Source organism: Bos taurus, chromosome 11 (genome assembly GCF_002263795.3).
Source record: "Bos taurus isolate L1 Dominette 01449 registration number 42190680 breed Hereford chromosome 11, ARS-UCD2.0, whole genome shotgun sequence".
Classification (NCBI taxonomy): Eukaryota; Metazoa; Chordata; class Mammalia; order Artiodactyla; family Bovidae; genus Bos; species Bos taurus.
The window spans coordinates 37,147,689-37,391,481 of NC_037338.1; the positions used below are offsets into that span (position 1 = coordinate 37,147,689).

General features: G+C 44.1%; 1 protein-coding gene and 2 non-coding genes across 12 annotated transcripts; 1 reads left to right on the plus strand and 2 right to left on the minus strand.

The window, feature by feature from the left end:
- The first annotated feature begins 28,345 nt into the window (after nt 1-28,345).
- Nucleotides 28,346-241,431, plus strand: SPTBN1 (spectrin beta, non-erythrocytic 1). Of its 10 annotated transcripts, none has more exons than XM_059891290.1 (37): nt 28,346-28,535; nt 28,714-28,802; nt 94,631-94,827; nt 172,465-172,616; nt 183,781-183,954; nt 187,710-187,801; nt 189,235-189,315; nt 189,673-189,788; nt 192,979-193,091; nt 194,219-194,406; nt 195,414-195,531; nt 196,544-196,702; nt 197,320-197,622; nt 199,555-199,708; nt 200,344-201,214; nt 201,308-201,445; nt 202,230-202,986; nt 203,897-204,099; nt 208,857-208,947; nt 214,291-214,437; nt 215,260-215,523; nt 216,962-217,186; nt 217,803-217,892; nt 218,045-218,323; nt 218,955-219,085; nt 220,504-220,708; nt 221,053-221,427; nt 225,352-225,596; nt 226,692-226,830; nt 227,647-227,731; nt 229,469-229,665; nt 230,761-230,873; nt 231,562-231,625; nt 235,959-236,197; nt 237,405-237,578; nt 239,271-239,313; nt 240,113-241,429. In XM_059891290.1, the coding sequence occupies exons 3-37, from the start codon at nt 94,680-94,682 to the stop codon at nt 240,329-240,331; spliced, it is 7,092 nt and encodes a 2,363-aa protein (XP_059747273.1). In that variant the 5' UTR covers nt 28,346-28,535; nt 28,714-28,802; nt 94,631-94,679; the 3' UTR covers nt 240,332-241,429. The 10 variants fall into 10 exon arrangements, with proteins under 10 accessions (XP_059747273.1, XP_005212689.1, XP_024854543.1 ...); XM_024998773.1 differs by lacking the exons at nt 28,346-28,535; nt 28,714-28,802 and adding exons at nt 29,507-29,701; nt 30,400-30,442; XM_005212632.3 differs by having other exon boundaries at nt 28,346-28,802.
- On the minus strand, nt 182,409-182,478 carry MIR2296 (microRNA mir-2296). Its single transcript, NR_031090.1, has one exon. It is a non-coding gene; the product is annotated as a microRNA mir-2296 (primary transcript).
- Nucleotides 219,668-219,740, minus strand: MIR2297 (microRNA mir-2297). Its single transcript, NR_031091.1, has one exon. It is a non-coding gene; the product is annotated as a microRNA mir-2297 (primary transcript).
- Nucleotides 241,432-243,793: the final 2,362 nt, after the last annotated feature.

The following is a 243,793-nucleotide window of genomic DNA, read 5'->3' on the forward strand; positions in this document are numbered from 1 at the left end:
AGGAACAAAAACAGGAAATAAGCATGTAAAAATATTTACTCAACTTCGCTCATAGTTTAAAAATTCAAATGGTGATGAGATAGCAATTTTTACTTCCCATTAGCAAAGATTAAAAAGAGTAGTAATACCAGGATAAGATGTGAGGAAACCATCACTCTCATGCATTGTTGGTGAAAGTATTGATTGGGGTAATGTTTGTGTGGTGGCAAGTTTGCAATATCAAAGTTGACCCAGAAATTTTACTCCTAGGAAGGTAACCAGAAACACTCACATAAGTACACAAATATACATGAATGATGATTGCAGCATAGTTCCTTATAGCCAGAAGCTGGAAACAAACCCTAAAAAAAAAAAAAAAAAAGAGGTATACATAGAACACAGAAAGTATTCTAAGATATGGCAACCAGTAAAAGGAGAAAGTTACAAAAATGACATAGAAATGGTTCCATTTTTGTTATATCCAAAGGAAAGAAATCTAATGGCATATATACTAAAATATAAATACTGGTTATTTCTAGGAGTGGCATTTTGTAGCACCTTCCATTTCTCCTTATGTATTTCTATAATATTTGATCTCATCTAAAAGGTAAAATAAAAAAGTTTTTAAAATAACAGTATGAACATCACTGAAGTCATTTTTCTGCCAAATATTAAATCTGAATCTCAACTTGAGGAGACAATCCCGTAAATTCAGATTATGTAATATTCTACAAGACATCCAGGCCAGACTCCTCAAATTTATCAGTGTTTTGAAAAATAGGAAGAAACTGTTTCTAGATTAAGAATAAAGAGAACTAATAACCAAGTGCAGTTTGTGATCTTTGATTGGATCCTGCATGCATAAAATATATTATAAAAGATCTTTTAGGACACAATTGCTGTGGTGAATCCAAGTGAAAGAATAGGATTTCTAGAATTATATTTTGGGAAATATTAGTATAGGAGATGCCCCTTTAACTGAAATGTATTGGTGGCCTGTAAATGCCAGATGGTCCCATGGATATATTATCTTGCAAGAGAGGAAGATACTTCTTATTGGAGCTAAAACTTTAATTATTACTATTACTTCCAAGGGATACCAATAGATTCAATTCCAGAATATATTAACTGGTTTACAGATTTCCAATTAGTGCCTACATGCCAGCTAGGATTTGTTCAGTGGTAAAGAATCTGTCTGCTAATGCAGGAGCTGCAGGAGACGCAGGTTTGATCCCTGAGTCTGGAAGACCTCCTGTAGGAGGAAATGGCAACCCACTCCAGTTTTCTTGCTGGGATAATCCCATGGACAGAGGAGCCTGGCAGGTTACAGTCCATGGGGTTGGAAAGTTGAACACTACTGAGATCGAACACTTGGGGAATTTCAGAGCTAGAAGGTGTCTTTCAGATGACATGGCCAACTTTCATGGTTTTTAAGGATGGAAAAAAGGGACCCATTTGGGCTATGAGGTACCCATACTCAGAAGGAAAACTGGTTTTGGAAATCTTGCCGTAATTGAGTACACTTAAATAAAACCCTGTAGAATTATTGAACTCTTGCTGAAACATCAACAAGGGACTAGGATCATAATGGTCCATCCTGTGATGGGCCCTTTCTGCATAGAAAGAGGCTTAACACTTAGAAAGAAACTGCGTGATAATCCCCAAAGCGCATAGAGCCTCCACCTCCCAGCACTTGTGATAATGTCGGCAGACTGCCGAGTCCAAGACGAACCAAGACATGCCCTTTGCTTGACTTTTTTATTACATAAGAAAGCACGTGGAGTTCCACCCAACACTTTTTTTTCTCCATTAAAAAAAAAAAATACAAAAGCAAAAAGAAGTGCTTGCTTACAGAAGGTGGATAACAAAATAATCCTAAGTCCTTTACTATCCTCCTGATAAATGTTTCCCTCACGACATTCCCAGAGGACTTCATTCCATCTGGCGGAATGATAGGAGAGAGATTAAATCACTTTTTCTCTTTAAAATGTTTGTACCTCCTTCTTGACTAGACCAAGACTCCAGGTTTACATCCCCTATTTTATATTTCCTTCTGAGAAATAATCTCCTGACCTACACGGTGAATTAAAGAAAATCAAAAAGCTCCTCTCCATAAAATTATTTCCCTGACTGGCTTATCCTCTCCAGGAGTCCCACAATGGTGGTGGTGGAACTGTGACTTCTTGTAGGGGGGCAGGTACTGGCGTGAGTCAGGCAAAAGTCTCTAGATGACACAGAGAGCACACAGGTGGACCAAGCTAACAATTGTAGAGGGAAGTCCAAGTCAAATAACTGGAAGAACATATACAAAGTCAAGTCAGGAGTCAACTGAGCTTGGGTTTGCTGCCTCAAGGGTTTGGAACTGAATGGAAGTGGGCTTGTAGGACAGACAGTTCAGAGCCAGGCAAGGTTTTTTGGAAAACAGTCCCAGGTTTGATCTGGCATACATGGCTCACCAGCTGTGACTGTCAGGACCTGGTGTCTTGAAACAGGATCAGGTGGACTTGGAAGAATCACTGGTCAGTGAACAATAGTTAAAAGCACCAGGGCCTGCATTAGGGTCTGGAACAAAAACTGGATCCCCACAGAAAAGGGGATCAGCATGATGTAAACTCAAGGATAAACCCATTGCTGCTCCAATAATCAAATCAAAGGAGGAGTAGGAATGGAAGCAGAAAGCCCCAATGGGAAGCAGCCAAGGTTGTCAGTATTGGAGATGTCCACATGGCGCTGGGGTGGGATGGGTTAGAGTGATGCCAGAATCAAAGGGTGGATGGTACGGCCACTCTCCATTCTGTTCCTACTGCTCTAAATGCGATGCGTCTTATGCCATCAAAAGTTCTACCAGAATATTTGTTTCCTCTGTTTCCTGGCAATTAACTGAGAGTGTGAAGGAGAAAGGACATGTTTGCTTATGGGGAAGATTGTATGTTAGTGTTGACAAGAAATTTGTCTCAAAAAGAATTCCAGAATTTTGATCCTGCAGGCATTCCTATTGGAATCTGCTGGGACAGCAGGAAATGGGGAATGCAGCCAGAAGGATTGCCCCGTGATCAGCCTCACTGAGTTTTCCAACTAACTGGTTGGGGATCCGTGAGTCAAGCCAAGGTGTTCTTTTTAGAAAAACTCTGTGAGAATGCACTTGCTTTGGGAAGGATAGGGAACATCAGCACACACTCAAGAGCTTTAACAGCTCAGCCAAGAGACAGTCATGCATAAGCCTGGAGAGAATGGAATGGAGGAAGCTTGGTTTCCAAGAAAGGCAAAGTTTCCAGCATGGCAGCCTGAGAACAGAAGGCACCAACAGGGCAGGAGGCAGAGGGAGGCTGCACCCTAGGCATGCTCCAGAGCTTGCTTGGAGGAGGCGGAGAGTGGAGCCAGCAGACCGGATGCCAAAGTACCCACCTTTACCTCCACTTCTACCACAGTAGGTCAACCTGAGTGTGTTTTGCACAATGAGTTTCTGTGATTTTCTTTCATTTGGCTTTAGATCACCTGAAAAGCACCCCTTGACACCAACAGCACTAAGTGTCGTCTATGTTCTCAGCTCGGTGTCAGATGCTATCTTAGTTATTCATGTGGAAACCTCTCCTCCAAGAGTTTATATTCTCTCTGGAAATTTCCATTTTCTCTAATGGCAAAAAGGAGAGAACGCTCTAGGGTAGCACGTAAGTGCTAGGTGTGAGGGTCTAGAAGTGAATCACAGGTGCAAGAGAAAAGAAAGAGATCTCTGGGCTATGGAGGTGAGGGGCCATGTCAAAAAGGTACCCCCTCAAAAGTGGCATCTGACCCTTAAAGGAGACGAGGAGGAAAAGTGGGGAGGGTATTCTAAGCTGTGAGAACAGCATGAGCAAAGGTGTAGGGATAGGAACGCTCAGGGCCAGCTTGGAAAATAGTAGATGAAGAAAACATATGGATGACTGACTGTTTTCCATTTTCTAAATTACTTATTCAGACTGTATCCTGAGCAAGAACAATTTCCTGTGGTTTATAAATAGGTCTCAGTTATTTTAGTAGAATGTAATGCTGATGATCATTCATGGAATGTTCCACAGAGACTTCAGTTTTCCAAGAGTCAAGAGAAAAAGTATAAATGGATAAGACATAGGGCAGTATATGAAATATTATTCATTACCATAGGGTCATCAAACCTAGCACAAAGTTCATGCAGAAACCAAGTACTGGTCTCTGTCTCATTCTCTCTCCTGGATTTGTTCCTGATTTACTATGCAAAGTGGCGAAGGCTTCAGATGACATGTTCCTCTGGATACAAAAGAAGAAGAGAAATTGGGAGATTGAAAAAAAAAAAAAAAAACAGGCACAAGAGATAAAGTCATTTGTTTGAGCTCACAGGAGGGTGGTGTCAAGGTTACAATTCAGGATGACATGTCAACTTTCCTTTCATCTAATATCTTGAAAACAGCCTGCTGCTGCTGCTAAGTCGCTTCAGTCGTGTCCGACTCTGTGCGACCCCATAGACGGCAGCCCACCAAGCTCCCCCATCCCTGAGATACTCCAGGCAAGAACACTAGAGTGTATTGCCATTTCCTTCTCCAATGCATGAAAGTAAAAAGTGAAAGTGAAGTCGCTCAGTCATGTCTGACTCTTAGCGACCCCATGGACTGCAGCCCACCAGGCTCCTCCATCCATGGGATTTTCCGGGCAAGAGTACTGCCTACCCACCTCCATAACAAGAAATCAATAGAATTGTACAGAGTTCCAATTCCTGTGATTCCTAAAATGAGGATTTTTTTTTTTTTTTACTAGCCTGGTATGTTTCTTGGGTTGTGGATCCCAATAGCCTATACTTGAGAAACATTCCAATGTATATGTTTCCACACAGTCAAAGGCTTTGGTATAGTCAATAAAGCAGAAATAGATGCTTTTCTGGAACTCTCTTGCTTTTTCCATGATCCAGTGGATGTTGGCAATTTGATCTCTGATTCCTCTGCCTTTTCTAAAACCAGCTTGAACATCAGGAAGTTCACAGTTCACATATTGCTGAAGCCTGGCTTGGAGAATTTCGAGGATTACTTTACTAGCGTGTAAGATGAGTGCAATTGTGCGGTAGTTTGAGCATTCTTTGGCATTGCCTTTCTTTGGGATTGGAATGAAAACTGACCTTTTCCAGTCCTGTGGCCACTGCTGAGTTTTCCAAATTTGCTGGCATATTGAGTGTAGCACTTTCACAGCATCATCTTTCAGGATTTGGAATAGCTCAACTGGAATTCCATCACCTCCACTAGCTTTGTTCGTAGTGATGCTTTCTAAGGTCCACTCGACTTCACATTCCAGGATGTCTGGCTCTAGGTCAGTGATCACACCATCGTGATTATCTGGGTCGTGAAGATCTTTTTTGTACAGTTCATCTGTGTATTCTTGCCATCTCTTCTTACTATCTTCTGCTTCTGTTAGGTCCATACCATTTCTGTCCTTTGTCGAGCCCATCTTTGCATGAAATGTTCCTTTGGTATCTCTGATTTTCTTGAAGAGATCCCTAGTCTTTCCCATTCTGTTGTTTTCCTCTAATTCTTTGCATTGATCGCTGAAGAAGGCTTTCTTATCTCTTCTTGCTATTCTTTGGAACTCTGCATTCAGATGTTTATATCTTTCCTTTTCTCCTTTGCTTTTCACTTCTCCTCTTTTCACAGCTATTTGTAAGGCCTCCCATACAGCCATTTTGCTTTTTTGCATTTCTTTTCCATGGGGATGGTCTTGATCCCTGTCTCCTGTACAATGTCACGAACAAAGACTTTGACTGTGTGGATCACAATAAACTGTGGAAAATTCTGAAAGAGATGGGAATACCAGACCACCTGATCTGCCTCTTGAGAAATCTGTATGCAGGTCAGGAAGCAACAGTTAGAACTGGACATGGAACAACAGACTGGTTCCAAATAGGAAAAGGAGTACGTCAAGGCTGTATATTGTCACCCTATTTATTTAACTTCTATGCAGAGTACATCATGAGAAACGCTGGGCTGGAAGAAACACAAGCTGGAATCAAGATTGCCAGGAGAAATATCAATAACCTCAGATATGCAGATGACACCACCCTTATGGCAGAAAGTGAAGAGGAACTCAAAAGCCTCTTGATGAAAGTGAAAGTGGAGAGCGAAAAAGTTGGCTTAAAGCTCAACATTCAGAAAATGAAGATCATGTCATCCAGTCCCATCACTTCATGGGAAGTAGATGGGGAAACAGTGGAAACAGTGTCAGACTTTATTTTTCTGGGCTCCAAAATCACTGCAGATGGTGACTGCAGCCATGAAATTAAAAGACGCTTACTCCTTGGAAGGAAAGTTATGACCCACCTAGATAGCATATTCAAAAGCAGAGACATTACTTTGCCAACAAAGGTTCGTCTGGTCAGGGCTATCGTTTTTCCCGTGGTCATGTATGGATGTGAGAGTTGGACTGTGAAGAAGGCTGAGCGCCGAAGAATTGATGCTTTTGAACTGTGGTGTTGGAGAAGACTCTTGAGAGTCCCTTGGACTGCAAGGAGATCCAACCAGTCCATTCTGAGGGAGATCAGCCCTGGGATTTCTTTGGAAGGAATGATGCTAAAGCTGAAACCCCAGTACTTTGGCCACCTCATGCAAAGAGTTGACTTATTGGAAAAGACTCTGATGCTGGAAGGGATTGGGGGCAAGAGGAGAAGGGGACGACAGAGGATGGGATGGCTGGATGGCATCACTGACTCGATGGATGTGAGTCTGAGTGAATTCCGGGAGTTGGTGATAGACAGGGAGGCCTGGCATGCTGTGATTCATGGGGTTGCAAAGAGTCGGACATGACTGAGCGACTGATCTGATCTGATATGGTTTCCAAGAGAAAAAAGATATTTATAGTGGTAATTAATTAGGTTAGGGATGGATCTGTATTCTGTTGCAATTAGCATTATCCTCAGTTCCTGTTCCATTTTCCAATCTGCTTCACTAGCATTTGCTTCAGAGAAGGCAATGGCACCCCACTCCAGTACTCTTGCCTGGAAAATCCCACGGGCGGAGGAGCCTGGTCGGCTGCAGTCCATGGGGTCGCGAAGAGTCGGACACGACTGAGCAACTTGACTTTCACTTTTCACTTTCATGCACTGGAGAAGGAAATGGCAGCCCACTCCAGTGTTCTTGCCTGGAGAATCCCCGGGACGGGGGAGCCTGATTGGCTGCCGTCTATGGGGTCACACAGAGTCGGACACGACTGAAGCAACTTAGCAGCAGCAGTAGCAGCAGCATTTCCTTTACTATATACTATTCACTTTGGCCTAAGAAAGATTATGAATGAACACATTTTTTAATTTGAATTTTCCTTTGGGCTCCTTTTCTCATATAAGCTAAGGATAAAAAATGAACTGATGATAAACCTCAACATCCCACCTTCTAGTAATAATGCAGTTGATAAAAAAGGGAGCCTAGACTTCACAGCTTTGAGTGGTGAAAATTAAGTTTTAGTGGCAGTAGCAGCAGCAGCAGTAAACTACTTATTACAAAAAATTTCTTATAAGACAAAAAGAACACTCAGTTCTGTCTTGGGGCTTACTAGGTGGCTCAGTGATAAAGAATCTGCCTGCCAAGCAGGAGACATAAGAGACATGGGTTCAATCCCTCAGTCGGGAAGATCCCCTGGAGGAGGAAATGGCAACCTGCTCCAATATCCTTGCCTGGAAAATCCCATGGACAGAGGAGCCTGGCGGTCTACAGTCCACGGGGTTGTGAAGAGTTGAACACGACTGAGCAACTAAGCACGCACACATGCACAGTTCTTATACCTAAACTGATCACTCTCAAACATCCCCTAGACTACAAAATAACACTACAAGTGATTCTATAAGTTTTTGCAAAAATTTGAAACCCACACCCCAGCTTTCAAAATAAGAACAAATGTTATTAAGTAGCCTTTTTATTCTTAAAATTAGGTCAGCTTATTGGTAACAAGGGCTTCCCAGGCTGTGCTAGTAGTAGAAGAACTTGCCTGCCAATTCACGAGATATAAGAGACGTGGGTTCAGTCCCTCAGTCGGGAAGATCCTCTTGGAGGAGGAAATGGCAACTCACTCCAGTATTTTTGCCTGGAGAATCCCATGGACTGAGGAGCCTGGCAGACTATGGTCCATAGGGTCACAAAGAGTCAGACACGACTGAAGCGATTTAGCATTCATGCACATTGGGTAATAAAACCACCATCAATAGCATTTTGGTCATTCCAACAATCCTTCCCCAAATTCTTAAAATACTACCAAAATTGAAAAGGAAACTCCACCCAACTTACCAAATGTATTAACAGTTGCCTACAAAAATGTCCTTTGATAGGTAGAATGTGTAGCCAGTCAAAGAGTATTATTTTCACAGTGTTTAAGATTGACAGAATCCTTTCTTAATGCCTAAAATTTTGCTTAGTTCAGTCATGCCATGTGTAAGTTTTATACTTTATGAGGATTTTCAGAAGGGAGAGGGTGAAGGTATTCTTTTTTGGACATGTTATCATATCACTATAGTGATAAGAGAGCAACCGTGGATTACATATTAAACCACCAGCTAATTGGAAATTAAGTTCACAGGGATAACCCAGTCCAGCATGATCTACATATATTTTTTGGTTTCTGACATCCAAACACATTTACTTAGAGTATGAAAAAACTAGACTAGGAATTGGGAGATTTCTACCATAGAAAGCATATCAAGTTTTTCCATTTTGATCCCTAGAGCAAACAATTAAACAAAGACAAAAACAAAAACCCAAACATACTGGGTTTCTGAGATGTGGAAGTTTAGATAAGGTCTTTTCTGTGCAGTTCTCAGGAAGTAAGATTCAAGTGCCCTTTGTATTTCAGTGTTGTGTATCTACGAAGAGAGGCCACAGACCCAGGTGATCAGGAAACACACCTTTCCTTCCTTTCTTCGGGATGCTCTATGTAGGCTTTCCCAAACTAGTCAGTGACCTCCCAGGGCCATTTCCACTGAATGTGATCTGAACAAAGGGCTTGGGAGTGGTGGGAGAGGAGGACATCATGATAAAATTAGCTTCAGAAATGTGAGACATATACCTTATGAAGTATGGTAGTGTATTGACATCTGAGAAAATCTGCAGTTGTATTAAGGTCTGTTTTGGATCATCTGAGCGTTTCCCAAGCCAGGCTCACCCCAGAAGCCCATTCCTCTCTAGGCCCTGGACTAGCATTCTGTGGGCTATGTTTAGATGAGCAAGAGCACTGGCTTTTGCTGGTACATGGGGTCTTCAAAGGCTTTCTCTGCCCCTTGACAACTTTGAGAATTTGAATAATTCACACTCTCAGGGGCTTCCCAGGTGGCACTAGTGGTAAAGAACCCACCTTCAAGGCAGGAGACACAAGAGACGCGGGTTTGAACCCTGGGTCGGGAAGATCTCCTGGAGGAGGGCATGGCAACCCAGTCCAGTATTCTTGCCCAGCGAATTCCATGGACAGAGGAGCCTGGTGGGCTACAGTCCATGGGTCACACATGAGGGTCAGAGTCGGACATGACTGAAGCGACTTAGCATGAATGGACCCTCTTAGGGTCCTAGTTTTCCCATTTAAATTATGTAGAGAATAAATCTAGCTCTGCCCACCTGGCCTCGGCTCCACCACAGTGCCAAGGAGTGAACCTGGGACCAACATGCTGGTGGACACCCAGTGGAGCCGACACCAGCTGCCTTCAGACACCCTGATGTCCAAGTAGTACAGGATTCCAAGTCTGTGGAAGACATAAATAACCTCCTGCCTGCCCTTCTGCCCTGCTCTCTGGCCTTGCTGGTCTCTCAGGATCTGAGATGCTGACCTTCACTGCTCAGTTAAAGGCTCAAGAACCCATCCAGCTGAGTAAACCTGGGATGTTGTTACACCTGAGGGAAGTGAGGAGTGGGTGGTCAAGGCGCCGGAGCAAGAGCCTTCTGTGACTCAGGCAGAGGAGTGAACCTGTAACCAAATGGGAAGATGAGTGAACTTGGGGACAAACTGGGCTGACATATATAGAGAAACCCCTGCTGAAGAAGAGGTGACAGATTGACTGTACTACAGTTAACAAACCAATGAACTTTGTCCGCCTGACTCACATTGGGTCTTTGGTTGTGGGGCCAGAGATCGACTTGCCATGACAGGGACAGCTCAGGAGCAGACGAGATCCAGGTGAAGACGAGATCCAGGCTAAGCTGAGACAGGCTGGGGAGCAATTCTAGATGCTCTAGACACCATGGTTCTGCTTTGTGTCTAGCCTTCACTCTGTCCAGCCAGAGTTGCTGCCCCCACCGGTTTCCCTCTTGCCCTGTCTGTCTAATAGAACCTCAAAAGGCTTGGGGCTGGGATCCCTGTACTCCCTCTGGCTAAATCCCATCCTGGAAATGGGGTCAAGGTCACACGACCGACCAAGTGACTGCTGGTTGGCCAGAGGAGCTCTACTGTAGCCCTGGACACTCTCAGATCTGAGGTAGATTTCTGGGAACCTGGAATGAGTTCCCTTCTCCTGATTGACAGACTAGGTGCCATATGTTGTTACACTCTTAATCTGGAACTCCTTAAACGGGGTGGGTAGTGAGACAAATCCAGTGTCCTTGCCTGGAGAATCCCAGGGATGGGGGAGTCTGGTGGGCTGCCATCTCTAGGGTCGCACAGAGTCGGACACGACTGAAGCGACTTAGCAGCAGCAGCAGTGAGACGACCAGAGCTGAAGCCAGCTTTGCTGAGAAGCCCCCTACCTCCCTGCCCTTTTCTTTCTTCCTGGAATGAACCCAAGCAGAGGTCAAGCATGGCCTGGGAGGGTAACCACTGGCTAGTCTACTCTTTTCTCTTTAGATCTCAGACTTTAAACTCACAGTCCCTCTAATCTCTCTGCCAGTACTAGGGTCTTTCTCCAGGTAAGCCTTTAATCCTGTGTTTCTGTAGCATTGCTGGCTCCCTAAGATCTTTCTTTTTAAATTAATTTAAAATTTAATTTAAAAAAGAAAATAAATCGATCTGTCATATTTTGAAGATATAGTGTATATTTAATAAACATTTACCTCCTTTTCTTTGTAATTCATGATAGAATAAATCTGTGTTTCAACAAGTGTTCCAATATCCTTTCTAAAACAACCACTTTTTTGTTCAGTCTCATTTCCCAGTAACAGGAAGAAATATTATCACTCTTTTAAAGCCAGACTGTCTAGAATGTAAACTTACTAGCTGCATGAATTGTGATTTAAGGCCAGTTACCTACCCTGTCTTTGCTTGAGTGTTCCCACCTGGAAAATGGAGCTAATAATGGTAACTGCTTCAAAGCATTGTGAAGATTAAAGCACACTGATAAAGCACTCAGAATAATACTTTGTGTAAGGCGCTCATTACTTTGCCGACAAAAGTCTGTCTAGTCAAAGCTGTGGTTTTCCAGTAGTCCTGTATGGATTTGAGAGTTGGACCATAAAGAAAGCTGAACACCAAAGAATTGATGCTTCTGAACTGTGGTGTTGGAGAAGACTCTTGAGAGTCCCTTGGACTGCAAGGAGGTCAAACAGCCAATCCTAAAGGAAATCAGTCCTGAATATTCATTGGAAGGAGTGATGCTAAAGGTGAAGCTCCAATACTTTGGCCACTTGATGTGAAGAACTGAGTCATTGGAAAAGACCCTGATGCTGGGAAAGATTGAAGACAGGAGGGGAAGGGGACAACAGAGGATGAGATGGTTGTATGGCATCACTGACTCGATGGACATGAGTTTGAGCAAGCTCCAGGAGTTGGTGATAAACAGAGACACCTGGTGTGCTGCAGTCCATGGGGTCGCAAAGATTTGGACACAGCTGAGTGACTGATCTGAACTGAAGTGCTCAATAATCTCATTCAAGCTACAGTAGTTTTATCTTCTAATTATATTTCATATTCCAGACATATGTGGCTCTTGGATACCCAAACTTACCCCTGATGCTTTCCCACATCCAGGTCTTTGCTCTTGCTGATCTCTTCACCTGGAATGTCCTTCTTAACCTTGTTCTATCTGTTGAAATCCTATCCATTCTTCCAGACCCAACCATGAACACTACCTTCCTGATGAAGCCTTGCCAGATTTCCCTTAACCTGGTTATCTTCCTCTTCAAAGGACTCTCCTCAGGGCTTCATAGCTCTCTAGTGGCTTTTGTCATGTTCACTTTGGATCCAGGGAATTTTATGCTCCTGGAGGAGCAACACACACACACACACACACACACACACACACACACACAGAGCACTTTACAGTGTGATCTATCAGGGGCAACTTCAGGATGGGAATCAGGAAATCTGGAATCTGGTCCCAGAACAACCACTCTGTAATCTTGGGCAAGTCTTATTTATACACGCCTAAAGAGACCCTGGTCTCTGGCTGGTAAAGAATCCGTCTGCAATGCAGGAGACCCCAGTTTGATTCCTAGGTAAGGAAGATCCCCTGGAGAAGGGATAGTCTACCCACTCCAGTATTCTTGGGCTTCCCTGGTGGCTCAGATGGTAAAGAATCCGCCTGCAATGTGGGAAACCCAGGTTTGATCCCTGAGTTGGGAAGATCCCCTGGAGGAGGGCATGGCAACCCACCCTAGTATTCTTGCTTGGAGAATCCCCACAGACAGAGGAGCCTGGCGAAATACAGTCCATGGAGTCACAAAGAGTCAGACATGGCTCAGTGACTAAACATAGCACAAAGAGATGCTGGGCAGGTATCTCTTTTAGAGAGAGAGGTTCCCTGTTAGAATACATAGAAATTTATTTATTTATTTATTTGGCTGCAGTGAGTCTGAGTTGCAGGATCTGTAGCTAAGGCATGCAGGATCTAGTTCCCTGACTGGGGATTGAACCCATGCTTCCTGCATTGGAAGCATGGAGTCTTAGCCACTGGAGCACCAAGGAAATCCCTAGAGTACACAGACATTTTAAAAGTGGTTGCCTATAAATTGCTTTGGGTAGTATACTCATTTTCACTATATTGATTCTTCCAATCCATGAACATGGTATATTTCTCCATCTATTAGTGTCCTCTTTGATTTCTTTCACCAGTGTTTTACAGTTTTCTATACATAGGTCTTTAGTTTCTTTAGGTAGATATATTCCTAAGTACTTTATTCTTTTCGTTGCAATGGTGAATGGAATTGTTTCCTTAATTTCTCTTTCTATTTTCTCATTATTAGTGTATAGGAATGCAAGGGATTTCTGTGTGTTGATTTTATATCCTGCAACTTTACTATAATCATTGACTAGTTCTAGTAATTTTCTGGTGGAATCTTTAGGATTTTCTATGTAGAGGATCATGTCATCTGCAAATAGTGAGAGTTTTACTTCTTCTTTTCCACTTTGGATTCCTTTTATTTCTTTTTCTGCTCTGATTGCTGTGGCCAAAACTTCCAAAACTATCTTGAATAGTAGTGGTTAGAGTGGGCACCCTTGTCTTGTTCCTGACTTTAGAGGAAATGCTTTCAATTTTTCACCATTGAGGATAATGTTTGCTGTGGGTTTGTCATATATAGCTTTTTGATTCAATGCAATCCCTATCAAACTACCAAGGGTATTCTTCACAGAGCTAGAACAAATAATTTCACAATTTGTATGGAAATACAAAAAACCTTGAATAGCCAAAGCTATCTTGAGAAAGAAGAATGGAACTGGAGGAATCAACCTGCCTGACTTCAGGCTCTATTACAAAGCCACAGTTATCAAGACAGTATGGTACTGGCACAAAGACAGAAATATATATCAATGGAACAAAATAGAAAGCCCAGAGATAAATCCATGCACATATGGACACCTTATCTTTGACAAAGGAGGCAAGAATATACAGTGGATTAAAGACAATCTCTTTAACAAGTGGTGCTGGGAAAACTGGTCAACCACTTGTAAAAGAATGAAACTGGAACACTTTCTAACACCATACACAAAAATAAACTCAAAATGGATTAAAGATCTAAATGTAAGACCAGAAACTATAAAACTCCTAGAGGAGAACATAGGCAAAACACTCTCCGACATACATCACAGCAGTATTCTCTATGACCCACCTCCCAGAATATTGGAAATAAAAGCAAAAATAAACAAATGGGACCTAATTAAACTTAAAAGCTTCTGCACAACAAAGGAAACTATTAGCAAGGTGAAAAGGCAGCCTTCAGAATGGGAGAAAATAATAGCAAATGAAGCAACTGACAAACAACTAATCTCAAAAATGTACAAGCAACTCCTACAGCTCAATTCCAGAAAAATAAATGACCCAATCAAAAAATGGGCCAAAGAACTAAATAGACATTTCTCCAAAGAAGACATACAGATGGCTAACAAACACGTGAAAAGATGCTCAACATCACTCATTATCAAAGAAATGCAAATCAAAACCACTATGAGGTACCATTTCACTCCAGTCAGAATGGCCGCGATCCATAAGTCTACAAGCAATAAATGCTGGAGAGGGTGTGGAGAAGAGGGAACGCTCTTACACTATTGGTGGGAATGCAAACTAGTACAGCCACTATGGAGAACAGTGTGGAGATTCCTTAAAAAACTGGAAATAGAACTGCCTTATGATCCAGCAATCCCACTGCTGGGCATACACACTGAGGAAACCAGAATTGAAAGAGACATGTGTACCCCAATGTTCATCGCAGCACTGTTTATAATAGCCAGCACATGGAAGCAACCTAGATGCCCATCAGAAGATGAATGGACAAGAAAGCTGTGGTACATATACACAATGGAGTATTACTCAGCCATTAAAAAGAATACATTTGAATCAGTTCTAATGAGATGGATGAAACTGGAACCTATTATACAGAGTGAAGTAAGCCAGAAAGAAAAACACCAATACAGTATACTAACACATATATATGGAATTTAGAAAGATGGTAACAATAACCCTGTGTACGAGACAGCAAAAGAGACACTGATGTATAGATCAGTCTTATGGACTCTGTGGGAGAGGGAGAGGATGGGGAGATTTGGGAGAATGGCATTGAAACATGTATAATATCATGTATGAAACGAGTCGCCAGTCCAGGTTCGATGCACGATACTGGATGCTTGGGGCTGGTGCACTGGGATGACCCAGAGGGAGGGTATGGGGAGGGAGGAGGGAGGAGGGTTCAGGATGGGGAACACAGGTATACCTGTGGCGGATTCATTTCGATATTTGGCAAAACTAATACAATATTGTAAAGTTTAAAAATAAAATAAAATTAAAAAAAAAAAAGAAAGCTGTGGTACATATACACAATGGAGTATTACTCAGCCATTAAAAAGAATACATTTGATTCAGTTCTAATGAGGTGAATGAAACTGGAGCCTATTATACAGAGTGAAGTAAGCCAGAAAGAAAAACACCAATACAGTATACTAATGCATATATATGGAATTTAGAAAGATGGTTCTGAAAGAGATGGGAATACCAGACCACCTGATCTGCCTCTTGAGAAATCTGTATGCAGGTCAGGAAGCAACAGTTAGAACTGGACATGGAACAACAGACTGGTTCCAAATAGGAAAAGGAGTACGTCAAGGCTGTATATTGTCACCCTGTTTATTTAACTTATATGCAGAGTACATCATGAGAAATGCTGGACTGGAAGAAACACAAGCTGGAATCAAGATTGCTGGGAGAAATATCAATAACCTCAGATATGCAGATGACGCCACCCTTATGGCAGAAAGTGAAGAGGAACTACAAAGCCTCTTGATGAAAGTGAAAGTGGAGAGTGAAAAAGTTGGCTTAAAGCTCAACATTCAGAAAACGAAGATCATGGCATCCAGTCCCATCACTTCATGGGAAATAGATGGGGAAACAGTGGAAACAGTGTCAGACTTTATTTTGGGGGGCTCCAAAATCACTGCAAATGGTGACTGCAGCCATGAAATTAATAGACGCTTACTCCTTGGAAGGAAAGTTATGTCCAACCTGGATAGCATATTCAAAAGCAGAGACATTACTTTGCCAACAAAGGTCCGTCTAGTCAAGGCTATGATTTTTCCTGTGATCATGTATGGATGTGAGAGTTGGACTGTGAAGAAGGCTGAGTGCTGAAGAATTGATGCTTTTGAACTGTGGTGTTGGAGAAGACTCTTGAGAGTCCCTTGGACTGCAAGGAGACCCAACCAGTCCATTCTGAAGGCGATCAGCCCTGGGATTTCTTTGGAAGGAATGATGCTAAAGCTGAAACTCCAGTACTTTGGCCACCTCATGCGAAGAGTTGACTCATTGGAAAAGACTCTGATGCTGGGAAGGATTGGGGGCAGGAGGAGAAAGGGATGACAGAGGATGAGATGGCTGGATGGCATCACTGACCCAATGGACGTGAGTCTGAGTGAAGTCCAGGAGTTGGTGATGGATAGGGAGGCCTGGCATGCTGCGATTCATGGGGTCGCAAAGAGTCGGGCATGACTGAGCGACTGAACTGAACTGAACTGAACAATAACCCTGTATACGAGACAGCAAAAGAGACACTGATGTATAGAACAGTCTTGTGGACTCTGTGGGAGAGGGAGAGGGTGGGATGATTTGGGAGAATGGCATTGAAACATGAATAATATCATATATGAAATGAGTCGCCAGTCCAGGTTTGATGCAGGATACTGGATGCTTGGGGATGGTGCACTAGGACGACTCAGATGGATGGTACGGGGAGGGAGGAGCGAGGAGGGTTCAGGATGGGGAACATGTGTATACCAGTGGTGGATTCATGTTGATATATGGCAAAACCAATACAATATTGTAAAGTTAAAAAAAAAATCTGAAAGATTTACAAATATTCCTGGATAACTCAGGATAATATGATTAATGATTATGTCTGAAAAAAAAATAAAAAATAAAAGTGGTTACCCATGGGAAATGGAGGTGGGGCTGTGAGGTGAGTGGGGACAGAGTGAGAGAGAGAATTTCAATACCATTTTATACCTTTCAATACCATTTTGTTTATTTTAAAATGTGACTGTATTGCTTTGGAAAGAAGAAGCTAGAGTTAAAAGAGAAGACTCTGACTGTGACTGTATTTTAAACAAAACCAGATATTTATCTTGTTGATTTTCATTTTTCAGTGAGGCTAGGAAGGAACTAAGGAATGATTTACCAATTTATTGCCGCAGCTTTGTACTGGGGTATAAATCCCTATGGCAAGCTTGTCATTGGAAAGAAGAAACTTTGGCAGTTGATATGTTCCTGGAGTTTTTTTCTCCAGTGAGCCACATGATGTGTCCAGTTTCTGACACAGATGCTCGGAAACCAGAGGCCTTCAGCTGTCTGGGGTGTGGCCAGTCATTGTGCGAAAGGCCCCGGACTCCAGCATCAGCACCCCTACCCTTTCTGGAAGATGTGGGAGAATTCAGTTAAGGAGGGGGACAGGGTCAGTCTAAGCAAATTCTCAGGTCCACTTGGAGGGCAAATTAAAGGAATTTATGACTGGAGTCGGCTCTTCTCTCATGGACAGGAGACAGTTGCACCTACCTGCTGATAACCAAAACATAATTTAGAGAAAGCTTTTGGATAACCTCCCCATATAATCTACCCCTCTGCATAAATCTTCCCACCAACTGGGTAAATCTTCAGTTCTCAAATTCAGTTAGCCCACCACCATAAGAAACTTAGACCTCAAAATATTTTTGTTCCTACCAGAGTCCCGCAGCAATCAGAAATCCAGTATATGATTTTTCTCAGCTTGCTTTGGTCTCAGGTCCTCTTTGGAGAGACTCCTGAGTGTCAATTACTTGCAGCTGAGAAGGGCCCATACTGACCCAGCAGGTACCGTATCAAACCCCAGCATCCCGCCTGGCTGCTCCTGGGAAGACTTCAGAAGAGCTTTTCAAAGCAGACCTCATAAAAACAAACACTCCCACCTCTACTCCATCCTCCTGTCCCCTTCAGAAAACAAACAACAATACAGCTCTGTTCACTAAACACAGGGGGGTTTTCTGTTTCAAGTATTTTTTTCTTATTCCACATTGGCAGCACTTATTAAGGAACGGATGACTTTCAAGTTGGGTGAACTTTGAAACATAAGCACAAGAATCCAGGTGCTTAACATTTTTTCAAACTTAGACACATCCTTACAGCCCTTGCCTGAAAAATATCTTTTTAACGTTTTATTAGAACTATGTCAGTTTTTTTTTTTTAAGATGACTTTGACCACGTATCTCGAATCACTGTTTGCTTTTAAAGCCTGTAGTAAAATGACTAAGATCCTATTTCTCTTTTCAAACTTTTGGAAACAGCTTTGGTGTCAGATGGACCTGGGTTTGAATTCTGTTTTCATCACCTGTTAGTTTTAAGACCTCAGGCAACTAACCCAACCTCTTTGTGCTTCAGTTTCTTCATCAATAAGATGGAGACAATTAGTACATACCATATAGATTAGTTGTGAGGGTTAAATAAGTACATGTAAAGTACTTAACAGAGTGCCTATAAATTGTTGTTGTTCAGTTACTAAGTCAACTATGATTCTTCTGTGACCCAGTGGACTGTAGCCTGCTAGGCTCCTCTGTTCATGGGATTTCTCAGGGAAGAGTACTGGAGTGGGTTGCTATTTCCTTCTCCAGGGGACCTTCCTGACCCAAGGATCAAATCCACATCTCCTGCAAGTCTCCTGCATTGCAGATGGATACTTTACTGCTGAGCCACCAGGGAAACCCATGCCTATAAATACATTGTAAAAATAATAATGTTAAAGCGATAACAAAAAATTATTATACCTTTTATCGCATTTGAGGAAAATGCATATTAACTGAAATTTAGCAAATATTTCTTTTTGTGATTTTTTAAGGGCCTCAGTTTCAGTCTTAAATGAAGGTTTATTATTAAAATTGAACTCTTATTTCCAATATGTGTGTAAAATAAAGAACCCAGAACCAGTCTGCATACCATGAAGAATAGGCAAGGTCAGAATTTCATTGCCTCTAAGGCAAATGTTCAGATATTGTTTTTGTCATGTTCTGAGAATCAGATGTAACATTTGTGCTGTAACCTCACATCCCCACTCACCCAGTATCTGAGGGCACAGGATGGGAAATAAGGATGCCCCGATGTCAGAAGTGTGATTAGGGGGACAAGATCCAATCACACAATCCAGACCAAAGAGTTTCCCCTCAGACCAGCTACATGTTAGACTTCTCTGACCTCTGGAAGGAAGTGGTTTTTCTCTCTGTTTCTCATTCCTCACCCATCAGTTCAGTTCAGTCGCTCAGTCGTGTCTGACTTTTTGCGACCCCATGAACTGTAGCACGCCAAGCTCCTCTGTCCATGGGGATTCTCCAGGCAAGAATACTGGAATGGTTTGCCATGCCCTCCTCCAGGGGATCTTTCCAACCCAGGGATTGAACCCAGGTTTCCCACATTGTAGGCGGATTCTTTAGGGAAGAACACTTAACACTGTTCAGGGAACAGGGAAGCCCAAAAACACTGGAGTGGGTAGCCTATCTCTTTTTCAAAGGAACTTCCCAACCCAGGAATCCTCATCCATCAGCCTATGAATTTTTGCCATTTCTTGAATGAATTCTAGGCACGAATCTAGTCCACTTCTGGAATCCTTTACATAGGCTGGTAAAATATGTCAAATTGGGGTGGGTGGGCAGTTTATCTTGAGGCAATGGCATGATGTCATTGCCAAGGTCATCTTTGGACTTTCCAAAAGAATGACACCAGTCATGAAGACATTAGCCATGCCTACCTTCTGCTTTCAAGAAGAATCATGGCTTGCTGCCCACAGATACCAAGGCCGTTATGATGGAGGCATTATGAGAAGCCTGGGAGTTGGAAACAACCTCACTTTGGAGTCTTTGTTTTGTGGCATATTCCAAATTCTAGTTGCTTTTCTTCAGTTTCCTAAACTTAAATAGTCAGGATGCCAGTGATTGAGGTCCCTATTGAAAATGTCTGGAACAGAGTTACTCAATAGAATTATAATGTGAGCCATATACATAATTTTAAAATTTTGCAATAGTTATATTTGAAAAAAAATAAGAAAAGGTGAATTTAAAAAACTTTAACCCATTATACCTGAGATGCTTCCCAGGTAGTTCAGCTGGTAAAGAATCTGCCTGCAATTCAGGAGATCCCAGTTCAATTTCTGGGTCCAGAAGTTCCCCTGGATGACGGATAGACTACCCACTCCAGTGTTCTTGGGCTTCCCTGGTGGCTCAGATGGTAAAGAATCTGCTTGTAATGTGGGAGACCTGGGTTCGATCTCTGGGTTGGGAAGATCTCCTGGAGGAGGACATGGCAACCCATTCTAGTATTCTTGCCTGGAGAATCTCCATGGACAGAGGAGCCTGGTGGGCTATGGTCCATGGGGTCGCAAAAAGTCAGACACAACTGAGCAACTAAGCACAGCACATATCCAAGATAGTATCATTACAACATACAACTGATATTTTCAAAACAGAGATATTTCCACTTTTTAAAAACTAAGTCTCTGATTTTAGTATGTATACAAATTTCATAAAATGTAAGTGCTCACTAGCCATGTGTGCTGCTGCTGCTAAGTCGCTTCAGTCGTGTCCGACTCTGTGCAACCCCATAGACGGCAACCCATTAGGCTTCCCCATCCCTGGGATTCTCCAGGCAAGAACACTGGAGTGGGTTGCCATTGCCTTCTCCAATGCATGAAAGTGAAAAGTGAAAGTGAAGTCACTCAGTCGTGTTGGACTCTTAGCGACCCCATGGACTTCAGCCTACCAGGCTCCTCTGTCCATGGGATTTTCCAGGCAGGAGTACTGGAGTGGGATGCCATTGCCTTCTCCGAGCCATGTGTGGTTGGTGGTTATTGTACTGGACGGTGCAGGTTGAGAAGAAGAAGAAAAGTGCAGGTTGTTACCTGGAGCCTTTGCACTCTGCGCTCTTCCCCTCCTCATTCTCAGCTGCTACTGACCAAAAGGAGATTCCAAGAAACTCTTTTCTAAAATTTCTAGTTTTATTCAAACAATAAGGACTCAGAATCGCTTTTATATTCATGTGGTGGGATAATTACAATCAAGCTGCCTGAAAATATGCAAGTGGAATAACTAGTTTATATCTGAGAGGTTAACTGTGATAAACCCTTTCTCAAGAGGAGCATGCAGGAAAGTGTTAAAGAATATGCAGAAGCCCATTCACCTGATGTGACAAGTGGTTGGTTGGTTGTTAAAAATGATGCTAAATGGGGAATAAATTTTTTTTTCAATTTTTATTTACATTTAAAAACTGAATGAAATTCAAATAATATAAAGGTATCCATTTTAAAAAGCAGAGGCATTACTTTGCCAACAAAGATCTGTCTAGTCAAGGCTATGGTTTTTGCAGTGGTCATGTATGGATGTAAGAGTTGGACTGTGAAGAAAGCTGGGCGCCAAAGAATTGATGCTTTTGAACTGTGGTGTTGGAGAAGACTCTTGAGAGTTCCTTGGACTGCAAGGAGATCCAACCAGTCCATCCTAAAGGGTGTTCCATCCCTGGGTGTTCATTGGAAGGACTGATGCTGAAGCTGAAACTCCAGTACTTTGGCCACCTCATGCGAAGAGTTGACTCATTGGAAAAGACTCTGATGCTGGGAGGGATTGGGGGCAGGAGGAGAAGGGGACGACAGAGGATGGGATGGCTGGATGGCATAACCGACTTGATGGACATGAGTTTGGGTAAACTCCAGGAGTTGGTGATGGACAGGGAGGCCTGGCGTGCTGCGATTCACGGGGTCGCAAAGAGTTGGACATGACTGAGCAACTGAACTGAACTGAACTGGTCCATTTTAAAGCAACTGTTTCAGCGATATTTAGTATATTTGCTGTTATGCAATTATTGCCTCTATCTAGTTCTAAAACATTTTCATGACTCCAAAATAGAACTCCATACCCATTAAACAGTTATATCCCATTCTCATCCCCATGCCTCCACCAGGCCCTGGTAACCACAACCTGTTTTCTCCTGTATGGATTTACCCATTCTGAATATGTTATATAAATGGAATCATAAAACATATGACTTTGGGGCCTGGCTTTTTTCATTTTATGCTAAGGGTTCATATGCTAAGTGTACAATGTACCAAAACACTGTAGCATGTACCAGTGTTTCATTCTTTTCATGGCTGAGTAGTATTCCACTGTGTGTATCCAACACAGTATCCATCCACTGATGAACTTTTGCATCGTCTCCACCTTTTGGCTATTGTGAATAGCGCTACTATGAATATTTGTATCCAGGTGTTTGAGTACCTGTTTTCAATTCTTCCGGGAATATAGCTAGGAGTGGAATTATCATATGGTAATTTAGTTTAACTTTTCGAAGGACTGCCAAACTGCTTCCCACAGCAGCTATACCACTTTACATTCCCACCAACAATGCATGGGATTCCAATTCCTCCACATTCTCACCAGTAATGATTATTTTCTGTTCCCTCCCCCTAATTTTGTTGAGATATAATTGACATATAGCACTGTATAGGTTTAAGGTATACAACGTAGTGACTTGACTTACATGTGTCCTGAAATGATTATGTAAATATCAAGTTTAGTTAATATCCATCATCTCTTAAATATACAAAATTAAAAAAATTTTTTTGTCTTATGATGAGAACTGTTAGGATTTACTGTCTCAAAAACTTTCACACACATCCTGGAGCAGTTGTCATCATGTTGTACATTATTTATTTTATAGCTGGAAATTTGTACCTTTTGATCATCTTCGTCTACCTTCCCCACGTCCAACATCTCTCGTGACCACAAATTTCATCTCTTTCATTTTACTTTTTTTTATTGTTGTTTTAATTAAAGCTACCCTCGATCCTAGTGGTTTCATTTCCCTATGACTAATAATATTGAACATATTTTCACAGGCTTGTTGATCATTCATGTATCTTCTTTGGAGAAAATTCTACTCAACTCTTTTGCCTATTTCTTAATTGGGTTGTTTGTCATTTTGTTGTTGAGTTGTGAAAGGTTTTTATATATTCTGAATACTACATCCTTATCCGATGTATGATTTGCAAATATTTTCTCCTATTCTGTAGATTTTTTTCAATTTCTTGATACGTCCTTTGGTGCACAAAAGTTTCCATTTTGCCTATTTTTGGTAAAATCAATTTTGTCTATTTTTGTTATTGTTCATATTTTTGGTGTCATAGGTGTAGCAGCGGTAACGAATTCAGATGCCAGTGCAGGAGACGTGGGTTTGATTCCCCAGGTAGGGAAAATCCCCTGGAGGAGGGCATAGCAACCCACTCCAATATTCTTACCTGGGAAATTCCATGGACAGGGGAGCCTAGAGGGCTGCAGTCCATGGGGTCGCAAAGCTTCGGACATGACTGAGTGACTGAACTGAATGGAACTGACCACACATAATCTGATGGTAATATTTTTAGCCTTTCATCAGACATTTCAAAAATACACCACTTCGTTTCCACTGAAAGAACTCTTTCATACGCATATTTAATTGGTTTATATAATGCTTAATTATAATAAATGTAATTATTAGGTATAGTAAGTATAACTGGCGTAAACAAGTTTGAGGAGAGACATAACTGCCTTGGTAAATACACAACACAACTGGTGGAAACTGAAATACACAGATATAGAAGAGTAAAGCCTTCCAGCAGGGTGTGTTTATTGTACCATAGACATCAGTGTGCATACAACACAGCAAGTAAACAGTGTAATCTAACATGTGGGTTAAGTGAAGAATCGTTGAGAACATCTAATCTACTATTCCAGAGTAGAAATCTAAATTCAGAATTACTTTAAGAATTAAAAAAAATGTAGTAATATATACATAGTATTTACCATCTTAACCATTTTTATTTATTTTTTGATATGTCTTCATCTGTTTGCTGACTAACAGTCAATGGACAAAAGAGTCTATAAAGTACTAAAAATAATTTTAAACATTTTAAAAAATACTGCTTTTTGTTTTTTAATTGGAGAAAAAATTGCTTTACAATGTTGTGTCAGTTTCTGCCAAACAACTTGAATCAACCATAATAATACAAATATCCTCTCCCTTGTGAGCCTCCCTCCCCTCCCCCCACCCTACCCCTCTAGGTCATCACAGAGCGCCAGGCTGGGGTGCCTGTGTTATATAGCAACTTCCCACCAGCTGTCTCTTTTACATATGATAGTTTATATATGTCAACGCCACTTGCTCCATTTGTCCCACCCTCTCCTTCCCCTACCGTGTCTACAAGTCCATTTTCTATGTCTGCGTCATTCCTTCCCTGTATCGGTACTATTTTTCTAGATTCCATATATATGCCTTCAGTTCAGTTCAGTCGTTCAGTTGTGTCCGACTCTTTGCAACCCCATGAATTGCAGCACGCCAGGCCTCCCTGTCCCTCACCAACTCCCAGAGTTCACTCAAACTCACGTCCATTGAGTCGGTGATGCCATCCAGCCGTCTCATCCTCTGTTGTCCCCTTTTCCTCCTGCCCCCAATCCCTCCAGCATCACAGTCTTTTCCAATGAATCAACTCTTTCATTGGTCAAAGTACTGGAGTTTCAGCTTTAGCATCCTTCCCTCCAAAGAACACCCAGGACTGATCTCCTTTAGAATGGACTGGTTGGATCTCCTTGCAGTCCAAGGGACTCTCAAGAGTCTTCTCCAACACCACAGTTCAAAAGCATCAATTCTTCGGCGCTCAGCCTTCTTCACAGTCCAACTCTCACATCCATACATGACCACTGGAAAAACCATAGCCTTGACTAGACAGATCTTTGTTGGCAAAGTAATGCCTCTGCTTTTGAATATGTTATCTAGGTTGGTCATAACTTTCCTTCCAAGGAGTAAGCGTCTTTTAATTTCATGGCTGCAGTCACCATCTGCAGTGATTTTGGAGCCCCAAAACATAAAGTCTGACTCTGTTTCCACTGTTTCCCTATCTATTTCGCATTAGTATACAATATTTATTTTTCTCTTTCTGACTTACTTCACTATGTATAACAGGCTGTAGGTTCATCCACCTCACTACCACTGAGTCAAATTCATTCCTTTTCATGGTGAGTAATATTTTATTGTTTATATGTATCACATCTTTATCCATTTGTTAGCACTTTAACCATTTTCAAATGTACAGTTCAATGTCATCAGTTCAGTCACATTGTTGTGCCCCCATCACCACCATCCATCTCTAGAACTTTTTTCATCTGGAAAAGAGAACTACTTTTTAATAATTAATATGCAATGCTCAAGCACACGGCTCTGATGTACTAGTTTCTAAGTAGATATCACTGTTACTTAGCACTTGTGTAAACTTAGAAACTCAAATTATGTCTCAGTTTTCTCATTTATAAAATGGGGTTAATATCTACCTCACAGAACTGACAAAAGGACAAGAAAGTATGTTATTTGCTGCTGCTGCTAAGTCGCTTCAGTCGTGTCCAACTCTGTGCAACCCCATAGACGGCAGCCCACCAGGCTCCCCGGTCCCTGGGATTCTCCAGGCAAGAACACTGGAGTGGGCTGCCATTTCCTTCTCCAATGCATGAAAGTGAAAAGTGAAAGTGAAGTTGCTCAGTCGTGTCCGACTCTTAGCGACCCCATGGACTGCAGTCTACCAGGCTCCTCTGTCCATGGGATTTTCCAGGCAAAAGTACTGGAGTGGGGTGTCATTGCCTTCTCCGTGTTATTTGCTAAAACAATGTAAAAACTGGAAAGTACTTTATAGTTGCTACTTACTGGGCTTTCCAGGTAGTGCTAGTGATAAAGACTCCACTTGCCAGTGCAGGAAACAAGAGAGACGGGTTTCATCCCTGGGTCAGGAAGATCCCCTGGAAGAGGGCATGGAAACCTACTCCAGTATTCTTGCCTGGAGAATCCCATGGACAGAGGAGCCTGGTGGGCTGCAGTCTATAGGGTTGCAAAGAGTAGGACACCACTGAGGTGACTTAGCACGCACACACATGATCCTTACCATTGTTAACAGAAAATTTTGAAGATCCTATATAGAAAGCTGAGACTATTTATTCTGATCATGTTATAAATATTGTTTCTAAACATTTATATTACCATATAGTCAGATTAATAATCATACATATATTGTACTTGTTTATTGATCATACCCTCTTCTACAATGGAAGCTCCCTGAAGGCAGTGATTTTTTTTTTACTGTTTTGCCCACTGCTTTATTTCACAGCCCAGAACAGATTAAGGCATACATATTTCTTGAATAATTGAAAGAATGAATTATTTTACTGAGCAATAAATGTGCTATTGGTGCTCAGAAACTATTCATTAATGGTAATGATACTTGAAACATGTAAGTCTGGAGGTTTCCCCAGTGCAAAATAAATATGTGTAAATCACCAGATGGAACATTTCTAATATGAGGAGACTTCTCAGACTAGTTCAGCGTGAAAAGGAAGTCAAGTTTAAGAATATTAGAAATGAAAAAAATTTATTCAAGTTTTCAAAATGTGTCCTTTTAAAATTTTAGCATGTTAATTAGTACAATAAAAGATGGGCTTCCTTTTTCTAAATTTTTATTGTGGTAAAATATATACAACTTAAAGTTTATAATCTTAATAATTTTTTTGTTATTTTAAAATATTGTCTGTATCCTCTGTGTTGTACAATATGTCGTTGTAGCTTATTTTATACATAATAGTTTGTAGGTATACAGGTATTAGTTGGGCTAATATAATCAAGTAAATAAAGTACCATTTCCTCTTTTCTAAATAAAACAAGTGGTGGCAGACATCACTATTGTTCATCAATCTTTGATTTTAGTTGTAGTCACCTGACAAAGCAAGTCATGTAAAATGCAAGTGGAGAAAACTTTGTGCCATTTCTGGGCAGAAGTATTTCTGATATGAAGGTACCATAGCATCTAAGTATTCCAGAATGCTGAGCTGACATTTGGAAGACAGCTTCCTCAGAGAGTTTCTTGGAACCACAGTTGACTGTGTATAAGCAACAACGTTTTTGCTGATTCGTAACTAGCATATTATACTGAGATTTGGGGACTGGGTGTTACAGCATCATAACCTAGTCTATACTGACTAATAAGTAGGTTGACAAGATTTCCCCCTACATTTCTAATGGAAAGTTAAAGTAACTATATATATCTGTAAAAAAAATTTGAAATAAAGTGCTATATCCACTTTATTGGAGACAAATAATGCCTGGCGACAAAGCCATATATACTCACAAGGTTTTGAAAATGGAGAGTACGAAGTTACAGAGAGGACACTGATGAGTTTTAGGTTCCTTTAAATCAACCTTAAGTCTAATATGAGGAAAGACTTCAAAGCTGCATCTGAGATACTTAAGAATAATCCTTTTGAGTTACCTTTATTATTGCCTAAATGTTTTTTCTTTTTCTCGGTTCTGTCCTTCTACAGAGATATGTGCCTTCTTCAGTGATCTCTCCAGATTGACTTTTTTGGGGATGGGGGACATGTTAATTTTTCCTGGTCAGTGATACCCTGGGCTCTCCTGGGTGATGTTTTTTTCCCACCAAAGGTTGCTATCAGGTATTTACAGTGAAACTCTGAATCCTTGTCTTTCACATTTTTTGAATACTTGCTGCCACTTTACTGGAGTACCTTGCTAAAGATATGTCTGGCTTCCCTTTCTGAAGGAAAAATTTTTAAAGTAAGGGGGAGTAGACTGGGGTACGGCAGGTGACTCATCCATCAAATGAAGATTTATTCGAATACTGTTATCTGTGATAAAGGAAACAGTTAAGAGTCACAATTTCAGAATAACACTGAAAGAATTTAAACAGGCATTTCTCAGTACTGCCATTGTTTTCTTTGGTATTTCATTAACATTGTGTGTGGGGGGGGGAGGGGCTAGGGGCTCTGGCACAAAATAAGTGAAAGGGAAACAACTTTTATTTCTAGTCGGATTTCGCCTTACCTAATAAGGGCAGCCACAGACATGTTGATTCTGTTCAATTCAACAAGTATTTTTTGAGTACCTTTTAAACGCCTACTATGTATAAACAATGGACAAAGAAACCTGCCCTTTGAGAGTTCACCTGGCTGTGGTGATCAGCCTTGTGAGAAAAATGTTAAATTATTTGCCTTCCTCAATTTTTTTCATACAGTTCAAATATAAACTTTGGTCAAACATTCAAACATATGGTGAAGGCCTGAAAGGAAGGATCATCTTCACTTTGCTGAGATGATTTTGTTTAGTTTTATTTTTAAATATTCATTAAAACTACATACAAAAATATAGTAAATCTACCAGGTCCACTGATTTGAGATATAAGCATGATCGCAAATCAGTGGACCTGGTTGATTTATAGATCTCTCATGGTCTATTATTATTGTTATTATTAAAAAAAATTTTTTTTTTAAATTTAGGGTTTGAGGGTCATATCTTCAGGAGAAAAGCCTTAAGGCTTTAAAAACAAACAATGGAGAAAGGCCTCTTCCCTCGGAAGGCTTACACTGCCGCCTTGGGCACTTACAGAGCAGGCAGAAAGTCAGTTTCTCCAGACTGTTTTCTGAAGAGCGTTTCTATTTGTGGTCCTGGTGATGACACCATCTTTTCTCCTCAATAGTGGCGGTTCCAGAATTTCTACATAGCCTGAGGGATTGACAGGGTGAGCAAACTGGTTGAGAACCTGCTCGCACACTCGCCGAATCTCGAGGAAACGTCCGGTGTCCGTCTCACGGTATGTGGGTAAGAGGAGAACTCAGCCCTCCCGCCATCGCCGGGTCGCCAGTGCACCGGGGACGCCCCCACTCCGCGGGAGCGGCTCGGGAAGGGCACCCAACCAGGCTAAAGTGAGCGTTGGGGCGTCAGGCGAGGGAGGCAAGAGTTGCACGAACCACTTGTGGGGTCTATTACAGCTACCGCGAGGGAAAGGGTGAAAAATCACTCATGAAGGACGAAGATGTTGACTTCGCCGAGCAACAACCGCTCTCCTTCCGTCACCCAGGTTCGTCACCATCGCTCTTCATCAGGCCGGGCAGAACCTATAAGGCATCACCAGCTAGATCTAAAACTAAACCAACCAAACGACTTTCCAAAGCCTCCCTCCACACGCTCTCTCCATCGCGTTTCAAACGCTAACGTCGCGGGCGAAAAGAGGCTGCACAAGTCACGTAGAAAATTAGGCTGCCCCTTTCCATGGCGATAATCGAATTAGCCTCAAATGAAACGTGAAATTGGACTTCGCCGGCTGTGGGGACAAAGCCACCACCGTCCCTTGGCTCGGAGAGCGCGGCGTCTGTGCCCACCCTGCCCAGGCCAGCCCCGGCCAGTACCGGCGGCAGGGGACAAGGTTGGCGCTTGGCCAGGGCAGAGCCTCCGCGGGGAGAGCGTGGACGCGCCCGAGGTTCGGGTCGCGCGCGGAACAGGCGCCGGGTGGGCGACTGCGGGGCTCTGGACGAGCGCAGAGGTCCGGCGCTAGCGAGCAAACGAGGAGGGAGGAGCGCAGGGGCGGGGTGGAGGGTGTGCGGGAGAGAACGTGTGAGCGCGCGTGTGTGCGCGCGCCCGGCGCCCGCCCGTCCGCGTCCGCGCGCTCCTCTCCCCGCCCCTCGCCCCCTCCCTGCAGCTCCCTCCCCTCCTCCCCCCGCCCCGCGCTCCAGCCCAGCCCCCGGAATCAGTGCAGCTGTTGCCGTGCAGGCTGCGGATTCCTCCAGTCCCTCCCTCGGCCGCCTCTCCGCCCGGAGCGAGCGCGCAGCCCCGCGCAGCAGCGCCCACTGGTCCCGTCCTGTGAGCCCCGGCCCCAGCCGCGGACAGCCCCGCGGAGTCGCTTCCCGGCCCACCCGCCCGGCCGCCGAGGAGCGGGAGGAGGACGGGACCCCGGCGCCCCCACCCCCCTATCCGCGGGAGGTAGGTAGGGGGCCGGAGGCTGGAAGATGCCAACTCACTGGGGCTGCCTCCCGGGCTGGCTCCGGGGCGGCGGGAGGAGGGGCGCGGGCCCAGGCCGGGAGGACGCCGTTGCCCCGCCGCTGCCCTACGCCCGGGGAGCGGCGTGGGGGCAGGGAAACTGCAGAACCCGGGCGGGGGCGGCGCGGGGAGCCGGGTCCCCAGTGCTTCCGAGTACTCGGGCGGTGCGGGGCGGGGGTCGGCGGGCTTCTCAGTGAGGTGGCTGCACATCCGCGGTGCGCACCGCGGCCGCCTAGCCTCATCCCCGGACGTATCGGGGCCGAATCCTCGTTCCTCCCTCCGCCGCCTCTTCCCTCCAGCTGGGGGCCGCTGCGCGGGGGTGGTTGCGGAGTGGGCAGACGCAAGGGTATATTTTCAGGTGCCCTCCCTCTAGCCCCGGCTGGTGGCGAGCGGGGGCGGCGTTGACAGGGCCGGGCTCTGAGCGTAACGGTACGGGGGATGCGGCCAGGCGTGGTCCCGGCTGCGCCGCGCTGCAGCTGAACCGGAGGCGGCGGCCCGGCGCCCCCACTCCCGCCCATCTTCACTCCCGCCCCCCGCCCTCCCTGCGGTCCCTGCTCTCCCAGGGCTGGGCGGGAGCCGCCTCGGGGCGCGGAGCTCCCGCTGCGCCCGCCCTTCAGCTCCTGCCACCCTCTCTTCAACAGGTTTGTGCCAACGCGGGGACCCTCCGGGCCTGACTTTGGGGAGGTGAGCTGAAAGCCCCTCTGGTCATCAGCCCTCACACCACGCCCGCGGCCCTCTTTTGCGAGGAGCCTTCCCTTTGTTTTTGTGATAGGAAAGATGCCAAGTGCCTGCCATCAGATAGGGGTGGGGGGGAGGAGGAGTGTTGTGGGGCTCGGTACACAAGCTGTGCCCGTTATTTTTCCAGTCAAAAGCTGGGCGAGATAGTGAGTGAGGAGAGGGCGAGTGTGGGGGGTGCTTCGGCGGAGGAGGAAAATGGATTCAGTAGGGTTTATCTGGACGGGGATGTGATTTTTTGGCAAGATGGATGGCTCCCGTTGCCTTCGCCGTGATGCAGCACAATGCAGCAGTATCGCAGCCTCCCCTGCTTCTCGCTGGCAGGGCTTGGCACGGCCACTGGGCGCCTGCGGCCCCCGCCCGGCCCCACCCAGGCCCAGGGCTGCCCTTGGCTGAGACCTGGAGCCGCTTCTACCTTGTCATGCTGCTTCAGCTGGATGGAGCGTAAGGAGGACCAGGTCACCTAGCTGTGAGGGGGGGAGGCTTCTCTTGGGGTGACCCCCGGCTGCCTCGCCTGTGGCCGTTCTGGGATGAAGGGGTGTCCTGCAGTGCTAATGCGGGGCAGAGGGAGTCGGCCTGCGGCTGCGGACCGGAATGTAATCTCTAACCGAGGGACCTCAGCCTCGGTAGGGAGGGGCTGCGGAGAGGACCCGGCCCCAGCGGTGTGCGGAGGCCATGGTGCACTCTATATTGGGAGTCTCAGCGTCTTTTGGTGGATCACCTGTAATCCGTAAACCACAACCCAATTCTCCATCAATTTCATCATATGTGGAAAGTTGATATTTATTAATTGAAGCGTTACAGCTACGGGATTACAGTACCTCTTTGATCAACACTGAGTATGAATTTTTCCTATAGGAAACCATTTTTTGAAATGAAACAATTGATATATTTTAGTTCATATGTCCCTGAGATATTTTTAAAAGATATTAACATGCAGTAGATTGTTTTAAAAGGAATTTACATACGTTTTTGACAGATGGTAAATGATTTCTTTAACCTGTATTTGCTTTGTTTTAGTCGTTTGCTTTTTCTGTATTCAAATACAATGACATATTTGGATTCTTTATTAAGGATTATTTAGTAAATGAGTATTATGATTGATGGTACATTGGTATTCAGGTTGGTTTTAATAGACGGGTTGTCTTCCGTCATGAATAGTGGGATTGTGGTAGTAACTGACTGCGTTTGTTTGTTTATATGTATGTATATTTTTATGCACATTTTTTTTTTGCAGATGGGGACCGGGTGGAGAAGGGCAGACCACTAAGGCCTGTGTGGCTCTATCTGGTTAGAAGGAGACGTTCCAGCGTTCTTGTCTATTTAGTCTGGGGTAGTACACAAGGAATTTCCCTTCTAAATGCCACTTCTACAGTTCAGTGTGGGATGGCCAACGGGATACATTTCAGATTGTGCACCCCTCCCCCCTCCCCTTTCTAGAATGTAGAGGTGAAAAGGGAATTTCAGTATGCTAACTGGAAGGGAAGATCAGTGTTTCAAAGCAAGGGTGTGTCTGCTTTTATTTTTTAGATCTCTAATTAGTCTAAGTTAATGGCATTTGATTTTCTGTAGACCAGCCACAGAAGTAGAATCTACTGCAGACTGTGTGGTTTACGTGCCTCATTTTGAGTTTCAGTAATAGAGGGCCATTAAAATATAGAATTTTTTAGATTTGGGCTTCGTTGTTGTGCTGGTTGTATAAAATCATGTTGCATTGAAATGTTTGGGAGTATTGTTTCCATGGATTATCCAAACATTTTGGATTTACTATGTTGTAAGAATATATCCTGTGTTGATGTCACCAGAGGTTTAGCTGTTCTGACTTAACCAGGTGCAGAATTCTGTTAGGTCAAGCTCTTTGTAGCTCTGTTGGCTCTGGTCTGACCAGAACCTTCATCAGAGAGAATGAGAAGCATCAGGCCAGTGAAGAAAATGCTGTCACTTGGTGGTCTCCTGCTGTGCAGGCTTTCAGTAAAGAGCAGCCCCTTGGATGAGAGTAGTAACAACTGTCTGTGATGTTGTTGGAGCAAGGGACAAGACCTTGCTCCCCTTGTGACAGACACATCCTTAGCAGAGACTTGACAGTGGCAGAGTTTCCCTGGAAGAGTATTGAAGTGGTTATTTTGTCTTGCTGTATGGATTTTAAGTACTACTAAACAAACATAGACATGACAGGTGGAAATTATTTGATATTTTTATTGAGATAGTAAACTTTTCATTTTAAAAGCATACTCTTAGAATTTTAAAGCCCAACATATATATTTTTTACATGCAGTGATGTGATGCTCCATAATTGTGTTGTTCTCGCCACCACTATCTGCATCATAATCAAGGCTTAATTAATGCTCTGTGAATATCGTTTATGGTTGTCCTGGTTTCTTCTATTGAGACTGTTGGGAATGTAAACCATTATTCCATAAGAAAAGAGCTAATACCTAGGCTGAAAGAGCTACTTCTTTAGATCTCTGGAGGTGAGTAAAACCTCTCATGGAGTTCTCTTGTAAATTTTCAGTCTTTGCTATTTTCCCAAAGCACCTTTTCTTTGCAAAAGACCTAGTTAAGTATTCTTGATTTTTGGATAGAGATGTCCTGTATCCAAGTTTTTGTAATGTAGGAATAACGTCATCAGTCTCTACTTTGGGGGCAGAATGAAACTATCTCTACTCTTATATTTACATTTTTAAACATCACCAGAGAAGGCATTTTCATGATGTCTCACTGTCATCCTGAGGTTCAGCACAGGATCATTTACAAAATGGGAGCTTGTTGCATATGCAAATTCTTAGAGGCCCAGTCCTCCCAAATAGCATTTGCATTTTACCGTGACCCCTAAGTGATTTGTATGCACATTAAATAAAAAAACTGCTCTACACCTTCAGCTAAGGGACCTCCATATCAAAACGTTCCTTCTAGTATCTTACTTCTCTTTTGCTGAAGTATCAGCACATTTCCCCCCTTGCATCATTAAGAAATTGATACACATACTATATATAATACAGAAATACTTTTTAAAGTTCTTCTGTAACTTTTAGGTGGAAGAGTTCTATTTATTAATATTATGTTTATTTAGACTAGTCAATTTCTTTAGGTTCTTTTCTAAAACACCTCTAAAGTTGAAAAAAACAATCTTCTCCTCCTTCTCCAGAAGATGGTGTTAGCTTTGAGACAGCAAAACTGGAGTCCAGGAGGCTAAACCCCTGAGCTCTACCTCTGGCATCTTGTTTTTTCTTATCAGCTGTTTTTCCTGGTATATTCAATATCCTGACCTTCTGGCTCATTTTTCCCCCCTTACAGTTGTTTTTTATTAAGTGATTTGTATATACAGAATAATGCTCATCAAAGATGCTACTGAATCATAAACCAGTGAACACACAGGCAGTCAGCACCTAGTTCAAGAAGAAGAAACTGTCATACATTCAGAGTCACCCATGTGCCCCCCTATCATCCCATCTGAAACAACCACAGCCCTGAATTTTGTGTTTATCATTCCTTTGATCTTCTTTATGGGCTATCCTTTTTAAAATTCTTACTTATTTTTGTATGTTTCTGAACTTTATATTATATAAATGAAATTATATTTTATGTATTCTTCTGTGACTTGTCCTTTTATATTAACATTCCTGAGACTCATTCATTTCGTTGCTGTAGTTCATTCATTTTCATTGCTGTGTAGTATTCCATCATGACTTATTTATTCTTTCTACTGTAGATGGAGATTTGGATTGATTCTAGTTTTTTTCTTTTTTCTTTTATAAAAGGACAGCTATGAATGGGTCCTCTGCATGTCTCTTATTAAGTATGTAGGCGTACATGCATATGCACACAAACATGTTATTTTTCTCTCCTTCTCAGGAATGAAATTTGCCAGATCATAGGGTATGTGCATCACCAACCTTACTAGATAATGCCAGAGTGATTGTACTGATTATATTCCTACTAGAAGTATATAGCTGTTATAGTTGTTTTACAACCTTGCCAGACTTCAAAATGTTGTCCAGTAATACTTGTGAAATGTTATCTCATTAAGCTCTTTATTTGAAATTTCCCTGATTATTGGAAGTTAAGTATGTATTATTGACCTTTTGGGTTCTTTCTTTTGTGAAGTCCTGATTTAGTCATTTGTCTGTATTTCTTTTAGCTATTTTCTTATTGATTGATTTAATATAGATTGTCTTATAATCCGTTGTGGATTTCATGCGTTGCAAAAACTACTTCCCAGTTTATGTTTTGTTTTAAACTGTGGTTTCTTTTGATGAGCAATCACTCATAATTTCAGGAGAATCATAATCAGGTTTTGTCCTTTAAGGTTTGTGGGGATGATTATGTTATTACAGAATAACTTCCCTTAGTTTGGGAAGAACTTAGATTTTAGAGTCAAATCAATCTGGGCTCAAATCCTAAATGCTGTTATATACCAGCCATGTGCTCACATCTAGGTCCTTGGGTTAGTTCATTATTCTTGAAACCACAGTTTCCTCATAAGTAAAAAGGGAATAATACTTCCTCATACAGTTGTGAGACAGCAGCGTACAGTCCTGGGCACCTAGTACGTGTTTAGCTGATAACAGTTCCATTCCTTTCTCTTTGGACTACAAGCTGTACAAGCCACTAACCCCCTCTTGGAGTGTTTTCTCAAAACTACCTTAACATTTTTATGTCAAAAGAGCTTTATTCTTTTATTTTTTAAAATATTCTGTTACCAGTGGAATTTTTATATTGATTAACACAGGCTGTGCAAGACCACTTAGTGAAAACCCTTTGTCAGTTCAGTTCAGTTTCCTGTTCTTAAAAGGAGTGCTTCTTCTTCTACCAAGAAGCATTTATATGAATGTAATGCCTTTGCTCCTACTCTAAAGTTACTTTCCAGTATGATTTTTAATGCAGTAAATAATTATTGAGTACTATCTCTTGCCAAGACTTGTGATTGAGTTAGGATGATGGGCTGACCTACAGTTGAGTAGGAATCAGTTCTGATCCAAGGACTGTATACTCCTACTGTATAGAATATGCCCTGTTGCTGTGATGGAGGACCCTGCCCATCTTGAGCCAGGCTGAGGAGGTCACAGGGCAGCCAGGAGGAGGGCTGGACGCCTTGTGACAGTCGCCGGCCTCAAGACAACCTGGCTCTTACAGAAGAGCAGGTTTGGACACTGGTGTTCAGTTAAGTTCAGTCGCTCAGTCGTGTCCGACTCTTTGCAACCCCATGAATTGCAGCATGCCAGGCCTCCCTGTCCATCACCAACTCCCGGAGTTCACCCAGACTCACATCCATCGAGTCAGTGATGCCATCCAGCCATCTCATCCTCTGTCGTCCCCTTCTCCTCCTGCCCACAATCCCTCCCAGCATCAGAGTCTTTTCCAATGAGTCAGCTCTTCGCATGAGGTGGCCAAAGTACTGGAGTTTCAGCTTTAGCATCATTCCTTCCAAAGAAATCCCAGGGCTGATCTCCTTCACAATGGACTGGTTGGATCTCCTTGCAGTCCAAGGGACTCTCAAGAGTCTTCTCCAACACCACAGTTCAAAAGCATCAGTTCTTCGGCGTTCAGCCTTCTTCACAGCCCAACTCTGACATCCATACATGACCACAGGAAAAACCATAGCCTTGACTAGACGAACCTTTGTTGGCAAAGTAATGTCTCTGCTTTTGAATATGCTGTCTAGGTTGGTCATAATTTTCCTTCCAAAGAGTAAGCGTCTTTTAATTTCATGGCTGCAGTCACCATCTGTAGTGATTTTGGAACCCCAAAAAATAAAGTCTGACACTGTTTCCACTGTTTCCCCATCTATTTCCCATGAAGTGGTGGGACCGGATGCCATGATCTTCGTTTTCTGAATGTTGAGCTTTAAGCCAACTCTCTCACTCTCCACTTTCACTTTCATCAAGAGGCTTTGTAGTTCCTCTTCACTTTCTGCCATAAGGGTGGTGTCATCTGCATATCTGAGGTTATTGATATTTCTCCCAGCAATCTTGATTCCAGCTTGTGCTTCTTCCAGTCCAGCGTTTCTCATGATGTACTCTGCATAGAAGTTAAATAAGCAGGGTGACAATATACAGCCTTGACATACTCCTTTTCCTATTTGGAACCAGTCTGTTGTTCCATGTCCAGTTCTAACTGTTGCTTCCTGACCTGCATACAGATTTCTGAAGAGGCAGATCAGGTGGTCTGGTATTCCCATCCCTTTCAGAATTTTCCACAGTTTATTGTGATCCACATAGTCAAAGGCTTTGGCATAGTCGATAAAGCAGAAATAGATGTTTTTCTGGAACTCTCTTGCTTTTTCCATGATCCAGAGGATGTTGGCAATTTGATCTCTGGTTCCTCTGCCTTTTCTAAAACCAGCTTGAACATCAGGAAGTTCATAGTTCACATATTGCTGAAGCCTGGCTTGGAGAATTTCGAGGATTACTTTACTAGTGTGTGAGATGAGTGCAATTGTGCGGTAGTTTGAGCATTCTTTGGCATTGCCTTTCAGGGTACAGGAAGTTCCCACGATGGAGTTTTCCAACATGTACTTTCCTTTTGCATGCAATAAAGTCTTCAACTTAAAAAAAAAAAGAATATGCTCTGTATGTGTAGAAGATAAAAGATCTTTTACTGACCAGGTATATGACTTCAGCAAGCCATTAATCCTTCTGGTCTCAGATCTAAATTTATAAAATGAAAAACTTAGGTGAAATCATGAAGAAATGAAGTGTTAGTTGCTCAGTTGTGTCCTATTCTTTGTGACCCCATGGACTGTAGCCCGCCAGGCTCCTCTGTCCATGGGACTCTTCAGGCAAGATATTGGAGTGGGTTGCCATTCCTTTCTCCAGGGGATCTTCCATAGTGAAGGTTAAAATCTGCCACAAGGGCACCACTCTCTGTGTCCCTAGCAGGCATAGAAAATCAGTCAGGGCACTCTTTCCACAGAGCTGATCTAGAGCTCCAGAAACTCTCCACACAGTGTTTGAATCCGGAACTACCAGCTGATCGTATCTGTTACTTAGTTTTTAAGATCCTGTACATCTAAAATTCTGTGATGATAGTTGAATAACACAACACTTCAGCCATGTTCAAAACACATGGAACAGAAGCTAGAAGCAGGGAGACAGGAACGAGGTGATGGTGTGAGTCCAGAGGTTAAGGGAGCAAGTGATGGTTGGAGGCTGAGAGAATGAGGAGGGGAGGGCTGGGAGAAAGGTTGTGAAGACTGGATCCTTTGCTGACTCTTTGTAGGATGACTGGATGGGAGTGGACCTGAGTGGATGAGAGCTAAAATAAAGAGTTCATATTTGAATAATGACAAAGAACATGGTCATCATCACGATGAGAGACATAGACAAATGAAGGGGAAGAGTGGATATCTCATTGGGAAGAAAATCAGTTTTCTTTAACTGTGCTGAATTTGAGGCTCTGGAAGAACTCTTAGTGGAGGTAATGTTCGAGAAACTGAAGGAGACAGGTCAGGGCTAGGGTGACTGGGGAGAGGCTGTTGGATGCAGAGGTCCCAAGCCTTAGGCCCTGGAATTCCTCCACCAGATCACTCCATCCACTGACCCTGGGCAAACTGCCTTGACCTGTCTTCAAGCCCCAGTATCTTCATTTGCAAAATGGTAGCATTAAGTTTCTGTCACAAAGGACTAAGAAAGTTGAGTGGAATAATCCAGTGCCCATCACAATACATTTTAATTGTCATAAAATGTGGAAGTTTTGCTTAGTTTGTGTCACCTTTATGCTTCCTTGCAAATAAGTAGTTTGATTTATTCAGAAAAGATACATTCCCATAAGCAATACCATCTTGCACTTAAATAATGCTAAATTTAGTCTATATTAAACTTGTCCCTATGTCTAAATTATAGGAAAGGAAAACCTAATTAATACTTACTTTTAATAAACAAGAAAACGCTAAAACCCTAGTGCTTAGGGAAAGGATAGGAACATAGTTTATAAAAGAAGGTAACAACGAAGCCAATAACCATATTCAGTTGTTCAAACTCAGCAGTAATATGAAATATTAACTAGAACAGTTAATTTTTCACTTAAACTGGTAGATAGGTAATGCTCTCTGGGATGCTGTGAGATTGGACCTCTGCATCACCTGTTGGAAGAATATTTGGATTAATACAGTTGTTGCTGCTGCTAAGTCACTTTAGTCGTGTCCAGCTCTGTGTGACCCCAGAGACGGCAGCCCATCAGGCTCCCCTGTCCCTGGGATTCTCCAGGCAAGAACTCTAGAGTGGGTTGTCATTTCCTTCTCCAATGCATGAAACTGAAAAGTGAAAGTGAAGTCGCTCAGTTGTGTCCGACTCTTAGCGACCTCATGGACTGCAGCCCACCAGGCTCCTCCGTCCATGGGATTTTCCAGGCAAGAGTACTGGAGTGGGGTGCCATTGCCTTCTCTGATACAATTGTTAGTACAGTAATAATAATATACATGTATTTGTATGTATATATATATATAACCAAAAACATAAAAGTTTATACCATTTGGACTGAAATTCCCCTTGTAGTTCTGTAATCTAAAGAAAATTAAAAATAAGGACAGGTTTTTAAACAAGAATTTTCTTAGCAATATTAATAGTGAAAAAGCAAATGTGGCATAGTCAAATATATTATGGAGCAGTACATAGGATGGAATTCAATGTACTGAATGGTTTGTTAGAGTCTTACTGAAAAGGGCAAATGCTAATAATATAATATTCAGTGGAAATATCTCTCTGCAAAGCTGTATAATATGGTGTAACTCCTATTTTGTTATATTAAATAAAAGCCTGGAAGGAAATATGTGAAAATGTTAATAGTTTGCTTTGGATGGTAGGTTGATGGATGATTTCCTTTCTTGTATGAAAGGAAATTCCTATGACTTAATGTTTCTCATTTGGAGTTTTAAAATATTTTACAAATAAGAGTGCAATAAACAATAGACTACCATGAGGATCATTTTTTTCTTAGCCAAAAAAATCAATCAACCCTTTAATTTTTAAAAAAAGAAAAGGAAAAAGTAAGCCTGGCCAGTTGTAGATTATTGTTAGGGAATAGTTTAAGATTCCAAAGGATTGTCATATCTGTCTTCTGCTCTTATGTGGAGCAGTGGGAGAACATCAGCATGTGTAAGTCACTTCTGAATGAGGTTGAGAGGGCTAGAACATTCACATATGCTGGAATACTAGCTTGACTTCACAGTCTGCATCAGTTTAAAGAGTGGGGAAGACCAGGTTTCTCTTATTATGTCCAAACTGCACAGTTGCTCGAAGAGAGCAGTGGAATTCTGTGACATATTTGTTCTCACTTGCAGAAGCCCAAACACTACTGCTGGAACTTGTTTTGTAACCATTAGACCATCAGGTTTCATTGGAATTGGTCAGAAATGCAGAAAAAATCCAAGTGAAAATGTTAAGATAAATATGACTTCCAATTTAGATTTTCTTCCAATTAATGGTTTCTTGGCATTTTGAGAATATTCAGTCTAAGAGTAGGAGGAATGAATTTTAATACTGTCCTTTTTTATGAAAAGAGATTCTTATATAATGTTATATATGATATTTCTGTATGCATATAATGATATCTTTTTGTCCGTGTGTCACGTAAATGAGAAAGAGATGTGTGTGATTGAAAATCCTCAGCCATGAAGGGAGACAAGGGACTATTTTAAGACTTTTTAAGTGGGGAATTTTATCGGGATAGTGGTTTGAAGGTGAATCCCAGAAATGAGTCACTTTGTCCTTAGCTGGTGAGGGAAATGTTAGAGAGGAAATAATATTATTAATGTTTTCTGGTTTATGGTCCAAGCCCTCAAATGTACTCAGTTCAGTTCAGACGCTCAGTCGTGTCCAACTGTTTGCGACCCCATAAACCACAGCATGCCAGGCCTCCCTGTCCATCACCAACTCCTGGAGTTCACCCAAACTCATGTCCATCGAGTCGGTGATGCCATCCAACCATCTCATCCTCTGTCGTCCCCTTCTCCTCCTGCCCTCAATCTTTCCCAGCATCAGGGTCCTTTCAGATGAGTCAGCTCTTCGCATCAGGTGGCCAAAGTATTAGAGTTTCAGCTTCAACATCGGTCCTTCCAATGAACACCCAGGACTGGTCTCCTTTAGGATGGACTGGTTGGATCTCCTTGCAGTCCAAGGGACTCGCAAGAGTCTGCTCCAACACCACACTTCAAAAGCGTCAATTCTTTGGTGCTCAGCTTTCTTCACAGTCCAACTCTCACATCCATACATGACCACTGGAAAAACCATAGCCCTGACTAGATGGACCTTTGTTGGCAAAGTAATGTCTCTGCTTTTTAATATGCTATGTTGGTCATATTATTTTAATATTTTATATTTTAATTATATTTTAATAGTCTAGGTTGATTATAACTTTCCTTCCAAGGAGTAAGCGTCTTTTAATTTCATGGCTGCAATCACCATCTGCAGTGATTTTGGAGCCCAGAAAAATAAAGTCAGCCACTGTTTCCACTGTTTCCCCATCTATTTGCCATGACGTGATGGGACCGGATGCCATGATCTTAGTTTTCTGAATATTGACTTTTAAGCCAACTTTTTCACTCTTTAACTTTCATCAAGAGGCTCTTTAGTTCTTCACTTTCTGCCATAAGGGTAGTGCCATCTGCATATCTGAGGTTATTGGTATTTCTCCCGGCAATCTTGATTCCAGCTTGTGCTTCCTCCAGCCCAGCTTTTCTCATGATGTACTCTGCATATAAGTTAAATAAGCAGGGGGACAATATACAGCCTTGACATACTCCTTTTCCTATTTGGAACCAGTCTGTTGTTCCATGTCCAGTTCTAACTGTTGCTTCCTGACCTGCATACAAATTTCTCAAGAGGCAGATCAGGTAATCTGGTATTCCCATCTCTTTCAGAATTTTCCACAGTTTATTGTGATCCACACAGTCAAAGGCTTTTTACTTTGTAAATTGTAGCTTAGAAAAATGAACTTAGTTTACATTCAGGAATTTTGTGTTTTTTCCACCTTGAACTTTAAATGATTGATTGAGAAGGGTTTCAGGTGAAGTGTGCTTTGAGATATGAAAGTAAGATGTTATAATTTCAAGATTGCTATAACATTGGCCCATGTACATAGGCATCATAGTTCCATTCTTTGTGAACTCTTAACAGTACAAGTAAACACCCAAATGGTTTTAGAACCATTTGGCATCTCTGCTTTAGAATCTGGAGTGCCTTGCTGGTTCTGATCTTTTAATACATTAACTTGAAGCCATTAGCTAGTCAATAAAATTTGTATCAGAATATAACTACAAATTTTTTTTACCCAACAGATAAACTAGGAAATTTAGAATGGTATATAATTAGAATTCATTCTTTTGAAGTGTGTATGCTCAGTGTTTAATTTGTATAATAAAATATGTCTCTGCTTAGTAAGTTCATTAGTCTAACATTGATTATCTCTGGGTATGGGATTGTGGAGGAATTCTAATTTCATCTCTGCATATTTTGGAAAATACTTAGCAATAAACTTTTGGCCTTTATCAAGAACATCCTGACACTTCCTGTAACAAACCTCATTTTAGCTGGATAAAGACTAATGAATGAAATAATTAATTGGCTAAATATATGCCCTATTTGTTTCTACTGGGGCTTTCAGAAATGCAGCATTCATAGTACTGAAGGTGTAAAGAATGCTGAAGTTTTGAAAAGATTTTTCCATTCCTCATTTAAATATGCAATTTGTTAGAGCCTTGCCATTTCCGTAGAGTGTGGGAAAAGATGTAGAAACTGGGCCACAGGGGAGCGTGATAGCAGCATCCTCTGGCTGAAGGCCAAGCCTTTGGTTCTGGATGAAATTTTTTTTTGTTTGTTTTCCTACCCTCTTGGGTGGCTGTTTCAGGATAATTTTTGTCCAGGTATGTTTGCTTCAAAGCCAAATCTAAATATTCATGGACTACACATTTTTCTGGAATGTTCTTCACCAGCTATACAGAGACTTCGGGGTGGAACAATACATATTTTTATTCTGCTCTAGGGCTTTTTTCCCCTTTTATTTAAAGGGGAAGGAAAACCTAGATTCTTCCTTAAGACAATTTTTATTTATTTTTCTCTGTGATGTTTAAACATTTTCCTTTGTATTTTTTAACCTGTAGCATGGCAGTGCTCTGATAGTACAGTTGTCTTAAAAGTTAAAATATTCATTTTTTCCACCTTTTTAGAATCCTTGAATTTTTGACAGTGTCTACTAATTTATGCAGTATGCATAGTTTTTTCTGAACAATTTATGAAGAATATATACTTTCAAAAAAATGTAAATTAGCGTAAAGTCACCACAAAATAAAAATTTTAAAAATGTCAGGAACTTCCCTGGTGGTCCAGTGGTTAAGAATCTGCCTTGCAGTGTGGGGGACACGGGTTCAGTCTATGATGGGGGAACTAATATCTCAGATGCCACGAAGCAGCTCAGCCCTGGTGCCACAACTTCTGAGCCCTGGTGCCACAACTAGAGAATCCCTGCATAGTAACAAAATGTGGTAACAGTCTTTGTGTTGCAGTGAAGATCCATGTGCCACAGCGAAGACCTTTGCTGTTGTTCAGTCACTCAGTCATGTAGGACTCTGCAACCCCATGGACTGCAGCAGGCTAGACTTCCCTGTCCTTCATCATCTCCTGGAACTTTCTCAAACTCATGTTCGTTGAGTCAGTGATGCCATGCAACCATCTCATCCTCTGTTGTCCCCTTCTCCTGCCCTTAGTTTTTCCCAGCATCAGGGTCTTTTCAAATGAGTTGGCTCTTCTCATCAGATGGCCACAGTATTGGAATTTCAGCTTCAGCATCAGTCCTTCCAATGAATATTCAGGACTGATTTCCTTTAGGATTGACTGATTCGATCTCCTTGCAGTCCAAGGGACTCTCAAGAGTCTTCTCTAACACCACAGTTCAAAAGCATCAATCCTTTGGTGCTCAGCCTTCTTTATGGTCCAACTCTCACATCCGTACATGACTACTGGAAAAATCATAGCTTTGACTAGACGGAAATTTGTTGGCATAGTGATGTCTCTGCTTCTTAATATGCTGTCTAGGTTGGTCATAGCTTTTATTCCAAGGAGCAAGCGTCTTTTAATTTCATGGCTGTAGTCATCATCTATAGCAGTTTTAGAGCCCAAGAAATAAAGTCTGTCACTTTTTCCATTGTTTCCCATCTAAGATTCCCTGGAGAGGGAAATGGCAACCCACTCCAGTACTCTTGCCTAGAAAATCCCATGGACTGAGGAGCCTGGTGCAGGCTACTGCCCATGGGGTCGCAAAGAGCCGGACATGACTGAGCGACTTCATTTTAATGGGACTGGATGCCATGAACTAATGGGACTAGATGCCATGATCTTCATTTTTTGAATGTTGAGTTTTAAGCCAGCTTTTTCACTCTGCTTTTTCACTTTTATCAAAAGGCTATTTAGTTCCTCTTCACTTCTGCCATAAGGGTAGTGACATCTGCATATGTGAGGTTATTGGTATTTCTCACGGAAATCTCCCCACTCCAGTACTCTTGCCTGGAAAATCCCATGGATGGAGGAGCCTGGTAGGCTGCAGTCCATGGGGTCACTAAGAGTCGGACACGACTGAGTGACTTTGCTTTCACTTTTCACTTTCATGCACTGGAGAAGGAAATGGCAACCCACTCCAGTGTTCTTGCCTGGAGAATCCCAGGGACGGGGGAGCCTGGTGGCTGCCGTCTATGGGGTCACACAGAGTCGGACACGACTGAAGTGACTTAGCATAGCATAGCAGAGCATGGAAATCTTGATTCCAGCTTGTGCTTCATCCAGCCTGACATTTCTCATGATGTACTCTGCATATAAGTTAAATAAGCAGGGTGACAATATACAGCCTTGCTGTACTTCTTTCCCGATTTGGAACCAGTCCGTTGTTCCATGTCCGGTTCTAACTGTTGCTTCTTGACCTGCATACAGGTTTCTCCGGAGCAGGTCAGGTGGTCTGGTATTCCCATCTCTTTCAGAATTTTCCACAGTTTGTTGTGATCCACACAGTCAAAGGCTTTAGTCAGTGAAGCAGAAGTAGATGTTTTTCTGGAACTCTCTTGCTAAGACCTAATGCAGCCCAATAAATATTTTTTTAAATTTCAAAATAATATTTATTAGCAAAATAATAAATATTGTAGAGCATATGGAAAATAAACATAAACACAAAGAAGAAAATTAAAGTTACTGACTCCATTTGGTGACCCCAGAAACATGCAGTTGTCATTTTGATGTTTGTCTTTTAAACCCCTTTTCCCTCTGTACATATTTGTTCATCTCATAAATGAAGATCAATTCTCAGACCTTAAGCTCAGTATGTGAATTTTTCACAGTCTAAATCATCCCTTGGTGTTTATCACCTTTCCAGTTTGTACACAAAGCATGACAGGACATAATATCTTATTGTTACTGTTCACATTTAAAACTGTGGCTTATGGATACTGTCGGTTTCCCCGAGTTGTTTTAGTGGTGAAGGTGTTAAGGAAAATGGCAAAGATTTAGAGAACCCCACATGTGCTTATTATAGATACTTTCTTTAAAAATTGTTTTACAGTGGAAAAGTACCAGAAATCAAGTTCTCATTAGATAATGTGTGCTTTCTGTTTTGTTTTGAGAGGAATTCCCATCAGAGTTGCATGAATTCCCTTGAGCGAGATCCCTCTATGCTTCAGACAACAACTGATTTTATTTCTGTCTTCAGATTTCAGGGTCTGAAACAGCTACCCTAGAAAGTGTGGTGGATAGGATGGAGGTGGTTATCATAATCTTGGTTTTAAATGTAATAAATTTTACGGGGCTGGGTTTGGTGGTAGCTGTTGAAGGCACACAGTAGGGCTCCGCTTTCCTAGGGTCTTTCTGTTAGCTGAACTCTTGAGAATTCTATCTTTGGATCCAGAATCTATTTATAGGAGAAAAGGCAGTATTGCATACTTGATTATGCAGACCTGTTCCTTGAGTCGTGGGGCAGCCGATGGATGGATGTGATGCGGATGACTCGCTGGTGCTTCTCTTGTGCCTTAATTCTAGTAGGTGGCCTCTTGAACTCCTGAAGAAGGTGGTAAAATGATTTCTTCATGTGCTGAGGGAATGAGGGTGTGGGAAGAGGGGAGAAATGCCCTTTCATTGGAAGAGAAAGAAAGCCTTTGCCATCAATTTCTGTGAGGTTCTTTGTGGTTCACACTTGGGTTGGTTGGCCCCAAGGAAAAGTGGCAAATGACCTTCTTCCCGTGTTTATACACTAAGGCCAGTGGTAGCTCCTTGTGCAATTTAGAGGGGAGATCTGAGCTGGGCCCAATGATGGATGGGGGTGAGTAGATGGATGGAGCAAGTTTGGGTGATGGAACTCAGATACATTGTGTGAACTTAACTCTCTCCAAATGAGGAATTCTTCAGAAACTCCCAAACTGATGGGAACCATTTTCTTTGAGGGTGGCCAAATGCTTGATGGTTAATGTGCCTGGGCTGACCGAAGCATGGAGCTGGGAGGGATCTCAGCTGACCTACAGGCAGCTACAGACATTGAGTCTTGACACGAGGGGAGGCATTGAGCGGAGACAGCACCCAGAGCCTGGCCCTGGTACCCCAGGGTGGGGAGAGCAGGAGGCTGGAATGTAGCGTTGTCTGGCCCTCTGACTGGGTGAGCATGCCTGACACTGTTTTAGAAGGTATTGGTCAGCGATATCAGTCGGGTGACTTCTCTGAGAGGGGTCTGGTCCTTCTCACAGTGAGGTTGACAACTCTGCTGCCAGCTGTCCTTAAATACCCATCTTATCTCCTGGGGCGGAGTCCAGGAAGCACCCTGAACCTGGAGCAGAGACATTTGTGTGCCATTTGAGCAGAGGAGAAACCAGGGCACACTTTGTGTTTTATTCTCTGTTTTATTTAAGGTGGGTTTTGTGTGTGTGTGTGTGTGTTTGCTGGTTTTACATTGGCATCCGCTGCTAAAAGAGTTCCTGAGTTTCCCTGATAATCAGGGTGATTTCTCATTTTGAAAGGATTGTTTTGCTTTGGAAGTATATGTTCCTCGCAGTAAGAACATCAGCTTTCATCCTAGTTCTGAAAATCTCCTCTGATTCAGAAAGGATGAAAGTTTAATTAGAGATCAGGCTAATTTATTGTCTTGTTCCTGGGGAAGACTGTTTCTTGTCTGTCAGTTGAGTTTTATATATATTTATATGCATATATTTATAACTATATATTTCCAGCTCTGAAGGATGATTTTGTTAGTATACATTTACATGAATATTTTAATCTAAATTATAGTATAGATTTCCTTTGGACTATATACCCTTGTAGAAATGAACTTGTTCCCATGGAATAAATATATCTTTAGTGGGTCATGCTTGAGAACTGCTTCACAGTCTTCTCAACTTTTGAAGTGAGTAGTTATTTCATGTAGAGCCTGTGTCGATAGCTGGCCTATCACTGGAATGCTGTGCAGCTGTGCAGAGCATAAGGATCAAATGTGCTAATTAAATTTTTTTTTTTTTTTTTTAGCAAGAATGGAATGTAACAGTGTGTGGTTAACCATTCCAGTTTGTTTTTGAAGAGGACTTTTTTTTTTTTTTTTTTGGCCAAATATGAACAATTAGAGAGTACATTGACTTAGAGGATGTAATGCTATGTTAAATCATTCTTTTTATGGAGGTAATAGGACTCATTAAATACTGAGATTATCCTTTAAAATACACTCTGATTAATAATCTGCCTCAAAATGTAGGCAGTGGCAGCATGCCTGGGGTCTAACATCTGTAGTCAGGGTTTGAACTTGCTTTTGTCCTACAGTATCAATTCTCCTCCTGGGCTGGTGTGTAATCAGCCTTCCTCAGAACACTGTCACACAGCATTTCCTCCCAGTTTGAATAATATTCTGATCCATCTTCTGGGAACCCATGTGAATTAGATCATGTGGATTTAGCTGCATCCACGCAGGTGGTGGTCTGATTTTTTGTTGTCATTGGGCAAAGTGAACGGATGGGAATAAATGGCAGGTTGGTTGTGTAATGTGGCAACATTTTACTTAGTGTGTCTTAAAGTTAAGTGGGGTGAGATTCCAGCAAAACTGTGCATAAAAAGTTGGAATGTGTTGGAGAACTGCCAAGATTAGGAGCAAGCTGCGTGACGAGCACTGATGCGTCTTTGTCCTGTCTTAAAATAGCCACCATTTAACAAAATATCTTGAAACTTGTCATTTCACTTGAGCAAATAAGTGAAACAGAGGTGGTGGCTTTCATGTTTAGTTTAGCAAGGTTTATTTTTACTGATTTATCTTTTTGTTCCAGTTATCTTAAATCTTGTGACGATATGGAGGCAAATATTTCTGTGTAACATCAAATCTTGAGTGGTTTTCCCTGGACTAATGAGACCTCATGTGGAGCATCCTCTACCCCACCTTTTCCACTCAGGGCAAAATATGCAGTCTTTGTGGTTTGAATGAAAATTGGGACCCTGAAGTTTAAAAAAAAAACTCCTATATTTTATATATCTGATAATCATTTGGATATGAATTATTGATGGTTGGATGCTAAAACATTGCAGAAGTAAAGCAAAAGGCATTGGTTGCTGCTGCTAAGTCACTTCAGTCGTGTCTGACTCTGTGCGACCCCATAGACGGCAGCCCACCAGGCTCCCCCGTCCCTGGGATTCTCCAGGCAAGAACACTGGAGTGGGTTGCCATTTCCTTCTCCAATACATGAAAGTGAAAAGTGAAAGTGAAGTTGCTCCCTCGTGTCCGACCTGCAAATTTTATTTTTTCTTTGATTACTCACTTTTTGACTTTGTTCATTGGCCATTTGTCTGCAGTACCTGATTCTTACGTGTATTGATGTGCTTTGTAACTGTAGTCTTTCAATTTTTTTTTAAATTGAAAGTCTTGTTTTTTTAAGTCAACATGATAAAAACAAGGTGGGTGTGGGGCGGAGATGTGCAGTCTTGCTGTGCAGGTCATTTGGAGCCTGATGGTGACATGAACAGCACATATGGGGGAGCTGAGGGGGCTGGATGAAGGCAGGGGGCTGCCCATGTGGATAATCTGAACAACCTATCAGTTTGGGTTCTATGAAGATGAAATTTTCTGATACAATATTTGGATTACTGAGTGGAAATAAAAATGGAGGATTTCGATGTTAAATATAATATGAAAACAGTGAATGAACTTTATCTTAAAGGGCTTATATACAAACCAAGTTCCTAGTAAGAATTTTCTAAAGGTTTGTTTTAACAGATATCTTAATTATTCTCTAATTTAAAAGCCATTAGAAGTCTGGACTTAGAACTAATTGTAATAGTTTTATAGCTTTCTAGGGGACCGTGCAAATGGCTTTGTTTCTTTTATGTTGCCATCTTCAGATTTATATTTTGAATTTTGCTTTGCCACTTTTAGTATCTTACATTTATTTCAGAGGGCTTCTCCTTGTATAGAGACATCATTTCTGGCTCTATGTAGGTGCCTCATACAGAGGCAGATACTTAATAATTCTTAGGTGTTTGGTTAATAGAGTTAGGGTTGCTTTTCTAGGTGGTTTCAGAATCTTTGAAGAACATTTTGGTTTTTTTACAACATGAAAAAGTTTTGTAGAAATTGTGGAGATACTTCTCAGAAGTATTGATCTTTTTAATTCTTAAATGACAAATGAATTCTCTATGTGATATGGTTGACATATTGGAAAATTTATGATTTCTAAATTTTTTAAATTAGTTTTTTCATTTCCCTTCTTTTACACATTCCGTGTCTTTTAAAACATGCTCTTGAATAGCCTTCCTGGTAAGTTGCGTTCAGAAGGTGTGAAATGTGAGCCAGAGCCAGCAACCTTCCCTTTTTACGTACACCATAGTCTGATCTGCTTGCGAGATTCCATTTTGGGTTGTTTTCATTTCAAATCATTCCTTTAATATGGCAGAAGAGTTCAGTTATTCTCTGTAAACAGTGAAAAGCAAGCGAAAAGGAAAGTATTTGAATATCCCTTTTCTGGGTTATGGTCTAAATTAGAAAATTATTCGTTTCAATTTTATACATGCATATTGCATTTTATCTCTCTCTGTATGCCTTGTATTGTCAGAGCTTATAAGACTAGGAACAAATAAGGTTAGCATTTAAAGTATTCCAGACATAAAAATTTACAAGCATTTGCTTATGTATGTTGGGAGATGCATAGAACAGACCCATGGTTTTAATTGGTTCTTTGTGCCCTGTGAAGGCAGATGGAAACATTACAGACATCTGCTGTAGATGGCAGTGGGGTGGACAGGTGAGGACCACATGGAAGTTCATACCAGGGGTAGGTGGAGCAATGAGTTGGTTTATGAAATGCTAGCTGCCTTAGATGTTTCTACAGCTGTTGTCAGCTGAAAATAAATTGAACTTGTTGAAATGGGAAGAATTTGGCTGTCTGAATAGGCTTAGATAAAATACTGCTTCAGATGCCTATAAAAATGTCTATTGTAACATTATTATATTAGAAAAAAATGGTGATAACCCAGATGTGTGTCATTGGTAAATAAGAGGAAGGAATATTATGGAGACAGTACAGTATAGTGGTTTAGAGTGCTCACCCAGAGGCTGCCTGGGTCTGGATCCCAACTCTACCATGGATTCACTTTGTGACCTTGGGCAAGTCGTTAACCGTACTCTGTCTCAGTTTCCTCATCTGTAAGATGGGGTCAGTTGTAGTACAGACCTTGGAGAGTTACTGTGAGGATTAAGTATGTTAATATAAGTGAAGCGATTAGTCTAATACCTGGCAAATAAGTAGCTATTAGTTCTTATTAGACTGATAAAAATACTATTATTGAAAACCTCCTAATAAATGGAAAAGTTTTTAAAATAAGGGGAAAAAAGCAGAACACAGCCTTATATATGATGTGATTCCAACTATATAGAAAAACAAAGAAAAAAAGAAAAAAACAAAGGAAAAGAGATAAGAAAAATGCAAATATTAATTTTGAGGGGAGAGTGATAGGATGACTTGTGATTTTTGCTTTTGTGTCAGTGCTTTTCTGTATTTTCCACTGTTCTACAGTGAGTACATCTTACTTTTATAATTTGAAAAAATAAATTTTTTTTTGAGAAGTGCCTGTTATCCTTAGTAAGCAGTTAGTATGTTGATTATAAGTACATCCTGTTTATTCTTTAAAAGCTCAAGGTCTTTCATTTGAAAGTTTGGGCCTTTTTGATTCTATAATACTTTTACATTCTTACAAGGTGCATTAGAGTAATGATACTCCAAATTATTTTTTTTTAAGTTTCCTGATTTAGATATTTCTACTAATTCAGACTAGCAATATAAGAAAAAGAATATAGACACCTATAGTTCTATAAATACCATTTATTAGTGGTATGATCTTAGGCAAATTAGTAGAGTTTTCGTTTTCTCATGTGAAAGGGAGATGATGTGAAAAGTTACCTACCAACTATCGCAGAATCAAGACTAAAAGTAGCAGTCTGTACACTGTTTCTGAGTCTGGCACAGTATGGGCACTGGTTGAGTGATGTTACTGCTCTCACTCCCACCTGTGCCAACAAACGAAACTGCAGGCAAACTAAACTTGGCCACTTCAGTTTAGTCCATGCCATGGTATTTACTTTTAGCTCACTGATCTTTTGTTCTTGACTTAAGATTCTGTAGACCAAAGTGGCCTTCTTAAAGATGCATTCTTGTTGTATCTACCTTCCCATCCTTCAAATATTTCTATCTCTATATGTATCTTGTCTCTTAAGTCAACTCATTGATTTAAGAAAATCCACCCCCCGCCCCCGCGTCTCCCCACAAAGTGTATTAGGCAAGTTAACTGGTGCTGCAGTAACAAACATCTCCAAAATTTCAGTGACACAGAGGTGCATTCCTCATTCATACTCTATGCCCATCATAGGATGGCAGGGGGCTCTCCCCCATTTTTTCTCCCTCAAGAACTCTGACTGATGGGTTCATATGAGTTAGTAGCCAGAACTAGTCACATGACCTTGCCCAGGTGCAGGGGAGCAAGGCAAGTGTAATATGGATACCCATGTGACCAGAAAGAGAAGAGATTGGGTATGTGTGGGCATTAAAAGTTTCTGACCAATAGTATATGATGGTGTAGGTAGTATGATCTAATTCGGCATTCCTTATCAAGTTCTTCGAAGTACTAGTTTTGCAGTATGTTAACGTGTTATTTAAAAAGAGAATGCCAGGCGAAACAGACTGTAATGGGTTTCTTTCTCAGAGCCTTTATAAATAGGCGTTGTAGAAAGAAGAATGATGTATGTTTCCCAGACTTCGCTGATTTTGGAATTCTTTTTTCTTTTTTTCATAGCTTCTCTTAGATCAGGGTTTCATAGGATATACTTTGGGATGCTCTAGTCTACTCTGTTCTCCTACAAAGCAAAGCTACTAGAATCATGTTTTAATTATTACATATGCTGAGAAGAAGCTTTGTTTTTATCCTTTGCTAGAAGAGTTGATTGTTTGAAGAGTCTGATTTCTGCTACTATGAGTCAAATCACAGGCAGTGTTGTTTTAAAATTTTAGTCTATTGATTCCACGCCTGTGTTGAATCTGTAAGGTTTTGTTTTCATGTAGTTGCTTTTGTGTTCTAAACATACCATTGAAAAGAGAAAGGTAAACAAACTGCGACCACACGTCTTTGTGGTGATAAAAGCCTAAATTGGTTTGAGCAGATGGCCTAAACATATATAATTGTTTATTGGTTTCTGCATTTTTCTTGATTCCCTCTGACTTTCCAATACAAATTTTCTAGAAGTTTCAACACTACTGAAATGAGGGCTCTGATAAGAAGCAGAGAGACAGGTTTTGTCAAGAGGTATTACTTATTTCTCAACCAGAAGGCTTTGGTTTAGTTTAAACATGATGCTTGTTGCCAGGGATTTTATGCCTGCAAATGTAACAAATCTCAATAAGCAAGTTTTCACTGAAATGTAAATTTCATGTGGTAAAACTTCGGGTGAGAAGGTGCTCCTCCTGTTTCATAACTATGCGTGAGTAGAACTTTATCATTACTAACTCCCCAGAGCGTTGAGCTTATGGGTTATTTTAAGTAATGAATTCAGTTTCTGTGAAAAAAAATCATGTGAAATCCAGGCTGAGAATTCAGTTTTTATTTTCTGTTTTTTTTTTTTTTTCCTTTTGTGAGTGATAAGACATGAAGGGCCATTGCTGTTACGTGACAGAAAACACACTTTTAACACTATCAGTTGAATCAGCAGGCCCCGCCCCACCCCTTTCCCACTCCTGTTACAATTAGGACCTGACCAGTGTATATGCCTTTTGAAGGTGACTTGTGAGGATTTGAGGCAGGAGGAAAAAAGCTTCTTTGGAGCCATGATTCCTAGCTTTGTCCTTTTTGTTGATTTTACTGTCATTGTAGAAAAAGCATTCATGACCCGTCACAAAAATAAACATTGGAAACCATTTTTCACATGGCCTGGGGGTGACCGGAGTCAGGCTTAATGTATCAGCGAGTACGACAGACACAAGAACATAACTGCTTACCAAAGGCTGCTCCCGGGCCAGGTCACAGGACTGCCATCTCTTATGGTCTTTAAGGTGTTTGACCCCCTCAGATGCTTGTGTTGGCTTTCCACAAAAATAACTTTGGTTTAAGTCTGCTTTTAAGAGAGGAGTGTTGATTTCCTCACCTTTGGGGACTTGTGAAAAAAGGGAATGTGTTCGTCGTTCAGTTGTGTCCGACTCTTTGCGACCCCATGGACTGTAGCCCACCCGGCTCCTCTATCCATGGGGTTCTCCAGGTGAGAATATGGAAGTGGATAGATCCCCCTTCTCCAGTGGATCTTCCCAACCCAGGGATCAAACCCGGGTCTTCTGAATTACAGGCAGATACTTTACTGTCTGAGCCATCAGGTAATGCTGTACTTCCGTGGACCATCCTTGTGGACCGGCCAGCTGAGAAGCCAGATGTTAGGAGAGTCTGTGGTGGAGCAGAGTTTTTACATTGTAGGTTGCAGTGGAGAAGGAAATGGCAACCCACTCCAGTATTCTTGCCTGGAGAATCCCATGGACAGAGGAGCCTGGCGGGCTTACAGTCCATGGGGTCGTAAGAGTCGGACACGACTGAGCGACTTCACTACTACTGCTAGGTTGCGGTACACGGTCAGGAAGACTGAAGGGAGCACATAGAATCAGAAGTTTCAGAATCAGGCTGGGCCCTGTGGACCTTAGTCCATCCTCTCCTTTGTATAAGGAGAAGGTAAGCTGGGAGAGGCCAGGGGGAGTCATACAACTTCAAGCGTTAAGGGCTGAAATTACCACATTAAGTGGGTGACAGTTTTTGTGAAGCATTTGCAACTGTGTGGGAACACTCAGTCTGCTTGTGACCATTTCCTTGTCCTGAGCCTTGAGGGGCATCTTACCTGTCCTTAATGGGACCACTTGTCATGCATTTCACAATGAGGTATATGAGGGGAGCCTACAGATTATAAAAGTTCCTGTTCACTTTCTTCATGCTGTCAAACTAGCATTAATGTTTATTGGGAAGCATTTATTGGGAAAATCATGTTTTATCGAAGATTTTATTAGAAAAAATTTTTATTATTAGGGAAAGACAGGAAGTTCATTGTGTATGGAACTAAAAACCAGCACACACAGTATCTCAGTGGTAAAGAATCCACCTGCAGTGCAGGAGACTTGCAGGAGATATGGGTTCCATCCCTGGATCAGGAAGATCCTCTGGAGGAGGAAACAGCAACCCACTCCAGTATTTGTGCCTAAACAATCCCATGGACAGAGGAGCCTGGTGGGCTACAGTCCATTCGAGTGCAGAGGAGTCAGACATGACTGAGCGACTAAACAAACAGTGTGCTCACCTTTGTTTTAATAAAAATAGCCACAATCGTGCTCTGGCTGCCTGGACCCAGCTGAAGGAAGATGAAGGTCATTCCAAAATAGAAAAAGATCTAGTTAAATATTACTCTGATTAGTTAAGTTAGTTTAAAAATTTTCAGACCCTGTGATGTGGATATAGCTTAGCTGAGGAATTCTCTCTGCTCACAAATGATTTTTGCTGGGTATTATCAATGATTCAAAGGCAGATAAGGGACAGATGTGAAAAACATGCCCTCACCTCTCCCCCGCCTTTACCCCACGCTGATTTGTAACCATGTAGGAAGCCTAGGGTATAATGGATAGACGGGAAAAGGTTAATCCCATCTCATTTTGGAATCCTCTTCCTGGAAGTTAGGACTGGGTCCCTGTGTTTCAGTGGCTGGTTTCTGTTTCTGGAGCTGCACTGCCTAGATGGAGCCTCGCCTTTGCTACTTACTGACTGTGGGGCTTTGGTAAGTGACCATGTGCCCATCATCCACGCTGGGTAATTCATGAGCATTTTAACAACTGTACCAGCACAGTGGGCATAAACTGGAACTGTCTGAGGCAAGCTAGAAAGTATTATCCCTCTAGTCTTATCAGATTACCTAATCTCTGTGTCTTGGTTTCTTCACCTTGTAAAGTGGACGTGATAACAGTACTCACTTCTTAGGGGATTAGAATTAAGTGCACTGGCGCATGTAAGGGGTTTGGAATGTTGTTTGGCACATTGTAATTGTTCAATAGAGTTAGTTATTTTAAAAAATATTGTTTATGGTGCTTAATTCACATAATAATCCCTTATATATTCAGTTTACTTTCTGTTGTCTTCATGTGATTTCTCCATAGCAAGTTTTGCTTTTAATTTTATTTAATAAATAATAGCATTTACTAATGACTTCTTCCATTTAGGGTACCATCATACTTAATGGCTTGTTATATCTGAGCCCTTTACCCCTGGCACTGTTTTATATAGTTAGCATCTGTGGTCCAGAGAAGCATAGAATTAGGACTCTTGTTTATCAGAAGGTGGCTAATTAGTAGCTGCACTAGAGGGCACAGTTTTCACAGTTGACCTTGAGATACAGGAATGGTTAGGTGCTTGAGTTCCCAAACTAGACTTCTTCCTTGCCTCTCTCAAATTGAATTTTCCCAGCATACTGATATGTAGGGTTGCTAGATTTAGGAAAAACAAGCAAGACTACTTAGAGTTTAGATTTCAGATAAACAGCATATCATTTTTAGTGGAAATATGTCTCATGGAATATATATGGGGTGTACTTGTACTAAAAGTTCATTGTTCATCTGAAATTCACCTTTAACTTGACATCCTGCATTTATCTGGCAGTTCAGTTATATAGTTGAGAAAGGTTTTTTATCCTGTAACCCACATTCAGATGTGTATACAAAAGTATAATCCCATTCCTATTAGAAGTACCGTGTCAGCTTTTAAAAGTCCATGTTTTTTATCCTCCATTGGAAACGACAGTTGAGAAGTTGTTACTGAGTGGCTGCTTCTGGGTATCCACTAAGACCAACACAAAAAGGACTTCAGTCTGGTTTGCCACAGCCTCAGGGATTACATTTGTTCCATGAGAACTTCTTGGCTGTGAGTGTGGGTGGACTCAGTCCAGCTCTTTCTCCTTGGAGGGGAGTCCATTTGTTAAGGTGACTTACTGAAGTCTTGACTGATTTTGGAGAGTTCTTAGTTTGAGATTGAACTACTTTGGTAATAATTTGGGAAAGGGATTTAACTTTGGATCATTTATATTTCACTTGTAGAGGCAATAGCTGTTAAGAGTGACCTTCAAATACTCTTCCCATTAAAATCACTTTTCCCGATTTTTTACTTTCCCATAGTGCTGTCTTGGAGAAGGCAATGGCACCCCACTCCAGTACTCTTGCCTGGAAAATCCCATGGACAGAGGAGCCTGGTAGGCTGCAGTCCATGGGGTCGCTAAGAGTTGGACATGACTGAGCGACCTCACTTTCACTTCTCACTTTCATGTATTGGAGAAGGAAATGGCAACCCACTCCAGTGTTCTTGCCTGGAGAATCCCAGGGACGGGGGAGCCTGGTAGGCTGCCATCTATGGGGTCGCACAGAGTCGGACACAACTGAAGCGACTTAGCAGCAGCAGCAGCAGCAGTGCTGTCTAGAAAATGCTGGTGAGGTTTTTGTATCAGCCTTGGAACTCTGTTAGCATTCAACCTGAAGGGTCCTGCATACCTTTGGGAAATACTGATTGGAGGATTAGAGGTCACAGAAACCTGAGTGTCTTGTATTTTTTCTTTTTTACACTCTGGATATGATATCTCTGTTAAGCCAAGTCTCAGAGAAAAAGCTTCACCTGGTTAAGGATACACTGGGTGAGATTAGTAATGGCCAGTGAAGGTTGCCGCTGTCTGCTGGAGGACAGTGAGGCAGAGCGAATGGGTTTTGGACCAATGCTGGCATCTTAATTGCTACCATTTAAAAAGTTTAACATACCCAGTGAAAAAGCACAGGTTTCAGATTATCTTTTGAAGAAAAATGCACAGTGGTGAGAGCTTACTCTGAGGCACAGATAGTGTGTGGGTGGGTTAGCCAAGGAGAAAAAAATCCAATTATAGAGCTGTTTGTTCAGAGTATCCGATTTTGAGGTGGATTTTATCGTTAACTGGTAGCTTTCCAGAAAATAAATTACTTATGTGTAAGGACTCATGCTAGCTAGGCTTTGAATGCTGATGATTATTTGGAACAACTCTTTCTTTCCTTTCGGAGCTGGTCTCCTCATTACCTTTGATGGCCTTTTGCCTTTGGACAGAATTTGCTTCTCAGGCTACAACAAGCCTGAGGTTTATCTGACTGTAGTAGAATTAATTTGCAGGATGGCTTGAATATTCGACCTAGTTGTTTAAATGGCTTAGTACTTGGAGGTGTCTGATTGGATGAAGGTTGGCACTTCATAGTAGGAATTTTCACCTTTTAGAGCAGTGATTCTCCATCTTGGCACCACATTGGAAATCCACTTGAGATTTTAAAAATGCAGAAACCTGGGTCCCACCCCTAAAGAATTTGGTTAAATTATCTGGGGTGCAGAATGGGCACTGTGGGACTTTTAAGGATTCCCCAGGTAATCCTGGGGCTTCCCTGGTGGCTCAGGCAGTAAAGAATCTACTTCCAATGCAGGAGACCCAGGTTCAGTCCCTGGGTTGGGAAGATCTCATGGAGAAGGGAATGACTACCCACTCCAGTATTCTTGCCTGGAAAATTCCATGGACAGAGAAGCCTGGAGGGCTACAATCCATGAGGTCACAAAGAGTCAGACGTGACTGAGCAACTAACACTTTCAGGTGATTCTAACCAAGTTTGCACATTAGCCTTTGGTTTCCTCAGAGTTATGGCTGTAATCTGTGCTGTTTGGAAGGGAAGCTAGGAGCCTTAGTGTGGCTACTAATATTTAAATTAATTAAGGAAAACGAAAGCCTCAGGTCCACGTTTCAGATGCTCAGTTGTCACATACAACTGAGAGCCACTGTAATGGATTTTGCAGATGCAGAATATTTGCAGCATGGTAGAAAGTTCTGGTAGACAGCCTGCATTTAGGCTGTCGTAGGATGTCAGCAGAACTGGGGTGGGGGGTGGGGAAGCTGTGAACATTTGAGAAGTCTGACACAGGAAGGACAGGCTTGGAATAGAGCGAATCCAGCAGGACTTGCCAGTACCAAATTGCCACATACATTTTTAGCAGCCTTTTTGTCAATGGTCTTTTGGCACCAGAAGCCCTGCCACAGTTGGTGCGATGTATTAGGTATCACATCTTGCTGAAAGGTCCAGTTTAGAGCAGGCTAGCCTGAAGGGGTGTGGTAAGCTCCGAGGGCAGGAAGATGTGAGCCCTGGGGAGTACAGGGCCAGGGAGGGGAGAAGTAAGTTTTATTCTTGCAGAGCTAAGGAAAGGCTCTTTTAGGGACCAAAACCTGATATGTGGGGTAAAACTGGGTAGAGTAACTTCTGTCCCTTCTGTTCAAAAGACACCTGCCTCAGTCACTTGCCTCTCATGGCTCATCTCTAGTATGTGGGAGAGAAGGGTGGTAATGGCACATATTTCCAGAGAAATAAAGTTCCATGTGGGCCCCTGTGTTCTTGGAGCATTGAGGAGATAGGGCTTGAGAGGATGGGGAAGAATGAAATCACGTTTATTCAGACATCTCACCTAGACAGCCAAGTCGGGTAGGGTCTGGCAAAGAAAAGGTATAGAGGAAAAGAGGAGGACACTAAAGGCTTGGATTTTCCAAACCACTCTCCCTTTGGGCAGGTCCTCTGCAGGAGTGGGAAACCTGCCAGGTGGAGAGGCTGCCATGAGGCTGGCGGTCTTGTCTGTACCCTCCAGCCTGAGCCCTCTCTCTCATGTTTCTCTGGACATTAGCACCTCCCCAGGAACAGATTTCTGTTGGTTTCTGTGAGCCCACTGAAAAGAAAATGCCAAGTATTCATGGGCACAGGGCAAGCACGGGAAGAGCTCTGATAACGGGAAGAACTCTGATAACACATGAATCAAAAGAATGCAAGTGGTTCCTGGTTGTGTGTGTGTGTCTCAATAGGGTCAATAGGGTGTCTGAGTCACTGGAGTTTTTCCTGTGTTATTTGTCATTGTCTGCTGTTAAATCAGGATGAAGTGTCAATGCCTGTCACAGGGCTCATTTTTTCACTTTGGGACACTTGCCAGGTAAGTGTTCTTGACATGGTTGCATCTAAATATCTGTATTACCAAATTATAACCACACAGCACTGCCTGCTTGCCCCAGTGGAGTAAGTGGTCAGGACATCCCCCCCACCCCCATTACTTACACTCTGTTCTTTGGAGGAGGGGTTAATATTTTATTTATTTTTAATTTTTAGGATTTTTATTGAAGTATAGTTGATTTACAATGTTAGTTTCTGGTGTACAGTGCAGTGATTCAGTTTTATATATACATACACACATACATATATTCTTTTTCAGATTCTTTTCCCTTATACATTATTACAAAATACTGAGTATAGTTCCCTGTGCTGTGCAGTAGGTCCTTGTTGGTTTTCTGTTTTTTCTACAATAATGTTTATCTGTGGGCTTCCCTCTTGGCTCAGTGGTAAAAAAATCCAGCTGCCAATGCTGGAGATGAGGGTTCGGTCCCTGGGTTAGGAAGAGCCCTGGAGAAGGAAATGGCAACCCACTCCAGTATTCTTGCCTGGGAAATCCCATGGACAGAGGAACCTGGCTGGCTATTGTCCTTGGGGTCACAAAAATCGGACATGACTTAGCAACTCAACAACAACAACGTGTATATGTTAATCCCAAACTCCTAAATTATCCCTACCCCCTGTCCCCACCTTGCCCCTGTGGTAACCGTAATTTTGTTTTCTATATCTGTGGCTGTTTTTCTGTTTTGTAAGTAAGTTCATTTGTATCATATTTTAGATTCCACATAAAAGTGATATCATACGATATTTGTCTTTCTCTGACTTACTTCACTTAGGATAATCTCTAGGTCTTGCTGCAAATGCATTGCATCGTTTCCTTCTTTTTATGGCTAAGTAGTATTCCATCGTATATAGGTACCAAAACTTCTTTACCCATTCCTCTGTTGATTGGTTGTTTCCGTGTCTTGGCTTCTGTAATGGTGCTACAGTGAAAATGAGGGCTCATGTGTCTGCTTTGCCTTTGACTGTTGGAAAAGAGGTATGTTTTCTTTTTGTCCCGTTGTCCGTAGTTTATACACACTTTATTAATGCTCATCTTTTATTTTGAACTACATCCAACACCTACTTTGCCTAATTTTCTGTATTCTCTTTTCTTAAGCTCAGAGAGCTAGAAAGGAAATGTTAACTTTTTTAAAAAAGCAGGAAAATGGTAGATTAGAAAGACCAAAAATAAATTCTAAGAAGATTAATAGAAAAGCAAGCATTGATTCATCAATATCTTATGTAGTAGGAAGCCATCCTGGTAACTCATGGAGTGCAACTTGTCTTCTTTTGCTTGTGGATTTCAGAGGTCTTTATAGAATTGAGTTTTAAAGGGCAAGTAGGAAACTTACCCCCAAACTATGGAAAATTTGTGTTCTGTAATACTGTAACCTTTCAGTTTTTAGTGTACTAAGTACACTGAGAAATCTTCCGGAAATAAATAGACCTGGATTCTTGACAGTGAGGTTAGGTTGCAATTACAAAGATGAGGTGGTACCTTAGAGATCCTCTTGTTTGGTGGTTTCCAGACATGTACATCAGAATCACCTGAGAAACTTTTTAAACAATCACAGGTTCTGACCACATCACATCCCTGGTGAATAGAATTTATAGACATGGGCCCAGGAGTCTGTGTTTAAAATTCCTAGGTGATTTCCTAGGTGATTTTGGTCGGAGAAGGCAATGGCACCCCACTCCAGTACTCTTGCCTGGAAAATCCCATGGACGGAGGAGCCTGGTAGGCTGCAGTCCATGGGGTCGCTAAGAGTTGGACATGACTGAGCGACTTCACTTTCACTTCTCACTTTCATGCATTGGAGAAGGAAATGGCAAGCCACTCCAGTGTTCTTGCCTGGAGAATCCCAGGGATGGGGGAGCCTGGTGGGCTGCCGTCTCTGGGGTCACACAGAGTCGGACACGACTGAATCGACTTAGCAGCAGCAGCAGGTGATTTTGGTGAGTTGCCAAGTTTGAGAACCATTTCCTTCCATTTTCAGAAGAATAATCTGAGGACTAGGGAGGTGAACTGATTTCCTTGTTGTTACTGGCAGCCAGAAGGATGACAAGACCAGGGACCTTCCTAAGTCTCCTCCACCACCCCCAAGAATCAGTGATTCTCCAGTTTCACCTTAGTCAGATGTGATGTCTACCTCACTCTGTAGTCTTCTTTTTGAAATTGACTTCACGTTATTTTTAAAATTTGGCTGTCTTGAATTCTGCTCCCGTTTCCTTCCCAGAGTCCTATTTTTTTTTCTCTTCATTTTAAAAGGTGGCATGTTATAGGTCCTGTGTGGTCACACAGCTGGTGTGAGCTTGGAGGGTGATCTCTGGAACCCCTTTTCTCAGATTTCAGTGTCATTCGTTGTCTCATCCCAGTGGCAGTGAGACACTTTGGGATTTACCATTTCTTCTCAAGCATTAAAATAAAAAGTCCTATCTCCTGATATATTTTTGGCTGCAAAAATAACTCCAGATGGTATGTTTTGTATAGGGAAAAAAATAACAGAATTTTTCACACTTTCTCCATGAATTATTTTCCAGCTTTCAATTTTGATGAAGTTATTAATCTTACAAAGGACTCATTCTGTAGAGAGACTAAGCACTAAACAAATGCACTTGTATACAGCATTTAATTTTACTGGCAAAAATTAAGAGAATTGTTACTCTTGAATCTTTACATAATTTGTTACTCTTTTACATCTTTAACACCAGATGTTAAAATAACAGTCCAATTTTCTAGAGATAGAAAATTAACAAAAAATTTTAATCCTTGGATTTGTCATTGAAAAGTGAGTGCCAAAAATGGGATCAAATAAAATGACGTAATTGAAAGTACCTTGAAAAATACATGGCAATATACAGATGTAAGGTACTGATTTTTTAACTTTAAATTTATTTATTTAGTTGAAGGGTAATTGCTTTACAAAATTCTATTTGGTTTCTGCCAAACATCAATATGAATCAGCCATAGGTATATATATGTCCCCTCCGTCTTGAACCTCCCTTCCATTTCCCCAAGGTACTGATTTTTAAAAATCACAATCCTGATTTGATAGCTGATATTTTTCAGATGATTAAGAGCTTTTGCAAAGAGCATGCATACTGAAATCCCTAATTGGGACTTTTTTGCAAAATAGTATGTGGGTTATTTATAGATAATGTTCTTTGAAATGATCTTTTCACTGGGGTCTTTAATTAGTTGGATTTTTCTGGATCAAGGAGAGGACCTGTGATTATTCTTCAAGCCTAAAATATATTTATTCCTAGCTGTGTGTTTCCATAGGAATATGAGAGTACCTCAGCATTCCTCATTCAAGATTCAAGATAATCTCTCAGGCCACTCCAAATCTGTTTACTTTCGCTGGGTTGATGATGCAGAGAATAGAAAACAACTCTTTGGAGATTTTATAAACAGATCTTTTTAATTCTGGAAGTATCTAAGGGGTCTCCTCTGGTAATGCTTTAATTCAGGTAGGGGCCACCAAAAAGGGAAAATAGGACATTTGCACAGTCTTCAACACGGAAATGGTGATAAGCACGTTCTTTCAAAAGGCAGTTTCTCCAGAAATTTTGGATTGAGAATGAGCCCTTTAAGATAACTGGATACTGTGATAAACTGACAGTGTCTGAGTTTCCTCTGAGTGGCAGAGGTGTTTTATGGGACTTAGTAGGGCCACTGCCTCACTGTCATTGGTGGACGTGGAGCTTCAGTCAGAATGTTGAGTACTTCCCTTTACAGACTCTGTGCAGGCACCTGGGCACAGAAACAAGACAGTTCTTCTCTTATGGGGCGAGTGCTCAGGGAGGAAACAGGGAACCAGTAATAAGTCTTTGTCCTGATCGGTGTAAACTACAGGCACAGAACTGCTGTATCTTGGGCAGGTAGGTGATGGATAGGTGTAGGGACACCTTTCTGAAGAAGGATGATGCCTGAGATGACTCTTGAAGAATGAATGGTGTTAGCTGGAAAAATAAGGGTGTGGGAGGTCCCAAGCAGAGGAGGATCTCCCTGCATAAAAGGAAGGAGAAAGAAGATAGTATGCTTTGGTCAAAGGGCTCTATTACAGCTAGAACAAAGGGAATATGTTGAGGATAAAGAGAAGTGAAGCAAGACATAAGGTCATGTACACCTTGAAAGGAAGTTTTTCCCAAAAGACGAAAGGGGGAGGGTGTTGAAAGATTTTAGGCAAGTTTGTGTGTTTTTCAAAGCTCACTTGAGCTCCAGTATGGAAGAGGATGAATTTTAGTGGGCATAATGGCAGAGTAAGCAATAATTAAGTCAAGAAATGCTCTAACCAAAGTCAAGGTTATAGTTCATAATTTTGGGGGGAGCCAAAGAAATTGCTAATAATAAACCTGACTGACAGGAAAAACTGTATCCCAGGGCATCATGGTCCATTACTGTGAGGGTGTCGGGTTAAATTGCTTCAGTCATGTCCGACTGTTTGTGACTCTGTGGACTGTAGCCTGCCAGGCTCCTCCGTCCATGGGATTCTCCAGGCAAGAATACTGCAGTGGGTTGCCATTTCCATTTTGACCTTTTCTCCCACGTAGTCCTATATTACGAAGAGTCTTCAGATCCATATTCAAAAGTTGAAGATTTTTCCTACATGATTAATAAGATTCAAGAATTTTCAAATGTGTTCTCTTCTGATTACTGTAGAGTTAGGTAGAAAAAATTTTCATCACCTACTAGATATTAAGACTTGAGCTATTGTAGTAGTCAACGTTCTTGGTGAAGAACTGGTCAGAAATTTTTAGTCGTATTATGTTAGAATGATTTTTTGGAGTAACATATTCCTGAAGAGCTGTACGTGAAGTAAAATTTTGAACATTGTGTTTTAAGTGCCCTCTGAACGTGCAGCATTTAAATTAACCCTTTTGAAACTTCTGTGGTTTAAACAATCGCTTTTATGTAATTTTCTTCCTATTTTTCTCTTGTCTAAATCCAGATTTTCCAATTAGCCTTTGTTTACAGGCCCTTGAAGAAATTAACATCTGGCATCACTGGGGAACTTAGGTATTTCTTTAGATGTTTCCAGAGAAATAACATGGTACTATAAGAACTTAAAAAAACTGGTAAAATATTTGTTTTGCTGGTATATTGTAATTAAAATTAGCTTCTGATTATGATAGCAATACAGTTCTATAATCCCTTTTAACAGTTTAGTATACTTCTTCCTGGTCTTGCTTATTTGAACTTACTCACACACACTTGTGTCCTTATTTAACACTTTTTAAATCGTGTTCATTTTGTTACATTATGTGTTGTATCCATGTTAATAATGTTTTCTGAAAACTTTTTTTCTGTGACTGTAAGATCCCTTATTAGGGATTTAAGTGGTCTTCAAATTTTTTCGCCCCTATAAAAAGTACAAGATGTGAGCATCATTGCACTCAAATTTTTATCCAAATTCAGCTTTTCCCATACATGCCTAAGACAAGAATTGCTGAAACTAAAGAGTTTCATTTAACACCTGTTTCTAAAGCTGTGCTTTCCAGTAATCTCCTTGCAGGTATCTTACTGCCCCTGTGTTGACTGACTGACTTGTGTGGCAGATGCCTTCAAACTTAAGCAGGCTGTTGCTGCTGCTGCTGCTGCTGCGTCGATTCAGTTGTGTCCGACTCTGTGCGACCCCAGAGACGGCAGCCCACCAGGCTCCCTCATCCCTGGGATTCTCCAGGCAAGAACACTGGAGTGGGTTGCCATTTCCTTCTCCAATGTATGAAAGTGAGAAGTGAAAGTGAGGTCGCTCAGTCGTGTCCGACTCTTAGCGACCCCATGGACTGCAGCCCACCAGGCTCCTCCGTCCATGGGATTTTCCAGGCAAGAGTACTGGAGTGGGGTGCCATTGCCTTCTCCAAAAGGTTTGCTTCTGGAGAAGTAAAGTGAAGTGAAGTTGCTCAGTCATGTCCGACTCTCTGCGATCCTGTGGACTGTAGCCCATCAGGCTCCTCCATCCATGGGATTCTCCAGGCAAGAATACTGGAGTGGGTTTCCATTTCCTTCTCCAGGGGAACTTCCTGACCCAGGGATCGAACCCAGGTCTCTCGCATTGCGGGCAGACGCTTTAACCTCTAAGCCACCAGGGAAGCCCAATGTAAATCAGTGGTTTTCATGCTGAGGACACATGGACAAGTGTCTTATGTCTCAAGCAAAGATATTCCTAGCCTCCAATAGAAATGTAATTGAATTTCTACTGGGTGGGTTTCCTTTCTTTTCATGTGGAATAAGAATGAGATTTATTGGCTTATATCAACTAGAGCAGCAGAGTTAATAGAAATAATAAAAGCTGTCAGACTCTGTTTATCTCTATTATGCTTTTATACACAGATTCTTTTAAAACTATGTTTAGAAAATTATTACTCAGTTTAATGCATCTTCAGAATATTTAATACAATATTTACCAGAAAACCCAATCCTTTGAAGTTTAGATAGGGCCAAAGAGCAGTTTTCTTATAATTTTCTCTAGGCTCCTTATTACTTTTATATTCTATAAACCATATGCCTATATGTGTTCTGAGTTTAAATGGGTCTAAATCAAATCCCTTATGATTATACAGTGGAAGTGAGAAATAGATTTAAGGGACTAGATCTGATAGAGTGCCTGATGAACTATGGACAGAGGTTCATGACATTGTACAGGGGACAGGGATCAAGACCATCCCCAAGAAAAAGAAATGCAAAAAGGCAAAATGGCTGGCTGAGGAGGCCTTACAAAAAGAAGAGAAGTGAAAAGTAAAGGAGAAAAGAAAAGATATAAGCATCTGAATGCAGAGTTCCAAAGAATAGCAAGGAGAGATAAGAAAGCCTTCCTCAGCGATCAGTGCAAAGAAATAGAGGAAAACAACAGAATGGGAAAGACTAGAGATCTCTTCAAGAAAATTAGAGATACCAAGGGAACATTTCATGCAAAGATGGACTCAATAAAGGACAGAAATGGTATGGACCTAACAGAAGCAGAAGATATTAAGAAGAGGTGGCAAGAATACACAGATGAACTGTACAAAAAAGATCTTCACGACCCAGATAATCACAATGGTGTGATCACTCACCTAGAGCCAGACATCCTAGAATGTGAAGTCAAATGGGCCTTAGAAAGCATCACTACGAACAAAGCTAGTGGAGGTGATGGAATTCCAGTTGAGTTATTTCAAATCATCAAGTTATTTGAAAGATGATGCTGTGAAAGTGCTGCACCCAATGTCAGCAAATTTGGAAAACTCAGCAGTGGCCACAGGACTGGAAAAGGTCAGTTTTCATTCCAATCCCAAAGAAAGGCAATGCCAAAGAATGCTCAAACTACCGCACAATTGCACTCATCTCACACGCTGGTCAAGTAATGCTCAAAATTCTCCAAGCTAGGCTTCAGCAATATGTGAACCATGAACTTCCTGATGTTCAAGCTGGTTTTAGAAAAGGCAGAGGAACCAGAGATCAAATTGCCAACATCCGCTGGATCATGGAAAAAGCAAGAGAGTTCCAGAAAAACATCTTTTTCTGCTTTATCGACTATGCCAAAGCCTTTGACTGTGTGGATCACAATAAACTGTGGAAAATTCTGAAAGAGATGGGAATACCAGACCACCTGACCTGCCTCTTGAGGAACCTATATGCAGGTCAGGAAGCAACAGTTAGAACTGGACATGGAACAACAGACTGGTTCCAAATAGGAAAAGGAGTTCATCAAGGCTGTATATTGTCACCCTGTTTATTTAACTTCTATGCAGAGTACATCATGAAAAGCACTGGGCTAGAAGAATCACAAGCTGCAATCAAGATTGCCGGGAGAAATATCAATAACCTCAGATATGCAGATGACACCACCCTTATGGCAGAAAGTGAAGAGGAATTTTAAAAAAGTGTCTTGATGAAAGTGAAAGAGGAGAGTGAAAAAGTTGGCTTAAAACTCAGTATTCAGAAAACGAAGATCATGGCATCTGGTCCCATCACTTCATGGCAAATAGATGGGGAAGCAGTGGAAATGGTGGCTGACTTTATTTTTCTGGTCTCCAAAATCACTTCAGATTGTGATTGCAGCCATGAAATTAAAAGATGCTTACTCCTTGGAAGGAAAGTTATGACCAACCTAGACAGCATATTAAAAAGCAGAGACATTACTTTGTCAGCAAAGGTCCATCTAGTCAAGGCTATGGTTTTTCCAGTGGTCGTATATGGATGTGAGATTTGGACTATAAAGAAAGCTGAGGGGTGAAGAATTGATGCTTTTGAAGTGTTGGAGAAGACTCTTGAGAATCCCTTGGACTGCAAGGAGATCCAACCAGTCCATCCTAAAGGGGATCAGCCCTGGGTGTTCATTGGAAGGATTGATGTTGAAGCTGAAACTCCAATACTTTGGCCACCTGATGTGAAGAGCTAATTCATTGAAAAGACCCTGAGGCTGAGAAAGATTGAGGGCCAGAGGAGAAGAGGACAGAGGATGAGATGGTTGGATGGCATCACCAACTGAATGAACATGGGTTTGGGTGAGCTCCAGGAGTTGGTGATGAACAGGGAGGCCTGGCATGCTGCAGTTCATGGGGTCGCAAAGAGTCGGACATGACTGAGTGACTGAACTGAACTGAAATTGGAGAGGGTCCCAGCCTAAGTGTCAAGATAGGATATTTCTATGTAGAATTGCTTTCTTTTTTCAGCTTATGTTGTACTTACTGCTGAATAGGCCTTTGCACAGAAGGCCTTTTAAATCTCCCAACTAATTTTGGGTGCTGATAGGGTGGCTGTCAAAGGCACAGAAAGTTACTATACCTCCCCCAAGTCACATGAGTGGGTTACTGTCTTTTCTTGGAACACATACAAAGAAGGATCCTTTTCAAGACTGATATAGTTACCACGTCATGCTCTTTCTTACAACACTGCTCTAGAGACTTCCAGTGAGAGAAGCAATTGAATGGTGCCGTCCAAATCCTGAAAAGAACAAGGCTCAATGTAGGGAAATTGGTCAGTGGACAGAACGCAGATTTTTATATAACTGTAATTAATATAGGCATGACTCATTTGCATGGTAAAAAAAGCTTCATATGTGAAGATTGAATTTTAAAAGTCACAGAGAATGTTCACACTGTAAAATGATTCGTCTCTTATAAAAGGATTTATTATCTTTCTTTAAAAAGGATATTCCCCTGGTGCATCTGCTCATTGATTTCTGCTTTTTTAAAAAAATTTTATTAGAATGTCCTGTCGTGCAGTTTCTTTAAAAAAAAAAAAAAAGATCATTTGACCTTTAATATGACCCAAGGATTCCTAGGCATTTACGCAAGAGAAATGAAAGCACATTTTCCACATAGTAACTTGTACACAGATGTCCATAGCAGCCTCATTTGTGGTAGCCCTAAATGGAAACAGCTCAGGTGTCCATCACAGGTAAGCAGATACATAAGCTGAGTTATAGCCATATAGTTGAATACTACTCAGCAATAACAAAAGAATCAGTTATTGCTGTATGCAGCACATGAGTGAATCTCAAAATAATTGTGCTGAGTGAAGAGGCCAGACAGAAAAATAGTTCATACTAAATAATTTTATGTATATAGAAGATGCGGACTATAATCTGTGGGGACAGAAAGCAGATCGGTGGGTATCTGGGGGTCAGAGATTGGAGGGGGGCGGTTAGGTGGAAGTGGGCCAGGAGGAGCGAAACATAGAGGGGAACAGAGAACCTTTCTGGAGTGATGGATATGCTCATTTTCTTCATGGTGGTGATGGTTTCACGGGTTGGTGTATTTATGTCAGAACTTATCAACTCATGTAGTTTATGTATGTGCAGTTCATTATAGCTATTAATTGTCAACTCTCCCTCAAGGAGTTCTGTCTCCACTTGTCTACTGACTCTCCCACTCTGCTTGCTGTATCCCTCCCAACTCACTCACAGTCAAGAAGGTGGGCAGGAATGAGCCGATGATTGTGGTTCAGTATGCAAAATGCTGTGCACAGGGATTACCATGAAGGCCCCCTGTGGGAGGGGAGCTTGAGCTGAGTGTGAGTGACACCACTGAGTGGTGTCTCAGTGGACATGCAGAGTCTGGGAACTGTGAGAGAGTTGAGCTGCCGAGAATTGAGGGTGTGCAGGTTTGTGGCAGGGGGTGACACTGGGGGAAAGCAGGGGCCTTGTGTGCTTATCATATAGTTGGAATCTTTCAAAGTTTGAAACTTTGTTTTGAAAGCCTCGGGGCATCATTGCTGGATGGTAAGCAGGAGAAAGATAAAATCAGCTTGGGCCTTTCCCCATGTCTATTGTCTAGGAGGATGGGGAGGCGGGAATTACCAACTTGAAGCTCAAGGAGCCCTGATGAGATTCCACTCCCCAGTCTGTCCAGAGAATGTTCCTGCCAGAGAGAATCTTGTTATCCAAGAGGGGCTGCCCTGCCAGACAGCTCTGCACTGTCCAAGAAACTGGACACCACACTGGAATCCCACCTGTAGAAATACTTAACATTTCTCCTTTCAAAAAATGCAATGTTCTTTGCAGAAACTAAGGAGAACATGGTTTTCTTTCAAAAATAAAATTTAAATTGCCTTTTATACCATCACCCAGTGCTAAGAACTACTTTTAACATTCTGGTGTGTATATTACTCCTGATAAGTATATGTTTTCAAACAGAAATAGAATCATCATCTGTTTATTTTGTTACCTGGTGTTTCATCTGAGCATTGTTCCATGTTTTACACCTAAATATTGATGCATGAGAGTCAACATATTACATATATCATGATTTATTTAACCAAACTTTGTTTTGGAATATTTTTTGTTATAAGATTTTATTATAAAGTTTTTAAAATTCTGGAAAAATGCAGAATTTTATTAAAATTAAATCTATGAATGTACAATTTATTAAAATTTGATTCAGATGTATTTTTTATTTATATTACAGAAAAATAGCCTTGATCTAGTGCATATTATAACTAAATGAAGGAGAGGGAGGTCCACTGGTACAATTACATGTAGATACATACAGTGATTCTTTGTTATCCAGTGATAATTATTTCATCTGTGCTGTTCAGAAAAAGTAACCACCAATGTGAACTCTATTGTTTCAAAGAAAGATTTCTTATCAGAAATAAGTTAAAAAGTATAAATAATAAGTTATTTTTAATGTTCTATGAATTGTTTTAAGCTTTTTATATGCATTAACTCAATTCTTTAAACAGTTTTATGAGATAGAGAATTATTATTATATAATAAGTGATATTATTATTATATATTACAATATTATAATTATTTTTATAAATTATTTTTCCTGTTTTACAGATAAACGGAAGCATAGAGAAGTTAGTAATTTGCCCAAAGAAGTGATCAGTTTAGATAATGAAAACGTTCAAGGTCACATCATTAGTAAGCAAAGACATGCAATTGAATCTCCTCATTTCTTATCTTAATTGGTGTGATCAGGGTGAAAGGAAAACAGGCCCTCTCCTGCAGTGCTGGTGGGAGAACCCATTTTTCCAGGGTAGTAGGTTTCTTATCTTGAAATTGACCCTAACAAAATAATGGACACAGTTAATAGTGATATTACCACATTCATGAAAATATTTTTGAGAATAGTGAACAAAACTTCCCTGGTGGCTTAGAGGGTAAAGTATCTGCCTGCAATGTGGGAGACCCGGGTTTGATCCCTGGGTCGGGAAGATCCCCTGGAGAAGGAAATGGCAACCCACTCTAGTACTTTTGCCTGGAAAATCCCATGGATTGAGGAGCCTGGTAGACCTACAGTCCATGGGGTCGCAAAGAGTCAGACACAACTGAGCGAGTTCACTTAGTAGGAACTTGGTTAAATAAAGTTATAGTACATCTATACTGTACAACAGCACTCAGCAGCAATCACAAATGATGATGTGAGCACATGTCTGTGGAGATGGTTGTTCAGGAAACTGTATTCTCATCTCTTGGTATCTGGGGGCATTGGTCCCAGGAACACTCTCCCACTCCATACAAAATTCTACAGATGCTCAGGTCCCTTATATAAAGTGGCATAGTAGAGGCGGCCCTCTGTGGATGAACCCATGGATGCAGAGGGCCAGCTGTGAATGGGGACAGCCATATGGCATGGAACATGAAGATCTGATGTCCAGCCACATTGAGCTCCTGCTGCTGCTACTGCTAAGTCACTTCAGTCGTGTCCGACTCTGTGCGACCCCATAGACGGCAGCCCACCAGGCTCCCCTGTCCCTGGGATTCTCCAGGCGAGAACACTGGAGTGGGTTGCCATTTCCTTCTCCAATGCATGAAAGTGAAAAGTAAAAGTGAAGTTGCTCAGTCGTGTCCGACCCTCAGCGACCCCATGGACTGCAGCCTACCAGGCTCCTCTGTCCATAGGATTTTCCAGGCAAGAGTACTGGAGTGAGGTGCCATTGCCTTCTCTGATTGAGCTCCTGGTTGTGGGTATTTGATGCCACCACCCCCACCCTGAGCCAGGAGGCCAGCATACCTGGCTCCCTCCTCTGTTTACTGCCAGAGAAACTTGTCATCTGTTGACCCATATGATGCATGGGTGTCAAGGAAACCCTGGAGTTTCTGTGGGGAACCCTCTGGAGTTCTCTGAAAGTAATCATCATTTTTTAAAAAATGCCTAGTTTAGAAAAGGGAGAGAAGGAATGCGAATATAATATTTTGTTATAGATCTTTTATTGGCTTCATTTAACAGAGAGAGAATTTTACAACTGGGACAGCCACAGCAGAACTATGAATTCATTCTGTTTTGTTTTTTTCAGTCTTCCTACTTTCATTCTTCTTCCCTTGATACTCACTCCACCCAAAGTTTTTTCCACTTTACTTCTTTGTTTTCCTAGCCCTTAGTTCTGGGACTTGACTCTTTTTCTACCAAAGTTTACCCGCCCTGTGTCTCATTTCCCCTTAAGTCTTTTTGGGTTCAGATGTTATATTGAACAATGATGTGATGTGTTACCCTTCTTAGGTAATTAAACTTTCACAACTGCTATTTTGGGAGTTGTAGTTATTTTGGGAGTTGCAGAAATCCTAACACCCCCTCCAGTCCACCCCTCAAAGGCAGCCCACTCTGAATCCTCCTCTGAGACAGAATTTAAAGCTGCCTTGATACCAAAAGCTTTTGTTTCCATGTTACAGAAAGAACCACATGTGATATGCGTTTTGCATTTTTTTTTTAATGTCCACAAATATTTTGGGAGCTGAATTTTGGGAAGGGCTACCCTCTGGCTGAACTCTGCTTACAAAATCTATAAAACAGAATTTCTGCCCTTCACAGCAGGACAGGTGCAAGTGTGCACCAGTGACCTAACAGCCAGAGACCATTTCTGCAGACATCCTGCCAGGAGAAGAATAGAGTATAACAAAGGAAAAAACAAGCCCAGCTTTCTTGTTGAGGACATCTATCAAGAGTCAAGCTGCTATCGTTTTTACATACTTTTGCTTGAAGAATGGGTGTTACAGAACTCCAGTTGGAAAGCCCCTTCGTGTTCTATTTTGCTGCACTGGGGGCTCAGCACGGAGGTGGGAGTGCAAAGTCTGGGGCCACAGCCAGGTGGAGAGGCCGCAGTGGGGCATCGCCTGAGAGTGGAGACCACGCTTCCAGTGGGGCTTTCTGCTGTGGGGGAGTGTTCCCCCAGGCATGGTTCAGTTCTGTCGCCCTGAGCTACATGTGGTTCCTGAGTGCACATAGCTAGTACATTGAGGGGTTGAATTTTGATTTTCATTCCGTTTTAATTTCTTTAAAATTAAATAGCCTCATGTGATTGCAGCAACCATATTGGACAGCAGAGGATAGACTCAGGAACTAGACTGGTTTCAAATCCTGACTCCACTAACTTGCTTTGACCTTAAGCAAGTTCCTTCACCACTCTGTGTCACAATTTTCTCATCTGTAAAATGTGAAAGATAAGCATGCCTGCCTAGAAAAGGACCTTTTGAGGATTAAACGAGTTAGTATTTGTAAAGGTCAAAGACCTGACACATAGAGTTCTTAATATAAGTGTTTGTTAAGTAATACAAATATACATACATACATAAAATTAAAAATTACAGCCAGATCCATGTTATATTTCTTTCAGGAAGCTACCAGACATCAATCATCAATGCATCTTTCTTAAAATCCTTTAATACTGCAGAGGTGAGAAAAGTCATTATTCGGTAAATATTGATTGAGCCCTTACTTTGTGGCAACTGCTGTGCTAGGTGCTGGAGATACACACCGTGGGGCATAAGAGACATGGTTCTTATCCCTCGTCCTAATAAAATAGGTAACAGTCTAGCAGAGTGTTCTCATCTAATGGTTGTTGGACTTCAGAACAGGAAGGGACTTCAGAAGTAATGTCCAGGTAGAGATGCAGACGCCTGGAGGAGCCTTGTGCCTGTTCCTGATCAGGTGACTTGGGTTTCAGTGTTCGTCATCTGCCTACCAGCTTATGCTTCCCTTTGCACCTGTGGGACCAGGTGTGTTGTGGGTCGCTCACTGCCCACTTGAGAAGCCTGGTGTAAGATCAGCATTTGTCCTCTTCTGCATAAGGTACAGATCTTTCAGTTTTCCAATGATGATGGTGATGACCCTTGGAGTCTTTATAGAATAGTGGCAGTATCACGTAGTAGTCTTTCTTGTTTGTTGTAGTTTTTGTTCTTTACTTAATAGAAGTTAGAAACCTGTATTGGTCCCTCTTTTTGTTGTTGTTGTTTAGCTTTAGAGGGTCATGAGATTGAAAAGCCTGTACTGGACTTGTACCACTCCGTTTGGCTTTTATAAACGTTTCAAGAAAATGATAGAAACCCCAACATTTATGAAGTACTAAAAGTGAGAGACTTTTGAGCCATAATTGATGTGACAAGAAATGGACATAAGGAAAGAAGGGGACTGGTTGTCGGTCTGGTGATTTGTTTTCCGCACTTGCTAAAGAGTGGAGCAAGAGGGGAAGAACACTGACCAGTTTGCGTTACATATGAAAAATATTAAAATGTCAGCATGGCCCAGCCACTGACATAAGAAAAATTGTTTAACGTTAAGTATCTAAATGATGTCCTAAAAATATAACGTTTGTAATTACCTAATTAAATTAATAAAGCCTCCAGGTAATAGAAATAACGTGGGAGGCATTTTCTGGCAAATAAAACTTCAGAAACGTTCACATCTGCACACGATTACGAAGCCCCTGTTGTTACTTCGCTTTCTCCATTCCCTAGCCCACGTTTCTCACTATGAACTAATGGTACATAATAATAAAACCCTGGATGTCAGCCAGTCCAGAGTTCTGGCTAACTTTTAGAGTGTTTGTGAAAGTTGAAAAACCAATGCAGCTGTTATCCTGGGTACTTTCCAGCGGAGGATATGTTTTCCAGATGAAAGCGCAAATAGTGATTGAAATGTAATCAGTATTTTTGGCATCTTGGTATTATAATTCTTTTCAGTTTTTTGTTATGTTAATTGTTCATTTCTTAGGACTTGTTTTATGTTTTTTTCTGTGGTCTGTTATCCACTGAAAGTGAGGAGATGAACGAATGCTTAAGTAGTTTTTCATTCTTTGTTTAAAAACAAATCAACAATGGCAAACAGTCTCATTTGTTAGCTGAAGACTTATTTAAAATAACCACAACATTTTCGTTGAAGATATAGTTTATTGTGAGACTCATGTTTCAGGCAGCATAGGGAAGAAAATCTAAATCCAGTGTCCACATTTCAGAGCTGACTGGAAACTTGAAGATCCTTCAGGGTGGCTGCAGCCTCTGTGCTCATCCCGTGTTCCTGGGGCCGGGATGGCTTTGACAGTACTTGCCTTACTTAGCAGTGCACTCACTTTTTAAATCCCCATCCACTGCCCTTTAAGGGGAGGAGTGCAGATGACGTCATTGATATTTGGGGCTTAGGAATTTTTTTTTCTGTTTAAGTTAGAAGGGGCTCTAGTTGATCCATTATTCTCAACACTTAAGTAAAGAATCGGCCTGCAATGCAGGAGACCCTGGTTCGATTCCTGGGTCGGGAAGATCCACTGGAGAAGGGAGAGTCTACCCACTGCAATATTCTTGGGCTTCCCTTGTGGCTTAGCTGGTAAAGAATCCGCCTGTAGTTCAGGGGACCTGGGTTTGATTCCTGCGTTGGGAAGAGTCCCTGGAGGAGGGAAAGGCTACTCACTCCAGTCTTCTGGCCTGGAGAATTCTATGGACTGTATAGTCCATGGTGTTGCAAAGAGTCGGACATGACTGAGTGACTTTCACTTTAGTTTTACAGATCCTGCTGCCTGAGTCTAATTTAATCACAGAATCACCAAAAGTGATTGTAATGTGTGCACAGGGTTGGGAACTGCTGTTCTGGCCCAGTCCTCTCTATAGGCAAGGCAGCCGAGGCCCAGAGCCTCTGAGTTACCTGTCCCAAGCCTCCCCTGGTTCTGACCTGAATGTGGGGTAATTGGTTTCTGGAAGGGACAGCAGAGTCTCTGATTGCAGATCCCTGGTGATCTTTCCCCAAAGGCCCTTGGACTGCCCTGTGCAGAGTCAGGCCAGGAGGCTTCAGAAAACAGGACCCAGTGCAGAGGACAGGGCCTTGAGCTCCCTGTCCCTTTCCCCCAAGTAGAAACCCCCTCTGTTTTCCCACTGGAGCTGCCTCATTCCTCAGTGAGAAGGGAGGTGAACTGCCTCAGGTTCTTCTGCCCCGCAGCCCGGATCCCCCCCCACCCACCAGAAACAGATTTGTAATTAGCTAAATGAGATGGTAGCTTCTGGACTACTTGCTGTTTACCACCAAATAGCCGGTCCCCTCCTGCATCTCCCAGATGCTTCCTTCTCTTTTAGGGAACAGTATGTATTAATTAGGCACAGTGTTTGCTATAACTGACCATGGCTAATGCTGTGTATGTCCATTAAGGATAATTTAAGCCAATTAAGTGCTAACCTGCTGGACAATAAGGTGCAGGTGTGTGGTATCCAATGAGAGGGGATGGACCATGTGCACTCTGAGTTGGTCGTTTCCAGCTCTTCTCATGTCTTTGTCTGCGAGGCCCTCCTCAACTGTACTTCATCTTGGTGGTTACTGCTCCGGCAGGTGGGTGCTCTAGCTGTGTGGTGGGCTGTGGTGCTGGGGGTGGTGACCCGGCTCACCCTGTCTGCTCACACCGGGCATTCCACTCGGGGGTAGAAGCCCCCTCTCCTAGAGGAGAGGAGATCACGAAGGAGGAGGACTGGGGAGTTGTGAGAGGAGAGGAAGCCAGGGGGTTGGAGCAGTTTATGTGCATGGAGACTTTTCTTGAAAGTTTGAAGAAATTTTGGTAAGTATGTATAGCTCCCTGAAAATGTGTGCTGCAGTAGATGATTAGCATATTTTGGAATGTGTGATAGAAAAATATTTGCATTGTAAAGCAAGACTGGACTAAAGAGCTTCGGTTCATTTCCAGACCTGCCGTCTATTCTTGTAATATGACAGTATCTGTTTCCAAATGTGGAACTCAGGGAAATGGAACAAATGAAGGAAAGGAAAATGTGTGTGTTTTTATTCTCAGGGTGTCAGTTGGAGAATTCACACATCCTTTATTTAAAGTACTCACTGGCCTTTGAAGTGACCCTGCACCCACACCCCTCCCAGAGAGACTGTGGCCGTGATGGGGAAGCTGGTGATTTTCTGCTTTCTGGACCTGAATACCTTAGCTCTGCTGTCATCGAGAGGCTGATGTGAAGGTTTGTGACTCTAGGAGGCGGTCACAAGGACCTGAGAATTGTAGGCTGCACTGGGCAGCGTGCGCTGAGCTCCTGTGGGATGGTCAGGCCGCCAGAGTGGTCTGATTTCCCTGCCTCCCACCTGCTGCTCTGTGAGGAGCTGGTTTACATCAGAGAGGCTGCTCCTGACCTCACTGTCTATTTCTGGCAAGAGAGGCACAGCAGAGATGGAAGAGACCTCCTGCCATTCAGAGGAAGTCAGATAAATACTCACTTCAGAGAGTGTGTCTTGAGCCAAAATGCATATGAGTAGGTGACAGCTCCCAGCCTACATTGCCTGCACAGTCCTGGATGTAAAGATTAACAGATTTCTATTGGAGAAGGAAATGGCAACTCACTCCAGTGTTCTTGCCTGGAGAATCCCAGGGACGGGGGAGCCTGGTGGGCTGCCGTCTATGGGGTCGCACAGAGTTGGACACGACTGAAGCGACTTAGCAGCAGCAGCAGCAGCAGCTCTGAGTCAGAGACGTGTTAATGAAAACTCTCCATCAGTGCAAAACCAAGGGCAAGTGCTGGCCTTGCTGATTTTGTTTTCTTCTTCTTTTTGAAATGTACGCTGAGAGCAAGGGGGAGGGGACTCCTCATCCTTCACCTGGAAAGCCTGTCGAGCTGGTTAGCAGGAACTTTCTGGAACTTTAGAGAGAGTTCCTGGAGTGTGTGTGAGTGGTGAGCAGTCAGGTTGAAGAGAGCGCGTGTTTGTTGGCTGTGCCTCCCTTCAGTCAAGAGGGAGCTCTGCACAGAGTCCAGGGCTGACACAGTAGCCAGCTTGCCTCTGAGGAGAGAGCACTTGTCAGCACTGCATGGTCCCTCTGGGGGTGACCCTCCCTGCCTGCGAAGCTGGCACTGGATTTTCCACTAAGAAGGGTTTCAGCAACTGAGTACATTCTTAGTCTTCTGGTAGTGATCCCGAAGTTTAAAACAAATTTTGTTCCCTTGTAGAGCTTATTCTACTGAGCTTATTGGTTTAAAAGAAGAGACATTTTTGGACCCTGGTCATCCAATCTCCACCTGCCCGCAGAGGCTGGAGTCTCCATTCTGATGTATTTCACTCTGTTTCTTTCCATCTGGAGACAGGAGAATGATCTCGCGGGAACTTGGCCAGTCTTTCAACACTCTGTGTACACGGAAGACTAGGCGTCATGTGAGGGGTCTGTTTGCTCATTTGCTTAGTGCCTTTGCAGTCAGAGCATACAAAGAAGACCAGCACACTTCCTGTCATCCTTCTACAGACCAGTGTGGGGCAACATGCATTTTAGAGAAATCTCTTCGACAGCGGCTCCCTAGTCCCTCAGAGAATCTGAGGAATTTCAAAGTATCCAAGGTGAAAATGCAAAAAGTCTCCATAAGCTTGAGAATGATCATCATTGTAGGTCACCGTGTTGATCCATACTCTCATCCCTGGTCTTACAAACAGGCCTTCTCTTTATGTCTTTGAATATATCAATCAGTTCTTTTCAAGAAGCACATCAATGTCAGAGACCCATCTGACACTTTGTGACCCCAGGGACTATACGGTCCATGGAATTCTCCAAGCCAGAATACTGGAGTAGTAGCCTTTCCCTTCTCCAGGGGATCTTCCTAACCCAGGGATCGAACTCAGGTCTCCCTCATTGCAGGCGGATTCTTCACCAGCTGAGCCATAAGGGAAGCCCTAGAGACCCATCACCATAAGGCAAAACCAACCAGCTTCTGGCTTAGGAACTGCTAAATGCCTAACTCTTCATTGTCCCATAGCTTAGTGTGATTGCAGTGAATGGCTTTCTCATGTTTTCTTGATGCTTCCAAACATGTACGTTCACTTTTTTTCAGACATGTTTTGGTGGTATCATGATCTGCCTATAAAAAATGGGTGAGATAAGGATGCTTCTGGGAACTGCATTTTAAAATAGCCAAAATAAAACCAGTTTGGCAGCAGTGCGGTACCTTGGTTGTATATCTGGTTTGTCACCAGCTCATCTTCTGAGTATCCCCATCCTCATGTCAGAACTAAGCTGCAAAGTGACTGATGCTGGATATGTGAGCACCTTTAAGTACAGTGGGTGGGACTGATGCAGTCCAGTCCCCACCGTTAGAGCAAAACTCTGATCAGGAGAATCACAGAGTAATTTCTTAGGGAAATTTGAAACGCAGGTACAGTCTCCTCCTCAGACTGAAGAATCAAAGAAAGGTTTTCGTATAAGCTGTATCAACAGAAGAATTATAACGCACAAGCTGTTTCATATTGTGATGTTCTGTGACTTCCTTAGATTAAAAACTTTTTGCATCTTCACACCTGTTCAGATAGCAGGAATGTCTCCACTTTTTGTGAAGGACAAAATCCCTGACTCAGTAATAATGCCCTCAAAACTATGTCACATCAGCATGGGCAGTATTTTCTAAGGAAGTTTTTTTTTTTAATGAACAGATGTTTTATTTGCTACCTGTGATATTAAAGAGTATAAACTTAACTAATAAAATAGTTGCAATGATAAATATTTCCAGTGGTACTCTTAAAATTAATGTTTGCATTAAAATATAAAAGGCGTTCTCAAAACCTTTTGCCCATTTTTTTCCATGGGGTTGTGAAACCCAATGTGAATGTTTATAAATGTTTGCAGAAGAGTACTTTTATTTTAAAGAGAATGGAGACATTCTCTTAATATGAAAATACCCCAACAAAGAATGGTTGTAATTAAAGTAATAAAAGATTCCATTAAAAATACGAAAAACCGTTCTTTCGGAATATGCTCAGCCCAACGGAAGAGGGTATGGTGCATGCCTGGGGAACCACATTGTGAGCACTGTAGTTATGACTACAATGTGTGATCAGAAGAACGGTGAACACTTTGTGGTTAACCAAATCACAGAGGCCTGTTAGTTGAAAGGGATGTTGGAATTCCTGCAGCCCCTCTTTGCACCCAGTACTCAGCCTGCTGCGGCTGCTCTGTCAAACGATACTTACCCACCCTGGGTGAGCCTCTGCCGATGCTGGTGAACTCCCTTGCTCTCTGGCCAGCCCTTTGCATTTTTGGACAGCTCTAGTTGTTAGAAAGCTCCTTCTAACCCTGAGTCACTATGAATTTGTTGCTCACAGCCTGCCAAGGAGTCTGTGCCAGCGCCCACATGAGAGCTCCTAAGCTACTTAAAGAGAGTTGTCTGGTGTTGCTTTAAGAGTGTTTTCCCCTCGGGGGTCCTAAGTTTTGTCCTGGACTCCCAAGGTGTCTTACAGCCTGGCTGCCCGCGTCTGGACCCTCTGAGCTGCTCAGAACCCTTGGTGATTATTTTATTTCTGACAGTTGCCCTGCCTTCTGCTGGTGCTTTCTATTGAGCTGACCACATTTTCTTTGCACTGCTGTCAGTTTTCACCTCTTCTAACTTTGGGTAGTTAAAAAATCTAAATGTAGAATGTGTTCTTAAATAAATAGGAGCCCCTTCTTGGTCCAGGGTCCTCTGTGTTGCTGACTGTGCCTTCTGATGAGGAGGAAAGTGTTGACCAGCCTGGGCGCTAGGCTTTGAATCTCTCCCACTACCTTTTAGTTTTGCAGTCAACCCTCTGAGTATTGCTATTCAGCCAGCAATAAAGACTTGACTTGGGAAATCAACCTTTGTAATTTAGGTAGACATTTGAGGTTGCCATTTGAAGTTTTTCCTTTGGTGATTATGGGAAATCAAAAAATTTAATGTTATAAGTATAGTAGAAAATGTAAAATATAAATAATTCTTAGATTTATTTCAGTTTTGTTTGAGTTTTTACTATTTATGGCTTTAATTTGAACAAAGTTACCTTTGGATAAACTGGAAATTTTTTGTTGATACAGCTGCTCTGTTAGGGACAGTGCCTCTAATACCGTTGGATGATTAAAATTTTTTCCATATGAAGTTTATTCATTAAATGTTTACCTATTGTCTACCATGTGCTACGCATTATACCTAGGGATATGTTGCTAAAAAGAGATACCTAGTAATTCATAGAGAGTATGGTAAATAAGGTGAGCTAATCTTTTAACAGGTAATTTTTTAAACACTCTTGGTACATGCCATGAGGAAAAGATTTAACAGGATGCCCTGGGTTGGGGGCTTCAGAAGAGCCTTCCTGGAGAAAGGAATGTTTAGGCTGACTCAGTTCTTATTTGTCTGTTGTCCCTATCTTTAAAGTCACAAATGATTGAGAGAGAACGTCTCTGCTGATATGAGATTAGAAAGCCTTCCTGGGACTTCCCTGGTGGCCCAGTGGCTAGACTGTGTACTCCCAGCACAGGGGGTCCGGGTTTGATCCCTGGTCAGGGTACTTGATCCCACATGCCACAACTAAGACATGGCACAGATAAATAAATGAATATTTTAAAAAAGAAAGCCTTCCTAATTAGGATACTTTCTGGGTTGAAATTCGCATTTAATGCAGGAAAGGCAGCTTTAGAGTTCTCTCAGACACCACTAAAAATTGAGCCACTGCTGAGGTGCCCACTCCATTTTCTCTCTGCACAGAATCAACGGATGCTAACATAATTTGATTCCCTCCAGTTCTCTAAATTGTCCTCCTGTCCTGTTCATTCTTTACTCCGTTGCTGAGTTTGACAAAAGAAACAGCAAACTTCTTTGAAAGTGTTTGGAGGAAGAAAAAACTAAAGTGTGTGTTATGTTGTAGATATTTTGGGAAGTAGAAAATTGGTTTATTAATAACGTATTTTTAAAATAACAAGGAGATGACAGTACAGGCTTGACTTTGGTCAGATAAGAAATTAAAAAATAGTTTCCAAAATCACATCACCAGGGAACTCTTAAAGAAAGTCAAAGCTGTCTGGATCCTCTGATTCTTGTTCTTTTAAGCCTATATCCTTCTGCAGGAACAGGGAAGGTTGCTGGTTTCCTTTGCATTCTCTCCTTAAAAAAAAATTTTTTTTAATTATCAATATTTTAATTCAGGTATAGTTAATTTATAGTATTATGTTAGTTTCAGGTACATAGCATAGTGATGCAGTATTTTTGTAGATTATACTCCATTGTAGGTTATTACGCTTGTTCCTACAAAGAAAAGGTATGACAAACCGTGTGTTAAAAAGCATAGACATCATTCTGCTGACAAAGGTTGGTATAGTCAAAGCTATGGTTTTTCCAGTAGTCATGAGTGGATGTGAGAGTTGGACCATCAAGAAGGCTGAGCGCCAAAAAATTGATGCTTGGACACCAAGGAGATCAAACCAGTCAATCCTAAAAGAAATCAACCCTGAATATTCATTGGAAGGACTGATGCTGAAGCTCCAATTACGTTGACCATCTGACGTGAAGAGCTGGCTCATTGGAAAAGACTCTGATGCTGACAGAGATTGAGGGCAAGAGAAGGGGGCAACAGAGGATGAAATGGTTGGATGGTATCACTGACTCAATGGACATGAGTTTGAGCAAATTCTGGGAGATGCTGAAGGACAGGGAACCTTAGCATGTTTCAGTCCATGGAGTTGCAAAGAGTTGGACACAACTGAGCAACTAAACAACAGAAAATAAGTTGTTTCAAGATAATGACTGTAATTCCCTGTGCTGTACAGTGTAGCCTTGGTGTGCTTTTGCTTTTGAACCCGATTGAGGACTTCACCAGCTAAGACCTCATTTTCATTTTGAAGTAATTTGAGCAATAGAGCGGGAGCCAAGCAAAATATGGACAGGTTGTGCTTGCTGCTTTGCCTTTCTGCCCAGTTTGGAACATTGGTTGGGTTCTGGCTTGGCCCTTCAGTGGATGTGTGTGCTTGTGTCTGGTCACCTACAGTGAACACATACTTGGTTGTGTATCAGAGAGATCCTCTGTAATTCTAAGCTTAGGCAGTATTTTAACCAGGGTAGCTCATTTTTCTCCTATGCCATGCTAAGTCACTTAGTCATGTCTAGCTCTGTGCGACGCTATGGACTGTAGCCTGTCAGGCTTCTCTGTCCATGGGATTTTCCAGGCAAGAATACTGGAGTGGGTTGCCATGCCCTCCTCCAGGGGATCTTCCTAACCTAGGGATTGAACCTGTGTCTATTACATCTCCTGCATTGGCAAATGGGTTGTTTACCACTAAGGCCACTTGGGAAGCCCAATATCTGTGTTTAAATATTACCAAAAGTGAAAGGGAATCTCCACATTTGCTTTAACTGACCTTTGTTACCAGGCTTGGTGCTGAGGACCTTTGTAATCAAGTTTTAAACAGTAAAGTGTAAGATTCATATGGATTTCAGTCTGTATTGTTAAAAGTTTTTTTAAAAAAGAACAAACTTTTTTTTTTTCAAATTGAGAAAGTTTAAACAAATTTTGGTAGTAGAGGTTTGATCCTGTTAAAATGGTGATTATTTGAATGTTTCTTTCCGGGATTGATGTCATTTTTCCTTTTCGAGTATCATAGGCCAACCTTTACTCATTTTGTTTATTTGAAAAGTTGCAGATTTCTAAATAGTTTGGGAAACATTTACCAGTCACGCAGAGGGGAGGGTTTGCTGCTAAAGTGTAAATCCAAGCAGTGAGGCTTGTTTGAACTGCTCTTCAAGACAAATGAATTCATATTATAATATTTAAACCTTTGGAAATTGGTATTATTAGACAAGCCTAAGATCTTAGCCATTTTGCAAAGGAGAATGATTCTCAGAATATGACATATTTAAGATCAGTATGTTTATTTATCCCAAATGAGATTTGTGAAATTTGTGATTATTCCATTCCTCTCCAGATAGGACCCTTCATACTTTGTGAGTTGAAAAGAAATTTCTTATAAAAATTCATTCTTTCCTAAATGAATCTGAGTTAGGAGACTGTCACCCCTTACATAACAGTTACAGTTTATCTGGATCCAGGATTCATATAATTTAGGCAGAAGGAGGCATTGTGGCCCAGCATTAGAATGTTCCTTGGTGACACTACCCATGCCTCGCGCCGTTTTCTTTCACCATTGTTTTTGAGCATCTGCGGGGGCTGAAGTGCTGGTGCTGAGGGTATAAAGGTTAGCAGGACAGGGAGGACCCCAGCTCTCACGGATCTTAGTGTGTGTGCCTTGTTCATCATTTCCTGTAGCGCTGCCTTGCGTTGTGGTTTTACATTTTTCTGTCATTTGATCATTATTCCAGAAAATTGAGATATGCGTTTTCACTTGATAAGATTTGCAGAGGATTTTGGCAATGGGCTGTTCTAGAAGTAAAAGTCAGCTTCCAAATAGCACGTTATTGCTCCTCTGTTGTGCAGGCACTCATTCCTGATACCATTTCCCAAAGAATAAGGCTGTGAAATGCCAAGCTCACTCAAAGTCAGGATTGGCGTTTTGGCAGCAGTACCATTAGACAGACATCCTAATGTAATTTAAAACTATCTGGAAGTAAAAGTAAGACCAAAGTGGTTATTTATAGTGGCTCAGAAACTCCACGTTGGCTATAAGACCGTGATGTTAGGTCTGCATTGAGGTAATGATTTCAATTGTAATTGCCTTTCTATGTTAATAGAACAAAAACAAGGATAACTGTAAAGTATATGAGGAAACCTTGTATTTTAATAGGAATTATTTTTAAATGTTTTTAATTGGTTCACATTAGGTGATTTTCAGGCTTATAGGTAGATACAGGAAAAGCTGACCTTACTTTTGCAAGTCTTTTTTTGAAATAAAGCTAGTGTTAAAAATTTTTAGACCTTACAAATTTGTATTTAGAATCTAGATGGTATCATATGTAGGTAGAGAAAAGAAATAAGGTACTTTGTTTAAAATTTTAATGTATGAATAGTACATGGGGATAAATTTCTATGCAGTATATAAGAATTTTTATTTTGTTTAAAGACACTCAATAAATCTGTTTATAATTTCACTATTCATTGTAAAGTTTATAAAATGGGAGATGCTTTGTTATTCCCCCTACATTGTAATTTTCCTTAGAGAATAATATTCTTGGCCATACTGTATAGTAATGATAAGTTTTTAAGCCACCTTGATGTGATATTTTAAACAGATTGTTATAAAATGAATTATGGTCAGTGTATCTTCTTTTTTTTTTTAATTTATTTTTTTTATTTTTAATTTTATTTTATTTTTAAACTTTACATAATGGTATTAGTTTTGCCAAATATCAAAATGAATCCGCCACAGGTATACATGTGTTCCCCATCCTGAACCCTCCTCCCTCCTCCCTCCCCATACCATCCCTCTGGGTCGTCCCAGTGCACTAGCCCCAAGCATCCAGTATCGTGTATCGAACCTGGACTGGCAACTCGTTTCTTACATGATATTTTACATGTTTCAATGTCATTCTCCCAAATCTTCCCACCCTCTCCCTCTCCCACAGAGTCCATAAGTCAGTGTATCTTCTGATAGTAAATCTTTTAAAATATGTAATTTTCTTTATAGTAAGGGTTAATTTTGCTCCTCCAAGTAGTAGAACCTATTTTAATTTGCCCATATTAGAAAATAAAATTTATCGCTAGAACTTTATTCATAAAATTAGAACTGGCCTTCCAGTGGCATCTATCATCTGGATAGTAAAGAAGTTACTTCTGAATGTTGGGAATGAAAGGGTCTTAGTCTGTATGGGCTGCTGTTACAACGTATTATAGTCTGGGTGGTATATAAACAACATTTATTTCTCGTAGCTCTGCAGGCTGGAAAGTCCACCATCAAAGTGCTGGCACATTTGGTGTCTGGTGAGGGCCTGCTTCCTGGTCCGTGTCTTCCTGATCTGTGTCTCCTGCTGTGTCTTCACATGATGGAAGGAATGCCTACACTCTGGGGTTTCTAATTCCATTAGGTGACCTAATCACCTCCCAAGGCCCAGGTCCAAATGCCATCACATTGGGTGTTAGGATTTAACATGTGAATTTTGGTGGGAGGGAGCACAAACATTCAGTCTGTAGCAGAAGGTTTGTTGTGAGTGCTTTAGGCTTTGAGTGTTGTAGACAGAAGATGGCTAAACCATCACCGCTTCCCTGAATTACTTATGTTAGTGTGAGGCAGGAGTCACTACTGTGAGTTTTTACATCAGAGATGCGATGAATGGGACCCATGGTATATGAAATTCCAATTCTTTAGTACAAAGTAATGTGCTCTTATGTTCTTGTCTTCTAAGCCCTGCCTTCAAATCTTAATTTGCTTAAAGGTAATACACACGTTTTCTTTAGCCTGAACAGTGGTTTCTTAACCTGTTTTTCATATTCCTTCATATCTTTTCACAGATATACCATATCTGTGCTTACATGAAAGAAACTTTTTTTCCCCAACCCCCAAGTGAATTTTCATTCTTCGGGAAATATTGTCCCCATTTGGGAATATGTGAGCTAGGACACCTGGCTACGTGGGTTGCCTGCCTTACATGGTAATTAGGCTTTAAAGGAGACTAATCTATTTTCTTATTTATTAAAGAACTTTGGGTCCATTAGATAGTTTTCTGATATGGATCACTATTAAAGGGTTGTTCCTCAAAACACAAGCTATTTATTCATTCATATAGTCATAAATATTTGGTTCAAACCCTCCTGGCTTCCTCAGTTCCTTGCTCCACCACCACTGGCAGAGCAATTAATAAATAAATTAATAAATATTAATTTATTTAATTAATAAATTTATTAATCTATAAAATAAGGTAATAATGGTATCTAGCTCTGAAGGTTACTGGAGATGACTAATGAAAAAGCAAATAAAGCACCATGCTCAGCATAAAGTAAGCCAGCAAAAAAATTAAGTTGTTTTTAATAGTACTAGAGTTCTCATTCGGAGAAGGCAGTGGCAACCCACTCCAGTACTCTTGCCTGGAAAATCACATGGATGGAGGAGCCTAGTAGGCTGAAGTCCATGGGGTCTCGAAGAGTCGGACACAACTGAGCAACTTCACTTTCACTTTTCACTTCATGCATTGGAGAAGGAAATGGCAACCCACTCCAGTGTTCTTGCCTGGAGAATCCCAGGGACGGGGGAGCCTGGTGGGCTGCCGTCTATGGGGTCTCACAGAGTCGGACAGGACTGAAGCAACTTAGCAGAGAGAGAGAGCAGAGAGAGAGTGGTCATTGATTGCCAGCCTCATCAGCTCTCTGCATTTTAAAGATTAGATGATTCTAGTGGCTCTAGATTCAGTGGTGATAAAAAATTACAGATGTTGGGTTCATGGCTGTATGATTTGATCCTATTGTTTTAAGTCTTCAGGCCCCAGTTTCCACATTTTGTTAATTAAGATAGAAAGCAAAATAATTTGGTTGAAACTTCAAATATAGCAGTAATCCTAATAAATATACATGGGTTATATTTGCCCACTAACTGACAGACTCTTGGATTAGAATAAAAAATAAGAGACATACCTAAAACAAAATTACTTTAAAGAGCAGAATGAGGGTGGGGAGGGACAGGCAAATATTACTATCAATAAAAGTAGAATTAATATATGCATGGGGATAAAGTCAGAATATTTCATAATGTTGACAACCCACCAAGAAGATAATTATGATTTTGCATGTATCCAGGGAGCTACAAGGAAAGCGTGTTAATCCACAATCATAGCGGTAGATTTTAACACACTCTGTCACTCATAGGTGAAGCAGACAGATGTTAAGATGACTATAGAGTATTTGAAGACCACCTTTGTTAGTGAGATTTAAGTTTAAACAGGTCTTTGAGCACCCTTCCCTCTCAAAATGGTCTGAGTCGATGAATTTAGGCTGCTTTATGCAGCCGTATCATACTCTGTACAGTAGATGTGTTCCCATAAAAAGTTTCAAGTAAACTAGATAACCGCATAAGTGAATGGTAAACGTTTCTGAAGGACTTTGTGTGCCTTTTGTTATGTTGTCAGCTATCACACTGGGACTTTTCCTGGGCATCCTGGTGTTGGTGAGCAGAGAGCGTTGTTTAGGATGGACTTCTGGGCCTTTTTGTGGAACTGGCTCCATGAACCTGAGCAATGCTTGGTTAGCCAGATTTATTCATCACAGTGATTCCAGGTGTGGCTTCTTGCAAAGACTCCTCCCTCTTGGCTGACACGTGCTGCGCTTCAGAAAGCTTCAGGAGCAAACTGTGAACAGGGTGTGACTCTCTTGCTTTCTGGCCACTGAAGAGTTGAGAGGGTTAAGGCAGAACTCTCAGAGGTCCCTTTCTGGAACCTTTCAGATGTAGTTTGGTCCCTCCAGAGTCCCAGAGCAAGATCTTTTTGTTTTTTTAAGATGAGACCACCAGCAGTCCAATGTATCCTTTTTCAAGTTTTTTTTGTGAGCGAAGTGAGAGGGTTTTTTTTAAGTGTTTGAAGAACATTTGGATTTGTGAGTCCTGTTGAAGTAATGGTTAGCATATGGTTTTCCTCCTCAAAAAGGGTTGGCAAATGTTAAGTCACCTTCTTCTTTATTTAGTTTATTTAAGTCTTTAATTAATATTGGGTACTAATGAAGTATGTTTGCATGTATGTAATGCCAATGGAAATTCCATTTATTCTCTCTTTGTTGCTTTGCTGTTTAATATCTGAGTAGTTGGGACAAAAAATAAATTACTTTCATGGACAAAAACTAAATTAAAAAGGGAAACATACATTTTAATATATGTGTATAGAGAAGCACTTTATTAAATGTATGTTCATTTTCATTAACTGCCTAGTCTAAAAGAGTGACTGCCTTGAAAGCAGAGAGCCCAGCATATCTGGGTAGCTCAGGAGAGTTGTGTGTTCTGGGCTTTATATGACTGATGGAGATGGTACCAGTGTGGCAGCTTGAATTGCCGTTGCTTCTGTGGCCTCACCTTCCCATCTTCCATCCAATCTCCCACTCACCCAGCCAGTTCATAAATAATTGGCCAGCACTTAACTTCTAGGTACCTTGCTGGGAGTTGAGAAATATAAGGACATTGTGATGGAGACTTGAACTTAAGAGTTTGTGTCCTGCTGATGGTTAGTAAGTAGATGTTTTGAAATTATGAAACAGTCTTACAGTGATAGGGTAGAGGTGTATGAGAAGCCTAGGAGGGAGGACATAGGTGGGCTGCCTAACTCAGACCGGGTGGTGGTGGTGGAGGAAGCACCAGGTGTGGCTTCCGGGATGAGGTAACAGCTAGCATTTGTGGGAAGAGCAAAGAGTTGTTCTAGGCTGTAGTTTGGAGGTGAGACCAGAGTGTGCCTTTTCCTTCACGAGTTGTAAGACTTGAGGAGAAGACTATTGAAACCAGGCTGGAGAGCTGGGCTGGGCCCTCACAGATGTTCTCATTTCTCTTCACAGGGTTCTGGGCGTTATTCAGAAGGCATATGGATTTTTTATTCTGAAGGTTGGGGGCATTTGGTGGATTTTAGTTGTGGGAATCAAGTGATTAGAATTACATATTAGAAAGGTCCCTCTGGCGGCAGTGTAAGGGGAGTGGGTTAGGGATTGAAATCAGAGGTGAGGCTCTGGAATGAGAAGCTATTGCTTGAGCCAATTTGAGATTTTTCAGGAGGTGCAGCAAACCAGGGGGCCTGCATATGGGAGGAGAGAAAAGTGAAGGATGACCACAAGGTTTCTAGCTGAGGTCGGTTAGGAAAATGAGGTGTCGTTCAGTGAGGGAGTGAGGCAGCAGTAAACGGGATTTGGAGGAAAGAAGGAGTTTAGTTGTAGACACTGGCTTGGTGATCCTTAGGAGACTCTGCCCTTAGCCATCTGGGTCGTGATTGTTGGCACAGAGTAGCGGATAACATCATCCCACAAAACAGAAGAGGGCGTTGGAAGGAAACCTGGAGATAAACCATAAAGAACAAAACCCTGTGCGTTGATCTAATACCCATGTGACAGGGAAAATAGATTTAGTACCTTGGAAAATAAACAGATCATGTTTTCCCTCTAGACTTTGCCAGGTGTTGACTTTCAAAGAAGAGGAGAACTAATAACTCAACTCCCAAAGCTGGGAGTGGTGAAGCTCCAGTTTCTTTTCTGTTGTTTGTGACCTTGTGGCCACACAGGCCAAAGCCGGTGGCACCTCTTTGCCTCGTAGGGCTACAATAATAGTTTCCTCATCTATTTCTGTCTTTGCCAGCTTGAAGGAATAAAGTTGTCTTCTTCATGAAGTAGAAAATGATAAAGCTTTGTGGAATGTCTGTATTTTTGGAAAATTCCAGTTCATAGGAATTAGAGAAGGACAGAGGATTAGAGCAGACTAATTTGTGGAGGGGGCTTGTCTTTTTAACTTATTCCTTACTTAAACACACACACACACTCTCACGTGGTAAGAAAAGAGCAGAGATGCCCTTCTAATTATCTTCCCAATATGTAGCCACAGAAGACATGGGTTTTATTCATATCACATCTAGGGTATCAGTGATTTTTATTCACTCAAGGATTATTTAATGGATTCCTGCTGTGGTGATCAAGTCGGAATTCAGGCCCTCACTGAGCCAGGGAGGCAGTAAGAACCCCTCTCAGCAGTGGAGGTGGTTTTATCTCACGCCAGCCTTAAACAGTCCTCTCCAGCTTTTCTGATGGCAGACCAACCACCAGGCAGGGTTCCAAGATGGGCAGCCCTCCTCTCTTCTCTCCTCCTAATCTTCCCACAGCCATTGAAGTACAGATTGCTTCACTGGCCCTTGGGACACATGACTGATAGCACCTTGGGAAAATCTAGCCCTTCATAGATAACCTCCTGGGGACACCTGTATGTGTGCTGCAAGTTGGCCCCGCAGCTGACACCGTTGTCCTTGTTGAAGTGGGTTATAGGATAGTGATGTGTGTTGCTTGCTGGGCTTTCTGGAATCCCTGTGTCAAGGACATGCGCTTGTCCATGCTCTTGCCTTGTCTCTGAAGTTCCTTCACCGTCAGGTTCCTGCACGGTTGCTCTTGAATACCTAGAGGCACCTTTTCACTACGGCCCTGATGGGGAGGTGGGATTTTCAGCTTTGACATACCCCTGAAGTTTTTTTAAAAATTTTGTCATCATAAACACTCTATAGTTTGGCGCGGGTATTGTCTTTGGACAGAGAACATTGAGGAAAAAAATGCCCCTGGTATCCAAGTTCTTAGGAGCTCAAGTGAAACAATCAAAAATAATATAATCGTATTTCTTTTGTTTATAGACTCATAGGAACTCTTGTTTCCCAGTCCCCTCTTGAGGTTTGGAGGAGTAATGGCATTATTAAAGAACACCATTAAAGAAGAAAACTTAGAGGGACTTCCCTGATGGTCCAGTGGTTAAGACTTAGCCTTTTAATGCAGGGAGTGCAGTTTGATCCCTGGTTGAGGAATCCCGCATGCCTTATGGCCAAAAACCTAAAACATAAAACAGAAGTAGAATTGTCATAAATTCAATAAAGACTTTTAAAATTGTCCACATCAAAAAAAAAAAAAAAAAAAAACTGGAAAAAAAAGAAGAAAATGTAGAAAACCTGTGCTTATATTCTTAAAATTACTTATTTTAAACTTGCGTTAAGGACCCAATACTTGCTTGTTGAGGAATTTGTGGATAAGTCAGTGGTTGGAAGATTTATCGGTTGTAGTTGGTCTTACTGTATAGTCAGAGGTTGGCGGAGGTCGGGGTAGGGGGTGGTCGTTGGTGGAGCCCAGGTTGGTCACTGCCCTGACGTGGTGTGGGTTGCTCTCATCGGGCAGCAGGTGGCACCAAATAGCCAAAACAAATCTGGAAAGAGGTACGTGGTAGTCAGATTTCACCTTGGGTTGGCTTAAACATTTTGGAATTAACAGTACTTTCACATTTTTCCCCTTAGAGATCACATCCTCCAAGGCTAAATTTTGTAGAAATCTTTGGTTTTAATGGAGTCCTAAAAATTAACATCTCCAGGTTAAATGGTACATAACAATATTGATTTTCTTTTTGAAGGGATTATGACTGTGGATGTTGAAAGCAACTGTAAGATTCTTCTATAGATACACTCACTGGCTTAGGTGTCTGAATTTTCCTGTTTTTATGAAATCTTCTAAATACATTGCTAATGGAGGTGTTAAAATTAATCTACTGTTAAATGTATGTTGTTGACATGATAATGTCTGCCTCGATGGGAATCTGGGAGTGTACTCCCATCCAGGAAGTTTCTGTTTGAGCAGAGGTGGCTGACTCTGTGAGTTACAGCTGCGTGGCTCAGTTGTGAGGTGGACACGATACTCTCACTTAGGAAGGAACATGGAGGATGTGCTGGTCGACAGCTTGTGAGAAAACAGCTAGTGATGAGAGGGGGTGTCTGTGCTTTTGCCACCACAAGGTGAACTGCACCTCAAGCAGTGCTTTTGTCCACAGCTCAACTGGTCCCTTTGGGATTGCCAGGTGGTGTCTGGTTTGATTAGAGCTCCAGCGATTGGGTCTGCTGACTCTGGTCTCTGTGCGCATTCTTGGTGCACACTGAATGAGGTTTTCATGAAATGAGCATCCAGGTACAAAATCTTATCATTTTTGAATCTTAAGATGGGGCAGGTGGGGCAGGATAGTTGGGGAGATGACAAACATCTTTTTCCTTGGGATATTTTCCCACAACTAAGTGGAGGAGGGTAGGCATCTTTCTTCCTCTTCCCTTTTTTAATTTACTCGGATGGTTGTGTATACAAAACATGCAGGAATTTGACTACGCTGATACAACTTAAGCACATATCGTTGCCTCCTAGAATCTGTTTTTCACACAGCACCAGGATTGACCTTTTAAAGACATTTGTCCAGTAACGTCAGTTTTTGGGTTAAAAGCCTGCTGTGTCTTCCATCACACTTAACAGCCCTTCGTGTCTGGCCCCACCTGCTGTTGTATCCCCATCTCCTTGTCTCTCACCCTGCCCACCTGACTCTGGCCACACCGAGCTCTTCATTCCTCCAACAAGCTGTGCTGGTCTCACTGTAGGGCCGTTACACATGCGGTTTCCTTTGCCGAGAACGTTATTCCTCTTGATCTGAGTGTGAAAGATCATTGAGGTCTCAGTTTACATACTGACTCAGGCCTTCCCTGACCCACCACCAGCTCTAAAATAGCCATTCATCCATTGAATTCACCCCATGAATCGCAGCACGCCAGGCCTCCCTGTCCATCACCAACTCCCGGAGTTCACCCAGGCTCACGTCCATCGAGTCAGTGATGCCATCCAGCCATCTCATCCTCTGTCGTCCCCTTCTCCTCCTGCCCCCAATGCCTGTTTTATTTTTAAATTAAGATATAACCGACATATAAGATTAAGCTTGTAAGTTTAAAATGGTGTAAGATATGTTGTTTTGATATGTTTATATAATATAGTGTGATTACCACTGTAGCATTGGCTAAGACCTCTATCACTTCGCATAATTATCATTTCCTTTTTGTGGTAAGAATGATTAAGTCTGGCCTCTGAGCAGCTTTGAAGTTTATAACACAGCATTATTGATGTTATCCTCTGTCACATCGCTGTAGCTTCGTTTTATTTTCTTTCAGCTGTCTTGCCTTTTCTTGTGTGCTGTATGTCCAGCTCACCCTACTAGGGCGTAAGCTTCACTACACTAGTGCTGGGTCCTTACCTTGTTTACTGTTATCCCCGGCATCTGGAACAGTGCTGAGCATGTACTGGGTCCTCAGTACATTTTGGTTCCATGAATGAATAATAGCTATATTGAAGGGAGAAGCTATATATTTACATCTAAATATGTTTCACCTAACTCTCTTGAGGGCCCTGTGATAAAGCAAAGATGTCAGTGGGCCAAACATTGAGACCAAAGTTCTGAGAATTCCCATTTATCCCTGTAAAACACTGTGGCCGTGGTTGGGCCCCTGAGGCGGGGGTATTGGGGTTGGTAGTAGAATTTGAAGTAACACAATCATATACGTAATTTCAGTCATTATTTAGTCACTTTTTTGATGCCTGTTAAACACCACCAGTACTGTCACTCAGTTCAGTTCAGTTCAGTCTCTCAGTCGTGTCCAACTCTTTACGACCCCATGAATCGCAGCACGCCAGGCCTCCCTGTCCATCACCAACTCCCGGAGTTCACCCAGGCTCACGTCCATCGAGTCAGTGATGCCATCCAGCCATCTCATCCTCTGTCGTCCCCTTCTCCTCCTGCCCCCAATGCCTCCCAGCATCAGAGTCTTTTCCAATGAGTCAACTCTTTGCATGAGGTGGCCAAAGTACTGGAGTTTCAGCTTTAGCATCATTCCTTCCAAAGAAATTCCAGGGCTGATCTCCTTCAGAATGGACTGTTTGGATCTCCTTGCAGTCCAAGGGATTCTCAAGAGTCCTCTCCAACACCACACTTCAAAAGCATCAATTCTTTGGTGCTCAGCCTTCTTCACGGTCCAACTCTCACATCCATACATGACCACTGGAAAAACCATAGCCTTGACTAGACAGACCTTTGTTGGTAAAGTAATGTCTCTGCTTTTCAATATGCTATCTAGGTTTACTATGTCATTTAATATTAGGCATCAGTTTTCTAACATGTAAATGAGATGGTTAGATAAAGTCATGTTAGTTCTCTCACATCACGTTGTATGAATTTCTAGGAGAAGCTAAAAGCTTATAGTTTATGATGACATACAATAGAAATAAATTTGTTCATTCAGGGACTTCCCTGGTGGTCCACTGGCTAAGACTCTGTACTCCCAATGCAGGCGGCCTGGGTTCAATCCCTGGTTAGGAAACTAGATCCCACATGCTGCATCTAAGACCTGGCACAGCCAAATAAGTAAATAAACATTAAAAAAAATTTTTGTTCATTCAGAAGCCTGAGGGAGGTGTTCATCCAGCTCCAATGAAATTCTAAAATTACAAAGTTTAAATATTAGAAAGAAGGAAGAACCCACCCTTTGTTGGGCATCTATCATCTCATTCAGTCTTCTCAACAATCTGTAGAGTATCTTCCCCCTTTAATGTCTGGGGGAACGGAGTCTCAGATGTTAAGTGCTGCGGCCAAGGTCACACACATGTTATGAGGCATTGCTGACCTTACACACCAGCTCTTATGGACTCCCAAGACCTACTCTTGGCACGTAGGACCTGTGTTACCTTCTGCTCACCTTTGCTCAGTAGGTTTGTAGGGACCAACGGCTTAGACATCTGACTAGGGTTTTCCTTTTCTTTCTCAGAGACCTGTAAGAAGGCGCTGATGTGGAGGAGCAGCTGAGACGGTCCAAGATGACGACCACAGTAGCCACAGACTATGACAACATTGAGATCCAGCAGCAGTACAGCGATGTCAACAACCGCTGGGACGTGGACGACTGGGACAATGAGAACAGCTCCGCACGGCTCTTTGAGCGGTCGCGCATCAAGGCTCTGGCAGGTAGGTCTCCCTCCCGCCCCACCGTCGAGGCCTGGGATGCCTTACAGATCCCTTTGAAATCAGGCACTCTGTTGCCCTTGCACGATAGACTCATATCTACTTGACCATGTCCTCCGAGAGCAAGCTGACCATTTTAGAAGATGGCCAGTCCCCTATTTGGAGAATGGTCGGTCTCAAGGCCAGAATGATTCAGAGCACAGGGTGTTTGTGTAGCCATTCAGAAAGAGTTGCCCTGTGTTTGTCAGACTGTTTTATTTTTAGCACATCTTACGTTTCAGAATATTGAAGTGTACTGTACCTTAGACATAAAAATACAGTTGACCGTGGAATGACATGGGAGTTAGGGACACTGACCTGCTGCACATTCGAAAATCCACATTTAACTTTTGACTCCCCAAGAACTTAACTTCTAATAGCTCACTGTCAGAACTTAATACTAATATCCCACTGTTGACCTGAAACCTTATCGATAATATAAACAGTTGATGAATACATATTTTGTAAGTTAAATGTATTATATACTATATTCTTGCCATAAAGTAAGTTGGAGAAAAGAAGAAAACGTTAATAAGAAAATCATAAGGAAACACATTTACTGTGTATCTGTATATTTATTGAAAAAAATTGTGTAAGTGTACCTGCACAATTCAAACTCATGTTGTGTGAGGCGGGGGTCCCCAGCCTCTGGGCCATGGACTGGTACTTCCTGTCAGATCAGCAGCAGCTCTAGATTAGAAATAAAGTGCACAACAAATGTACTGCACTCGAATCATCCCAAAACCATCCCCCTACTCCTGGTCCATGGAAAAATAGTCTTCCACGAAAGTGGTCCCTGGTGCCAGCAAGGCTGGGGACTGCTGGTGTAAGGGTCAACAGAATACAAATAAACACGTTTACTTACGGAGTGTGCTACATGAATTAACCAGATGTGTTACAGTACTCACTTTGAGTGGCTAAGGTTAGTTTGTATCACATGGCAGAAGTTTTTGATCTGAAGAGCAGTAGCTTAATCTGGTGAGGGCACATTTAATACAGGTAAGTCTGCCATTGATCAAGTTAACAGGCACGTGTCCCCTACGTTGTGATTTCTCACCCCCTTGTTGCTGTTCAGTTCTTAAAGCACACTTTTACCAGGGCCCTAGGTGAGCAGGGAGTGTTCTGTCCTGAGATGGCCCTGAAGATCAGGAAGGGGCTCAGTCACAGTGAAAAGTCAGCAGTACTGAATACATGTAAACCATGTGGAGTTTATTCAGAATCTTGCCTCTGTACTTTGAGATTTCAAATAAAATGATTTCTGAGTGAGAAAATCAGGTTTATGTGTTTTTTCCTGATATCTTTAATTATGACCTATAAATTGAAGTCACAGCTTAAAAAGGTAAGTTTACTGTTAATTGTGAAGATAGCTCACTTTTTTGTTACCTTTACAGCATAATGTGATTAAGAGGCATGTACTGCTTAGAGGAGGAACTTAATCCTGAATGGTTTAGATGACAAAGAGAAGTGACAGAGCAGTAGATAAATTCACCTTTAAGCTAGACTTGCTCCTGACCTTAAATGGTGTGACCAGGATCCATTTTCTGTCTCTCTGCATTTTGGCTTTGCTTGCTGGTGTAGACGCCATTATCAGGTAGGCTTTTGGGTCCTGGAGTCCCAGGATGGCTGCCCCAGGTTCCGGATCTGTCTGAAAGGACATCCAGCAGAGAAGCACACCTCTGATTGCCCAGTCTTGTGCTTCTCCGAGGCCCTGGGATCGCCTCACCAGCTTGACTGATTATGCTCATTTCACATGCCTCTCTCAGAACCTTTCTCCACTGGAGTCACAAGAGGTTATGCTGGTTGACATCAGCTAATCAGGGTGCATCTTGGAGTGCAGGGAATGGGGAGTGGTGGGGTTGATGAGGGGTCAGTCCCACCCAGACAGCTAGGCTAAAAAGTGTGGAATATAATGGGAAAAGAGGAAGAGGGAAATGGATGTTGGGGATGAAGCCAACTGAATGCTGTGGGAAAATTTTCAGTTGCCCTTAGGAGAGTTTGTTTCTTGAGTGGTGGTGACTTAAAGATCTTTCTTGAACTTACCTGACTTGAGGTAAGTTGACTCAAGTAAGTGACTAACCAGATAGTCACTCTAGAATTGGAGTGTTGTTTTCTAGCTTATTCACTAACATGGAACCTCATGGAAACCATGATCCTGTCCTGTGCTAGTGGATTGATTTGTACTTCAGTCTCTTGCCTCATTTTCTTGAGTTTTCATTTGAGCCTTTAGACCAGTGTGGTACTACAGTGACCAGTCATCTTTGATCACCAGTCAGTTGCTTTCTGGTTCCAGACTGCTGTGTACAGTTGACCCTTGAACAATGGGGATTTTTAACTGTGTGGAGAATTGGTGTCCCTCACCCCTGTGTTGTTCAAGGGTCAACTGTAGTATTTTGCTTTTACTTGCCGATTGCAGAGCAGATCCTTGTTCTTTGTTACTGTAGTTCCAGAGGAGGTCCCCATCTGTTCTAGGATTAATCAGCTGTCCTTACACTTCCTAAAATGTCTTTCCTTCTGTGTTATCCAGGTGCTTGAACAAATGATAATGATAGTAAACATGCTTCCTGTGTGTCAGGCACTGTTCATGGCATATTTTAACAGTTAATCCCATAGCAGTTGTGGGGGAGGTTATTATTACCTGCAGGTAAGCCCATGAACTGACTGAACTGACAGGGGAGGAAACTGAGGCACAGGTAGATTAAGTAGCTTGCCAAGGTCACACTGCTGACAAGCGGCTGAAGGCAGACCAGCTCTGAAGTGTATAGCCTACTATTTTTTTATATTCGATAAAATGCAAAATGATTCAGAGCTCATGGGTGAGAGGAATGATAATGGGTAATTCAGACGTGTTAGAAAGATCTTGAGAAGGCTCAGGAATGCATCCTGTGGCTTGAAGAAGCCATGAATAACTGTAAGGAGTTATTGAAAAGAAAACATGCTGCCTCCAGGATATTTAACGTGAAAAGAAAAAAGAAATTGCTTTTAGTGAATCCAGAAGACTCCAGGAAAACCATCTGTTTATTGAGGAAACTATCTTGCTTGTTTCCTGACTTCCCAGGTCTGTGTGACAGAACAATCTCTGAGCTCTCCAAAAAGCCTACCATGCTAATGGCAGGAGTAACAGTCCAGTCCAGCAGTGTCTAGAACCGTGGTTCTGGAATTTGAGTGGGCTTCAGAATGTTGTGGAGATCTTGTCAAAGCACAGATTATGGGCCCACTCCCAGAGTTTCTGATCCAGTAAGTCCAGGATGGTACTTGATGATTTACGTTCCTAGCAGTTTCCCACATGATGCTATCACGGCTGTCTGGGGAATCATGTGTTGAGACTGGTGTAGAGGACTGATGGTCATCTGGTCTACTTTGCCAGGTGTCTGAGGCCATTTCATCTAGAAACAAAACAAATGAACAAATAAACCAGAAACAAACTCACAGAGATCAGATTAGTGATTACCGTAGGGAAAGGGGGGTGAGAGTGGGTAATGGGGGTAGAGGGTGTCGACTGGTGAATGGATGGTAACTGGAATTGTGCTGGCAATCACTTTGTAGTGTATATAGATGAGAATTCTATTGCTGTGAGCCTGAAGCTTACATGCTTTTTTAAAAAAAGCTTTTACTCTTTTAAAGAAATGTAAAAGGTAAATGTTTTCTTTTTACAAGTGATGGGTGTTTATGGTTTAGGTTATATTTTGTAGAATCAACACAAATTAAGGCAGGTAGAAAAAGTAATCTTTTTAAAAGTGTAACACTTAGCCTAATAAAGTAATTAGAATTAATATCTTTATATCAACACTCATAAACAGTGAATTTTAAAAAATAGGAGGCTGTGTACCAAAATATTTCGTGTTTCTTTCTGAGTGATTTTTTTTTTTTTTGTATCTGTATTTGAACTTTTTCCTGAAATAAATCTGAACAATTTGGTAATTAGGGAAAAAGCATAAAAACATCTTAACATCTAATATCACATCCCCAAATTTTGATTAATGCCCCCCCCCCAATATAATGGCACAGAGAAGTAGTAGGAGAAAGCCTATGTACAAATGAACATTTCAAAAAATGTCAGAAATTAAAACCAAAATGACTTTGGGAGTTGTCACTCATCAGCATTTATGAGCTAAAATTTTTCAGGAGAGCCTTTCTGCAAAGCTGTGGGAATGACAAAAAAAATTGACCTTGAGTTTATGTGGTTGTGGAGAATCAAGGAAGCTGAGAAAATGAAGTGAAAGCACCTAACTGTATCTTTTACATTACATGGATAGAGTAAATAACACTTATTTAGTAACTATGTATCAACTAGATTCCCTTTAAAGGGAAGTTTTCATTGGGGTGACCAAGCATTTCTTGCTGAAATCCCTGTCCTCATTATAGGCCCCTTCAGGGTGGATCCTCCTCCAGGAGGGTGATTGAGGTTCCCCCCAACCCCCACTCCCACCCCCAGGCCCTGTGGTTGTATGGGTCTTTTAATTTGTAATCTCCGGGAGAGCAGGAAATTTCTTAGGGCACTAAATGAGCTCTCTAGTGCTAATTAAAATTAGTGGGGACGTTTCAAAACTATATCCTAAAAATACTCTGCAGTTACAGATAAAAAAAACTTAGGCCGAGGTTTTCTCCAGAAGAAAAGACCTGGATTCTATACAATGAGAGTTAGAGCAGAACTTGCCTCTACTTTCTGCCGGTTGATTGCAAATTTCAAGCTATCATTAAGGTTACATACTTATATGATTTAGTATACTTAATTCACAAATGGATAGACCTGCACAGATGGTGGAAACTTATTTTGAAACTGCAGAAGAGGAGATTTCCCTGGTGGTCCAGTGGCTGACTCTGAGCTCCCAGTGTAGGGGGCCTGGGTTCGATCCCTGGCCAGGAAACTAGATCCCACATGTGTGTGCTAAGTCACTTCAGTTGTGTCCAACTCTTTGACTATGGACCCTAACCCGCCAGGCTTCTCCATCCAAAGGATTCTCCAGGCAGGAAGACTGGAGTAGGTTGCTATGCCCTCCTCCAGGGGATCTTCCCAATTCAAGGGCTGAACTCCTATGTCTCCTGCATTGGCAGGCAGATTTTTTTTTTTTTTTACCACTAGCGCCACCTAGGAAGCCCAGATCACATATATCATAACTAAAGATCCTGCATGCTGAAACAGACCCAATGCAGCCAGATAAATTAATTAAAAGCAAAAAAATAAAAAAAAAACAGTAACTCCTGTTTAAAAAAAAAGTAGAAGATTTTTTTAATTTACCTTTTTTGAGAGAGATGTCTTATTTTTTCTACCAGTAATGAGTTTTTTAATTAGATGGTTTAGATACTGGCTTCATATTTTTTAAGATCTCCTGTACTATAGTGGTTTTACATAGAATTCTGCTTCCCAGAATACGCCTGTTAATGTACAATCCATCTCCCCTGCCAGGATGAATACATAAACAAACAAATATATATAAAATATTTTACTTCCTTCTAGTGAAAGTATGGCGCCAGCTTGCTGTTGAATATGCAAAGAGATCTATAAAACATGGTCTGGAATGATCCAATTAGGAAGATAAAAGCCTGTTTATTTGTATGCCAGTGCCAAGAAAGTAGTGTAGGCAACTAGCACTCTAGTAATTTAGAGAGAAAGATTGATTGCAAGAGGGAAAAAAACCAAAACCATTTTTAGGAGTCTGAGTCTAGTAATATAAAACCCATTGGAACTTGGAGAGAGACTGAGTCTTGAACCTTTGTGCAGCTGCTTCCGTTTCCACTGCAGCAGAAGAGGAGAGGCTGGGCTGCAGGGCTCTGAGAATGCCTTTCATGAAAATAGAAAGCACTTTCAGCCTTCCAAGATGGTACACCACCTTGAGCTTGGACTCATTCCTTGAAAATTAAGCTAGAGCTTTTCTTATTCGCGTGCTCACCACCCTGTTCAGATGGAACACTTTTATGCCCCAAGGGAAAGGCTTTTTGCATGATGGAGTGGGGGGCTTCTCTGGTAGCTCAGTTGGTAAAGAATCTGCCTGCAGTGCAGGAGACATGAGTTTAATCCCTGGGTCAGGAAGATCCTTTGGAGAAGGAAATGACAACCCACTCCGATATTCTTGCCTGGAGAACCCCATGGACAGAGGAGCCTGGCAGGGTTGCAAGAGTCGGACAGGAGTTAGTGACTAAATCACCAGTCTCTGTTCTCATCTACTCTTGAGGCTGTTTGCCTAAATTATGCATTATTTGGGATTATTTCTGAGAGCGGCATGGTCCCTAGTGCCCAGTAAATACACCACCTATTGTTTGTGAAATCTGAATCTGGAAGAATATTTCATATCAAAGGGGTTTATGCAAAGCTATTGAGAGAAAGTCTGTTTAGGTCATTACATGCAGTCCTGGATTATACCCTCAATTTATTTTCTGTATATATAAAGCTTCAGTAGTGTCCCATCCGTAGGACTACAGAAATCTTTTCTTTCTCTTTTAGATACAGATTCCTCAGATTTCCCTCCCATCTCTTTCTCCTTGCTGCTGTAGATGACCCCCTCCTGACTTTTGAAATCTGCTTGGATTCCTGCTCCTATTCCTTATAGTCTTCAAATTCTCTCTCATCTCAGCAGTGGCTGAAACTCCATAGTAGCTGAGATGAATGATCCTGTCTGGGAGCACCAGCCTCTCCTTTATCAAACCTCTTAACCACACACCATTCCTCTTCCTAACCCAGCCCCCATTCCTGCCCCTCAGTCACTTTCAAGTTTTATTCATTTGGCAGAGAACTTCTCTATCTTCATTCCCTTATCATCTCTTGCTGCATCCCCGGTGGCTCAGACAGTAAAGAATCTGCCTGCAATGCAGGAGACCTGGGTTCTATCCCTGGATCGGGAAGATCCCCTGGAGAAGGGAATGGCACCCCACTCCAGTATTCTTGCCTGGAGAATGCCATGGATGGAGGAGCCTGGCGGGCGACAACCTATAGGGTCACAAAGAGTAGGACACAACTGAGTGACTAACACTTTTACCTTCACTACATCTTAGCCCTTTTCTTAACTTCTCACCCAACAAGAAAATTTTCCTTAAGTCAGTCTCTTATTTTTGAGGAACTCCGATCACCATTTTTAGGGGGAAATTCCTTATATTTTATGGTTGATTTATGATTTAACTTAGGGAATGTGACCTGTCTTTTGTTGGAGACTACCTAGGTAAGCAAAAGAGGAAAACATTATCATTTTTATCCAGTCTTCTGCTTTTCCTACTCTCTCTGCATATGTACACCTCCTACCCACAGCCATCTGTCTGTCTGTTAAGTATCAGCTTTATTGAGATATTACTTCAGTTGCTCAGTTGTGTCCAACTGTTTGTGACCCCATGGCCTGCAGCACGCCAGGCCTCCTTGTCCATCACTGGCTCCTGGAGCTTATTCAGACTCTTGTCTGCCAAGTCTGTGATGCCATCCAACCATCTCATCCTCTGTTGTCCCCTTTTCCTCCCTCCTTCAATCTTTCCCAGCATCAGGGTCTTTTCCAGTGAGTCAGTTCTTCGCATCAGGTGGCCAAAGTATTGAAGTTTCAGCTTCAGCATCAGTCCTTCCAATGAATATTCAGGACTGATTTCCTTTAGGATTGACTGGTTGGATCTCCTTGCAGTCTAAGGAGGTATTACTTACATATTGTAAAATTTACCCCTGTAAAGTATACAATTCAGTGGTTCTTAATATACTCACAGTTATATTTAATAACACTAATCTCAGAACATTTCATCACCCCCAAAAGAAGTCACATACACATTAGCAGTCACTTCCCATTTTCATTCCTCCCCATCTCCAGGCAGCCACTAATCTAGTTTCTGACTATGAATTTGTCTACTCTGGACATTTCAACTAAATTGAATCCTACAATATGTGGCTATTTGTGACCAATTTCTTTTACTTTAGCAAAATATTTGCATATTGCTTGCAGTGGCATGTGTCAATACCTCATTTCTCCCTCTGTTCTCTTATGTAAGTAATGGTGGTAGATGAGTGGGAAGAACAGAAAAAATTCTGTAAAAGTTGCCAACACCATAATACTGTGATTTTATTTGGCAGTTGCCTTGGAGCAGGTGGCAGATCTCTCGTAGGCATCTGATACTGTGGAGTTAAATACTTCTTCATTTACTTGGATGTGGTCACCAGAAAAACCTACTGATGGGTGTTTGGTCATCTTGTATGGTCATCTTTGTTCCCTCTGTTGAATTCACTTATACCGTTCAACTCTTTAGCCAGTGTTCCACCAAAGCGGACCCATGAGCAAATAAAGAAGAAAATATAAGAAAGTAACAAGATAATATATCATTTATATGCAAGGCATTTATAAAGTCCTGTCCACTTTAAAAACACATCTCACAATGAGAACAAACTAAAAATATCACAAAGTCAATTCTGCAATGAAATTCAGATAGCTACGGTTTTTTATTTAACTGCCATTTTCAGCAGTACCATTCAGTTTAGTATTCTAATTTGTAGAGAAAACTGATCTGGGGAGATGTTAGTTTCTTGAATTACAGTTTTGATGTTTGACACCAAGCTGATTTAAGAAGATGGCTTTGGTTATTAAACGGTGTATCTGTCATGAGTTTTTACATGATCACATTCAATACAGTAATCCAGTGGGAGGGTTCTGGGTACCATGGTAACAAGCATTTGGTTTATGCCTGCTGATGGGCTTCTCTGGAAAGAATTCTGCATTCAGAATTATTATGGCTTCGCCCTTTCTGGTTGTCAGAAACAGGGATTCACTTAAGTATCTGAATAAAAAAAGGTAGAGTGTGGTGAAGTTGGGGCACAGGTTACTGCAAAGCTTCCAGCTTGGGAGACCCAGAAATTCGTTAGTGACTGAGGTTGCGGTGGGGCTGGAGGCGATCTTCATCTTTCAGGTGGGGTGGGTGCCTCGCTGACGGGAGCCCTTTGCATAGTGCTGGTGTCTGCTCACCATACGTCAGCTCACACGTGGCTGTGGTGTGTTGTAGTTCCAACTCTACCTCCTGCCAGTCTTTTCTGTTCTGGTCTCATTGCTAAATGATTCAATACCTTGGCTTCTCTAGTCCACATCTCTGTGAGGTTGAGTATGGAGATGGGGCTCCAGATGGCCCAGAGAATCTTTTTATACCAGGTCATGACCAACTGATTACTTACAAATGACTACCTTTAGGAGCAGTATCCATAACGTTGGTGAAGAGTAAGAAGCTATGTGGATAAAACACACCAACCCTGTCCATCCATGGCTTAGAGAGAATTCAGCTGGCAGTTGGAGGCTGTGGTTGGCATTTCTCATGCAGAATTGTGGTGTGGTGGGGGAAGGCACTTTATGTTAGGACTTTGGGGGAAAGATACTGGTGTATTTTGTGTGACCAAGGGAAGAGCCAAACAGCCGATCAGAAGAGAAGGCAAGGTGCAGACAGGCCCCAGAACAACAGAAAGTAAGGGTTTCTATTCCTCAGTCTGTTGATTTTAGCTTCTATTTCTGCTCCTGCAGGTAGTCTTCCAGGTAGCAGGGAATGTAGCTGCCATGTGCCCCTGAGCTTTGCTATCCACCTCTTGCCTCATTTTTCTAGTTTCAGTTGGCAACATTGGTGGCTGTTTGATAAGGAGGCTGTAATTTACTAGACTTTGGTCAAGGGGTAACTTGACCTGAACGGGTGAACTGTGATGTGGGGGTGCAGAGGGATGGAAGAACATGGTAGCTCTCCCTGGAACCACATGGAGCTCTTCCTACAAAAGGGGGTGGATGCTGGGCAGATGGCAGTGCATAACAGTAGATGCTCATGGCCTGTTTTCGGATAGATTGATGTTCTTGATTCAGAGATAAAACTATTTTATAAAATGGCACGGTGACTTTCACCATTGACTAACTGCTTCTTTAAAACAAAGCAACCAGTAAGCTTATAGCTTCCTTTTGGTTAGTCGCTTAGTCATGTCCGACTCTTTGCAACCCCATGGACTGTAGCCCACCAGGCTCCTGTGTCCATGGCATTTTCCAGGCAAGAATACTGGAGTGGGTAGCCATTCCCTTCACCAGGGAATCTTCCTGACCCAGGGATCGAACCCAGGTCTCCTGCACTGCAGGTAGATTCCTTACTGTCTGAGCCACCAGGGAAGGCTCAGCAGCTTCCTTTAATACCTTTGAAAAAATATAGAGAAATGAACACTAGTGTGTCAGTCTTTAGAGTGTGCCTTATTAGAGTTAGCTGTTCAGTTTGTACCTAAATTAACTTGTGAATTTGCTTGGTGATTTAGGGACTTGGAAACAGTCTAGACTGTTGTTTCTTTTGGGGCCTCAACGACCAGAAGAGTGTGACAGGTGCCTGGTAATAGCATGTCACTCCAGATTTCTTAGCAGTATAGTGACGTAAGTACATTAGCATGTTCCTTACCAGTACGTTTTCTATTTTGGGCAATAGGCTATATAAGAAAGTCAGTACATGGGACGGTTATATCAAGGTGTCACAGTTTCCCAAAATCTGAATCTTAGTCTCCATTTTCCGATTGATAAACATACCCATTTCCCACAATTCTGATTTCAGATTATCATTATTTAATTTTCAAGGGAAGTTTTGATCTCTTTTCTGTAGACCTGTGAGTTTTCAGAACCCTAAGGTAGTGATGTATTACTGGGTGAGGCTGATAAAAATTTTGCCACACACGTTTAAATTTCTTCAGAGTCCTTTGATTTTTTGAGCATGTATGTGAAATGGCTTTATTAGCCACATGATTGTGTCTGTAGGCATCGTAAGAAACAGATGGCTGAAGTCAGGGAGATGCTGGGCCATTTGCCAGGTCCCCAGGCACCCTCTGCATTGCACATTACCATTTGGGTCACCTTCTTAAGTCTTCGGGAATACCAAGCTCTCACTGCTGCTCCAGCCTGTCTTATTAATTTTGTGTGTGTGCTCAAGGTGGATGTATCCGTGCTTTGTCTCTCTGGCTGATTGCTAAGAAGTTCTCAAAGACAGTAAAGGTGTGTCACGTTTTTTCAACATTCTTTGTGTAAGTCAGAATGTGATACTGCTACTTGTGCTGAAGAACCAGTTCATGGTCAGAACTAATAAGTGTCACTTCATTGGGGAAAATTTCTCCCTAATTTCTGTAATACCCATTGAAAAATTAGTTCTATGTATTTAAGACTTTTAGCTTAAAATATATTATAAAATATTAATATTGCATTATATATCATACTTTGCAATACATGCACTGTAAAAAAAAAAGAAGAAAATCCAAACTCTTTGGAAGTAGACAGTGAATGTTCCCCTCCCCCAAGCCTGTCTCTATTCCTAAAGATAATTCCTTTTGAAAGTTTGATGTATGTCTTGATGACTGTTTTATACAGTCTATTTCCTCAAAACAGATTCCATGTTGGTGAGGAACATGCTGATGTTGTGCTTGATGTCACCATACTGGGAAAAAAATCTGGAATGGCACTTTCTTACAGGGCACCTGTCGTACTATAAAAGTTTGAAATATTTTCCATGTAAATTATTGTGAACAGTAGCAGGACCAGCTGATTGTTAGAATCGGGAGTTTAGTCTTCCCCCACCAAAGAGCATTGCTTTAGACTTCTGTCCTTGCAGGATCCGATCTCCCTACTGCATTGTTAATTGACAGTGAGGTTTCTAGGGGTTTGGGAAATTGTTTGGAAGCTGCTATAGACCATTATACGGTGGATCAGACATTCTTCCACGAAGCCGTCAGTATGGCCCCTGCCTCTTTTTGTTCTGCACAGGTCTGCCCCTAGGTTTTTTTGTCTGTCTGTTTATTTGTTTTTTGGCCAGAAGAGTTAAAGCTGAAGATTTCTTGTTTTGTCTGCTCCTCCTTCGGGTCACTGCAGTGTTTCTGGGCCTCTTCCCTCTTTGTCTCTCTCTCTCCCATGTTTCTGGGATACTATAGATGCTTAATGTGGGGCATCTCTAAAGAGGCAGGCACTCCTGGATGGTCCTGAAGTTTGCCTGTGTTCTCCTGTGTGTCATTGTTAACCTCAAGTGGGTGCCAGCAACTGGCGTTTGATAATTTAATGGTTCATCACAAATTTGTATGTCAGCCAGTTTTCCTCCTGGAATACTGTATCCTGACTTTAAGGGCATAGGGAATTTGGTACATGTGGTGAACATGCATGACAGAGAAGGGAATGCTATCATTGTAGTGTGTGGCTCCTAGATTACTTCCCATTTTGCTGCGGTGGCTCAGATGGTAAAGCATTTGCCTGCAATGTGGGAGACCTGGGTTCGATTCCTGGATTGGGAAGATCCCCTGGAAAAGGAAATGGCAACCCACTCCAGTATTCTTGCCTGGAAAATCCCACAGATGGAGGACCCTGGTAGTCTATCGTCCATGGGGTCAGAAAGAATCGGACACAACTGAGTGACTTCACTTTTGCTGTGACAGCCAAGGACCACTCCTCTGTCCCCCAGACTAGGCTCCAGGTGGACTTGAGTGCTGTTGTCATGGTGGTTGCTTTCACTGTTGTATAATTTAAGCCTTTTTTTTTCTGTGGTTAGCAACAACAGAAACAATCTAGTAACTTTCTAAATCCACAGCGCTAGCAGCCTGTCATTTAGCCAGCTTGGCCCCCCGGTCAGTTTTACCTTTCTTCTAACCAGTATGTGGGTTTGATAGTTCCATGGATTGATAGTCCCAAAGCTGTGTTATATACTGATCTTGGAGAAATAAGATTAGAGATGAAATCTGTTACCCTCCGTGTGATTCTGCAGTGAAGATACAGACTTTTGTATTTGGAACTGGTCATTCTGCAGAGGATCAATGTATGCCTCCCGAGTTTGCCCTGAGCACACCATCCCTGGAACTGCCTCCAAGCATATGAGGGAAAGCCCATGTTCGTAGGATGCTTGTAAATAATGGAGAAGTATTTAAGACTGCCTTGAGAAATACAGGATGGCAAGGAGGCCACGCTGGAGGAGGCACTTGATACTAATTTGAAACCCCAAACCCCTGGCACTGAATTAACAGGTGTGCTTGTGCCGTCTTTGTGCATTTAATCAGCCATAATCTTCAGGTGTGCCCACATGTAGTTTTTTTTTTTTTTTTTTCTTTTTAACTCTTTCACATTCAGGGAGCCATTGTAATTGGCACACTCAACATCATTATTATCTGAACTCAATTTTATCACGAAGCATGTAGTTTCTATGTTTTTAAAACTGAATGGAGGACCTTAGAGTAATCACATTGATCTAACCTATAACTGATTTAAGATTTTGAAACAAAAAATTTGAGGGAAATAATCAGTAAGAAATGAATTTTTGTAGCAGTACAGTATGCACATAAATTTGTGTCCAGATCTTCAATGAGGTTATGTCCTGATAAACCCATCAGCAAGTTGAAAATGTCACAAGTCCAAAATGCATTTAATACACCTAACCTGTCGAGCACCATAGCTTAGCCTAGCCCGTCTTAAATGTGCTCAGAACCACTTAATATTAGTCTGACTCTAATAAAGCCCGTTTGATAATAAAGTGTTGTCTGTCTCACGTAATGTATAGTGTACATGTAATGTACACTAAAAGTGGAAGCCAGAAGGGCTGTAGGTGTATTTGCCCTCTTGGTTGTTTGCCCTCTTGATCACCTGGCTGACTGGAGCTGCTGCACAGCATCACAAAGCAGTATCATAATGCAGACTGGTACTCTGGGAAAAGATCAAAATTCACAGATTGAAGTATGGTTTCTACCGAATGCATATTGCTTTTGCAAAATTAAGTTGAACTATCCTAAGGGACTATATATGGGTATATGTGTGTGTGTCCACCCACATTTGAATTTTGCGAAGTAGTGTTTACATGTATTTCATGCGTTGCTCTGATGTTTTCAGTTCCTCTTTTTTAATGCTAGTATTGATATCCTCCTGCTGCTGCTAAGTTGCTTCAGTATTGTCTGACCCTGTGCGACCCCATAGACGGCAGCCTACCAGGCTCCCCCGTCCCTGGAATTCTCCAGGCAAGAACACTGGAGTGGGTTGCCATTTCCTTCTCCAATTCATGAAACTGAAAAGTGAAAGTGAAGTCGCTCAGTTGTGTCCTACTCTTAGCGACCCCATGGACTGCAGCCTACCAGGCTCCTCCATCCATGGGATTTTCCAGGCAAGTGTACTAGAGTGGGGTGCCATCGCCTTCTCCGATATCCTAGTTCGAGTTTATAACAAGTGTTGGAAGATCCTGTGGTAACAGGTTCATTTGAAAGTACATCTGCATGGTCTCTGTTTTGAAACTATGAATCACGATGATTAGAGTGATTATTTCATGTTTTGTTTTATTCACTCATTAGTGAATGAATGAATGAAGTAGTTATTGAGCATTCATTATGTGCCAGGTACTGAGAATAGCATTAGAAATACAACTGATCCTGCAACAATGCAGGGGTTAGTGATGCCAACCCTCCATGCAATAGAAAATCTGGATATAACTTTATAGTCAGCTTTCTGTGTTGTGGTTCCTCTGTATGTGTGGTTTTGCATCTGCTGGATTCAGCCAACCATGAATCATACAGCACTGTAGCATCTACTGTTGAAAGAAATCCATGTATAAGTGGACCTGCACATTTCAGACCCATGTTGTTCAAGGGTCAACTGTATAGAGATAGATGATGAAGTGGAAACAAGCCTGTGGTCAGCAGAAAAGATTTTCTGTAGTTCTTGCAGAGGAGAGACAGTGTCAGTAGATGCAACAGAGTTTCACGGTGAGCAGGTGGTGCCCTGAATGGCATGATGGTGCCCAGCTCCCTCGGGGAGCCACCAGAAGTGAGAAGGAGCTCAAGCGAGAGCCATAAGAGTAAATGAGGAGGGCCTCGAATGTCATGCCAAGGAGTTCAGTCCTTCGTCCTTCAAGCTAGTGGCTTTCTACACTTGAGTTCAGGAGAGTTTTTAGGTAGACTCATACTTGTTATTTCAGTATGTAAAATGGCAAGCCTGGAGCCACTCTGCATGAAACAGAATGGCCTCACCTGGTTTTTTTAGCCCCAAGGATCCTGAACCTTCTGGTGACTTAACCTGAGAACACTGGTAGGTGGGACTTGAGCCCTCCTGGGGACACCATGGAGGAAGGCCAAGGAGAACAGCTAGATGGAGGGAAGCCATTTAAGGAGACTGTCAATTTGTCTGGAGATGAGGAGGAGGCCCTAAAACTGGGGCGATGGCCAAGGGTTTGAGAAAGCAAGGACTTAAACTGGATCTCTAGGCCTTGCTCTGTAGTGGACTGTTGAGGGGTGGGGTGGGAAAGGGCAGCTGGGGGAGAGGGAGCTTGGTTCTGCTCATATGAAGCCTCATGCTAAGTTGTTTGCTCTGGTGCCAGAAGCTGGGGTATCTTCAGAGTTGCGTGGGGCATTTTGGTCGCAAATATGCAAGGCAGGTCACTGTTAATTTTTATTTGTTTTTGCTCTATCCCATGGCCTCCAGTTTTCAGGACTATATTATGTTTTCCTTAGCTTGCATTTGCCTCTATTCTGCCTGGCTTTGGGGAACCATATGGGCCCTAGGGCGCTCTCATCTGCTTCCCCACACACCCATGCGCAGGTCCTCCTAGGGCCTGAGCACCCGGCTACTCCTAGGTTTGAATTCAGGCATCCAGGGCTGCCCATCTCCGGTCTGATGCTGAGACAGGAGAGTGGCTTTTGAGGCCTGGAGTCTGGGATTAAATGCCTATTCTGCTGCTTACCAGCTGTAAGGTAGTAGACAAAGTTAATTCTATAGGATGAGAACCATAATATCCTCCCTATGGAACTGTTGAGAGAACTTTAACATGGAAGGTGCCAAGCTCAGCATCTGTACACGGTAGGCATGCGGTAGGGGCTGTGAATTATAACACTGCATTAGGAAGAAGGGTGGCATGATAACCCACTCCAGTATTCTTGCCTGGAGAATTCCACGGGCAGAGGAGTCTGGGGGCTACAGTCCGAGGGGTTGCAAAGAGTCGAACCCAACTGAGCACCTAAGACACACACACATTTGGAAGATCAATCTTGTGAAGAGAGGGCTCCTCTCTCCTCCTACAAGGAGGCCTTGCATATTGAGAAATGACACATGAATGCACAGTGGGTGGATCAGAAGTCAAGTGGAAAAACAGGAACGCGGGCATATGTCTGATGGCCTGAAGACAGGGCTGACCTGTGCCCTTTTGTGCTGTGGTGTTCACAGGGCATTTGTGAGGCCAGGCCTTCTCCTGGGAGTGGGGGAGGGGGGTTGGGGGAGGGCATTGGAAAAGCCTCATTTTTTTAATTAAAAAAAAAACTCTTAAGAAGTTCTTCACATTTGTGTCTTCTCTTGCTGCATTTTCCTATTTTGGGGTTTTTGCACTCAGTGCACATTACATGATCAGAACCTTAAACGTTTCTTGAGAGAATGATTTAGGGAAAGCGTGTCATAAAAAATATTTTAAATCTTTTCTTGGAGTGGAGGTTGAGAAAAAAATTTTTTTTTCTCTGCAAATAGCTAAGATTGGAGGGAGCGGGAGGGATGGAGATGTAAGTGGGAGACTCGTGTTCCTTGGAGGGAGACAGACGAGCTTAGCATAGATCATCGAAGTCGAGGGACTTCCCTGGCCATCCAGGGGTTAAGACTCTGCCTTCCAATGCAGGGGGCTTGGGTTCAATCCCTGGTTAGGGAACTAAGGTCCCACATGCTGTGGGGCACAGCCAAAAAAAAAAGAACATCCAAGTCAAGTTGCCTGCACTTGCTGGGAGAAGGCTGGTCCTCTGCGGGGGTTATTAGCTTTAGGGCCCTGTTCCCTTTTGTTGAGACAGCTGTAGTCTGGTATCAGGGGATAGTAAAGAAGAAATATTGCTAGATTTTCAGGGGGATTATTTGTAATACTCAAAATTTGTGTATCACTTTCATCTTGGGCAAGATTATAAAAATATTACTATAATATTAAGAGCAGTCTTCAGTAGGGGGCATTAGCCCCTGTTTCACAGATTTCAGTCTGAGATTTTCTGAATTAGGTTGTTATTTGCCCAGCCTGCCTGCTTTAGTGGTGGTATAAATCAGGAGCCCTGCGTTCCAGGGCAGTAATTGAAAGCCTCTGATGCCTATCTGTGACCCAGCTTCTCTAACTCCCTTGGAAATTGTCCTCCTTCCCATAAGTATTTGTTGGCCTCTGAACACCCTTTAATTCATGGAAAAAAGAATATTGTACCTCTCCCTGTTAGAGAATTATGAATAAGACTTTGAGATACCTTGAGTAAACTTAGAAGATTAGAACTACTGTAGGAACAGATATTAGAACAAAGCTTTTAGATTTTTTTTTTTAAGTAATGAATACTCATTTGTGGCATCAGTGGTGATTAAGCAGACTTTAAAACCTTTCCTGATAGAGTCAAATGTCACCAATGTTTAATAGGAAAGCTGAATAAAGAATCAGATATTTTATAGCGTTCTTTCTTCTGATTGTCAAGCACAAGAGAAGTGTGACCAGTTTTAAAAGGGAGACCTAAGTGACCTATTTTTTTTAAAGGTCAAACATTTGTGTTAAGTAGTATACTAAAAAGGTATGATGGTATAAATTACCTTATAAGGTATGGAGGTATAAAATATATCCTAGATATGACTGTTGGTAGGTTATAGAAACAACTTGGAAAACATCTTTTGAAAAGTGGTACGTTTTATTTAAGGAAGGATGAAATTAAATTAGTAAAGGTATCCTAGGATCCTGCAAAGTGACTGGGCACTTTATTTAAATACCTACTGTCCCACTGCTCTTCTACTGTTATAGAAAAGCCAGACATTAAAGATGGGCATTAAAGTCTAGGGAAAATTATTTTTAGATCCCAAAGCTGTTTATGGCATTGATGAAAGTGCTGCTGTCAATACTATTAGTGCAGTCCGGAGATTGGGATGCTGCTGGGCTTGGCTAGTTGAGACTTTAGAGAAATCATCTAGCCTCTCTCAGCTTCACTGTCCTCATTTGAAAAACAAGGAGGTGGACTGGTTAGATATACTAAGGTCCATAGGCCCCCATGGGCATGTGGTACTGGAGAAGACTCTTGAGAGTCCCTTGGAGCTCAAACCTAAAGGAGATCAACCCTGAATAGTCATTGAAAGGACTGATGCTGAAGCTGAAGCTCCAGTACTTTGGCCATCTAATGTGGCCAAAGAGCCAAAATGTGAAGAGCCAACTCATTAGAAAAGACCCTGATGGTGGGAGAGATTGAGGGCAGGAGGAGAAGGGGGCGACAGAGGATGAGATGGTTGGATGCCATCACTGACTCAACGGACATGAGTTTGAGCAAACTCTAGGAGATAGTGAGAGACAGGGAAGCCTGGCGTGCTGCAGTCCATGGGGTCACAAAGAGTCGGACACAATTTAGTGACTGAACAACAATAGGCCTCCAAGAGTGTGTGTGGGCTCCTGAGGAGTTAGCAGACTGCCTTCCTGTGGTTGCCAGGGTGAGTTATGGCCTCTTTTCCCAGTGGTTTGTGTGTACACAGTGAGATGTAGACTGTGTATTGATAATAGCAACCTTTGTCCTTCTCCAGGAAATATTAAATGCCATGTGACTCTGACTCAAGTCCTAGTCTCTTGTTAATTTTTTGTAAACTTTTTATGTTTGATGAGTCAGAAATGCAGGCTCTTACAGAGTGTTAACAAGACTTTGAGTATAATCACGTCCAATTACAGGCCCTTCTTCTATGTAATGATTTTTGCCATTTGCCCTTCCATACTCTTACCTAGGCAGGATGGAGGACACTTTGATCAGTCAGAGCTGTGATCCATTGCTTAATGGGCCCTTTTTACATGAAAATTATTCTTGACAGAAAACTATGGATGTACCCACACTAAGAGGGTATCAGTGAGTCTGAATATTTCAGGAGAGTTGATGATGGAGTATCACAAAACCTTAGGAGTATGGAAAGCATTTCTGTTTAATATCTACCAAGGTGATCCTGTGCACCTGTGGGCCTGCTCATGGAGACACTCACTCACACCTGTACCCACACCCAGATTGTGTAGGTGTGTGCATGCCTGCTGAACTATGGTGTGTTGCCACTGATTCTTCCTAACGTACCAAAAACTGCTATTACAAATTTGTGGTTTGGGGATTCGACCTCAAAGAGGCTGATTGAAAAAATAATTTTTGAACAATTTCATGAAAGTTGGGCGTGTAGAGATCAGAAGGCCTGACGTTAGGGGTAACTGGGGTGAATGGAAGTGACTCTGGAGGACTATGTACGCAGACATGAGGCTTGGAGGCAATTTGGAGTCAATAAGTAATTTATTGGGACTTTTGTTGTAAAAATGGGAGTTGGCAGAATTCCCATCCAGGTTTTTCTTTTTTTCCTTCTTAAGGGTTAAAGAGAGGACTTGAAGGAATCAGTGTGTTGGTTGATAGCTTTTGAGAACGTTTTGTTCAAGTTTAGAGTCATAGGCACGAAACTTGGCCTTAGATCTGCTTTTATAGCCATGCCCAGTAGTGGGTTCCCCCTGAGACTGTAAGACCTTTTTAATTTTATTTTTAATTGTGGTTAAAAAGACTCATTACATAGAATTTACCATGTTAACCATTTTTAAGTGGACAGGTCAATAGTGTTAACTGTATTGACATTGTCATGCAACAAATCTCTAGAACATTTTTATCTTGCAAAACTGAAACTCTATTCCCGTTAAACAACAGCTCCCAGGTTCCCCCTCCCCCAACTCCTGGCAACCTCCATTCCACTTTCTATTTCCTCGAGTCTGACTGCTCTACATACCTCATGTGAGTGGAATCATGCAATACCCATCTTTTATTTTTAACTTTTTTATTTTGAATTGGAGTATAGGTGATTGACAATGTCATGATAGTTTCAGGTGAATAGCGAAGGGACTCAGCCATACGTGTACATGTATCCATTCACCTCTGTACTCCCCTCCCATCCAGGCTGCCACATAACATTGAGCAGAGTTCCATGTACTGTAAGTACCCGTCTTTTTATGACTGGCTTATTGCATAATGTCCTTGTAATGACAGCATAATGTCCTTAGGGTTCTTCCATGTTGAAACATGTGACAGGATTTCCTTCTTTTTTGTATGTATATGCCACATTTTCTTTATCCATTCACTCCTTCATAGACATTTGGATTACTTCCACCTCTTGGCTGCTCTGAATAATGCTGCAGTGAACATGGGTGTGCAGATATCACTTTGAGATTCTGCTTTCAGTTGTCTTGGGTAAACCCAGAATTGACATTTCTGGATCATCTGTAATTCTATTCTTCTTTGAGAAGCGATCATACTGTTTTCCATAGCAGTGGCACCGTTTTCCATTCCCGTTAGCAGTAGACAAGGGTTCCAGTTTATACCCATCCTTTATTGAAGCATTTATTGTTATTGTCAAAGGTGCAAGTGGAAAAAAGGTATCATCATGGTTATAAGGCCTGGTTTTCCTGGTAGATGGTAATTTAAAAGGGTGATAGAAATGGTAGCAAAAGATGAGTGGAGAGGTGGTTATAAGTGACCATAGCAGGTTTTAGAAAAGAACCTAGTCTCTCTCCTCTCTCTCATTATTTACCTGTCATTGAAGTGCTAGCTATAGTGAAAAAATCCATTGGTCAGATTAAAAAAAAAAAAAAAAGCCTCCTGAGTAAACTGTTCCCCTGAACATCATAAGAACAATAGAGGAAAGTCCAGTGAAGAAAACTGAGAGAGGTCGGGGCCGGGGGGAGGGGGGGCGGGGAGGGGGGTGTCTTTGCACAACAGGCCTTGGGATTCAGGTTTCTGGTAGCTGACTGTGAGTCCAGGTCTCTACTAGGCTGGGAGGGTGGTATCAAAGAGGCCAGTACCATAGTCCAGGGCCTCCTTGTCTCTCTGCTGGTTCAAGTTGGATATCAGAAAGATATGGGCCATCTGCCACTTAGTACCAGCCTGTAGGCTCCGTAGGCTTGGTGTTGGATGCTAGACAGGAGGCAGGTTGGATGCTGCAGAGGAGGCAGGTTGGATGCTGGAAGGGAGGTAGGAGATGGGATGAGTGTGCCCTTTCTCTGATTTCAAGCCCTGGACTCACTTCCCTGACCACAAGGCACAAGAAATGCGTGCCACTTCCTTTGTCCTCAGCCCCTGTTACCTTCAGGTTTTCCCTGGAAATGAAAGAGCAGCAAAGATTCAGAAGGCGTGCTTTCTGATTGCTGGTGTGCAGCAACTACCTGTGTCTCTGGGCATGCTGCTCTGGGCCTTGTTTTTCTTCTCTGTAAATAAGATGGTTGGCTCAGATGGGTGAATTTTGAGAAGGCCCTTTTTGACCCCGGTTTGGAGCTCTAGCTCTCATCCTCTTGTGAAAGATTAAGGTATGGACAAGGGAGTATAACATAAGGTGGACAGGCCCTGCAGTTCACCATAGAGTGTCAGTTCCCTTCACAGAGCCCTGACTCTGTTCTGTGTTCAGGCTTCTGATGTGGCTGTATCGCTTTTGAACAGTTGTTTCTTAGAGGATACTGGACTAGGTGTGAAGATTATGTGAGACTTGCGTCTTCCCTAAAACAGATCATGATGTATTTCCAAGAGCATTGTATCCATAGGACCCTGGAGATTTGGTGCTTCAGATCCCTTGGTTTTTAGCGAGAACGTTGTGAGCAGCCGAGGGACTTGAGTCAGGTCAGCAAGGCTGGTCAGCGTCAGTGGCTGAGACTGCAGCCCACTTTTCACTTCTGTGTAGCTGGTGCACTTTCCATTATTTTAATTAGGTAGATAAGACCGGTTCTTGGGAAGAGATAAGCAGTACTCTAGGGCAGGGGCAGCCCATGAAAGGTGCCAGACAAGGGGGGCCGACAGTGCAGGTGTAGGGTTTCTGAGAAAGAGCCAGAATCCCAGCTAGGATAGTCTGGGAAGCCTTCCTGGAGGAGGGAAGTTTTGAGCTGGGCTTGAAGGATGGGTGGACTTCAGACAGAGGGAGAGGAGAGGGGAGTGCCAGGACTGGAGGCGTGGAGATGGGAAAGCCTGAGACAGGTGATGGGGCAGGGACTGGTCTGGCTGAAGCAGACAGACAGGTAGGACGAGGGGATGGGGACTGACATTTATGGGGCATCTGTCTGGTGTCAGGCACAGCATCTGGCCCTTTACCTATGCATCTCAGCATGCTGAGCAGGGGAATGACACCCTAACCAAGTACTTGTTTGAGGAAGTCACTCCCCCGCCACTCAACACCATCTATACTTGGGACCCTGTCCTCCTTAGAGTAAAAGTCAACTACATTTAGATCTGGTGGAAAAGTACTTGGTTTTGCTTGGGAAGAAAAAGAGCATGGGGAAGGATTGTCAGTTCCTGTAAAGAAGGTCTCCGAGGTAGTTGATAGTATTTCATTCTTTCATCATAGGCCTGGAGCCTGCCTCCCAGTTAATGCCAGCTGGCGGGCCTTGGCACTACTGAGTGACTGGGCGGACAATGAATTATTCAGGGCCTGTGCCCAGTGGGTGGCTGCCTCACCAGGCCCTGTGGGAAGGAGGCTGTGCTATCTCCTTGAGGGATCAGCAGAGGCTCAGGTGCTGAGAATGAAGAATGACTGCTCCCTTAAAGTATTTCACGCTTCGTCATGCTGGGGCCGTGAGCACTCTTCCATGGCCCTGCAACTGGGTTATCGGGGCCTGTTTTTCCAAGAGCAAGAAATCACATTTCTGCACCCCCTTCCCCCCGCAATTAATAAACGCACTTACACTCGTGTTCGTATGGCACACGTTGGCAGAGATGTGGTGAGAAGCCACATTGAAACTGCTGACAGGATGGTGTGGCAACAGAGAGCGTTTGGGTGGAAGGAAGCCTGCTCTGCTCTGTTCTTCTCTCAGCAGGGAGAAAAGTACTGTTGTTGATCCATTCAGAGTGGTCCTCGCTGTGACTGTCACTAACCTAACTGTTAGGCATTACCACATCTTTGCATTTGGGTGTGTATGCGTGTGTTCTGTGTCCTCCACTAGGCTGAAAGTGCCTGCAGAGAAGAAATCACTTATAACGCTGTAGGTCCTTCCAATGGCCGGAGCTGGGGACATGGGGGGCTGAGAACTTGCTGGAGGGGTTGGCTTTTGCACTCCCCAGACCAGGAGGGGCGGGGCCTATGTCTTAAATGGAGTTTGCACCCCCTACTCCCTTTCCCTCCTTTCCTCTCCAGGTGCCTGTTCAGCCTGCTGTATTCCTCTTATTACAGCCTGGTCTGTGTTAAGCTCCTGGAAAAGATAAAGAGGGTGTGAATACCGGTGGGCAGGGTCCAAAGGCCTATTTTCACAAAGAATAGATTTGTATTTCCTCTTTTCCCGGGTCTTTCCCACGAGTTGTGCCACCAGGAAGCAGCGTCTTGTCACTGTCCTATCTGCCCCTTTGTGAAACGCTGGCCTGATGGCTCTGAACACCTGGGTGTCAGCCTTTCCCCTCCAACTTGGAGGTGGGGAGCAGAACCAGAAATCCTGGGCAAGAGCAGACCTGGCCCCAACTGCATTCCTCAGATGTTCTTTCCTTTGAACCACTCTACCTGTGTACAGGAGCCTTGGCTCTGCCTGGTGTTGTATATTCACAGGCATAGCAACACCTGTTTGCCAAAGGTGGGGCTTCTAGACTGGGGCATTCTTTTGCCTGTATGGGGAAGCTTTGCATGTACAGATAACAGATGAGATAAGAATGCAGGATTAGCTTTGGCTGAGCTAGAAGATTCAATAAACTGCATTCCTTCCTTCTCCGGGACCTTGGGTGCTTGTTACTGAGTGTAACTTGCCATTTTTTCTCCTTCTCAGCAGAGATGTCGGTCGTTTGTATTCAGTTCTGCTGTGACCCGTGAAACAAGAAACAGGAAAAGGATATAAATAAAAATTAGGTTTGCCTGCTTATTTCAGCCATATATAACTAGATGATTTTGTGGGAGGGGTGAGTGAGGTGTGTGTGTGTAAAGAGAGAGATCCATCCATCCATCCATCCATCATCTTCAAGGCACAGAGACAGCAGTTGTGGATGCAAAATACCTTTAGCCCTCCCTTTAATCTTTGTTCTAGTTACTCTTAGTCTTGAAGTATCATATCTGATGTGCGTGTGTGCTCACTTGTGTCTCACTCTTTGTGACTCCATGGACTGTAGCCTGCCAGGCTTCTCTATCCATGGAATTTTCCAGGTGAGAATACTGGGGTGGGTTGCCATTTCCCTTTCAAGGAGATTTTCCTGACCCAGGGATCGAACCCGCATGTCTTGTAACTCCTGCATTGGCAGGTGGGTTCTTTACCACTGCACCACCCAGGAAGCATCAGCCCCACCTCAGAAGAACATTGGCCTTTCTAAAAACATAGGCCTTTTGTAACTTGTTTTATAGTGAGTACTGTGTTCTTACTATCTCTGAGATATTATTACTTTGACTATAAAATATGGTTTTGAATATGCCTTTCCCAGTGCATAATAGGATGAGTTAAAGAAAAGGGAATGGGGTTTGTGAGTGCTTTCCAGGTGGAGGACTGGTCTTGCTCTTCCAAGTTGCCCTTGTCCCCACATCCAAAGGGATTCCCAGCCCGAGAACAGTGGTTTCATATGGAACCTGCAGCATCCTCCAGCTGGGAGCCTTCTTGGTGAAGAGGTGGGGCAGAATTAGTTTTGAGATTTCCTCCATGAGATGTTTAAAGACTATTACTCATAGCTGCTATGATGGCACTAAGATCTCTAAACATTTAACTCACTTAATTATACTCACTCAGTGAGGTTGGTACCATTTTTGTGCCAGTTTTTCAGTCTCAGAGAATCACAACAGTTAGAAAGTGGCAGAGCCAGCTGCCTAGATTCCAAGTCTGTCTTTAACTACTTTTCCCTCCTCTAGCTTTGCATTTCCAAGCCCTGACCCAGACCCTCAGTGGGCGGTGCTCCAGGGTTAAGTGTTGGGGTGGTCTCAGCCCTGATCCCGGAGTCGTGTGGATTGTGAGGGAAGGGGAAGTGCTGCTGACTGCTTCCAGCTGCCCAGGCCCTGAAAATGGAGACATTCTGGAGAGGCTGGCAGGCAGGGAGCGATGGCACAGAAATGCCAGCGTCACAGATGTGTCTGCCAGTGGGACTTTGTGAGAATTGCTCTTTGTGGTGGAAAGAGGAGGTTTCAGATAATTTCTTGTTTCGGGGTTTTGGCTGGATTATGGTTGTATACTTGGTTGGTTGGTTGAGTTTTCTTCTAAGTGAGGCCCTTTCGACTGAGAAAAGGGATTTTTTTTTTTTCCTTTCCTGAGAGCAGCTGCTTGCTGAGCAGGCTGTGGGGAGTAAGGGCAACGGTAATAGGTAGTTATTGTGTGGGAGGCTCTCCAGGCATTATGTATGGAAATAGAAGGAGAATGAAGACTGGAGGAGGTGGGCAGGAGGCTCCTGGAGGAGGGAGTGGCTGGACCAGAGAGGTAAGACAGACTGAGAATCAGGCAGATGAGACAGAACGATAATGATTGGAAGCTTGCTGGTCTGTCTGGCCACATGCTTGGAAGAAGATTATTTTTGTAGTAGTATTTTGGTTTCCTGTAAAGAACCGCTTGGGAGAAATTGGCTGTGGTCGTCCAACTGTCAAGAGATTTGACAGCAGTGAGCACGAAAGACAGATCTGGAAACCACAGAAGAAAGTGGCAGAGAATTTGGCAAAACAGTTTGTATGTGAAACCTTGTTTTCTGTCGCTCCCTGTTCCTACCACTGCTTTCCCAGCTTTTCAAGTCCTTGAATGTGCACAGATCCCATCACAGCTTAGCATTTTGGCCATCCTCCCCAGACATTTCAATCTCGCTAATGTTTAGATGTTCAGGAAATGAACACCCCGTGGTTTATACCCTGTCAAGCTTGCTGTGATGCAGGAAAAGCATTCCTTTTTTTTTTTCCTTTTGACCTCCCAGACTACGTAAAGCCTTTTGGCACAACCAGAGGTTTAATCTCAACCCCTTAGTGTTCTCACATGCTCCATGCTAAATCATACTGAATGTTAGTTACAGGTCCACCAATTATGAGAAAAGGAAGAAAAACAAGACCAAACAAAACCTGTTCACAACAAGAGGACCCTCCAAGTGGTGACTTCGGTGTGAACCAGCAGAGAACGTGCCTGATCCTGACCCAAACCGAGTTTTGTCTAGGCGTGTGGAGGCTGTCTTGGGTTTTAGGTTCACCTTAATACCATTTCAAGAGTCTTAGGGCTTCCCGCATGGCTCAGCAATAAAGATCCATCTGCCAATGCAGGAGACGCAGGTTCAATTCCTGGGTCGGGAAGATCTCCCAGAGGAGAAAATGCAACCCACTCCAGTATTCTTGCCTGGGAAATCCCATGGACAGAGGAGCCTGGCAGGCTACAGTCTATGGGGTCACAAAGAGGTAAACATGACTTAGCAACTAAACAACAACAGGATTTTTCTGAGAAGCGCAGACACCATTAGTTAGCTGATATTACACTCTGAACACCTAGGAGAAACAGCGCTAGACCAGTAGGTCTGCTGTCCAGCTGTGGCTCCGACTCAGCACCTGTGGGCCCTGGGCCCACTATCTCTCTCTGAACCTTAGTTCCCTTGTCTGAAAAATGGACACCATACCTACCTTACTTGAGAAGATGCATGTGAAGGGTACAAGGTGCTATAATAATGTGATGTTGTTATTGTTATGGCCACTCAGTTTATGTGGAGATTGAACCAAAATCACTCATACTTTTAGAACCAGATGGAGTTTTTATGACCATATATTCCAACCTGTTTGATTTGGGGGCGAGGATTGCAAGGTCCAGGGTGGTAAGGCACCCATGCAATTACTTAGCTCCTTGGGAGACCCTCAGGAGTTGAGGTGATCCTGAGTACCTGTCTGTGGACTTGAGTCTTTCCACCACACCCTAGCACTTCTGATTTGTGCTGTCTGCAGATAACCATAGCGACTGGGCTTTTCCCGTTCTGTCATCACAAAGATAGCAGATACATGTTACTTGGGCTTCAGTTGCTTTAGTCCCATAGCTGACTTGACCAGTTGTGTCCATTCATTACACCTTGGAACCGTTTTTTGTTTTTTTTTTCTTGGCAGTGCCATAAGGCTTGCAGGATCTTAGTCCCCTGACCAGGGATCAAACCTGTGCCCTCAGTAGTGAAAATGCCGAGTTGTAATCACTGGCTGCTGCTACTGCTGCTAAGTCACTTCAGTCGTGTCTGACTCTGAGCGACCCCATAGACGGCAGCCCACCAGGCTCTGCCATCCCTGGGATTCTCCAGGCAAGAACATTGGAGTGGGTTGCCATTTCCTTCTCCAATGCATGAAAGTGAAAAGTGAAAGTGCAGTCGCTCAGTCGTGTCCGACTCTTTGCGACCCCATGGACTGCAGCCTACCAGGCTCCTCCATCCATGGGATTTTCCAGGCAAGAGTACTGGAGTGGGTTGCCATTGCCTTCTCCGACCACCAGGGAATTCTCACGCCTTGAAATCTTGATGCAACCTGAAGGCAGGCACAACCAGTCCTCAGGGCTGGCCATGCGTGTTGATATCCTTGGCATGGGGGAGGGACAGTAATTTTTTAAGTTAGAGAAGATCGGCGGGGATAGGCCAAAATGGCAGGGGCTGTTTCTGTGGGCAGCTTAACTGTTGAGCGTTTTGACCCCTGATGTTCCTGACCCCATCTGATGTTCCTATTCACATGCTGCATGGTTCTGCCATAGGTGTCCTCAGGATTCTTTTTCATAGGTCACTATAAATAAAACTGTGACTTGGACCCTTGATTTCTTGCTTTATCAAGTTGGAGTTGGGCAAAGAGTGAAAGTGAAGTTGCTCAGTCGTGTCTGACTCGTTGCGACACCACAGACTGTAGCCGGCCAGTCTCCTCTGTGCATGGGATTTTCCAGGCAGGAATACTGGAGTGGGTAGCCATTCCCTTCTCCAGGGGATCTTCCTGACCCAGGGATCAAACCCGGGTCCTCCACGTAGCAGGCAGAGTCTTTACCATCTGAGCCACCTTAAAGAGCCTTAGAGATGGGCAAGCTCCTTTAAATTCCTCCTTTCCTCCTCAGAATATCTCTAGCCCTCTGGCCTCTGAAGGTAAGGGGGCCCCCTCTTGGCTAAGACAGCCTGTCCACACCTGTGAGCCGTTTCCCATCGGCTTTTTCCTGCCTGCACCAGCTTGAGGTTGAAGCGAAGGACATGCCAGCCGGACCGGCCTAGAACCCTTTCCTAGTCCTGAAGCTCTCTTCCCTCATCTTGACTTCACCATAGCTACCTTCTTGTCCTCCATCTTCCCTCTTGTTCTCCAACTCCCCGTGGCCTCGCTTCAGCTCGTATTATCCCCATGACCTAATTCACACACTGGACCACCTGTTCTCTGTTCCTTGCTCTTTCTGCAGCACGTGCTGCCATCTGTCTGCCACCTTTCCTGCTTGAGTATCTCTTCCCCTCTCTGACTCCCTTGGTATCTCCACTGTTGTTTCTCCTTCCTCCCAGACACCAGCTTTCCCCACAACTCCCTGCTCGGCTACTTGCCTCTTATGCCCTTTCCTAGACCTCAGCTACTGCAGTCTCCACTCTGACCCTGTACGTGGACTTTATCTTCAGCCTTGAGCTCTGTTTCCACGTCCCTGACCACATCTGGACATATCACCCCATGGAGCTGCAGCCTGTCTGGAAGGAAGTGTTCAACCCACCCTGTACACCATGGCCATCTCTAAAATCCCCAGAGTCTGAAGTTCAACCCTGACCTTTGAACCTCCCGATGACTTTGAAGTCCTATAGGACTCGAGTTGGTTACCAAAGTCCTGTGGATTAACTCTTGCATCAGCCCATTCCTTTCTGTTTCTATTGCCACATGCTAACTAGCCTTTTGACCTGGACAACTGCAGTGAACACCTAAGTGACCTTGCTGCCTTTGGTCTCTCTGCTTTCTATTAATTCTACCTACCCTACCCTGCCAATTAATCATCCCTATAGCCCAACCCAGACCCTGTCCACCTCTGGTTCACAAATTTCTGTGGTTCCAAACCTGACTCTTTTGGCTTCTCTCTTGCCCTATCCCCCGCTGGTGCAGTTCCTTCAGTGCAGTCCCGCTCTTGTACTTGGGCTGCTCCCCGCCCCCAACTAGGAGAGGGGCTTCCCCCTCATCTCATTCTGTAGAGGGTCTGCCTGTGCTCCACGGTCTGGCCAGATGCCTGTCTCTCCTGGAGTTGTTCGTTCCTGCCTCCCTAGGCAGGTGTGCCCTTGTCTTCTGAACTCTAGTAGGTCCCCTGCCGACCCCATCTTCTGTTCTTCTGGTTTCGGACTATTGGCATACATATCTGTCCCATTTCTTTTGGCCACCAGCTCTCCCAGTCATCTCTGACACCTCCAAAAACACCAGGCAGCGTGCCCTGCACACAGTTGGTGTCCAGGAGATACTGCATGGAATAAAGACTGAGCGCCTCTGGCCTGCCTTTCCCTTCTCCTCCCTGCTGAGGTGGAGGTGGTCACGTGAGCCATTAGGGTTGGGTCCTTTCTTCTTCCTTGGCCCCATCACACCAGACATTCTCACGTTTCACGTCTTGCCCCTAGGGGGTTATTTAACCCTTTGCTAACCTCAAAACCTTTCTAATATTTACACATGTTCACTCTGCCTGGCTTGTTCGAAGTCTGCTCTTTAGGATCAAATGTGGCTACAATAGTCCCAGCCGTCCCCTCCGCCATATCACATGTAACCTGGCTAATTAGAAAGCTTATTTTACCTAGTTCCCTATATCAGAGGGAACTGAAAGGGAGACTAAGAGTGGGGTGACTCATACTCTATTCACTAAGTGGCTTAAAGATTTAAATTGTGTTGTAAATTGGCAAGCACTTTGCAGTCCCATTTTCTGTACCCATAGCTAGACACTTAAGAGACTTACCACACCACCAATATATTTAATAGTGAAGAGGGGCCTGTTAGGAGGACATTTTCAGTTCTGCCCTTTGTAGCTTTGATGTGATACATAGGGGGAAAATCAAATACTCCTAATTGTGAATACTATGATGACTTTTAGGGCATTTTCACATCATTCCCTCAGTAATCTTGTGGGTAGGCATTAATTATCCCTGCCTGACAGTGGAGATTTAGAAAGAATCCAGGGTTTCTTCTAAGGTCATAAGTGATTAAGCGGCTTGGCCAGGACTAGAAACTCAAGTCTTGGGAATCCTCCTCAAGTGCTGCTTCCAAGATCCCACATTTTGCCACCTTGCTGTCAGTGTTTTGAACTGCAGTAAAGTGGCTTTAGAAAATGCTCTACCTCTTGGAGGAGGAACAGCTTCGAATCCTGGGACTGGCTTTAGCACGCTGAGGGGTTGACACTGGATGTATTAAAAACCCAGCAGTGTGGATGGGAGGAATGGAGGTTGTTCCAAGTTGAGCAGTTAGCTGGATGCTGGATTTGTTTTAACTTTAGCCCTGAATAGGATGCAGTTGCTTGAATTACAAGTGCCCTGGGGACTAAAGTAAACCTGTGGTGGAGGCCCACCTCTTTAGTGCAGGTTGGAATCCTTTAGGAATGAAATTGCCTTCTTCAGCAAGTATGGCTGCAAGGCTCCACGCTTGAAACCCCAAGTTTGTAATTTGTTGTCTGCCTGTAGTTACTAAAAAAGGGGATGGCTGGACGCGGGGTAATTAGGGTCAGTTATTTTCCAAGAACACATTTTGATCACTGTTCTATGTTGGGAGCTTCCCTGGTGGCTCAGACTGTAAAGAATCTGCCTGCAATGCTGGAGACCCGTGTTCCATCCCAGGGTCAGGAAGATCCCCTGGAGAAGGGAATGGCAACCCACCCAAGTATTCTTGCCTGGAGAATTCCATGGACAGAGGATCCTGGGGGGGGGGGGACACCCCATGGGGTCGCAAAGAGTCGGACACGACTGAGCAACTAATACAGACATTTCCTATGTAGAGGATTTTATTTTGAGTTGAGATTGGTGGGAGAAGCCAGGGAGGAGAGTTTTAAATTCCTGAAGAACTCAAAAACTGAAAGGTTTCGTTTTAAAAATCACAATAGGATTTGAGCGGGGTTTCTTTTATCTCCTCACTGGTTCCTCAGATCATCCAGGTCAGTGATCCCGGAGGTGTTTACCTGTGTACCTTTCTCCCACAATGCCTTGCAACACGGTGCTCCCAGAAATCTTGCGTCGTTACTGTTATGGGGCTGGTGTTACCCAGAGACCCTCCGCTTAACATGGCGTGCCGGCAGCAGAAGCCTGCTGAGAAGATCCTTCCGTGAGACTGAACTTACAGCGCTCCCCCCATCCCCTCGCTGTGTCCCTGCCCCGGAGCCCAGAGAGACTTTGTTTTACTTTCACCCGCCGACACGGTGCCACCGCCGCGTGGTCGGCGCCCGCGCGCTCAAGACGCCGAGCGCCCAGGTGCGCGGTCCGCGTGGCCTCCTCAGACGCTGCCTAGTGGATGAGCCGCCGCGGCCGGGGACCTGCGGGACTCCTGACCCTCCAGGGCCGCCTTCTTTTCCTGTGATAGTAATCGGAGACTTTTCCGTTACGTGAGGCTCTCAACAAAAGATTGTAATTCCAGCAGCTTGGTTCGGGAAGGTACCACCGCAGCAGGCGCGTCCTGGACCCGGCCTGGGGGTCGGCGGCTCCGCGGCGGCCGATGGGTGGGGGGCTGCGGCCCGCCGGCCTCCCCCGCGCCCCTCGTGGTACAGCCTGCGTTTCCTCTACAATGCTGTTATGCTAATCAGGTGACATCACCGCCCAGCGCACGGCGAGTGGCTCCTGATTAAATTACAAACCGGCGGCCGCCACGGGCAGCGGGGAGGAGGTGTGTGCGCTGCGCCCGCGAGCTCCTGGGCTCGGCGACTAGGGCATACTCAGGATTGGCCGTATTTTTAAAAAATTTTAAGTGGGATTTGCGGCCTCCCTCCCTCCGCCCTCCCGCCCCTTCTCGGTAATTTATTTCAAGCCTAGAGCCAAGGGCCACAAAAGGAAGGAAAGCCACAGGAATTGGATGCGTGAGTGACCGGGCTAAGGTAGACTCTCCTGCGGCCAGCTTCCTATCAGATCACCCTGTTGGTCTTTCACACCGGCATGGGGCTTGCCTAAGGTCCAGCCCTTTTCGCCGGGGCCGAAAGCCAGGCGTTGCGGAAGCCGCTGCGTGCTGAATGGGGGTAGGAGGAGGCCGGAGAGGGATTTCCACCGTTCAGCCCGCCGGGGCGTTACGCTGGGCATAATGGAATTGCAGAGGACGTCTAGCATCTCCGGGCCGCTGTCGCCGGCTTATACGGGGCAGGTGCCTTACAACTTCAACCAGCTGGAAGGGAGATTCAAGCAGCTCCAAGGTAAGCTCCGCACTCTAAGGCCGGGCCTGCCCTGGAGTCGTGCCTCCGGGGTTCTGAAGCTTTATTTGTGCCATATGGTACGTGACCCTGCTGAAGCCCGGCGGCCGCATGCCCAGCTCCAAAGCCTCTGGTTGGCTGCAGGCAGCCCATGCTCTACTTAAAGGAGACGGTTTCTCACTCTTGACTCCAGAGAAGCCACCATTTGGAGTCTCCCTCTCCAGTTTCCTTTGGGCTCTCTCGGTTGTCAGGTATCTACTGTCCACAGCACACACATTTTCTCCCTTTTTAACTGTCCTTGCATTTCAGTAGACCAATGCTAATAGACCTATTAGTATGCAAATATTTGATTCCAGGACTTCTGTATCTCCCAGTCCCTAGCCTCTTACTCTGGGAAGCCTAAAGGTGTAAAGTGCACTGCTGGACACCCTGTAGCACAATGGCAAAGGGAAGGAGGGAGTGGTCTTTTTGAACCTAAGCCTTGGGTAAATTACAGTTTTGATTCCGGAGCTTAATTTTAACTCTTTTGATGTTTTGTGTTGGGATAGAGCCTTCCCATCAATTTAGTGGGCTATGTAATTTATAATGAAAACCAGTTATTGCCATTCCAGCGCTATTGGGTTGGATTAGTTGGATCAATTGCAGGTTTCTTGGAGTCTTTATTAGTCTCGAACAGTTGAATGAATCTTCTACCGCACGTACTTTTATGGGGAGCACTTTGTGGGGGTAATGGGCCTGCAGCCTGTGGCTGGGGTGGGCCTTGCCCTTGGCGGGCCCTGCCCTGCCCTGCCAGCAGGCCTGGCCGGCGGAGTCTCCTAGTTGATTCATGAAAAAGGATTCATAACTGAAAACACAACTCCTTCCATTAGGAAGCCCCCGGAATCAGCAATAGACTGGAAATGACTCTGGTGCTCTGAAAAGTAGCCTTTGCAGACCTCGTTTGTGTTTCTTATTTTAACTCCTCTCAGTGCCACAAATGTGGTTCCTGTGAGGAGGAGGAAGGAAGGAAGCAGCCCAGTCTTCCCGTGTTTTCACTGGAAAGAGGGGGGAGGATATATTTCATTCACAGGTTTATTTGTCTTGTGAAATAGTTGACAGTAATGACACTCTTCTGGAAAACAAGAGGCAGAACAGGACGTGATTTTAAACATTAGCTAGGCTGTGCTGCATTCCTCCGGCAGTTAGCTAAGAGGAAGCTCCATTCCCGCTAGGGAACAGTTGTGGGTCTTTGCCTCCTTTCTCTCCAGCTCTTCGAAGGTAGAATTTGCTTTTTGGTGCAAATTTAGCAAGGCCGGAGCTGGAACTTGCAGGTGGAAACTGGAGGAGTTGGGTGTGTCCGTTATCTTCTGGGTGTGTGATCAAAGGCCCCAGTGTGAAGTTTGAGGTTCTGAGAATTCAGAATGCACCTCTTCTTCAAATGACCCTTTTTCCCCACTTCATTGTGTCACACTGCCCAGGAGAAAACACCACAGGCTGTCCTCGACTTGAAAACCTGTTGCTAAGGTCCAGTCAACACTCTCCTGTAGTCTCTGGAGAAATACAGAACCAAGGTGAAAATATACAAAGGTGTGGGGAGGAGTGTGCCCACAGGGCCACCCATAACAAAAGACTGTTATTCTGAAAGGTTTGAGGACGGTTGTAAAACTGCTCTCTGAGAAGGGTGGAGTTAACACACAGGAAATGTCTTAAACTGTCCTCTCTGGAAAAGTAAAATTTAAAGTTCAAAAAAAAAAAAAAATCAGTGTGTCCCTTTGATAGTTTATCTCATAAGTGTTTCCCAAGGAAATTCCTTCAAAAGGGATGAGCTTCACATTTTGTGTGGTGATTTTTTTAAAAAAATGACCTTTGCCCCCTCATTTAGTTCCAGATAGCTTTCTTATTTCTAAATATCGTGGTTTAGAAGTTGCACAAGTTTAGTGTTGGTATTTCTATAACCCATGTTGAGGAACTGAGAAAGGGTGAATTAACTCCCAAGTGTGGTGAATCCCAGGAGAATTACAAACAGTTGGCATTGTCCTTCGTTCCAAATGGGATAGATTGCATTTGAAGCACCTTGAGGAATTTTTTTGATAAAACTTTTCCCCATCCCACCTGCATCCCCTGTGTGGTGTATATTACTAGTTTTTTAGTATTTGTAGTTCTTCCTATCATCATATCTTTGATAACATATAGATTTTGTCTGCTGATTTAATTTTGTACATGCCTATTAAGCAACCTTTTCCCTCTTTTTAATCCTACCTAGTGCTTCCAACCCAATACTAGCAAACAGTGCCTCTGAATCAGTATTGATTTTTTCTTTTTCTAGTGCCTCTTGTTCTAACTTATTCATTTAGCATCTATACTTGAGAGTACTGTGATTTTGTAGGAGATATTTCTGCATTTTTGTTGATTTCAAATATTTTCACACTGGATCCTAAAAATCTCAGGAGGGACTGATTTTTGATGTTGTCGCATAGGGAAATACAGTGTTATAAAATGAGCCTGGTCTTTTAGATAAAATAGTTTATAGAGATTTATCATAAGTAAATAAGTACAATTAGAAACAAAACCTCACTGACTTAAGGGACTGAGATCTTTTTCATACTGATGCTCCTGACAAAGGTAGGACCTTCCACCTGTAATGGCTTCAATCCTTAACCACCAACACCCAGCACACACCTGACAGGCACACCCCTGCACACTGAGATCTCTTTCGAATTTTTCACCTGTAAGATCAAGTTACCACCTTACTCAGAATCTGTTCATGTAGCTAATACCGTTGGATTTGTTGTTTTGTTTTTCTTTGTTAAGTAAGAGAGGACTGCTGAAACACAACAAAACTCAACCTCACATGTTTTTAAAAATGTGTTCGTAGTAACAGAGAAGTTCATGATGATACCTTTTCTCCAGTTTCACATCAGCTAGCTTCCCTTCTTATCAGCTGGATACTCCTGCTCCTCCCCTACTCAGAACCTGTCTCGCCTGCCTCTTGCATAAATTAAATTCCAGGCTCCTTAGCCTGGCATTCAGGACCTTCCTCCAAATGGCCGCAGACCACAAAATTCCTATACCAGCTCTTACATTCCTACTGAATAAATCTTCCAGGTGGGCAGCCTGCAACTCTTCATGAAACCCAGCACTGGGTTTTGCCTTCATTGTCTACCTTCTGCCTCAAAGGCCCGGTCCTTCCATTTTACCAATAGAAACCCTTCCTACCGTTTTGTTTTTTAAGACTGTGCTTACGCTCTTTTATTCCAGTATGGTTCTCCTTGTCTCCTCTGATGAGTTGGTTGGAAAAAGATTTCATGGAGTGCTCACCATGCATCAGATGTGTTAATAGGAGCTTTGTCTATATCTCATCTTGTGTGCATACCTGTAAGGTTTTTTAAAAATTGAAGTATAGTTGATGTACAGTATAAGTCACTCAGTTGTGTCCGACTCTTTGTGACCCCATGGACTGTATAGTCCATGGAATTCTCCAGGCCAGAATACTGGAGTGGGTAGCCTTTCCCTTCTCCAGGGGATCTTCCCAACCCAGGGATCGAACCCAGGTCTCCCGCATTGTAGGCAGATTCTTTACCAGCTGAGCCACAAGGGAACCACAATATATAAGTTACAAGTGTGTATAGTGTAGTGATTTGCAATTTTTAAAGGTTGTACTCCAATTATAATTACTATGAAATATTGGTTCTGTTTTCTGTGGTTACAATATATCCTTGTAGCCTTCATCCCTTATCCCTATATTGCCCATCCCTCTGAGGTTTTAAAGATAGGGTGAAATTGCTTGTTCCAGGTCCCAGGCCGTAGTAAGCTCAGGCTGCATATTGTTATTCTAGAACTTTCTCCTCCCAGACTTCTAGATACTTAGATAAATTAATACTTAATTTCTGCAAAAAGAAGAGACAAGGTGACCTTGTGAAGTGCTTCCCTCTTCTTCCTACCTGCCTGCCCCCTCAGAGCACTGATCCTATCAGTTCTAGCTGTGGAGTTGTAATGAAGACAGAATCTAGTTGAAAAACATCAGAATGAACTTTTTCCTGCCTTCTTTGCATCCTGACCCTGATGTCCAGCACCTGATGTTTCTGGAGAAGGTATTTTCTCTTAGCTGTCTTGGTTCCGTGAATTTTTCCAACTGTTTAGAAGGAGAAATGGAGAAATTCTCCACTTGTCTTCTTTGGGACATAGTGGGACGTAGAAGGAGTTGCAGGCATTGGAATGTGTTACTCTCAAGTTTATTACATGCTATCTCAGGGTTGCCTCCTTGAATTTCTTCATCTTTTGGTGTTGATTTCTAAACTGCTAGGGAAAGAATATTGCTGGTTTTATACCCAAGGGTCATGAGGAAAATGCATTCTTAAGTTTTTAAAAAGAACGTTTCCAGCTTGTTATGGTACCTAGATGTTTGTCTTATATAATTTCATAAAGCTTATAGAGAGATGATTGCTAGGTTTACACCTGCTTGTCATGAAGAAAACTTTTAATTTCTTAGATATAAACTAATAGCCTTCAAATACTTCCCAATGTGACAGTGGAAAGAGTTGGTGACAAATGACAACCCTGATCAAATGATAACCCTGGTCGGCGGGGTGGATGGGTGGGTGGGGAGCAGCAAAGATTTATAAGCACATTCTGTGTTTACCGAAAGCGTAGAAGATCGGGGTTTTGGTCTGGGTACTTGGAATACTGTACTATAATACTATAGGTTTTCTAAGCCCAGATAACTATGTGGGACAAATCATCAGTTAAAATTATTTTCACCAGTTTGCCAGAGTTTCAGCTTAAAATTTAGAAGTTCCTAAGAGATTGTAAATTTGAATCCTTTTTGAGTGATGTGCTACTACTGCTAATTATTAATATTTATAGCACTTTAATATGTACCATCTTCCTTAATTAACTAAATGAGATTATTCAGAGTGCCCAGCATGGGATCTAGTACTTTGTTCTAAATAAGTGGGCATTTCCTTGGTACTAATAATAATCCTGTGGGGTATTCTCTTCCTTTTTATAAAGAAACTGATAATGGGTTAATCAACCAGTATGATGCTGCCTTTCCCAGAATCCAGGTTTTCTGTTTATTTTTTAATTGGAGTATAATTGCTTTACGTAGAATCCAGGTTTTCTGACTCCCAAGTTCAGTCTCCTCCTGTAGGACCATGCTGCTGCTGCTAAGTCACTTCAGTCGTGTCCAACTCTGTGCGACCCCATAGATGGCAGCCCACCAGGCTCCCCCGTCCCTGGGATTCTCCAGGCAAGAACACTGGAGTGCATTGCCATTTCCTTCTCCAATGCATCAAAGTGAAGTCGATCAGTCGCATCCGACTCTTAGCGACCTCATGGACTGCAGCCTACCAGGCTCCTCCGTCCATGGGATTTTCCAGGCAAGAGTACTGAAGTGGGGTGCCATTGCCTTCTTTGTGAATACGTTCTGGTGACATGGAAAATTAACAAGCCCAGAACCGCTCAGATTTCTGAACATGTGACACCTTCAAATTTTGATGAGCTTGAAACACTGATTCTTTTAGCTTAAGTCCAGTGTTTGACTGGGATGACTGTTAAAAGGACTCTTGGAGACTAGTTAGGAAAAAGAGGAGGGACATAGATATTCCCTTTGAGGAAAAGATACCACTTCTCTTAAGGGAGTAAAAGAATGGGACTGTAAACATTGTGGCTCAAGGAAGTTTTTGGGTGACTGTTGTCAAGTTGTCTCCTCTTATACTTTGAACCTAGAAAGGGGTTTGTCTACAGCCCCACTGCCTCCTGCTCTGTGTTCGTCTCTTTCTGTGGTTTCCTTATGCCCAGCTGGCCCCATGCAGCTGCCCTAGCCTCACCAGAGGCAGACTCTGATAAGAGATCTCCCTGCACAAACATGTGAGATTTGACTCTAGCCAGCCTTCCCACCTCCAGCTTTTCCTACTTCTAGCTCCACAGTATTCAGGATTCCCTAAAATTCCCCTGCATTTTCCTGGCTTTGAGACCCTGCTCACCTGATCTCTTCCCCTAAGAATTATTTCTTGTTTCAGGATCTTTTTTTTTTTTTTTTTTTGAGGTTCCATTCAGATGCCACTAAATTCTAAGTATTCCTCAAGGGAGAGGTGATCAGAATCTTTTCTTGGTTTCTTTTCCTTTAAGATTTAAAGTCTAAGTACTTGGTCATTCTTTTGGGATTTTCACATCCTGCCTTTGGTTACAGTTTGAGAATCTGCCTCTGCATGCTTTACATTTCATGAAGCCTGGGTGGGTAAAGATGAAAGTCTGATACAGCCTGTCTTACCTGTAGCAGTCACTAAGTATTTGTTAAAGGAGTAAATGAATGAAGGTAGTATTATGAACTATGTTATGGGAATGGTTCTCGAAATGAGGTTCCTAGACCAGCAGCATCATCATGACCTGGAAACTTGTTAGAAATGTAAATTCTCAGGCCCTGCTTCTGACCTAGTGAACCAGAAACTCTCAGGGTGGGGCCTGTTCATAGGGGGTTTTTGAATTATTATTCAGTTCAGTTCGGTCACTCAGTCGTATCTGACTCTCTGTGACCCTATGAACCGCAGCACGCCAGGCCTCCCTGTCCATCACCAACTCCCAGAGTCCACCCAAACCCATGTCCATCGAGTCGATGATGCAGTCCAACTATCTCATCCTCTGTCTTCCCTTTCTCCTCCTGCCCTCAATCTTTCCCAGCATCAGGGTCTTTTCAAATGAGTCAGCTCTTCACATCAGGTGGCCAAAGTATTGGAGTTTCAGCCTCAACATCAGTCCTTCCAATGAATATTCAGGACTGATTTCCTTTAGGATGGGCTGGTTGGATTTCCTTTAGTCCAAGGGACTCTCAAGAGTCTTCTCCAACACCACAGTTCAAAAGCATCAATTCTTCGGCTCTCAGCTTTCTTTATAGTCCAAGTCTCACATCCATACATGACCACTGGAAAAACCATAGACTTGATGAGATGGACCTTTGTTGGCAAAGTAATGTCTCTGCTTTTTAACAGGCTGTCTAGGTTGGTCATAACTTTCCTTCCAAGGAGTAAGTGTCTTTTAATTTCATGGCTGCAGTCACCATCTGCAGTGATTTTGGAGCCCAGAAAAATAAAGTCAGCCACTGTTGCCACTGTTTCCCCATCTGTCTGCCATGAAGTGATGGGACCAGATGCCATGACCTTCGTTTTCTCAATGTTGAGCTTTAAGCCAGCTTTTTCACTCTCCTCTTTCACTTTCATCAAGAGGCTCTTTAGTTCTTCTTCACTTTCTGCCATAAGGGTGGTGTCATCTGCATATTATTGATATTTCTCCCGGCAATCTTGATTCCAGCTTGTGCTTCCTCCAGCCCAGCGTTTCTCATGATGTACTCTGCATTATTAATTTATTTTTAATTGAAGGATAATTGCTTTACAATATTGCGTTGGTTTCTGCTATACACCAGCATAAATCAGCCATAGGTATACATATGTCTCCTCTTTCTTGAACGTCTCTCCCACTTCCCACCCCTTCCCATCCCTCTAGGTTGTTACAGAGCCCCAGTTTGAGTTCCCTGAGTCATACAGCAAATTCCATGGAAAATACACTACCATACATTCATAGGTTTTTAACTAGCCTGCCAGGTGACTGTGATGCACACTCAGGTTTGAGAAACACTTTCTTACTGGATCATGTGTACCCTCTTTACAGTTTGGGGGTGGAAGGGTTTGGGAAGAACAGACTGCATGATTTGTTCCCAGATAGCAGTAAATACTGTTATCTGATTTATTACTAAAGAATGAAGAGTTGGGGGAAAGTATATTTTAGAACAAAATTGTGTAGCAGCGGAAAAGTATTTAACTAGTCAGGAATGAGCTCAACCCTGCTCAACTAGAGGAGCCGTTTAGCATCTGCAGGCCTCGGCCACCTCATGACTGCCAAACGGGTTCAATCATCTATCTGGGCTTCAGTTTTCAGGGAACCAGAGCTTCACAGCCACTCATCTGTTCCTTCTAGAATCACACTTATGCACATTATCAAAAATACGCCAGGTAGATCCCAGCTGTTTCCCCCCCCCCCCCCCCCCCAGCTGTTTTTAGATCTTAGTGCCTGGGCTTCCCTTGTGGTTCAGCTGGTAAAGAATCCACCTGCAATGCGGGGAGACCTGGGTTTGATCTCTGGGTTGGAATGATCCCCTGAGAAGGGAAAGGCTATCCACGCCAGTATTCTGGCCTAGAGAATTCCATGGACTCTATAGTCCATGGGGTTGCAAAGAGTCAGACATGACTGAGTAACTTTCACTTCACTTTACTTCTTTCTCCCTTTTGCTTGACAAGCTTCTGTCAACTCCTTGAAGCCTCAGCTTCAATAATAATGGGGGGAGATAAGTGATAGAGGCATTGTAATGCCTTTTTGCACTTCAGTATTTTTTGCTTAATTGGCTTAATTAAACATCTGGCAGTTTGTATATTATGGGTGCAAAGGACTTGTCATTTAAGCGCAAAGTTGTTGTTTAGTTGCTAAATCGTGATTGACTCTTTCGTGACCCCATGGAGCCCGCCAGGCTCCTCTGTCCACAGTATTATTCTCCAGGCAAGAATACTGGAATGGGTTGCCATGCCCTTCTCCAGGGGATCTTCTCAACCCAGGGATTGAACCCGCGTCTCCTGCATTGGCAGGCATGTTCTTTACCACTGAGCCACCAGGCAAGCCCATAAAAGGCCAGTAGTTGGTTACTAATCTAGGCTTTTTTAAAGCAAGAAGATTCCTAAGAAGTAAAATGATAAAACTGATTTAAATAACATAGGGCTTGCTTTTGGTTCTGTTTATTAATGCGTAATACTTACTGATTGCCTGCTTTTCAGTAAGCAGCTGTTCTCTGGTTAGGAATCCTGTGAGTAAGCGTGGTTCGGTTATGCTGGAAATGCTGGCCGAGCTGATGAGCAGAAGCAAGTGAAGGAATAAACATGTTCCAGGTGAGAGCCCAGGTAGGCAGAGCTCAGAGTACAGAGAGAGGAAGGGTTGTTAAGAGGGGTTCTAGAGGCCAGAGGATGCATGGTGGTGTCAGTCACGTCAGGGAGCTGGGGAGTCAGTCAGGCAGTGGGAGACTGCTGAAGGATTTTAAGTGAGTGACTTTTTCAAATGATTTCTTTCTCCTTAAGGGAAAGCTGGTCTGCTTCCTGAGTGTAATAATTGTCTTGGAGGGTGGATGATGGTCAGGTGAGGATGTCGGAAACCACTTAAGCTATTGCATTTGCTGTGAGGAGAAACAGGAACAACATAACCTCCCTGAATTTTGAACTGCAAGATATTTAGAACCTTATTACTCAGTGTGTTCTGTAGATGGGAATTTGTTAGAAATGCAGAATCTCAGGCTCACACCCCAAACTCACTGAGTCATAATTTCATTTCAACAAAATCCCCAAGTGGTTTGTAGGCACAGCCAAGTCTTCTAAGAAGCACTGCCTTGGAAATAAACTCTGCCTACTCCTCTAGCCCTTGAGCTGGGAAGGACATAGCCTAAAGAGGCTATGACCCCTCTAAGGTTTAACGTTTGTGTTTCATACAGAGTCTGCTTTAAAGGAAGGAGTTTTGGGGGGGTGTGTTTTAAGCAAACTGGATTATTTTACCTGTAAAAATAATATAGTATCTAGATAAATAATAGTTAATTAAAGCAATTTATTATTACTCTAGGAGATTACAGGGCTTTAAAGCATGGTTGGTTAATTCCTAGCTTTGTAAATCTTTGTAGAATTTGGCTAGGATTCTCTTACTTGATAATCCTGCAGTTCTAGACATTTGTGAGATTTATTTTTAAAAACCCGCAAGTTTCTTTTCATTTATCCATTTGGTGTTAATAGAGAATTAAAAAAATACTCGGGAGTACTTTCTCTAAGTTCTTCCAAAATTTCAACATGGTGTCCTGGGAAGTAGAGGCTTATTAAGTCCATTCTTGCTTCATGATTTAAACCTTTTATATACTTTTAAACTATTTTTTTCCAGCAAAAATACCCCCTTTCTCCCACACTCCATCTTAATAAAATAATCCCAATTAAATGAATGTTGATGTTCTTACAGTTGGTTAGACTTCAGTCCAGTCTCATATATATCAGACTTACCCAGCAGTGCCTTTAGGTTTTGGTGTTAAAGTGGATTTGAAATACATTAAATATCTGTTACTTGAGAAGTGCTCATTTCCTGTGAGCCTGCAGGTGAAGCTTCAAAATGACTGGTTATTGATTAGGTAGGGGAGAAAAAGCACCTGCTGAAGCTTGTCGGCCAGAATTTTTCCCTCTTAGAAGAAAGAAAAGGGGTGGGGAGAAAAGTGACTTCTATTCTTGACTGGCTTCCGTCCAGAACCTTTGTGACCAGGGAAGGGGCGTGGGTACTGAAAGAGTAGTAGTCAGGAGGTGACTCAGATGGTGTTCTTTCAAAGGCAAGGTTGAAAGTTATTAATAGACAAAGTTTAAACGTTTAGCTGTTCTTTGTATTACTTAAAAAACTTTTTTTATATTATTATTTCATAGCCATATTAGGTCACCTCCAAAAGGAATACAAATGAAACAGTAATCCTGCAGTCCCAACAGATCTTAACTTTCTTAGAGTTCTTATCTACATACAGTGTAACACTGTTATAGTCATTATGTTTTGATTCTTTACTTAGCATTTTATCATACACATTTCATATGTGATTATTTCTATGCCTCTTGCCAAATTGCTTTCCAAACCAAGGCAATTTATCTAACGACCCGAGCCTGCTGTCTCTGCTATGGGGTGGGGTTAATACAAGTTCTTTGTAACAGGATTGTAGGAAGAATAAGGGAGATTGTCCATGGAAACTGTCTTGGCACATCGTGGGCCCTCAGTAGTCAATGGCAGCCTTTATTATTACAGGTCTAGGTGGAAAGGCAAAGCAGCACCCAGCAGGGGCGAGTCTTTGAACTTGAGTGCCTCAACCCCCACCCCTGAAACCTGCTCTGGGTGTGGCTTCCTTTACCAGGTTTAGAAAAGTGTCAAGTTTGCCTGAAAATGCACCCAGCCGGAACATGGCCTTTTATGTTTCCTTTTAGAAAGTACACAAGGTTGGCAGTGCTCTCTCTGACCTGGTGACTTTTGATGTAGGTTGAAGACACAGTAGTGGGGCCTCTTCCGAGTTCATAAAAAGTATGCGGAGCAGCTAATGCTGCAGCCAGAGCATCCACCCCATTGTCAGAAGAGACTACTGTAGCCAAACTCACATTAACCGCCCTCTGTGGATTGTTGAATGCCTCTTCTGTGTTTGCTTTTGAAAGGCCTGTCTTAGCCTTTCTCTCTCTCTCCCCCAACCTTGTTTTCAAGCAGCACAGGACCTTTAAGTCGGAAATCCAGTAATCACACACAGTAGCATGGAGACACAGGCTGGCCTATATTTGGTCTCACAAAGGCCCTATGAAAGCTCTGGCCTTAAAGTCTTTTTTTAATGCTTAAATGATGTGAGTGGAAAGTTAATTTGAGGATCACTGAGGCACGCTTCATTCATGAAGAATGTGAGCAAAACATAAAAACTCTGGAGGCTCTGTTCTCCTGTGGCAAGGAAATTACATAGGGTGTGTCATTACTTGGGTGAATTTTACCCCCCCCCCCCCCGCCAGCTGAGGGTGCAGTTGTCTTGGAATTTTGGAACGAGAGCTGTGGGTTTAAGCACAACCAGTTGGAGGAGTGAGTGAGTGAGTGAGTGAGTGAGTGTGTGTGTGTGTGTGTGTGTGTGTGTGTGTGTGTTTTGCCTGAAATCCTTATGCAAACCATAGACATTATTTTGGCCACACTGACAGGCAAAAATGGTGGTTATCCCTTGGAATGTGGCCTTGGCATTTTGAATTAGGTTTTCTTTTTTCCTTTTTTTAAAGAGAAACTTTGAAGGTCTGTTTTAAAGTGGATGGAGCCTTTGAAAATCTGCCTAGTCTGTTTGAACTGTTAAATGCCAGTGAGTTTCTGTACATTGCTAGCTTGAATGTATAGTAGTTGAGAGTGAATACAACTTGAGTGCAAAGTATGTTTTTGGTGCTTGAAACATACTTTTCCTGATTCCTATTGAGGGAGACATTTATTCCTACAGAGGTTTAAACAACTTGCTATAAAAAAAATCTGGCCTTATAGTGGTAGAGGGAGATTACGTGTTATCTGCGAACAACTGCCAAGCAGATGAAATCCCAGCTGCACTCAGCCTGTGGTGGAGGCTGGGTAGCAGCAGCCAGGGGAGAGCGCTCAGGGAAAGTGGTCAGAACCTGGAGGTGGAGAGAAAGGCTGTCGTGTTCAGAAGTAGGACATTTTCTCTGTCATTTCAGAAACACAAGAGTGGTGGAAAGCACACGGGCTGTGGATTCACAGAAGCCAGCATTCACATTCTGGTTCTGCCAGGGACATCATTGAGCTCCATGTTCTTCATCTATAAAAACTGGAAGAATAAGTAGCCCCCGGAATGGTTGGGAAGCATGAATTAGTATATTATCTAAGCAGGGTGACCACTCATCCTGATTTGACAGACTCTCCCAGTTTAGCACTGGGCGTTCCACATGCAGGGGATCACTCCAAGTCCCAGGCAAGCTGGGCGCTGGGTCACCCTAACTGTGTATGAAAGCACCTGTTACTGTGTATGGAGGACAGAGACAATGTCTCTCTGTGTGTGTGTTAGTTCATCCCTGCATTCCTTCCTGGTGCTTGGCACATAAACAAATGTTTCACAAACGAAGGAACGTATGAATGGATGAATAAAGTAATGAAGGCAGTAATATCTGTGGAGTTGTTCTAAAATGAGTTAGCAGCTTTTCTTCCGTGTTGCCTCTTACTCCCTAAGAAGAGGTGGCCTCATGGGCCACGTGGTGAGAAATATGTTGAATGAAAGAATGAATCACTCACAATAAAGACTTTAGCTCTATGATGTGCCTAAATTATAACTTCAGGAAGGGCTTATCTGGATCTTTCTTCTTTTTTGATAAAATGAAATTTTGGTAAGACCCTCGGGATCTCCCTTAAGTAGTCCCTGTACCCTGCGCGGCACCGGGAGACTAACTGAACTTTGATGGGGAGGAGAGAAGGGCGCCCACAAGCATTACTGCAGTGCTTGCGAGAGGGGAACTGGTGCCTGGAGATTAATGTAAGCATGGGGTTGTCTCTTCCTTTTGTTGTTTTTCTTTTTCCTTGACTGAGTGGCCAAGAGTAGTTGGACCAGGAGAAAAGTTTAAGGGTGACATTAATACACGGCAAAAGAGGTAAAAGTGTGCCCTGAGAAACCGCCATCCATTCTTCTGGGTGTGGTAGCCATTCAGAGTTTTACATTGTATGGCTGTAAAATAAAACTCATGATATTTCTTTCTTGGAGTGATGTCGCATGAGTAACGTTTTTCTAGAAGACAGGCGGTTAGTAATACTCTGAGCAAATAAAGGCAGAGCCTCAGAAATTTAGATACCAGATAATGTGCAAGCTTGGCTTTTGAAACGGAAGAAACAGCCATGGAGAAAAGTCATTTTGGCCCAAGAACTACTACTTCCCAACCCTCAGCGCCTTCCAGTTTCTACCCACCCCCCCCCAAAAAAAAGAAAGGCACAGTTTTCCTCAGTAAATATGTATGATTTCAATTTTGAGAAAGGTTGTTTTTTCACTGGACACACAAGGAAGCAATTTTTAAAAGTCATACTCATTCTGCAGTGGGCTTGACTGTAGCTGGGCTTAACCAGGAGTCCTTGGCCCCAGAACCACACGCACTGTTTATCAGGGTAGCAAATTCACATGGCCCTCCGGGAAGGGAGAGGATTGCAACTGAGGGAGGGACATTGGACCCGGCTGCCTCTGTGAGGATTTGCCCCCACCCCCCGGTGTGCTGGTGGTCAGAGGGGAGGGCAGGCCCAGATGTCCATCCCAGCCATTGTCACCCAGGAATTCTGAAATGACCTCTCTTACCTCATTTTCCTATGAGCTCATAGTTGTCTGCACACATGAATTGGGTCCTGGGTCCTGGCTCCCCCTTTGTTTGATCAGGAGCCGCTTTAATGCTCAGTGCTTTTTGGGAGAGGAAAGTGAGGCCCAGGTGATGCATCAGTTGATTTGGTATCTTCTGTCTTTGTCTCCCCACCCCCACCCCCTCCATGGAAATTCACACTATAAGTCATCTGCTAAGGTTCCCTGCATGAAAAACCCAGAAACCAAACTTCTATTGGAGCAGGAGACCTGGTTATTAGAATAATGAATGGCGTTACTGAGCCCCTGTTGAGCTTTGTGCCTGATGAGGGCCTCTGTCTGTAGTTCCTTGCTAGGCAGTGGGGTACAATTTCCATCTGTGTCCTCAAGAAGCTCACAAACAAGAGACAGGAAAACCATTTTTGTAATAGGATTTGATTGGGTGTCTATGAGGAAGGGGAATTGCTTTGTATACTTGCCTAGTGGAGAACACCAGCCCTCCCCTAGCTTCCGGGGTTGCTGTAAGAATCAGTTTACATGATAATGTACAAACTCCCTGTGAAAAATACAAATTCGTAATTGATTCTAAGAAGTTTTTGGTGCGGAGAAGGCAATGGCACCCCACTCCAGTATCCCTGCCTGGAAAATCCCATGGATGGAGGAGCCTGGTAGGCTGCAGTCCATGGGGTCGCTGAGGGTTGGACACGACTGAGCGACTTCACTTTCACTTTTCACTTTCATGCATTGGAGAAGGAAATGGCAACCCACTCCAGTGTTCTTGCCTGGAGAATCCCAGGGATGGGGGAGCCTGGTGGGCTGCCGTCTATGGGGTCGCACAGAGTCAGACACGACTGAAGTGACTTAGCAGCAGCAGCAGCAGTTTTTGGTAAGAAAACAAATGGTGAGACTGTCCTCATGCTGAGATCTACTCAACTGGCCTGGTGTCCCTGGAGGACAGAAGCAGAGACCTTTCAGTAACAGTAACCTAACTGTGCCATGTATCACACACATTACCTCATTGCGCTCTTGAGAGAACGCAAGAGATGGGCACAGATGTTATCTCTGTGTACAGATGAGGAAACCAAGCCTTGGAGAGGTGAGGCAACTTGCTCAGCGGCAGACAGCTAGTACGCGGTGGGCCTGGAAGTCATACCTGGTTGTGTGTCCACAGAACCCTCCTCCTCACCGCCTCTCAGAGATCGTTATCACCGGAGAGGATCTAGGTGTGGTGCGGTGTGGAGGGAGCAGTTGGACCACATCTTCCAGCAGCAGCCCACATGGTTTCTTGTCTGCTTTGAAGCATCTCTCTCAACACTGGCTCCTCAGAAAGCGTCCTCCCCTCTGGGAGTGAGATTTATGATGAGGTTTCCTGCCTCCTGCCTCTGGAGGCCAGCACTTCTGCCCCAGGGTCAGGAAGCCCCTCCACTGCTGGAGTCACTGCCCACCCTGTGTTCAGCAAGGGTCATGCCTGTGTCACCCTGCGGTGAGCTGGGGTGCTGTGAGTGCTGTATCAGTGTGGTCTGGTTTGGAATTGGAGGTCACACCCTTCCATCGCATTGTTCATGAGTCTGCTGATGCCGGTGATACAGAAGTTCAACCACAAGCTGCTTTCTCTTGCCCTGAATGTAACTTAAAAAACGTTTTTGTGGGCCCTCCAGCCTGAAGTCTAGGTGTAAATCAGGTGCCATCACCTACATAGGATTTACCTGTCCATTAGCCCTGTGAGATAGTTGGTATCACACCTGCTGAGCAGATTGAAGAACTGGAGGATCAGAAAGGTGCAATGAGGTGGCAAGGTTCTTATCCAGCATGTGGCAAAATGGGTGACTTTGGGAAATTCTGTAGCAGGAAGGAACCCTTTTCAGCATTTCTTTGAGCTTGAAGCATGTGCTTTTTCTAAATAGATGGAGGCCGATAGCACGGCTTGTGTACATGGCTGTCAGCACAGAGGTGGACTGCATTGGTTTTTATTATTGTTTTTAATTTTGTTTAAAACCTGTATTCAGTCATTCTTATTTGCGATCTCACCCAATTCACAGGTGTTTAAAAGTGTACCATTTAACCTAGGAACACATTGAACACATGCTTGAAAACAGAAGGCTAATAGTTTTCTCATGTGTCAATGTCTGATAAGACTGTTGTTATTGCTGAGTAAATCCTTCCATTAAAAACAGTGTAATCTGCTGATTTGCTTATCATTGATATTTCAAGGGGCATAACATTGTGGGGATGGGTAATGTATCTGCCTGTCTTAAAGCAGTGATCCTCGACTCTTTTGGCACCAGGGACAGAATTTGTGGAAGACAATTTTTTCACAGACTGGGGGTAGGGGAAGGTTTTCAGGATGATTCAAGTGCATTACATTTATCACACACTTTATTTCTATTGTTGTTACATCAGCTCCATCTCAGATCATTAGGTATTAGATCCCAGAGGTTGGGGACCCCTGTCTTAAAGGACAGAGCTAACGCTCACCCACGTGTGGATACAGTGTTTGGTAAATGCACTTAGGCTCTTTGTGGGGGATGGGGTATTGAGCCATGTAATAGCCTAAATTCAGGTGATTTTTCAGCCTTGGCATATCAGGGTCCTTTTGAATGTAGTTATAGACATGGATATAGATCCACTGCTAATACTGTAGGGCACTGGGTACTGAGTTGTTGGCCATGAAATACCTGCAGCCAAGCCTCTCTTGTGATACAGTGGTGACTCAGTGGCAACCAGACTGCTCAGCTTCCTATATACCAGAGGCTCACTTGAACCTGCCCACAAACCTCTGAACCAAAAGGGGAGGGAAAAACATGCTCACCTACATTTGGAAAACTGGGTCCCAACACGCCTCTGCTTAGGCCATCGTGGAAACCTTGTATTTCTTCCTTTCTCCTAGGTGAGACAGGAATCGACCTGTAGCATTAGAGAAACATGTTTGGGTGGGTGCTTAGGACAGCTTCCAGAGCCTGATTCAGTTTAGGTTATGGCAGCAGAGTTAGAGGGAAAGGTGGATATGTTGATGGCCTTTGTTGATTCCTGTCATCACCCAGATCTGCCTTTTCTGCTACCTTTGCTCAAATAATGACTTAAAGCTAGAACACTGATGGGAAGTTTTGAAGATCAGAAAAATTGCTGTTGGCTCTAGTTTCTTTATTTTGGTGATAAATATTATCTAGAACTTGTCTTGAAAATTCAGCTGTCAAAAAACCTGAGAGTCAGTTGCTTAGAATGCACTCTAGTTGTTTTCCCAATTCATACTGGTGATTGGAATAGAGTAGCCTGCACCTCTAATTAATAAGAATAAGTGCTATGGAGGGATTCCCTAATGGCTTAGTGGTAAAGAATCCGCCCGCCAATGCAGGAGATGCAGGTTCGATCCCTCAAGTCGAGAAGTTCCCCTAAAGAAGGAAATGTCACCCACTTCAGTATTCTTGCCTGGGAAATTTCATGGACAGAGAAGTCTGGTGGGCTGTAATCCATGGGCTCACAAGAGAATCAGACACAACTTAGCGACCAAGCAACAAGTTCTGTGGATGAAGGCGGTTAAGTTTTTAGAACACCTTTATAGCTCTGAAATCTCTAAAGGAGCCAATGAATCCATTTACCCATTCAGTCTGCAGCAAGCACAAATGAACACGTTACAGTACTAATAAGCAAACACTAGAGACACAGGACTTGATGGACACGAGTTTGAGCAAGCTCTGGGAGTTGGTGATGGACAGGGAAGCCTGGTATGCTGGAGTCCATTGGGTCACAAAGAATCAGACATGACCGAGCAACTGAACTGAGAGACACAGAGGTGTAAAAAGGTAGCCACTGTCTGAAATTATGTTCTAAAAGAGAATACTTGGTGGAAAGTGGCTGGTATTCTGAGACATGCAGGTAACATCCCTGGGTTGTGGGATCTGAGAGAGGCTTTTTGTAGGAGTTGACATTTGACCTCAGGACCAGGATTAGGTAATGAGGTGGTGGGTGCCTAGGAGTGGGAATGGGGGCTTCAGAACCTTGAGATATGTTGGAGAGACTGGACCACTGCCTCAGATATGATGTATAGATTTCAGTTATTAACGCTTATTATTTTTAGTTGGGATTTTTGCCTCCTTTTTGTTAGCCAGCATTCAGCTGATGTTGGCACAGGTACAGGGAATCAGGTGCCTAGCAGCTGATGTTGGTGAAATGACCTTGCACACGCAACTTGCATCTCACTTCTCTCACCTCTTGGGAAGGGTTATTAGATCATCATTGGGTGCAGATTTAAGGGCCCCTGCAAATAGATGCATTGAGGGTGCTCCTGGCCATCTGTGGTAACTTTCATTTCACCAAAAGCTCCTTTGAGGCCCCACCAGGTAGATGCCCACTGCCAAAAACGTGCAAGCATCTCTGGCTTCTCTGTTCTCTGGCTCACAGGACCAGTCCAGTAGTGGAACTTACAGGCTAGTGAAGAAGGGGAAAGCAAAACCAGCTATATATCCTCTTGCAAAGACAGAAGGAAAGTAGGTCCCTCCTTACAGTCTAGCCTAGCAGTCATCGTTGCTGTAATGGTAATACAGCTAAAACCTCTTGATCTGTAACCCTGGGCCAGCACAGTTCTATATAGTAAGTCCACTGCGTGTGTTGATTCACAGGCTCCTTCCAGCATCCCTGTGAGATGAGAATCACCTCCATCCTACGATGGATGGTGAGGAAACCGAGGTGTAAGGGACCCTTGGCCCAAGGACACATAGCTATGAGTGGTAGAGTCTGCATCCCAACCCAGGCAGGCTGCTTCTGGACTCTGAATCCTTAGCCCTGAGCTGTGCGGCCTCTCAAGAGTATTTCCTACATGATGAGTGAGGCCTATGGCTGTGTAGATCTTTGATTAGCATTTTGTTGCTGCTAAGTCGCTTCGGTCGTGTCCGACTCTGTGCGACCCCACAGACGGCAGCCTACCAGGCTCCCCTGTCCCTGGGATTCTCCAGGCAAGAACACTGGAGTGGGTTGCCATTTCCTTCTCCAATGCATGAAAGTGAAAAGTGAAAGTGAAGTCGCTCAGTCATGTCTGACTCTTAGCGACCCCATGGACTGCAGCCTACTAGGCTCCTCCATCCATGGGATTTTCCAGGCAAGAGTACTGGAGTGGGCTGCCATTGCCTTCTCCAGCATTTTGTTAGGACCTGGGAAACCTTGATTTGGTGAAAGTCATTGCTGACAAGTGGAAATTCCTGATCCTATTCCAACTGGTAAGGATTTCTGCTGCTTTTCGCTCTTAATTGGCAGCAATAGTGAGGGGGCAGCATGATAGATGTGATATAAAATTCAAACCTTGCTTAATCTTGAAAGACTTTGTTTCCTTTTCTTTGATGGTAGTTTACTTTGGCCATTCTGTCAGAATAAGAGGAACTGAGCTGACAGTGCACACTCTGATATTTTCCCCCAGTGGTACAAGTTATTCATCACCATATCATAAACTCACCATTTCTATTCTCACAGTATTGAGTTTTTGTTGTTTAGAAATTTTGGTTTGGGTAGTGGTATTTTTTGTTTGTTTGTGTCTGTTTGTATCTGCCTGGTATCTTGCTAGTATACAAAATTATTTGTAAAGGAACTTTGAGAACATAGAATGAAGGACACCAGCCCTTAAGTATTACTGATAGAATTTTGGAGTTTAACATCTGAAAAATGCAGTACTTGGATGCAATCTCAAAAATGACAGAATGATCTCTGTTCATTTCCAAGGCAAACCATTCAGTATCACAGTAATCCAAGTTTATGCCCCAACCAGTAACGCTGAAGAAGCTGAAGTTGAATGGTTCTGTGAAGACCTCCAAGACCTTTTAGAACTAACACCCAAAGGAGATGTCCTTTTTATTATAGGGGACTGGAATGCAAAAGTAGGAAGTCAAGAAACACCTGGGGTAACAGGCAAATTTGGCCTTGGAATACGGAATGAAGCAGGGCAAAGGCTAATAGAACACAAGAGAAGACTCTACACACAGACATCACCAGATGGTCAACACCAAAACCAGATTGATTATATTCTTTGCAGCCAAAGATGGAGAAGCTCTATACAGTGAGCAAAAACAAGACTGGGAGCTGACTGTGGCTCAGATCATGAACACCTTATTGCGAAATTCAGACTTAAATTGAAGAAAGTGGGGAAAACCACTAGACCATTCAGGTATGACCTAAATCGTATCCCTTATGATTATGCAGTGGAAGTGAGAAATAGATTTAAGGGACTAAATCTGATAGATAGAGTGCCTGATGAACTATGGACAGAGGTTCGTGACATTGTACAGGAGACAAGGATCAAGACCATCTCCAAGGAAAAGAAATGCAAAAAAGCAAAATGGCTGTCTGAGGAGGCCGTACAAATAGCTGTGAAAAGAAGAGAAGTGAAAAGCAAAGGAGAAAAGGAAAGATATAAGCATCTGAATGCAGAGTTCCAAAGAATACCAAGGAGAGATAAGAAAGCCTTCCTTAGCGATCAATGCAAAGAAATAGAGGAAAACAACAGAATGGGAAAGACTAGAGATCTCTTCAAGAAAATTAGAGATACCAAGGGAACATTTCATGCAAAGATGGGCTCGGTAAAGGACAGAAATGGTATGGCCCTAACAGAAGCAGAAGATATTAAGAAGAGGTGGCAAGAATACACAGAAGAACTGTACAAAAAAGATCTTCACGACCCAGATAATCACGATGGTGTGATCACTCACCTAGAGCCAGACATCCTGGAATGTGAAGTCAAGTGGGCCTTAGAAAGCATCACTACGAACAAAGCTAGTAGAGGTGATGGAATTCCAGTTGAGCTATTCCAAATCCTGAAAGATGATGCTGTGAAAGTGCTGCACTCAATATGCCAGAAAATTTGGAAAACTCAGCATGGCCACAGGACTGGAAAAGATCACTTTTCATTCCAATCCCAAAGACAGGCAATGCCAAAGAATGCTCAAACTACCACACAATTGCACTCATCTCACACGCTAGTAAAGTAATGCTCAAAATTCTTCAAGCCAGGCTTCAGTAGTACATGAACCGTGAACTTCCAGATGTTCAAGCTGGTTTTAGAAAAGGCAGAGGAACCAGAGATCAAATTGCCAACATCCGCTGGATCATGGAAAAAGGAAGAGAGTTCCAGAAAAACATCTATTTCTGCTTTATTGACTATGCCAAAGCCTTTGACTGTGTGGATCACAATAAACTGTGGAAAATTCTGGAAGAGCTGGGAATACCAGACCACCTGACCTGCCTCTTGAGAAACCTATATGCAGGTCAGGAAGCAACAGTTAGAACTGGACATGGAACAGCAGGCTGGTTCCAAATAGGAAAAGAAGTACGTCAAGGCTGTATATTGTCACCCTGCTTATTTAACTTGTATACAGAGTATATCATGAGAAACTCTGGACTGGAAGAAGCACAAGCTGGAATCAAGATCGCCGGGAGAAATATCAATAACCTCAGATATGCAGATGACACCACCCTTATGGCAGAAAGTGAAGAGGAACTCACTCAAAAGCCTCTTGATGAAAGTGAAAGAAGAGAGTGAAAAAGTTGGCTTAAAGCTCAACATTCAGAAAACGAAGATCATGGCATCTGGTCCCATCACTTCATGGGAAATAGATGGGGAAACGGTGGAAACAGTGTCAGACTTTATTTTTGGGGGCTCCAAAATCACTGCAGATGGTGATTGCAGCCATGAAATTAAAAGACGCTTACTCCTTGGAAGGAAAGTTGTGACCAACCTAGATAGCATATTCCAAAGCAGAGACATTACTTTGCCAACAGAGGTCCATCTAGTCAAGGCTGTGGTTTTCGCAGTGGTCATGTATGGATGTGAAAGTTGGAGTGTGAAGAAAGCTGAGCGCCAAAGAATTGATGCTTTTGAACTGTGTTGTTGGAGAAGACTCTTGGGAGTCCCTTGGACTGCAGGGAGATCCAACCAGTCCATTCTAAAGGAGATCAGTCCTGGGTGTTCTTTGGAAGGAATGATGCTAAAGCTGAAACTCCAGTACTTTGGCCACCTCATGTGAAGAGTTGACTCATTGGAAAAGACCCTGATGCTGGGAGGGATTGTGGGCAGGAGGAGAAGGGGACAACAGAGGATGAGATGGCTGGATGGCATCACCAACTCAATGGACATGAGTTTGGGTGAACTCTGGGAGTTGGTGATGGACAGGAAGGCCTGGCGTGTACAATTCATGGGGTCGCAAAGAGTTGGACACGACTGAGCGACTGAACTGAACTGAACTGATGGACTCCTTGGTGCAGGCTGTACAGAAGGTAATCCTGGAGCAGTTTTCAACAGAGATGGCATTAACTAGGAGCATAAAGTTGAGCCCAGACCTACATTTTAAGTTCAGATTCTTGAAGTTGGCAGATTTTTCTTGACTTTAAACATTTTCAGCTGCTGGAGCATTTGTGGGTGTATTTGGGCCAAGTTAGTTACCTTTTGTTCTGTGATTTCCAACGTGTGAATGAAGTAGATAATCCCTATTTCTGGTTTGGCTGCTGCCAAGTGTATGTGAAGACTTCCAGCTGCTGTTCAGATATTTTTCCCCCAGGCCACCTTTTGAGTTCCCTGTAGCAGATAGAAAAATAGGTTTTTAAGAGGGCCACTTATTCATCCTTACTTCTTGTTCTACCCTAAAAGCACAAGTTTGATTTTGTTTACCATCTATTGTGCATTTGGCATAAAAGAAGCAAGTAATTTGGTTTTTTGTACCCCGCCTAGTCCAAGAAATTAGTTAATTTGGCCTGGGCAAGTGTCTCCTGATGGTCATGTGCTTGTGTGTGTGTATGTGTGATGATAATTCTACTGCTGGAGAGTCAAGAATCACAAGACTTGTCATGGGGTCTTTGGTTTGGTGAACACTAGGTTTGTTCTCTCCCTGCACACCTCTATCCAGAAAAATGTGAACGTCTTTCATCTTTCTTGGCAAGGTCTGACATTATTAAGCTGAACGGTGCCATGTCACTGCTCCACATTTTCCCCAAGAAATTTTCTGTTGAGAGTGCTATGGAAAATTCTCATATGGCAAGTGTGTGTGTTGTAAACTCCCATTTTGATCTGAGAGTAAAGCTTATTTTATGGATTTGTATATAGTTCAAGAGATCTCTTTTACCTTATCTGCAGAGATGCAGTGTGCTTCAGATGTTGGAAGGAGCATGCAGTCAGAATGAATAACAGCTTCCATGCAGCCTGTGGTACCCCACACGTGAAAGAATGTCCCCCAAAAGAGGCAGAATACATGATTATCAGTTACAGGGTTTTTTAATTCTGTAGAGATGACAGCCAGTGTGTTTGTGATATTATATGATATATGGGTAAACCATATAATATCACAAACCAGATGTTTCTGAAACCACCTAAACTCACAGTCTTTCACATTTCACATGGAGGGACTGTAGCGCCCAGTGAGGGTTGCTTCTAATCTGTATAGTAGAAAGAGCACAGGAGACAGGAAAGTGCTGCTGTCTTAATACCAGCACTCTAGGCGGACCAGATCCTCACTGGCTGGGGTGCATGTCCAGAGGGGGCACATCAAGGGAGCTGAGCACCGCTGCTGGTCCTGCTTTTGAATGTGGAACACGTATCTGCCATGTGCAGTTCTGAGTGTTGACCTTTAGGTTTAGATTAATGTCAGTCTCACAGGGTTGATGAGAATGTCGGAACCGGTTCTAGCCACCGTATGAAGACTGGAATGACTGTATTGTTTCAGATCTTTCCAGAAAGTACAGTGTGACAGAGATCCTAAAACTGTAAAAGTAAATACCCTTGAGCAGTTAATTGTATTTACTTTGGAAGCAGGTTATAAACTCGAATCTCTGCTGAACTAATGAGTGTTTCTTTTCTCTTCTCCCAGAGTCAGAAAGCTGCTGGCAAGAACTGCTCTCTGGTGTTGCTAGGACAAATGTGTATGACCTTTTTTTATGTCAATAATTAATGGGAATAATTTCATTTACATTAAAGCCATCTAGGAAAGTGTTCTCCAGGCTGGCACTAACAGCCTCTGGTCCTCGTGGGGAAGGAAGCAAATGCTGAAAAAATTCAGGCTTCTCCCTAGAGTACCCTCTTCATGGCAAAGATGGCTGCAAGGCTGTTTTTCTTTGAAGTAAAAACCCAGTGTGTGAAGGTTACTCTGGGGTGACTTTATTGTTACATAAGGAGGAGATTTTGTTTCTTGCTGGTATGCTGAATGGTGGAGGTTAAAGATAGAACTATGTGTAGAACTAAAACAAAGCACCTGAAACTTTTAGGAAACCAGCAACATTTAGAGGCTCCTGACCCACTTTGGCCATGCACTTTTCAGTTTTAAGGCCCACACTGGCTCTTCATAGCCTGTTTCTTAAATATATAAAGAGCAGATTCATCCACATTATTGAGAAGGCAATTTGAAGCACAGGCCTTGTCAACTAGGAAGATAACTAGTATTGCCATCGGGGCGGGGGGGTGTGTGTGTGTGTGTGTGTGTGTGTAGGGGTGTGTGTGTGTGTGTATGTGTGTGTGTGTGTGTGTGTGTGTGTTAGGGGGATAAGATTATATCCGAGTATAGTCAGATTCTCTTTGAACAAAAAACTTCCCTCCCTTGTTGTTTCTTGATAGAAGGAGAAACTTGCTGCTTGTTGTTCAGTCACTTAGTCGTCTCTGACTCTGTGACCCATAGACTGCAAGATGCCAGGCATCCCTGTCTTTCACTGTCTCCCAGAGTTTGCTCAAATTATGTCCGTTGAGTTGGCGATGCCATCCAACCATCTCATCTGTGCTGTCGCTTCTTCTCCATTTGCCTTCAGTCTTTCTCAGCATCACCATCAGGGTCTTTTCCAGTGAGTCTGCTCTTCACATCAGGTGGCCAAAGTATTGGAGCTTCAGTTTCCCCATCAGTCCTTCCAATGAATATTCAGGGTTGATTTCCTTTAGGATTGACTGGTTGGATCTCCTTGCAGTCCAAGGGACTCAAGAGTCTTCTCCAACACCACAGTTCAAAAGTATCAACTCTTCAGCAGTCAGCCTTTTTTATAGTCCAACTGTCAGATCTGTGCATGACTGTTAGAAAAACTATAGCTTTGACTAGATGGACCTTTGTTGGCAAAGTGATGTCTCTGCTTTTTAATATGCTGTCTAGGTTTGTCATAGCTTTTTTCCCAAGGAGCAAGTGTCTTAATTTTGTGGTTGCAGTCACCATCCGCAGTGATTTTGGAGCCCAAGAAAATAAAGTCTGCCACAGTTTCCACTTTTTCCCTATCTATTTGTCATGAAGCGATGGGACTGGATGCCATGATCTTAGTTTTTTCAAAGTTCAGTTTCAAGCCAACTTTTTCACTCTCCTCTTTCATCTTCATCAAGAGGCTCTTTAGTTTCTCTTCACTTTGTGCCATTAGAGTGATATCATCTGCATACCTCAGGTTGTTGATAGTTCTCCTGGCAATCTTGCTTCCAGCTTTTGATTCATCGAGCCTGGAATTTCGCATGTTGTACTCTGCATATAAATTAAATAAGAGGGTGACAGTATACAGCCTTGACGTACTCCTTTCCCAGTTTTGAACAAGTTTGTTGTTGAATGTCCTATTCTAACTATTGCTTCTTGACCTGCATACAGGGTTCTCAGGAAACAGGTAAGGTGGTCTGGTACTCCCATTTCTTTAATAATTTCCTACTTGTTGTGATCCACACAGTCAAAGGCTTTAGTGTAGTCAGTGAATCAGAAGTAGATGTTTTTCTGGAATTCCCTTGCTTTCTCCATGATCCAATGAATGTTGGTAATTTGATCTCTGGTTCCTCTGCCTTTTCTAAACTCAGCTTGTGCCTCTGGAGGTTCTGGTTCATGTACTTTTGAAGCCTAAACTTGAAGGATTTTGAGCATAATCTTGCTAACATGTGAAATGAGCACAGTTGTACAACAGTCTGAACATTCTTTGGCATTGTCCTTCTTTGGGATTGGAATGAAACTGAGTTTTTCCAGTCCTGTAGCCACTGCTGAGTTTTCTAAATTTGCTGGCATATTGAGTGCAGGACTTTAACAACATCATCTTTTAGGATTTTAAATAGCTTAACTGGAATGCCATCATCTCAACTAGGTTTGTTCCTAGTGATGCTTCCTAAGGCCCACTTGACTTCATACTCTAGGATGTTTGGAGTAACCACACCATCGTGGTTATCCGGGTCATTAAGACCTTTTTTGTACAGTTCTTCTGTGTATACTTGCCACCTCTTCTTAATCTCCTCTGCTTCTATAAGGTCCTTGCAGTTTCTGTCCTTTATTGTGCCCATCTTTGCATGAAATTTACCCTTTGTATCTCCCAATTTTCTTGAAGAGATACCTAGTCTTTCCCATTCTGTTTTTTTTCCTCTTGTTTCTTTGCATTGTTCATATAAGAAGGTCTTCTTATCTCCTCGTGCTATTCTCTGGAACTCTGCATTCAGTTGGGTATATCTTTCCCTTTGTCCCTTGCCTTTTGCCTCTCTTCTTTCCTCAGCTATTTGTGAAGCCTCCTCAGACAACCACTTTTCCTTCTTGCATTTCATTTTTTATGGGATGGTTTTGGTCATTGCCTTCTGCACAGTGCTAATGAACCTCTGACCTTGGTTCTTCAGGCACTCTGTCTACCAGATCTAATCCCTTGAATCTATTGGTCACCTCCACTGTATAATCATAAGGGATTTCATTTAGGTCATACCTGAATAGTTTTGTGGTTTTCCCCATTTTCTTGAATTTAAGCCTGAATTTTGCAAAAGGAGCTGATAATCTGAGCCATAGTCAGCCCCAGGTCTTGTTTTTGCTGACTGCTTAGAGCCTCTCCATCTCCGGCTGCAAAATACATAATCAGTCTGATTTTGATATTAACTGTCTGGTGATGTCAATGTGTAAAATCATCTCTTGGGTTGTGGAAAAGAGTATTTGTTATGACCAGAGTGTTCTCTTGACAAAAACTCCGTTAACCTTTGCCCTGCTTCATTTTGATTTCCTAGGCCAAACTTGCCTATTATTCTGAGTATCTATTGACTTCCTACTTTTGCATTCCAGTCCCCTATGATGATGAGGGCATCTTTTTGGTGTTAGTTCTAGAAGGTGTTGAGAGTTTTCATAGAACTGGTGAACTTCACCTTCTTCAGCATTAGGGGTTGGGCATAATAGACCTGGATTACTGTGATGTTGAATGGTTTGCTTTGGAAACAAACCAAGATCATTCTATCATTTTTGAGATTGTACCCAGGTAGTGCATTTTGGACTCTTGTTGACTGCGAGGGCTACTCCATTTCTTCTAAGGGATTCTCGCCCACAGTGGTAGATAATAATGGTCATCTGAATTAAATTCGCCCATTCCTGTCCATTTTAGTTCACTGATTCCGGAGACATTGATGTTCATTCTTAACATCTCCTGCTTGACCATGTCCAATTTACCTTAATTAATGGACCTAACATTTCAGATTCCTATGCAGTATTGTTCTTTACAGCAAAGGACTTTACTTTCACCACCAGACACATCCACAGCTGAGTGTCATTTCTTCTTTGGCCCAGCCACTACATTCTTTCTGGAGCTATACATCTTAGCTCCAGAAAAAATGGAGCTCTTTCCCATTAGCATACTGGACACCTTCCAACTTGGGGGCCCCCTCTTCTGGTGTCATATCTTTTGCCTTTTCCTACTGTTCGTGGGGTTCTCTAGGCAAGAATACTGGAGTGGTTTGCCATTCCTTCCTCCAGTGGACACATTTTGTCAGAACTCTCCACTATGACCCGTCGTAATGGTCATAGGACGGCCCTGCACAGCATGGCTCATAGCTTCATTGAGTTATGCAAGCCCCTTCACCACGACAAGGCTGTGATCCATGAAGGGGAATTTGCTGCTAGTAACTAGTTAGTTCTGAAAGGATTTGGGTTCCTGCTGTGCAGTTTTTAAAATGATGATCCAAGCGCAGGATGGAGAGCAGAAGAGATTCCCTTTGTTATTAAGTGCTGCTTCTTCATAATTAATAGCCTTTTAAATATTCTTAGTTTTGGGGAGGAAGGGATGCTCAGAATTGAGGATTCTCTGTAAGATCTTCAGTGAGACATAAGATGGTGACTGTCCAGCTTCCCCAGGGTGTGGTCACTCTTTGATGTTGACAAAATTTGGTGCTGCTCCTTTGGGAACTATGGCTGGTGCCAAGCTGCCACAGCCTCTGGGCTCCCATAGCCACTCCTCCTCATCTGGTGAACCAGCTCTGGGGAAGCCAGCATTCATGCTTTGGTTTCTTTGCCTTTAAAAAAGAAAAAAATATTTGTTTAATATGCCCTGGGACCACTTTGAGGTTTTCAGGAATTTTCTTGGGGGTATAGCCCCACAGTGTAGGAGAACTGTCCAAGGCCTGGGCTTATAACAGGAATAAAGCCCCTTTTCCCTTGTCAATACTGCTTTCCTCTTCACTGACTAAGTAGCCAGCTGCTGCAGGTCTCATTAAACTTCATTAATCCTGAGCATTTGTCTATTGGAACTGCCTCAAGATAAAAAGGGAAAACTCAGCTAAACACTTTTGTTGCTCCTGCTAATTACCCCGAGCTATGTATTTTTATTAAATAATTGCTCTACTTACTTTCAAATCTGAATGAAGACCTTTCCCCATGCCAGACATCAGGCGTTTCTCTCTGCCCTGGCTGAGGAGGCACTGCTCTGTGGTTTGGTATGTGGAGTGCCTGTAGTTATCAGGGCCAAAAATAGGATGGCTCTGGAAACCAAGCTAAAAGGAAAACACACCTGGAGTCTGGCTGTGTATAACCTAGGCCTTTTCAAAGCTTTGGGTTGATATTGATGCCTTTAAAAAAAAAAAACAAGTACAATGTTAAATGATCTCATCTCTCTGAAAAAATACATGATGGCAAAACAATCACAAAGCTATGTTCTTGACTCAGTGGTTCCAGAATCTAAAAAAATACTTTAAATGGGGTTTGGGATAGGAGAGAATCATAAGACATTTCTGTGTTATAGCTAAAGGTGATGGCAGAAAGAAAGGTGTTGATCTTGGGTTTGGATTGGTGGTGACTGAGGGCACGGTGAATTACACCCCTCCCCAGTGGGAGGCAGGGGAGAAGAGCACCTGCCTTGATGTACCTTGAAGAGACCCTGGTGAAAGGGGAAGAACAGCTGAAAACATGGAGGGCTTTCTGATGAGGACCTCTGCCATCATTGAATTATAAGTAAAAGTTTTGGTTTTGGAATTGTCAGGAATTAAGGTGGATGAACTAAGGGAATTAGTTCTACATGGTCCCTGTAGGTTGGGAATAAACCAATTCATCGTTGAGACTTGAGCCTAATTTCATATTAATTGTGCTGGTAAGGTCTTTGCTGATGTACAATTCTGTTTGGAGTAGTGAGGGCTGTGGCACCAGTCCTTGCGCCTGGCTTCTGGAACTGTGCTTGCTTTGTGACTGTGGGCAAGCCACTGAACCTTTCGGAGCCTTATAGTTTATTCTTAGGCAAAATATGTTTAATGATAAGAGTACCTGCTGCACAGTGTGGTTGTGAGAATTAAATAAGTTTGGGTGAAGTGCTCAGAAGGGCGTTGTGTGGCCCTTCTGGTAAGTGCTCCATAAACTCGTAAGTATGGGGGTGGATATGGGAGATCCCCAATTGTTCAGGATCACGTCCGTGGAACTTCCCACTTGAGTGGCTGGAGTGCTGGTAGGTAGATCAACCCCAGCTGGTGGGCTCTGATCCTCTCCTTGCTGCTGATTTGTGATGTCATCTTGAGTCAAATCTCAACTGTGAAGCTTTGACCCCTTGACTCATGTCTGATCGGTTAATCTCTTTCCGGTGCGTTGCTTGTTCCTCATTGCCGTGCAGTATAATTACCTGTCATCGAGGCTGGTGTGTCATTAAACAGTAAACTGCATAATATCTCTCTTTATTTCCCGTTGCTCAGTACAGCAGTTTGCAAATACCTTTTAAAAATAGAATTTGTTTTTCCCATAAATCTGAAGTGGAACTCCAGTAATGGAATGTTTCTGACCAAAGCACAGGTGAGAAAGTGTACTTGGAGCATGCCCTTGGGGATCCTGATTTGAAAACTAGTGTTTCTTCAGTGATTGTCACTAATTTTTGTGTTATAATAATATCCTCAGTTCCCTATTGAAAGGGAGTATTAATATTTGTTTGCCTTATTGTGCTTATAAGTGTTTTATAAGGTTAAATACTCATTGAGTAGTCTCCAGAAGAAAGACATGGAAATTCAGGTTGGTATTTTATTTATTTAGGAGTGCTCACTGAAGGCAGCATTTCACATTTGACCCTTTGTGGTGCCCAGGGAGAATTTGTTTTTCTCTGGTGAGTGCCCCTTTTTTTCCCCCCATACTCATCAATCTCAGACCCACTGGTGAACCTTAATTCTCTTATCAAATAAAAATGAGTTACATGTTTTTCTCTGCAAATGGAAATGCCCTTGACATATTTAAAAAATGGTATGTGTTCATTAACAACAACAAAAAAAACAGTGCAGAAATACAGAAACAGAAATGCCTTCTACATCTGCTGCTCTCTTGGGATAATTAGAGTTAATGGTTTGAAAAGTATCTTCCTATACCTTTTTATATACTTAAACATAAATAAATAGATACTAATAGGATCATGCAAAATATATATGCGATTCTCTAAGTAACTCTTCATTCGTTTCCCTTACTCTATTTTGGCATGTATATAGTGTTCTTTTATATGAATGAATCATAGTTTAATCAGTCTATTAATATATTTAGTTGTTTTTGGTCTTATGGTTTGTTTTTTTTTTGTAGGGGTGGGGGGCAGTAAGGGCTTCTCCAGTGGTGTAGCGGTGAAGAATCCGCCTGCAGTTCAGGAGTTCAATCCTTGGGTTGAGTTGGGAAGACCCCCTGGACAAGGAAATGGCAACCCACCCCAGAATTCTTGCCTGGAGAATCCCATGGACAGAGGAGCCTGGAGGGCTACAATCCATGGGATCACAAAGAGTCTGACATGACTTAACAATTAAACAACATGTTGTTTTTGCCCTCCATTTATTACAATTATTTAAAAAAATCTGCAGTTCATATCCTGTACATCTTTATGTACAAGTATTTCTACAAAGTATATAGAGGTGTGATTGGTACATGGAGGAAATGCATTTAAAAAATTTTTATATTGCCCACTTAGCCTCCTACCCAGTACATACTCATATGTCCATTTCTCTGTGTCTTTGGATAAGATTTGTTTTTCAAATTCAAGAAACAGTTTATTTTCACCTTCCTTCACCTAGTCCTGGAAGTGGAATTTCTGCTATCTACCACCCCAACGGAACATCTCTGAGCCTCCAGCCCTTCCCACCCAGTTCCAAGATTATTATCTTTATAGAGTCTGTTGAGGAGAAACAGCCAAGGTCTTTATTAAGCAATAAAATGTCCCAAAGAACAAGTCAGCTATAGCAGTAGAGTTCCCAGGCCACGTCTAGGTAACCAGGAGTCAAGCTTCTCCTGTGATAGGCCCATTTCCCTTACAGATGGATAAAACCACAGCAGCCAGGTCAACACACCTGTCATAAGCCCTCAATGTTGTGAAGTGAGAGTTAACATATTGCTTGTAGTGATGGGAGAGAAAAGGGATGGGTGAGGGCCTGCATGTGGGGGGTGTGCTTTGGGACGTTATATAAGTTCTATGGAGGGACTTTCCTAGTGGTCCAGTGGCTAAGACTCTGTTCTCTCAATGCAGAGGGCCTGGGTTTGATCCCTGGCCAGGGGACCAGGATCTCAGTAACTCAGGTCTCACATGCTGCGACTAAGAGTTTGTATGCCACAAATAAAGATCCAGCGTGCCCCAATTAAGAACAGGTTCAGTTCAGTTCAGTCTCTCAATCATGTCTGACTCCTTGTGACCCCATGGACTACAGCACACCAGATTTCCCTGTCCAACACCAACTCATGGAGCCTACTCAAACTCATGTCCATTGAGTTGGTGATGTCATCCAACCATCTCATCCTCTCTCGTCCCCTTCTCCTTCTGCCTTCAATCTTTCCCAGCATCAGGGTCTTTTCAGATGAGTCAGTTCTTCACATCAGGTGGCCAGAGTATTGGAGTTTCAGCTTTAGCATCAGTTCTTCCAATGAATACTCAGGATTGATCTCCTTTAGGATGGACTGGTTAGATCTCCTTGCAGTCCAAGGGACTCTCAAGAGTCTTCTCCAACACCACAGTTCAAAAGCATCAATTCTTCAGCACTCAGCTTTCTTCACAGTCCAACTCTCACATCCATACATGACTACTAGAAAGACCATAGCTTTGACTACATGGAGCTTTGTTGGCAAAGTAATGTCTTTGCTTTTTAATATGCTGTCTAGGTTGGTCATAACTTTTTTTCCAAGGATAAATAAATATAAATAAAAAAAATAGAAAGGTTCTGTGGGAAGACACTTGCATTTAAGTTAAGCAACACTGTGCAACAGATTTAAGTTTCTAAGACAAATAAAACAGCGAAAAAACTAATCTTCCTGTTCACGCCCCCTTTTGTTACTTTTTTCATTTTAAGAAATTAAGGTAAATGACCAGTTGTAAGCTAGGAAGATTCCACCAGATCTAGGGCATACCTGGTGCATTGTCTTCTGTAAAACTGTACTTTAAAGCTTTGATGAAAGTTCCCGTCAATGAGAAATAGATACTGATTAAAAAAAAAAAAAAAAAAACTAGTTAACTGTCCTGGTCTCCTTTGATTAGAGTGAGGGCCTGTCCAGGGACACCCTCCGCCCAGCTGTTTGACTAGATCATTAGAGGGTTTGACTGTGAGGCCATCTCCTCCTCCAGTTTTTCTGTCCTCCTTTATTAAAGCAAAGTACTGTACACTGTGTACTTATAGAATCTGCCCACCAAAACTGTACTATTTGGCTTTGTAAAAAATCTTGGGTGACCACTTATTCTATGTGTGGGGTTGAGGAAAACCACAGAGGAAGTTAGCAGAATTGTTTAACCTGTGAGTGATAATTTTCTCTTTTTCATTTTGACACCTTAAAAATAACTAAATGGTAGTTGAGCATGGGCATCAGTTATCTAGTGCTATGAATTCTTAAGGAATTGAAAATTGCTGGTAAGCTTTTTAAAATTGAAATGCAGTTGATGTAAAGTATTACCAGTTTCAGGTGTTCTATATAATGATTTAATGTTTGCATATATTAGGAAACGATTACCATAGGTAAGAACTCAGAACTTTTAGGTGTTCTTTCCAATGTCTTTATAGCATTTACTCAATAAATCATTGCTCATTGGTTGATAGATTGACCCAAGTTGGGAAAAAAAAAAAAAATGACCGTAGACCTGTATGGCTGAATGTCAGATACTAGACTGTAGACCATTTTCTGTTCTATGTGGAGTCAATTTCCAGCAAAATAGTTGGCTGAGTTAAATATATAATCGAAGATTGGGTCAGAATTTATCATTCAGTTATTGCTTCTTGGATGAAGAATATACAGTAAGAAGTGAGATTTGGGTTTGATGCATTATGATATCATGTAGAAAATAGTGCTAAGCTCTAAAATTATTTAGTGCAGTCCAGAGAGGAGCTTATCTTTATAGCATTATGCATTTTGTATTTTCATCTTGGCACAACTGCTAGTTAGAAATCCAAGTGTAGTTTGGACGTCTTTCCCCAAACACACATGAAAGCTTGGGCTTATTTAATTTTGAAGTTTGGCACTGAAGTTGAGACAGCCTTACTTAATTTATTATTCTGCCACTTCATCCCTGATAGTTTCTGCGGTGCATCGTGGTTACTGGCAAGAAGGGGTTTAGGTGACTAATTTGTAATGCTCTTCAGGAAAGAAGCCAGTTTTAAAATTGGCCAGTTTTAAAATTTTGTTTCATTTTTTTTATATATAACTTCTCTTCTCACTAAGTGAAACCTTGTCATCATTATATAGATACAAGTGATAACAGGCATCACTGTGGCTTCTTTGTTTCAAAATGCCAGTTCTTTTTAGATTAAATTTACACACATAGCCTTCTTTGGAGGCCTTCCATGATACCTTAGATTTTTGTTACATGGGCACTTCCATAGTCAATTCATTCAGAGATGATTATTTTAGTAAACACTATTGTTGTTGTTGTCATTTAGGTGCTAAGCCATGTCCGACTCTTGGGACCCCATGGACTGTAGCCTACCAAGCCTCTCTGTCCGTGGGATTTCCTAGGCAAGAACACTGGGGTGGGTTGCCGTTTCCTTCTGCAGGGCATCTTCCTAACCCAGGGATTGAACCTGCGTCTCTTGCACTGGCAGGTGGATTCCTTACCAGTGAGCCACCAGGGAAGCCCAGTGAGCACTATGTATGCATGCTAAGTCGCTTCAGTTGTGTCCAACTCTTTGCGACCCCGTGGACCGTAGCCGGCCAAGCTCCTCTGTCAGTGGGATTCTCCAGGCAAGAATACTGCAATGGGTTGCCATGCCTTCCCCCTCCCTCCAGGGGATCTTCCCTATCCAGGTGTCAAACCCATGTCTCTTACATCTCCTGCATTGGCAGGCTGGTTCTTTACCATAGTGCCACCTGGGTTTTCTTGTTGCCTCTGACAGTAAACACTATACTATTCGTGAAAAGCAGACAGCTTTAGGGTGACTTTTAGGTCTTTGCTCCTTCCTTCTTGTTTGTGTGGTTTAAAACAAGAGTCTTTTGGATCTGAGCTTTTTGTCCTCAGTGAATTACAGTTAATTTGGACATCCTCACTGTATAGACTAGCTATCAGGAACTGTACCGAGAGGCTGGAGTTGGAGCAGTCATCTTGTTGGCAGCATCAGCCTCTTTGAAAACACCAAGTAGTAAGTATCCTCTTGTATCTTGAGTATCTGACAATAATGTGACTCTAGTGTATGAAAGACATTTCAATTTTACTCCCTGCACCATTGACCTGAAGAATTCTGGAAAACTAGAGAAGAAGACAAGTCATCAAGAGCTAGGGCATGCGCTGTTTGATTTTCAGTGTACTGTCCAGAATAGCTCCCTTTTTTGCTCATTACATGAAAAAAGATGCATAGCAAACTCCTCTCTCACCACACGTACCTGAGAGTCCTGTAATACAAACCTCCCTTTAAGCCCCTAAAAATGAATTGCAGGAAAAGCCCTTAACAATGACTTGCAGAATTTTACCTTTACCTGTGAATTTGTGTGCCATATAGTAGTCTGGTTTAGAATATATTATTCACTGTTTCTTTAGTTGTTGCTTAGAAAAAGTAATACCACACACACACCATCATATATTGCAATTAAATTACCTTCATAAAGGCTTTAGTGTACCTATTATGTTTGCCCCTTAGAAAATTCTCTCCTAGTTAGTCTGTATTAATGTGAGCATTCTGCATAAAAGTTTATTAAGGATGTACCATCTTTTTAGATCCAAACCTGTTCCATCTTTTGAGTATATTACAAGTTACCCTCAGTTTACCTTTACCTAATATTTTGTAATCTCCCAGGAAGGACTAGGGAGGAGAGGTGATGGTGAATAAAATGTCCTTCAGAGTAAGAATCGAGAGCCTGAGGTGTGTGTGTGCGCACGCACGTGTGCAGGGGGCAGGGCGGGAGCCTGGAATCTGGGCCCAGCCTCATGGCCCTTCCTCATCCTTTGAACAGGAAGTGAAGGTGTGGCCTTGAGTTCCAGCGTGTGGTGTTCACCATGCCTTGTCTCTCCTGACAGCCAGGGTAGCGCTGTTAATCCTGTTGTGTGGTGGTAACCAGATAAATACTCCTCAGCTGAGAGGGTCCCCCCACCTCCTCACCCCGCCCCTGCCTGACCCGATGTGTGGGCAGAGTCCTAGTAAAAAAAAAAAAAGAAAGGGCATGTGGCCATAGCACATCAGCCTAGCTGCATGTCCTTGAAAACAGAAGCTAGCAAATGGGATGTGAGACCAAGGATATTCTAAAAGATGTTTTAAACCTGGACTCAACAGACCTTTTCTGTGGAGGTCAGATAGAAACTATGTTAGGCTTTGCCGCCATGCAGGGTCTCTATTTTGTCTCCTCATCCTCCTTCAGTGACCCTTCCCAACCCTCAAAAGAAAGAAAAAGCCCTCTAGCTCCCAGGCTGTACAGAAACAGACTCTAAGGCCAGAGTTTGCTAATGCCTGTTTTAAATTTTGGTCATGAAGAAACTGAGCCAAGATGGATGGCTGAGGTTTTTGTGCTGTTTGGGAGATAACGTGTTTTCCGCAAGCACAGTAGGAGGGGATGTGAGTGGGAGCTTCAGGATTCCTTTAGGCTCTGATCCTGGTGTGCCTTTGCTAGCCGGATGCCCTCAGCAGAATCCCCAGACCCTTTCTGGGCCTTGTCTAGTCAGAACTGGCAGCTTATAATAAACAAGGTACTGCTGCAGCGTCCAGCAGTGCATAGGAGTGAAGGAGGACGCACTCCATCCCTCACCCTCTTGATTTCCCTGGCTGTAGTTTTCAGGCTGATCCCTGCTGGCCTGACCCACAGAGATGGAGAGTAGCAGAGCCAGTGGGATGGATTTCTGTCTGTAAAGGTGTTTTGAAGCATGCCACAAATTTCTAGGCAGGTTGAGCAGATGATTTCAGAATATTTCTTCCTGAGGTTGGGTCTCTGTGTTTCAAGGCACTCACTCGTCCCTTCTGGTTTGGTGGTGTTCACCCTGGTTCTCATCTCAGGGGAGTCAGTGCTACTGTTCTGCCTTGGTTTCAGAGTTGGCCCCTACTGTCACCTCTGGCTCCTCCACAGCCTTGGTGTCGGTGTTTGTGACTTTAAGGGGCTCACCTTGAGGTGATAAAATGGCAGGGCGGGAGCCCTGGAATATGGCCTGCTTTCTCAGTTCATCACTGCAGCCTCCTCCAGAGCTTCCCCCTGTGTGCCTTGGTTTCCACCCTGGCAGAGCCGGGCTGTGCTGCTCACAAGAAAGACCCTCAGGAAGCTGCAAGCCCTGCCCCCTGACATAAACTGTAGGCGCCGGGTTACGGGGAGTTCACGGTTGTTTTATAGTCTGCACATCAGAGTGTTAAGTGTTAGCAGAGAATTTCATATTTACTACACATGCATTTAGAACAGATGTTTACATGTGTTTTGTCCGTGAAGCTGGTTAAACTGTTGGGAAAGTATTTTAACTCAAGTTCTATTTATATACAAATCAGCAAACATAAATTAAAGGCCCCCAGACTAATCCGTCACAGGGCCTTCAGTCAAAAGATTAGTTTCCTTCCTTTTGCTGCCTCAAGATAACAGTTTGATTCTCTATTATCAATTCAGCCAGTTGCCTGTTTCCGGTTTCCTGCTCTGTGTATTTTGCATGTCACTCTTGGGAAATGATTTATTTATTTTTTCAAGCCAAGGCACATATGGGGCCTCCACCCTACTGTATTCTTTTGTTTTGAGTTAGAATTCTTTAAAAAGAAAAAAAAAAAAAACCTCAAGAATTGGGCTTTAATGGATAAGTTGTTAAAATTAGTATAAATTAAGTCTTGTGACTTTTGGCTTGTTTGGGTCATGTTGAAATAATGTTATAATTATACCCTTCTGTGTTTTTGTAGCGTCACTCTTATTGTATGGGCATGTGGTGGCAATTGTTCCCAAACAAAGCAGAAACAAAATTCTGTGAAACTACTTTTTAGATTAGCTTTTGGACCCCTTCTTATCTGAAAGACAATATCACAAAATTGCATTTTTATCATTTATCAGACCCCAAAGAACAGTTGCAGTTCAGTTTTCTTCATGAACAGTTGGAACCAGCAGTGGAAGCCACAAGACTTAACTTGAGAGCTTATTTGTTAGGCACTGGATGTTCAGCAAACGTTTATTGTGCATCCTCCACCCCCCAGTCTCCAAGCGCATGCTAAGGCTCTAAGCGGATATGGAGTTGGGTCCTTGGCCTGGATGCAGTTACAGACAGATAAGGAGATAGGACACAGGGTACATAATAAACAGAGGAGAGAGAGACTTCATCCCATCAAGTACATTCCTCTTAGAAGAACTAATCTTGACTTGGGTCTTAAAAGAAGTACTTTCCAGGTTAGAATGGTGTAAGCAAAGGTGGAGGAAAGGAATGTGCAAAGTGAGTGTTGAGAACATGATGAGTAAGGATCTTTTGGGTTGGATTTGAGCAGGGAGATGGGTGGGTATTGGGAAGGATCCCAGAGAAAGCAGGTGTCCTGCCAGAGGCTGCTTAGGACCCTTGAATGCCAGGCTTAGATTTGGACTGTCTTATAGATGGCTGGGGGACACTGAAGGTGCTGGTGCAGTGGTGCCTTTGAAACACCACTGTTTGGAGGAGACAATTCTGGCACTGATGTTTAAGAAGGGTAAGGATAGGAAAAGCACGAGGCAAGTGATTTCAGTAACTGTTGGATGATGGGGCCTGAACCCATCCTAACTATAGTGGGTTTTACCTTCCAAACACCCAAAAAATAAATTGCTGAGGTCATCCTCATGGCAGCTGTACTGCTTTGTAATATTTTTTGTTATTTTTTAACTTTCCATGTAGTTTCCCCAGCTAGGCTTTCAGTTCATCAAGGGCAAGTCTTGCGTAGAGAGTTCTGCATGAAGTATGCACTTTGTAAATATTGCAGCTTATTAATACTCTCCACTTCAGATGAGTCTTTACTCAGCTTGCTCTACAGTATTGTTGATTTAAGTAGCTACCTGTGGGATGTATTCATGGAATGATTGTCTTGTCTCCTTTTGATTTCTGCTTCCATTCTGTACCTCATTTCCTTCTCTGAACCCAAGTCTATACCTAACTTGACTGTGTGTTTATATAGAGAAAAATTACATGGTTGCCAACTCTTGCTTAAGATAGGTGACTATCTTAGCATATCTGAGGAAGATCCTGATAGAAAACACTAGGTTACACCAACAGGTTCTGACTGTTTGAAAAGTAGAAGAAAGATTTTCCTTCTTTCAGTCAGGTATAAATTCAGTCATTGAGAGAATAATAAATGGAGGCATTTGTCAGTCCTTGTTTCTGTGTTTCCCTTATTTTTCCATCCAGAGATGGTTTCATGCCTCCAGGCCTTTCTTCATCCCTGGCTGCCATCCGTCCCTTTCCATAGCTAGAGCTGAAGCATATGGTGAATATGGTTATGTTTAGCTTTCTGTACAGAGGGTGTTGTGGAAAGATACTGTACAATCATTTCCATAACACAATGCCCTTCTGTTCGTCAAAGCTATTTCTATAACCTGTAGCTTAACTCGTGCTAACACAGTGTTCATTTTTCCAGTTAGAGTCAGTTCTCTAGAGTAAGTTAGTTTTAAAAAGTGTTCCAGCCTTCCAATACTGATCATAGTTATTCCCTAAAAAGAAAGTCAGTTATGTGCTTATAGAAGGCGATGATGAAGAGGATATTCGCAGCCCTTTGGTTGAAATTAAGCAGGTATGTTTCTCTGTTCTACATATCTCATCCTCTTTCTATGAGACGTCTTCTGAAAATTTCAGATTAGGCTATAGTCCATGGGGTCACAAAGAGTTGGACATGACTGAGCAGCTAAGCACGTACATACACACACACACACACACACACACACACACACATCAAAAACAAAAGACAATGCGTCTAGATAGCAGAGGAAAAGATCCTAATCCTTCTTAACCTAAACAGTGGAAGAGATAGAGTGACACCTCAGGACACCCAGTACAGTCAGTGTCACTGGTGGCTGATGACACTGAACAGCCCACCACCCCCCCCAAGCCTCGGGCTTTGCTGGAGAGCACTCTGGTGTCCCACATCCCTGACCAAGTTAGTCTTCTGAGTTAGTGAGCTTTGAGAAAGTGTAAATTATTGTTCAGAGGCATGATAGTGTCATCTTGTAGAATTCTATTTTCAGGAAAGAGCACCATGCTAGAAAGTCAATGTAATTCACCCCTTCCAATCAGAGGCCAATGCAAATGTTGTTACTCACTCAAGGTTGGGTTTCTTATTTGCTTCCCAGTGGTCCTCACTGACCTGGTGGTTGGCTAGTTCCTGTCTGAGCCTGTGGAGCTAAGAAGACTTAGCTGGTTGGATCTTCGTGTTTGGAACTGCTTTTCAGTTATAGGTTCTCAGGGTTCCACAATAGAATTTGTGGTCCTGGCAAACTTATTTTTGAGAGCAGCCTTACAAGTCCTTTCTGACTGCCAACCCCTGCACCTACACACTGACCACCTCACCACTCTCTCCCTCCGAGGGCTAGGGCTTCATTTTGCCCTTTCCTCACGTGGTTCCCCACTTTTCTTGTATCTGAGGGTTGCACCTCTGATATGTTTGTTGTTTAGTCACTCTTTTGTGACCCCATGGACTGTAGCCTGCTAGATTCCTGTCCATGGGATTCTCCAGGCAAGAATACTGGAGTGGCTTGTCGTGCCGTCCTCCAGGGCATCTTCCCGACCCGGGGATTAAAGATCCCCAGTTAATGCTTCTGGACTGCTGTTGCTGTGGCTACTTCAAGTCCGAACTTGTATTGGTAGGTGTTCGGTGATATTTAGGTCTCCAAGAGGTGGTCAAGTCTTCAGGTACCATCTTGGGTTTCAATCTGTGCACCACATTGTGACCGTCATGCAAAAAGGGATCAGTGAGGAGTGTTCAGACCTGAAGGCTTTTATGTGAAGGACTGAGGAAATCTATTTTCCATAGCATCAGAGGTGGAGCAGGCTTCCTCGGCAGGCCACAGAGCCATCTAGTCTTGATGGAGACGGCACCCCAACAGTTGGAGCTGCTCAGTGATGGAGTGGACCCTTTAAAAAAGTATAAACTTGGATTACGATGGTGAGATGAGGGTGATTCATAGTATTATCATTGAAACGTGTTTTTTTGAATATTGTGGTAGAGGCATCATTGAGTAGTGATTGAGAACTGGGCTCTGGAGCCAGCCTGCCTTGGAGAGTTAATAGGTCCCACGTCATGGAATAGTTAGGGGAATAAAGTACACAGATCGGTACCAGGGATACAGTAAGTATGTGGTGAATGGTATTGTTATTTTAAAGAGAAAGAACAAGTTGTTTTCTTTCTGTACAACTATTAGCCTCCTGCTCTACTGTATACACCGGAGAAGGCACTGGCGACCCACTCCAGTACTCTTGCCTGGAAACTCCCATAGACGGAGGAGCCTGGTAGGCTGCAGTCCATGGGGTCGCTAAGAGTCAGACACGACTGAGCAACTTCACTTTGAGTTTTCACTTTCATGCATTGGAGAAGGAAATGGCAACCCACTCCAGTGTTCTTGCCTGGAGAATCCCAGGGACGGGGGAGCCTGGTAGGCTGCCGTCTGTGGGGTCGCACAGAGTCGAACACGACTGACGTGACTTAGCAGCTACTGTATATACACAGTTCCCCCTTTAAAAAAAAAAAATTAAATAGCTGGTTCAGGTGCAGTAGAAGGGAGTTTTTGCTTTTGAAAAGAAGTTGACTCAGGGACTGCCCCGATGGTCCAGTGATTTAGACTTTGCCTTCCAATGCAGGGGGTGTGGGTTTGATCCCTGGCCAATAAAAAAATAAAACAGAAGCAATACTGTAACAAATTCAGTAAAGATTTAAAGAAAGAAAAGAAAGTTGACTCAGATGACTTGCAAGGCCTTGTTCTACCCTGAGATATGATTCCATGATCCTTGGGAAGGTACTTGAATGGTTGGGGTTGTTGAACAGACTACTTTGCTGGGAAAGGGAGAGGGTGAGAGAAAAGTGTGAGAGTTAGAACATGACAGGCACTTTGATGTCCTCTCATTGAATGCCAGACCCACCTTTAGGTGAGTCCCTCTGCGTAAGCATAAGGCTGGAGGTGAAGGGCAAGCATGGCTGAAATACATTCACAGGGAGCAGCTATGGGGTACCTGTTCCTTTCAGACACCACTGCTGAGTTTGGGGCAGAGATGGATGGGAATTTGCCACAATGTCAGGCTCCTCAGGGTGAATTCTTAGGCGGAGATACAGGCGTGATTTGGATTGATTAACAGCAGTATGTGGCCCTGAAAGGGCAAAGATGGGTGCAGATGGCATGGGGGACAGAAATGCCCATGTCACACTGACCACCACTAAGCCCACTGCCTGTCCTACCCTGCCAGAAAGTGGCAGCTCTTTGTGAAATTGAATGAGCCTGAGGGCAGGGAGTTTCTTTTGCCATCAGCCAACAAGCACACTATCCAGGTCAAAAAGCCTTTGACCTGGGCAAAGGGAATAAATGAATAGTACCCCTGCTGGGGTGTCCTAGTGTCAGCTTCAGTTGGTGTAAGCCCAGAGGTCTAACCCAGGATTTCTCCTGGTTAGTTCCTTGTTGCAGGGTCTGCCCTGTGCCCTGGAAGATGTTTAACAGCATCTCTTTACTTCCACCCACTCGATTCCCAACATCACCTTATGTGCTCTCAGGAGCAGAGTGGCCCCCAGTTGAGAACCGCTGGTCTAAATAAGCAGATCAAGTGGAGCTTATAAGTGCTCCCTTTTCCAGAGCTGCTCCTATTTGTAGAACTAGAAGTAGGCGCTCTTTTTCTCTGGTGCTCTGGCTGCCTCCTTACTTAGCTCAGGCCCAGCAAAAGCAGTTTGAAGTAGGGAACATGCCTCTGAACTGTCTTCCATTGTCTGCCTCTAGGGCTCCCAGCTCCTCCTTGGGCAGGCATCTGGCCAGATCTACCCCGGCCTTGCTGGGTTGGGAGTGCAGGGGTGATGTCACTGCGCCTTCCCGGGAAGGGCAGAACAAAGGATGGAGTCCCCAAAGACAGGAGGCCTCATCCTCAGCTGGCCTGCTGGGGAGATTTTTTTCCCCCTCCCTTCCCCTCCTTCCGGCTTCAGAAATGTTTGTTGTTCACCAATTACTCCATTGTAAGAGGACACGCTAAGCCGGCCCGGCTCTGTGTCTCTCGGCTGAGCCCATTTCCTGCCCCTCATGTCGTAGGGCATTGGTTCTGGACCAGTCCCTGGATGGAATCTTCCATGCCTTTTCCAGTGAGTGGTGCAACCCTGAGGAACTTGAACCCTCTAGTTTTTCTAGCACGCTCACACCACGCAGAGCTTGCTCTTGAGGCTGGAGGCAGAGGAGAGAGCGAGATGTGGGAGAGGGGGCTGGAGAGCAAGTTCTCCTTCTTTCTGTTTAGATTTGGTCTTGAACTTCTCTTTCTCCTCTTCTTTCCCCACTTCTTCCTGGAGGTCCTGGGGACCTCAGTCGCCCTGGAGAGCCTCCCCCTCACAGAGCCTCAGCCTCGTCTCTTTCCGCTCAGCTCCCTCTGTTCCATCCCCCTGTGGCCTCATTGTTTGCATCTTCCCAAGGACAAGGGTTGGGGTTGGGCTCTGACTCCTTGGGACAGGGTGCTGTAGGGGTGGCTGACTGTCTCTGGAAGGAGATCCTCAGAGTCTCCTCGTAAAGGAACCTCTTCGTTCAGAACCTGAAAGCAGCCGGAGGTGTTTCTATAAGGTGAGATTCACCTGAAGGAGTGACAGTTGGCTGGGGGCACATGTGGTACTTGTTGATACAGGAATAACTTTATTCAAGCAGGTTTTCATTTCCATCTTGTTCCCGTGAGAGGCTGGGTGTGGTAGTGACATGGAGCCCCAGACCCTTTAATTACAGCCTAAGATACTATCAAGGGCTTTATTAAAGACATTTCCAACCATGTAGCACATAAAAGATATATAATTTAGAAAGAAATTAGCTGACCCTGAACACCTCTGAGCCACAAGTCACTCTACATCTGTGGCATGCCCCGAGGGGAAGCCTCATGTGTCTGTGTGCTCTGCTCTGGACCTGCTCTTTCAGAACAGCCAACCTAAGGCCAAAAAATGCAGCTCCCTTGTCCCTGTTGTAAAGATACCAGCCATCAGGATGATTATGTGATTAATAATGCATGGGGTCTTTTCTCTGCCACCAATCATGATGTTATTGGCGCAGCTCCTTTTTCAGTCTCCACTCTGGCCCTCGCTGCCTTTTTCCTTGTTCTGTCAGTCCTGCCCTCTTTGATCTTTTGTCTGTTTTCAGTAGGCCTTTGTCGTGGGGGAAGGCCCTCTTTTCCTCTGGTGGGCTGTTCTCTCGGGAGATTGGGTCCAGGCAAGCTGTTGGCTGTGCAGGTGGGCAGCTATCTTGGAAGGTGCCCCGGTGGCCTCACCTGCCTGGTTGGCAGCAGTAAACGCTCATCTCTTGTCTCTGTCTCAGATGGTAAAGAATCGGCCTGCAGTGCAAAAGACCCGGGCTTAATCCCTGGGTCAGGAAGATCCCCTGGAGAAGGAAATGGCAACCCACTCCAGTATTCTTGCCTGGAGAATCCCGTGGACAGAGGAGCCTGGTGGGCTACAGTCCATGGGGTTGCAAAGAGTCGGACACGACTGAGTGATTCACACAGACTTGTCTCTGTCTAGCTTCCTCCCTGTGGTGGGTGGAGGCCTTAGCAGAACCTTCCAGGCAGATATTCCCAGGGCCCCCTGACCATCCTAGGAACCCAGAACATCCAGGCCACCAAGTACACGCCCCATCAGCAAGGCTGCTTTTTACTTGCCACTTGGTGGTGCAGAAATACATAAAACGTTGTTGGAGTCTCCTCCCTTTCTTGTAGTTTCTTCTTGGTGGGCTTGGGCCTCACACAGGAAAGAGGAAGTCTTGGGTCCTTTCAGGACAAATTCATGCTGTTGGCGGTGGGGTGAGTATGTGATTAAAGGATAGCTTGGTAGAGGACAGTTGGCGTTTGAGTTAGTGGGCCTGGGCACACTCTGTGGCTCTCTGCTGAGCTTGGTAGAGAACAGTCAAGGAGTTTGAATCAGTGGCCTGGGCACACTCCATGGCTCTCCATTGAAGATCTGCAATGGCCTGCGTTTAAAACACTCTGCAGAGCAAGGAGATGGGAAGCCTGTTTGTATGGGGTGCGAAGGGCCTGTTCTAGGCAGTTGGGTCTAGAGTTTCTGGCTTTGGCTTGGACAGACTGATCACTGAGGCTTGGAAAGCTTAATCCTGTTTCCTTGATGATTTAGATGTACAGCCACCCCACTTTAGACTGTAAACCAGCAGTGGTGTTTTCCACGAACGCACAAGCTTCCACGAAAGCTTGGAAATGATGGTCGTCCACTCTATGGAAGGGGACACTGAGCCCAGGGTCTCAGAACGTATTTGACCAAGTCTCCTCAGGCCCATGCCCTGCTCTCCCAGGGCTTGGCCAGCGCTCCTTGTACTCTGCCACACTGCCCACCATCTTCTCTGTTGTTCACTGAACATCCAGCTAAGCAGGCAAAAGGGTCATAGTAGATCAAGGTCACAGGTGAGTTTGTCCTGTCAGGTGATGCCTGACCCTTTGTACATGAAGAAGCAGTTGCTGGCCGTCTGCTGAGTTTTCCTGCCCCATGTCCTTCTGCACAGAGTGCTTCTCCTGCACTTGCCTTAGAGGAGTGATTGCTGTGACACACACATTAGAAACTTCGCCAGCCAAGTATATACTATCAGGCGGGACTGCCCACTGTGGCCTTCCATATCCTGCTGCCTCCTCAGCAGAGGTGGAGAAAATGAAGTGAGTGCAAGCAAAGGATGCTCTGCCGGTGGTTATGCTTAGGGGCTCAGACAGTCAAGGGTTGTCCAGTTCTTCTGTTCCCGAGTTGTTGACTTTGAGGTTCATTACAGTTGAGCTTTGCTCTTCTTCCTTTGGCTGGCATCTCATGCCCCTCACCCACCACCCCCAGGCTGTGATTGGTGGTAAAGCAAGTTCTCCTCTGCTTACAGATGAACGTGAAGCTGTGCAAAAGAAGACCTTCACCAAGTGGGTCAACTCCCACCTTGCCCGGGTGTCCTGCCGGATCACAGATCTGTACACTGACCTTCGGGATGGACGGATGCTCATCAAGCTACTGGAGGTCCTCTCTGGAGAGAGACTGGTAAGGGGGGTGGTGGGTGGCGGCTGTGAAGTGTCTTGTACCATAGGTGGGGAAATGTTTTTGAAAAATCAAGTCTGGGCTTGTCTCTTGCAGATTTATGTGGTTAATGACTGATACTTGTGAGGTACAGAGACTTGATGAGTGTGATGAGCACGGTGGGGAAAGCTCCAGGGTAGTTTTGAATCTGGATGATTTTCTTGAACTGTAATGAAGTGGCCTTGTTCTGGTTATTGGCAAAGTTACTGTCTTTGGTCAGAAAGATCCTGGCTGGTGTCCCCTGTTAAACAGCATGATGCCGGAAATTTAAGGACCAGTCTTGGGCGCTGGCCTCCGGGATGAATCTGTATCCCTTGAGATCATGGAATAATTCTAAGCTTGGGTTTTAGTGATTCTTTGGAAAATCTGAGGTGCCATTTTAAGGTAGCAGGAACTGAGTTCAGTAGTGTCTGGCGTTTTTTTGTTTCTTCCACACACACTTTTTATTCTGGGCTGGAGGGAGAGGCTGGTGTTTTGTCTCCTTGGAAACGTGGAGCTTCTGATGAACTCACCCAGCCTTTTTGGGCAGAGGAGTTGTCAGCCTATTGTGAAAATGTTCTCCCCATTCTGTTTGCCCAGAGCTGCCACCGCTGTCTCTGATGTGACTTTTGTTTGTGAACCTTAGACCCCAAAATCTTAATGCAGTCACTGTAACTGGCCCAACAGGTTTTGTCTGGCCTTGGTGTAGAGATGGATGCCGTCTTCTACCAGAGCATAGACAGTTCCATAGGTGGCAGTGGGGCCAAGCCAAAGGCTGACGCCCAGGGATCGAGCCCACATCTGCAGTGACATCACCAGGAAAATATGATGCTGGTGGTTGGCAGGGCTGCCAGAAAGCCTTATTTTTAACTTGATCTCCACCCTGCAACTTGACAGCCACAGTGGGTCTGTATGCAGACCAACCCACACACCTCTAACCATAGGCAGAGGTTGTCCCCTGTTCTAACATTATCCCACAGACAGAACTGCCTCTTTGAGCCCGGGTAGTAATAGTCAGGTTTCTGTCTCCTGAGCCCTCCGTTCAGGAACAGGGTCCCCAGAAGAGAGCAAGCACTGTCTCTTCTTCAGCACCTCTGGTCCATGTTCTTTGTTCCTGAGCATGCATGTCTTGCTGCCTCATTTTCTTTGAGGTTATGGGTCAAACTGGACGAAACAAACAGACAAAGGAGTCTCCTGCCTCCATGGCCATGATGCCTCCTTGAAGGCAGTCTGTGAGGTGGGAGTAGGGGCAGTGGGTTCACACGGGGAGGACTGGTCATTTAGTGCATTTTGGTTTGTTTTTTGACAGTCTAGACCAGAAATATTGTGATATGCACCTTTAAATATAATTTTTGTAACCAGAGTTTCTCACCAACACCACCCCCTTTTCCCTCTTAAATGTTCAACTGAGTGTAATTGTCTGTTGATTTGGGGTAGGGGGAATGATGTTCTGAAAGTAGCTAAAAAAATCATTAAAGGTTATGTGAAAATTAGTTTGAACATTTATTTTTGCCCCAGTATGGTCTCATGGGGAGTAAATGGTTCACCCTGGAAGGCCTGTAGTTCTTTTATACCAAGAAGATTGTTGTCTGTGATAATGTCCACATAATAAATGGGGTCAAGCCCATTGCCCTTCATTCTGAACAGGGCAACAAAAATATGAGAAGAAGAAAACAGCCAACAAAGCATAATTCTTGGTTGTTTGTAGAAACCTCCCACTCCTGTCTTTATTTGCTGCCAGCAGGATATATATTTCCTTTTTTTTTTTTTTTTTTTTGCAGTGTCCTAGAGGCCTGGGGGAGTAGGGGAGCAGGGGTGGAGGAACACGAGGGGGCTGCTGTCTGCGTCCTCTCAGGCAGTCACGGGCAGAGATTGTCTTTAGCAGTGCCCTGCCACTTCGTAAAACCCCGAGTGCCTTGGCTTCTTTTACTATCCATTCCTCCCAGCCAACTCTGACTGTTGGTTGCAGAGTCTTATCGGTCTTCTTATTCCAAAAGTGAGGATACCATGGGGAGTTCCCTGGTGGTCCGGGTGGCAGGACTCTGAGCTCTCACTAATGAGAGCGCTGGTTCCATCCCTGGTCAGGGAGCTGAGATCCTACAGACTGTACCACAGGGCAAAAAAAAAAAAAAAAGAATGTTAAACAAAAGTAAGGATACTATAGATAGGCTTCCCTAGTGGCTCAGATGATTTAGAATCTGCCAGCATGCAGGAGACCCAGGTTTGATCCCTTGGTTGTGAAGATCCTCTGGAGAAGGGCATGGCAACCCTCTCCAGTTTTCTTGCCAAGAGAATTCCATGGATAGAGGATCCTGGTGGGCTACAGTCCATGGGATCAGGAAAGAGTCAGACATGACTGAGTGACTAACACCATAGAAAGAGCGAGCTACAGCTCTTATTCATTTGTACTGGAGATTTTGGGCTCTTTTGGCCCTGTGGCTTATCTGGAGTCTTCTGGAAAAGACACAGACCACACTCTGCTGTTGGCCACAGATGCTGCCAGGGACTTACATTAGAGATGCTCCCCAAGGAAGATAAGATTCATCCATGAGGGGTTGCCCCAAATGATTCTTGAATCTTCAGATTCCAGAATGAGCGCTATTGCTAGAACTTCCAGGCCTAGGTAAATTAATGTCCACAGATAAATGTGTCTCATCAGATAACATTCAGTCAGCTCTGGGCTTTCTGCACCAGTGATCCAAATCCCTGGGCTACACAAACATTTGCACTCCATCTGCAGCTGTGTCTCCGGCGGCATTTCAGCACAAGCACGCACCACCAACTTGGCAGTGTGTAGGAGATAGATGTTTGAGGGACTGGAGTATCTAAATTTATTTTATTAGCAGATTCTTGGAGCCAGCTCATCCTTCTTCACAGAGGAGGAAGTTTTTCTTGATTTTTACTGTACCAAGTTCAAAAAAACAGATTCACTTAATGATCCACATCATTTCACCCTAACCCCACCCTGCATTTCTACTTAATAAAATCTGGGTTAGATTTGAGCAGGTTTGGGGTTAGATGTTGGAGTTATCAAGACACTTGATTCTTAAGTACTGTAGAACATGAGAAGGCAGGAATCTCCCCCACCCACCCCTAGTCATGACTTGGGTTGGCTCCATGTCGCTGTCTTTGCCTCAAGGTGTGTTAGCTCATGAGGCAGTGAGGAATCTGAGGCTGAGCCCGGACGCTGCTGCAGACTGGGATTGGGTTGATGACAAAACCGTTCCTTTCCAGTGTGTTACTCTGAAATTACCATGGACTATAACTTCATAAATATCTGACTTTAAAGTTCCAGAAAGAATATAGACCGCCTCTTACATATATACAATGGAATATTACTCATCCCATTATAAAGGATGAAATAATGCCGTTTGCAGCAACATGGATGGACCTGGAGAGTGTCATACTGAGTGAAGTCAGTCAGACAGAGAAGGAGGAATATCCTATGACATCCCTTATATAAGGAATCTGAAAGGAAATGGTACAAATGAACTTACAAAATAGAAGGAGACTCACAGACTTAGAAAACTAACTTATGGTTGTCAGGGAGAAGGGACAGTTAGGGAGTTTGGGACGGACATGTACACACTGCTGTATTTTAAATGGATAACCAACAAGGACCTCCTGTATAGCACGTGGAACTCTGCTCAGTGTTATGTGGCAGCCTGGATAGGAGGGGTATTTGGGGGAGAATGGATACATGGATATGTATGGCTGAGTCCCTTCACTGTTCATCTGAAACTATCACAGCATTGTTTATCAGCTGTACCCTAATATGAAACAGAAAGATAAAATATAAAGAAGGCCCCCCAAAAGAATATAGACCGCCTTTGACTTTGGCGTCAACCGACCAGATAGAAGCGGTGAGCACAGAACTGTGCTGGTCACTTTGCCATTAGTTGCAGGTCCCAAAGCCAGATTAGAAATGGGACATGAAGGGTTAGGGTTGCATGACCCACTGATATTTGGAAGGACTGAGGCCTCTGGACTTTGGGAGTGAAGTAGAGCCCACAGGTCCTCATCCAAGTTAGAAGCTGGCCTGTGCCCCCTTCCCTCTGTGGGCCTCAGCGTGAAGACTGGTTCTGTGTGAGATGGTTTCCTGCCTTGCTCCTGCCAGACTGAGCCCTCTTCTCTGACCGAGAGGACAAGGTTTTCTGAACACCTCTACTCTCCCGCAGCTCCCACCATTACCAATAACAGGTATCACTGATTTCTGCTGTCCTGTTATTTTCCTAATATTCTGTCTTCTTATTCTGTTAATCAGTCTCAAAGAAGACAAAGCAACAAAAACAGGATTTTTTTTTTTTTCTTTTTTTTTAACCACCGTTACTTCCAAAACAGGCTGAACTAGGTGGAGAAGATAGACTTACCGTGAGATTTGCTAAGCCTTAAATAAATCCCATGTTGAACTACCCTGAGTGCATTTTATATAAAATCTTTGTTAGGAGAGCCGTGCTGGCATGTATTGTTGTAGAGATGGGATTTTATGGACTGGCCACAGAACCTGCCTGTTTTTTATATCTCTTGTGAGGGAGCATTTGCTTTTGTTCTAACAACCAGCCAGAGAAGAATGTCCCTGTTAAATTCAGGTCTAATTGCACAAATACAAAAAATGAACTAATAGTAACAGGTAATAGTAATACCATGTGATAAAAAGCTGAAAGAATGGCCCCAAAGCACTAGAGTTCAGAAGAGGAAGTGGGCCTTCTGGATGGAGTGTCAAGAAACCCTACCCATTGGGTGGGGTTGCAACTGGATTCAAGAGGAGAGGCTCAGGTGTGGATGGCCATAGAATAGAGGGGCCGTGTGTCAGCGTGAGGAAGAGTGAAGAGAGCACTTGGGGTGGCCGTCAGGAGGAAGCTGGTGTAGGGAGAGCATCCTGGCTAAAGTGGAGTTTGCTTTCAGAAGGAGTGATGACAGTCAGTCACTTTCAGTGTTTGCTGTTATACACATAATCTGTTTAATTCTCAGTCTAATGAAGTGGACAACTTACACTTTAGAGAAGAAGCAGTATCACCACTGAGGAATATAACTTAGATTCCAGCCACTCTCCTGTATGTTGGGCCCCTCATTTCTCATTGAGCCCTACTGAAGGAGAAGATTGTCCTGGGGAATGGGTCCCCACCAGGAAGGAAATGGGCAGGAATTAATGAGATGCGGTATGTTGTTTCCCCTTTAATTTTAATTGGACAAGAATCATTTTATACTCTTCTTAAAACTGAAGAGTGTGATGTGTAGGGAGGTGTTTGGGGACTTAATGTGAAATAAGTTTGACTGTTGTATCAGACGAGATTTTGGAATTAGTGTTTCCGTCCTCCTCTGTGTATTAAGTAGAGGCATGCATATGTGTGTAGCAAGCATTGATTTTTGATTAAAAGGCAAAGACATAAGCAAGTCTCCGTCACTCTGGCACACTGACCTGTAGTGTCTTTTTCTCTATTTCTTCTACACCTGAATGAGAGATGAGCAGGCACTTTAGAATTTGCTTTGTGTGCTAGTGAGTCGTTTCCCCTCCAGCTTACAGACTGTGTTTATAGCTGGAAGGGACTAGGGGCCCCAAAGCTAGATCCCTTGATTTCACAGATGCTGTAACAGTAAGCAACCAGCAAAGCCATCCAGCTGGTGTTCGGCAGTCAGCTTCTCCCAGCTCCCAGGATTGGCTTTCTGTCTCCCTGCAGCCCTGGAGATCTATTGCTCCAGGTGGCTTCAAGGTGGCTCTGGACACATGGAGAAAAGTCAGAGGGAGCGGGGCTTAGCAGGGTGGAAGAGTGGCCCAGCTCCCCTGGGTCCTCCCAAAATCCCCTGCCAGGAGTCCTCCTTCAAGTCATCCTCGTCTATTCATGGAGGCTAAAAATAGCTCCAGGAAACGTTTGCTTTGTCTTTCCCATCTCTGCTGCTGCTGCTAAGTCGCTTCAGTCATGTCCGACTCTGTGCGACCCCATAGATGGCAGCCCTCCAGGCTCCCCCGTCCCTGGGATTCTCCAGGCAAGAACACTGGAGTGGGTTGCCATTTCCTTCCCATCTCTAGGCTCTGACAAAAACCCTGCCATTGTAATCACTCCACCGTTCTACAAACCCAGATGCCCCACAGCGTGTAATTGGTCTAAACTCAAGGCTGAGTCCACCATGAACCTGGAGGGGCCATCCAGCTCCCTTTTTCCTTTCTAAGGCGAATTTGCCCAGGACCACCCCACTTCTGAGGGGCGGGGCTTGAACTGGCTGCTCTACTAAGCAGTTAAAATTACCTTGTCAATTGCTGGAGGTTGGTTACTTAGCCCTGTCATTCCCACTCTTTTGGAGCTGGAAAGATGATGGGTCTGGAGCCAGCCCAGATGGATTGGAGCTGTGGTTGATAAAGATTTGGGACCAGAAGGGACTAAGGAAGGGAAACAGGAAACGTGACCACAAAGCAGAGGAACACGGCCCTGGTGTGGAAGAGCAGGAACCCTTGTTAGGATTTAAAGGAGGAGCCATAAATACAGGCATTTCCTCAGAGGAACCCAGGCCTGCAGCGCACCCCCCTTTGTTTGAGTTGCACGCGAGTCTGGTATTGATCCTTGACTCCACATTCATGGCATCTCAAACTGCCCCATCAGAAAGGACAGCAGAAGACAGAAATGTGCATGTTGCGGTGGGAACGGACCTTAGTCACACTGGGAATTTGACAATAATTAATGGAGACAAGACAGGGAAGGTTTCTCTTCCTGGCAGAAAGAGCCATTCTTGGGGTGAGGCTTCAGAAAGTGTTTATTACTGAGAGATGCGCCCCTCCCCCAGATCCTTTGTGTTCAGTTTTCTCCATTGTTATCTCTTCTTTCTTTTGAGAAGGTGGAAGTTGAATAAAATAAAAATAGCTCTTCTGGAAAAAAAAAGGAAAACTGTCTGCCAGATCGGGACCCAAGCCTCGTTATTTCCTTTCACATACTAATGTGTTTGTACTGCACTTGGTTCCCGGTGTAGCCTGAAGGGGGCACATTATGGAATCCCAGCTCACCACACCAGCCAGCCATGCCATCACCTCACCACCCCTCTAAACAGATGTGTTCTCATCTGTACAATGACAAGAATAATAATTGTTATTACTGTGTAGTGTTAGTGTGAAGATTAAATGTGATAAGATAGAAACCACCTAACAGGTTAACCCAGTCGCCCAGAAAATGGCAGCTAAGAATTGTTAGATATTGAGAGCTTTGCTGTTTTCATGACCTAATATATGTTTCTGCGTGTAGGTCTGTGCAATCATTATTAACCCTTCTAAATTAATTCCCTGTGATGATTCTCCCTAAACCTGCCCAAATACCATTTAAAGCATCAAAACACTTCAGAGACCGTCTCTGAACACATCTTAGGAGTTGCTATTCTTGAGTTTTAGTCTTAATTCCTACTTCTCCTCCTGTATCATCTAACCTTGCCACATCTGGTTTGTTCTTTTGGTTTAAAGGAGATTCATGTGCCACTGAAGCTGAGTGAGTTTCAATTAAGATGAAATGTGGGAAAGTGTTTGAAAAACATGGAGAGAGGTGCAGTGAGGCGATGAAGCAACTTTCACTGCCTAACAGTTAACCTAGCTTGAATTACTAGCTGCACAGCATAATAGTAATATTTAAGCTATCTCTGTAAATCATGCTTTCTAACCTTGTTTCCTAATACGCTTTGAATTGCAGAGGTCTTACTATGTCTAGACACCCCAAGTGTCGAGGTTTGGGTATCTTCGCATCCTTGCCCCTCCCTCCTTCCATCTCCTCTTCCCTCCAGATACCAGCTAGTCATAAGTTTTCTCTACCACCATTTCCTTTTATTCCTGTAGAGTACCATTTAGGGTGTCAGGATTAGAAGAATAATATCATTACCACTGTTTGGGGGCACATTCCAATCTGGTATTAAATTTGTCTTTCAACTGATGTGTATCAACTTCTCTGGCTCTCAGTGGGAGAGTTCTATCTAGACCCTGAACATTTCTTGTTTGTCTACAGAGAAGTGTGTTATTTCTAAACAATTTGAAATTCAGGTGGGGCATGCTCCCCCCGCCCCCCCCAACAACTTTAAGAAGAATTGTTGGGAGGAAAATCCTTGAGGTGCCTCTGTTTGTAGATCCATTTTGTGGATTTGAGAACACCATAATGATTAGTTCACCATTTCATTTATGGAGCAGCTGTTTGAGATTATTACCGATATTATCCTCATGTTAGAGGTAAAAGTTGAGAAACAAGGTGCCAATTTGCTAGAAAGTGGGGAAACTGTAACTTAAATTGTGGATATTTTAACAAGAGCAGCAGCATCTATACTGAATTGCCCAGCAGAAGCATATTCATGGATCTGGTTTGTTCGTGTTTCATGTTTTAAAAGATGTAATGGCCAGGAGCAGTAGGAAAATTAAAAATAAAACAACTTTAGAGAGAGAAAAGCAGAGTATCAACCCCTGCCCAAATCTTGGTTTGATTTTTGGAAGAATTGCAAAAAAATAAAACCAAAGTGGGGTGAGGGGTCTCCTGAAAGTTTTCCATTTCCTCGACTTTTGGAAATGGGTGAGGTTTGTTTTTTTAACTAAGAAGTCTAATCATTTACCCAACCAAAGAGGTTTCTCTGCCATCTTTATTTCAGTTCCTTCCCTTGTGTTCCATGCAGTAGTGTTTCTGATGGCTGGTGTTAACAGGAACTTGCGTTGCATTTGGGTCAGGGTGAACCATCCTCAGCCCCCACCTGGCATGGCCAGTCAGCATCAGTGCGGGGTCCCTGCCACTTGACACTTTTCCAACCTGCAGGAAAGCATTTGGACCCCTCCCGTACCTCCCACACCCCTGCACCCCATATTCATATGGAAATGAACATGCAGTCCACTGGGATTTTGTAGGAGAGAACAGAGGCTTGAGGGGTCTCCTGCGTGTTTGAGGTTGTTCTTCAAGATCAGGTCAAAAAGAACTGTAGTTAGGCCTGGAGCAGCCTGAGAAGGTCCTGACAGCCCCCAACGTATTCCCTATATTGCTGCTCAGATTCTGTCAGATGACAGAACTAAAACGGTGTGGTAGAGAGTTTGATGTCTTTTATTCAAGGGGACATAGTCCATGGATGGGGCAGTGCTGCCTCACAAGCAGCGGTGGAGCTCTCTTCCCAAGAGAGTGACCCTTTGTGTTCAGGCTCCTTGACAGGCCTTTCTCTCCAGTGCAGGCTGACTTAAGTTTGTCATGTGGGCGACCTCTGTTTTGGGAGTCCTGATCTTGGTGGCTCAGACCCTAAAGAATCTGCCTGCAATGTGGGAGACGTGGGTTCGATCCTCGGGTTGGGAAGATCCCCTGGAGGAGGGCATGGCGACCCACTCCAGTCTTCTTGCCTGATGAATCACATGGACAGAGGAGCCTGGTGGGCTGCAGTCCATGGGGTCACAAAGTCAGACACTGGCTGAGTGATGAATACTTTCACTTGACGTGTACACAAGTTGACTTTACAAACGCTAATTCCACCCACACTGTTTCTCTCACAATGAGTTAGGATGAAACCTTTTCTGGCCAGTCAGAGGCGGACTTGGGAGACTATATGAAACCTTTTCTGGCCAGTCAGAGGCAGACTTGGGAGACTATCTGCCACAGTTAGCACAACATTTGCATCCTTGCCACTCTGCAACTCCAGGCCCAACCTGCACTGTGTGGTCATGGGCTCGCTGGTCAGGGCACAGGCCGCGAAGAGGAAGAGGCCTCAGAACAGCCCTGAAGAATGCCAGGAGCCCTCCCCCCAGAATTCACACGCTTTCTTGGAGGCAGTGAGTCCACACCCCTCGACTTCGGTCCAGTTTCAGCAGGAACCTCAGTTGTCCACCTTGACAGGAGGAGAACGGGGGCTCACTGTAGGAACCTTAGATGGAGTCCACCCCTTTTTATGGACATCTGAGATCAGACCTTTTTCTTACCTCCCAGATAGCTTGATTTGCTGTGCCGTTGTCACTTGACCTAACATGAATCACGGATCCTAGCATTCCTGACATTCCAGGAATGTAAGTTGTGAGTATAAAGCATAGTCCATGCTCCCAAGCCAGTAGTCGGGTTAAAAGTAGTAACAGTACATGTGAGTAACAGCAAAAATGTAAGATATGTGATGAGTTCCTGAACCCTGTGGTCCAGACCATAAATGTATGGGTTTGGGGGGAAGGGGGTCCTGTGACAGTTGAAGTGGTTGGAAATGACTTCTAGCAGGAAAGATGTGCCTTGACCTGAACCTCGAAAGGTGGGTGGGGTATGATGAGATGTCTCGGGAGAGAGGATGGCAGCCAGATCAGGGACATCTCTGAGCCAGGATGGGTATGTGCAACCTGGTGGCAGCTTTGTGGGCTTGTGAGATCAGCTCGAGGTGCAGCTTCCATAGAGGGGGGAGTTATGGGTGAAAAGAGGGGTAGGAAGGGTGGAGCCAGGCAGTGGAAGCGTGAGCTTGCTCTAGACACACAGGAGGTGATAGTGACCCATTGAAGATTTTTGAGTGTGTATCTTTATCTATTGCTTTGTTTATTTAAAATATTCACCTTGAAAGGGCCTTTTTTGGACTTTAATATAACTAAATAAAAGGAACAGACATTTTGGGGCATTCCAATTAGACCACTGTTGTATTTTCTTTCCTTTAACTTTTCAGCAAGTCACACCCTTTTACTCAACCCCCTCCATCATCCTCACAAACCACCACTTGAAAATTCTCCTGATTTTATAGCATGTCCTCCCTTTCTCATTTTGAGCAAACTTCAGGAAACAACCCAAACCAGCAGGTGGCAAACCTATTTTTACATTTAAAGCAGCCAGAAAATCCTCAGCGGTGTTCTGCCATGCATCTGCAAAAATTCCATGGATGGCAGTGCTAGCTATGAAATTCTTTGTGAAAATTGGGCTCCTTTTTCTCTGAACTTCCAGCTTCCATGCTTACGTAAATTATGTCGCTTCCATGATAAAACAAACCTCTGAAGGGTGATCGGTTACCATCCCTTAAGTAAACTTCTCTTTTTCTCTTTCTTAGTATTAGATAAATACTGAATGAACATATATTTTTTTAACATTTTGGTGTGGGTTGGAGAGCACTGCGTGAATGGGACTATGTGAACTCTCTGGACTGTAGCTCTGAGCTGATTTCTGCCCTCCTGGATGATCTGTTTCTACCTTCTGCTCTTCTGTTTTAGCCTAAACCCACCAAGGGACGAATGCGCATCCACTGTCTGGAGAATGTGGACAAGGCCCTTCAGTTCCTGAAGGAGCAGAGAGTCCATCTTGAGAACATGGGGTCCCACGACATCGTGGATGGAAACCACCGGCTGACCCTCGGCCTCATCTGGACCATCATCCTGCGCTTCCAGGTAAGGGACTCGGCCTGGCCACCGGGCCTCCCTGCCGAGTGTGAGCATCCCTGCAAAACTGGGCTCCCCTTCCAGGGCGACCAGAAGGACCAGGTGGAAATGGCATCTCAGAGTCAGGTGTGCTGCACATCACATTCGGCTGCCCTCTGGGCATGTGGCAGCTGCTATCTCCTCCCTCAGTTTTGCTGCTCCTGAAAGTCTCGACTCTCTTGGCAGTTAAGGGGGTTTCTGGGCCTAGTCTCAGCCCACCACTGGTGTCTGCTACTCAGCTTTCAGGAGTAGAGGTGTATAGGTGTGGTCAACGCTAGGTTACTATTGGTAGACTATCTGAACTTCAACAGATCATGGTATGCATTGCAGAATATTTTAGGCTAAGCTGCATAGGATTGTGACATCTGTGTGGGTTCTGTTTTCACCTTCTCATTCTCCTTTGGGTGTAAGGAAGCAGTTTTCAGGGGAGTGTGCAGAAGCCTTATGCTCGTTTGAACTGACGATTTTATGGGTTTGTTATACCCAGGGGTAAGGTTATAAGTATAGAAACACTCTCAAGGTCATTCTGTCAATTTGCTTCACTTTGTGAGGGGAGGGAGGAGCCTTGCAAGGATCACGAGGCCAGTCAGGGCTGCCACGCTTGCTTCTGACCCCTAAGGAGAGAGCTCAGCCTTTCCTGTCTGTGTGGCACCTCCGGCCTGATGACTGGTTCTTTCTCCAGGCTGTTGCTTCATGCTTCTGCTTTTCAATTAAAATCTGAAACGCAGGAAACGCTTCTTACCTAGCATCAGGTTACTTTGCAAACAAAAGTTCTAACAGTTCTCTCTTCTCAGAGTCTGTTTTCTGTGTCTTCCCTCTTCGTTAAGCCCCTCTGATGATGCTTGATTGATTTTTTCTTCCCTAGGTAAATAAAAAGCTCACCAACAAAGAGCCACAACAGAAATCACATTATTCAGTTCATTTCAGTTCAGTTCAGTCGCTCAGTCGTGTCCGACTCTTTGCGACCGCATGCCTCCCTTTATATTCTTACTAAAATGCTGAAATCACCCTCTAACCCGTCGCTTTCCTTCTCGCTTCCCTTGGGATTGGGCTATAGCTTAGTGGTATGGGTGGGTATGTGGAAGGAGGCTAGGGGTCTAAACCAGAGCTGTTCAGAACCTGAATGGGGGGTTCCTAAGCCTGGACCGATAGATCATCTGACTTCTTGGGAAGGCTTTTTACTCACTCAGGTTCCCAGGTTCCAGCCCCCAGTGCTTCTGATTAAATGGGTCTGAACGGAACTGAACTGAGGCCAGGAACCATTGTTGAAGATGACATTATTAATGGAGTGACTTTATTTTGCAAACAGAACTCTTCTATAGGTTTCTGTTGTTTGGTTCCTGAATGATTTGAAAATAGAGTGAACACCATTAAATTCACTGATCACTGCTCTTGGCCTTAGGCCAACAGAGGTGAACTGAGCAGGCCCTCCTTGGGCCTTGCCTCAATTCCCTGGAGTAAGAAGTTCTGTTTCTCTTGCCTTTGGCCTGTAATCAGAGCGTGGAAGGGCATCCTGACAATGGCCTCCCTTGACAGCAGGTTGGTGCCCACAGCCCTTGGGTTGTGAATTGGGTTGAGTCACTGACTAATTAATTTCTGGCCAGCTTGCCTTTTTCTGTGCTTAAACCTGTAAATGCCAATACGTACTTTCTCCCTTTCCTCTAAGGAAAGAAACACAGGCTTGTGTCACTGCGCGGCCTGTGGGGATTGGTGTCTGCCATGCCCCTGCCTCCTGAAGCAGTTTTATCAATCCATCCCCTGTTCTGCAAACACTTACTGACTCCTCCCCAGCCAAGGCCTAGCTAACATTCTGCCTCCTCTGTGAGGCTTCCCCACGTATTTGCAGAGACCTCTCTCCCCACCACCCCCCAGCTCCTGAATGTACAATCTCGTCTTATATTACCTGTGTGTGTGTGTGTGTGTGTGTGTATGTGTCCAGGAGCCCCCAAGGTGTGGCCAGCCCTGATGTGTGTATCAGGTGTGCATTAAATACCAATGGTGACTGACAGGTTTTATGCTGCTTTCCCTTTAAAAGAGAGTAAAAGATGATGTGAGAAACTGGAATAAAGGTCTTTGAGTTTGCTTAGTCCACATAGGGAGATGTCTTCATTTCAGAAGGGTAGGTTCTGTTTCTGAATGACCAAGTCTGAAAACAGATTACATTCCTGAAATAGAGGAAAGCTGATGGAGGTTAATGTGTAAAATTCCACCTGCTTTCCTAGTAAGTCTGCGTTTTACCCCTTGAGCGAGGGTTACTCTTGCATACTCTTTGTAGTTTAGAATTTATGCAAACTCAAGACTTCTCTTGGAGAATTTTTTTAGAAGCGTAATAATTTCAATTTCTAGGTGTTTTTCCTAGTTGAAAGTTTCTAACTTTTTAATCTTACACATGTCTCTGTTTTATCCTCTTCCTACCTCTTTTTCCTAAAAAGAATTCTGGGGTATGTTTCTAGATTAGATGGAAAGACCTTTGACAGGGGCCAGGACTGGAAAACTTGGAATGGTTAGAACTGAGAGAGAATGGATGGCCTTCTAGGCTGAGACCATTTTCCTGCACTCCGTTCCACATTTTATTAGTATAGTCAAGAAAACTGAAGACAGAAGAGCATTCAGAGCATTTGTCTAAAAATCACATAACTGGTAGGCAGCCCGTGATCCAAAGAGCTGACATGTAGGTTTCCTTACTAAGAGCCCAGCTCTCCATATTTTGCATTTCTTCAAGTGCACAGCAGTGCCCTGAGATAGCCACTCCTCAGTGGGGAAGCCGAGGAACTCACTCAAGGACACGAAGTATGTGAGGGAACCTGGATTCAAACCTAGGAAGTCTGACTTTGGTCCTAGTAGACCAGGCTCTACGTCCTGTTGAGATTCAGCAGACTATGAGTACCTTACGAATATAGGCTGTCTTAGTCCGTTCAGGTTGCTAAACAGAGTGCCTCAGGCTGGGTGGCTTCCAAGCAATAGACATTTATTGTTTACGGTTCTGGAGGCTGGAAGTCTGGGACTAGAGTACCAGCAAGGTCAAAGGACAGCCCACTTATAGGTCACAGACTTCTCTTTGTGTCCTCACTTGGTGGAGGGCTCTAGGAAGCTCTCTGGAGCCTCTTTTATAAAGCACGCATCCCATTCATGAGGCCCAGGACTCCCAAAGTCCCTACCTCTTCATAATCACTTTTTTGAGGGGATTAGGGTTTGAGCATAAGAATTAATGAGAGTTGGGAGCACAAATATTCAGACCATGTAGCACAGAGCATGGAAGCACAGCATTTAAGGGCACTGTTTCTCTGAGAGTTTGGGTCAGTTTTCAGGAAATGGTGCATACACAGTCCTCATCAACAAAGGACTCACTGACTCTGGTGTGGGAAATTTTTGGTTGTGCAAAAACAGTATTTTCATAGAGTATGCTGGGATTCAAAGTGTACCATACCAGCCACCATTCTAGCCTGTGGTTGAGAAAGATGGGCTATGCTGGGAGTAGAAATGACCCCTGATAGGTTCTAGAAAGTCATGGCAGGTAACTAGTCTTCACTTTACTCTTTGTGCAAAGTACAGAACCTAGTTCTGGTCGTTATTTCCAAGAAGGGGGAACCCTGGCTTCAGAAAGCAGTTTTCATTGATCCTCAGAGTAGACATTCTGCAAGGCTAGGTGTTGACCTAAAGTTTACTCATTATGTATATGCAGACCTGACATATCTGTTCGTCTAATATTTCTCTGTAAACCTTAGATCCAGGATATCAGTGTAGAAACTGAAGACAACAAAGAGAAGAAATCTGCCAAGGATGCTTTGCTCTTGTGGTGCCAGATGAAGACAGCTGGGTGAGCATGAACCTGGGATTTAGGGGCTGCTTCTCCCCAGACTCAGTTTTAGCAGAGTCATCACTTGATCGGTGTTGACAAGTATCTTTTCCACTGCTTCCACTGAGATGTCTTGTTAACTTGTAAGCGGTTGAGACGTTGACATTTCAGCTAGGTCTTGGGACGGAATGAGTTGATTTATATTCTGGACCTGTCATCTGCACAATCATTTTTCTTCTGTTTGATTATTAAGGAAGTTCCAGAGAGAATTTTATCTTGAATTTTAAAACCCTGAAACTGTGTTTAAAAATCTCATCCATGGTATTTGTAAAAGTTGTGGGCTTTCTCCTCTAAGTTCTGTGCTTTGGGAAGTTTTGTGCAGTAAACTTAAGTGGACAAATGTAATGTACAAACTTAATCTCTGTATGTTATCTGAGTTTGCCTGCCTTTTAGTCTTTCATTGAAATTTCAGTGAAGATATTTCTTAGAGAACTGCATCTTGTTTATTGCTCACTGAAACTGTTGAAGCTCCCAAGTACTAACTGAGAACTGGTTTTGTCCCAGGTTGATTTTTTTTTTTTTTTTTTTTTTTAGTTTCTATTGAATTTGTTACCATATTTCTTTTGTTGTTTATGTTCTGAGTTTCTGGCCATGAGGCATCTGAGATCTTAGCTCCCCAACTGATCAGGGATGCAGGGATCAAACCCACATCCCCTGAATTGGAAGACAAAGTCCTAACCCTTGGGCCACCAGGGAAGTCCCCCAGGTTAATCTTGTAGGTCAGGGCTACATGGAAGACAGTTGTAACTGTAATGGGCATGATCAGTCAGTGATAACTGTGGAAACCATAAAGAGTGTAAGGCTTAGTAAGGGGATCAAGTGAGGAATGAACTTTTAATCAGCCACGGATAAAAAGTTATTAATAATCAATATAGTGTAGAGTAGCTGATTGATTATTGGTAAGCATTATAGGGAAGTGTTTCAGGAAGGTACTTGATTTATGAAACTTCATCCAGTTCAGTGATATAAGGAAGAAGGAAAGCTGAGTGTTTGAACAGGTAACCCCAGCTACTTCCTCTCCCTAAGTGATGTGTGCACTCAGGTATCGTGTTTGCAGGCTTCTCATAGCTGCGCTGGGGGCATGGAAAGCCAGTGAAGCAAGGAAGCCTTGGAGGCATCTAGTCAGGGTTGCCTTACACCAGTAAGCGTGGTGTTTTCAATCGAGGACACAGATCACAGGTCGAAGTTACCAAGAAAGCCATGTGAATATGTGTTTGTTTTTATTTTTCAACAAGCAGAAGTTTAGGCAATCTTAGCTTCAGCTTGATTGTCTTCAGTGTCTTTATTTCGTTACTGTCTCACATTTTCTCAGTACCAACAGGCTTTTCTTTAAACACTGCATTTAGCAAAACACAGAACTTTATTTGGTAATTACCTTGTGTTGTGTTTCTTAGGTACCCCAACGTCAATATTCACAATTTCACAACCAGCTGGAGGGATGGCATGGCCTTCAATGCACTGATACACAAACACCGGTGAGTCCTTCGCGGTCACGCTGACCACATGGGGGGAGAATGTTGACACCCTTTTATAGCCAACCGGGGTGATGTTCCATCTTCACATTCGTTGCCTTAGATTTGCACCACGGTGGAAATCCCTGCCTTCTACTTGAGAGTGGGAGAGAGTGTGTAAAGTGTCCCAAACAAAGGAAACGAGTCTGCCAATTCTCTTCAGTTCTCTTAATAAACTTTGAGGTTGTTTATTCAAAACTTGGGTTTCATTGTTTGATGATTAAATAATATCTAGGTTTTTACTCCTAAGTGGACACCATTGGTCTCATGGCGTGTTTTCAAGCTGCGGTTTCTGTTATGTTCCACTGTTGTTCTCCACAGGCCTGACTTGATAGATTTTGACAAACTAAAGAAATCCAATGCACACTACAATCTGCAGAACGCCTTTAACCTGGCAGAGCAACACCTTGGCCTCACTAAACTCTTGGACCCCGAAGGTAAGGAGTCGAGGGGTAAGAGGAGTAAATAAAAAATCTGCTTCATGTTGGTTTGTTTACGGGCACCGTGTGCTTTGGGAATTATCTAAGGAAGAGGAGCTTAATGTTGGTCTATGAATTACTTGAGGATTTGTGTAAAGGATTATACCTGAAAAGGCTTTGAAAGGTGAGTATGATTTAAACATGTTCCAAAGGAGAGGTCATGGTAGGCAGAGGGATTTATATGAGCAGAGGAACCAAGAAAGAGGAAGGTATAACAGGGGACTAACAGTTCATTGCGGGTAGTATTAGCTTAGCAGTAGGAAAAATACAACCAGAAAGATGAGTGGGGGCCCATCAGGTAACAGTTTTTCGAGGTTATTCAGTAGGCAGTGGGGAGTCACCATAGGTGCTTAGCCTCTGTGTTTAAGGAAGAGGGCGTGAGCAGGCTCTCCGCACTTGTTGGTTGACTGATAGTCGGCCCACTGGGGCAAGAGCGTGGTTTGGCCTGAGGGCAGGAAGGTTTAGGAGCCTCCTTAGCAGACTGCGCAGTATTTGCTTCTGGGTAAGAAGAACTTAAATGAGGACAGTGCACCAGGAGCCTGTGGGTGGCAGAAAGAGTAACACGCAGTCCCTCCTTGTGGCCCGCTGCTTGGTGGCACAGCACCTTACTCTGCACAGAACCAGCCTCTCTCTGCCCCACAGATCCCTGCAGCAGAACCTCAGAGACTGACTGTGGACGACACAGAGCAGACCTGTGTGGGGCAATCCAATGGGCTGTAACTCCTTTATTAACAAAATCCTAATTGTAGGCTTCATCTTAACATGAGCTATCATAATGTTTTCTCGTTTGGAGAAGTATTCAAAATGCAAAAGGATTTGTTTGTAGGGATGGAGCTTTTTAGATGCTCTCAGCTGTGAGCAGATACTGAGAAAAAGCTGTTTGTGAGTGAAAGTTTAAAGTTCTTACAAATATAGAACAGGAAGTTAAACTCCCCAAGGGCAGATCGAGGTCATGAGGCTGCCAGGCAGGCTTCTTGCTATTTTCCAGTGCATCAGATTCCCTGATAGGTTTACTGCAGGAAGCTGAGATAAAATTATCTTTGTGCCAGCCCGTTAAGTGATTTCTCAATATAAACACAAAACTAAAATTCCTTTGGCTGTGATAAATCTTTGTACTTAACCCCTGCCTTACTGTGGAAAGACATCCTCCCTGAGCCATAGATGCTGAGATAAACAATCTTTTTTTGAAATCACTGTGATAAAAAATTTAATAACTTGCTCATTAGTTGATCTTTCTAATCACCACCCACTATGAAAAGGGGATTGATGTTCCCCAGGTCATTTGAAGACAAGGAGCTAAAAAAAGCAGTTGCTGTCATTCATCCTGTGGTTTTGATCTTGATTATTATTTGTCCCTAGCTATTGTTAGTTGCCCAGTGTCCCAGAGAGCATCCGTTTAAATACAATTGTAAACAAGTTTAAAAAGGTCTTGCCTGCTCACTCCTTTCCAGTCATTTCCCATTTTGTGTTTATTAAATTATACACAGGGCCAGGGCCGGCACTTTTTCCCTGACCTTCCTCCAGTTCTGACTCCGTGGGGCCCACATTGACAGAGCCAGACACAGGAGTTGGTCACGGGGGCCCTGGAGTGGGAAGAGTAGCTGTGGCCCCCTCTTCTATTGGCTGCCTCAGTGATCCTGGGCAGGGAGCTTTCCCACCCTGTGCCCCGGTGGTCTTGTCTTTAAGAGAAACAACCCTATCCACTTCTATCCTCCTGGCAGCAGTGGAGGTGCACAAGTGAATGCACATTGAGAAAAGAGCCCACTGTGTCAGCAAAGAGCGTTCCATGTGTTCTCTCCTCGGTGTATCCTGAACTGAGTACCTCCATCATTGCCATACCCCAAAGACTGGCCACCTTCATTCATTTGCTCCATCCCTCAATAAATACTTATTGACCACTCACTCTCTATATATACAGCACGTTAGGAGGGCAGGGGCAGAGTGGCACTCAGTCTTACAAGACTAATGAAATGTGCATAAGTAATCATAGAGCCTGACAGAAAGCAGAGTATAAACAAAGTCCTTTAGAGGACAGAGGAGACAGTCATTCCAGCTAGAAATGACTGTGAGGGAGTGTTAGTTTCTAAACTGGACCTAGAGGATAGGAAGAATGTGATGGGGGAAGGGAAGGCTCTTTCAGGAAAAGGGAAGTTGAAAGTGGAAGGAATATTGGAAATTGCTGGGGTGGTGTTGGTGAATAGTTCAATTTGGTTCGGATCTATGGCGCCTTAGAAGAACTAGTAGGCTATAGAGTGAGAAATGTCTAGAATGGTGCTTGCCACTTAGAGGAAGCTTGATAAATATTTGATGGATGGATGAAAGGAAGGAGGGAGGGAAGGAAAGTTACGGGAAGTTGTAGAGGACTTCGGGACTTATTTTTCAGACTGCAGGGCACTTTTTAAGTAGTTTGGGCTTAGAGGAAGGATGCTCACAGCTCTGCGTCTGGAACATCAGCTGGGTGCAGTGTGTAAAGGGAATTGAGTAGCAGGGAGACCCATTGAGGAAGCCATTGCTTCAGGTCGGGCTATGTGACCGTGAGAGTCTGACCTGAGAGTGACAGTAGATTCTGTGAATAGAATCCTTTGGTCTCAGCCCTGGTGACTGACTAAATGTGAGTAACAAGGAGATAAAGATGTCCATAGGCTTAGTGACTGGGAAAAACTCTGGTGCCATTGGCCAAAATAAGAAGCACAGAGCAACCTGGGGGTAGGGGAGGTGAACATGGTGTGTCTGGGTAGTACCCACATCGCTGAGTTATCTGACTCAATTCTAACTATGTTATTCATTTCCATGTAGTAGTTTGTGTGTATTTCATCATCTCAGTGGCCTAGGATTCTTGAGAGAAAGAATCAGGTCTTTTAAGATTTTTGTCTAAGAAAAAAAAAAAAAAAGAACAAAAAAAAGATTTTTATGTTTTTATTGGCAATAGGAGGCAGTTTTGAATGTTCATATAATAAAAGAGGCGGTGAGGTGGTTTCATCTTCGTTAGTTAGCCTTACAATCAGCACTCTGATGGCAGAACTTTCAAGCCCCCCAAAAATGAAGGCACGGGCCTGTTGAGTGTTGAGCAGCTCTTCTGGGTTGTTCCTGTTGCCTGGGTGGCAATGCAGTGAGCAGAGCACTGAACAGAATCTTCTCTGGGTTACAGATATCAGTGTGGACCATCCTGATGAGAAGTCTATTATCACTTACGTGGTGACTTACTACCACTACTTCTCAAAGATGAAGGCCTTGGCTGTTGAAGGAAAACGAATTGGAAAGGTGAGCTCACACCAGTCCTGTAAGTTGTGAGACGTATTGAAGGTTTGTGTCTAAATGTGTCGCCACCATGCCTCAGACACTGAGGTGCTGGGAGTTCTTGATGAAGTTCACCAATGGCAGGGCAGTGGGCAGAAACCTGCCATCCCAAAGAGGAGCAGGAGGTGGGGGTGGTGGCTGAAACACTGAGGAAGAAAGTACAGGGGGTCTCACACCCAGGGCTTCCCTGCTGGCTCAGCTGGCAGAGGATCTGCCTGCAGCGTGGGAGACTCTGGTTCCATACCTGGGTTGGGAAGATCCCCTGGAGAAGGATAGGCTACCCACTCCAGTATTCTTGGGCTTCCCTTGTGGCTCAGATGATGAAGAATCCTCTTGCAATGCGGGAGATCTGAGTTCGATCCCTGGATTGGAAAGATCCCCTGGAGGCGGGCTTGGCAGCCCACTCCAGAACTCTTGCCTGAAGAATTCTGCCCCATGGACATAGGAACCTGGCAGGGGCTGTAGCCCATGGGGTTGCAAAGAATTGGACATGACTAAGCAATGCTGCACACAGGCACACAGACCCGAAACACCCCTCCCCTACAGCCTTGCCAGAAAATTGGATATTAAAAATCTGATTGAGTTGCCTGATGTTATAGATGTGAAAATCCTACTTAACATGCTTGGAAAGGCCTTAGAATAAGGCTTTTAAAATTTTTTTGTTTGGCTGATGCTCCCGTGCCATATATTTCAAAACACCTCAGACCAGAGGACCTTGTCTTCCCAGTGCAATTGAATGGAAAATCCACAGGCATTCATGGAATATGACCAAACCAAATAGAGCCCTTTTTGTTTCTCTAGGAATTTTGGAGCCCAGGCATCAGGAATCATTCAGGATCTTAAACCCTTTGCCTGGGGGTTGGGAGGTTACAGAACCAATTACAGTTGAGTTAAGCTGTCATTGCTCACAAATAATAGCCACAGTTTGAGTGCCTATTAGCAAATGGTTCTTGGAGTTTAGTGCCAAAGTCTTGGAGAACCATTTCAAAGCCAGTCATTAAGCATGTGCCGCCTCTTGGAGGGCTGCAGTCAGGTTCCCCTTACGTAGTGATACTATCTTGCTTTTCCATTTTTCTAACCCTTGTTTACAGGTGCTTGACAACGCTATTGAAACAGAAAAAATGATTGAAAAGTATGAGTCCCTTGCCTCTGACCTTCTGGAGTGGATTGAACAAACTATCATTATTTTGAACAATCGCAAATTTGCCAACTCACTCGTTGGGGTCCAGCAGCAGCTTCAGGCGTTCAACACTTACCGCACTGTGGAGAAGCCCCCCAAGTAAGATGCAGATTGGAATGCATTACCCTTCCTACAACCACAGACCCCTTTTTTCTGATTCACATGGTCTCATCTCAAAGTGAATGCCTTTCCCCAGTGGCCTGTCCTATTTCTTTTCATCTGAGTCTGTGTTGCTGAGATTTATTACAAATTGTACCCACTGTGAGCCCTTTCCAGTAGAAATGTGCCACTGGGACATGTGATACATGAGAATCCTAAGAAATGGTGCAGGTCCCCAGTTCCTTCTCCTGAGCGCTTGTGCCTACTGTCTTTCAGAATTCCATCATTTCTGGATTTTAGAGAAATAGCAGATATGTTGTGTGTTATAAACCTCCAGGTAGTCTGAGGCTGTTACTCATAATCAAGCCCACTAACGTATCAGTAGCAAAACATGTAAATATTCACAAAGTGTGAATGAAGAAAAGATAGTTTCATATCAGTTCAGATCAGGTTTTGTTGCCCTCCCCCCCAGAGTTTGATTGTTCACATATTTTAAAAATTCATAATTGCCCAATAAGCATTGTGGATCTTATCTCTTGCTTATTATGACTAGAGTCATTCCTCCTTTTTTCTGAAAACTCCACTCAGTAGTAAATTCCTGGCTGAAGTCCCTGCAGCCTGTTGACAGTGACACTAGGTGGTTGTTTGAAATAATCCTTGTTGAATGCATTCAACTGTGAAGCAAGTTCATCATCCAGGGTTGGTGTCTAAATTTTGATGGAGTTGATTAACAAAAGAGTAGCACTCTGTGCCCCCAAATGTAAATGTCAGGAACAGTAACCACCCGCAAGAAAAACCCCACATTGGGCACATATTGAGGTCTGCGGTACCCAACAACTGTGGTTTCTGTAACACACACGTATTTCGCATAAATCAGGATGGCGAGAAATGGCTTTTAAAATTGCGAGGCTACATGAAGTGTCTTTTTCTCCAGAAGCAGATGAGTTTTCCCCTTTGAAGAAACAAAATATAGTAGATAATGTTTGTGGCTGGTTTTCTCTGCCTAGATTTACTGAGAAGGGGAACTTGGAAGTCCTGCTTTTCACCATTCAGAGCAAGATGAGGGCCAATAACCAGAAGGTCTACATGCCCCGGGAGGGGAAGCTCATCTCTGACATTAACAAGGTATAAGACCCATCCATCTGGCCTGCTCTGTGGGCCCCAGCCTCCTGTAGGTTTTCTGGTACTCTCAGTGGGTCTTGATTGCTGAGAGATCTTGGAAGACCCCTTCCTGGCCTGTCGAGTTACTGAGTGACAGTCGTTGCTCAGATAGTGCTCAGGATCAGTGGAGTGCTTGTGGTGATTTGGGGGACTTTACTGGAGGTTTGGGGGGATGTTAGATTTTATCAAACCAGGTTTAGCCTGTTTACCTTGCTACTCAGATCCACAGTCAGTGTACCTCTCATCTGTCCCAGGCTGCTGGCTCAGCCATCTTTCAATTGCAGAGAGGAGAATTCAAAACCTTATGTATCTGGAATCCCTAGAGGTTAGGGCTTAGGATTTTGACGCCTTCTGTCAGAGAAGCTGTCAAAAAAATTGTTTCTATACCTGTTATGTCTGCAAGTATTTCATTTCGTTATTTTTAAGCAGAAACTTGAAAAAAATCTAGAACCATGATCAGTTGTACACATTTAGATATCTTTTAAGAGGACTTTGTTAAATAATGTGAAATAAGATATTTCACAGGAATGAATTTAATTGGTGAGGATTTAGAAAAAAACACTCAGATCTATGAATTAAAAATAAGTGGCTCAGAGTGCAGTGAATGAAAGATTGATAATATGATTTCTTAGAAGAAGTCGTTTATCTTTTTTATATGCCGAGAGCTGTTGAAGATACTTTGCTTCCTCTCAATGAAAGTTAAGAGATTGTAACTTAAGTTACGTTGTTCCGTATCTTCACTGTTTTGTTTTCCAGATGTAACACAGGATCTTTAAATTTAGATAGGGGAGAGTATTCCCATGGGGCTCAACTGAGAGACAATGATTTTTTTTCCCCAAGGCTAAGAGTCACTGAGGGTGGGAATGGGATTCCCCTTTTAAGTTCTTAGGTCTTTTTGAGAAGCACTGGCTGTTAACTGCAGCCTAGGAGTGGTTCCTTGAACGTAGCCAGAAACCATTCTCTTTCATTTCCATAGGCCTGGGAAAGACTGGAAAAAGCAGAACACGAGCGAGAACTGGCCCTGCGAAATGAGCTCATAAGACAGGAGAAACTGGAACAGCTCGCCCGCAGATTTGACCGCAAGGCAGCTATGAGAGAGACCTGGCTGAGCGAGAACCAGCGTCTGGTGTCCCAGGTCTGCTCCAGAACTGTGTCCCTTAGAACCTAGGCCACGCCCAGGGGCCTTCGGACAGCTGTTGTCCACATCCAGCATCCCATCTCATCCACTTCCCATGGAGAGGATGTTTATGATTTCCAATACAGTTTCTCTTCTACTATTTATCTAACTTTTCAGAGATCTGGAAGTAACTCAAACAAAGTTTGTTGAGAGCTAGTGGGTGTGTGTGACCATTCATATTTGTATAGTTTTTAAAATTTTCCCTTTCTTCCAGCCTTTGGCCTTCAAGGCAGCTAGACTGGCCTTGAAATAAACCAGTGGCTCCTTTTCTTCTTGGCTCAGCATAAGCCATCACCTGCTCCAGTCTCATAGGTCAGGTGCTGCATACATGCCTCACACCTCTGTAAAGTGAGGTGTCACTGGTTTGCTCTGGGCCCATGAGCAGTTCTGCGGGCCTCAGGGAAGGCAGAGTCCAGTGGGGTCAGGACTCTGGAGTCAGTGTTTGACTTTGGAGACCCCCCACCCCCCAAAATTAATGGGTGTGCTCAGGACTCCACTTCCATTTTCTGTTTCTTGGTTGCGCACTGATGGCTTTTGAATTTTGTGTTTGTTTTTTCTGTTCCCTTATCTCTTAGGACAACTTTGGATTTGACCTTCCTGCTGTTGAGGCCGCCACGAAAAAGCATGAAGCCATTGAGACTGACATCGCTGCATACGAGGAGCGCGTGCAGGCTGTGGTGGCTGTGGCCAGGGAACTGGAGGCAGAGAACTACCACGACATCAAGCGCATCACAGCACGGAAGGACAACGTCATCCGGCTCTGGGAGTACCTGCTGGAGCTGCTCAGGGCCCGGAGACAGCGCCTCGAGATGAACCTGGGGCTGCAGAAGATATTCCAGGAAATGCTGTACATCATGGACTGGATGGATGAAATGAAGGTAAAAGACATGCCTGCCTACAGGCTGGAGCTCATTCAGTCAGGCCTCTCTTCTGGGCCCCGCCTACTAACCCCCAACACACAGTAATGCCCCTGGTCTAGTCGCCCACGTACAGCCAGCAAAGGGCCATGTCACTCATGGGAAGGCTTGTTGGCTCACATGTTAAATGAGCTGTGAAGTGAGAAGTTGTAACAGGACCAGTTCCATAGCTGAAGGTCTGCTGCTGTGACTCAGATCTAATTTAGATAGATTCCATAGTAGGTGATCAGTAATTGTGATTTTCTGTGGTTTTAATTCTTTAGCATTGAGCCAGATCTCTGTCTCATTGGTCTATGTGTGAGTGGCTCTGCTTTGGGGAAGGGCCCAGGCAGGTGGTATAGAAGAGCAGGAGGCAGCGTGGACAGAGTGCAGCCCTGCCACCAGACAGCCAGAGTCCAGATCTTGAGTGCCACAGCTTTCCTGCCTTCCTCTGCAAGTGGAGGATGTGCTTACTGTCTCCCTTGTGCGGTTACAGAAAGAATTAAGTGTAGGACACGTGTATGTATCATAGGACGAGGGCTGGAGGGTCTGCCAGTGCTCCCCTTCTGTTACTGACAGCTCTGAGTATGGAGTTCCCAGCTCCCTCCTGACCCAGGAGGAGCCCTGCCTGTCCTGTCCTCTGATGCAGGCCCCTGATGAGAGCTCACTCATGCCCAGCCATTCTCCTCCAGCGTTCAGCCCCGTAGCCAGGGCAGAGTAGGGCAGTTTTCAGGCAGGACCATGAAGCCTCCTTTATCTCGCACACTGTGTTCATTTCCAAGCTTGACCTCCTGTGAGATTTCCTTCCTGGGATGTAAGCCCTTTCTTGTGCTTACCTCTTGAACTGTTCCTGGCAAGGGTGGCAAGGTCACTTCATACCATTAGTTTTTCCCTTTTATGGTCCCAGATTTGTGATGTTCTCATATATGTTCTCATTAATCTTAACCACCTAAAATAGAAATGTTCATAAAATCTAGCAGAGAGGTGCTTTGCACTTTAGAATTCATCCTCCACTTTGTAACTCAGATTGGGCCAGAGATCTCCTCATAAGTAAGAGTGAAGTAGAAATTCCATCTGGAGAGGATGTCTGATGAGACCACCCTTCTCCCCAAATTGGGGTGATGGAAGAAATGAAAGAAAATGTTAGCCTGTTCAAACTTAAACCTGAGACATTGCTTAGGGCGTTGTCCTAAGGATGATAGTCACCTGAGCTGACCCTGTTCTCCTTATTTGATTAAAGATGTGGTCTGTAAGGAGCTTCCCTAGTGGCTCAGATGGTAAAGCATCTGGCTGCAACATGGGAAACCCGGGTTTGATCCCTGGGTCAGGAAGATCCCCTGGAGAAGGAAATGGCAACCCACTCCATTACTCTTGCCTGGAAAATTCCATGGATGGAGGAACCTGGTAGGCTACAGTCCATGGGATCTGTAAGCTTTTCCACCTGATGCCTTTTCCCATTGGCTGTGTAAGTACAGAGGTATACCAGACAAGGAGAGCATCCAGTTAAGGGGTCAGCAGCTTCGAGGAGATGTCTTTAAACTGTGATATGAAGCAGCTGTCACCTTTATTGTCTTTTCTTGAATAGTTGTTACTGTACCAGTTTCTTCTTGAAGGCCCAGTTTATTTCATACTGATGCCCCCTCCCTTCCTTTTTTTCCCCCCTATTCTATACTTTTTAGTGTAGGTTTGACTTCTTATTCAACATAAATGATCATTAGTTTGTTACGTCTCTCCTGCTGCTCTTGGGTTTGTTTTGCTCTGATTTTCTTGCCATCATCTTCCTTTAAAGATACGGGGAGGGTGGCTGGAGGGACGGTACAGCTTGGCTGCTGGCTCGCATCCTGTCCACAGATTATGAGACACTGAAGTCCAGGTTGCGCTCACGGTTGTCTTCTCTGTGCCTCTTGTGTACAGGTGCTGTTATTGTCTCAAGACTATGGCAAACACTTGCTCGGCGTGGAAGACCTGTTACAGAAGCATGCCCTGGTTGAAGCAGACATTGGCATCCAGGCAGAGCGGGTGAGAGGTGTCAACGCTTCTGCCCAGAAGTTTGCAACCGACGGGGAAGGTAAGGATGGACCGACCCCCACAGTACCTCCTCATCACCAGAGGCCCATCTCTAGAGACTTGGATGAGCTGTGTGGTAGTGCAGCCTTGAAAGGTACCAGCCACTTGTGGGTTCCCAGTGGGCCGTGTTGGGGATATAACATGATGCTGTAGGGTGGCCTTCTGAACACTTTTAACTCCTTCTTACATTTTTGAAATGGACCTATCTTTCCCTTCAGTACCCAAGTGCTACTTGCTTATGTTGGGCAGTGAACTTTGCCAGACCACACTCTGCACACCCACTGCCTGGCATGGCTCTCTTGGCTTTCACACCTGGTCGTGCAGATATTTGTTCTAAGTTTGTTTGGAAAGGATTGGTTTTGTGCATGTTCAGAAACATTTAAATGCAGCTGCCTTCTTGCTTATAGTTTGCCTCGTTTTTTGGTTCCTGAGTGACCCAAAAGAAAATAATACTTCAGGGGAAAAAAATAACATTGTTCCTCCCTCCTCTACCAATCAAGATTCAAGAAGGTGGCCCTGCACTTTGTATGAATGGGGGACCTAGGAACGAGAACAGGGGTGTAGCCGACTGCCTATTGTGCACGGGAGCCCATGCTACTGCTGTCACACCCATGTGCCCGCCTTGATGTTACACAGGTTACAAGCCCTGCGACCCCCAGGTAATCCGAGACAGGGTGGCCCACATGGAGTTCTGTTACCAAGAGCTTTGCCAGCTGGCGGCCGAGCGCCGGGCCCGCCTGGAAGAGTCCCGTCGCCTCTGGAAGTTCTTCTGGGAGATGGCAGAGGAGGAGGGCTGGATCCGGGAGAAGGAGAAGATCCTGTCCTCTGATGACTACGGCAAGGACCTCACAAGCGTCATGCGCCTGCTCAGCAAGCACCGGGCATTCGAGGATGAGATGAGCGGCCGCAGTGGCCACTTCGAGCAAGCCATCAAGGAGGGCGAAGACATGATCGCCGAGGAGCACTTCGGGTCAGAGAAGATCCGGGAGCGGATTGCCTACATCCGCGAGCAGTGGGCCCACCTGGAGCAGCTCTCGGCCATCCGCAAGAAGCGCCTGGAGGAGGCCTCGCTGCTGCACCAGTTCCAGGCGGATGCTGACGACATCGATGCCTGGATGCTGGACATCCTCAAGATCGTCTCCAGCAACGACGTGGGCCACGATGAGTACTCCACCCAGTCCCTGGTCAAGAAGCACAAGGACGTGGCGGAGGAGATCGCCAACTACCGGCCCACCATCGACTCGCTGCACGAGCAAGCCAGCGCCCTGCCCCAGGAGCACGCCGAGTCCCCCGACGTGCAGGGCCGGCTGGCGGGCATTGAGGAGCGCTACAAGGAGGTGGCCGAGCTGACGCGGCTGCGGAAGCAGGCGCTGCAGGACACTCTGGCCCTGTACAAGATGTTCAGCGAGGCCGATGCCTGTGAGCTCTGGATTGACGAGAAGGAGCAGTGGCTCAACAACATGCAGATCCCAGAGAAGCTGGAAGACCTGGAGGTCATCCAGCACAGGTGAGTGGCTGCCGTGGCTTCACCCACCCACCCTCCCACCCTGCACAGCTTCAGTGACCAAGCAGTGACTACTCTGTCGAATTGCCTTTGCAGATTCGAGAGCCTCGAACCGGAGATGAACAACCAGGCTTCCCGGGTGGCAGTGGTGAACCAGATTGCCCGGCAGCTGATGCACAGCGGCCACCCAAGTGAGAAGGAGATCAAAGCCCAGCAGGACAAGCTCAACACGAGGTGAGCGTGAGGGCAGTGGCGGCAGGCTGGTTCCTATGCCCAGCCAGGAGGCTCGGGGTTGGCCCCTGAACCTCATGGTCAGGAATTTCCCACATGGGGTCACGGACACTGTGGCGCCATTGTCATGGCATCAGCATTTGTCCTTTGACATACCTTGGTTTTCTGAGAAGTGTCCCTGGGGGCAGCGTGGTTCAGGGCATCCCTCCCCCATGTGGGAAGTGAGAGCCTGCGTGAGACCCATGCCCAGTATAGTGGGTCATGGCATCAAGGTGGCACTTCTGCTGTCCCTTTTAAAGTGACTTCTGGAACAGGGTTTTAGCACGTTTGAGATGTAATTGGTGGACGAAAGTCCTAATTACCAAGGTAGACTTTTGTCCTGGTCTTAACCTTTCTATTGAATAATACGTTTCAGTGGGTCGTGGTAGCAGCTGAAGCCTTGGGGGTATGGGGCATGTTTAGTAGGTGCAGCTTGGAGGTAAGAGGTGCATTGCAGTCAGGAGTTAAGTGACCTCAGGGGACAGATGTCTTGTCATTGCTCACCTTTCCGCTCTTTAAGGCCCTCTCCTTGTCAGGCTGCTTACAGATTAGAGTGTGTCCTTGAGCTTTTGCAATGGTGGTACTTGGTGTCCACATACTAAGGGACGTGGTTTTCCAAACAGTACGTAGTCAGAGCAGAGATGGCCGGAGAATGGCAGCTCTGACCGTCACTATGAATTTCATTGTCCAGCCACCGCTTTTTGTCCTGTCTCTCACACTGCCTTCTCTGCCACCCTGGCACCCACAGGTGGAGCCAGTTCAGGGAGCTGGTGGACCGGAAGAAGGATGCTCTCCTCTCCGCCCTGAGCATCCAGAACTACCACCTCGAGTGCAACGAAACCAAGTCATGGATCCGGGAGAAGACCAAAGTCATCGAATCCACCCAGGACCTGGGCAACGACCTGGCGGGTGTCATGGCCCTGCAGCGCAAGCTGACTGGCATGGAGCGGGACCTCGTGGCCATCGAGGCGAAACTGAGTGACCTGCAGAAGGAGGCCGAGAAGCTGGAGTCCGAGCACCCCGACCAGGCCCAGGCTATCCTGTCTCGGCTGGCCGAGATCAGTGACGTGTGGGAGGAGATGAAGACCACGCTGAAGAACCGTGAGGCCTCCCTGGGAGAGGCCAGCAAGCTGCAGCAGTTCCTGCGGGACCTGGATGACTTCCAGTCCTGGCTCTCCAGGACACAGACGGCCATTGCCTCGGAGGACATGCCTAACACCCTGACCGAGGCTGAGAAGCTCCTCACGCAGCACGAGAACATCAAAAACGAGATCGACAACTACGAGGAGGACTACCAGAAGATGAGGGACATGGGCGAGATGGTCACCCAGGGCCAGACAGATGCCCAGTACATGTTCCTGCGGCAGCGGCTGCAGGCCCTGGACACAGGCTGGAACGAGCTCCACAAGATGTGGGAGAACAGGCAGAGCCTCCTCTCCCAGTCCCACGCTCACCAGCAGTTCCTGCGGGACACCAAGCAGGCCGAAGCCTTCCTGAACAACCAGGTAAAATCCCCCACCGCTTGGCGTGCTCCCCATCAGGCTGGGCCTCGGCTGCCTGTGGGCTGCTGGTTTACACCTGCTTATGTGAAGTTAGAAGAGCAATGGGCAGACATTTGTTTTCCCTGACTTCTAAGGCACTGAAACCCATCGCAATGAAGGGGATAGAACTGAAGATTCCCATGGAGGCTGCCTTGCCTTGCAAAGTACAGTTCCACCACAATAACGGTCCAGGACCTCTTAATGTCTCATAGTATGTCATCATACTGTGATGTAGTTCATTACATGGGCAACATTCTGAGATGTATTAATCCAATCTAAAAGTATTTGGGGGGAATTTTTTTTTTTTCTGAATGGTTCTGTCTTCCTTGCTCTTAGAAAGGTCAGGGTCTTGATCAAGTGACACAATGCAGAAATTAGAGAAAGAGCTAAGGATGGTCACCAGCAGCAGGGTTGATAATGTCTCTTGAAAGATTAGGTTTGAAAAAAAAAAAAAAAGATTAGGTTTGAAGTGTCTGTTGCTATCACCTTATGGGCACCTGAGCGGATCCTTGTGGCTGATGCACAAACCTTCATTTACTTTCCTCACTTGCTTTGGAGGAAAAATGAGAGCATTTAACCACTTATGGGAATCTAGTCACTTTCTGCATCTCATTGGGATTTTCCCCCGCCTCCCAACTTTTTACATTGTCTGACTCCATAGATAATTTTAGCTAAGTGTGACAAAGCAGTTGTTGCAAAGTGTGTTGCACGGAAATGGGGAAGACTGGTTTGTTTTGTTTTTTTTTTTTAATATTCTGACAGGCGGGGATACTCACCACTATACTAACGAGGATGGCTGCTTTTTTTAATATTCTGAAGGCAAGTTGTATCTCATGATTTTTCATCCTGCTGTGATTTTCCCTTTTTAATTAAGGAGTATGTTTTGGCCCATACTGAAATGCCCACCACCTTGGAAGGAGCTGAAGCAGCTATTAAAAAACAAGAGGATTTCATGACCACCATGGATGCCAATGAGGAGAAAATCAACGCGGTTGTGGAAACGGGCCGGAGGCTGGTGAGCGATGGGAACATCAACTCGGATCGCATCCAGGAGAAGGTGGACTCCATTGATGACAGGTGCGGAGTCCTGGGGCTCTTAAGGGAGTCTTGCACCCTGGGGATCTCAAGCATCTGTACCATTGGCCAACATCTTTGGGGATGTGGGTTTAAATTCCAAAGTGGGCAGGATATGGGCTTCTAGTAAAATTTAATCTACAAAAGAAAGCCTGAAAAGCCAAGCTAATCCCTAATCAAAGACTGATAGAGCTGGAGTGCTGAGTAGCAGTGGCGTATAAGCCTGCCCTGTAAGAGGTGACTGACACTCAGCACATCACCCAATGGGATCCTGAGAGCCAGACACTTCCCCATCCAGCCAAACGCACGTTCACCTTCATCCAAGCAAGACTCCTCTGAGGTCTCAGGAGGGGTAGGGAGGAAGGGCAAGGTTTGCTTGTCCTGAGTACCTGGCAGAGCCAAAAAGGGAGCATCATTAGGCCTTTATTAGAAGGCCTAAGGATAATGCTGTATTGGCATCTTGTTTATGACAAAAGACCTTTTCCTCTTCAGCCAAGCTCTCTCCACCATTAGATGTTGTTTTGTTTTTATTTTCAGTTCCAAGAGATTTTTCTTCCTGGCCACATTCTGTGTCAGACCCTCTCTCCTAACACTCACTCTGCCTTGGTTATTACTAAAGCGGGAAGTCTAGTGGATCTGGTTTGGACACACAGCCTGGCCTGGTTCTGGCCTGTTCTGAGCTGGCCACTTCTCTCCAGGGATGGTCTATCTGAGTCAGTCACCAGTATCTGTTATAGCTGATCTCCTCTGGTCCCAGTTTGGGCCAGATTTACAGGCTCATTGTAAGATGATGTCATCAAGAAACAAACTCTTCCTCAAGGCTCCTCTAACCTTCCAGTGCAGTGAGAAGGAAGACCTGCCAGTGGGGAGCAGTTCCTTACTTACCGTGTCCGAGAGGGTGTCCTGGGACCCTGGGCCACACAGACATGCCATGATCTGCAGTGGAGAGGGGACCAACTCAGTGCCCGTAAAGATCGCGCCCCTGGCTTTAGCCAGTCCTGTGCACTGATTCAGATCCTAAACCATATGCTCTAAAGATGGTACTGTGGAAATAGGATATAAGGCAGATTATAATTTTGTATCTGTTGCTTTTAAAACAGCTACAAAAAAAAAAAATCTCTCCATCTTCAAATGAGTATGAGAAACAAGGATTGAGCAAGACAGTTTTAACAAGGAGAAAAGAATTTCCTTTTCTCCTGGTATTAAATCTCACTATTTTGTAAACATGATATCCCACGTTCCTCCACGTTAGGTGCACACAGCTGGTTTCCTGAAGATGGGCTGAGCCACTGGGGACACTTGTGTTTAGGCGGGCGTGCAGCTGCCTGGCCGCTTCCTCAGTGTGTTGATCTCCCCCCCACCTCACTCCCATGCCGCAGCTGCAAGGGCTTGTTGGAAGCAGGTGATGTTGTCAAGACTGGAGACTCCTGGATAAGAGAGAACATTTTAGCAGCTCTTTGTTGCAGCTTAAGCTTCCTTTTGTCCTTGACTCAGAGCCTGGGTGCCTGGGGCTCCACGGCCTCCTGGGGATTTCTGTTGTTAAAAGCAGTGGGAAGATGATCCTCTACTGTCCTTAAGCTTAACAGAGAGAGAAGGGGCGGGGCTTGATCCTCTACTGTCCTTAAGCTTAACAGAGAGAGAAGGGGCGGGGCTTTCTGGTGATTTACCCTCAGAAGGATTACATTTTCTAACTTTCCTCAGCATTGGTTCCCCGATTTCTGGTTTCACTTTAATATCCCCAGAGACCTCAAAATCTGAAACTTGACCCCAGAGGATACTGGTCTATTATAAAAATATACAAATCTGAGTTCCAGGTGGTGTCGGAGCACTAGCTAAGTAAATATCTGAACCTTCGGGATCTGATCCCCATACAGAAACATTCTGATGCTCCCATGAAGCTATTTTTGTAGAATGCAAAATCATTATAACGTACTTACATTCCGGAAATCTTGTCAATTACTGCTGAGTCCGTTGAAATCAAAGTGCTAGAACAAAGACACTGACTTAACAGATGTGGGTAGGGTTTGAGTGGCCTTTATAGTGCCTTTGACGTGGTGGGAAGGAGCCTGCAGTCCAAGCCTGCTCAAGGGGAGTAGGAACGTGTGAGCTTCCTGGCTCAGAGGGAAATTCTAGCCACAGTGCAGTCCTGGGAGAAAAGGAAATCTGTCCAGTTTCATAAAGCCAGACCCTATCTCACATGGGAACAAAACTTAAAAATTACCAGCACGCTTTACTCATTTACCTGTGGTTCTTCACTTTTCATAAGAGCCAGAGTTGAACCTAGTATCTGCCTCTTGTGGTGAGGAGCTTTTGAGTCTCATTATAGGGGTAGGAGGTGCGGGATAGAAAGAAAGCAAGAAATTTAACCTCATCCCAAACAGCACTCTAAAGAGTAAGAGAAACTATGGCCAAGTTCTGGAAGGTCCTTCCCTTTAATTAAATCCATGACCCAACCTTGAAGGACCTCCCTGAGTTTCACTATCTGTTGGGCATGTGTGAATCTTTATTTTATAAGAGATACGTTCAAGATTCCTTCTGGTGGTATTTCTCTCTATGTTGAATTTTCTTAGTGTCTGAGGTTATTTTTAGCTGTTACTTCAGTGAGCTTCAAGGTTGCACGACCTGTTTTAACTGCCCGTGTCTCTGATTACTCCTTGCCATGACAGCATTTTCGTGTGATGCTCGGGAAAGAAATGAGATCTTTTCTTCCAGGCCTTTGACTCAAAGCAGAACTCTTGCATTTGTGACTTAACTCCAACTCAGATTACCTTCCTCTGAAAGACTTGCTCTATTTTTCTTAAACCACCATACAAACAGTGACTGGAACTTGAGGGTTGGGAACTTGAAGGACTTTGCTTGACATTCCTTCCCCACCCACGTTTTTAGAAGACTAATTCCTTTAATCCGAAATCACAATCTTTAAAAGAAAGTTTTTTTAAGTTTTCGTCTTTGAGAAAGGATCGCACTGAAGTAAAGGGATTTAGGCCTTTTAAAATTATTATTATAAAAGTCACAGTGTTAAAAATGTGGGGGTAGAGGGTGGAAACTACTACCTTTTAATCTCACCCTTAGCACATGCCACTTTGGTTTTTGCTTTCTAATCTGCCTTGGAATTTTTTTTTATCATTGATTATGCATTAACTTTTTTTTTAATTTAGCATTATATAAGAAGTAGTTTTCTATTGTTGCATTTTGCTTAAGTGGTATAAACATATTAAGACCCCTTTACCTGAAGCTACAGAATCTCTTTCAACTAAAAACAACAAAGTAAAATGTCATCTTACGTGTTGAGCAGTTCCCTGACAGTGTTATTTCCATTCACATCGTCCCTGTGATCTGGGACCTGAAGGAGCAGTGAGTGATTCCCTTTGGTCCGCAGGCAGATGGTGGCAGCAGTGCTACCAGTGTCCCTTGTCAGTACTTACTGCAAACCTGTGTGACGCGTGGGTCATTACGGTCTTCTTGCACTTGAAGAAGCTATTTTAAAAGCCAGCCTGTAGCAGGTACTCCCTGAGCTGCCCTTTCTTGGCTTCATGGAGAATCAGAGGTCATGTTCTTCCTCCTCCTGGCCATGGGGGTTGTTGGGGTTGATCACGAAATCTTGCCCAGACACTGCAGCAAGAACTTGCCTTGGGATTTGGCAGGAAAACCCAAACCTTCCCATTTGTACTCTCCCTTTGGGAGACCTGGGTTCATCCCTGGGTTGGGAAGATCCCCTGGAGAAGGAAAAGGCTGCCCACTCCAATATTCTGGCCTGGAAATTTCCATGAACTCTATAGTCCATGGGGTCACAAAGAGAGACACGACTGAGTGATTTTCACTTTCCCTTTTCACCGTTCTTCATACCCTGCACTTAGGCCAGCTGGCACTTGGGTTCCTTGGGAGTGTGAGGAGCTGTGTTACGGTGATGCTTCTCGATTCTCGGTGTAGTATGGCTCTTCTCGAGGCAATAGGAGCACATGAAGGCAGTAGTGTCCACGGCACTCACAGCATTCACGTGGCTCTTCTTCACAGTCCAGTGGAAAAGCCCCTGGGAGTGGAAAGAAGTCTTGCCGGGGGCTTCCTGTACCTCCATGGTGTGTGCCAAGAAGCCCTGTGGCTGCATCCGAGCTGTGGGGTGAGCACCCGGTGTCGCTTGTCATTTCACCAAGTTCAGCAGCTCCTTCTAATTCTTCTGAGTTTCTTGGTATAGGTTTTGTGCTTTAACTTTTGTAAGCCTTGGTTACCCTTATGTATTGATAAAGATGGGGATTGAGTAGGTAGACAATCTCACAGGTCTAAAAATTTTCATTCTTTGTTTACTGTTGTTTGGGACAAGTTTTCTCATGATGAGAATCTTATCATCAGGAAATGTTCTTTGAAGCCAGTTACATGGTTTTCTGTATTTTCTTAGCCATGTACATGGTCTGTCACCCAGGTATGAGCTTCCTAAAGATCAATTTTATTTTTTCCCAGTTTCTAAAATGGAAAGTTGTGCTGAGTGCCTGCCCATGGTGTCTTTCCCTAGCACCAGAGTCACGAAGCTCTGTTGCTTGCATCCTGGCTGGCTGTGTGGCTGGGACAGGTGTTCTGGCTTCTTGTACCATGGCTTACTCATTTGAATGCTTGACTCCCTTGTTTATTTTGTCTCCTTGACATAATCAAGAACTGTCAGCAGATTGTTTTCAACGTGTGGAGAAACCCAGAAAAGAAACTGAATTGTAAATTCTGTATTTTAAGAATTCCTTTTTAAAAAATCATTTTTATTATCGTTATAACAGACACAGGAAGAATCGCGAGGCAGCCAGTGAGCTTCTGATGAGACTGAAGGACAACAGGGATCTTCAGAAATTCCTGCAAGACTGTCAGGAGGTACATCGCCCTTTAACGCCTCATTTCCTCTTTTCTAACAAGAGCCACCAAGCATTTGGCAGAAGAGCCCTTGGGATTGTAAAATGAACTGAGGCCAGAAATTCACATCACTTATATAATTTGCAGGTGGGGCAGTGTCAGTTCTCCAGCCTACAAGCTACCACTTAGAGTAACCAGATTATTACAGTCTAGAACTGTGCTGTTCAACACAGCAGATACTAACCACATGTGGCGGCCTCATTTTAAATGGAGTTAAGACTGTAGTTGTTCTATCACGCTGGCTGTACTTTAAGTGCTCAGCAGCCAACTGTGATTCATGGCTGCCATATTGTATGGACAGTGCAGATGTAGAACATCACCATGGTCAAAGACACTGATATTCTCAAATATTCTATAGCCTAAAAGCATCTATTATTTAAAATAAGGCAGAGTTACTAGTAGGGAAGGAAAGAAATGAAAGGAACTGCAGTTGGCTACCGAGGTAAGAAGAAAGATTTCAAAAATACACACGGTTTTCTTACTCACTGAAGACCTTGAAATATCCATCCTTCAGTCTCCTGCCAAGAGCAGTAATCCTGATCTCAAACTCTTGACTTTTAACATGTGGTATTAATCTGATGATTCTCAAACTGTTTCATACTCCCCTGATACATGCATAAACAAACTGGGAAAACTAAAGTTAGCCAGTAAAACGCAACCTCTCTGCAAGCTGGTTGGAAGGAAGCATCTAGCTGACTTCACATGCATGAGATCACAAGCACATCATATTTCACTATCCACCAGAGAACCATGGTGAGACTCGGTCGTCTCTAGTTTATTAGACTAAATCTCATCAGAGGCAGAAGTGGAATGAAAAATATCCAAGGGAAGCTGTAGGGATCTTGGGGAAGGGGAACTGGAGATGGAGAGGGGAGGATCCAGGTCATATGCTAAGAATATGACCAGACTCTTCACGAATCCTTTGCATGCAAACTTGTAGCTGTGTGTTAACTATGGCTCTTATAACAGTTGAATCAGAGCCAGAGACAGAAGCAATCCTTCGTGTCCATTAAACTGCTCTCTTACTGTGAATCTTAAAATGGGTGCTCCAGCAGCTAAACCTTATGAAGAAAGCAAAGCCCCTCAACTGTGTGGCTTAGGGTCTGTTGATGTTCAGGGCCACGCTGATGAATCTGGGTCACTGGAGGGGTTTGCCTGAAGCCAGACAGGCGAGGCCAAGAGTGCCTCTTCAAGTCACTCCCGAGCATGAATAACCCATTTGAATAGGATGCTTGTTTAAAGAGGCATTCATGTCTCCAGACAAGACCCAGGGAAGAGTAATGGATTCAGGGTTAGCTGTGTAGAGTCGCATGATGTGCTGCAGTGAATACCAAGTGGCCCTTCAGCCCTGGAGGGAGTGAAAAGTTGTCAAGAGACGTTTGCAGCCTGGGCTGTGCCCTCCCCAGATTGGAAGTCCCTGAAGTACCTTAACGTTGCCCCTGAAGCCCCACCAGTGACTTGTTTTAACCTCACATCAGATGGGAAGGGGGTCTGCTGGGGAAACCAGTGGGACCCCATCCCTTTGCTTAAAGAACAGATTACTGAGATGAAATCCATTGACCTGAGCATGGTGAAATCTGGACTGAATTTAGGGAAAAGAATGCCAGGAAATAAGCAGGAAGTGAGGGGACAGAGGAACCTTTGAGAGAGGCTCAGTTGAAATTTCCAACCTCTGATTTTCCACTCACATCCGTGTGGATTCATAAATAGAAACATGTGGGAAAAGTAAGTAGATAAGATGTAGTCCTTCCAAGTAGAATCACAGGAAATAGTTTTCAGTAGATCTTTAGATCTTTGTTAATTCTTGTTCCAGATGAGCGTCCTTGGTTATAAGGAATTTACTCCCTAACACACACCAGTGACCGATAGGCACACCCAGAGGGCTCAGCCCTGTGTGATTGCCCCTCCAAGAGTGCCCAGAGGTTTTGGCCGGGCTTCTTCGTCCTGGAGATGATTTGCAGGTCTCTTTGTGACTGCTGTGTCAGGTCTCCCTGGCTTATCTATTTTTTCTTTCCTTGAACCTTGTTAAAAGTTAATACAACCATAGGATCTGCTGGGGGTACCACCTCAGCATATATAGTTTACAAATAAAGACTGAATTTAGGTCAGATTTGTCAAAATGTGTCAAAGTGTTAGTCACTCAGTCGTGTCCAACTCTTTGTGACCCTATGGACTGTAGCCCGCCCAGCTCCTCTGTCGGTTCAATTCTTCAAGCAGAACTACTGAAGTAGGTAGCCATTCCCTTCTCTAGGGGTCTTCCTGACCCAAGGGTCAAACCCGGGTCTCCTGGATTACATGCAGATTCCTTACTGTCTGAGCCACCTGGGAAGCCCAGTAGTTTCTACAAAGTGACAGAATTTAGGTCAGGTTTGGGGGCTTCAAAACCCTTGGTGTAGAAGTACCAGCAAAGGGTGCTACTATTATTAAGGAATATTCTTCTTTATTAATTGTCCATTATTTAGCCTCATTAAAATACGCCCGTTTTAAACCAGAATCTCTGAGAAGGAGTCTGTGGGTGGACTAGCCCTACATATGAAAACCTACTTCTTACTGTGTTGGTGGATACTTACAGAGCACCCAGAAGTCAGATTTAATGCTGCTGCTTGCTGTTGGTACTGTTCAAGGTCTAGGAAATCCAGATGGTCTCCTTGCCACACCCGCCTCCTGGTTGGTTGGAGGCTAGAGGAGGCTGGGTTGTAAGCTCTGCCATTGTTGCCACCTACCACAAATATTTCCCGGAGCGGGGAATTCATTGCTGCAGTGCAGGGAGGATGAGCTGCTGCTGCTGCTGCTGCTAAGTTGCCTCAGTCGTGTCCGACTCTGTGCGACCCCCTAGACGTCAGCCCGCCAGGCTCTCCCATCCCTGGGATTCTCCAGGCAAGAACACTGGAGTGGGTTGCCATTTCTTTCTCCAATGCATGAAAGTGAAAAGTGAAAGTGAAGTCGCTCAGTCATGTCCGACTCTTAGCGACCCCATGGACTACAGCCCGCCAGGCTCCTCTGTCCATGGGATTTTCCAGGCAAGAGTACTGGAGAATCCCATGGATGGAGGGAGGATGAGCAGGGCCTAGCTAATCACAGTTATAGATGGCAATGCAAAGAGCATCATGTTTTTTGTGTTGTTATTTTAATATGATACCCTGAAAAATGAGTGATTTAAAAAGTCCTGCTTTTCTATTCTATTCCTTGTCTCCATACCTCCTGTTTTCTGAAACTGATTTCTTCCTCCCCTGGAGGGCAACGTAACTAAACATGGTGGCACCGGCATAGCGGGTTCAGCGCTTTGCTTTGAGCTTAATCCAGTAATCAAAGCATTTGTTCCTATCCTTTTCCAATCTGCACAGTGTTCTATTCTGCAGAGAATGAGCATATTCTTAAATGACCTTTGTCAATGCCCACGGGTAATAACTATGGGTCTGATTCCAGAATGCTGGTAGAGGTCTGATGAACTAGCAAGTTCCACAGCTCTGTCTCATTGTGCTGTGTCACATGCTGCTTTATCTGTAGGATGATGTGTTCAGCAAAGAGCAGATTTGTTTATAAGCCTCTGATTTTTATGTGGCTCCTTTTTCTTTTAATCTCTCTTGGGTAGGTGGTTATGAATAGAGCAAATATGTGGATGTCCTTTGCACTTTGGATCGTTGCCATTTATTATGTTTAGTGTGCACGTGCAGAATACAGGGTAAAGTTTTTCCATTTGCTTTCCTCTTAACATCTTTTCTCCTTAGATTGAATAGCCTTAGCCTTTCAGGCCTTAACTACTCAGATACCTGGAAGGGAAGTAGGTGATTCTTTTAAAGTAGGAAATTCAGTGCCTTGGTTGTTGTGTAACAAATCTATGGTCCTTGCTTACCAAGGGCTTTATAGGACTTGCCGTTTTTTCCTTAATAGAGAGTGACATCAAAAATCTCACTACTTTTGCTTTTGATCCCCCTCCCTCCCATACATGGTGGTTGGTCTCCTGAAAGGGGTAGGGAGGGTGCCTGGGGGTTCAGCCACAAGCAGAGCTGGGGTGCTCCCGGGACCTGCATCCCCCTCCTTGACGTGGTTCCCAGAGAACAGACTTCGTGTTGTGGGAGCCCTCTTATGGGGAAGCCTCTCCCAGCAGCTGCCCAAAGTGCAAGGGAATGGCCTCAGAATGGTTGGTTGTGTAGGGGTTTATACACCATTTCTAAACCCTTGGTGGTGGGCCCATGACACAGTTTGGGTGCAGATTTGTTATGGCAGCAGCTGGTGTAAGAGTGGCTTCTTATGGTCACATGGAAGAAGGGCACTGCCCCTGAAGACTTACTGGCTTCTGGTTCCAGGCTGACCCTGCGTTCGTTTGCGTATCTTCCAACTGGGCAAACTGAAGCTCTCTCTTCCTGGTAGGAATTAGGACCCTGGTGTGGCCAACTGCAGGCAGGCAGTGAGGAGCCAGGCAAGTTGAGATGAGAGCCAACAAGCGGAATGTGTCCATGGCCTGGGCTAGGTTCAAATCTGTCAGTGGCCAGCAGCGTCTGTGAAGAGGCTTCCCAGAGTTCAGATCCAAGCAAACACGCTGGGTCTCAGAATCCAGTCCTGTGAAGTGTTCTTGATCTTAGTCAGTCCTGTGAAGTGTTCTTGGTCTTCTACAGACAGAGGCTGTAGAAGAAAAGATGAAGGTGACTGAAACATGAAGGGAGCTAAGAGGGCATCGTGGTTGCCTCTTAGCAAGCAAGTTCCTCATGCTGTTTGTCATCCCCGTAGATAATGTCCGTGAAGAAGAGGGAGGGTTGAAAGAGTAGGCACTTTGGTTTCTTTTATAGTAGAATTAAAAGAGTAGAAAGATTACCAAATGTAGTAGAGACAGTTAATCTTGTTTAGCATGGTATAGCTAGCCATGGGTATTTGAAAAAGAAAGAAGGTTGTGACTTAGCTTGCTTAGCACAGAATTTTAAACACAAGTGTCTGGAGGGAAAGCTGGTTAAGAGTGCCAAACAGTTTGAAAGCTGGCTCAGCGTGCTTTCTACACTTCTGGATTTATTGTTAGATGCATAGTTTGGAGCAAATCTCAAGTACAGCACCCATACAGTGAAGATAGCTGTTGTGCTTTTTACACTTCTGGATTTATTGTTAGACGCATAGTTTGGAGCAAGTCTCAAGCACAGCACCCATACAGTGGAGATAGCTGTTGAGACGGGTTAGAGTTGTAAAGTGAACGTTTGGTTGTCTGTCGACGTGGAAACATGGTGCTGCGCCTAACAACGTAACAGCTGTTTTCAGGCAGAGAAACGGCTGGTGTCTGTGATCACAGTCTCTGAACCTGATTTTTTTCTTTCCTAGCTGTCTCTCTGGATCAATGAAAAGATGCTTACAGCCCAGGACATGTCTTACGATGAAGCCAGAAATCTGCACAGTAAATGGTTGAAGCATCAAGCCTTTATGGCAGAACTTGCTTCCAACAAAGAATGGCTTGACAAAATCGAGAAGGTGAGTCTAGGGATTGATGGTGCTCCATCGGTGTGGCTGTGGTGAGAAAACTAACGGGGTGGAAATGAGCTCCTTTGTATTTAGCGTGTTTTCCAGCATATTTGAGTCCTATTTGACCACATACGGAGTTACACAGCCAGGAGCAGTCCCACTTTTCACCTCCCAACTCCTACCTTCAAGCCAGCAAGAAAGGAGACAAGCAGAAACGCAACCAGGTGGCACAAAATGCCTGCCTTATCTTGTAAAGAATCCTAGGAGTTGAGTTTCTGTTGTGTGTCTCCTCTGTTGCACTTGATAGACTGCCAGCCCCTGGGGCAGCATCCTCACTCTGTTGATCATATTATGTGTGCTGGACTGTGACAGACACTGAGTGGATCCACAGAACTTAGAAATATTATGTATTTTAAATTTCTCATTTTAATAATTTAAACTGTATTGTTTTGGCACAGCAAGATTCTCTGCTGTGTAACTGAACATGAATGTGACATTCCCCACCCTCCCTTCTCTTCCTTCATATGCTATATTGTTTCAAAATCTTAACAGTTTAAGTGTTAAGGTCTCTTGGGATGATGTGGAAGGGATGAAGTTTTAGGTTACTGGCAATAAGTATCCCAGAGCCCCAACCATCACTTGCTGCTCCATGCCTGTGAAAACCAGTCAGGCCATCACTGATTTTGTCGAGCAGTAATTCCATATAGAATGACTTGTTTGTGTGTGCAAATGTGTGTGTTGAGTGAATAGGTAACTCATAATTCAAATATGTCAGGCTTGTTTTTCACAGTGACACCTGTTCTGCAAACTGTATTTATGTGTGTTTTCCAGGAGGGAATGCAGCTCATTTCAGAAAAGCCAGAGACAGAAGCCGTGGTGAAGGAAAAACTCACAGGTTTACATAAAATGTGGGAAGTCCTTGAATCCACCACACAGACCAAGGCCCAGCGGCTCTTCGATGCGAACAAAGCCGAACTCTTCACCCAGAGCTGTGCAGATCTGGACAAATGGCTGCATGGCCTGGAGAGTCAGATTCAGTCTGACGACTATGGCAAAGACCTCACCAGCGTCAACATCCTTCTGAAAAAGCAGCAGGCAAGTGCCTGGGCTGGCGCACCACAGGCTGTTTCCCCACTGTGGTCCTGCTGGTCTCAACTCGCCCACCATGTCCTCAGACATTCGCTTGGAGTGGGCTCTGGTGGTGGCATCAGGGGACATTTCCAGAATCAATTTGGAAAGACACCATAGGAGTACTGGGGTCCATGCATGGGAGTATATTTTCATTATCATCTTAGTTGATAGATGGTATCACCACTTAGCAGTATGGTGAATGTTCACTTCATCTAGTTCCACCGTTTACTTGAAGAAAAGTTACCATGTTTGCATCCTCATTGTATAATGTCTAAATATGTGATAGTTATCTGAGTGGTTCAGGGCACTTCTAGATAATAAGCGAAATTTGGGGTTTTTGGATAACAATAGAGTCCTTCTCGGAGAAGGCAATGGCACCCGACTCCAGTACTCTTGCCTGGAAAATCCCATGGATGGAGGAGCCTGGTAGGCAGTCCATGGGGTCGCTAAGAGTCAGACATGACTGAGCGACTTCACTTTCACTTTTCACCTTCATGCACTGGAGAAGGAAATGGCAACCCACTCGAGTGTTCTTGCCTGGAGAATCCCAGGGATGGCGGAGCCTGGTAGGCTGCCGTCTGTGGGGTTGCACAGTCGAACACGACTGAAGTGACTTTGCAGCAGCAGCAGAGTCCTTCTAAGAGCAAATGAATTTACATTGATGAGAGGAAATAGCTGTGATAAGATTAAGCAAGCAGGTTGGTGGTAGTATCTTTCAGGAGCTCCCCAGGCTGAGTTTGCAGTGTGTGGCCAAGTGCTCCCCTAGCTAAGAGAGCAGTCAGTGTATTTGCCAGCCCCTTGTCTCTGGGGAGAGCAGTGTGGTCTTCCCAGGGTTGTGTTTCCTGGGCAAGACACCTCTGCTATGCTTTCGCCCTTTTCCCTCATGTAAGACAGCAGTTAGGCTGTCTTCAGCTGCTATCGAGTATTTTTTAAAAAAAGAATCAGTTTTCTGATTAAAGCAATTGAGAGGAGATGGTTAACGTTAGCTATCCTTCTGGCCTAAAAGAACTGGAAACTGAAGACCTGACTCCTTCCTGGTGATTAAGCTGGCTTTCAGTGTCTCTGTGACTTCTGAACAGGCAGATGGAGACCATCCTTTCCCCATAATTAATTATTTCCCCTGTCATTTGCCTCTGAAGTTCCTAGATAAACTTGACTATTGCTCCCAAGTTTAAAAATCCTTAGAAAGGGAGGTTTTTGTTTTGTTTTTTGGAAAAATCAGCTGACAAAGTGGAGCACTAGTTTCTGGCTTGCTAGCCATGCAGAACCATTTCTTGGGCTCTCCACTGTATCAGTTAATATTCCCAAGTCTTCTGTTTTGGTCAGTACCAAAGGGGAGCATGTAAAATCACTGTGTTTCCTTTGTCTCGGGTGTGAAGGTGGGTGTGTCTTCCATCTTCAGATGCTGGAGAATCAGATGGAGGTGCGGAAGAAGGAGATAGAAGAGCTCCAGAGCCAGGCGCAGGCCCTGAGCCAGGAGGGGAAGAGCACGGACGAGGTGGACAGCAAGCGCCTCACCGTGCAGACCAAGTTCATGGAGCTGCTGGAGCCCCTCAACGAGAGGAAGCAGAACCTGCTGGCCTCCAAGGAGATCCATCAGTTCAACCGGGACGTGGAGGACGAGATCGTGAGTGCCTCCTCGCATGGCTGACCTGCATCCCGGGTTCCCACTGCCGTACCTGGCCTGCCTCAGTCCCTGGGTGGGCTGAGTTGTCACAGTCCTGCACTGTGTCCACACAAAATACACCTCCGGATTTCTGTCTAGTTTTCTAAGGATAAATTGAGGGCTTTAATGCCCCAGAACAATCGTTTTAACAACAAATAATAGGGATTCCTGGAGAGTCTGGCATTGTGGATAAAAGTAAGGTCTGGAAGACTAGCCTGTACCCTTCATTGGAGAAGGGCAGGCTCCCTGGGCCGCCCCTCCCAGTGGGGTAGTTGTTTATTTCTTCTTTTTTAAAGAATTCTTATTAAAGTATAATTGATTTACAATGTTGTATTTCTGCTGTACAGCAAAGTGACTGACTTACAGATACATATATTCTTTCCCTTTATGGTTTGTCACAGGACATTGAATGTAGTTCCCTGGGTTGCACTTTAGGGTCTTGTTGTTCATCCCCCACTAGGGTTGAACAGGCTTCCTCTCCCATACTGGCCTCCTTGCTCTCCCCTCCTGCCCTTGTCTGCATCAAATATTTGTTCCTTTTGAGTGGCCCTGACCACCTGTTTACAATTCCTTCCAGTTGTGGGTTGGAGAGAGGATGCCTTTGGCGACCTCCACGGATCACGGCCACAACCTCCAGACTGTGCAGTTGTTAATAAAGAAAAATCAGGTAAGCGTGTCTGCTGGGGCGAGCTCCACGGTAGGAGGCAGAGAAAGGGGAGCTCAGAGGACAGGCAGGTTCTCCTCGGCCTCAGGGCCTGGCACAAGCAGCGTGCTGCTGTGGCTCAGTGAGCTTTGGGTGTGTATTCCCCAATCGAACAGACCCTCCAGAAGGAGATCCAGGGGCACCAGCCTCGCATCGATGACATCTTTGAGAGGAGCCAGAACATCATCACTGACAGCAGCCTCAACGCCGAGGCCATCCGGCAGAGACTGGCTGACCTGAAGCAGCTGTGGGGCCTCCTCATCGAGGAGACGGAGAAGCGGCACCGGCGGCTGGAGGAGGCGCACAGGGCCCAGCAGTACTACTTCGACGCGGCTGAGGCTGAGGCGTGGATGAGCGAGCAGGAGCTGTACATGATGTCCGAGGAGAAGGCCAAGGTGAGGAAAGAGGCTGAGCCTGTCCCTATGCCCGGGGAGCCTCTGACTCAGACCTGAAGCTTGTGCTGCTGGGGGTGGCATCCTCGTGCAATGTCTGATTGTTGCCTTGTTTACGGGGGCAGCGTGGTGGACATAAGTGACTGGAACCTGGCTATTTGCCCCTTGGTACAGAATTTTCTTTTCTGAATCATGGTATTTATCTGCTCTCCCCTTTTTTAAACAGAAATTTGCCAAAGATTGTCTTTTACAATATACTAGATGCTTTTGAGACAGTTTAAAAGTACTTGAAAGTACTCCAACCAGAATGCTATCATCTACATCTGTTAGATGTGGAGAGTTTTTCCAGCCAAGACACACTTGGTTTTCCTGGGCTTCGCCTCATATATCTCAGGGTCCTCGTCACTGCACCACCCTCATGGCCATCTTTCAGAGGCTCCTGCAGCCCAGTCCGCCTTGCCACCCCTGAGATGCTCCGTATTCCGCTGCCCATATCGCACTTGGGGCTTTTTTTCTCTCTACCAAGTCCTCCTCCTGCTCCCCTGTGCTGTGCAGTCAGCCGGTCCCGCTTTCAGGTAGCTTGGATTTGGGGGTGGGGGGCGGCTGTGGGTGTGACGGTCCCCTGTCTGTACAGGATGAGCAGAGTGCCGTCTCCATGTTGAAGAAGCACCAGATTCTGGAACAAGCTGTGGAGGACTATGCGGAGACGGTGCACCAGCTCTCCAAGACCAGCCGGGCCCTGGTGGCCGACAGCCATCCTGAAAGGTGCGTGCCACTTCATGAACGTGAGACTGGCCTGGCAGTTCCTCCTGGTCAGGGCCTCCTGCTTGAGTCTTTGGGAAGATTTTTAAAACAGACCCAATAGGCCTGTGCTGAGCAGAAAGGGTGGGCTGTTATGTGATAGGTGCTTGCTCTCACGGGTTAACTGTCTCCTGCTGGCCAAGCCCTATTGAGAGATTATTGGTGTTGTGAGTCAGGAGTGCAGATGGATTTGCGTGGGTATACAGGGCGATAGGAGCACCTACGCTTGGGTTTAGAAAGTCATCCATTTTGGGGAAGTGTTGTAGTAGAGCGGTGTGTGTATGCTCTTAGTTGCTCAGTCATGTTTGACTCTTTGCAACCTCATGGACTATAGCCAGCCAGGCTTCATGGGATTCTCCAGGCAAGAATACTGGAGTGGGTTGACATTCCCTTCTCCAGGGGATCTTCCCAGCCCAGGGATTGAACCCAGGTCTCCTGCATTACAGGCAGATTCTTTACCATGTAAGCTACCAGGAATCGCATAGTAGAGCAATGGATAGGGATATGTGGACTTGTGAAATAAAAGAGCTTCCAAGAGAACAAAATGATGCCACTCTTAACTCTTATACTTTGAGTCTTGATAATGCCTCAGGAATAAGAAAAAAGAGTGTGTGGCACCCTGCCCTGTTACGTACCAGACTGACACACTCACTGCAGTGGTAGCCATTTTAGGCTTTCTCTGGAACTGCCTTTTGTGTCTCAGACAGACAGGGATTGGCTTTGGGCATTAACCAAGGCAAGTTGGAGGTGAGGTCCTTGGCTGTCTTGGGATGAGGCTCTTTCAGGAAGGTGGCCTTCCTCATCGCCAAGGCTGGGCATCAATGAGTCCTTGTCTGACCACTTACCTGCTGGAAGGCTGTCCTTGAGAGAAGTTAGAAGCAGGGTGGCGGGGTGGATGCTGCTCCCCCAGGACCCAGGAAATGGGAGCAGCAGGGCCCGCCTTCCTGGCAGGGAAGAGCGTACAGCCCAGAGAAGGTCAAATGCATGCAAACGGGGATGTCTTCTGTCCCTTTGGCAATGTAGCCCGTGAGAACAGAGGACGGCTCCTGCATCCTAGGCTAATAATTTTTTAACGTCAAAGGAAATCCTGACATTCAGAGCCATCAGTGCAGAGCATTTTGATTTCTCTCCCCACCCTCCATCATCACAGTCAGGGTGGCCTTTGTCCTTAATGACTGTGTTTTGTTACATGTTGGTGTTCTGTTACCTGAAGTTGAGGTCAAAGTTGACTTTTATTTTGGGCTAACTGAGTTAACCTTCAGATTCCTTTGAGAAACTTTGTATAATGTGCCCTCCTGGCATTTGCCCTCATTTGCTGTCTCCCTGAAGAAAATATGGCATTTAAGGTCCGCCCCCATCTCACCCCGTCTCACACCCTTCAGTGAACGTATCAGTATGCGGCAGTCCAAGGTGGACAAGCTGTATGCAGGCCTCAAGGACCTGGCCGAAGAGAGGCGGGGCAAGCTGGACGAGAGACACCGGCTGTTCCAGCTCAACCGCGAGGTGGACGACCTGGAGCAGTGGATTGCCGAGAGGGAGGTGGTCGCGGGGTCGCATGAGCTGGGCCAGGACTACGAGCACGTCACGGCAAGTAACACAAGCAGAACTCGGGTGGGCGTGCAGCACACAGTGGGCTGTGGAAGGCCCCTTTCGTTCCCTGTCTGTGAGCAGAGGAAACACTCCAGACTCGAGTCAGAGGTCATGGGGTTTCATTTCAGCTGGGCACTTTTATCATCAAGCAACTTGGAAGTTGTTGTGTTGGAGCTGTGCCTTTCTCTGCTGCCATGTGTGAGAAGGAAGCCTGATTGACATGAGGCTTTGGATCTGACATCTGTTAAGTCAGGTGTTTTTTTCCAAAGGTGTTCAAGTGATCAGTAAATGATGTGTTCATAGTGGTCTCTCTGGTTTCTTTATGCCCATCCCCATTTCAGATGCTCCAAGAGCGATTCCGAGAGTTCGCCCGGGACACGGGGAACATTGGGCAGGAACGCGTGGACACAGTCAACCACATGGCAGACGAGCTCATCAACTCCGGACATTCAGATGCCGCTACTATTGCTGAGTGGAAGGATGGGCTCAACGAGGCCTGGGCCGACCTCCTGGAGCTCATTGACACCAGAACACAGATCCTCGCTGCCTCCTATGAACTGCACAAGTTTTACCACGACGCCAAGGAGATCTTTGGGCGCATCCAGGACAAACACAAGAAACTCCCCGAGGAGCTCGGGAGAGATCAGAACACAGTGGAGACGTTACAGAGAATGCACACCACCTTTGAGCACGACATCCAGGCCCTGGGCACCCAGGTAGGCGGGGTGCCACCCTGGGCCGGGGGGAGGTTCTCTTTCCATACAGTGTCTTTGTGCCCCTCTCAACATCTCCCTCCCTCCTTGGCTTCTCAAGCATGCCTCGGAGAACGGCCCAAATTAAGTGCACATGTGTGTGCACACACACACACACGTTAGCCATTATTGTAATGCTCCATTTAGGAGAACTTACCAGGCCATAGTGCTCTCTGTCCCATTTGCAGACACTGTCGGATATCCATCCTCCATGATTAAGATAGTAAACCAGATGTGCACACACATTTACAGGTTATGGACCTTCTCAACAAAAATTTGAATTCTGTTGGCATGTCCATCCAGAGTCAGCTTCCCAGGTGGTGCTAGCGGTAAAGAACTCATCTGCCAGTGCAGGAGACGTAGGAGACATGGGTTCAATCCCTGGATCAGAAGATTCCCTGGAGAAGGGCATGGCAACCCCCTCCAGTGTTCTTGCCTGGAAAATTCCACGAACCGAAGAGCCTGGCAGGCTACAGTCCATAGGGTCACAAAGAGTCGGACACGACTGAGCACATCCATTCACAATAATTTCCAAAATGATACCTTGTTGTTTTGCATCAACCAGAGTCTGAGTTATGTATTGGAGAATAGAGAAAACAAGATTCTAACGTTTTAGTGTGCCTGGCCCTTTCCCCTCTCATAGAGTGGTTAACACTCAGGCTTTGTTTAAAAGATTTCTGATAAAGTGGTAACAATATAACAGCAAGGATCTGTAGTGTAGTCACTTTCTAGTTCATATACTCATTTCTGCAGTTTCCTGCTCAGTCTTATATCTGTTAGATGAAAAATAAATTGTATCTGTTTTTTTCCCTTAAATTTCATGATCTTAGAGAAGTCTGTTTTATTAAAGATATCAGCCCTGAGGACATCAGAGGATTTGTTTTTGTCTTTCAGAAGCACATCAGTGATCTAGTACAGGGCTCAGCAGACTTCTGTAGAAGCCCAGATGGTCCATATTTTTGGCCTTTGTGGGAGATACAGTCCATTACAACTACTCTGCTCTGCCATTCTAGCATAAAGCAGCCATGGACAATCTGAAAATGGAGGGCGTGTCTGTGTGCCAACAAATCTTGGCACAAACAGGCAGCCTGGGTTCTGCCAGCCCCTGAAACCTAGTGTGTCTGCCTCCTTTGGTGTGCTCTGAGGGTTGCTCTATGGAGGGAACGCCTTTACTGCCATTCTCTTCCCCTTAATCTGCTCCTTATAGAAGGAAATGTAGGTCACAGGCACAGCTCCACTCAGATTAAGTGGCTTCACCATGTCCATCAAAGAGGTGGAAAATGTGGGGGGAATATTTAAAAGAAATATGTGGAGTGGCTGAGGGTCTGCATCAGGCAGAATTTAAAAGAGCCCACCATGCAGTGTGAGGGTTGCTAGTCTTTCCTTCAGAGCTGGCAGTCTCCCTGTTCAAAAGTTCATCAGCTTCCCATAAAAGGTCCTGGAGTTACCATGTGAGCATGTCAGGATCCTGAATGCAGTCTGATCTGTTGTGCGCTTGGAGCGAGGCCACTAGAGAAGGTGAGACCCAGGCCTGAATTGAGCTTATCTCACTATCTCTGGGAGTTTAATTTTCCTTTCTAACCTTGAGTTCCATAATGCTTTTAACGATTACAGCGTGTACAGAGCATACGCCATAGCAAGAACTCTATTTGTTGTTGTTTAGTCGCTCAGTTGTATCCAACTCTTTGTGACCCTGTGGACCACAGCATGCCAGGCTTCCCTGTCCTTCACTAACTCCCGGAATGAATGTTCTTTAATTATTGTTACCATTTCTAAAAAGCTTCAGAGAACTTCCACAGTACCTAGAAGGCTTACTAGCAGCAGGTCTTTCCTCTGCACCTATAAAATCATTTAGAACTTCAAGAGACTCCAGAAATGGGGAGTTGCTCTCACTGTTTCATTGAATTCCTTCACCATGTGAGGCTCAGAAAGATGAGGGAGCCCACTGCGAGTCCAGGAATACCCAGGGCAGGAATCTGCTGTCAAGCCTGATGGTGTACACCTCTCCGTACCCAATGGGCTAGGCCATTTCAGCCACAGAAGTGTGTGTGCCCCACCCCTCATGCACTAACAGCAGAACCAGAGCGTAAGGGAGGGCTTGTGGGTGGACTCCAGAAGCTGGCAGAGTTTGAGGCCAGCTGACCGCCATCATCCTCCATTCTTCGGGGAGCAGAGGACTGAGGGAGCTCAGTGATGCTCTGCAGGGACTTCTCAGACAGTAGTTCGTTCTCGTGCACATCCTACTGTTGCTGTCCTCGTCCATCTTGTTTTCTTGTTGTGAGAACAAATTAAAAACAAGTAGAGGCATAGGAAAAGGTTGTTTTTGGTTTTTTCTTTACTTATTTGGAAAGATAGGTTAGCCACACAGGAGACTGGGCTTCCCGGGTGGCACTAGTAGTAAAGAATTTGTCTGCCAGTATGGGAGATGCAAGATAGGGCTTCAGTCCTGAGTGGGAAAGATCCCTTGGAAAAGGACCCATTCCAGTATTCTTATCAGGAGAATCCTGTGGACAGAGGAGCCTGGCAGGCTATAGTCCATGGGGTCACAAAGAGTCGGACATGACTGAACACGAACACACATATGCACACACACACAGGACACTATCTATTCAAACAGTTTCCTAGGAACTTGCTTATTGTCATTTGAGTGTATACCTGAGCCATAATTGCAGAATACTTACAGAAGTCTCTTAGGATATGGAAATCAAATCACATATATGGCATTACTATTATGTACTTTATGTAAAACATAACAGAGGGTAATTTTTGGATAACAGATAAGCTGTGGTTAGGAGTTTCTCTCGTAAGGATGTATCCTCCCTCCACCCATCCCTATCACCCCCACCAAAAACATGAAAGCCTCTTCTTGTTTTTTCCCCTTTTTGCACAGAAAGTTGATATTCTGTACACTCTGTATGCTTTGCTTTTTCTGCATAGCCCCGTCATCTTGGAGCCCTTTTCCTAGAGCCTGTCCCCTGTCTTTATCGTGCCTGCCTGGGAGCCTGTTTGCCACATTTGCAGACACTGTTGGATGACCATCCTCGATAATCAAAATAAATCAGATGCACTCATACACATTTACAAGTTAAGGACCTTCTCAATAAGAATTTGAATTATATAATTACTGTTGACATAATTACAGGCACTGTGACAATAAATAACCTTACATGTATATCATTTCCTAAAAGTGTAAAAGTATATGTAGGATAAACTCCGCCAAGTGGAATCATAAAATCAAAAGGCACACACGTTTGTGGTTCCGGTGGGTACTGCCTGTGCCTTCTGTAGAAGCTGTAAGCTGTTTGTACCAGCAGTGGTGAGTCAGCTCACTGGCATAGACATCACGAAGCTTCCATTTTTGCCAAATGAGAGATGACAAATTACAGTATCTCCATGTAGCATCTTCTCATAAGACTTATTTTCATTCTTGTTCCCCAAAGCTTTTTGTTGAAATTTGGCTGTTAAGATTTTATCTTTGGCATCAGTTTTTATTTTTTCCAACTATGTTGAATGTGGCATTTTTGTTTTTCAAGTTGGAATAATCTGTTGTGGGAGCTCTTACAGGTGATATGTATGTACTGTTTCCAGCAGCAACATCACGTAGCAATGGAAAAGGCGTTTTCAAAATGAGTTGTTCTTGGCAGTTTTTCTCATTTGTGATAAGGAACACCTTCTATACCATGCAGGAGCAAATTAGGTATTTATTTTTGGTATGTGAAGGCGTACCGTGTGCTTCTGTACCAGCTTCACCCGCCGGGCCACCTCCAAGGACCTTTCCTGACCAGGGCTCCATCACTGGCCGGGGACAGTGTGCAGAGGGAACGGGCAGTGGGGGTGGTAGCACAGAGGCCCAGCTCTGGCCCGGCTCACCTCCCGGCGGCTCCACAGGTGCGGCAGCTGCAGGAAGACGCGGCCCGCCTCCAGGCAGCCTACGCGGGCGACAAGGCCGACGACATCCAAAAACGGGAAAACGAGGTGCTGGAAGCCTGGAAGGCCCTGCTAGACGCCTGCGAAGGCCGCAGGGTACGGCTGGTGGACACGGGAGACAAGTTCCGCTTCTTCAGCATGGTGCGCGACCTCATGCTGTGGATGGAGGATGTCATCCGGCAGATCGAAGCCCAGGAGAAGCCCCGGTAACGCTGCCTGCCTCCCTGACCAGGACCTTGCCCCAGAGCTTCCTGTCCAGAGGAGGGCGGGAAAGGGCCTGGGGGCGAGTGGGGCACCGCTGTTTCACTCTGCACACAGTTGTCCGGGAAGGAGGCGTCCAGTGTCATCAGGAGCCCTGTGGAGCCCTCCCTGGTCCTCCCCTACCCTGTCCCCAGGGTCCACGCTCACCCAGGCCCTCCTACCCTCGTCTGTGGGCCTCATGCCTCACAGCAGCCATGGATCTCGGGTCTGATTAGTGAATGTTACCCCTGGAACAAGATGGCTTTTCTGTGTCTGTTAGGTTAAAAGAATACTCTGTCCTTTCTTATGCACATTACTAAAGGTACCTCTGACCCTCCACGTCTGCTCTAATGGGGTCCTGGGATTTGTATTTAGTATTTGTCCTATATCTTCTCTTTGGCCGTGTTTCATGCAGAGCAGTGAAAAGAAACTTGTAGGTGAACAGGCAGGCATGCCCACAACGTCCCGTTCACTCCTGCTGGCTCCAGCCCCCACCATAATTGAGAAAGGGACTGTGCCCCAAGAGGAGAAATGTGGTTATTACATGTATGAAGCAGTTAACGTTTCCCTTGGTCATTCATGACTTCCAGTCAGTAGGTTTTAATGGATGAGAAGTCTTCATGGTGTCATTGATTTCTTAGCTGGTTTCTGCTCTGTCTTCATGTCTAAATAAGGAGACAGTATTTACTGCTCTTTGAAACACGTCCTGAACCTTTGGGAGTTCAGTAGGGCATGATCAGGGATGCCTGTTACTCGTCTGAACCTTCGTGAAGAGGATGAACTGGATTTTAAACTAGAAGTTTGAACAGAGATCCAGTGGTTTTTCTGGTCTCCATTGAGAAGAATGACTATAGCACAGACATATGCAGAGAAAAGTGGGCAGGCCACAAAGCTGGCCCTGAAATACTACTCTCTGCTGCAGCTCTGTGACCCAACCTGGGCTCAGACTGAATCAGACACCGTGCTGTCAGTTCCCATCAGAATAATTACGTGTTTAGAAACCTGCACGAGCATTTGAAAAGCTTGGTCTCATAAAGAAAGTATTATTTGTATAATTTTAGGGATGTGTCATCTGTTGAACTATTGATGAATAATCATCAAGGTATCAAAGCTGAAATCGACGCTCGTAATGACAGTTTTACGACCTGCATTGAACTGGGGAAATCCCTGCTGGCAAGGAAGCACTACGCATCTGAGGAGGTATGTGCTGCTTTGCTCTGGGGCCCAGGGGTGAGCGCAGCTGGTGTTCAGGTGTAGAATGCCTCTCTTGGGTGTGTATGTGTGTGTTGTACGTATGTATGTGTATGCGTATATATTTACACACACAGAGAAATCTGTGTTTGCATTCATACATACATAAGCACATGCTTACATGTATTTCAAAACTGCTTGCTTCTTTCTTGTGTGTTAGAATAAGGCGTTTAGGCAAGACTGTAGGTCTAAAACCAATCAATTTGTGGCCCAGAAGACAATTTTCAAGGACCATGGCTGAGGGTTCGTCACTCTCACTTCCTCCATCAGTCCTCCACATGGGTGACACCCCTTCTCTGTCCCCTATGCCGTAGATCAATTTGCTCTTTAGTGCATGATTGCTAAGTCAAGTTACGATGCTGGTGATACAGAGGTAACTGGCTATCAGTGTGAGGCCCCCTTCTAGGGCTCAGACGTGCCCTCAGAGAGCTTGGGGCTTGGCCCTTCTCTTCTGCATGTGTGCAACCCGGGAGCCCCGGAGTCTGGAGAGGGCTTGAAACGTTGTTGGCCACCTCACAATAGAGCAACTTTGGGTGGAGCTTGGCCTTCCTCCCAGCCCCCTGGGAAGGAACGTCGCCATGCTTTTCTCTCCTCTCTCCTCTCCTGGCACACAGATGGACTGAGTGGTCCTCTGATCTTTCCTATATTAGTGGTGATCTCTATGTAAAATGTGTTTTTCATACATAAAGTGGCCCATCAAGGGGCAGACTAGGAGGATGTGGTCCAACCTATTAAGATGTCCCTGGGGTCCTTCTTTTCTCACAGATCAAGGAGAAGTTACTGCAGTTGACAGAAAAGAGAAAAGAAATGATTGACAAGTGGGAAGACCGATGGGAGTGGTTAAGACTGAGTAAGGATATACCGAATTTCTCTGCTCTTTCTGGGTCCCCACTGAAAGCAAGCAAGTTTATTTACCTGCTTTAATTGGTTTGATACAGTGTTATCTCTTACTGACTTTTGGAGCCTCTCTGAATGTTTGTTTTTTAATATCTTATTTAACTCTTCCATGCTAGTAAGTATTTTTCAGTGGTCCCTGTGTCACCTTCGTTGTCTCGTTCCCATGATTGGCCTCAGTGCTGTGAGTGGTGTCAGGTGTGCAGGAGCAGCACGGGGACCACAGCCTGTGCCTCCCTCTGGGGGAGTGCAGTAAAGAGACCGCCACCCAAGTTATCTTGAGGAAGAATTGTTACTGCACAGTCAAGAAGGTGGAAAGTTGGCTTGGTTAGGTCTTAATGAAAGCTAACAATGACAAAGAATTCTCAGTGAAGCAGGCATTATTCTAAGTATTCTATATGTGTTTTCTTTATTTACTTTCCACAATAATTTTCTGAGGTAGGTTCTATTTTTAGTTTCATTTTATAGGAGAATGTGTGAGCTAACAGAATTTATAACATGCAGTATTGGGAGTAGGATTTATGAACACCAAAGGTAGTCCAACTGAAGCATCACGTACCATATTTACTGTATTCTGCCATTCTGTGCTTGGGCCTCCAGGCTTCAGCCTTATTCTCAGGTACCAGAAGTGCTTTCTAGAAGCAGAATCCGAGGGTCCTTTTCTAAAAAATGTTAGGCCTCATTTCTTGAGCGCCTCAGCTCAAGAAGTGCCGCTCTTGACCATTCTCTGGGTGAGAATTCGGTCTGTTAATCTCGCCCACTCCCTGGGCAGGTTCATTTCAGTTCAGCAAAGCCCAGGGTACACCCCGCACTGTGAGCTAGGCACCAGGTTGTGTGCTGAGCGGTCCTGATGAGGTGAAGGGTCCCTCGTGTGGTGCAGTGTTGGGGGCCACCAGTGTGATGCCGATGCTGCCCGCAGTGTTTTTCTTACCTGAGTGGCCCCAGGCAGTGCTGCTTAGTGTGTAATGAAAGTGCCGGCCAGCCCTAGCACAGACAGAGCAGGATCTGACCTGCCTTCTCACAGTGCAGGAGGTGGAGGTCACGCTGTGTGTCTCGAGTGGAGGACAGAATGCATAAAGCAGAAGCCCTGTAGCCCATACCATCTCCGTTTTGTGTCGGGCTCCCAGACCCTTCCCTCCCTTTCAACCCCCAAAGTAAAACATAGCACTTCCAACCCAGAAAGTGTGATCAGTGAATGGCTGCTCCATCAGGGTCGTCTGGTTGAACATAGGTTGTGAATTCCTGCAGGGCTCCAAAGCTTACTTCACTGTAGTAGGGCTGAGTGAGCAGAGCGTATACTCTGGTCCTTCATGGTCTTGTGGCAGCTACTGTTCTCATGGGGCTCTTTAGAACCTGTGCTGTGCTGGTCCAAATTCAGATGTGCTCCAAGTATAAAATTTCAAATACAGAAGAAAGACGGTGTAACACAGCTCAGTACTTTTTCTTTTTTTTACTGATTACATGTTGAAATAGCACTTTGATATATCAGGTTGTCTAAAATGTGCTTCTAAAATTAATTTCACCAGTTTTTAATGTGGCTAGTAGAAGTTGCATGTATAGCTCCCCTGATGTTTATGTGGACAGAGCAGGTCTGGACTAGACGGCTTGTGCAGGCAGCTGCCACTAGAGGGCAGCACCACCCCCGGCTGCCCAATCACCTGCCCACATTCTCACTCTTGGCTCTCCTGTGCAGTCTTAGAGGTCCATCAGTTCTCAAGGGATGCCAGTGTGGCCGAGGCCTGGCTGCTCGGGCAGGAGCCCTACCTGTCCAGCCGAGAGATAGGCCAGAGCGTGGACGAGGTTGAGAAGCTCATCAAGCGCCATGAGGCTTTTGAAAAGTCTGCAGCGACCTGGGACGAGAGGTTCTCTGCCCTGGAAAGACTGACGACGGTGAGTGACCCCTGGGAGCCGGGGTGCTCTGTGGTGGTTCCCGTGGGCAGCTTGCTTCCCGCTCACCTAGACCTGGGAGCTCATGTCATTGCCTTGTTCCTAAAAGCATGAAGTGTCTTCCTGGAATTGGTGTTTCTCTTGGTACTGGACCTGGGGAGACGGCCCAGGCTGACTGCCCCCTTAGTCACTTCCTGGGCATGGAGATCCGTGATCACTTGCTGTCTGGGCATTGATTGATTGGGGTTTGCTTTCCTCTTTTGATCTGATTTTCTTTCCTATATCTCATAGAAGCTGGTTCCTAGGGATCGTAGCCATACAGTTATCTTCCGATTTCAGAATTGGAATTCCCATCAGGCAGGAGTAGCTTATCCTAGACCACCAGGCTCTCCCCAGTCCTGATGATCTCTTCTGCCAAAATAAAGGCTTTAGAATAGGGCTTGCTCACTGGTGATCTCTCTCCCAAGACACTTGCACTGCTGGTGGAAAGCTGATTCTTTATGCTGTACAGAAATGGTGTTCTTCTTAGGATTCTGGGCTTCTCAGCTATGCATGTATACTTCTGTGCTAAAATGGAATGCTGTGGTACTCACATACTGCTCGTGAAATGGGGTAGTTTCAGTTGGACTAGTTTGTGGCTTTTTAAAATGTGTTATTGGGGTTTAGCTAAACCCAATCCCCACTGCAGCATAAGAAGCCTCGTTGGGAGTTACTGCAGTGCTGACTTAGTGGTGTTTGAGCTCTGATGGGAAGTCCGGCACGGACCTTCCCACTCAGCTGCTTTCTTCCTCAGTGAATTCAAAGGCTGCAGAGTTCATGTAGCAATTAAACTCAGTGTCCCAGTGCCACACACAATTCCCAGGGATTCAGCCAGCGTGTACAGTGGATCTGCTTCATCATGCAGACCTTGGTTTCCTGTGGCTTGGGGTTGTAGCCTCAGTTCCTATGACCTTGATGAGCTTTTGCTTAGGATGTCAGAGCTCCAGATTGTCCTGTGTGATCCAGTGTAGAACACTTAAAATACGGCTCACCTGGAACCATTTCCTTAAAAGAGGCAGAGTTTGGGGCTCTGCCAGACATCATGGTGTTCTCCCTCAGTTGGAGCTACTGGAAGTGCGCAGACAGCAAGAGGAAGAGGAGAGGAAGAGGCGGCCGCCCTCCCCCGAGCCGAGCACGAAGGTTTCCGAGGAGACTGAGTCCCAGCAGCAGTGGTGAGTCACAGGCAGCCCACCTGCCCGCACCCAGCTTCAGTGACAAGTGGGGTTTAGGGAGCACGTTTCTGAGCCTGTGCTGCGCTGTGCCCTTCCTGTCAGTCATTGCCTGTCAGTCATTCTGCAGGCAACATAGACCCCACACAGTCACATCTGAGAACACTGACTTGTCCATAGTAACATTGCTGTGTTGGCAGAGAAAGTGGAATGTAGACAGCACTCTCTCTGCTGTGCACACGTGTGTATACACACACACAACTTCCCCAGAAGTAAATGGATGGAGTGAACCACCTGGATTTCAGGCCAGTGACTGCATGGTGATGCTTTCTGAAAGTTCTGGGTGATTTCAAACAAAGGGCAGAAACTACTCTCTGTTTCTGAAAGGCTGAGTATTTTGCTGTGGTTAAAGCTCTGTGACAACTAATGCCACCTCTATGGGCACTGATGCCTGAGGTCTCACTCTATAGAGTCCATTTGAAACACTTGAAAATTTTTAGAAAGAAATCCCATTATGCGAAAGAGGGATGTTTATGTTTTTCTGAGAGAGAGGCTCTAATAAAGTTGATCTGTGTTCTCCCCCATCCTGCCTTACTCTTCTCTTTCTCCTCTTTTCTTCTTCCCTACCTTCCATCCTTCCCCATTTCCTCCTCTCCTCTCCTCCATCTTCTCTTCCCTTTTTTCCCAACAGGGATACTTCAAAAGGAGAGCAAGTTTCCCAGAATGGTTTGCCGGCTGAACAGGGATCTCCACGGGTTAGTTACCGCTCTCAAACCTACCAAAACTACAAAAACTTTAATAGCAGACGGACAGCCAGTGACCAGCCGTGGTCTGGACTGTGAAGTTCGCTACTGTTTGTCAAGAACCACTCTTTCCAAATCCCATTGGTTTGACCTTTTGGCGTCCACTTCACCCACAGTGTTAAAAATTTTACCGAATTCGTAGTCTTCCTTGGTTTCATATTTGTTTGCATTTAATTCATGTTTATTTGAGTCTTTTAACTGATGGATGCTCCATTGCCTGAAAGCAACCTACATAATTTTTGTTTATTTATCGTGAGCTTTTTACTTTATTAAGATGTTGCAGCAAAAGCCTTACGTGAGTAATTGAAATTAAATGAGATTACAGCAAAATGAAGAAGAAAACTAGAATCGACAGGTATGGCACATCCAGTTGTACTAACAGGGTGCAGTCCTGCACCATACGTAGCTCCCGTCACAGATGTTATTAACCTGCGGCAGTTCACCAGGAACTAGGAAGACTGGTGGATGAGGAGGGAGACCTCCGGTACTAGGATTAAACCTAAGGTCAGCTGTGTAACATTCCATGAAGGATGCAGTCATTTATTGAGAAACAGTAGAAAAGAGTTGAAGCTGCTTTAGGTGCAGAATCTGAACGGTTTTGAGACCCTCAGGTCATTTATTACCTTTTTACGAACCAGTTCCTCTATTTTTTTCTGCCAAGTCCCGAGCTGAGAGTGGTAGGCTCGCTTACAGCAGTTAACACAGCTGGCCTCAGGAGTCAGGTGCCTCCACCTCCATCTGGGTCACCATCAGTGCTGCTGGGGCGTGGATCCTGGCGGGTGAGGCAGCACTTCTCGGCATCTTTGGGAAGCCTGCCCAGCCAGACTTCCATGCCTTTCCATCCAGTTGATGACTTCAGGGTGTCAAACTGTTTAAATTTTTCCAACCAGTGGAACAAAAGCCATGCTGTTTCACCCTGATTACTTGAACGATGCACTTGAGAGACCACCCCAGGAGCCACTGCGTGCCTTCAGGCTCCAGAAGTTCTTTCGGTGTCTCTTTAGACATAAATTCCATTGTGTGTCTCGTATGGATCTTCCAGTTCATTTTTCATTTTCTTAACGACTTTTTGTGGCACTCTCTAATAAGGAGTCTTTTAAGATATTGTTATCAGACCACCAGCAGGGATTGAAATGTTTTATCAGAAATTCTATTCCTTAGGAATAAAAGCTAAAGAAAGAGATGATTTCCTGGTACCGATAAAGACAAAACCAAACCAGGTCCACATTACATGAAAGCTGTGTGAGACATTCACTTACTCATTTGCCATATTTAGATGTTAGTGGAATCAGAAGACCTGTTTTGATATGTGTTCTCCATGAGTTAAGTCTAATTTGTCTTTTCATTTCATGATGCATGTCTTTTTTTTCTTTTGTCAGGATAACATCATATAGCATCTTGTTTGTTTTTTCCTTATTTCTATGTACATATCTATCTACTTGGCGGCTGTAGATGGGTATATAGATAGATGCCAAGCTTCTTATGTTCTGGGAGTAGTATGCACCATTGTTGGGTCTCTGCCTTAAAACATACCAAAATTCATTTTAGACAAAAATACTGCTTCATCTTTGGTCATTAGGGAGCCCAGTTCCTGGCTCCAAATAGTATGTGTCATTGATCTCTATGTATATATGTGATGTGTCCATATATATATGTTTAAATTTTGTATCAGTAGGACTAATACCCAATTTTATGCCTTTTGTATTCAGAAGACCAAAAAAAACAGAAGCCACATAAGCATAGAGGGAAGGAGTGCTATGATGTTTTTGGCATTTGTTCTCATGCCTATTTTTAATCTAGATTTTTAAATTGTAGCTTGCCAGAACAAATTTTTAGTTGTAATTGGATTGTATCAGAAGAAGAAAAGCTCTTTTCATTCTTCTGAGTTACAGTGCAGAGACTCAAGTTAATGACCTTTCGACAGTAGCGCTGCTTCGTGCACTTAGAAACCGATCAGGCCTTCCGTGTGCTACTAGTTGTCACGTCGCGTTTATGTCCACCTTCTGATTGAACTATCTCAGGTGTATCCAGCCACTAAAGCACTCTGGACTAATTGCTAAAGAGAAGCAATGTCGGGTGGGGGCGGGGGGATCCACGGTACCCACTGTTTGGTCACAGCACCATGATTTGCTTTTGATGTTTGTCTCTAGTTGCGTGTTGTCTGTTGGCATGCTTAAGCACATGTCCATTAAAATTCATTTTGTTCCTTTTATTTTTCTTGTTTTCTTGATTAGTGATTCATTTGCATAAACATTAATTATCTCTGCATACTGGTTTGGGGTTTTCTCTTTCCTTCTAACTCTAAAGAAAAAAATTTTTGCTGCAGAATTTCCCCCAGCTGAGGCTTCCCCTGGCCTTCACCTGCCTTGGAGTCTGACCGAGTATGAGAAATTTTAGCCTTTTCCCAGTAAGCATTCCGCTGTCCAGGTCATTGCTGTCACTTGCAGTTTTTGAGTCACACCTGCAGCACTAATTTTTTTTTTAACCTGGTTTCTGTCCACACTAACCCCATGTCTCCTTGGACTCACGCCTGACACAGGCCTTCCAGACCAATCTCATACTTCCTCCCCACTAGAAGTCTCTTGAAATCTCACACCAAAACAGACTAGTCAGCCTTAAAGTCCACTCACTTTCTTTCGACTCAGGGGTGTTTTATTGTTTGGTCATTATTTCCCCTCTGTCTCTCCTTTAAAAAAGTGAAAGGCAAGAGAGATATTTAAATAGCCCATTGCTTATAAGCACATGTCTGCAGGCTGTCACTTGCAAGGCCAGGATAATCACCATGCATCTCCTCGCCCATGCCTCTCTGCCCTCACGATCCTGTTTCCACATTGCTGTGTGGATAAAGAGGTCTAATCACAAACACCCTTCAAGTGCCTTGCCTCTGGTCCCACCCTAAACTCCGATGCTGACAGTGATAGTTTGTTCAGACAGAATATAAACTTGACTCCTGCCCTGTCACTTAGGTAAGACCCAGCAGAGACATTCAGTTTCCGAGAGTTGACATATCTGATGTTCAAGCAGTGGTGGCCAGTCTGCCATTGATCCTGTCGAGGTTGTTGCTGCTAATTTGGTGTCACTTGGTTCTGGGCAGCAGTGGTGGGGGACGTTATCTAATGAGCGTGCCATTGACACCTCCATGTTTGTCCGTGTACAAGGGGTGCAGGTTGTCTGTAATCCACTAAAGCGTCAGCCACACCCAGCTTTAGTAACTCGCTAATCCCACACCCTGGGTGTATCAGCCAGGGGCCTGCTACAGTTCATGGTACACAGTTGATGGCACACAGGCTGAAAGCGATAATGAATGGAGACCCTACCGCATTTCCCAAGCCGAAAAGCCGTGAGGGTTACCATAGCAATGAGCTTGGGAAGGAACAACTCCCGAAGACGACTCCAGCCTGAAGGGTCAGAGCTGCAGGAAGCCTGGCTGGCTGGGCTTCCTCGTCTCAGTGCAGCAAGGCACCGTGATCAACCAGCACGTGATGGGGAAGGCCCTGGTTCTGTCTTTGTTTGGGGGTAAATAGCCGTGTGGTGTTGAGTGACTGTGATTGGCTTTTCCAGCTCCTTTAACACAAACTACAACCCACTCACGATACAACTTCGGCAGACGTGGTTACATTGATGTTCGTTGACTTGCCTCATTTCCTTCCAGCTCTTAAGTTCCAAAGTCTAACGGGGATGGTAGACATGAAGTGCATGATTGCTGTCTTAATTTCTGCATGTGTTTATGACCACGTGTCGGGGGGTGGGCAGGGAGGGGAGCTGGAGAGCATTTTCAGAAACTGAAGGTCTTTTTTGTCTGACTCTGGGGGAATGCCGTGTAGCTCTGATAGAGTTGTCTATCCATCTGTTTGTGAATGCCCTTTCGCTTCAACTTCCAGCCCTTCTGGTGGCGTCCTTGGTTGTAAGGTGGCTGCTGTATAACGTCCGCTCTTTCATATTTAATACGTGTGATTGTTACTGTTGTCCTTTTGTTTTAACATAACCATAAGAGGAAATATCTGAGTTCTATTAGAGAAAATGGATTGATCAGAGGAGCAGAGTGCAGTAAAACTCATCCTGGCATTTCGCTTTTCTCATCTCCCCGTAAATGGGCGGGTATTAATCCACCCCCACCTTCTAATGTCCTTGGTGTCCAGCTGGCTTTGTGGGATGTGCAATGGTTTTACTGTACTGCCTCGATCTGTGCCAGGCATTTATACACAGCCACGTGTGCGAGTCAGAGCGTATGTGGTCCCCCCCAGGGCTCACGGGGTTAGCTGAATGGCCTCTCCGCTGTCCCTAGATGGCAGAAACAGTGGATACCAGCGAAATGGTTAACGGCGCTGCAGAACAGAGGACGAGCTCGAAAGAGTCCAGCCCCATCCCCTCCCCCACCTCTGATCGCAAAGCCAAGACTGCTCTCCCAGCCCAGAGTGCCGCCACCTTGCCAGCCAGGACCCAGGAGACACCTTCGGCCCAGATGGAAGGCTTCCTGAACCGGAAGCACGAGTGGGAGGCCCACAATAAGAAGGCCTCGAGCAGGTAACAGCACAGAGGCCAGCGGTCCTAGGGGAAGTCAGCCCGTTAGAGGTGGAGGTGGACGGCTCTCGATTGAGAGGGGAGTGCGTGTGCGTGTGTCTGGTTGGTTCTGTAGCTTCTTGGACATCACATCCTTCTGGGGAAGTGGGAGTAGAGTGCTTTTTATTCACCAGGACAAGGAAGGGTTAAGTGTGTGAGAGAACAGGAAGAAGAGGCCTTAGTAGGCCTGAGAAGGAATGCCACTAGATTGAGAGGGAGGAGTCTTCCCTAGAGTGAAGTGATTTCACTGTTATTTTTCCTTCTTGTGGGTTGTTTAAGTGGGTTGCTTAATGTGGAGTGTTTAAGTCACCTTTTCTCCTAGCAGTCTTTATATTGATTATCTCCCAATAGCCCTACTTTTATTATGTTCATAACTGAGGCTCTGGGAGGTTAAGAAAGCTCACCCTGTGTAATACCCTAGTAAATGGCACAGCTGGCACACCCTAGTAAAACTTATCTGACTCCACAGCCTGTGTGCTTAACCAGTAAGCTAAACTGACTGGGACCCACCACTACAGTTGTACAGGTTGTACACTATACGAGGGAATCCCATCTAAGAGCTGCCATCCACATTGAGAACGGTATAATTTATTTGTTAATACAGGAAGGTGGCAGTAAAGTGTCTTCTGGTAAAAGCAGTGTCTTAGGGTAGTTTGCCATGTCCTGGGAGGAGGAAAGCTGCCTGTTTCTAACTCAGGCAGTGCACCATACGTGTTCATGGCCCTGAATCTGCTTTCCTATCAGGTTGCCAGGCCACATTACAGAATGAAGCTGAGATTGAAGAGCCACTTAAGGACAGGCATGTTTCCAATAAGGAGCCTGGCCTGTACCCCATTACCACGAGAGGGTATCAGACACCCACAAAAAGCTTTTGGGTCAGAGCCAAGAGTCCCTTTCTTTAATAGAAGAGGACACTGTGTTTTTCTTCAAAGTCAGAGCAAAAAGTATCCTTCAAAACCTGCCATTGTAGCAACATATGGTTTTGTCTTGGGAGTCTGCAGAGGAATTTTGTTGCACTGTTTATGTTTAACAGAATTTAGGAAGGGCTTTTACTATAACAGGGAATCGTGCCATGTTGTGTGGGGACCATCTTCGTATTAAACAGACTGTCAGTTCTTTAAGGGGGTGTGGCATGGAGCGAAACCTTGTCGTGCCTTTCTTTATGGCTCAGGTCCTGGCACAATGTTTATTGTGTCATAAATAACCAAGAGATGGGTTTCTACAAAGACGCAAAGACAGCTGCTTCAGGAATTCCCTACCACAGCGAGGTCCCTGTGAGTTTGAAAGAAGCCATCTGTGAAGTGGCCCTTGATTACAAGAAGAAGAAGCACGTGTTCAAGCTCAGGTGAGAGTTGCTCGAGAGTGGGTGTGTGTTCACACCAGGCATTGGTTTTCTTAGATGCTGTGATCAGTTGGTTCCTCTTCTCTACCGTTTAAAAAGTTCCCAACAGAGTGATAGACAGGATAGGCACACAGCTCAGTTAGGGTCCCCAGCGTCTCTGTGGTGAATGGCACAGCTGAACATTGCAGAAAAGGAGCTTTCATTTTTTATCAGCTGGAACTTAGTATTTCTAAGACAAGGTGAGCTCGTCACATCTCACAGTTTAAGGGACACTTAGAAAAAGTTTCCCCATCGTGCAGCTAATCCAGTCCTAGGACATGCTATTCTTTTCTCATGACTTTTCTGGAGACAGCTCAACTGAGTCATTCAGGAGCCAGATGGAGACAAACCAGAAGGAGGGGGCCCCATGCTCCCCTGACTCACCCAGTGGATGTTCCAGACGCCTCTGGAACCATCCAGTCCACATGTCTCTACCCTACAGAACACATTCGACTCCCCCAGGAGTGGATCCAAGCTCAGAAGTTCTGCTTGTCTTTGGAAATGGGCAGGAAAATCAGGTTTTTTTTTTAATAAAAACATAAAAAGTGAAAATGTTAGTAGTTAGGATGATACTAATACTAATCTGATCTGCTGCTCTGGGATCTGGAAAGCCTCGGTCCTTGGTTACGGGTGTGTCTCACGCCAGCTGGTCGAGGCCAAGGACCACAAATGAGAGCGATTCAGGCGGTGTGATTTCTTGAGCTCTTGGTGCGCACAGAAGGCAGGTCCGGACCTGGGACGCTTTACGTACCGTAACATCTGGCGCAGACAGCCAGGCTCCCTGGCTGCCTCCCTCTGTGCTTCCCTGACACAGTGTCAGAGGGTTGGGATGTTGGCAGAGAGCACCTGACTCCTGCACCAGTAATGCCCCCTTCCTCTTGATGCAGCCCTCCCAGCCAGTCCCCTCCATGTCACAGCAATGGCCTCACCAGGGCAGTTTCTTCAGTTCCGAGATGTGTTTAAGAAGAGAAATCTAGGAGACCTTTTCTGTGACTTTCTGTCAGTTCAGAAAGTCTGGTATTTGTTAATGTGGGGCATATAAGCTCAGTGGCAAGATTTCAAAAGGGCTTATGATTTTCAAAGAGCTTTCTCTTGCATTCAGTTTAGAGCAGTGATCAGTCATCCAAGTGGTCTTTGCCACAACAAATCCGGGTATAGATACATTTGGAACATTTTTGATCCTTCCACTGAGTGAAACGGGGCTTCCCAGGTGGCATTAGTGGTAAAGAACCCGCCTGTCAGGAGACCTAAGAGATGTGGGTTCGATCCCTGGGTCAGGAAGATCCTCTGGAGAAAGAAATGGCAACTCACTCCACTATTCTTGCTTGGAGAATCCCATGAACAGAGGAGCCCGGTGGGCTACAGTCCATGGGGTCACCAAGAGTCACACACGGCTGGAGCAACTTAGCACACATGCAGTGATTGAAACACACAAGTCACTTGCGTATATTGGCCCAATTGTATGGCCCTTTGATGTCCGGGGGTGGCTGCTGATCCCGTGCAGGCCCGAACACATTGAGTGATGTGTGCAGGGTTCCGACGGGCATTTCTAGTGTGATTCCTGTGGCCTGCTTCTGTCCCACAGAGGATATGAGAGTTAAGGGGGTTTTTTTTCTTACATTATATTGTGACTGACTTTCTTCTTTCAAATTACAGACTAAATGATGGCAATGAGTACCTCTTCCAAGCCAAAGATGATGTAAGTTTTTAAGAATTTTTTTTTTTTTTCGAATATAAGTTTACAAGTGTTTGTGGCCTGATGAGCCTTATATATGATGCTCTTCACATAAGTGATGATCAGCGGTGGCATCTGTCCTCTGGTCTCCACAGTCACAGATGCTGGAAGGTTTTCTGCTCTCCTGTGTCTGTCAGAGGCAGTAAATGTCATCTCATTGTTCTCCTACCCTGGCAGGAAAGCTAGCGCAGGGTCTCTTGAAGTTCATGGAGGAGAGCTGTGGGTGACGCACAGGGAGGTGGTCTCCAAACTTGTGTGGAGCCCACAACCCAGCCAGGAGCCTCCCCTCTGTGCCCACTGCACTCCACTGCTTTTAACCAACCATCGCTTGGCTGTATGGTCTGCCGATGAGAAAACAACATGTGTAGGGCATTAAATTCAAAAAAAGCAACTTCTGTTAAGTTTACACAATGTGGTATATCAAATAGATTTCAATTTCAAAAAAGAAAAAGCACTTTCTAGGGTAGGACCTGACTCCCATGCTATAGGCCAGTCTTCCAGCTCGTCACATTTGTAGGACCATATACTACACTGGGGACCTTCAGGTACTGTAAACTGAATTCTGGTGAGCGTCGAACCATGCTCACAACTGTCCTGATGAAGCAGGCATTTGTTAGAGAGCCACTGTCCCTTCTCAGGCAGACGTGCTGTCCCCAAGCTTTCCAACCCACAGCAGCTCAGACGGTCACCCAGGTGGACTGAGAGTGTCTCATGTCCATCCAACTTAGATGAGTCTCACCTGTGTCCCCCCTCCTTCATCCAGGAGGAAATGAACACATGGATCCAGGCCATCTCCTCTGCCATCTCCTCTGATAAACACGAGGTGTCCGCCAGCACCCAGAGCACGCCAGCATCCAGCCGGGCTCAGACCCTGCCCACCAGCGTCGTCACCATCACCAGCGAGTCCAGTCCCGGCAAACGGGAGAAGGACAAAGAGAAAGACAAAGAAAAGAGGTTCAGCCTTTTTGGCAAAAAGAAGTGAACTCCTTTCTGTCACTTCCTGCCCTTCTCTTACCTTTTCAGTGAAATTCCAGCATGCAAGCTCAGAACCAACACATTACTCTCTGTGCCTAAATGTTCCTCCATGTGGTTGATTTTTTTTCTCTTAATTTATAGAGCATTTCTCGGGGAGGGTGGGGAAAAATACAACCTAAACACTTTATCTCCAAGTTAACAAAAGTTTGAGGTGCAGAGGGAAGACCAGATTTTTTTTTTTTTTAACGAAATTATATAGATTAGATCTCAGTATTTAAACTGTTCCTCAATTTTGTGAGGCTGTGTTGGAAATAACCCGCCTCTAGTGCTGTTGGTATGCAAGGCAGCGGTGCTTAAACAATATTTCCTGTGCTCACCACAGATGAGACATACCAATGTCCCGACACCATTCTCTCCCATTTACTCCCAGTGGTTTGACTATTAGAAGCGCCCATGATGGGTCTAACCTGGATTAAACAGATTGTGTGTGATGATCTCGCTGCAGCCACAGTGCAGCCCCACTGTTAACTCTACAGACCAAGCCACTTGTACCTGGCATCACTTACTAACACACGACATGCAGCTTTTCTGCATCAACCTGGACAGCAGTTAAGAATGTCGGGATACAAGAAGGAATAGAAAACCGATACTGTTTTAAATAATCTGTAATTTCAATTTTTTTTTTGCTGAAATACATTATATTGTATGTTTGAGATAATTCTAGTACAAAGTATAATAAAACTAGATGTATAATAAACCCTTTAAATCATTGGTAAGTGTACAAGTGGAACCGAGGCATTTACTGGACAAAGTCATGTTACCGTAATGGTTACTTGCTTGTGCGTTACCACACTGTGTTATAATTTGCTTCATTACCTTGCTCTTTGATATATAGTGTGCATTTCTCTGTCACTGTAATGATTATAATGACAAATTTTCATCTTACTGCACAATCAAAATGGCATTGATAGGAATGAACTCCAGAGGCTGGGCCTGACAGGGAGGTTGGTCACTCAGGCCCGGTGCTCAGTCGTATGACCTGTACCTCTCAACTTTTGCCCTATCTGTTAAATATATGCGATGTCATTAAATGCTTTTAAATCTAGCGCGGTGGGTGACTGTGGTTTTTCCTCTCCTTGCGTGCACGCCATGTAGGGAATTTGCACAGTGCACAATAGCAAACAGGAAACAGGAGACTGTCCATCTGGGCTCCTGTTGTGCATTCTTGTGTATGTCTGGTGTGTCAGCTTTGAAAAATCACAGGAAACAGAGCAGTAAATATGGAATGTTTTGTAGCCATACATCCAGATTTTATCTCTTATTTATGAAAATGTTATCAGAAAGCTCGCCAAACCTGAGCTCTGGGACAAGGGTTCAAAGCGTCTTCAGTAACTAGAGAGAAGGAGGTGTTTCAGGCTTTGTAGGCCGCACTCTGTGTTGGAACCCTGCCACTGTGTGTTACAGAGGCAGCGGCAGTGATGCGTGAGCCCATGGGCGCGGCTGCGTCCAGCAAAGCCATGTGTGTGGACACAGTTTAAGTTTATATCGTTTCATATGCCACACAATATTATCTTCTGGTTTTTAAAAAACATGTAAAATGTAAAATTTATTTTACACAGATTGTGCAAAACCAGACCACAGGCCATGTGTGGCCCACAGACCAGTTCGCTGATGCCCGCGGTGGGGGTCGTGGCTTAGATACTTGCATTATACTTGTCCTAGTTTACTGATTCTGCACTGCTTGCATGTTTTCTCATGTGCAGTAGTAATGAAGGTTACTATTACAGACTGTCAGTAGTTTATTCCCCAGAGGATATGCTTGCCCTGCCATCACAGCTGACTGACATCAGGGCTGTCACCCTGAGGTGAACTGAGATCTCACTGCTTACTGCCCACTCCCTCCCCCCACCCCCTCAATCCCCATGCCCCTGTGTACCCAGGGTTGTTTATCTCACCACGATGCTCCCTAACCCTTGCCTTACTCAGGATTGGAATCAAGTTGTTCAATTCTCAACAGGTAGACCTCTGACCAAAATGTTGAGTTTAGAAAAGGCATCTTGGAAAATAATCGTGATTGACTACAGTGTGCCTGACAAAGCCAGGCAGGTGGCAGGCGGGCCACCCTCGGAAGGAAACTAAGCAGCAATCCCAGATTCCCATAAAAAGTAGGTTTGGTTGGAACATTTCGCACATAATTCTAGAGGCTTGCAGACCCCCGATGCCTGGTTTTTCTGGTTCGTGATTGCCTCCCTCCAAATGCTGAGGATGCCTGCGGCCTAAAAGTGGAAGGTGATGGGCAGCAGGCGAAGAAGCAGCCACAGAAGACGGGCTGTGAGTCCTCAGGAGCCAGTGGCAACAGAAAACCAGAATGAAGGTGTCGTCTCAGGCTGAAGTTAGAGGTCACAATGGATCACAATCTTCAATCCTGTCAGGGTAAATAACGGATTTTTGTAAAAATCATGCAACACTTAACGTTTTGAGACTTGTGCACATTTATTATTATTGCTATAGTATGCTATTTTACTTGAATTTTTAGTGATACAGGACAGGTAATACAACTGGTCTCACATCTGAGAAGTAAGAAGCAGAAAGTAAGCCTTTCAGGACATGAAGGAGGCATTCTCGATTAAAGGTTGCTCTTGTCACATTTGAACATCGCTACAGTTGGAATGCACCTTCAATTCACAAGCCTCAGTGTTGTTTTCTTGGCAGTACTTAGAGTGCTGGTGTTTGTACCACCTACAGTTCTTCACTCAATGCAATAGAGTGTATCAGAGCAGTGGACACATGGTTACCTTCTCACAGAGTTTTTGGCACTTTTCAGGGAAGGGTGGCTATAATACTTCCTTATGCATACATTCTTTGCATTTATTAGTTGGAATACTTGAGTATTTCATCAAGTGGTAGAATTCATAAAGGAAAGGTGGGATATATGCCTGAGTATTTACTATGATTTGAGCTGGTCTTTTCAAGCATGATTCATAACCCCAAAAGCCTAAATGAAAGAAAAAAAAACAAAACTTCTGTCCACCAAAACTCAGGACTTCTCACCATTGAAAATCATAGGGAAATCATTCACTATCCATTTCCCAAGACCAACCATCCATGAAGTTACCCTTTTGGAAATTTAAAAATGTTCCATCTTTGGCTGGTGGAGGCCCCTTCAGGTTGGCTGCTGAGCCTTTTTAATATCGTCTTTCTCCTTATCTGGCTTGACACACTCACTCATTTCTTACCCCCTGACCTGCAATCAGATTCCTCTAAGAAAACCTGGTTTCTTTTAGTGTAAAATGGTATTTCATAACCATTATTTGTGTGCTTGCAATTCTGTTGCTACTGGTTGGTCCTTGTTTTCCAGGCATATCAAGAGACAAGAAAAAAACCAAAACTTGATTTCAGGTTTGCAGGGGTCTTCCTGCCTTACATCCCGGTCATTTTCACTCAGAATCATGGCTTTCAAGGATACAAT

What these genes read in the sequence shown, in the direction of transcription:
- SPTBN1 (XM_005212632.3), top strand. Translation starts at nt 94,680, where the DNA reads ATGACGACCACAGTAGCCACAGACTATGACAACATTGAGATCCAGCAG. An exon ending in GCGCATCAAGGCTCTGGCAG is followed by an intron (nt 94,828 to 172,464) that starts GTAGGTCTCCCT and finishes CTCTGCTTACAG; the next exon opens with ATGAACGTGAAGCTGTGCAA. An exon ending in TGTTAATAAAGAAAAATCAG is followed by an intron (nt 217,893 to 218,044) that starts GTAAGCGTGTCT and finishes CCAATCGAACAG; the next exon opens with ACCCTCCAGAAGGAGATCCA.